Below are 288,358 nucleotides of genomic sequence, written 5' to 3' on the forward strand. Positions count from 1 at the left end.
GGTGTTCAGAGGGCAGTGGGATCACAGCAGGTGGAGAAGACGAGCAGCTGCAGACAGGCCTATGTCTGGTGCCCGCTCGGTCCCAGTGCTTCCTCCACTGGGGTTCGTGCAGACCCCATGCCCTAGGGCAAGCTTCCAGGGTAAACCCTGTGGCCGTGGTGTTTGGCCTACTCAGCCCCCAGAAGCCCTTTCCTCCTTCCATCCTACATGAGGTCTTAGTGGGTTTTGAGAACTGGGGGCTTTTTGACTGATAATTACCTTGGCCACTGCAGGTAGTAAATGAGTTGTGACATTCAGTGGGTTGCAGGCCCTTGGGAGAACCTCCCTCCTGAGGCATGGAGGTGTGCGAAGCCACATTTATTGAAGGGTTGGATACCCACTCAGGCCACGAGCATACCTATCGCCCTGACCCCCAGCCTCAGGGAGCCCCAAGCTCCAAGGGCTCTGGGGTTCTGACCACAGCTGAGCGGCACTCCCCTTCCATCCCCAGGCCCAGGCCAAAGCCGTACCCAGGATGCCTGCTCTGCCAGTACGGGGAAAAGGGGACTCCCAGCCTCCACGTGAGTGATGGGGATGGGGTGCTTCCGGCCGAGAGTGACTTCTGCTGGCCATTTCCGAGAGCCTGCCTCTTGCCTGCCACCGAGCCATGGGCACTGTGTACAGTTGTCCCCTCTACTTTGAGGGGGACGCTGAAAAGCTGTGACCTTGTGAGGGGCCTGACATCCCTGACTTAGGGCCACCAAGGAAGGCTGCACAAGGAGACCAGGATGTATGCAGTGGCCCTGGGCCTGCTCTGGCTATCTTGACTGGTGAGCTCAGGCCCAACCCCTCTCCTCACCGTGCAGTTTCCCAGAGCTGCCTTTGGGTCAGCTGGTGCCAAATAAAGGTAACTGAGCTGAACACCAAAGTGATCCGTGAGGGGCTCTGTGTCCCAGGCTGCTCCCAGACCATCTGAGGGGAGGACCCACATTGCCAGCGAGTGTTCCCAGGGCTGCAGAGCCATCTCAAGAATATACTGCATTCTTGGGAGTAAACAGCATCACGGACCCTTTTGTTTCTTAACAAAGATGAGTGATCACTTGGGAGCCAGGCAGGTGTGGCCAAGCTCATGGCCAGAATAACATCTTTCTCTTCTCCCCCTTCCCTTCCCACCAGTTTTGTATCCTAACCTGGCAGAATTGGAAAACTATATGGGTCTTTCCCTCTCCAGCCAAGAAGTCCAGCAGAGCCTGCCTCAGACTCCAGAAAGTGCCAGTGTAGGTATTTGTCTCTTGCCTGATGCGGGCCCTCCTTCCTCGGTCTTGCCATTTAAACAGATTTGAATCACCTCTCTCTGTAGCATCCCTGAGGCTCTGTTTCTTGATGACACGTTTCATTTTGAACCTTCATGAGAAGTGCCGTGGGGTTTCATGGTTTCCTGCAGGCCTTGGGGCTAGAGGGCCACTGCCTGCCCTTTGACCTCTGACCTGCTGGCCTGAGCCTGCTAGATGAGAAGGGAGGACATTAAACCTGGCGTGAGCCTGGGTGCTTCTAATGAGGGGGTGCCTGTGACTTGGGAGCAGCTGCACGGTTAGGCAGAGCCTGTGAGGAGGAGCTTGTCAGCCCCAAGTCCCCACATGAAAAAATAATGCTTAACTCTTGCTCTCTATGACTTCAGGGAGCAAAAAAAAAAAAAAAAAAAATCATAACATAGAAATATTCACTCCTGAAAATATATTCACTTATAGAATCAGTCCCAAAACTGTCTACCCATCAGCTTCAACATTCCTGGGTGGTTCATTGCGCTGGTCCAGTGCAAATCGACTGCAAAGTGCAAATACAAATCTTGGTAATGCCGTGGGATTTCATGAAATTGATAGAAGTGACGATGAGAGCTGCCACACTGACAAATGAGGATTTCACAGGAGAAACCAGCAAGGATGAGGACATGTAGGATCCTGAGCAAAGCTGGTGACACCCTGGAGTGGTTTTCCAAAATGACGCCCTTGACAGTCATGTAGGGGAGCACACACAGGAAGCAAAGTAGGTCACATTGTCCATTTTAATCCATTGATTGATCTCTCTTTGGTCAATAGCCCAGACAACCTAAATTTGATGGGAAAAAAAAAAAAAGACGACAGATAATGCACTTTCATAATTAAAATTTTTAATTATTTTAAGTTTTTCTTTTTAAATAGTCGGAGATTCAGTCAGGAAGTTGCCAAGACAAGAGAAGTCCCTTGTACTCTTCACTCAGTTTTCCATTTTATGTAACTACTATAAGGTCAAAACCAGGCATGTTACATCAGTACAATGCGTCTAAGGTTCTGTGTGTTTTTATCACCTGCAGCCACCAGCACAATCAAGATACAGAACTACATCATCACACAGAAGTCTGTGTCATGCTGCCCCTTTATGATCACGCCCAGCCTCCCCTTCAGCATCCTCAGCCCCTTGGCAGTCACTGGCATGTTTTTGTCCCTATAATTTTATCATTTTAGAAGGTTATGTAAGTGAAGTCACATGGTGTGTGACCTTTTCAGATGGGCTCTTTCCACTCAGCATTGTGCCCTGGAGATCCTTCCAGGCTGTCGCCTGTTTCAACAGTTCATTCTTTTTTATTGCAGGATTGCGTTCCATGGTGTGGCTATAGCTCAGTTTGTTTAACCTCTCGAGGGACATTTTGGTTGTTTCCAGTTTTTGTCTATTATAAACTAAGATATTACAGATGTTTGTGTACAGATTTTTGTACAGACATAAGTTTTCGTTTCTCTGGGATAAACGCCCAGGAGTACAATTCCTATGTAGTGTAATACATGTATGGCTAATTTTTTTTAGAAAGAAACTGCCAAACAATTTTCAGAGTGGCTGTATTATTTTATTTTCCTGCCAACAACGCATGAGTGTTTTGTTGGCACATCTTTGCCAGCATTTGATATTATCACTATTTTAAGTTTTACTCATGGTAGGTGTGTGGTGTTGCCTTATCGTGGTTTTTATTTGCACTTTCCTAATGGAGAAGGAAATGACAACCCACTCCAGTATTCTTGCCTGGAGAATCCCAGGGATGGGGGAGCCTGGTGGGCTGCCGTCTATGGGGTCGCACAGAGTCAGACACGACTGAAGTGACTTAGCAGCAGCAGCAGCAATGGCTAGTGATGTTGAACATCTTTTCACGTGGTTATTTACCAGCTGTATAGTCTTTTTGATAAAATGTTTTCATATATTTTGCTTATTTTCTAAATGGATTATTTTTTTAAGTCAACTTTTGAGACCTTATTCTAAAGTCCTTTGTCATTTGATTTGTAAATATTTTTCTCCCGCTGTGTAACTTCTCCTTTCATTGTATTAAAAGAGTTTATTGGAGAACAAAAAGTTTTCAATTTTTTTTTTTTTTTTTTTCGTGACCCATTTGCCAGTATTAACCCACTGAGTCATGAATTCTTTTTTTTTTTTTTCAGAAAATAGTGCACTTTATTATTTTTTTTTTTTTATTTTTAAACTTTACATAATTGTATTAGTTTTGCCAAATATCAAAATGAATCCACCACAGGTATACATGTGTTCCCCATCCCGAACCCTCCTCCCTCCTCCCTCCCCATACCATCCCTCTGGGCCGTCCCAGTGCACCAGCCCCAAGCATCCAGCATCGTGCATCGAACCTGGACTGGCACCTCGTTTCCTACATGATATTTTACATGTTTCATTGCCATTCTCCCAAATCTTCCCACCCTCTCCCTCTCCCACAGAGTCCATAAGACTGTTCTATACATCAGTGTCTCTTTTGCTGTCTCGTACACCGGGTTATTGTTACCATCTTTCTAAATTCCATATATATGCGTTAGTATACTGTATTTATGTTTTTCCTTCTGGCTTACTTCAAAAGTTTTCAATTTTGATGAGGTTCAATTTATTGATTTTTTTCTTTGTGGATCATGACTTGGTGTCCTAAGAAACTTGACTGAGCTCTAGGTTCTGAAAAATTTTCCCTTTTACTTCTAAAACTCTTATAATTTTTTGTTTAAATTTATGATTGAACTTGAGTCAGTCTTTGCATAAGGCATGAGGTCACGATTCATATTTTGCTTATGGATGTTCAGTTGCTCCCATGCCATTTGTTGAAGAAGAAGACTCTTCTGTCTTCACTAAATTGTTCTCACACCTCTGTTAGGAAGCAGTTGCCTCTACTTGTGTGAGGCTATTTCTGGATATTCTCTATTCTGCTCCAAAGGTCTGTCTCTCCCCAGTACCACACTATCTTGATTACTGTAGCTATATAGAAAGTTTGGAAATCTGGTAGAGTGATTTCTCCTGTTTTTTACTTTTTTGTCAGACTAGTTTTAGCTATTCTAGTTCCTTTGTGTTTTCATGAAGTTTAGATTAACCTTGCTTCTATCTACAAAACATAGAGACTGTGATAGGAAATGCATTAAATATGTATATCACTTTGTGGACAGCTGACAGCTTCATCTAGTTTTTCTGATCCATCAATACAAAATATCTCTTTATTTATTTAGACCATTGATTAGGCTTCCCCAATAGCTCAGTTGGTAAAGAATCTGCCTGCAATGCAGGAGACCCCGGGTTGATTCCTGGGTCAGGAAGATCCGCTGGAGAAGAGAAAGGCTACCCACTCCAGTATTTGTGGGCTTCCTTTGTGGCTCAGCTGGTAAGGAATCTGCCTACAATACAGGAGGCCTGGGTTCAATCCCTGGGTTGGGAACATCCCCTGGAGAAGGGAAAGGCTACTCACTCCAGTATTCTGGCCTGGAGAATTCATCCATGGGGTGAAAGGAGTCAGACCAGGCTGAGCGACTTTCACTTTCAAACTCACAATACATTATATTAAAAAAACAGTAATGAGTACTCAAAATTTCTCTTTTTAATAACTTCACTATTTTCTACTAATATCTATCCTACTAAGGTTATTTCCGTTTTTATCTAAATGTAGAAATATATGATGATGTGATGAGAATTCCATGGACTGTATATTCCATGGGAGTCGGACACGACTGAGCGACTTTCATTTCACTTCACTTCACTTCTTTGATCTCTTTTATCCGTGTTTTGTCATTTCCAGCATACAATTCTTGTATATGTTTTATTAGCTCCACACCTAAGTATTTCTTTTTTTTTTTTTTTAGCGATTGTAAGTGGTATTGTATTTTTAATTTCAGTTTCCACGTATTCATTGTGAGTATATAGAAGTACAATTGATTTTTTTGGTATGCATTGGTCTTGTGTCCTGTGACCTTGTTAAATTCACTTATGAGTTCTAGGAGTTTATCTGTAGATTCTTTGGAATTTTCTAGTAAAGCATCATCTCATCTGAAAATAGGGACCATTTTATATTTTCTCTTCCAATCTATATGTCTTTTATTTCCTTCCCTTGCCTTATTATCTGGCTAGTTCTTCCATTACTGTATTTAACAGTAGTGGTGGGAGTGGACATCTTTGCCTTGTTCCAGATCTTTTTTGGGGGGCGGGGATAGTATTCACTCATCTTGATACTTCTGACATAATTTTTTTTAAGACAGAAATCAGCTTGAGCTCCTTTACCCCCTCACTGTTCACTATTTTCTGTGAATTTTTTTTATTTTTAAGTGGATTTTAAAACGTTCTTCTGACATCAAGTTGTCTTGGAAAATGAGGACCCTTTTTCTATAATACATACCTGTCCTCCCGTCTCTATTTTCCTGGCTGTGTTTTTTTGGTGTGTGGACTTTGACGCCCCCTAGTGGCTTCATGGCGCCATGTGTCCTCCTGCCCGCAAGAGGTGTGTGTGGTCTGCGGTGGGCTGGAGCTCAGGGTCCACCCCGTTCTCTTTTCCCAATCCCTGCTCCCACGCCTGGACCCTTGAGGCACGAGGCCCCACGGCGCTGGCTGACCTCTGCTCCCCTGTGGTCTGCAGGCAGCGGTCTCGGGTCCCTCGCCGGGCCAGGTGGTGGCGCCGGTGTCCGGGAACAGCCTGGGCGCGCTGCGTGCGGAGATCAAGCCCGGTGTGCGCGAGATCCACCTATGCAAGGACGAGCGTGGCAAGACGGGGCTGCGGCTGCAGGCCATCGACAAGGTGGGGCTGGGGTCAGGCGGGAGGGGAGGGGCCCCGCGGAACGCAGAGAGAGAGCTCGCGTGCTGGACTGCGCCTGCCCGCGGCCCGAGCTGCCCGCGGGAGCCAAGGCTCACCTGAGCCCTAGCCAAGCTCGTCCTCTCCATCCCCCCCCCATAAGGCACTAGGGCTTGCTCTGGGTTGTGCCAGGGACCCTCCACTTGCCCTTCCTGGGACTTCATGCCTCCTTGCTCCCCACTCAGAGGGATCTGGCTTCTGGGAGGCTTTCTGAAGACAGTGGAAGGTGAGGGGTGTGGGGGTGTTGGTTCAGATGCCAGCCTGAGAGGCCTTGTAATCTGGTGACTGGGGATGCAGCCACTAGTTGGAATTCCTGAAAGCGTTAGTTGCTCAGTCATGTCCAACTCTTTGCGATCTCATGTACTGTAGCCCGCCAGGCTCCTCTGTCTAAGGAATTCTCTAGGCAAGAATACTGGAGTGGGTAGCCATGCCCTTCTCCAGAAGATCTTCCCAAGCCAGGGATTGACCAAGTCTCCTGCATTGCAGGCAGATTCTTTATCATCTGAGATACCGGGAAAACTCCTGAATTCCTGACTCCGTTGCTTCCTAGCTGTGTGGCCCGTTTCCTCACCAGGAAAATGGGGTACCCTGTATGTTGCTATACAGAGCTGCGGTCCCAGGGCCCAGCAGGCTCTGAGAAGATCAGGAGGCAAACAGCAGTGCAGGAGGAGGCGCCTGGGCTCAGGGTGGGCTGGGGGAACTGAATGCCGGGCTCACCTCCTCCAGGGGATCTTCGTGCAGCTGGTCCAGGCCAACACCCCTGCATCCTTGGTGGGGCTGCGCTTTGGGGACCAGATTCTGCAGATTGATGGACGCGACTGTGCTGGGTGGAGCACGGACAAAGCCCACCAGGTGGTGAAGAAGGCATCGGCCGAGAAGATTGTCATAATCGTTCGGGACAGGTGAGCACCCGGGTCCCAGGAGCCTGTCTGTCTGCCCTTGGTTATGTCCCAGGCCCAGCTCACTGTCCCTCCCTGCCAGGCCGTTCCAGCGGACCATCACCATGCACAAGGACAGCACAGGCCACGTCGGCTTCGTCATCAAGAAGGGGAAGATCATCTCTTTGGTCAAAGGGAGTTCCGCGGCCCGTAATGGGCTCCTCACCAACCACTATGTGTGTGAGGTGAATGGGCAAAACGTCATCGGGCTGAAGGTGAGCAAGGCGGAGCATGGCTCCATCCCAGGACCTCAGGGACTGGGAGATCGAGAGGTGGTGGGAAGGTTCGTGTCTGTGGGTGGGCTGCTGCGCTCGCCCCAGCTTCAGATCCTCATCCTAAGGCTGCTGCAGGGATTCAATGAGACAAAGGTACGAGAGCTCCGAGCACAGTGCAGACACTAAGTGCTCAGTAAATACTCGCTGATGTTACTTACTCATGAAGGCCAGAGGTGTGACAACAGGTGGTGGTGGTGATGACGTGTGTCAGGAAATGGGTGTCCGGGGTGGGGGTGAGGGGCTCCTGGCTGCACGGTCTATTCTGTGTGATATTTCTGTTTGTATCCCGGATCATGTTCACTAATAGGAATATTTTAGGAAATGGCTCTTCAGAAGCCCATTTCCTACCTCTTTCTTCTCCCCAACAGTGTGTGTGTGTGGTGAGTTTTATCTTTAAATACAAGAAGGAGCAAATGGTCTAGGGCCAGTGCTGTGACATAGACTGGGGGACAAGGTGGGTGCCTTCGGGGAATGGACCCCAGAAGAGGTTGAGTCACATGGCTTCTGGTCCCTGGAAAAACGAGAGTGGTTTATCCTGATTGATGCCACCAGGACTGAGAGCCGTTCTTAATTCCAGTTGTGATTTAGAGTGAGGGTCCCCCCCGCTCCAGCATCCAGGGCTTTGGGGCTCACAGGCAGGTGGAGGTGGCCTGGGGGGTTTGCCATCTCACCCCACAGATGACACAGTCTTGTGAGCCACTCCCCCTCCCTCATAAGGGCCATCTCCAGGTCCCTCCTGTCACACATCTTCTCCCCTATGCCTGACCATCTAGTCGCATCTGGCATATCTTCTCCCATTGATCCTGGCACAGCTAGGAAAACACACAGCCAAGTCAGAGATCTGTGCAAAGTAAAGGTCACGGTCTCCAAGTAAGGGCCAGAGGCTCGTCTCTTAGCATTCGGCTTTGGGCTGTACGGCACACTCTGTGTAGGTGCTTCTCGTGTCTTGTTCTCCCCATGATCTGAACGGCTTCTGCAGGCCTTTCTTTTTACTGGTCAACCAGATGTAAGAGGAAGAGGTACCCCACGGCCTCAGCTCAGGCTGACAGGAGCCCAGAGAAGAGGGTGGGTGGGTGTGCCTACTGTCCCCCCTTGTCCCCACTGCAGCGTGGTTCTCTTTCTGCTTTGGGGTCAGAATCCCGGTGTGACTGGGGCCCGGGAGACGGCATACTCGTGTGGTTGGTGGGATTCCCGGGGCTCTTTGGGGGAAGTCATGTCTGTGAGGCTGTTTGGTGTCAGGCCCACACAGGCCCTCGAGGTGAGGGTAGGAGAGGTGAGTCCATTTTACTGAGAGAGCCTCAGATGGGAGGCCCACATTCTTGCTTGAGCTGGGGGCCTGCCACCCTCACTCAAGGGGCAACCTATTCCCTACCGTCACTGTCAGTGGTGGACTCCAGCAGGGCCACGCTGACCACTTCACAGAGGTGCCTCATTGTTGCCCCTGGCCCCCAAGGTGACTGTCACTCGCCTCTTCTCCAGGACAAAGAAGTCACAGAGATTCTGGCCACCGCCGGGAACGTCATCACCCTGACCATCATCCCCACCGTCATCTACGAGCACATGGTCAAAAAGTAAGGCTGACCCCCCCCACCCCCTGGCCCCCCTCTCCTCCGGCCGCCCCCCTCCCCCACCCTGCGGAACCCCCCCCTCCCCTCTCCTCACCTCCTGGCCACCGCCTTCTGGTAACTTGGGGTGAGGCAAGGGAGGCACAGGTTTTTGGGAGAAGGGGGAGAAGGTGCTGCCAGTTTTGGCGAATGTCCTTGTTGCTGTATCTAGGTTGTCCCCGACTCTGCTGCACCACACCATGGACCACTCTATCCCTGACGTCTGAGGCCACGGGACAGCAGCTCAGCCCTGTCACCCTCCTGCCAGAAAGGGAAAGTCTGTGCCTGCGAAGGCGTGCTGCCTGGGGGCGGGGCCGTCTCCAGGGGGCGGGGTCTTCTCAAGGGGGCGTGTTCCGGGCGGGGCGACATGGCATCCTGTGCGCCTGTCATTTACATACACTGGCCTTGTTGGAGTCTCAGCCACTCAACTGGGCTAAGGCCGGGACAGGGCCCACAGGCGGCCATTCTCTGTGCTGATTTAAATGCTTGGCACGTCGGCAGGCCGGCTAAACACTTCCTAAAGTTGCAGCTGGGTCCCTTTCAAATTTTTGCCTCTACCAGTAAAACAGTTCCATGTTTTGAGAACACAAATACATTTTTTTTTTTTTTTTGGTTAAGAATTGTTTCTTTTTCCTTTACTTGTTCTTTGTCACAAACTGTATAGAGTTATAACCCTTCACTGTCTTTTGAATAAAGATTTGATTTTAAATAAAATCCCTTCCTTGAAAGTAATTGATATTCCAGAATCCTCAGTCCCATGACGCACCAGTGTTGGTTGTCTTTTAAGCAGTGGTGAGACCGAGGCCTTTTCTATGTGTTGCCTTTGACAGCATGGCTTGGCTTGGCTTGGCCAGCGTCACATGCTGCCTGTTGGTGTGAGGCTGGGATGGCTGGGTGGTGATGGGGGACAGTGTGGGCTCTGGAGGGGGGCACTGGCTTTAGAGCGCCCCCTGCTCAGTGACTCCAGCTGGCTTCTGCATCTGTAGGTGTGAGAATCACCTCAGGGGTGCTGGAGAGGATGGAATAGGTGCACTCTCAGGGCCCAATGGGACTGACACCGAGGGGGTGCCAAGTGACCCCCAAATGACGCACGGTAGAGCTGAGCCAGCTTGCAGCTCTCAGGTCCCCTCTACCTCAGGAAAGATCTCTGCCCCCTCAGCTCTTTCCAGGGTGTGAGTTTTGACTCCCATGCGGGTGGGGACAGCGTGAGCCCCCTTTATCCCCCTCACTGCCCCAAAAGACACAATATAAAGAAAACAGGCGATGGATCTGATTGTGTTTTCATGCTTTAATCCAGAGCTGTTCTGCTGTAGGTACAACTCTGTCAGATCAATAGGACAAAGGAGACAAAAGTGAAGACCCCTCCCCACCTCCCACCCCCTTCCTGTATCCCCTGAATTCTCTGTCAAGGGCATGGCTGAATTTAACAGTGCACTATGACTTGTTTGTACTGACCCCTAGGTCACAGAGGGGTCACGAGTTCACTGGGCAGAGGCCCCTCCGTAGGCCTCTACCCCAGAATTTTGTCACTTGCCCCCTGCACCGCCCCCCGCAAGGCGCTACCAGGTACGCCGGTGCTACTGGTGACTGGGAACTGTGTTCACTGAAAAGCTAAGTTATCCCCTTGGGAGATATTTGGAATAAACTTCACTTGAGGCCAGCTCTCTGAGCAGAGTACTGCCCCTGACTCTGATTCCTGCTTGAGCCTGGACCAGAGGAGTAGCCGGGCCAACTCTGGCCTGGACCCCACAACTGAGGGGAAGCCAATTCTGGCAGCGGGGCTCCAAGGGACCAGCAGTTCCACAAGGTGATTCCTGAGAACAGTGTTGCTCAGGATCTAATCAGCTCCAGCCAGAGGCTGGGGAGAGGGGAGACCCCAGAGATTTCTGCTCTAGAAGCGGAGGGCAGGAGAGAAGGTCACAGCCCAACAGGAGGAGGTATTAAGCAGGAAGGAAAAGGGGAGCCTTGGAGGATGAGCACTCAGCGGGAGGCTCCGGGGCCCTGGCCTTGCCTCCAGCCCCACATTCTGGACCCTGCAGTCTGGGCTTGGAGCCTGAGCCGGCGGGCCGCTGCTTCTTACCGCTGGAGCCTCCCAGGCAGCTCTGCCCCTTTTGCATAGATGCGGGATCCCGAACACACACACGCACACAGGCACGAGCTGGAGCCTGGCTGACACGGTCCCAGCGCCTGTCCCGGGCTTGGGCCAAAGAGTCGCCTCCTCCATTGACAAGAGACAAAGCCTGTCGAAGGTCCCACCAGACCGCACAAAAGAGAGGACCCGGAGTGGGCTGGGGCCCCTCTGACCAGGCAGGCAGGTCTCAGGCCAGAGCAAGAGTACAGGGTGGCACCAGTTCCTCTCACCTTGTCCACAGACCTGAGTCCACACTCTTCCCGAGGGGCTTGTTCAGAATTAGGGACAGAGCGGACCACGGCCCCGGCCCTGACCACGTCCACCAAAACACAAGACACAGTAGGAAGGCCACAGACAGCAAGACGCAGACAGGAGCAGAGGGGCTATGCAGCTCGACTAGATTCCAGGGGTGAAAAATATATAGATTTTATGTTGTCAAATATAGTCATATCTTTATTTTCTCGGCAAAGCTTTTGACTATTTCTAAGGAGACACTGCGCAGCTCCGTGAGTACACAGCACGAGGCGGGGTCCATGGCCAGTCTCGGCTTGGCTTTGGATGGGGGATGTCCACTGCCCCTCCGTGTCATGACCCCTGGGTCCCGTGGGGCAGCCCAGCCCTGCCCCCAGAGTTCAGGTTTGGTTCGGCTGGGATCGGGGGGAGCTCCACAAGGATGGCAGGTCTGAGGCCTGGAGTGAGGACAGGGGGGCTTCGGAGGCGCAAAGCACGTGGCTGAGGGGCTCTCCCCCCAGCTGGTGGCTAGGCTGGCTGCCCACCCCCAGCATGCAGGCGTCCCCCGCACCAGCGGAGGCACAGAGAGGAAGGGCAGAGTCCACGAGTCAGGTGACAGCTGCTGAAACAGCGGGGTGGGCAAGCCACCTTGACGGAACCAGAGGGCCCCCCTAGGCCAGAGGGCTGAGTAAGACACAGGGTCCCAGCAATGCTCCCCACCCCTGCTCCAATGTAGGGCGTAACTCTGAGGAGTGGGTGGGGTGAGCAGACAGGTATACGCCCTGAAGGGGAAGAGGAATGGGTTTACTCTGTAAAATAAGAATGTTAATAAAGTGTCAGCAGCTTTGCTGGGGGACCCAGACGTGGTCCCAGGGAAGGAGGGGGGTGCCAGTGAACCTTTCCAGGTTGACTGGGCTTGGGCTGGCAGCCCCACTCCACTCCCACCTAGGAAACATCCCAGAGCACCCTGCTTTGGCCTGGACGGACATTACGGCTTCAGCACCTCATCTTGCCATTCACCCTGCTGGATATTCCTCCAGAGGCAGATAGGTGTAAGATTTAGGAACCCTCATCCTAGAAAGCAAGCAGCCACCTCACGGGAGATCCCGAGATGCATGAGAACCAAGCCCCAAAATGAACATAGTGCAAAGCAGAAGTTGGTCCTAAGGTCTCTGGCAAAACCTGGGTGAGCTCCAGAGGCTGGAGTGAAACCAGCTGGGGTTGCTGAGCCCAGCCCTGCCTCCCAGGCTGCAAGGCCTCATCTCAGAGGCTGGAGGAGCCTCCTTGAGCTGCCAGCCCCATCTCCTCCTTTTGTGCTGGCAGAGTCTCCAGATGGGAGCTGGGGCTCAGGCCAGTCTGGCTCTCACAGAAGAATGACCTGACACCGTCAGAAACTCCAAGAGGAAAAGTGAGGTGGGGAAGGTCTGAGATGAACAGACAGACAGGGGACCCACACTGCCCTCTGCCACCTCTTGCCCATCACCATCTTTCCTCCAGCCCGTGGCCTGATTGTGCTCCCAAACCCCAAGTGGGGAGAAGTCTGAAGAGGCTGGAGCTCAGCACAGGCCAAGTGGTTCCAGACCTGCTCTGAGTCCCAGTCCCCTGCCTGTACTTTGGGTCACAGCTGCCTCCATCTGAGGAGATAATACTGGCCCAGAAGCCTGGGCTGAGGGCAAGGGGCGGCTTGGGAGACAAGGCCTGGCGTACACAGGGAAACAGACAGGACCTGGGGGCGGGGGATGAGGAGGCCGGGCTGACAAGTCAAGGCTGGCCTCCCCAGATCATCACACGGGAGACTTCCTGAGCAGCGGCTGCCCTGTGTGGGGGGCCTGGTGGGCAGGGGGGCTGGGGTGGGGGCCTCACCACTTTCTCTCTCTGCAGTGTGTCTGATCAGTGGGCCTCCCGGCTGTCGGTCTCTCTTCCCTTCTCTCCTGTTGCAGTTTTTGGACACCTTCCCCCAACCTTCACTCCCAGCCTCTAATACGGTTATTATCCTGAAAAAGCCACCTCCAAACCCCAAACTAAAGAAATAAGATGATGCCCCAGGGGAAGGTGTGAGAGGGAGGGCGGCACCCCTACAATCAGTAGTTGGGCCGTGGGAGCCTCTGCCCAGGCCGGCCCTCCTCAGAGCTGGGAGCTGCCTCCGGCGGTTGTGCCGGTCGGGCCCTGATGGCTCAGCGAGCGGCAGCTGATCCTGCGGATGGAGTGCAAGGCCACCGTGCAGCAGCCCCGCAGCAGGGAGCTGATGTTGTAAATGGGCTGGCCCTGGCGCCGCTGGGAGCGGCAGAGCCAGGCCACTGTGGGCACGGCGGGCACCACCACGGCCAGCAGATCCACGATATAGTGGCGGCTCCAGTAGCTCTTGGGCTCCTTCTCGGCCGTGGCTGCCTCCTCCTCCTCTTCCACAGGGCATGCCACGCTCACCGACGGGCTGGGGTTTGGGTGGGCACCAGGGTGGTGTGGGGTGGGCCCCCAGGTGATGGGCTCCGGGGCCTCCAGCTCGTCCCCCACCGTCACCACCACTGCAGAGTTGGGGTCTCTGGGCCCCGGAGGGTGGGGATCCGGCTCCAGGCGCCTGTCCCCTGACTCGGGGACCATCCCGCAGACTTGGGCCTGGGTCACTTTCTCCAGGATGGTGTCCAGGTCAGGCTGGGATGGCACGAAGTCTGTCTGGATGGCGCGCTCCTGCATGCAGCTGGCCTGCACTCCGGCCTCCGTGCCACACAGCAGCTTCTCATAGGTGTTGCTGGCGGGGAAGCGGGGCCCCAGGCTGAAGGAGCTGTGTAGAGATGAGGGCTCCTCGGGGCCGCAGTCCACTCCTGACGACAGCAGGCTGCTGGCCTCCAACGCCTCCGTCCGGCTCAGGGTGTCATCGTTGGCCGCGAAGCCACTGTCGACCCCATCCTCGGCCGAGGTGCCAGGGTGGTCCCCAGGCGGGCGGTCGCCGCAGACAGCAGGGTCGCTCAGCTTGGTGTAGGTGGAGCTGCGGGTGAGAGAGCGGGCCGGGGAGCCGCCAGCCGACTCACCCGCACCGTCCTCCTTGGCCAAGCCGTTCTGGGCCACTTCCATGCTGTGCAGCAGCGTCTCCAGCTTCTTATTCTGGATGTTGATGTCCACGAAGTACTTCTGCAGCCCCTTGTCCTTGTCGATCAGGTTGTTCTTGACGGTGTCGATGACCTGCTTGAGCTGCTTGATCTCCTTGCGGGCCTCCTTCAGGGCCAGCTGGGCCTCCACGCGGTGGCATTCCTCCTCAATCCAGTCCTCCTGCATGCGCGACAGCTGCGTCTTCAGGTCATCGATCTCTGTGTCCCTGTGAGCGGATGAGACACTGCGCTCATCACCTGGCCGGGCACTCCATTAAGGACCGGCAAGGAGGGGGCTGTCCCGAAGGACAAAAAGCACTAAAAACAAAGGAACGACTTGATGCTGTCTTCCTCATCCTCTTTACTCCACCGGGGAAGCAGTGGGGGTGGGAGAGGGGTGAGGGGTCAGGACAGAGGAGCCCCTTCCTTGGGGACAAGAAGCCACCATCGCATTCCCACCCCCTAGAGCCGAAATGCCGACGACCGCCCACTTTTACCTCCACTACCCAAAGAAGAGAGTCGATGATGAAGACCTCAGTTAAAAATGCAGTTGCTGTAAAAACTTAATACATCCATTTAAAACTCTTAACATAAAACAACAAAAACAAAACCTAAAATCTCTGCTCTGCCCAGAGGGATGTGGCCTCCTACAAAAGCCGGTGCTGGAAATTTTCAGTGGAGGGTTATCTGGCCAGAGACTGCGGGGAGAGGGTGACAAACCACTTTGTTTTTATGAGAGAAATTACTGCCGTGAATGTAGCTGATAATGTTACATCTTCCCTCCAGGGGAGGGGTGAGAAGTGGTGGATGAGTCCGAGGAGAGTGATGAGAACAGAGTGGCTGTCTTATCTGTGCTAGATGTGTCCTTCTTGTAAGTACTGTCGAGAGGAGAGGCCCAGAAGATTGCTGAAAAAGGCACAGAGCTACTCCCAAGAGGAGAGGCAAGAGCAGGCAACATGGACTGTCAGAAGAGTCTCCGCCAGAAACTCTCAGGCCTTTAAAATCCCTGAGGCTTAGATGAATCTGGGGGGCAGTGCAGGGGAGGGAGGTGAAGTAGGAAATGATGCCATCTAGTCCAGAGGTAAAGCCAGGGTGAAACTCATCAGGATGAGCTAAAAGCAGTAAGAAAGGAGGAAAATCTTTCATGGAACTGAACTCAACCTGCACACAGACACTCATCCCAAACCCTCCATTCACATAAATAAAATCCAAATGGCATACCTGTCGCTTTGGGGTTTATAAGGCCAGCAGAGTGACCAACCCAGATCCAGCATCGTGCTCTTTTCAAAGGCAGATTAGAAATTCAGGAAATGGGCCCAGGAATTTCACTCCACAAAACACTGAAGGGCCTGGGCCCTGGGGGGCTGCAGGGGCCACAAGATCAGCAGTGGCATCAACTGGAAGGGGCAGAAGGGAAGGAAGGGCTGCCCAGCAGGGCCCAGCTTGGCGATGGAAGTGGGGTGGCAGCGGGGACCTGCAGGGGCTCAGAGCTCCCACAGGTGCGGAGAAGACTGTCCACTCCTCCTGCCTTGCGGTGGAGGGCTCACTCTAGGGTAATACTGCTCACTGACGCTGAGCCCTGGGAGGAAGGGTGAGTTTGGAAGAAGGGACTGGGCGTGATCAGCTGGGCTGGGCCTACTCCTCCTTGGAGCTGGCAGGACCCCAGAGCTGTGGCTTCCCAGCCCTGTCTCGGTCTCAGGTGGTCTGTGGGATGTTATATTTGAACTGGGTCTTGAAGGATAAATTTGCCAAGGAAGTGAGATGGGGAAAAAGGGCGTCTTGGAAGTGGGGATACAGTGTATGAAAGCACAGAGTGTAAAGCCATCTTTGAGGAGCAGGCAGGCTACTGCGGGAATGAGAGCATCACTGTTCACAGTGTGTGTGGAGGGTGACAATACAGTAAGTAGAGAGCGGCCAAGTTACCGCACGAGTCGTGGGTGGAGAGGCTGAGGAGCCGAGGTGCAGGCATGTCCAAAGCAGGGCATCCTGCCCAAACCACACAGGGCAGGTGGCCTGCTCTGAGCCACAGGGCAGTCCTGGAAAGGCAAGAGGGAAATGGGCTGTCTGCTCCCTGAGGACAGCAGAGCAAAGGGCCAAGCAGACCCAGGGCATCACTGAGAAGAAAATGGGAAATAGAAATCCTGGCTCTGCAGACAAGGAGGCCCACAGAATGCTGCCTGTGACCTCCTCAAGTTCCAAACCACAACAAATACAGACTGAATGGGGTACTTGGCAGAGCTCTGGTCAAGAAAGATGTGGTCTTACTTACTTATTATATATATATATATATATATATATATATATGTATGTATATGTATAATAGACACATTCACAGAGGGAGAAAGATTAGTGGCTGCCAAGGATGGGGTTCTTGGGGGAGAAATGGGAGCATGATTGCTACTGGGAACAGGGTTTCTTTCTGGAGTGATGGAAACATTCTAGAATTAGATACTCTTGATGGTTGCACCATTCTGTGAATATACTAAAAAACCACCTAATTGTTTACTTTAGATAAGTGAATTGTATAGTACGTGAATTATATCTCAATAAAATTGTCCTATTAAAAAAAGAAAAGATGAAGGAAGCTGTAGTCATGGTGCCCTGACCCCCAGTGCCCTGCACGGCGCCTTGTCCAGCTCACAGTTAGCTGTGTATCTGAATCCATACAGTTTGGAGAAGATGGGTAGATGATGCAAAGGTCAGAGGGCAGCCCTGAAGCTTCCATCATAAAGATGAAGCCACCAGCCTGGAAAGGTGAAGGCTGGGAGGGTCAGGACTGGCCCTTGGGTCTGGAGAATGAGCTCAGACAGGCTCACGGAGTCTCCTGGAAGACCCCTGGGCTGGGTGGGCGTTCAGAGAAAGGTTCCTCGCAATGAATGAGGAAGAAGGCACCTGGGCCTGAACGGTAGGTCAGGAGCCCCTGGTGACCCCCTGGGAGGAGGCCAAGGAGGGTTAACAGGTTGTTCCCCCCCCCCCCCCGCCCCCGCGGTCCCCCCTCCAACCTCCCCGCCCCGCGATGGGCAGGTCAGCCGGGAAGAATGCCCTGGGCTCCTACTCCCCAGGTAGAAAGGAGCCAGGGCACGAGAAGTGGCCAAAAGGGGCTGCCAGGCTCCGACCGAGAGAGCACTGCCTTGGAGTGAGAGGGAAGGCGGGGAGGCCGGGGAAACTGCTTTCGGCCTGGTCCTAAGCAGCCACCTGAAGCTTCAAGGAGCAGCTGAGGGAGGGAAGGGACGGGTGGGGTTTTGCGGGAGAGAGGAGCCCCCAGCCACTCCTTCCTCCCAGAGATGCCACGGGCCCTGGCCTCCTGCTCACCGGTCCTGGAGCCGGTCCTGCGTGTCCTTCAGCCGGGCCTTCAGGTGCCGGATGCACACCTCCTTCTGCTGCAGGGGCGTCAAGTACTGCTCCGGGGTGGGGGGCTTGATGCCATGGTTGTCACTGCACAGCGTGTACTTCATGGAGCGCCTGCCAGGGGGCGCTCGTCAGTGGGGAGCGAGGAAGGGGCCTGGCGATGCGCGGGGCCTCCAGGAGAGAGGGAGCCCCGTCCACCCATCCTGGTGCCCCGCCCACTCACCCTGGAGCCCCGCCCACCCATCCCGGTGCCTCACTCCCCTCTGGTGCCCGGCCCCCCCTCCCCGCCTCCAGCGCCTTGCAGGCCAGGCCTCCCCCTGTGCCCCTGTGGGCATGAGAACACCCGGCCCTTCTGGAAGGTAGGTTTTATTAAGGTTCTTTGAGGGAAGAGCATAGCGTCGAGGTGGGGAGGTCAGGGCTCCTCTAGCTCGGGGTGGGGAGATACATCACAAAGCATGTGGACAAGCCTGGTACCACCCAGGGCTTGCGCTGCAGCCCAGGGCTGAGTCTCCCATCCCAGAGAATAAAGCTGAGACAGGGAGAAGCCTGTCTCTCTCCATGTAATTATCCCGGGGCTTGCCTGGTGGGCAAGGACTTATCCGTTGTATATGTGAGTGACTGGGTGTGCAAATCTAATCACTGTACCGCAAGAACCATATGAGCTGGCTCTGTGTTGTCGTCGTCACCATCGCCTAAACGTTCATTTTGTGTAAGGCAGGTACCGAAGTGGTAGCCTGTCATTTCCCTGGCATAAGGTGGGTGATAGTTAATATAAAATTAATGGTGTGTAAGTTTTCTCACTGTTCTACAGCTGTGCCTTCAGAGGATCACATTACCCTACAGTAGGCCTTTCTCTGGTAATTGGAGAAACTGCCTATCAGTCTGTCATCACTGTAAGTGGTTTTTAGACAAATGTAACAATGTTTCTCATACCATATTATGAATATGACTGTAATACTGTATGCCATAAAATTTTTATAACGATTCATTCATTAGATAGGCTAGGCTACCCTGAAGCAATCGTATTGCTGCTTCTTTGTTATCAATGTGTATTGTTATCAATACATGCATCATTATACCTGTAAGTAAATATGAATTTCTTTTTCACATGATCTTTTCATTTTTGATGTCTAGTCTTAGTGATGCATATAATCCCTACAGCGCTTTGTGTCATATAAGACAATACTGACGTCCTGACAGGTGATTCATCTTAGAAACAATGTAAACATACCGTGTCAATATATACAGTGCTGTAAACATATTCTCTTGTGCTTATAATTTTCTTAACATTTTGTTTTCTCTAGTTTACTGTATTGTAAGCATATTGTTGATAGTACATATAACACGCCAAATATGTGCCAGTCAACTGATTATGTTATAAAGGCTTCTGCTTGACAGTAGGCAGTTACGTTTTGGGGCAGCCAAACGTGATGTGTGGATTTTCAACTGCACAAGGGGTCAGTGCCCCAACCCCCCTGTTGGACCAGGGTCAACTATTCTAGGACACTATTCTAGGACACACGTTCACACAAATGCAGGTCAATCCTTCCCATCTGCACGTGCCCACTCATGTTCTAGAGGCACATGGGAGCCCAGATGTGCATTGACTGTTCATAACATCGACCTGTTCATAGCTGTACCCTGAGGTGGAGGCAGGCTGGACATGCACTGCTCCCAGCAGCCACACTCCCCTGCATGGGGTGGTGCAGATGTGCATGTGTGTTGAGCACACCCAGCTCCCACCAGTGCCAAGGAGGAGGAGTTCCCACCCAGAGGAGGTGGGAGGGCCAAGGCTTTCATCCAGGGGTCAGGAGCACCCCTATCCCACCAGCAGACCACAGCCTAGCCTCCTCAACTCACAGCTTCCTGCCTTCTCCCCAACAGAACTCCCATTTTGCTTAGGTGGCCCTGCACGTGGAAGCACTAACCCTCCCTGAAGCCAGTCAGTCACACCTGGCACCTGCCAGCACAGTGTAGACAGAATTTACTGGGGAACGTGTCGTGTCTCAGAAAACATGAGCCTGGCGTAGAGGGGAGTGGGGGTTGGCCTTCTGCCTTCTTCTTCCCTGGACGTGGACCTGATGCCTGAAGGTGTCAGAGCCAGCTGTACACCAAGGATGGTGGAGGTGGGGTCCTCGACACTTTAGGGAGTTGCCCACTTCTGGCCCCTTGTTCTGAAAGCATCACCCCTAGTTTGTCTCAGCCACTGTCTTTGGTTATGTGTAGCTGGGTATGATCATATCCATCTTACAGATGGGAAACTGAGGCTCAGAGAGAAGGGACTTTCTCAAGGTCACACAACCAGGGAGTGTGCTAGAGTTGGGGATGGTTAGAACACCCACACCCCCCAGGCCCCAAGGCGTTCAGGTTCCCCGCCAGCTGGGAGGCAGAAGGGAGGGGCTGGTTACCTGGGCGTGGGGCTGCTGTCACTGCCCTTGCAGGAGCCTGAGTTGCTGCTGCTACTGAGAGAAGAGGTGCCGTAGGCATCCCGCACACTCACGGGTGGAGAGGTGCGCCTGGAGGCAGGGAGAAGAGGCAGGTGCTCGTTCTGGCTGGTGGGCAGCTGCGGACACTGGGCGAACACCGCCAGGCCGCTGCGGCCCAGAGGGCCCCCACTTTGGGGTCACCGCCGGGGAGAGAAGCAGAGGGGAGAGTGGGGGGACAGAACAGACAGGGGTGACAGAACAGACAGTGCAAATGAAGATGGAAAACCAGGAGGCAGGTCCTCCTGGCTCCCCAGGACAGAGGCGGAGGCTGAGCAGGGCTGTGGGCCAAGGGTGGGGCCCAGCTACCCCTAGCGAGGGTCCTCAACATCCAGGGTCCCTCAAGCCCAGAGGGAAAGGGCCCTGCGTGAATTGAGACGGAGGTGGAGAGGACCGGGCAGGCAGGCATAGGGGCAGGAGGAGGGGCATGCGTGGAGTCTGGGTGAGCCCGGCTGGAAGGCTACATGCTGTCTTTGTGAGGATGGAACAACAATATTAATGATGGGAAGGATCCAGTGGTTTAAGTCTTCAGAGAACTTTTCTATCCACAGTGTCATCTGAGCCCTTAAATAGTTCCTGAGGCAAGTGTCAGCAAGCCCATTTTAAAGACGGGAAAAATGGGGGCAATGACTTGCTCCAAGACAAGTGGGTGGTGGACTGGAGGCAGAGACCCCCTCCCCCCACTTTCAGAGGCCAAGACTCCGGGCAAGGGGGAGACTCACCTGCGGGATCCACCAGAGGCCCGTCTACCACCTGGCAGGGACATGGCCATGAGGCTGCGGGTCCGGGTGAGGGGCGGGATGGGCGGTGTCCCCGGGGCTGAGGAGAGAGGGCGGGTTGGGGGGGCCGTGGGGAGGGCCGGGCCCGGCCACGTCATCCTCTCGCTGGGGCCGCTGCCCGGCATGGCTTCTCCTCTCACCCTTCAGCAGGACACTCGGGACTAGGCAGGGGGCTGGCAGGCAGGCTCTGCCCACGACTGCCTCCACCAGTGAATTTAGCAGGCTCCCACCACCCAACTTAAAATCACGGTCGTCAGAGCCTCAGGACGGCCAGAAATCATCAGTCCAGCCCCGTGTCCTCAGATGAGTGGATGGTGCCCCAGAAGAGCAAAGGCCTCCCCCCAGGTCACACTGGCACTGGGGCAGGGCCTCCTGGTTGCCTCAGCCCAGCACTGAGTCTGGCTGTGAGCCAGGGTCCCTGGACCCCTGACTCTCAGACCCCCACCCCTGTGCTGGTCAATCCACCCTCCTCCTTGGAGGGGACTGCAGGCTGGAGGACTCCTGGAGCATCACCAGGAAGCCCAGATTAGGCTGGGCTAGTCTTGACGTCCTTCCCAGGGTGCCTGTTGGTGCGAGGCTCGGGGCTTCCCGTCTATAGGGGAGACAAGACAGACCAACATACCAGCACACGTGTAGAAAGACATATGGATACACATGAACATGAAAAGGTACCGCATCCCTGCCATTCCAAGGTGTGCCGCACAGGGCTCAGTGAACATGCTCAGGGGGCCTGTCCACAATGCAGGGCATGCAGCCCTTGCCCGCCCCACCTCCACTGCCCACATGCTACACACAGGCATGCCTGTGCCCATCCATGCAAATGCGCATGCTCATTTTGGGATGCACGAGGAACTCAGGGCACAGGCTCAAAGCAAATGAGGAAGGAGACAGATGGGAGAAGAAGACACTCCCCCACCCATTCAGAGCATCACTGTAGGCTGGACCCAGTAGGAAGGGACCATGCCTGTGGAGATCCATCGTCGGCCCTCTTGACAAGTGGGTAGGGAGACTCAGATCTGGGCTCCTGCCTGGGGATCCCTCGGGCCCTTTCCTGGGTAGGGGCTTGGGTTCTGAGGGCAGCTCTACAGAGGTTTAAGGGAGGGAGAGGCCCCATGCTGGGCTGTGTTGGCTGTTGTGGGAGGTCTGTGCTGGGCTTCAGCCCAGAGCCCCTAAAGGCCAGGGAAGGGAATGGGCCTGGACTCTTTGCAGCCAACATGCTAGTTCTGTGCCAGCTCCAGAGACCCCAGTCCCCTCCTTCTACACTCAGAGCAGGGACTAAGGACAGTCGCCTGGGTTACAGGACTCGGCCGAGGACACCGTGCACTGGACCTTCCTCCATGCTGGGAGAGAAGCCGTTGCCAAGCCCTACTCCACGCCAAGACCCCGTGCTAACCACGTTACGTACATTACGCCATCGACTCCTCCCAACAATCCTATGAGGAAGTGCTGTGATTAGTCCCTTTACAGATGAGGAATCTGAGAGGGAAGGGACTACCTGAGTCCCTGCCCCAGTGGGGCAGGGCCAACACCTGAGCCAGGCCAACACCAGATGCTGAGGGGCTGGATCACGAAGCACGGATCCCCTGCCCAGGGCACCACCCCTTCCCACGTCAGGGCCTCTGAGGATCCCGGCCGCCCCGGCCAGTGGCGAGGCTGCCTCCTGAGCAGACAAAGGTGCTGCTCAGGTGGCCTGTTTCCTGGCTGGGACACAGACACGGTCTGTTCCCTTGAGGGCCTGGACATAGCCAGAATTGTCTGCCCAGAGGTGTCAGGTGCCAGGTACAGGAGCCGCCGGCACCCCACCTGTTATCTGAGCTGCTCGACCTGACTTGGCAATGCATCCCACCCACCATGCCTCAACCACCCAGGCAGGCCTCCTGGAATCGCAGGGCTGGCCCTCAGAGGAGGAACCGTGGGACAGGGGCTGGGGGGACAAGGGTGCTCCTTCATACTTGCCAGGAGGCCACCAATGTCTTAACACCTCCTAGGCACAGGAGGGCCTCAACCAGGAGCATGGGGGAGGGGCTGATTGTCCTTACTCGTGGGTGGACAAGGGCTTCAAGGATCACCTGTCTTTTTTCTTTTTTTAATTGGAGGATAATGGCTTTACAATATTGGGTTGGTTTTTGCCATATAGCAAAGTGAATCAGCTATATGCACACACATACCCCCTCCCTTTTGAGCCTCCCTCCCACCCCCCACCCCTCATTCTACCCCTCTAGATTGTCACAGAGCACGGAGCTGAGCTCCTTGTGCTATACAGCAGCTTCCCACTAGCCATCTATCTTATGGGATGTATATATGTCAATGCTATGCTCCAATTCATCTCCCCCTTGATCATCTGTCATTGACAGACCTCGTCTGTCTGCTACCAGGTGACCATGCTGAGTGCTATTATGTGCCTTGGCCCATTATTCAAAATAAAAATCCTTCGAGGCAGGATCTGTTATCACATTTGGGTCCAAGGTCGCACAGCTGCATGTCCAATAGACCCTGGCCTCTAGCCCCAGTCAGCCTGGCTTCACTGGCCATCCTCCCGTCATCACTTCTGGCTTTTGGGAGGATGCTGTGCCTTCAGGAGGACCTTCAGAGAGGCAGGACTCAGAGCTGAGGCCAGGTCTCGCTCTTCCAAGCTAGCTCTGGTGAGTGTTGCTAAGGAGCTTGCAAAGCCTGGGTGGAGCTCTAGGCTCCAGTCCTGGGAGGCAGGCACCAGGCCCGCTTTGCCTTGGAGCTGCGTGTGGCCTTATACAATGAAGGCTTTGTCCCCATTCCTACCTTGCTTGGCAACCAATCCCACACCTCCCTCCTCTCTTGCTCCCTCTTCCTTCCTCTCTGGCCTGGGGAGGGGTGGGGCAAGGGGATGGCATTTGTACCTGGATGGAGCCGACAGTCTCCTGGGAGGCCAAAGACAGCCATTCATCTGGGACAGAGGTGGAAGTGGCATTTCCCCTGCTGGGATGAGACCTTGCAGGCTGGAGTCCCTCTGGGAGGGCAGAAGATACCCAGGCCCAAAGGGAGTCACCTCCCCAGGATCTAGCCCAGAAGTGTTGGTGAGCACCCTGTGCTCTCTCAGGTCCTCCCTCCCCTCTGAGCCCCAGAGAGGAGGTAAGTTGCCATGGCGTTTGTTGCCATGCCAACTGCTTGGCCTGGAGTCCTGTAGACCTATCCCAAGGTGGCCACTGGAATGGAAGGTGGAAAGGAAACCCCTAAATGTGGGGAACTGGGCTGACAGTCGCCCATCATCTCCACCCCAAGGTAAGCCCAGCCCCATTTCCCCATCCTGCCCACACCTTGACAACCCTGTTGGATCCACCCCTCTCATCAGTCCCTCACACACCCAACAATGGGAGCTTGGGAGATGGAAAGAGTCGGAAATAGTCTAAGCAATCTGGGCTCAAATCCCAGCTCTGTCATCCTCTAGCTGCCTGCCTTGGGCAAGTCATGCCACTTCTCTAAGCCTCAGCTTCATCATCTGTAGGTATAACAGAAAGCTCCTCATATGGTTACTGTGAGGATGAGATGGGATAATTCATGCACGGGGGCTTAGCCCAGTGCCCACCATACAATGAACACACAAAAATGGGAACTGCCAGGATTTGGGTAGTAGGTAACTGCAGTGCAATGTGAGCTTTGAAAGAGAAACATTCAAGGGATAATAGTGGCTTCAGGAAGGTCAGGGAAAGAGTCTTCAGAAGGAAATTTACACTGGGCCTTAAGGGGTTAACAGGGGTTCACCAGGCAGAGAAAGCGCATGGGAGGGATGGAGAAGCCTGGGCAAAGGCGGTGAGTAGTTCAATAGAACAGCGTGGCTGCTTGGGGAAACTAGGGGGCCTAGTGGAGGCAGGGGCACAGCGGGAGTGAGGCTGCAGAAGGAGGTGGGGCCAGACCACACCGCGCCACGAAAGCCAGAATCTTGTCCTGTGGGCAACAGGGAGCCATGGAAGGGTCTTAAAATGGGGATGGACATGATCAGATTTGCACTTTAGAAAGTCCTGCACGTTTGTGGACCATAGCTGGACGGGAAGAAGAATCGAGGCAGAGAGACCAGTTAGGAGGTTATCAAAAAATTAGAAGGGCCTGATTCAGGGCATGGGCTTCCCAGGTGGCTCTAGTGGTAAAGAACCTGCCTGTCAACGCAGGAGACATAAGAGATGTGGGTTCAATTTCTGGGTTGGGAAGACCCCTGGAGGAGGGCATGGCAACCCACTCCGGTATTCTTGCCTGGAGAATCCAATGGACAGAGGAGCCTGGTGGGTTATAGTCCATAGGGTCTCAAAGAGTCAGACACAATTTAGCGTGAATGAATGCAGGGCAGCCCAGGAACAATGGAGAAAAGGGCATGGGGTCTCCTGGAAATTCATCAGAGGCCCCCAATTAAGTAAAACTTAGGGCATAACTCATTTTTTTTTCTTTTTAGGTAAGAACTGGATTTATTTAGAGAGAAACGCACTCCACAGACAGAGTGTGGGCCATCTCAGAAGGAGAGAACAGCCTAAGGGAAAACTCTTGACCATGGCATTCAAGGCCCTCTCGTCTCTACCCTGTCCAGCCAGCTCTCAGCTGCTTGCTGAGCCCTGAGGAAAGCCCTGTTTGTTGCTCCATGTCTTTGCAAAGGCCGTCTGCCCAGCCGACAGCACCTGCCCTGCCTCGTCCTCATGCATACACTGCACTCTGTGTTAGGATCTGCCCTGCAGGCCTTTCCTCCCGGGACTCCATCGGTCACTTACTCTCTTGACCACTTAGCATGCCATGGCTTAGGTTGAAACTCAGGGAACACCACCCTCTGGGGAACTTCATAAAAATAAACACAATCAACACACAACAGTTAGTAACACAATGGGTTAAATAGGCAAATATGATAGACCAAGTGGTTGGATTAGATGGTCTCCAAGACAGTTCTGGATCCAACATTCTCTGCTTCTAGGGCTGTGAATTAAATGATAGAGTCCTAATTGATGCTTTCTTCCCTTTCAATGACTAGAACCCCTGGGTTTCAGTTTCTCCATCTGTAAAATTAGGAAGCTGCATTCTTCAAAGAGAGACATGATGGCATTTTACTCAATCAGTGAGTCACGGGGGAGAAACCAGGCACTTGGGTTAATCTAATATACTAACTAAGTGAAAGTCCCTGTATGTACCATAAATTATCCTCCGCCCCCCCCCCAAAGAATTAGCCATCAATAAAAGAAGAAAGCTATCCAAAAATCCAAGGGAACAGAACAATCTGTGTCTGATGACTCAAGCCTCTCCCAGCTGTGGAAAGCAAAGCAATGCAACCTACAGACCAGAACTTGGGCAAAATCCTCTCTCTGCCAAGACTACACCAGAAGGCAGAACATTCCACCTGTCAAGCTGCAGAGCGCCTGGTGCTCCTAGAACGCTAATGCAGAGAGAAGCGGCAGGTGGAAGACGGGCCTGGGAGTGTTCCAGCCTCCCTCTCTGGATCTCCAGGTTAGTGCTCTGAGTGCTGCTTATGGCTGAGGGGTTTGGTAAACTTCCCCTGGCTTCAAAACCTCATCACCCACTATGCTTCTCCACACTGTCAGCAAAAGCCAGGACCTTTCCTCCTGGACACGGAAAGGGAGGCGGTAGCAGCACGTCTCCTGTCTTGTTTCCTACTCAGGCTGCCTGCAGAGCTGGAGCCACAGAGGCAGCCACTGGACTCCTTCTCACTTTGGCGACCCCAGCACAGCATAGGGCAGACCCACAACTTGGCCACACACTGCGAAGGCTCTCAAGGCAACCAGGATGGGAGTGAGGGTGGAGGCGTCTGCTATGCTGGGTAGTCTCCAGTGGTTACACTCAGATCCCAGAGCTTGGAGGGCATGGAGCCCAGTGGTCTTCAAACCACCCAGAGAACTTGCCCCTGGGACTGCAAGGGGCTGTGGGCTCAGGCCTCCTTCCCCCTTTCACCTGGAGAGGCTCCTCTTGTATCTATTCTACCTGTGGAAGGTCCAAAGTAAGACTCCTTTTTTGGGTTTGCAGGTTAAACATCTATGTAATGTATATTTTCCATGATGAGATACTCCTTCATATCCACTAGGATGGCTATAATCAAAAACACAGATGATAATAAACAGGGGTGAGGATGCAGAGAAATTGAAACCCTTGGGTGTTGCTGGTGGGAATGTAAAACAGTATGGTACAGCTGCTGTGGAAAACAGGCTGGCAGTTCTTCAAGAAGTAAAACATTGAATTACCAAATGACCTAGAAGTTCCACTGGTGGATATTTACCCCAAAGAATAGAAGATGTTCAAACAAAAACTTACATAGGAAATGTCCATAGCAGCATTGTTCACAACAGCCAGAAGGAGGAAATGACCCGAATCAAATGTCCATCGAAGGATGAATGGACAAAAAGTATGGTTTATACATTTGGTGGAATATCATTTAATCAGAAAAAGGAGTGAAGTATTAATATATGCAACAACATGGATGAACCTTGACAGTCTTATGCTAAATGAAAGAAGCCAGACACCAAAAGCCACACGCTGTGATTCCATTTGTATGAAGTGTCCAGAACAGGCAAATCCATAGAGATAGAGAGCAGATTAGCGGTTGCCAAGGGCTGGGGGAAGGAGGAGTAGGGAATGACTGCTAGTGGGCATGGAAGTGATGAAAATGTTTTAGAATTAGAAAGCAGTGACAGATATACAACTTTGTGACTATGCTAAAATCCTTTGTATCATACATTTAAAAGTGTGGATTTTATGGTATGTAGCTATATATCAATAAAAAATATAATCTATATAATATTTATTTCAAATGAACTGGTATAAAACGACAGGCATGGTCCAAGAAGGGGAAGGGAATGGCCCAGGATGGCTCTGCAAGCAGAGACCGGACAGGGACCAGAGCAGCCCTCCTGTTCTACCTGACTTCAGGCCGCCGGGCCCAGGGCAGCTGCTGCCCTGGTGCCCCTGAGAGCCTGGAGGAGACGGCGACCGAGGCTGCCCCGTTTGAAGGTTTGGAATATCCCCAACTCCATCTGGTTCTCACAGATTCCCTGTGGAGGGAGGCCAGGTGGAGACTGATCCATGGACACGTGGGAAATCTGAAGCTGCAGAGCTTTTGAGATCACTCAAGGTCACACCTGGACGTCTAGGTCTCAAGTGCCTGCATTTCTACTGCATCATGAAGGTCTCACAGCGCAAGAGATCTGGGACATGTATTGTTATGCTGCATGAAAAAGCAAAATTCTAGTTTGCTGGGAGATCCTAAAATACCATGGTAGACATGTGGGGTTACATCCCCAAATCCTGTGCTCCTCATGCTTCCATAAAAGGAGGACATCGCAGGTGGAGAAAAGGGAGGCCTCACACACTCTTGGTGGCAGTGTAAAATGAGGCAGTCTCTGAGGAAAACAGTGTGGAAGTTCCTTAAAAAACTGAAAATAGAACTACCATATGATCTAGCAATTCCACTCCTGGGTATATATCCAGAAAAACCAGTGACTTGAAAAAACATAGGCACCCTAATGTTCAACAGCAGCTCATTTACAAGAGCCAAGACATGAAAACAACGCAAGTGCCCATCAACAGAAGATTAGATTAAAAAGGTGTATATGTATATATACGTACACACATAAAACGAATCTTACTCGGCTGTAAAAAGAATGAAATGTTGCCATTTGCAACTGTGGATGGACCTAGAGAATATTATGCTTAGTGAAATGTCAGAGAAGGACAAATCTGTGATATTACTGATATCTGCAATCTAAATAATAATACAAATGAACCTATATACAAAACAGAAATATACTCACAGATATAGAAAACAGACTTGGAGTTACCAAAGGGCAGAGGGAAAGGGAAGTGACAGATTAGAGGCTGGGGTTAAGGGACACAAACTACTGTATATAAAATAGATAAGTAACAAGGATGTGCTGAAAAGCAGTGATCCCCAACCCTTTTGGCCACAGAGACGTTTCATGGAAGGCAGTTTTTCCATGGACCAGTGTGGGGAGATGGTTTTCAGGATGATTCAAGCTCATTACAGTTACTGTGCACTTTGTTTCTATTATTATTAAATCAGCTCTGCCCCAGATTAGATCTGAGGCATTAGATCCTAGAGGTTGGGAACCCCTGCTGTCAAGCACAGGGAATTATACCCATTCTAATAACCTAGAATGGAATATAATTGGAAAAAATACTGAATCATTAAGCTGTACATCTGAAACTAACACAATAGTATAAATCAACTATATTTCAATAAAAAGATGATAAAATAATACACTTCCTGAGACAAAAAAGTGGGACATAGAAACAGGAGGTTAGCCCAGCAAGAATGATTATTCAAAAAGAAATTCTTCACATGTCTTCTCCCTAACCAGCATAAGTCTCTCCACGTCCCTCCAGGAATCAGCCGTGTGGGCAAAGGAGAAGCCCTCATTGTGAGGACCATTGTGTTCAACTCTTCCAACAGCTGTTGGCTACACCCTGCTCTCTAGACCAAGTGCTGTGTGAGCCCAGCACTGAGAGACCCTCAGCCCCCCAAGCCATATCACAGGGTCACTGTACGGGACCTTGGGCCCTTGACATGTCTGAATCTCAGCTGCCACACGTGTTCAGTGGGAGCCACCCTCCTGACCTTGCCTGTCTCTTTAGGATCCAACCAAGGCAACGAATGCAGCAACGGAGGAGGTGCTTAGATAAACAGAAGACAGAATATTTTTTGCCATTACTACGAATATCACTACCTTGAAGGGATCTTCTGTCCTTTTTCAGAGGTATTATTCTTTGCTTTATGTCAAGTCCCAGCAGGCACGGGGCTGACTCTTGAAATTACTGGCACCCTCTGCCAGGCCAACTGCCCTGGGCTGGCTCTCCAGGGCAATGCCTGCCAGGTCTCCTATATGGGGAGGGGCAGTAGGGGGCAACACTGGTTTCTATCCCTCCACCATCCAGCGTGCCAAGGCTGCCCCTCTGCAGACAGCCACGGGGAGGCCTGGGGGACAGAGGGGCCCCAGTGCAAGCCCCAGCTGGGCAGATGCCTGGCAAGTGGCTCCTGGCAGATGGAGGCCCTCCAGTGACCTTGGACACAGCATATGCTTCCCTGGCCTTCCTGGCTGATAGAGCTGTCAAGCCATCACCTGGCTCCTTTCCCCGCTGCCTCCTCTGCCTGAGGTTCCAGCTCTAAAGCCTCACAGGATGGGACCTCTGACTCTATGGATTCTCTCCTTTTCTTTTCAGATCTCTGCCTTAGTTCTCAGGATCCTTGAGTCGGTGTCCACACCTCTCCTAAATTTACCCCAAGTACCTCCAAGGGCCAACACCCTCACAGAATTCTAGAATCCTGGGTAGACTTTGTCACAACCCATCATTTTACAGAGAGACACTGAAATCCAGGAAAAGCATGCAGTTTGTTTAAAGTTGCCCAGCAAGTAGGGGATAGAGTCTGGGCTGGGAGTTCAGTGCCTGGCTCCAGTGACAAAGCTTCCGCACTGTGGCCTCCACCCCATACCCCCATTTGAATCCAGGCAGAAGCATCCTAAAAGATGATTCTGTTAAAGTGCTGCACTCAATATGCCAGCAAATTTGGAAAACTCAGCAGTGGCCATAGGACTGGGAAAGGTCAGTTTTCATTCCAAATCCAAAGAAAGGCAGTGCCAAATAATGCTCAAACTGTTGCACAATTGAACTCATCTCACACGCTAGCAAAGTAATGCTCAAAATTCTCCAAGACAGCCTTCAACAGTAGGTGAACCGTGACCTTCCAGATGTTCAAGCTGGATTTAGAAAAGGCCAAGGAACCAGAGATCAAATTGCCAACATCCGCTGGATCATCAAAAAAGCAAGGGAGTTCCAGAAAAACATCTATTTCTGCTTTATTGACTATGCCAAAGCCTTTGTGTGGATCACAACAAACTGTGGAACATTCTTCAAGAGATGGGAATATCAGAGCACCTTATTGGCCTCCTGAGAAATCTGTATGCAGGTCAAGAAGCAACAGTTAGAACTGGACATGGAACAACAGTCTGGTTTCAAATTGGGAAAGGAATATGTCAAGGCTGTATATTGTCACCCTGCTTATTTAACTTATATGCAGAGTACATCATGCACTTTGGGCTAGAGAAATGCTGGGCTAGGTGAAGCACAAGCTGGAATCAAGATTGCCGGGAGAAATATCAATAACCTCAGATATGCAGATGACACCACCTTTATGGCAGAAAGCGAAGAAGAACTATAGAGCCTCTTGATGAAAATGAAAGAGGAGAGTGAAAAAGTTGGCTTAAAACTCAACATTCAGAAAACTAAGATCATGGCATCTGGTCCCATCACTTCATGGCAAATAGATGGGAAAACAATGGAAACAGTGACAGACTTTATTTTCTTGGGCTCCACAATACTGCGGATGGTGACTGCAGCCATGAAATTAAAGGACGCTTGCTCCTTGGAAGAAAAGCTATGACCAACCTAGACAGCATATTAAAAAGCAGAGATATTACTTTGCCAACAAAGGTCTGTCTAGTCAAAGTTATGGTTTTTCCAGTACTCATGTATGGATGTGAGAGTATAAAGAAAGTTGAGCAGTGAAGAACTGATGCTTTTGAACTGTGGTGTTCGAGAAGATTCTTGAGAGTCCCTTGGACTGCAAGGAGATCAAACTAGTTAATCCTAAAGAAAATCAGTCCTGAATATTCATTGGAAGGACTGATGCTGAAGCTGAAACTCCAATACTTTGGCCACCTGATGCAAAGAAGTGACTCATTGGAAAAGACCCTGAGGCTTAGAAAAATTGAAGGCAGGAGGAGAAGGGGACAACAGAGGAGATGGTTGGAGGGCATCACGGACTCGATGGACATGAGTTTGAGCAAGCTCCAGGAGTTGGTGATGGACGGGGAGGCCTGGCATGCTGCAGTCCATGGGGTTGCAAAGAGTCGGACATGACTGAGTGGCTGAACTGAGAAGTTTGATAAAATAAGAACAAAAGTTAGCTTTTTGAGTAAAGAAGTCATGGAAAGAAAGCGAGGGTAAGACAGAAATCTCACCAACTTTAAGGCAGCTCACAAATGACACAGCAAAATATACACTGAAACTGAGGCCTGTGGAAGAAGGGGATACTCCAGCCTGACCACACATACAAACATGTTGGCAATAATGAGGTTCAGGGTCCACTCCGAGCTTCCTGTCCACCAAAGCAAAAAGAGAAATTATGCCCAGTTTTCTTATTCTTATAGTTAAGGGAGAGTGGGAAGCAGACTAATTCTTCAGGATAAATAAAGATCTCCCTAAAATGACTGCTAAAAGAAACATTATGGCATGGGATTTGCTGTAGGGATAGAGGACTGCCCATTGTGAACCTGCAATGAGGGTCCCAGGGTAAAGGAAAGACGGTTCTCTCAGAGCTCACCCAAGTTGCCCTGTGTGTGCTATGCTCTGCTGACATGAGACCGAAAGACCCATGGAACACAAGGACCAAAGGCTAGAAGGATGTACAGGTATGATCTGATCTGCCCAGGACCACAGCGCCTTTCCATGGAGATAGCCCCACCCAACCTGAGAAGAGAGAGCTTCTCTTTCTGTGTATCCAAACCAGGGAGCCACCGAAGCTCACAATGTGTTTTGCATTTTTTCTCCCACCCTCTCTCCTGGATTTCATGACAACCTAGTCCAACGGCCACATTTCCTAAAACATAAAACCAAAGACTTCCCAGAGGCCATGATGTGAGATGCAGGGCCAGGGGACAGGAGACTGAAGGTGGGCCAGCTGATTCCAATCACACCAATCACTCTGGGCATGTTGCTTCTGTTGGAAGCCAAGTCTCATCTATCTTCCGGAGGCTCCTGGGGGCTTGGAGACACAGGCCTGGTTCACCTAACTGTTTCTTGGCCTGGGGGCCATGCCGATCCTACATCAGCATCCTTCACCTCTCCTCCCAGGCCCTCCTTCTTTCTCCAGCTGCCAGCTTCCCTGCCATCCTTGGCAGCTGACTCCTACCCAGCTGATTTCCAATGGCACATCCATTCTCAAGCTGAATTCTCTTGCCTTCACCAAGATCCAAGGCTTTTGACAGCCCCCAAAATAGCTCACACTTTCTGGAAGTGGGTGGGTAATTATAAACCCCTGTTCCCAAAAGACTTCCTACTCTGGAGAAGCTGTGTGTGTGTGTATGTGTGTGTGTGTGTGTGCGTGTGTGTGCGTGTGTTAGTTGCTCAGTAGTGTCCGACTCTTTTGTGATCCCAGGGACTGTAGCCTGCCAGGCTCTTCTGTCCTTGGAATTCTCCAGGCAAGAATACTGGAATAGGTTGCCATTTCCTTCTCCAGGGGATCTTCCTGATCCAGGGATGGAAGCCACATCTCTAATGTCTTCTGTATTGTCAGGCAGATTCTTTACCATCTGAGCCACCTAGAATTCTTTTTTCCAAATTGATGAATCCTTGGGATTCTTCAATAAGTATTGGCTTCCAGGTAGCCAATATCTTTTGACTCAAATTGGAACACAGTTCTAGGTCTCTGGCATTGCAGGCAGATTCTTTACTGTCTGAGCCACCAGGGAAGCCCCAGAGAAGCTGCTCTACCCCTTATTTTAGCTAAAGTGAGCATTTAAAAATGTTTTAAAGGGGAGATTCTGTAAACATCTACATCTATATTAAAATCCCTTTGTCTCAGAATGAGCTTTTCCCCTTTGCTAAGAGACTAATTTAACAGAAAGACATGACTTTGGGCTCAGATAATAAGTCTGGATCTGAATTCCAAACTGAACCATCCACTATCTTCATGACAGTGAGAATCCCACTTTATTTCTCTAAACCTCAGTCTCCTTATCTGTAAAATGGAGGTAACTACAGTTGTGCATGAGTACAGTCATGATTAGCAATTGTATGTGTGTAATTAGCTATTATATATGTGAAATGCCGAGCAAGGAAAGCACTCCACACGCAATATTTATTTATTCATCTAAACAGTCTTATTCTTGGGCTTCCCTGGTGGTCTAGTGGTTAAGAATCTGCTTTGCAATGCAGGGGACACATGTTCAACCCCTGATCCAGGAAGATCCCACGTGCCGGGGAGCAACTAAGTGTGTGCACAACTCCTGAGCTGGTGCTCTGGACCCCATGAGTTGCAACTACTGAGCCCATGAGCCACACTTATTAAAGCCTATGTGCCTAGAGCCTGTGCCCTGATCAAGAGAAGCCACTGCAGCGAGAAATCCACGCACCACGACAAAGAGAAGCCCCCACTCTTCGCAACTAGAGAAAGCCCAGGTGCAGCAACAAAGATCCACCACAGCCAAAAAAATACAATAAATAAATCTTAAGAAGTCTTATTCTAAAAAAAAAAATTCCTGAGTCAAAAAAAAAAAAAAGAAGTCTTATTCTTAATGTTATTCATATATGTTACATTTTTATCCCACCTTAAAATCTTCCTCTGGAATATTATCATAGTTTGTGTTTCAGGGGGCCCTCTGTTTCTTCCCTTGCTTTGTTTTCTCCATAGTCCCGCTACAGCTCATACATTTACATATTTTGTTTATTGTCTCTAGAACACAAGCTCCAGGAAGGTAAGAATATTTGCCCATTTTGTTCTTTATATAGTTCCCAGCATCTAGATTAGTGCCTGGCACCCCGCATGCCCTCAAATATTTTCTGAATGAATTAGTGGTTCTGCATTCACTTGGATTGATGTCACCACCCAGGTAAAAGCAGGCTTCAAGAATGCTCAAACTACCGCACAGTTGCACTCATCTCACACGCTAGTAAAGTAATGCTCAAAATTTTCCAAGCCAGGCTTCAGCAATATGTGAACCGTGAACTTCCTGATGTTCAAGCTGGTTTTAGAAAAGGCAGAGGAACCAGAGATCAAATTGCCGACATTCGCTGGATCATGGAAAAAGCAAGAGAGTTCCAGAAAAACATCTATTTCTGCTTTATTGACTATGCCAAAGCCTTTGACTGTGTGGATCACAATAAACTGTGGAAAATTCTGAAAGAGATGGGAATACCAGACCACCTGACCTGCCTCTTGAGAAATCTGTATGCAGGTCAGGAAGCAACAGTTAGAACTGGACATGGAACAACAGACTGGTTCCAAATAGGAAAAGGAGTATGTCAAGCTGTATATTGTCACCCTGTTTATTTAACTTATATGCAGAGTACATCATGAGAAACGCTGGACTGGAAGAAACACAAGCTGGAATCAAGATTGCCAGGAGAAATATCAATAACCTCAGATATGCAGATGACACCACCCTTATGGCAGAAAGTGAAGAGGAACTAAAAAGCCTCTTGATGAAAGTGAAAGAGGAGAGTGAAAAAGTTGGCTTAAAGCTCAACATTCAGAAAACGAAGATCATGGCATCCGGTCCCATCACTTCATGGGAAATAGATGGGGAAACAGTGTCAGACTTTATTTTTCTGGGCTCCAAAATCACTGCAAATGGTGACTGCAGCCATGAAATTAAAAGACGCTTACTCCTTGGAAGGAAAGTTATGACCAACCTAGATAGCATATTCAAAAGCAGAGACATTACTTTGCCAACAAAGGTTCATCTAGTCAAGGCTATGGTTTTTCCTGTGGTCATGTATGGATGTGAGAGTTGGACTGTGAAGAAGGCTGAGCACCGAAGAATTGATGCTTTTGAACTGTGGTGTTGGAGAAGACTCTTGAGAGTCCCTTGGACTGCAAGGAGATCCAACCAGTCCATTCTGAAGGAGATCAGCCCTGGGATTTCTTTGGAAGGAATGATGCTAAAGCTGAAACTCCAGTACTTTGGCCACCTCACGTGAAGAGTTGACTCATTGGAAAAGACTCTGATGCTGGGAGGGATTGGGGGCAAGAGGAGAAGGGGACGACAGAGGATGAGATGGCTGGATGGCATCACTGACTCGATGGACGTGAGTCTCAGGGAACTCCAGGAGTTGGTGATGGACAGGGAGGCCTGGTGTGCTGTGATTCATGGGGTCGCAAAGAGTCGGACACAACTGAGCGACTGATCTGATGTGATCTGATCTGAAGCAAGTCAAATGGTGCAAAAAAAAGTTTAACAGTACTTAGTTTGTTACTTTAGTCCTTTTCACACATGGTGTCCTATTTAGGTGGGCTTGTCTCTCCTGCTAGATTTGTAAGCCTAGGTTTTTAAAAAAAAAATTATTTTTTTTAAATTGAAGAATAATTGCTTTGTAAGCCAGGGTTTTATCTATCTTCATATCCGTAATATCTAGCAGCGCCTTGAGGGCAGAACTCTTAAAACCCGTATCTTAAAGGAAGGCATGAAAGCAGCAGTTTGAAAGCTGCCATGTAACCAGTCTCTTGCCAGGCACTGTCCTGCGTGCCCCACATTCATCCTGTCAATTCACCCTTATATTACAGGGTATTCTCTCTGTTTTACCACCAAGGAAGCTCAGGCTCCAGAAACCAGCGAACTTGCATGAGGGCAGGCGGCAAGTAGGTGGTAATGCTGAGAGTAGAACTCAAACCATCCCAGCTGCCCCTCCAGATTATTGGGTTGGCCAAAAAGTTCATTCAGGTCTTTCCAGAACATCTGCTACAAAAACCCGAACGACCTTTTTGGCCAACCTGATACATCTCCCCACGCAGAAAACCCAATTCGCTGTGTCAACAATCCCAAATCCTAATAGCACCCCTCAGAGAAAAGTGAAAGATACGTCACAGTGGATCCTCATTGTCTGGGGAGTCCATAGTGGGAATTCATACGTGTGAATTCACGTACCTGGTAAGCATTTATTTACAAGCCCTGTTAGTTGCCTGATGCCCACATTCCCAGCTCAGGTGGAACAAGGCAACCTTCTTATTTCTTTTCTTTCTTTCTTTGAAAATAAAATCTCATAAAAAACTAGTGTTTCAAACTGGAGTCACCAGAAGTACCCAGTTATTAAAAATATACATACTTCACTTGGCTTGTTTCATTTCTTAAAAACAAATGTCTGTTTGTGGCTATTTAGAGCCATGTTTTAACAGTTTTGTGCTTTTTTTTTTGCAGGGTGACTTTGCTATTTAAAATGGCCTGCAAGTACAGAGCTGAAGTGCTGTCCAGTGCTCCTAAGCTCAGGAAGGCTGTTAGGTGCCTTACAGAGAAGATAAGTGTCAGATAAGCTTCCCTGAGGTGTGAGTTACAGGGTTGCTGGCACAAACTCAATGTGAATGTATCAACAATGTATAGTAAAGGCGCTGTCTTAAAACAGAAACACAAATAAATAAAACAAGGTTTTATTGATCAATTGATGAAAATGTAACAAGAGACTTCCAGGATCCTAACTCTGTTTTCCCTCGGGAGCAATGGTTTCGCACCAATTCAGGGTTCCCAGTTGGTTTATAGTGACAGAACATGACTATTGCAAATAAGAATTGACTGTTCTAAGCATAGGTGCCAAGGACACAGATTTGCACAAAACAGGTCGAGTTGTATTCATGTGCTCACTAGTACACACATATAACTATGCTCATCTGTGTGTGTGCAGTCCATGTACTCAACACGGCCATCAGCACCAGCACAAACCAAGCATTCTGAGGGGCTAAGGAATAAAGGCAGGAACTCAGAGGGTAGAGCAAGATGCCCCTGGGTTCAAATCCCAGCTCAGAGGGGAGCTGTGTGCCTGGAGGCCAGTCATAATCAGGGCCAGTTTCCTTATGTCCACATGAGGTTAATCACTGTCACATGGTGAAGTGGGCCTGTGCATGTTAAGTTGCCAAGCACAGGGCCAAGCACACCACAAGCCACAGAGAGGACAGGGTTTGCAGCAAGCAACAGGACAGGGCCTTTTAAGGCCCTTGTTATCTATTCCAGTAGTCATGTACAGACGTGATGGCTGGTCCATAAAGAAGGCTGAGGGCTGAAGAATTGATGCTTTCAAACTGTGATGCTGGAGAAGACTCTTGAGAGTCGCTTGGCCAGCAAGGAGATCAAACCAGTTAATCTTAAAGGAAATCAACTCTGAATATTCATTGGAAGGACTGATGCTGAAGCTGAAGCTCTGATACTTGGGCCACCTAATGTGAAGAGCTGACTCATTGGAAAACACCCTGATGCTGGGAAAGGTTGAAGGCAAAAGGACAAAAGGGTGGCAGAGGATGAGATGGTTAGATAGCATCACTAACTCAGTGGACATGAATTTAAGCAAACTCCAGGAGATAGTGAAGGACAGGGGAGCCTGGCATGCTACAGTCCATGGAGTCCCAGAGAGTTGGACATGACTTAGTGACTGAATGGCAACAATAACAATCTATCCAGGGCATGTGTGGGGGCCCAGGAGTCAAACTTAGGGCCTCCTCCTTAGCACACTGGCCTCCTTGTTCTCACAGACCTGGGCTTCACTCTGCCCAGTGTTACTTCTAGGGATACCTGAGGCTAGGAGTCCAGGAACCAGAGGCTTGAGAAATGGAATATTTCATGTCGTATCAGTAAACAAGGGTGTCACAGTCATCAGCAATGGTAGGGAGCCTTCCAAGCCACTGAGCCCTAAGGAAACTCAGGAAGGTGGAGGATACCTGCCACCTAGCAGCCATCAGACTGCAGCCACTCTCTACTGTGAGCCCTGAGGAACTCAAGGCGTGAAAACAGAATATTGGCCCCAGATAGCTGAAGTGCAAATCAAAAGAATGATGATTTCAGCACAGCCAAAAATATAGAAAAAAAATATATATGAACGATTTCAGTGAGCCAAGACTCTTGCATCTTCCCCAAAATAGAAAAGCACTAAATTCCTTAACTTGGGATATTCAGCTTTCTTTAATTAACAACAATCTTTTGATGTTCAGACTGCCTGTCCTTTGTTGCAAAACTTCTGTATAATCTGGCTCCTTCCCTTGCCTCCTCAGAACCGTTGTCTCAGGGTAACTTGAGATGCTGTCTCTTGGGCTTGAAGTCCTAAAAATCCCCACCAAATGAAACATAACTCTCAACTTTTAGGTTGTGAACACTTTCTAAGCTGACAGGGTCAAAGCCAGAGGGTGCTCAGAGGCAGGAAAGTCCAGAGGTCCCAAACTGGCAGTTCACAGGCTATATCATGCAAATAGACCAGTTTGCTTTGGCCTGCATTTGTATGCATTTTATTTTCAGTCAACGTTTATAACTTGAAAGATTTCATACTTAAAAAACCTGGAGATTTCCCAGCCTGTCTTAACCCCAAAGATCCTGTGGCTCTGTGCCCGCATTCCTGCAGAGCAGTGAGTGACTGAGGCTGAAAAGTGGCTCCTTTTGGTCAATTCTCACCTGCACTCTTGCTCTTTACCTGGGTTTTTTTTGTTGTTGTTGTTAGCTATCTGGTATTGGAGTTTGGAATCTCTAGTCTAGCCTGATCCCATTTTGTAGGTAGAGGATGTGAGGTTGGGGGAAGGGGTGGCCCTTGCCCAAAGCCCCAGGATGAACTGGTGGAGCTGAGACTCGAACCCTTGCAGTTCTGAACCCAGGGCACTGGACATACAGGGAAGTTGGGAACACGGAATGGGGACTTGGGCTGAAGGGCAAATTCTGCTTAGGAGAAGTCTGCTGGGGCAGAAAGGTGAAGCAGAGACCAACAGCTCTGGCTGCAGTTAGCACAAAGTTCTCTCCTCCTCACCTGCTGGCAAACACCGCCTCCTGACTATATAAGCTAAACTCTTCTTGGCTGTGTTGACACAAGGCTCTCAGGTGTCCCTCTTCCTGACTTTTCTCCGGAGCACACAAACATCTTCATAATCACAGGGGCCCTTGAGGAGGCGTACAGAGCAGGGGCTTTTCTAAGGGCAGAATCCATCTGGAAACTTAATTCTCAGCAGAGGACTGACCATGGCCTTTGGCTTCCTCATCTGCAACATGGAGTTTCCATTGGGAATTTTAATCAGATAATGCTTGTGAAGAATCCTGGCACACACTACCCAATGAGCCATAATTCCATTTCCTTATTTTATAAACCAAGGCCCAGAGACATAACTCATCCCAAGAAGGTCACAAATTAGCTACAACTGGATAATTTTTAAATTTTAAATATAGCTCTATTTATGAATATTGTTACTATAGCTATAGGGCTTTGCTGGTGGCTCAGATGGTAAAGAATCTGCCTGCAATGCGAGACACCCTGGTTTGATCCCTGGGTCAGGAAGATCCCCTGGAGAAGGGCATGGCAACCCACTCCAGTATTCTTGCCTGGAGAATTCCATGGACAGAGGAGCCTGGTTGGCTACAGTCCATGAGGTTGCAAAGAGCTGGAGATGACTGAGGAACTAACACATTCCAACTATAAAAGTAGCATGCACCTTAAAAAAAAAAACCCTCCAGTTTTGCTACTCAAAGATAAACCACTGATTAATTTTACTGTTGCTCCTTCTAGTTTTTTCTAAGCATAAAAGGAAAACTGTATTGGTTGGTGGGGGGTGGTGGTGGGGGTGTTATTTTTACATAGTTATAGCCATGGTAGAGAGGCATCTTTGTATCTTTCAAAAATTTAACACAGTTTATGAATTGCCCATGATATGGCATTTTCTTTATGAAAAGTATCTTATGGGCTATATAATAGTCCATGTCATGGCTCCATCATGGTTATCCTTAACATCCCCTTTTGTTAAACATTTAGACTTTTTCACTCTCAAAAAGGATGCCACAGTAGGCATCTTCGTGCATAAATGTTTTTCTGTATTTAGAATTATTTCCTCAGGATGAATCCCCAGGAGAGATTTATAGGGTTAAAGAGTATGAATATGCTGCAAACTGCTTTGCTAAAGAGTTGAGTTGCCAGTTGATTCTCCCCCCAAAACATATGCACAGCAGCTGTATTTCCCCTCGATAAAACCACAGGCACTTAGTTCTGTCTCCTAAAAGGCAAGGAGTTCCAGTTCAAACACAAGAATTACCCAAGATGGTCTTTCTGCATCTCTTTGGCTAGTGACGTGTCCTCATCCCCACATGGCAAAGAGGGAAACTGAGGCCTCCTGGAGAGCCTGAGCTCAAAAGTGGCCTACCTCCATGCCCCCTCAAGCTTTCTCTCTCTCCTACTCACAGCCCTTCTTATCTGTGTGGCAGCTCTGGCAAGGCCATTTTGGTCAATGTTTACCAAGTGTCTATGTGCACTGGGTTCTCCCCAGTGGTCCCAGTAATCAGAGTGTGTGTCAGGGAGGGGCTGGGAAGAGGATGGAAAGTCTCTGCAGAACTCAGGAGCAGGTTTCTGCGGGTGGATGCAGAGCTGTCTGTGGGGATCATTCCAGGTTGAGCACAGGGGGCGGGAGTCAACATTCCAGAGGCCTGCGGGAGGAGGGCAGAGACAAGGGGCTGGGCACACCGGTCAGACAGTGTAGGGCCCAGAGGGAGCAGAGGGGAGATTGGGTGCTGTGGGAGCACCTTTTGAGGCTACAGTAAAAAGTTATGAGCAGAGGAAGGACAACCTCAGGTTTAGAGCATGGAAGGCAACCCTGTACCAGTTCTGCTGAGAGTGGGCTGGAAGAAATGAGCAGAGGCACCGGGAGATGGAAGACGGGAGAAAAGGAGAGGAGGTGAGAGAAGCAAAGATGGCTTTGAGAGAAATTTATGGGGACAACAGGGCTTGGAAGAGATGGGCAAACCAAAGAGAGGGAAGAACTGTGATGATGCCCAGGCCTCTGGATAGGTGGGGGTGATGGGCACTCATCACTGCCCATCCGATGTTCCTCTCCCCTCTTCCCTTAATAACAGAACCCTATTTTTGTTTGGGGGAGCTATCCACCCAGTTAAAACATACAAGTGTCCAGAGTGGCGGTGGCAGTTCTGGCCTGTGCACTGTGAGCAGTAACATCCTGGCTAGAGTCAGGCTAGCTGTTGTTTAGCCTGTGAGGGCCAAAAGAGAAGTGGGCATCACGCCTTCAGTGGCTCAGAGTCTCCCAGGTGCCAGGAACAGGACTGTGTTCAGAATCAAGGCCTAGCGGACACCAGCTGAAGGAAGTGGGGCAGCCAACCAGGTGATCAGGGCCTAAGAACCCCACATAGTCAATGCAGGCACCGGGAATGGGCCCTGAGGGAGTGTCATCATCCATCTGTCCTGGGACACAGCCCAGCACAGGAGAGAGAGCATGGAACTGGGAACCTGGACACTCAGCTCTGCCACTGACTCACAGACCTGAGGGTGCCCCTCTCTTGAGCTGGTACCTCAGTGTCCCCATCTATAAATGGAGGAAACACCCCAACCTCATGGAACTGTGTGACCACCTGGCCTCTGCCTTCCTTGTCGTCGGCCTCACCTCCCATCACACCTTCCCAAGCATCTTCACTCTCACTGATTCATCCTGTGGATTCACCATGCTCTGACATGTGCAGTGCCCTCCACCTAGAGCGCCCTTCCAAGCTTCTTCCACCTGCTTATCTTCCAGGATGAATTCAAGTACAGATGTCTGTGTGTGGCTCCACAGAAGACAGTGTTCACAGCTCAGCCATGGTGGCCGAACTGTAACCTCTGACTTTTGGAGCACTTGTTACACCAATAAGACATGGGCTGTTAACACACATCAGCTATGGATCACTATCTTCCATCTTTTGAGGGTTTCTAAGCCTACACACACACACACAGCATGTATCTGCTGGAGAGCTTCAAAAGGGCACTGGCAGAAGAGATAATGATGTCCTGATTCAGGCTTCACATGCCCAGAGCAAAGCAGAGAAATTTGCCCTGCACTGTTCTAGCCCATGCAACTCAAACCTGGCCTTCCTTAATGAATTCATGGCGCCTCCTCCTCTGTCTCCTGAAAGCCTTTTGTGGCAACAGGTGGTGCTGACACACTCCTTGTCCTTGGAGTTGGGATGGTCAGGGAGATAGCTCTGCACCAGCCTCTCATCCACAGGAAGGCACAGTTGTGCCCATAGAACAGACAAGGTGAGGGAGGTGCAAAGAGGTGACCTGCCTCTCTGGGGTCACAGGAATCAAGACATCAAGACCTCCAGCCTGGGCCCTCTTCCTCTAGAGATCAGAGGTCTGTGTGGGCTCTAACACCACACCCCATGGTCTCAGGGACTCAGGCCCCCTGTTTGCAAAATGAAGTTGTTGAGGTTAGGTTAGGAAGTACTTCTAGGTCTGTCCTGTGATTCCACATGCTAGTAGAGAAGGATTGAATTCAGAAGCTAGAGTCTCCCAGGAAGCTAGTTTCTCTCTCTTACACACACACGTACACACACGCATTAAGTCTGAAACTCCCAGAGGGCCCTCTGGGGCAAGACAGAGGTTAGGAGAAAATGGTTGCAAAATATATATTTGATGAGGAACTTGTATCAAGAATGCATAAAGAACTCTTACAACTCAATAATAGTAAGACAGCCAAACGGTTAAATATTTAAAAGTTGGAAAAATTTTTGAACAAATAATTCACCAAAGATATAGAGATGGCAAAATAGCACACAAAAAGATGATCAACATCATCAGTCATTAGGAGAATGCAAATTAAAGCCATAAGGAGACACCGCTATACAACCTATTGGATGATTAATGATAAAAAGACTGATCATACTCAGTGCTTTGAGGATGTGAAGAAACCAGAACTCTCATACATGCTGCTGGGAATGTAAAATGGCACAACCACTTTGGAAACACTTGGACAGTTTTAACTTAAATATGCATTTACTAAAGGACCTAGCCATTCCACTTCCCTCCTAGGTATTTACCCCAGAGAATAAGAAGGTATATCCACACAAAGACTTATACACAAATGTTCACAGTAGCTTTATTTGTAATAGCAAGAAACTAGAAAAAAACCAAAATGTCCATCAACAAACAAAGGGAAAAGCAAATCGTGGTTTACCCTTACACACAGTGGAGTACTACTCAGAAGTAAAAAGGAATACACTATTGATAAACACAACAACGTGAATCTCTAAATAATCAGGCCAGGTGCAAGAAGCCAGACCCTCTGCCCCAATCAAAAAAAGTATACGCTACATGGTTCCATTGATATAAAAATTCTAGAAAATGCAAAGTAATTTAAAGTGACAGAAAGCGGATCAGTGGTTGCCTGGGGAGGGGAATGGAGAGGGAGGTATGAGAGGAAGGAATTACTATAAAGGTGCAAGAGGAAACTTTGGGGGTTGATGGATGTGTTAATTATCTTAATGGTGGTGATAGTTTCATGGGTCACATCCCATGTTAAAAGTCACACTTCTAAGTAGGTGCAGCTTGATGTATACATCAAGAGCTGGAAGGAGGGGAAGAGGCCAGAGAAAGAGAAGACGGCAGGGCAGCAGCAAGCAGGAGGGGTCTTTCTTGGAAGCCTGGCACATGCACAGACATGGACACAGATGCACGGACGTCCATGCACTGAGTAGGAAACCACCACGTGGCCTCTAGGAAGTTCTAAGAGTCTCTAAACTCAAGAGATTCCATCTGCAAAAAACATCAAGGCTATTTGCCATTCGCTCATTACTTGTCCAGAGCACTTCCTGTATGCCTGGCTTGCACTGGGCACTGGGGATTCAGAGGCAAATCAAGCACAGGCCTTGCTCTGGGCAGTTCACGCTATCGACCATGGTGTAGCCTTCCCAAAAGTCAGCCTACACATTTAGCCTCATACCCTAAACATCCCAGCCGGGTTCCCTTCATAGGGTGTGTGAGAACTCTTCTTCTTAGACCTGATTTTGTTTCTAGCCTCGTCATTTCTTGGGAGAAAGCCTTCAATTAGCTCATAACTCCAGCAGATTTTTGTCTTTTATCTGTGCTAAGCAGACATTCAAGCCAAACCCCAACTGTTTCTCATAATTGACTAAGGAGATCTGAGTCAACGTCTTCACAGAATCACAGAACTTAAGGACAAGAAAGAATGTGAAGATTTCAAAGCCCAACTTCCAATGATGCTGATCGAAGCACCATTTCTCTGAATAACAGTCCTGTTCTGCAGTCACCTAGACTGTTTGAATACCTCCAGTGAGAAGGGAGCTCACTACCAACCAAAGATGTATCAGATCTTTGGAAAACTAGAGAAGTTATAAAGTTCTTTCCTTCTAACTGGGTGTAAGGGTACTAGCATTTATTAAGCACCTACTGTGTGCTAAACCCCGTGCTGTGGGCTTTACACACATGGGATTTCTAATCTAGTTTAATTCTCTACCCAGCTTTGCTCCCATGAGGCTGGAATTATGACTATGAAGCCCATTTTTACTACTGAGGAAACAAAAGGGTCAGAGAAATCAAGTGACTTTCCCACAGTCACAAAGTAAGTCCACGATCAAGACCAAGGTGGCAGTCCAACTTGTCCAGCTCCAAAGTCCGTGCTCTCAGCTGACCACTCAGAGAGCAGGGTGAGGGATCTGATGTTGTCCAGACTTGGATCCTGGGCTCCTTCACTGGAAGGCTAGCCTCTGAGATTCCTCACAACAGCCATCTCCTGCTAGTCCTAACAACTCTGAGGCCCATCCTCTCCTAGGCATGGAGCCTACCCGCCCCCTGTTTTTAGAAGGCAGCCACAAGCCAGGGAGTTGGCTCAAGTAGTCCTACAGCTCTAGGCCGGGCCCTGGGTACTGGGGGCTGCTCTCTGTAGTGCAGGAAATGGGAGGGCGTGGAGGGTCAGGAGCTCTCCGTCCTCTGAGCTCACAGAGCTAGGCTTGGTGACTAGGAGCCTGGGCTCCGGGAAGGAGCTGACGAATAGGGACTCCTGAAAGATAGCACATGAACTGGGCCTTGAGACAGATGGGAACATGGGGAGATAGCAGTGGTGATGGGAAGAAAATTTCAGGATGAATTTAAGTAAAGGAGGTAGAAAGGAGGGGCCCGTGGAGGGAATACTGCTGACTGGGATAGAATTTGACCAAGGGCCCCTTACAGACATTTCTGAAGCAGCAAAATACCCTTCGTTAGCTCTTAGGCTGGCTCATTCCAATCAGCCCCAGGGCTGGTAATCTTGCTCGGAAGAGCCCAGCTAAGGGCTGAGGAGGGAGGAATGGATACCCACAGGCCCAAAGGAGCAGAAACAGGGAGAGAAAAGAGAATGAAAAAGCAAAGGGAGAAAAAGGAATGGGGAGAAGTGGGCTCAGGAATTGGTTATTTGGTAGCTCAGCCACATACAAAAGACAAGTCGCTTCAATTCCCTGTGACTCGACTTCCTCTTTTATAATAATACTTTCCTTGAAGAGCGGTAGGAGGATAGGCCATGTCACACATCCCTGTGCCTCTTATCATTCGCAGGGACAAGGGTTGGGACCCAGCGGGGAGAGAAGCAATTGAGGCCATAGAAAGGAGGCGCATTTGTGGGGCCATCTGCCATGTGCCATGCCCTTTTGGCAGATCATCCTCTCCTCTCAGGCATGAATGATCGATCCCTCTTTGGTAGATGAGAACATGGCCCAGGGGTGGGGGCTGGGAGGGGAGGGTGGGGAGTAAGACAATTTGTCTGCGGTCTCAGGCTGACAAGCAGCAGAACTGGAGATGAGCCAGGCCTGACTCTGAAGCCAGAGCTCACCCTGAGCAGCAAGTAGCCCCTAGGAGGCCCAGGTCGGCTTCAGCTCTGTGCCCCAAATGAGAGGAAGGTGATCTTGGTCAGCGCCCTAGGCTTCGCCTCACTGCAGAGGCCACATTTGGCACACCTGTCTCCCAGGAGAGCTCAATGTCTGAAGTCTGCCACCTCCGAAAGGGAGGATGGAAGGAGGTGAGTGGTACAATGAAGAGAGGAGCAGTGGCTTGGAGGGAAGAGGGGGACGTGGTGCCAAACTAGCCTCCTAATGAGGCTTTGGGAAAGACCCAGGATTCCCTGTGCCATTTCTACCATTTAAAAAAGCTCTGGAGAACAGGGGACTGCCCTTCGCTGAGAGGTACTAACCCTACAGCCCAGCTAGACTGGTGGGCTCACCACCCTAGGACTTGCTCAGCTTACCCAGTCCTACTCCTCTCCCTTTCCCCGACCCTTCAGATCCTGCTCTAGTTCCTCCCACTAGGAAGCGTTCCCAGATAGCCCCAGCCTACGGTTACCCTTTATCTTGGGGACGCCAGTAGCACTCACTGCTTGCATCACCTGTGACCAGTCCTATGCTAGAATTCCCGACCCTCTAGATTACAAGACTATTGAGCATCGCCATTCCACATCCCATCACATTGCAAGAATTCCTTCTAGAACATCAAGACCTATGGGAGCAGCCTAGAGATGAGAAACTAGCTCTCAAAATATACTGCTTCATTGCTAGATGATTTTTCAGTTTAGCATGTTTTTCCTTGATTGAACTGAGCCTAAATTGTCCTCCCTGGCTGGCACCTGTAAGTGCTGATCTGGGGACTGCCCTTCAGGGTATGTGGAAGCCCAAGATCTCTCACGTGACTGAAATTTGAGTTTCCGCATACAACTATCTTCACACCTGATGACCATATTCCATCCCAGCAGTGTGGGAAGCCATGTCCAACATGCCTGGGTTGGGGTTCCAACCCCACCACTTTCTGGTTACACGAGTATGGCCAGTTCCTTCTTTCCACTGGTCTCAGCTTCCTCAATTATAAAAATGCCCCACCTCACCAGGTGGCACTGCCTCACCTGTTGAATAGTAGCTTTATTGCTTTATTCATTAACCACTTTTTTTGAAGCAATATGGCTTAGAAGAAAGAACATAGCTCTGATGCCAAACAGACCAGCTTGTTACACAGTAGCTCTGAACAAACTACTTCCCCTCTCTGAGCCCCAGTGTCCTCATCTATAAAATGAGGATAACATAAGCTAAGTGGGACTGAGTTGTTTTGCGTCTTGTTTTTCTAACAAGTGTCTTGGCCTTTCTTCTGGATCTGCCCAGTTTGCAAGGTTACTGTAAAGCAGCTACCCTTTTACTGAGCACCAGCATGTGGCAGGCACAGTGTTTCAAATGAAGACTCCATTCAATCCCCATACCCACTCTCTAAAGCAGGTACTACAACCTAGCATCTAACACTCGGAAGGCACGCAATCCAATGGCAGCTGTTACTAATATTTCTATGAGCCAGGCTCCATGTATCATCCATATATCTTTATCAGCCTCAAAATCTCCCTGAGTGGGAGGGACTGAACATCAGTACCTGCTTATAGACTGGACACTGTACACACTGGCTGAATGAACGAATGGAAACATTTCTTTGCATTCCCCCACGGTGGCCCGGGTAAAGCCTGACCACGGTAGATGCTTGATGAATATTTGATTAAGTGGAGCCACAAAAATGTAAACTGTCCTCAGTGGTTTTAGTCTGAATCCCAGAATGCCTTGAAAGCACGTCAGTGGGGGTTCCTCCAGCTAATCAGGAGGTCCTCTCTGAGAACACTCTAGGCTTCCTTCATAATCAGATCCCAGCTTTTCCTTGGGGGTGGCTATGTGGCAGAGCTGTCAAAAAGAGATCACTTACTGTCCAGACCTCATCATAACCCAGGCAGAGGTGGTAGAACCAGCGTGGCTTCCAGAGAACAAGAAATGCCCCTCCTGCTGAGGAGATACCAGCACCTCTCCTCACACCTGCTTCTCAAGGGTAGCTTTTGTGCCGGCTTCACTGGTCATCAGTCAAATTCCCCCTTCTGAGGCTGCTGATCAAGCTTCCAAAGACCCTGTGGAAGGGAGGCTGGCAGGTTCCAGGGAGCTCAGAGGGGTTTGGAAGCCTCAGTCTCTAGAGACTCCTTCCTGACAGTGCTGCCAGAAGCGAAGGGGCACAAATTGGGCCTTTGAAGCAGGCGGCCAGAAGCAGAAGATCCAAGTGGCCAAAGCAATGTGTTCCCCTGTCTTGAAGAGAGGGAGGGCATCCCTGGTCCAGGTCTGCACTCTCAGCTTCATTTCCTTTCTCTGCCCTCATCCTCAGCCAACAGCTATGAGCACTACATGTCTGGCATCTAACACTGTACATCAGGAAGCACAGACTGATGGCCTGATACAGACACACTTTAATGGGCGTATTTTAAAAGGCTGCCTAGTTGGTCACATTAAAAAAAAATCAAAAGATGTCACAAACATTCAGATTTCTGTCTTATTTTTTATTATTGTAATTATTTATTTTTTGGCCATGCAGCTTGTGGAATCTTAGTTCCCCGACCAGGGGTCGAATCCATGCCCCCTGCTGTGGAAGCATGGAGTCCTAACCATTGTACAGCCAGGGAAATACCTGGGTTTCTTTCTTATAAATGAGAAGATCCGACAACATGTGACCCACATTCTTGCGTGGCAGGAGTGGCAGGCAGGCTAGCAGCTGCCTCTTTCAAGTAAATACTCTCCAATTTGCTATCATCTTCCAAAGCCCAAAATGGACAAGAGAGTTTGAGGTTCCTTCCTTTACATGTTTTACTATAGCATATGGACCTCCTCTAGTGACCTTAGGAGGTAGATAGACAGTGTCATGTCCCCATTTTACAGATGAGGAAGCAGAGGCTCTAGAGAAAAAATTGGCCAGGATTTGAGCCCAAGCAGCCTGACTTCAGAGCCAAACTCAAGGACAGTGAGTGTGTGCAAAGTCACTTAAGTTGTGTCCGACTCTGTGTGACCCTATGGATTGTAGCCTGCCATGCTCCTCTGTTCATGGGATTCTCCAGGCAAGAACACTAGAGTGGATCCTCCTCCTCCAGGGGATCTTTCCAACACAGGGATTGGACCTGTGTCTCTTCTCTCTCCTGCCTTGGCAGGCGGGTGCTTTACTACTAGCACCACCTGGGAAGCTCCCTGGTCTGCTGCAAAATATGGACAATGCAATGAGACTTTTAAAAGTATTTATTTTTATTTATTTGGCTGTACTGGGTCTTAGTTGTGGCATGTGAGAGCCTGTTCCCTGACCAGGGATTAAACCCAGGCCCCTTGCATTGGCAGTTTGGAGTCTTAATCACTGGACCACCAGGGAAATCCCTGTAGTGAGTTTTTAAATAAAGCAAAATGCATCTGATTTGAAGGAATCATTTTTTTCCCTGATTTAATATAGCCTTCTTACTTTGGGGATAAAGGTATTAAAATGTCCTTTTTCTCTCTATATGACTATAACAGTAAACAGAACGAGTGTAATTTGTCCTTATTCGGCAGAGTAAAAAGTTGGCCAACCTAGGATGGATTCTCAAATGTACTGATCTTTGAAATCTGAGGACCATTGCTCTGCTATACAGCCTTCCTGTCCAGAATGAAAGCATGTTTCTGCTACTCCTCATGGTTCAAACCGCCCCCCCCCCCACCTTGATCCGCATCTCATCCTATCTCTGAAGAGGTAGCTTTTGAACTGAGCCTTTCCCAAACCCTCTCCCTCCAGCAAACCCACAGAGCATGTGTTCATACCTCTAGTTATATTTATCTCATTCTTCCTCAGGTTACAGTTATCTGTATCATATCCACTCTTGTATCCCTTAAAGTGGTTCTAGAACAGAAGAAAGTGTTGCGGAATTGTTAACCAGTCAGTGCTTGAAGAGATCACCACCTCTGCCTATCATTTTGCAGGTGTGGAAAAGCAAAGAGCCTTGCCTCAGGCCACCCAGGGAGTCCTGGCAGAGCTGAGGTCAGTCTCCTGGCCCCTCGGCGCTTGCTCTTTCCACTGTACCAAGCTGCTTCCCAGGTGTTCTCTTTCGGTTGGTTCAGCACCTCAGTACAGAGGTGCTAGCATATGACAAACACTTCATAAATACCTGTTCATCAGGCAGTACAAAGCAGCTTGGGAACACAGGCCTCCTCTCTCTAAGGGCCCTTAGCTTCACATCATCTGCATCAAACCTCTACTCGGTGTGAGCTGCCCATCAAATGAAGAAACGGCCCCTTAGGTCCCTAGTGACCTAGATGTAGAAAGACACCCTTATGGCTCAGAAATGCAGTCCCCATAAGGCCAGAGTTCTGATCCCAGCCTTGCTGAGTAATCTTGGCTAAATGCCTTCACCTCTCCAGGTGTCGGGTGGTCTGGACAGGTGGGATAATGACATGAGGAAGAAGTCCCCAAGCCCACTGGATGGTTATAGGCACTAGACAGGCTTTCCAAGAGGAGCCTCAGAGTCCTGCTTCTAGAGGCCTCTGATGACAGGGAGGATTCCAGGCCCCCTGAGACAAATGGATGGCTCCTTTGGAACTGAGCCACAGAGTGAGTTGGGATGGTCCCTCAGATTGTGGCCATTTTTTGGGTTGCTGCAGTCAAGAGTCAAAAACTCCTTGGAAACATCCTAATCTGGGTAGAACATTTATTATTATTACTATTATACACAAATTTAATGCAGAAAATGGCATCATTTCTCTAAAGTCTTCCTGAGAGGAGGAAGAGGCCATCCCTTTCTCCCTGTCCCATTACATCCACATCAGTGTTGTCACAGCTCCTAGATAGTCCAACCATACCCACAGGCTTAGATAGTTGTTTTCCTCTATTAGCCGTGAGCTTCTTGAAATTAGGGATCGCCTCTTACTCTTTTCTGTATCCTATGTGCTTGGTCTGCTGCTGCTGCTGCTGCTAAGTCACTTCAGTCGTGTCCAACTCTGTGTGATCCCATAGACAGCAGCCCACCAGGCTCCCCTGTCTCTGGGATTCTCCAGGCAAGAACACTAGAGTGGGTTGCCATTTCCTTCTCCAAGGCATGAACAGGGCCTGATAAATAAATAATAAACAAAGGCTGATCCATGTTTAGCCGGACAAGGAAACTCCACTCTTGTTCTGGGACAAGGCAGCATTTAGGCCCTTTAGAGTCATAGAGGCGTCCAGTGCATTTAGGACATGCAGAGAGAAACTGGCTAACCTGAAGTCACGCTGTCAGTGAGAAGGCTCAGACTAAAAGCAGTTCTTTCAACTCTCAGCTAAACTGTTTCTGGATCTACCACAACTTAGCTGTGTAACTCTGGGCAAGATCCTTTGTCTCACTGCCCTGGCTTCCTCACTTATAAAATGGGTAAGATTAAAGTCTAAGCCCACATAGTAGGATTATTTGAAGAGTAAGTGAACCTGTGTAAAACAGAGCACAGGACCTAGGAGGAGCTCAAAACGTGTGCCTGTCATGACTGTCATTCACTCCCAGCCGTTCTCCTGGGTAAAGGGGCACCGGCCAATCATCAGCAAAGCCGAGCTCACGCAGCAAGGAAGACTTTTACAGCACTAACTCACACACTCGTCAACCCAGCAAGTTCCCTCGCAACAGTCCCTTTGGAGAAATGCCTGATCTTTTGTCAAGAATCCTTCACAGCTTCCCCTTCTCCAAAGCCCTAGGCACAGTTACAAGTGTACACACACCTCACAGCGACTAGAAGCGGAGGTAGCGAAACCTTTGCAAAAGCTCACCCTTTCGACTCGGATAGACCAGGTGTCGGATAACAGTTCTGCCACTTGGAGCTCTGTAGCCTTAGGAAGGTCACTCTCTCTAAGCCTCAGACTCCTCTACTTTCACATCAGTATAATCTGTTACAAGGATTACCTGAAATAGGTAATGGTCTGCTATTCCATAAATAATACTCAGAGTAATAATAGTTGTCTTACTTTTACTCAACAAAATCCACTTGACAAAATGTCAGAAGCAGAAGGAAGCTTCAGGATCATGTCTTCTCACTTTATACCTGGGGAACTAGAGGTCCTGAGAGGAGCTATGATTGGCCCAAGGTCACTCAGTGCGGTGGTAGTAGAACAAGACCTGGGACCTGGGTCTCCTGATTTTTTGCTACATGTCCATTTTGACTTGTTTGATTCTCCTTATCTGCTCCTTCCCCGAAATACAAGAAGAGGCTGGAATCATTCTCTTCCCAATTTTCTTCTCTTTATGCTCATCTTTCACCAGCCAGAACCACCATCATCACTCCCAAAGGCACATCTAGTTCCTTCAAGCCTGACTCAGGGAGAAGGTGAAACAACTGTTGGCCACTGGCAATAGCAATAGTAAGAGCAATAATAATGACAGCCAACAATTGGCACAGTACTATACTTAACAATGCTTTTCCCTACACTGTCAACACACTCCCGCAGTTTCTCTCTAACCTAGTTGGCTTAGGGACATAATTTCCTCAAACTTATTTGATCCAACACTTACTGAGGACCTGCTTTATGCCTAGCCATGGGCTAGAGGTTGAAGACAGAGAGAGAAAAAAGTCCAGGCCTCTGCCGGGAGGAGCTCACAAACTAATGGGGATGTAGTGGAGCTGGGGAAATAATTTCTTATGGCCCAAATGGTGCAGCAGCAAAATGCCCTGCACTACCCTTATGGGGAGCCTTCTTTATCATGCTGTCAAGAGGCAGAATGTATCTGTGGAATAAACCGCAACGAGAAAGGGTGAATGTAAGGCTGAACAGGACAGCAGGAGGGATGATAAAGAATAGGAAATACAGACACCAAAGTCTTGGCCTCCTTATCTCATGGAGATTCTAGTGAGAGACTCCTGGAGTGCAAGGAAGCAGGAGTGGGATCCAGGTGAAAACAGGAAGGCTTGGTCCCTGCCTCCCTGTCAGCACATAAGATTTTGATGCTTCTGTTCCCTAAGGGACTCTGCTCTTTGATGCCAACATTTTCCAAACCCAGTGCTGGGCTACATGTGCCTCCTTGGGACCACCATTTGCTGGAATGATATCAGTATCCTTGCACCGGAAATGTTTGTACCTCCTGGTTGCTTCCTAGGCCCCTCAGCCTGGCAGCCCAGCCCACTCCAGCACACATTATCCCCTGGCAGGGAACCATCTATAAGGATGTGGAAGAGACTGGTGGGGAGGTGAGAAAGCACAGGACTAAGAGGAGCCACTCCTCCCCTCTTCCTCCAGTCTACCTCCCAAGTCCCACATCCCTGAGAACCTACTATGTGCCAGGCATGGGCAGTATTTTCAGTGCTTTCATATAGGTCTCATTCAGTCTTCACATCAACCCTCTGACAAATTCTTCCCAGATTTACAGATGAGGAAACTGAAGCTTGGGGGAGGGAAGTAGCTTGACAAAGGTCATTCCAGTGATGGCATGGAGATGCCAATACAGGACTGTCTGACGCCTCCAGTTCTACAAGGCCCACACAGTCAATGCTTCCCTTGAGAAGTCCTGAGTTTAAAGAGATCAACTGAGGAAACCCCAATTATTTCATAGACCCAAGTTTAAATTCTAGATTGCTTTTAATAGAGATGTCCCCCTGACATGTAAGAGCTGCTTGAATGGCATATTAAAATCGAACAGACCATCTAATCCAACTCCTGCATTTAACAGACAAGCAGACAGACACCCACGCCTAAAGGATTTTAAGATGGCTACTTGGGGCCTCTGAGCAGGCTAGGGGACATCAAGACCCCAATCTCTGGCACCTTCCCTCCCCCACCCTGCCTGCAGAGATCACCTTCTTTGGGGAAACAACTCCAGCCCATCCCACCTCCAGATGGACAGAGAAGGCAGAGGAAACAGGCCTCTCCTCAGACTGCAGGGGTGAGGGAGGGAATGTGGGACTCCCCTGGCTAGTTGGTGTTCCAACAGCCCAGCTGCCAGCTGAGGAGCAGAAGGAGAAATTATCACATCTCAAGGAAGCTCCAGGGAGACTGAGGCTCAGAGCTCCTACTCTACGGGGTCAGGGGCCTTTTTTTTCCAGATCTACCGCAGGGCCTTGATTCTTCTCAGGGGGGAATAAGGGAAGGAAGCAGTCATTGACACTTGACCTTGGGCTGGGTTTGAGGTTCCATCCTCCCCCCACCCTCAGGTACCCTTGCTCCTTCCTCCTCCAAGAAGGAAAGAGGCTTAAATGTTTGCCAAATGCTGGAACAGGAAGACAAATAGAAACGGGGTGGTCCCTAAAATCCCCTAAAATCGCCCACTTCGGGCATCTTCTCTGCTGCTACCAGCATCCTCTAACTGGTGAATTTCAAGGTGGTGGCGGTGGTGGGGCGCTTAGAAGGGTGTAGGGAAATGAAGGGAGGGTAAGAATGAGTCACTGTTAACCCCTCCGCGGCTGGTGTCCTCTGAGGGATTCTACCGCAGCGAGCGGCCCCCGCCCGCAGCCCGCAGCGGTGCAGCACACGCGGCCCCTCTCCCGGCTCCGCCGAGGCCTCCTCACCTGAGTCCACTCGCCCTCCGCAGCCCCGCCAGCGGCTCTCACCGCTCCGGCCCGGCTTGGCGCAGTGCCTCTGCAGTCGCTGCTGCAGCTGCCTGGCCCAGATCAGCAACCTGCGGCGGTGGGGAAAACAGACAGACAGGGGCGGGTGAGCGTGGGCGGGGACCCGGGGCGGTCGAGTCCCCCAGCCGCTGACAGCTGGGCCGCGGCAGCCCGAAAAGCCGGGAGGGCTGGCTGACCGCTGGGCGCTCCGGCTGCTCCCCCGAGCCTCCCCTTCCCCCACCCGCACTTGGCATTTGGGCCGCGGCGGCACCGCTGGGGCGGTGGTCCCCGGAGGTCCCTGTCATCACCTGCGGAGGCTTCCATGGCTTCGGCTGCCCTGCCCAGGCCGCCGAACTGCTCTCCGGAGCCCCTGCTGGAGGCGGCTAGCTGGGTGCTCGCCGGGGCTGGGGCTGCCGGGAGGGAGGGAGGGACAGGGAGGGTGAGGTGGATGCAGGGGACCAGCCAGTCGGCGGCTCGCCGGCAGCTGCGTAAGCGCCCCGTCTTCACTTTCCTTCTTAAAGAGATAGTTAGCATCTTGCTCCAAGAGATTTTGGGAGCGGCGATGCCAGCATCGCCGAATAGGGGTGGCCTCTCCCACTTCCACACCCGCCTGTACTTAGAACCGGTGGTGGCACCTGGCTAGAGCATGTTGGCTCACTGACAGGTCGTGTGACCCTGGACGAGTCCTGTCACCTCTCTGGGCCTCAGTTTTCTCATCTGTGACATGGGATGTTGATACTAAACTCACTTCTTGTCACATGGTGGTCTTAAATAGTCATTTGATCCTAATTCCTTGAAGAATATTTTCACTCAAGTACCTCTGAGTATCTAATGCAAACAGTACTCAGACTACTTAGGAAAATGATAGTAAGAATCTTAAATATCTGAAAACAAAAAATGTTTTTCTTTGAGGTATTAAGATGGTGAATCATCAGAAAGATGGAAAGGTAAAAACAATCAATACCTAAAATAAGTGTTCATTATACACCCTTCCCCTCTGTGTCTGTCTTCCATCCACTGTCAGAGGGAAGAAGAGAAAAAACAAGTAGGAAAAGTCTAGAAAACTGGACTCTCTGCCTAGCCCTTCCACTTCTAGTCCTGTAACTTTAGATAAAGTAACTCACTCTCTGGGCCTGGATTCTTATCTTCTCTATGTGTGGGAATCTGGGTGCAATGGGAAGGTGCTCCCTCCTTCAGAACCAGCCCTAACTATCTGATCAGTAACTCCTTTACTCAAACCATCCCTCAGTTCTTCCAATTGTTGTTTAGTTGCTAAATCATGACCAACTCTTTTGCAATCCCATGGACTATAGCCCGCCAGGATCCTCTGTCCATGGGATTTTCTAGGCAAGAATACTGGTGCAGGTTGCCATTTCCTTCTTCAGGGCATCTTCCTGACTCAGGGATCAGACCTGTCTCCTGCACTGGCAGGTGGATTCTTTACCACTGAGCCACCAGGGAAGCCAGGCCTTTCTTGACCACCCTAAATAAAATAGTGACTCCCTCTTCCTTCACTTCCTCTGCCCTAGTTTTGCTGTATTTCACCACGATATTAAATTTTTACTATTTGTAGTCTTTCATTATTACCCCCACTAGAATGTACACTCCATGAAGGTAGGGACTTTATCTCTTTCCATATTCCCATTGCTTAGATGATGCCTGACACATATCACATGCTCAATAAATATTGACTAGGTAAATGAGAGAGTAAGCATGCATTGTGCCAAGCCCTAGTTTCTATAGAACATGAGGTCAGATGTTATCCTAGTCTCTAAGATTCCTAAAGTCCTTAAGTCTCTGTCTACTCTTGGCAAGGCTTAACTTGGTACCCTAAGTTCACCCTAAGCTGACTTTTCCAGAGAAGTATTTGTAAAATGAATTCTCTGACCTCATATCATGACTCTGCAATACTGGCCTGGTAAGAAATAGTTAATATTTACAATATACAATTATAATATTTGCAATATACTATATATAATAAGAAATAATTGTTTTAAGTGAACTGTTACTTTTCAGAGTTAAATCTTTTTTTGTAGCTCTGATTTGTGGTAAATCCATGATTCTGTAACAGTACATATAATTTCGCAAAAAATGCCTATAAATTTTTTGGCATTGGCTATTTTTTCCCCTCATCATTTAAAATGAATTCTTCTGTCAGATGGCCGTATTATATTATGCTTTGTGGAAAAATACAGCAGAGCAATTGTAGTAAGAACAGGAAATTGTAGTTGAAAAAGCCGTGTGAATTAAGGCCTGCTGTCTAAAAAACAAAAACCTGATGCTAAATTAGCAAGTTAATTGATGAAACATTTTATCTGCTCTAAAGCCCACCTAAATAATATAAGTGACTTACTTACACTTAATGCAAAACCAAAGGAAGCCATGTAATTACTGTTCGTTTATCAGGAGATAATTTCTGAAATCCTCATTTAAAAATATTTTTTGTCTGTCCTCATGTTTTTTTCCTTGATACTTAGAAGACTACATTTCCCAGAAATATCCACAAGGAACTTCACCCCCCAAAAGAGAGAGGATCTCTATCCACATTACTGTCCTCTGGGATGGTGTTAGCTAGCAAAGACTCCTCAGTAACATAAAGCATGTGATTGAGAAGAAGATAGCCAATGTTTAGTTACAATAGAAATTGTAAGCAATGAGGATTTTAAACACAAAATGAATTATTCAAAAGAAACTAGTAGTTTTGCTTTTGTTTTGTACAAATTGAGAAATACTAAATTTGTTTATTTTCAAAAGCATTTCTGGTTCCAGTTTTGGGTAAGCACATTCCTCCCACTGACTGCCACAATAAACCTGAAGAAAATGCATGTAGCAGCTACTCGAGGATTCTGAAAATACTAGCAGGCAAAATGGGGTAGAAGGATAGAATTTGACACACCACTGACTAGTGAGTTTACCAATTTTGCTTCCTCTGGTATCCCCCAGCCTGGTCTCAAGACAGCCCCAAATCTGGAACTGGGGAATCATCACAGAGAAGATGCCTAGTTCTGGCTTGAGGGTTAGGAAAAGAGACCCCTAATGCTCAAGGTGAGTGAGGGGAATAATTTTATTTTATAATCTTTTCTTCATTATCTCATGACCCAGTCCTAGGGAATCCTGCAGTGGTGGCTGTGACATCTGGGACCCACAGGTCTCTAAAACTCTGAGGGAGGAAAAACTTCTCCAGTCAGAGTAGCTGTGGGCCTGAGAGTGTGAACCTCTGCTGGTATTTGTGTTTTGTCTCTTTCTGTTCCTCCCACCATTTGGGTCCAGATGCAGGTGCAATTGTGGGAAGAAGGCAGGAAAACAGAGTGGAATAAATAAAGCTACAATCTCCAGCCTTCTGGTGAACCCCAAAGAGGATGAACTAAATCATTACAAGGATAATAATAAAAAATAATAATTCTGGTTACTACTGAAAACTAAGAATAAAGAAAAATCTTGCAAGCAATCAGAGAAAAATGGTGTGTTATTTACACAGGAATAATGCTTTGAATAACTGTGAATTTCTCAACTGAAACCATGAAGAGCAGGAGAAAAATGGAACAATAATTTTATATTGCTGAGAGAAAAGAGCAGTCAACCAGGATTCTACACACAGCAAAAATATCCATCAGGAATAAAAGTAAAATAAAGACATTCTAAGATAAAGGTAAGATAAGAAAATTTATTTTCAAAAAAAAAAAAAAAAAAAGAAAATTTATTTTCAGCAGATCTGCTCTAAAAGAACTGTGAAAGAAAATTCTTCAAACAGAAGGGAAATTATATTAGAAGGAAAGTTAGAACATCAGGAAGAAAAGGACAATAAGAATGATAAATATTTGGGTAAATTTAGTAGACTATTCTCCTCTTGAATTCTTTAAAATATGTTTGACAGTTGAAAGCAAAAATCATCATAACACTGTCTAGTGGGTTTTCAATGTAGATAGATGTAATATATAAAACAATTATGATTACAATATAAAGTAGGAAGTCTAAAGGAACTTAAATGATACAAAGTTTCTATACTTCACTCAAGGTGGTGAAATATTGATTCTAAGTATGGAGAATCTCAGGGACGGAGGAGCCTGGTGGGCTGCCGTCTATGGGGTCGCACAGAGTCGGACATGACTGAAGCGACTTAGCAGCAGCAGCAGCAGCAGCAGCAGCAGTGTGAAAATTTAAGAATTTAATTTTGAATCCTTAGAGTTACCATTTAAAAATATCTATAATAAAAGATATAGTAAAAAAAAAAACACAGATAAATTATAACGGAATTCTAAAAACAAAGTTCAGATATCCCAAAAGAAGGCAAGAAAGGAGGAAACAGAAGTGAGAAATAGAAGAAACAAATAGTAAACAAATAATAAGATGGTAGATCTAAATCCAAACATGTCAATATTTACATTAAATGTATAAACACATCAACTAAACAGAGATTATCAGGATGGACTTAAAAAATGACTTAATTAGATGCTGTCCACAAGAAATCCACTTTAAAGAATGATATAAGTAGGCTAAAAGTAAAATATGGGGAAAGATACACTGTAACACTAATCAAAGGAGAGCTGGAATGGCTTAATATAAGAAAATGTAGAATTCAAAGAAAATAAAATTACCAGAGACAAAGTACTCATTATACAAAAATAAAAGGATTGTAAATAATTGTAGAAGAGCTTCAAAATACATGAAGCAAAACCTGTCAGAACTCCATGGAGAAATAGATTCACAATTATAGCTGCAGACACAAACACTCCTTTTTCTGTGATCAGTAGAACTAGTAGACAAAAATAAGCTAGGATATGGAAGAACTGAAAAGCATTATTACAACTAGGTTCAATTGACATTTATAGAACACTCCACCTATCAACTACAGAACATATTGTTTTTAAGACAGATCCCATACTAGATCATAAAACAAACATTAATGAATTTAAAAGAATCAAAATCATTTAAAGTATGTTCTCAGACCATAATGAATAGAATAATTATATAAAGGTAACAGGAAATTCTCCCTTGAAAATTAAACAACATACTTCTAAATAATCCAAAGGTTAAAGGGGAAGTTTCAAGGAAAATTAGAATATATTTTGAACTGAACAAAACTGAAAATACAACTTATTGAAATTAGTGCAATGCAACTTAAAGCAGTGCTTGGATGGAAACAAATAGCATTAAATGTTTAAAGAAGGAAGGTCCCAAATCAATTAAGCTTCTACCTTAATAAAACTAAAACACAAGAGAAAAATAAACTCAAAGCAAGCTGCAGGAAGGAAATAATAAATATCACAGTAGAAATCAATGAAATTGAAAAAAGAAAAGCAAAGGAGAAAGTCAATGAAACCAAAAGCTCTGAAAAGCCCAATAACATTAATATGCCTCTAATATGACTGAAAAGAAAAAAGAAGACAGAAATTAACAGTATCTAGAATGAAAGAGGGAGAAGGCAATGGCACCCCACTCCAGTACTCTTGCCTGGAAAATCCCGTGGACGGAGGAGCCTGGTGGGCTGCAGTCCATGGGGTCGCTAAGAGTTGGTCATGATTGAGCGACTTCACTTTTACTTTTCATTTTCATGCACTGGAGAAGGAAATGGCAACCCACTCCAGTGTTCCTGCCTGGAGAATCCCAGGGACAGGGGGGCCTGGTGGGCTGCCATCTATGGGTCATACAGAGTCAGACACGACTGAAGCGACTTAGCAGAATGAAAGAGGGGTTATTACTATGGACCCTGCAGATAGTAAAAGGATAATCAGGGAACACTCCAAAAAACTGTACACAATTTAGATGAAATGGAACAATTCTTTGAAAACCACAAACCAGTAAAACTCACCCAAAATGAAACAGACAACTGCATAGCCTTACAATTATTTAAAAAGTTGAATTCATAGTTTAAAACCTTCTAAAATATAAATCCCCAGATCCAGATGGTTTCATGGGTTAATTCTACCAAACACTTAAAGAAGAAATAGTACAAATTCTACATAGTCTTTTCACAGAAAAATAAAATAGGAAGAAACATTTTCCAAGTAATTTTTATGAGGTCAGTACCACACTGATCCCAAGATCAGAAAAAGACAGTACAAGAAAGGACAAAAACAGACAAATATCCCTCATGAACACAGATGCAAACATCCTAAACAAAATGCTAGCAAATCCATATGGAAAGATGCTTAACATCATTAGTTATTAGGAAAATGGAAATCAAAACCATGAGTTATTACTTAAAACTCACTAAGATAGCTGTAATCAAAAAAGGGGCAATAACAAGTACTGGTGAGAATATAGAGAAATTGGAACGCATACGTTGTCGGTAGAAATGTAAAAAGGCACAGATATTTTGTAAAACAGTTTGATAATTCCTTTAACACTGCTGCTGCTGCTAAGTCGTTTCAGTCGTGTCAGACTCTGTGAGACCTCATAGACGGTAGCCCACCAGGCTCCTCTGTCCCTGAGATTCTCCAGGCTAGAATACTGGAGTGGGTTGCATTTTCCTTCTCCAATGCATGCAGGCATGCTAAGTTGCTTCAGTCGTGTCCGACTCTGTGCGACCCTATGGACAGCAGCCCACCAGACTCCTCTGTCCACGGGATTCTCTAGGCAAGAATATTGGAGTGGGTTGCCATTTCCTTCTCCAAATTCCTTTAATAGTTAAACATAAAATTATCATTTGACCCGGAAATTCTACTCCTACGTATATATCTAAGAAAGAGAAAACATGTATACAAAAAACCTTATAACTTACAAACTCTTGTTCAGAGCAACATTATTCATAATAGTAAAAAATGGAAACAACAACAACAAAATGGAAACAAGCCTGATGTGGATAAACAAAATTCATATCCATATAATGGAATATTAATTTAGCCATTAAAAGGAATGAAGTACAGATACAACATAGATAAACATTATGCTAAGTAAAAAAGGCCATATATTATATGACTAACAAAAAGTGGATGAGTTGTTGCCAGGAGTTGAGGGGAAGGAGGGATGAGGAGTCATTGCTTATGAGAATGGGGTTGCTTTTTGGCTGATGAAACTGTTCTAAAATTAGATAATGGTATTGGTTCCATAATACTGTGAATATACAAAAATTCAATACCTACTTATGATAAAAACAAATAAACATCTCTCAGCAAATTAGGAATAAAAAGGAATATCCTCAACTTGAAAAAAATTACTGAAACATGCCCAAACCCACCACTACCCCACCCTTACCCACACAACATACAAAACAAACTATATCTAATATCATACTTAATGGTGAATGCGCAAGAAGGAATGAGTTCCTTCTTGCACTGGGAATAGATTAGAAAGGAAATGAAACTGTCCCTATTTGCAGTCATGATAGTCTGTAAAAAATCCCAAAGAATCTACAAAAAACAAAGTTCTAAAAGTAGTTTGTGAGTTTAGCAAGGTCACAAGATGGCAAGAATACACAGAAGAACTCTATAAAAAAGATCTTCATGACCCAGATAATCACAATGGTGTGATCATTCACCTAGAGCCAGACATCAGGGCCTTAGGAAGTATCACTATAAACAAAGCTAGTGGAGGTGATGGAATTCCAGTGGAGCTATTTCAAATCCTGAAAGATGATGCTGTGAAAGTGCTGTACTCAATATGTCAGCAAATTTGGAAAACTCAGCAGTGGCCACGGGACTGGAAAAGGTCAGTTTTCATTTCAATCCCAAAGAAAGGCAATGCCAAAGAATGCTCAAACTACCGCACAATTGTGCTCATCTTACACGCTAGTAAAGTAATGCTCAAAATTCTTCAAGCCAGCTTTCAGCAATACATGAACCATGAACTTCCAGATGTTCAAGCTGGTTTTAGAAAAGGCAGAGGAACCAGAGATCAAATTGCCGACATTCGCTGGATCATGGAAAAAGCAAGAGAGTTCCAGAAAAGCATCTATTTCTGCTTTATTGACTATGCGAAAGCCTTTGACTGTGTGGATCACAATAAACTGTGGAAAATTCTTAAAGAGATGGGAATACCAGACCACCTGACCTGCCTCTTGAGAAACCTGTATGCAGGTCAGGAAGCAACAGTTAGAACTGGACATGGAACAACAGACTGGTTCCAAATAGGAAAAGGAGTACGTCAAGGCTGTATATTGTCACCCTGCTTATTTAACTTATATGCGGAGTACATCATGAGAAACGCTGAGCTGGAAGAAGCACAAGCTGGAATCAAGATTGCTGGGAGAAATATCAATAACCTCAGATATGCAGATGACACCACCCTTATGGCAGAAAGCGAAGAACTAAAAAGCCTCTTGATGAAAGTGAAAGAGGAGACTGAAAAAGTTGGCTTAAAGCTCAACATTCAGAAAACGAAGATCATGGCATCTGGTCCCATCACTTCATGGGAAATAGATGGGGAAACAGTGGAAACAGTGTCAGACTTAATTTTTCTGGGCTCCAAAATCACTGCAGGTGGTGATTGCAGCCATGAAATTAAAAGACGCTTACTCCTTGGAAGGAAAGTTATGACCAACCTAGACAGCATATTAAAAAGCAGAGACATTACCTAATTCGACAAGCTGACTCATTTGAAAAGACCCTAGTGTTGGGAAAGATTGAGGGCACGAGGAGAAGGGGACGACAGAGGATGAGATGGTTGGATGGGATCACTGACTCAAAGGACACGAGTTTGAGTGAACTCCGGGAGTTGGTGATGGACAGGGAGGCCTGGCGTGCTGTGGTTCATGGGGTTGCAAAGAGTCAGACACGAGTGACTGAACTGTAACTGTAACAGGGTATAAAATTAACCTGCAAAAGTCAACTATATTAATGACAAAATTATAAAGATGGAAAACAGGTTAAAGGTCTTCAGGGGCTAGGGAGTAAAGGAAGGAAGAAAGTGGCAGTAGCTACAAAAAAGTAACAGGTCATTCCTGTGAAAGAACTGTTCTATTTCTTGACTGTGGTGGTGGTCACATGAAGCCACCTATGTAGTACAACTGCATAGAACTAAACACACACAGGTGGCTCAGACGGTAAAGCGTCTGCCTGCAGTGCAGGGGACCTGGATTTGATCCCTGGGTTGGGAAGATCCCCTGGAGAAGGAAATGGCAACCCACTCCAGTACTCTTGCCTGGAAAATCCCATAGACTGAGGAGCCTGGTGGGCTACAGTCCATGGGGTCGCAAAGAGTTGGACACGACTGAGCGAACACATTCATTCTAAACACACACAAACAAATGAGCACATGTAAAACTGGTGAGACATGAATAAGGTGAGCAGACTGTATCAATGTCAGTGTCCCTGATACTGTACTATAAGTATGTAAGATGTTACCACTGGGGAAACTGGATGAAGAGTATACAGGATCCGTATTGTTTTTCACAAGTTCATGTGAACCTACAGTTATCTCAAAATAAAAAAGTAAACAAAAAGTCAACTGGAACTCACATACATTGCTAATAGGAATGCAGAAAGGTACATCTGGAAAATAATTTGTTAGTTTCTTATAAAGTTAAACATGCACTGGCCATACGACCCAGGCCTAGATATTTACCTTAGAAAATTAGAAACTTATATTCATACAAAAACTGTACACAGGTATATGCAGCAGCTCTATTTTTAATTGTTAAACAATATAAATGTCTTTCAGGGGGTAGATGGATACATAAACTGTGGTATATCCAGACAACAGATTGCTACTTAACAATACATAGGATTGAACCCCTGATACATGCTATAATTTGTACTAATCTCAAAGATGGAATGCAAGAAGTCAGTCTGAAAAAAGGTTACTTACTATATAGTTCCATTTGTATGACATTCTTAAAAAGATAAAACTATAGTCATGTAGAAGAGTAGTTACCAGGAGTTAGAATGGGGGAAGGGTGTGACTACAAAGGGTTAGTACAAGGGATTTTTTTGGTACCCTGGTTCTGATGGTGCTCACAGGAATCTATACCTGTAAAATTCATTGAACTGTGCACTAAAATAAAAAAGTCAATCTTTCCTGTGTTAATTAAAAATTAAAGGAAATTTTAAAAAAGGGAATTTTGACATCTAAAACTTATAGTTAATACATTCAAAGGGGCCATTTAGAATTTAGTCTGTAGCATAATTCCAGATACAATAGTATGGAGCTCACAGAGCATTACATGAAAATCTCTTAACTCAAACTTCAACTAAGAAAGAAAAACTTTGGTTTTAATGTCAAAAATGCTCAGTATACACCATATAAAGAACATTTATTTTAGTTACCTTCACTTGAATTATAGCTGAAAACAACATGTTGAATAAGCATCCATTAATTTTTTCTAATGTTAGTTTTGCTGATACATAAATGATAGCCATAATAATCATTAATAGTAAATAAACAGGTTGCATGAACTATAATTAGACTAAAGCCATATTATATTAGACTCATATAATTTGAGACTAAGAAAAATTTTATAACTCTTCGATTAAGATATTAGATTAAAAGCCAGGGCATTATATAAAACCAAGAGTGATATGCATTATAATCAAATAAATTATTGTTGTGGAGAAATAAGAAAGTGTTAATTATTAATTACTAATATGTATTAAGTTATAAAATTTAATAAATAATCCACTTTATAAAAATCCTTGAAGACATAAAGTATTTTTAAAATGTATCCTAAATACAACATTCAAGTCAAGGAAATGGTAAATGATATGCATTCAAGTCAACTAAGTTAAAAATATTACTTAGCTACAGTTATTTCTGGAAGCATATAGGTTTCTAATTATGCCTATGATTATTCTGAACTTACAAAGAGGAAATATGGGCTCAACCTATCTATCTATGAAATATGAGCTCAACCTATCTATGAAATGGATCAGACCTTCAGCTGCTTCCAGACAGCTTCTGCGTTAAACTGAACAATCTATACAGAAATTCCAATGATGACATAAATCTGCATGTTCTGGATTTCCTTCACATTTTATGGAACATTGGTCCCACTGTAGCTATAATATCTGCATAGGGAGCACTCTGGCTCAGCTCAATAGCCTGATGTTTTTTTAGCATAAGAAAGCTATAAAATTTGGCAGCAGTTTGTTTCCGGTCACTATTTCTGCAGAGCTTCATCAGACTAAAGTACTGCATTCCCATCTTGTTGGATTCCTGGGAAAACAATTATAAAAGAGGAAAGGGAAATAAGATCATTAGAAACAAAGCAGGCTGTGGATGTATAATGAATAATAAATATTGGTATTTTTGATAAGTGACTGAAATTCTTAAATGGAGAAATGCAAATGATTTATTAGGAAACATAAAAAAACAGGTCATTGAGCACAGCTTGGTTCATTGACAAAATACACGCAAAAGAACTCTAAAGTGTTATACAAATTTCAATGTGTTATACAAATGTTAGGTCTATTGATGTTAACATAAATGGCTCCTGGGAAAAGTGCAATTAATTGAGACTTTCAGGCAGAAAAAAGTCCACAGGACCCTGCGAATCTTCAAAAACAATGATTATCAGCCTGTCAGGCTTGTTTTATAGGTACTGCAGGGTGGAGTTAACTAAACAACTCTAGTGTAAGTGTAATGGCAGGGGAATATGACTAAATAAATATCTCCCAGTTTCTTTGCACAGATTAAAAAGACATTGGTTCACTACAGGACACCTGTGAATCTACTTGAAAAACTGACATACAATGAAGTATTTGATTAGACTGCACTTGGAATCAGATTTCTAGAGAAGGAGTATTGTGTTTTAGTTAGAAATACTATGGTGAATACTGGCCAGTATCCCTGTGAATATTGTACTAATTTGGTAGCTGTGAAGCATTTTTTAAAAAGACCATATACAAAGGTCTTTTTTGTTTGTTTGTTTGCTAGTCCATAACATTTAACTCATGGCTCAGATGGTAAAGAATCTGCCTGTAATGCATGAGACACAGATTCAATCCCTGGCTCTGGAAGATCTCCTGGAGAAGGGAATGACTACCCACTCCAGTATTCTTGCCTGGAGAATTTAATGGAGAGATGAGCCTGGTGGGCTACAGTCCATGGGGTCACAAAGAGTCAGACACAACTGAGCAACCAACACTAACTTTTAAAAAATTGACAAGTTAAATATTTTATCATACTTTAATCTCAACCAAATGAGTAGCATAGCACAGTGTCAGCAGCCTTTGAGATAGCATGCCAAGCCTTCATTTATTCCCTCTCTTGAGGAGACAAGATGTGGATTGGGTGGTTTTCCCCAGGGAGAGAGCAGGGACAGCCTTGTAAATTTTAAGAACCCTTTTGACAAACACCCTGAGAGGATTATTCTGTTTCCTCCAGGAGCTCCTCTAAAATAAAGGTAAAGAAATGAAGAAGAGAAATACAAAGTGGAAGACTTACCAGACTTAGAGAAAGATGAAACCTAAATGCCAGCAGAGAGGAGAACCAGCAAAAGGCAAGACAATTTGAGATACAGAACCTAGACCCTGCTTATGGAAAGCATTTAAGGAACTTATTTGGAGAACAAGAATTTTTGAGGAATGTAGTAACCTCTAGACTGAGATGAGTGAACTGCAACATCCAATGGATTTTCAGCCTCTAGCCAGCTCTGCTCACTTTTGACTGGCCAGACCCAATGACTCAAATTGGCATGTACCAATTCCTTAATCAATCTTGTTCCTTCTGTTTCTCATGACTAATAGGGATTTTACACAATTCAGTGGTTTTTGGATACCAATCAAAAAACTCACTAGTTTGTTTAAATTCTGAAGTCAGGGGAGATTCTGTTAGCAACCAAGGACCTCTCAGTTCAGTCCCGAATGGATTTTTCCTCCAACTGCAACCCAAAGCTTCGTATCTGTCGTCCTTTCCCTATAGAGTTTATTTATGCCACTAAATGGGTAAATGTATATAGACAGAATTTTACTTTCCTTCTAGATTCTCTAATTGTTTAATATATTTTACAGTGTCTAATATATCACATTATTAAAGCCATTCATCAATTTACCTTTGCATTTCAAAAATCTGGACATAAGGCCAGCATATACTTATGCTCAGTATTTAATGGTGAAATTTGAGTGTAAGTACAATAAAACATGAAAAATGTGGAAAAAAGGAGCATTTCCAGCAGTGAAAACCTCCCCTATGATGCCTCTTGCAAAGGATCACCTTCATCCTTCTCCAAAAAAGGAGAAGAGGAAACATGAGAAGAAGCACATGGTCCAGAGCCCCAGTTCCTACTCTATGGATGTGAAATGCCCAGGATACTATAAAATCACCACCAGCTCTAGCTGTGCACAAACACTAGTGGTTTTGTGTGTTGGCTGCTCCTTGTCCTTGACACCCTACAGGAATAAAAGCAAGGCTTACTGAAGGATGCTGCTTCAGACAGAAGTAGCACCAAAGAATCCAAAATCAAGATGAGTGGGAGACCATCCCAACAAACACATTTGAACAAAACAGAAACAAAATCCCTGAATGAAAGAAAACCTAGGAAAAGATCAGTGATTATAGGCAGCAGTATGTCATAAGCTGGAAATGAAGTGTGAAGTTAAAAACATGAGAATTCCTTAAAAGGCTACTTGAAAACAATTAGACCCTCAGGTTTACCACACCACCTCACAGAACCAGGAGACCATTAGTCCTGAACCCTAGCAGGAGGCAGAAAGTTGTCTTTCTGGAGGTACCAACCATGAGGTTTTAGACCTGGAATACGAGGCACTGTGGATAGTGGAAGAGAAGTGTTACAAACTGGGGGATTAAGGGAAATTCTAATATCTAAGCAGTGAGACTGCCAGCTTCTCCCTTACTCCCTTTTGTTTCCTCAACCATGGACGTCATGCTTATATCTTCTAGACAGTAGATTTGACCATGCAAAAATAGACCATTCCAAGGAAAAAAATTCTATAGATAATGACATCTGTGTGCGTATGTATTGGCGGGGGTGGGGACACCCAAAATTATCTCGCTATGAAGACAACAAGTCTATAAGCCCCACCCATGCTTATATAACCTCCAATCAGCTTTTTGGTGTCTCATTCTTAAATAAAAACCAAAGATCTATTAAACACTTGGATAAAATTTCTAATATCCAAGAGAATTACTAAGGAAACAATGAAGGCAGTAGGAGAAAGCTATAACCTCTGAAAATTAAGAGAAGACACCATCCACAAAAAATGATTAGGATGCTATTGAGAGAAAACAGATCAATGGTTGCTGGGGGCTGGGGGAGGGGGACCAGTGGGGGAGATGAGACAAAGGATTATCAAGAGACACAAAGAAACTTCTGGAGATTGTAGATATGTTCACTATCTTGACTGTGGTGAGAGTTTCCATAAATACATCAAAATTTATCTAACTGTATATTCTAAAATAGGTATGGTTTATTGTTATGTTAATCATACTTCAATAAAACTATTAAATATAAATAAATAGATTGTGAAAGTCACTCGGTAGTATCCAACTCTTTGTGACCCCATGGACTATACAGTCCATGGAATTCTCCAAGCTAGAATACTGGAGTGGGTAGCTGTTCAGATGCTATAAAATAAAATAATTAAAAAATAAAATAGTCAATAATAAAATTATTAATAAAACAAAATAATAACTGAGAAAAAAACTCCTGGAAAACAAAGAAGTTCAATAAAAATGAGGATAAAGCTGAAGAAATCTTCTAGAGCAATAAAGAACTATGGACGTAGGTTCATGACATTGTACAGGGGTCAGGGATCAAGACCATCCCTAAGAAAAAGAAATGCAAAAAGGCAAAATGGTTGTCTGAGGAGGCCTTACAAATAGCTGTGAAAAGAAGAGAAGCGAAAGGCAAAGGAGAAAAGGAAAGATAACACCCATTTGAATGCAGAGTTCCAAAGAACAGCAAGGAGAGATAAGAAAGCTTCCTCAGTAATCAATGCAAAGAAATAGAGGAAAACAATAGAATGGGAAAGACTAGAGATCTCTTCAAGAAAATTAGAGATACCAAGGGAACATTTCATGCAAAGATGGGCTCAATAAAGGACAGAAATGGTATGGACCTAACAGAAGCAGAAGATATTAAGAAGAGGTGGCAAGAATACTCAAAAGAACTGTACAAAAAAGATCTTCATGACCCAGATAATCACGATGGTGTGATCACTCACCTAAAGCCAGACATCCTGAAACGCAAAGTCAAGTGAGTCTTAGGAAGCATCTCTAGGAGCAAAGCTAGTGGAGGTGATGGAATTCCAGTTGAGCTATTTCAAATCCTAAAAGATAATGCTGTGAAAGTGCTGCACTCATTACACCAGCAAAGTTGAAAAACTCAGCAGTGGCCACAGGATTAGAAAAGTTCAGTTTTCATTCCAATCCCAAAGAAAGGCAATGCCAAAGAATGCTCAAACTACCGCACAATTGCACTCATCTCACACGCTAGTAAAGTAATGCTCAAAATTCTCCAAGTCAGGCTTCAACAGTACGTGAACCCTGAACTTCCAGATGTTCAAGCTGGTTTTAGAAAAGGCAGAGGAACCAGAGATGAAATTGCCAACATCCGTTGGATCATGGAAAAAGCAAGAGAGTTCCAGAAAAACATTTACTTCTGCTTTACTGGCTATGCAAAAGCCCTTGACTGTGTGGATCACAACAAACTGTGAAAAATTCTTCAAGAGATGGGAATACCAGACCACCTGACCTGCCTCCTGAGAAATCTGTATGCAGGTCAGGAAGCAACAGTTAGAACTGAACATGGAACAACAGACTGGTTCCAAATCAGGAAAGGAGTATGTCAAGGCTGTATATTGTCACTCTGCTTATTTAATTTATATGCAGAGTGCTGCTGCTGCTGCTGCTGCTGCTAAGTCGCTTCAGTCGTGTCTGACTCTATGCGACCCCATAGACAGCAGCCCAGCAGGCTCCCTCACCCCTGGGATTCTCCAGGCAAGAACACTGGAGTGGGTTGCCATTTCCTTCTCCAATGCATGAAAGTGAAAAGTGAAAGTGAAGTCGCTCAGTCGTGTCAGACTATTAGCGACCCCATGGACTGCAGCCTACCAAGCTCCTCTGTCCATGGGATTTTCCAGGCAAGAGTACTGGAGTGGGGTGCCATTGCCTACATCATGAGAAATGCTGGGCTGGATGAAGCACCAGCTGGAATCAAGATTGCTGGGAGAAATATCAATAACCTCAGATATACAGATGACACCACCCTTATGGCAGGAAGCAAAGAAGAACTAAAGAGCCTCTTGATGAAAGTGAAAGCTGAGAGAGAAAAAATTGGCTTAAAGCTCAGCATTCAGAAAACGAAGATCATGGCATCTGGTCCCATCACTTCATGGGAAATAGATGGGGAAACAATGAAAGACTTTATTTTCTTGGGCTCCAAAATCACTGCAGATGGTGACTGCAGCCATGAAATTAAAAGATGCTTGATCCTTGGAAGAAAAGTTATGACCAACCTAGATAGCATATTAAAAAGCAGAGACATCACTTTGCCAACAAAGGTCTGTCTAGTCAAAGCTATGGTTTTTCCAGTAGTCATGTATGGATGTGAGAGTTGTACTATAAAGAAAGCTGAGCACCAAGGAACTGATGCTTTTGAACTGTGGTGTTGGAGAAGACTCTTGAGAGTCCCTTGGACTGCAAGGAGATCCAACCAGTCCATTCTGAAGGAGATGAGCCCTGGGAGTTCTTTGGAAGGAATGATGCTAAAGCTGAAACTCCAGTACTTTGGCCACCTCATGTGAAGAGTTGACTCATTGGAAAAGACTCTGATGTTGGGAGGGATTGGGGGCAGGATGAGAAGGGGACGACAGAGAATGAGATGGCTGGATGGTATCACTGACTCAATGGACGTGAGTCTGAGTGAACTCCAGGAGTTGGTGATGGACAGGGAGGCCTGGCATGCTGCAATTCATGGGGTCGCAAAGAGTCGGACACGACTGAGCAACTGAACTGAACTGAACGGCTGAATACTGTGCTGAAGATAGACTGGGGTTGGGGAGATATAACTAAGTTAAATTTTCATTTTCTGTTGAAAGAACTCAGCAGATAAAATGTAAAGCTGAAATATTAGGATAGAGGAGTAAGAACTTGTAATTAGAAGTATAGATATAAATCTATAAGAAATAGTTCAATTTCCTCTGGAAAGCAGAATTTAGGGATAAGGAGGGGATAGGACAAAAGACTTCTGTGTTTCCCTTTCAGCCTTACAGCATAGTATACTGAACTTTCAAAATTATACGCATGGATGGGGCTTCCTTAATGGCTCAGTGGTAAAGAATTCGCCTGCAGTAGTTTGATTCCTGGGTCAAGAAGATTCCCTGGAGGTGGAAATGGCAACCTACTCCAATATTCTTACCTGGAAAAAAATCCCATGGACAGAGGAGCCTGGCAGGCTACAGTCCATGGGGTTGCAAAGAGTCGGACACGACTGGGTGACTAAGCATGAATTATTTTGATAAAAATATGTTAAATTTTGAAATTATCTGTTTTGTTCTTAAACTGTTATAAATTTAATTACATATTGAGAATTAGTTGACAGCCTGCTAAACACAAGAATGAGACATAGCATAGATGTCTAGGGACATGCATATGGGTAAGAATTGATTACAGCATATGGGCACCAAAAACAAACTCATACTTAGCCCTGGGTATACAGCTTACAATACATTTCACTATAGAGTAATTTGGCCTCAACAAGAACACAGTGAAAATGGTTTCATTTTTATTAATATCTAGAGGATTGAACTCAACTTTTTATTTTTAAAACTAAAAACAGTGTTGATAAACCCTACCAAGTCTTACCTGCAAACTATGTAACATCTGAAGTATTCTTAGATTCCATCTTTCTGCCTCAATATTTTGTTCATTCCCCCATGACTCCTGTTTGAAAAATTGATAAAATATTTCCTTTAATCAAAATTTATTGACTGTTTACTATCTGCCAACCATAGTGTAGAAAGAAACACAAGACACACAACTGTAACATGGGGTCCTGCCAAATAAGGAGGTTATCATCTGCAGTTGAGAGAATAAGACCAACAAACAGGTACAGCTCAGTTTTTATAGGCTGATGTCTATGCTCCCAGGCTATCTTCTGACAAGGGGCTCCAGAGTAGGAGATTCTGCATCTGTATTGGTGATGCATCCCAGGCATTGTACCCTTACTTTTAAAGGTAAAGATGACCACTTTTGGCTAGGACTCTCCCAGCTCTGGTCAATCTGAACTCAGATGACAGGAGTAAACATAAAGTTAGAGAAGAACTGCATTATAAAGATCTTTATTTGAATTTATCTGGTGATATAAAGGTTCTAACAATAATTGATGTTTAGTGAGTTGTGTCCAATTGGGTTAGGAACCTTTCAAATTTCAAGGATGCCTTGTCAAAAAAAAGATCAACACACTGCCTTTCACATTATGTAAATAGATCCAACTTTTCAACCTTCTTTTCAGTTTTTAGTCACTTGCAGAAACACCATTAATATTTAAAAATTATAAACTTGAAATCCCTTCACAGGAACTCACTCTAAGTCTCCTTACCAACTAACAACTTATAAACTGAGAACAGAACTGAACATAGGAAAGGTGCTGATAAGTCTGATAAAAAAGCATGCCTATAAAGGGTTTGGGGGTGGGGATGGGCAAGTGGCACAGATCTGACCTATTAATACTTTATAATTTTTCCTATGTTATCTCTGTTATCATGCAACCTAACAGCTTCTGTGTTACCCTTATCACAGCTCCACTGTTTGTCAAGCTTTCACGTATACCTCTGGAGCCCAGACACTTCCTAACAGTGCTTTCAATTTCATCGACTCCAAGATGACTTCAGAAAGCTTCAGAATATCCTATATGATATTTTAAATCATCTAAGGCTAAAGGGACTGCCAAGTCCCCATTCCTGCCAGCTGCACTGGCTTCCTGGTTCTGCCTATACAGCATCCTTTCTTACATGCCAAAGAGACTGATCTGAAAATATGGTCAATATTATTCTGTAGAGTTTTCTAAATTCTTCTAGGTAAAATGTTTATGTTTATTCCTTACTGGTTGATTCTGGGATAAATTAGTTTACCCAATTACTAATGTTGTATTTTATTGTTAAATACACAAAAGCTATTTTTCAAATGTGAAAAGTAATGGCCCAACTCCTTGTTAAAGATCCATGAGACTGCAGTTTCACCTATATTGTACAACTAAACTAACCAGGAAAAGCCTCAGAAAAAATAGTCTGTGTACTTTGCTGAAGCCTGTCTACTTGAGCTATCTGGATACCCTACAGCTGAGTCCATAGTGTGGAAAGCCTAGTTGATTATTAAAACAGCTGAACTTGTGCTGTGTTGTGGTTTTCTTGACCATATGTAAAAATAACCCGTGTCTAGAAACAAAGAAGAACTGTACAAAAACAAACAAACAAAAAACAGAAGAACTGTACAAAAAAGATCTTCAAGACCCAGATAATCACAATGCTGTGGTCACTCACCTAGAGCCAGACATCCTGGAATGTGAAGTCAAGTGGGCCTTAGAAAGCATCACTATGAACAAAGCTAGTGGAGGTGATGGAATTCCAGTTGAGCTATTTCAAATCCTGAAAGATGATGCTGTGAAAGTGATGCACTCAGTATGCCAGCAAATTTGGAAAACTCAGCAGTGGCCACGGGACTGGAAAAGGTCAGTTTTCATTCCAATCCCAAACAAAGGCAATGCCAAAGAATGCTCGAACTACCACACAATTGCGCTCATCTCACACGCTAGGAAAGTAATGCTCAAAATTTTCCAAGCCAGGCTTCAGCAATACGTGAACTGTGAACTTCCAGATGTTCAAGCTGGTTTTAGAAAAGGCAGAGGAACCAGAGATCAAATTGCCAACATTTGCTGGATCATGGAAAAAGCAAGAGAGTTCCAGAAAAGCATCTATTTCTGCTTTACTGACTATGCCAAAGCCTTTGACTGTGTAGATCACAATAAACTGTGGGAAAATTCTTAAAGAGATGGGAATACCAGACTATCTGACCTGTCTCTTGAGAAACCTGTATGCAGGTCAGGAAGCAACAATTAGAACTAAACATGGAACAACAGACTGGTTCCATATAGGAAAAGGAGTACGTCAAGGCTGTATATTGTCACCCTGCTTATTTAACTTATATGCAGAGTACATCATGAGAAATGCTGGACTGGAAGAAGCACAAGCTGGAATCAAGATTGCTGGGAGAAATATCAATAACCTCAGATATGCAGATGACACCACCCTTATGGCAGAAAGTGAAGAAGAACTCAAAAGCCTCTTGATGAAAGTGAAAGAGGAGAGTGAAAAAGTTGGCTTAAAGCTCAGCATTCAGAAAACAAAGATCATGGCATCTGGTCCCATCACTTCATGGGAAATAGATGGGGAAACAGTGGAAACAGTGTCAGACTTTATTTTCTTGGGCTCCAAAATCACTGCAGATGGTGACTGCAGCCATGAAATTAAAAGATGCTTACTTCTTGGAAGGAAAGTTATGACCAACCTAGACAGCATATTTAAAAGCAGAGACGTTACTTTGCAAAACAAAGGTCCGTCTAGTCAAGGCTATGGTTTTTCCAGTGGTCATGTATGGATGTGAGAGTTGGACAGTGAAGAAAGCTGAGCGCCGAAGAAATGATGCTTTTGAACTGTGGTGTTGAAGAAGACTCTTGAGAGTCCCTTGGACTGTAAGAAGATCCAACCAGTCCATCCTAAAGGAGATCAGTCCTGGGTATTCATTGGAAGGACTAATGTTGAAGCTGAAACTCCAATACTTTGGCCACCTCATGCGAAGAGTTGACTCATTAGAAAAGACCCTAATGCTGGGAAGGATTAGGGGCAGGAGGAGAAGGGGACGACAAGAGGATGAGATGGCTGGATGGCATCACCGACTCGATGTACATGGGTTTGGGTAGACTCCAGGAGTTGGTGATGGACAGGGAGGCCTGGCATGCTGTGATTCATGGGGTCACAAAGAGTTGGACACGACTGAGCAACTGAACTGAAGTGAACTGAGAAGCAAAGAGAAAGGTGAAAGTGACTCAGCTGTCTTCTGGCTCAGCTGTTTGGACACTTCAGGTAAAAATTTCAGGTATTTATTCTGTCCTAGATTATCCAGAGAATTCAGTCATATGAAAAAAAAAACAATGTAATAGTCTTGGAACTCATTATACAGATAGTTTATCTAAAAACAAACTAATATTAGGCATTACTAGGTGCTTCAATATTATTTACTAAGAAACTTTTTGTCAAAATTTATTACAATCTTAAAAATGCCTTCAGCACTGTAGGACAGGGATTATAGAAAGGTGACAGTAATCTCTGTGGAGTCAGGTGAGTCCGACATTAGCTCAGGGTTTGCTATGGACTTGTGGTCCTCTGTGCAGACCATGCCCTTTGAACTTTGTATTCCTTTACCCGAAGTTTATGCTTTAACCTTCAATCCCATTCTTATTTTATTTCTACAAATGGTGAACAGATAAAAAATACAGTCAGGAATGGGAAATGGTCAGTAAAGACCATTCCCTTTTTCTGATCTCTAGAAGTCAGAACATTTTTTCATTTGAAAAATAAAATTTCAAATGTCTTAAGGCATACCCCATGATACAGCTCTGTTTCTTTAGAGATGTTTTAATAACTTAAAAAAATGACTATCAACATTTTAACCAGGACTACATTTGATAAGCATAAAAATCTCATATCTTTTAAAACATTACTTGAAATTTCAAAATAAATCAAAGAAAGAATAAAAGATCAAAGCAATTCTACATATGCTCTGTCAAGCTAATCATACACATCTTTGTTAAGATCACAAATTTAAACTGTAATTTTAGAAAGTAACATTACAGCTAAAAATAATTTTGGGGTAAATAAGGTGCTAACTGTTTAGGAACAAAGTTTTAAAGAACATCCTCAAGACTATACATCTATTTACCAATTCCATTGGACAATTTTCAATTTCCTGTGCCAAGATGGCATTCATTAAAGATGATTCCTCAGCAGCTGAAGACACCATTTCAACAATATCCTGCTAAAGCAAATTAGGGAAATATAGGTAAGTCATCACAGTAGTAGTAGTCATCACAGGAACAATCTCATTTTGTTAAATGATTTAATCACATGGATGCTCATTTCTAAAACTAATTGAAAATACTATCTGCATTCTCAAAATATCATTTCTGAAATATCCCAGACTTAAATATTCCTATTTTCTTTATGCCTCCCACACATGAAGAACTTGCATGTTCTGCCCTCATTGCTTTTTTCCTCCTATATCTTATTCCTATATTCTATATTATATCTTATATTCTTATTCCTCCAATATCTTTTTCCCGCCTATTTCTATCACTACCACAGACTTCATATCAAAAGTCTCTGCTGCTGTGCATCTGAGACCATTTCTTTTGAAGCAGTCTGTCTTTGCCCTAGTCCCCTACCTTTAATTTCATGCCAGAACCAGGTGGCAGAGGAAGAACTGTAAGCAGAGGGAACGAGAATGGGAGAAGCGATATTAATATCCCTTCTTAGGGCGATGACAGGATTCTTGTCACTGCTGCTGGAGCTGCCAATGGCAAGAGGGAAGAAAAACTGTGTCCACTGGAAGGGAAGTGGAAGAAGAGAAATCCTCCATTCCCCATTGCTCCTTTCTCATCACTATAGAAGCTGCTGGCCCCCTTTTCATCTTCAACCTGTCTCCAAGCTCCATTCCCCAACTGGCATCTATGATGGTGACTAAGTTAAAAGCTTCCTACGGTATAGTTTAATTGACTTTTCACTTTCAGTTCAGTTCAGTTCAGTCACTCAGTCGTGTCTGACTCTTTGTGACCCCATGAATCACAGCACGCCAGGCCTCCCTGTCCATCACCAACTCCCGGAGTTCACTCAGACTCACATCCACTGAGTCAGTGATACCATCCAGCCATCTCATCCTCTGTTGTCCCCTTCTCCTCCTGCCCCCAATCCCTCCCAGCATTAGAGTCTTTTCCAATGAGTCAACTCTTCACATGAGGTGGCCAAAGTACTGGAGTTTCAGCTTTAGCATCATTCCTTCCAAAGAAATCCCAGGGCTCATCTCCTTCAGAATGGACTGGTTGGATCTTCTTGCAGTCCAAGGGACTCTCAAGAGTCTTCTCCAACACCACAGTTCAACAGCATCAATTCTTCGGCGCTCAGCTTTCTTCACAGTCCAACTCTCACATCCATACATGACCACTGGAAAAACCATAGCCTAAATTAGATGGACCTTTGTTGGCAAAGTAATGTCTCTGCTTTTGAATATGCTATCTAGGTTGGTCATAACTTTCCTTCCAAGGAGTAAGCGTCTTTTAATTTCATGGCTGCAATCACCATCTGCAGTGATTTTGGAGCCCCCCAAAATAAAATCCGACACTGTTTCCCCATCTATTTCCCATGAAGTGATGGGACCAGATGCCATGATCTTCATTTTCTGAATGTTGAGCTTTAAGCCAACTTTTTCACTCTCCACTTTCACTTTCATCAAGAGGCTTTTTAGTTCTTCTTCACTTTCTGCCATAAGGGTGGTGTCATCTGCATATCTGAGGTTATTGATATTTCTCCTGGCAATCTTGATTCCAGATTGTGCTTCTTTCAGCCCAGCGTTTCTCATGATGTACTCTTTGCATGAGTATAATGGGTTGCATTTGATTCTTTAATATACTTGTTTGTGGAGCCCTATCATGTTTTCCCTTTTAATTTCTGTGAATATTACACATTTTCAGTTCAGTTCAGCTCAGGTGCTCAGTTGTGTCTGACTCTTTGCGACCCCATGAATTGCAGCATGCCAGGCCTCCCTGTCCATCACCAATTCCTGGAGTTCACTCAGACTCACGTCCATCGAGTCAGTGATGCCATCCAGCCATCTCATCCTCTTTCTTTAAAGAAAGCTGAGCACTGAAGAATTGATGCTTTAGAACTGTGGTGGTGGAGAAAACTCTTGAGGGTCCCTTGGACTGCAAGAAGATCCAACCAGTCAATCCTAAAGGAAATCAGTCCTCAATATTCATTGGAAGGACCGATGCTGAAGCTGAAACTCCAATACTTTGGCCACCTGATGTGAAGAACTGCCTCCTTGGAGAAGACCCTGATGCTGGGAAAGACTGAAAGCCAAAGGAGAAGGGGACGACAAGAGGATGAGATGGTTGGATGGCATCACCATTCAATGGACATGAGTTTGAGCAAACTCTGGGAGTTCGTGATGGACAGGGAAGCCTGGTGTGCTGCAGTCTGTGGGGTTGCAAAGAGTAGGACATGACTGAGTGACGGAACTGAACTGAAAGTGACACTGGGAAAATACTGGAAAGCACATTGTTTAAAACTATGTTTTTAATAACTACGTTTTTCAAATAGAAATTAAAAATAATTTTATTGGTAACGGATCTTTAGATATTCTTTCAGATTCAAGACTGGGCTTCCCTGGTAGCTCAGCTGGTTAAGAATCCACCTACAATGCAGGAGATCCCAGTTCAATTCTTGGGTCAGGAAGATCCCATGGAGAAGGGATAGACTACCCATTCCAGTCTTCTTGGGCTTCCCTGATGGCTCAGCTGGTAAAGAATCTGCCTGCAATGTTGGAGATCTGGGTTTGATCCCTGGGTTGGGAAGATCCCCTGGAGAAGGGAATGGCTACCCACTCTAGTATTCTGACCTGGAGAATTCCATGGACTATATAGTCGATGGGGTCACAAAGAGTCAGACACGAATGAGTGACTTTCACTTTCACTTCAGATTCAAGACCAAGGTAATTCATGGATCTAACACATATTATTCATAGAGATAGGAGGGTGAATTTATGAATAGAAGAAAACATGGGCGTATTTCTTTTTAATAGGTGTATTGTCTAGAGTTTTTAAGAATTCCTTGATATACTGAATGTGAGGCCTTAGCATATGACCAGGTTCACAGATAATAATTTATTCAGTGTACCATGCAAAATACTATTTCAGTATGAAACTACTTATCTTGTGATTTACTATAATATCTTAAACTTCTAGAAAAACTGTTTTGGATGGAAATTACGTATTACCCTGCAGTACTGCTGCATACAAGGAAGATATAGAATAACATAAGATGAAATATAAACTATAAATGTAAGAAGATATACCAGAATCTCAATTTTCTTTCACTATATATGTCAGGAAGATAATATTTTTATGATTCTCTTTGATTAACTTACATCAGAGTTAATGTTTTTATTGGTATTCTCATGAGAACTACATTTTGATCCATCAGTCACTTCCTTCCAAGTTTTAGGTTGACTTAACTCTTGCAGGAAATTTGGCTCTTCCATCATGGAGGTCTCTGAATTGTTAAAGAAGTAAAAAAGATTTCACGAAAGTTTCTTTCAAACTTAAAACTGGAATATGGCTTTTGCAAAAGAAAAGTTTTGACAGACAACTTAGAATCCACGAATTTAAGGATGCACAAGCTTTCTGATAGCACCCCAAGTCTCACATATTTACTTCCCTTTCCCCTCATTTGCCTCTTTATCACCTCTACTGCCATGTTCCATCAACTATCTCCTCCACACTCGCTCCCACACATTCAACTCTCAAGACAACATGGATAATTCAAGCCCATCTTGGTATATTGTTCAGCAGATTTTAATGCCTCCAGGAAGCAGGAGTTCACTCACCACAATAATAAGTTGGTTTTATTATTCCTTTATAATAGTCACAATAATAATTATTAATATTTCATGTCTTTTCTGGGGGATAGAAATGTCTTGTTTCAGGTTAACTGTATTGTTTAAATGCTATTCTTATCAAGTGATTTCTCAGGTTAGTTGTCTTAAACTGATATATTATCCTACTAGATATAAAAATGTTCTTTATCAAAGGCTTGTGAGTACTGCCTATGAGGGTAGGGGAGGTGGGAAAGGGTGAGATTAAGAATAGCCCACATAGTATATACACTTCATCTTTTTAAGGTGGTTTGTTGGACAAAAATTAATTTGCACATAGAAAAATGCAATGCTGATTTAACAATTTCTTTTAAGTTCAAGTATTCTTCTAAGAGCATTTACATTTGGGAATATGGAATTAGGTTCCATCTTTATTTTGAAATGTAAAATCACATTTTTGTTTCTACAACATTCCCTTCAACACCAACAAAATTAGGATGTCTCACCTAATATGTTTTTGCTTCCCATTTCTTCCTTTACTGACTCCTTCTGTATCAATTTTCTTCCAAGTTTAAAGCCAGAGGACACAAAGCATTTTGTAAACAACTGTAAAAATATACACTTTTCCTCATTTTTTGTACAAGTAAAGCAATTCAACAAAATACAAGCACATATGCTAAAAAGTAATAACTATAATTCATGTACATACATCGAGCAAATTAATTCAAAAGTAAGGGGGTGTTTTTTCACGGGCTTAAATTGTTGCATATATGAATATAAATATGTATTTATTTATCACCAAACATTGCACCCATGTAAAAGTATGGAAGCTGTTACCATTTTCAGTTCAGCATGAGTCAAATCCTGGGCAGCAGTTGACAGAAGTATATCTGCTCCTCCCTTTTGCTTCCACATCATCAATCTTTGGGTAGGAGGTGCAAGTTCCAAAACCATGAGTGTGTCCGTAAAGGAAGTAAGCTGTCTATGCATAATTTTGCTACTGATCTCCTTGACTGGATCTATGAGCAATTTCCTGTTTTTGCCTTTTCTTTTTTCAGCAATATCTAAATATAAGAAATATGTACAAATGTGATAGGTTGTACAGCTCTGTAAAATGATATTCTAGGCACTGCATATCTAAGAAATGTCTAACACAATACACCCTACAGAGTTGCCTTGGTAAGAAAACCCCAGTAGAAAATTCATTCTACTGAAAATTATCCTTTTAAGGTTTTTGCACAGCTAGGGTGTCTCAGCAGCCAAGGGTTAACACATTTTGTAAACTGCTTAGGAGGCAGTTGACCTACTAAGTGCACAACTGAAAACTGTGGAGCAGGGAGCACATTGAAAGGGAAGTCACTCAGTTTTGAAGTTTCATAAAATATCTAACTTTGCAAAAAGCAAAGGAGAAAAGGAAAGATATAAGCATCTGAATGCAGAGTTCCAAAGAATAGCAAGGAGAGATAAGAAAGCCCTCCTCAGTGATCAATGCAAATAAATAGAGGGAAACAACAGAATAGGAAAGACTAGAGATCTCTTCAAGAAAATTAGAGATACCAAGGGAACATTTCATGCAAAGATGGGCTCGATAAAGGACAGAAATGGTATGGACCTAACAGAAGCAGAAGATATTAAGAAGAGGTGGCAGGAATACACAGAAGAACTGTACAAAAAAGATCTTCACGACCCAGATAATCCCGATGGTGTGATCACTGACCTAGAGCCAGACATCCTGGAATGTGAAGTCAAGTGGGCCTTACAAAGCATCACTATGAACAAAGCTAGTGGAGGTGATGGAATTCCAGTTGAGCTCTTTCAAATCCTGAAAGATGATGCTGTGAAAGTGCTGTACTCAGTATGCCAGCAAATTTGGAAAACTCAGCAGTGGCCACAGGACTGGAAAAGGTCAGTTTTCATTCCAATCCCAAAGAAAGGCAATGCCAAAGACTGCTTAAGCTACCACACAATTGCACTCATCTCACACGCTAGTGGCAACTCAATCTAGTGTTCTTGCTTGGAGAATCCCAGGGACAGGGGAGCCTGGTGGGCTGCCATCTATGGGGTCGCACAGGGTCGGACACGACTGAAGCAACTTAGCAGCAGCAGCAGCACACGCTAGTAAAGTAATGCTCAAAATTTTCCAAGCCAGGCTTCAGCAATATGTGAACCGTGAACTTCCTGATGTTCAAGCTAGTTTTAGAAAAGGCAGAGGAACCAGAGATCAAATTGCCAACATTTGCTGGATCATCGAAAAAGCAAAAGAGTTCCAGAAAAACATCTATTTCTGCTTTATTGACTATGCCAAAGCCTTTGACTGTGTGGATCACAAGAAACTGTGGAAAATTCTTCAAGAGATGGGAATACCAGACCACCTGACCTGCCTCTTGAGAAACCTATATGCGGGTCAGGAAGCAACAGTTAGAACTAAATATGGAACAACAGACTGGTTCCAAATAGGAAAAGGAGTACGTCAAGGCTGTATATTGTCACCCTGCTTATTTAACTTATATGCAGAGTACATCATGAGAAACGCTGAGCTGGAAGAAGCACAAGCTGGAATCAAGATTGCTGGGAGAAATATCAATAACCTCAGATATGCAGATGACACCACCCTTATGGCAGAAAGTGAAGAAGAACTCAAAAGCCTCTTGATGAAAGTGAAAGTGGAGAGTGAAAAAGTTGGCTTAAAGCTCAGCATTCAGAAAACAAAGATCATGGCATCTGGTCCCATCACTTCATGGGAAATAGATGGGGAAACAGTGGAAACAGTGTCAGATTTTATTTTCTTGGGCTCCAAAATCACTGCAGATGGTGACTGCAGCCATGAAATTAAAAGACACTTACTCCTTGGAAGAAAAGTTATGACCAAACTAGATAGCATATTCAAAAGCAGAGACATTACTTTGCCAACAAAGGTCCGTCTAGTCAAGGCTATGGTTTTTCCAGTGGTCATGTATGGATGTGAGAGTTGGACTGTAAAGAAAGTTGAGTGCCAAAGAATTGATGCTTTTGAACTGTGGTGTTGGAGAAGCCTCTTGAGAGTCCCTTGGACTGTAAGAAGATCCAACCAGTCCATTCTGAAGGAGATGAGCCCTGGGAGTTCTTTGGAAGGAATGATGCTAAAGCTGAAACTCCAGTACTTTGGCCACCTCATGTGAAGAGTTGACTCATTGGAAAAGACTCTAATGCTGGGAGGGATTGGGGGCAGGAGGAGAAGGGGACAACAGAGGATGAGATGGCTGGATGGCATCACCGACTCGATGGACGTGAATCTGAGTGAACTCCGGGAGTTGGTGATGGACAGGGAGGCCTGGCGTGCTGTGATTCATGGGGTCACAAAGAGTCGGACACGACTAAGTGACTGAACTGAACTAAATTGAAAATATCTAACTAACTAGAAAACTTAAAAAAAAATTACTGATACATTAAATATTTACTTATTTATTTTTCAGGATAACTTTTTGAAACATTAATTTGTATCTCTCCAGTGCATTTTCCCCTCTCCCACTGAAATTCATATGTAAATTCCAAATAGATAGCTAGGGTCATGGGATTTGCTCCTTTAACTAATTTTGCCAGGTGAAAAGCAGAAGTCAAGCTTTTCCTTAGTGAAGATGCAACAGTTGGGGGATGGTTAGATTTCTTGGAAAGGGTGGAAATCTGAGATCAGATGGAGCCATAAGGAACCTGCTTGCTGATGTGTCTCAGTAAAATCCTAGGAATATGATAAGATTCCAAAGAGGCTGGCTATGTGATGACCACAGAGACTATGCAGGCTGGGACCCTGGGTATCACAAGGCGGTATGGCTGATGACCAGAGGTTCCCTTCCACCTACTGCACCCCTCCCAAAACTTGATACTACATGGTTCAGGGCAGATAGGGGAGCTATGCAGATTGAATTTCTTGCCAAACCAAGTGGGATAGAGGCTCAGAATTGAATTCTGTAAAGAAAAAGTTGAATGCTTTATTCTTTGCATGCCTGAATTTATAAACTGAAATTCATATCAAAGATAATACTTAAAACTAGGATATGCTTAAAAGATCTAGGGATATATTCGATTCATATCCAGTGCCTCTATTTGGATCCTTTTACTCTGTCTTATTTTAAATATGCAAACACTCATTTGCATGTTTATCTTCCCAGTCAGATTTTAAGCTTCTTAAAAGCAGGAACTATGTTGTCTTCATTTCTGTGCTCAGAATAAATGGCTCAATAACTACTGGAACTGAACTCAGTTTTAAATTTTTCAGTTTCCCAAACTGGATAGATGGTTTGATCAGGACTGGATAGAATAAAAGTATCATCTTAAACTTTCTTCACATTCTTCCCTTATTGTATTATAAATGTTATTACTAGATTGACTACTTCCTAAAACATTTTAAGAATTATCAAAATATCTCAGGGTAAATGAGATAGTAGTGCCTCAAAGCTAAAAATAAAAACATGAATGATTCTGACCTGAAGTATCAATTGGATCAAGGATAAATTCTTCCTCTTCTTTTGATACTGTAGTTTCATCCATTTTTTCATTTTCAGGTGAACATACACACTCTGGATTATCTGGTGCTACTCATCAACATTGCCATAAAAGGATTTATTAAAAATATAATGATTATGTTGCAAACTAGAAGACTATATGAGAATTAAAGTGAAAGATTAACTGTAGATTTATATTGCTAACTGGAGCCACAAATGAAGTTTTAGAATCATGTATTTAATAGAGTTGAAGAGGTTCAGAGATTATATAGTCTGGGACCCACAGTGTCCAGGTAGGTCAAATATTAATCACCCACTTTTCCTCCTGTGACATCTAAGCCTAGGCTACAGTCATGGCAGAAGTAAAAACAGTGGTAGGAACCACAATAAATGACTGACATAAATTTGACAATATGTCTGCTAAAAATTGTAAGGATTGTACATAACTAAATTTTTATTGCCCTTATTTCAGCTTTAAATTTATACTATTGTGTTAGAAAGCAAATGTAACATCCAAAAGTGAAAAATCAAAATGAGACTAATCATTTTTTACTTCTTAACAAAAATCAGACTACAAAGACTTCAAATCATCTGAAGTACTTTCACAACCAGTTTCAAGTAGAAAATACCCCCATATTTGTGATTTCTATAAAACTGTATGTAGATCATCAAGCCATGTTAATATTAATGTGGTATTAATGTTAATAATAACAATGTTAATGTCAAACATTAATGATGTTTTTACTATGTAACATATTATTTTAATGATTCAAAAGCAGGATATTTTGCCAGAGTATTTAAATATGCTCTCATAACAAATAAACCCAATCCTGATTAAACACCCATCATTGTACTTTTCTCAAAACTTAATTTTCTATGCTCTGTTATCTAAGTCATGCTAAGAGTTTGAGGGACAACTCTCTTTAATATCTTTCACTAAACTATACTGCTCCTTAAACCTAGAAATTTTGAGGCTTAATTTGAATATTAATATCTATTCACTTTCTACACAAAAGAAAATTCCTACATACCCACTACAGTATTAGGAGACTCAGGAAGCAGGGAAATTTCTGTATTTAAATGCATTTCTTCTAACAGGATATTCTGATCATCTTGCAGTAGATTGTCTTGAAAACAAAATAAACACTTTTCTTATAAAGAGCTGAATCTGTCATTTGTTCACTAAACACTTGATAACTTAGTATGCAACGAGTTGTCAAGGGATATAAAAAAGAGTGAACCCTACTTAATTAGATTTGATTGGTTATATGGATTACCATGGGGTTTCCCTGATGGCTCAAATGGTAAAGAATCCACCTGCCAATACAGGAGATGTGGGTTTGATCCCTGGATTGGGAAGCTCCCTTGGAGAAGGAAATGTTAACCAACTCCAGTATTCTTGCCCGGGAAATCCTATGGACAGAGGAGCCTGGTGGGCTATAGTCCATGGGGTCACAAAAGAGTTGGACATGACTGAGCGACTAAACAACAACCTAGACTACAATATTTCATGCAGTAGGAAATAAAATTTTATATATTTAATTTCCTTTCCTTTATTAAACATGTATTTTTAAGTGTTTAATGTCAGAAAATATTTACTAAACTATCAAGATAGTAGCCTTGTTACAAAGCCATGTTTAGACTTCAAATCAAGAAATAAAAGTTTTCAAACTCCTTTAGCGGAGATCTAAGGTAGAGCCACTATTTTTCATAGTTTTCAAATTTCAGTAAGTTTGCCATAACCAGCCTTTTATTGTAGATAATTAAAAAATATTTGATATATAAAGGTCAATATCATTATAATTAGGTACATTTAGACTTCCCAGTTTTGTCTATCCTATTTCTATGATTACTTTACAGTAATATCATAATAAAATAATAATATAAAATGCTAGACAGATCCTTTAGAATAGCCATCCCACAATTTTTGCTAAAGAAAATGTTTCTAGTATATGATCTAGTATATTTTGTGAGGAGTACACTAACCTCACTTCTTTCTCTCTAGAAACCAGAAGTTTGTAAAAAGAAAAACAAGAACCTATATGATAAATGTATTTCACAACCTATATAATAAATGTGTCAAAGATGGCTATTTACTTAGATCTAGCCTAAATGTTTAAATATACTATAGACTTTGAAAACTTAGGTAAAAAATATTTTAATCTATATGACACAGAAGCGTATCTGAAATTTCTGTTTGTTGGAATAAATCTTCCAGTTTGTTATAGTAATTTGACTGAAACAAATATCCAGTTTCTATATGACCAGAGAGCATACCAATCATTTCTCCTGCAGCTCCTTCATCTCCAAATCCATCTCCACTGCCACAGAACAGAGATTTGTCTCCAGTGGGGCTTCCAGAACTATGTTCAAGTAAAAGACCACTGGAACTGAGCAATATGCTGTCATCAAATAAGCTATGTCTTCTGAGAATTTCAGGTTCTTCCCCTAGATAAATATATATCATTAATACTGAGTTAGTCATAGAAAAAATTTTAGGGTTAGAAGCTAGAATTTAGATATCATCTTGTATAGCTCCTCTCATTTTATAGATGAGAAAAACGAGATCTAAAAATTTACTTGAATTATTCAAAGAAGACAAACAGATGGCCAGTAGGCACACAAAAAGATTCTCAACATCACTAATTATTAGAGAAATAAAAATCAAAACTACAATGAGGTACCACCTCACATTGTCAGAATGGCTGTCATTAAAAAGTCAACAAATACTTTCATTTGTAAAATGGATAGCTAATGAGAAGGTGTTGTACAACACAGGGAGTCCAGCCTGGCACTCTGTGATGACCTGTAGGAGTGGGATGGGTGGGGGGAGGGAGGCTCAAGATGGAAGGGATATATGTATATTTTGCCTGATTTGTGTTGTTGTATGGGGACTTCCCTGGTGGCTCAGATGGTAAAGACTCCGCCTGCAATGCAGGGCACCTGGATTTGATCCCTGGGTTGGAAAGATCCTCTGGAGAAGGGAACAGCTACCCACTCCAGTATTCTGGCCTAGAGAATTCCATGGACTGTATAGTCAATGGGGTCGCAAAGAGTCAGACGTGACTGAGTGACTTTCAATTCACTTCACATCACCACCAACTCTTGTAGCCCTGGTGTCCTCATCTGTAAGCAGGTGTTTAGTGGCCTGAGACTCTGAGCTCAGATAATCAGACTTTCATTTCCAGCTGCCCTACCTTGGACAAATGCTTCAACAACCATATCAGCTTTCTAGAGGTGCTGAGAGGATGAAAGCAGACAGTTATTGTGGAGGTTCAGGACAGTGTCCACACACTGTCAGCACCCTTCCAAAAGGCTCCCTGGAATTTCCCTGGTGGTCCAGTGGCTAGGACCCCATGGGCACCATGCAAGGGGCCTGGTTGGGCCATCCCTGATTGGGGAACTAAATACTGCATGCTACAACTAAGACCTGGAGCAGCCAAATAAATAAATATTTACAAAATGCTCCTTGGAACCCTGGTTCAGCCACTTACTAGCCCCATGACGCTGGGGAAAATCACTTAAACCTCACTGTGCATAAAAATCTGTGCTTTGAGATTTGACAAACTCTTGGGAAGCATTTTCTGCATCCTGCTGGTTGTGGATGCATTTTCCCTGCAAAAAGTTGTTAAGATGCTTGAAGAAGTGGTGGTCGGTTGGTGAGAGTTCAGGTGAATATGGTGGATGAGGCAAAACTTAATAAACTTTTTGTTTAACTTTTGAAGTGTTGGTTGTGTGATATGTGGTCAGGCATTGTTGTGGAGAATAACTGTGTCCTTTCTGTTGACCAATGCCGGCTGTATGTGTTGAAGTTTTTGGTGCATCTCGTTTTTTTACTGAGCATAGTTCTCAGATGTAATAGTTTCACCAGGATACAGACAGCTGTGGCAGCAGGCCACCAAACAGTGACCACGACCTTTTTATGGTGCAAGTTTGACTCTGGGAAGTGCTTTGGAGCTTCTTCTTGGTCCAAACACTGAGCTAGTCATTGCCAGTTGTTGTATAAAATCCACTTTTCATCACACGTCACAATCTGATCGAGAAATGGTTCCTTGTTGCACAGACTAAGAGAAGATGACACTTCAAAATGATGATTTTTTTGATTTTCAGTCAGCTCATGAAGTACCAAGTTCATGAGGTACCCACTTACTGAGGTTTTCACCTTTCCAATTTGCTCCAAATGCTGAATGACCATAGAACGGTCAATGTTGAGTTCTTTGGCAACTTTTCACATAGCTGTATGAGGATCAGCTTCAGTGATTCTCTCAATTGTTGTTGTTCAGTTGCTTAGTTGTGTCCAACTCTTTGTGACCCCATGGACTGCAGCACGGCCATGGGGTGCAGGCTCCCCTGTCCTTCACTATCTCCCAGAGTTTGCGCAAACTCACGTCCATTAAGTCGATGAAGCCATCCAACCATCTCATCCTCTGTTGCCCACTTCTTCTCCTTCCCTCAATCTTTCCCAGCATCAGGGTCTTTTCCAATGAGTCGGCTCTTTGCATCAAGTGACCAAAGTATTGGAGCTTCAGCTTCAGCATCCTCTCAACTGGTCATTGTCAACTTCCAATGGCCAGCTTCTATGCTCCCCATCTTCACCTCATCTCATCTCCTCTGCAAAACTTCTTGAACCATCACTGCACTGTACATTCATTAGCAGTTTATAGGCCAAACATGTTGTTGATCTTGTGAGCTGTCTCCACCGATTTACAACCCATTTTGAACTCGAATAAGAAAATTGCTCTAATTTGCTTTTTCTGTCTAACATCATTTCCCTAGTCTAAAATAAGTATATAATAAAAAGCAAGTAATAAGTCATTAGCCAAAAAAAACCACAAAGCAAGAAATGAGCATTAAAATGATGTATAACATAACCACATTTATTTAAGATGTATGCCAATGTCAAACAGCGAAGTTCAACAACACAAAACTGCAATTACTTTCACACCAACCTAATACTCAGCCATTAAAAAAGAACAAAATAATGCCATTTGCAGCAACATGAATGAAACTAGAGATTATCATACTAAGTGAAGTAAGTCAGAAAAAGAAAGACATATGCCATATGATATCATTTGTATGTGGAATCTAAAATATGGCTCAAATGAACCTACCTACAACACAAAAATAGACTCACAGATACAGAGATCAGACTTGTGGTTGCCAAGGGAAGAGAGAAGGAGAGGGATTGACTGGGAATTTGGGGTTGGTAGATGCAAACTATTACATTTAGAATGGATAAACAACAAAGTCCTACTGTACAGCACAGGGCACTACATCCAATCTCCTGGGGTTAAACCGTAATGGAAAAGAATATATATATATATATATAAAAAGAAGAAGGTATATAAACGTAAGGGCTTCCCAGGTGGCTCAGTGGTAAAGAATCCACCTGCAATGCAGGAGATGTAGGTTTGATCCCTGGGTCAGGAAGATCCCCTGGAGAAGGAAATGGCAATTCACTCCAGCATTCTTGACTGAGAAATCCCACGGACAGAGGAGCCTGGCAGGCTACAGTCCATGTGGGGTGGCAAAAGAGTCAGACACAACTTAGCGATTAAACAACAAAAGTCTATATGTGTAAAACTGAGTCACTTTGCTATACAGCAGAGACTGGCACAACACTGTAAATCAACTATACTTCAATAAAAAAGAAAAACTTATTTGAATTATTCAAGTAATTTCATTCTGCTAATCAGTAAAGACCGGATTTCTAGTCTAATGTTTTTCCCAAAATAATGAGGAAAAACTGCCAAAATACTAGGATTGAGTTTTAGTGGTGGAACAGTTTAATAACTTCCCAGAAAATTATTATTGGCAGTAGAATTATTTATTCTATTTTAGGTGGGTCATATCCTGCTTGATCAAGTATTATTTCATATTATTTCAAGGACAGTGGAGCTTCAGTTGCTTAAGTTGTTAGTCCAAAATGCTGGTGCTGCTGCTAAGTCGCTTTAGTCGTGTCCGACTCTGTGTGACCCCTGGACTGCAGCCCACCAGGCTCCTCTGTCCATGGGATTTTCCAGGTAAGAGTACTGGAGTGGGGTGCCATTGCCTTCTCTGTAGTCCAAAATGAGGGTTTGGAAAACAAGGAATATGTTTGCCTTCTATATAATGGAAAAGTAGGTAGACTATTAAAGAAATGGCTTACAACATTGTTTAGTATTTATTGAATGACTAGATATTAGGCAATATGCTAGGGGTTGGAAATACAGCAGTAAGAAAGACAAAACAAGGTCAGCTGGGACTTCCCTGGTGGTCCAGTGGTTAAGAATTTTCCTGCCAATGCTGGGGACATGGGTTCAATCCCTGGTACAGGAAGATCCCACATGTGCAGCAACTAAGCCAAGCACCACAACTACTGAAGCCTGCACTCCCTAGAGCCCGTGCTCCACAACGAGAAGCCATCACAATGAGAAGCCTGTTCACCTCAACGAAGAGTAGCACCCGCTTGCTTTAACTAGAGAAAGCCTGCATGGCAATGAAGACCCAGTGCAGAAAAAAATAAATAAATGAGTAAATGTGTGCACATGTCCAACTCTTTGCCACCCCATGAAACTGCAGCCCTCCAGGTTCCTTTGTCCATGGGATTTTCATGACAAGAATACTGGAGGGGGTTGCCATGCCCTCCTCCTGGGGATCTTCTCAGTCCAGGGAACAAACCCGATTCTCCTGCGTCTCCTGCATTGCAGCTGGATTCTTTACTGCTGAAATACCGGGGAAGCCCAAATAAGTAAATAAATCTTAAAAAAGAACACCTGGTAAGCTAAAATAAGTCCAGTTCAGTTCAGTCGCTCAGTCATGTCCGACTCTTTGCGACCCCATGAATCGCAGCACGCCAGGCCTCCCTGTCCATCACCAACTCCTGGAGTTCACCCAGACTCACGTCCATTGAGTCAGTGAGGCCATCCAGCCATCTCACCCTCTGTCGTCCTCTTCTCCTCCTGCCCTCAATCCCTCCCAGCATCAGAGTCTTTTCCAATGAGTCAACTCTTCACATGAGGTGGCCAAAGTACTGGAGTTTCAGCTTTAGCATCATTCCTTCCAAAGAAATCCCAGGGCTCATCTCCTTCAGAATGGACTGGTTGGATCTTCTTACAGTCCAAGGGACTCTCAAGAGTCTTCTCCAACACCACAGTTCAAAAGCATCAATTCTTCGGCGCTCAGCCTTTTTCACAGTCCAACTCTCACATCCATACATGATCACTGGAAAAACCATAGCCTTGACTAGATGGACCTTTGTTGGCAAAGTAATGTTTCTGCTTTTGAATATGCTATCTAGGTTGGTCATAACTTTCCTTCCAAGAAGTAAGCATCTTTTAATTTCATGGCTGCAGTCACCATCTGCAGTGATTTTGGAGCCCCCAAAAATAAAGTCTGACACTGTTTCCACTGTTTCCCCATCTATTTCCCATGAAGTGATGGGACCAGATGCCATGATCTTTGTTTTCTGAATGTTGAGCTTTAAGCCAACTTTTTCACTCTCCACTTTCACTTTCATCAAGAGGCTTTTGAGTTCTTCTTCACTTTCTGCCATAAGGGTGGTGTCATCTGCATATCTGAGGTTATTGATATTTCTCCCGGAAATCTTGATTCCAGCTTGTGTTTCTTCCAGTCCAGCGTTTCTCATGATGTACTCTGCATATAAGTTAAATAAGCAGGGTGACAATATACAGCCTTGACATACTCCTTTTCCTATTTGGAACCAGTCTGTTGTTCCATGTCCAGTTCTCACTGTTGCTTCCTGACCTGCATACAAATTTCTCAGGAGGCAGATCAGGTGGTCTGGTATTCCCATCTCTTTTGGAATTTTCCAGTTTATTGTGATCTACACAGTCAAAGGCTTTGACATAGTCAATAAAGCAAAAATAGATGTTTTTCGGGAACTCTCTTGCTTTTTCCATGATCCAGCAAATGTTGGCAATTTGATCTCTGGTTCCTCTGCCTTTTCTAAAACCAGCTTGAACATCAGGAAGTTCACAGTTCACATATTGCCGAAGCCTGGCTTGGAGAATTTTGAGCATTACTTTACTAGTGTGTGAGATGAGTGCAATTGTGCAGTAGTTTGAGCATTCTTTGGCATTGTCTTTCTTTGGGATTGGAATGAAAACTGACCTTTTCCAGTCCCATGGCCACTGCTGAGTTTTCCAAATTTGCTGGCATATGCAGCACTTTCACAGCATCATCTTTCAGGATTTGAAATAGCTCAACTGGAATTCCATCACCTCCACTAGCTTTGTTTGTAGTGATGCTTTCTAAGGCCCACTTGACTTCACATTCCAGGATGTCTGGCTCTAGGTCAGTGATCACACCATCTGTGCATCATATTATGTAGTGAAGTGAAGTGAAGTCAGTCATGTCCGACTCTTTGCAACCCCATGGACTGTAGCCCACCAGGCTCCTCCATCCATGGGATTCTCCAGGCAAGAATACTGGAGTGGGTTGCCATGTCTTTCTCCAGGGGATCTTCCCGACCCAGGGATCAAACCCAGGTCTCCCACATTGCAGGCAGAGGCTTTAACCTCTGAGCCACCAGGGAAGCCTGTAATAGTATCCTCTACTATATATTATGTATCATGTAGTAGAGGATACTACTACAGTCCTCATTGTACAGACAAGGAAACATCCACAGAAAGGTTTTATAACTTGCCCACAGCCATACCCTAATAAGTGATAGAGCCAGGATCTGAACCCAGCAAAGATGGTCTTCGTATCAGTGTTAGAATTCTGCCAAAATGGAGACTTATGACAAAAAATTCTTAAGACACTGACAGCAGCAGATAAAATTAACTCCCTGCTTCAAACAGACCTGCTTCCAGATTGACTGTCAGTACATGCATATACCTTCCCTTTCTTGGGTTTGAGTCTCTTGGTCCAGAAGTCTGAACCTCAGAGATGAGAATCTAGCAGTCCGAAATCCTAGAGGTTAGAGGTTGGTCCTCTCTTCCCTTCATCTAACAACCCACATTAATGCTAACTGATAAAGAAAATTATGAAATATCCCTGGAAGACCCACATCTCTTCTAGAAAGAGCTAAAAAAGGCAACTTTCACTGCACTGGACTAAAGATTTGCTCAATAGAAGAGATTCTTTTCCAAAGAACTAAAAATATTGTTCTCATCTTCCAGGTACGCCTTGGTAGCCTCCAAAAGAAAAATTTGTCTTGGTCAATACAACAATAACATTTATGAACAGCACTATATTCTGAGCACTGAGCATCATGAGAACCTGAGATTACACCAAAAAATTAAGGAAACAGTCTTGGGGTCACTCTTATTTTATAATCCAGAATAGGATGAAATTATATTAAACATTTCTTAGAGGACATTAGGTTTGAGCTAGTGTTTGAAGGAGAGAAAAGTTCCTTATTGGCAGAAAGTACTGAAGGAGAAAATAAAGGAAATAACTCTACGATGTTGCTAGTAATATCCAAATTTTATGAATAGGGCAGTAAGGCTCAGATGAGTTAGGCAATCTGCCCAATATCACCCAGCAAATCAACAGAGGAAGCTCAGATTCAAACCCAGGTCTGTCAGTCTACTCTGAAGATACTTTTCCCACCTTCTTGAACTGTAGAGGAAGACAGAACTGAGAACAATTAAATTGTATTGGGTGACTGGTAAGACATTTGCTTGACTGGAGCAAAAAGTCTGTATTAAGGTACAATAAAGTTAATAGAATAAAGATGATGATAAACTGGTAGAGTGCCTTGAGGATAGGCAGGAGTATCTATCAGTTAGTTATAGGGACCCAAGGCACTTAAAAGAAATGTGACGGAAAAACAAATGGAATTTGAGGACAACTGCTTTGCACAGATGTATAAAATGTGGGAAGAGACTGAGAGACATGTCCAACTTTCTAAAAAAAAAAATTGACACTGGAATGAAGCTTATAGAAAGCATAGTTAAAAGTGATCCTAAAGTTTCAGCACTGAAGAGCATTTACAGGGAAATGTACATAGAGTGTCTTAGGCAGTAAGAACCATGATTAACTCTACCAATGTGTTAGATTTCAAGGTTTGGGGTAACAGCCAGTAAGAGATGTGTGCTACTCAAAGTAGGGTCTGTGGACGGTGATGATCCACAACAGAGTAAATATACAAATTAGAGGTAAATGTTTACAAAGTTTTAACATAACATCACAGAGTAATTTTATATATGTTGGCTCTAATAACAAAAACGTGAGGCTTATTATGTTGATTTAAAATTTTTTTAAGTTTTCTAGTAATTCATTTTATTATATTTTACAAAAGTATCACTCCATGACAGATCAGAAATTGACAAAGTATAAAGTTGGTCCTTCGCCATAGCTCATTTGAGAAACACAGCTATAGATCATAAGAGTTATGGAAGAAGAGTCAGGATGAAAAGCGGAGGTTACGATGTAGCTCAAGCATTACTACCCTGACCACCCTCCTCCATCTAAGACAGGTTTAGGCCTTCCTTCTCCTATGCTCACTGCTTTGAGCATTAAGAAAATTGAAGATGAATATGACACAGATCTTACCCTCATGGAGTTTTCAGAATAATACAAACCAATATAATAAATGTCACGATACAAGTCAGAGAGTGGTAAATGCCACAAAAAACAACAAATACTATAAGGTTAAATTACACCATATAACTTCAATTCGAAAATACATTAGTTTCTATTTCCCAATCAATGTATATTTAGTGTATTTCCTCCTCATTCCCAAGCTATTTTAAAACCTTGTTATTGATATCATATTTAAAAGAAATATATTTAAAAGACTCTGTATGCAGTACACATGTAAAGCCTTGTGTACATGTTAACTGTAACAACTGTTTATTTGTTTGTCTCTCTCCCAGCCTGAAGTTCCTCGAAGGCAGGAAATATTTCTTTAAACTCTGTATTGCCCAGCCTGTGATAGTATTTGACATATAGTAGATATTCAATAAATGGTTGTACACTGAGAAGGGAAATAAAGGTTAAGACTGAGTCTTGACATTTGACACCTATAGTAGAAAAAGGCAAAGATAAACTCATTGCAGGGATTAAATCTATATATCAAAAATTCATTCTACAGATAGTTCTACTGGCATAGAAGTAGCTTTGGCATTGTTTTATTTATACAACAAAAATGAAAATATAGCTGATTATGACTTGTAGTTTTAATTTCTCAAATATTCTCACCAAAGCTTCCAGCGTGGAAAAGTAGATCATTGCCATAATCTTCTCTAAGTGTGATTTCTTCTGGTTTGCTTTGGTTCTGAATAGAGCATTCTGAAACATCAATAGCACTATGGAGAAATACAAGATTGAGGGAAACGTGAACAGAACACAGCGATTCTGAAGTATACTGAAAAACAAACAAAATCCTTTAAAAAACAGGTTTTATTACAAAAATAAGGAATTTTCTCAATAGTATTACTTACAAACATTAGTTTATTATACATGCATGTCGTCTTCAGGTTGTCAAATCCAACCAGCAATTCTCAATCCTTAATTTACTCACCATAATCAACAGCATTTGAAATAGATGTTCACTCCCTTCCTCATGGAACACGTTCTCCTCTTGACCTCTGCAATAACTACTGACCTCTGCTACACTAGTGTATCTTGATTTTCTTCCTGCCTCATTGGTTGCTCCTTTTCCATTTCCTTTATTAGTTCTTCCTCATCTCCCAGACTATTAACTAATAGGAATGACTTAATATTCAGTCTTCAGATTGCTCTCGTCCCCCCACTTTCTCTCCTTCCTTCCCCTCTCTTTAAAATCTACACTTATTCCTTTAGGGATCTCTTATGACTTATGGTTAAAGTTCCATCCACATATTGAGAGAGTCAATTTCTAGGCAGGTTGATAAGAAGTCCGGGTTCCCGGAGGAGGAGAAAGGGGTCTGAGGCTCTCAAGGAGTAGATGGGGGTTTGGAACTCTCAAGGAGGAGGAAAGGACAAACTTTTTTCCTCTACATTCCTTAGTCTTAGTCACATAAAATGTTTTTTTTCTTTAAGCCGGGAACTGATAATTACTCAGTTTAAACTCTGTACTAGGGATTATATAATAACAATGTATCCTGCTTGAGGACAGTTTCTCCTTCCTGAAAACCTTCTGACTAATCCTGATATCTTAAAATGTAAATTATGGAAGTGGGTCTAGTAGGATCTTTCTACTGTTAAATTCTAATCCTGTTATCCTAAAGTATAAATTGTGGGAGTGGGTCTGGTAAAATTTTCACAAACTTGAGACATTCTTTTGATTTATTATAATAACTAATTAAAAAGTATATAATTCCCTTGCTGAAGACTAGTGAGTGGGGCATTCTCGGCCCCCTTCTGATGTCTATGTCAGAAGGTTTCTCTGTCCCTTTTCACTTTAATAAATCTCTGCTATACAAAAGCTCTTGAGTGATCAAGCCTGGTCCCTGGTCCCGAAAGTTAAATCTTCTTTGGAGATCACAAATCTGACACTGTTCACCGTAAGCTATCAATACTCACAACTCTCAAATATATCCCATCAAATTTATATATCCCATCAAACATCTTTCCTGAATTTCAGATCCACATATTCAACTACCTACCTGCTGTCTTGGATGTGTAACAGTCATCTCAAAACTTATGTCCAAAACCTAATTTACTTTCCTTTACCTTGCCCCTTTAAGCTTGCCATTCTCTATGCTATACTAAGTCACTTCAGTCGTGTCCGACTCTGTGCGACCCCATAGACGGCAGCCCACCAGGCTCCCTCGTGCCTGGGATTCTCCAGGCAAGAACACTGGAGTGGGCTGCCATTTCCTTCTCCTATACATGAAAGTGAAAAGTGAAAGTGAAGTTGCTCAGTCGTGTCCGACTCTTAGCAACCCCATGGATTGCAGCCTAACAGGCTCCTCCGTCCATGGGATTTTCCAAGCAAGAGTACTGGAGTGGGGTGCCATTGCCTTCTCCATGCCATTCTCTAGTTATCCTAATTTTATTAAACGGATAACTCCATTCTCATACCAGAAATCATACAGTCAACTTCACTTTTCTCTTTCTCTTAAAGCCATATCCAATCCTTAGCAAACACCATATGGGTAAAATGAAGACTAAAAGCTGATCACAGAGACTGCCATCTCTCATCTAATTTCTTACTGCAACAATTTTTTCACAGGCTCTGTGCTTCCTCCCTTTCCCCCTTATAGTAAGTAGCCAGAGGGAAGCATGTTGAAGTCAAGTCAGATCCATTCACTTAATCTGTTCAAAACCCTCCTGTGCTCCCCATCTGAGTACAAGTCCTTATTATAGCCTACAACACCCTCTGTCATCTGCACCCCAGCTACTTCTCTGACCTCATATTCTACCACTTGGGCCTTTCATTTACTCCACTCCAGTCTCCTTGTCTCCTTGCTGTTCTTTGAACAGATCCAACACGCTCCGCCTTAGAGTTTTTTCATTTGATTTATGTGGAACTTTCTTTCCCACATTACTGAATAACTTGTTCCTTCATTTCTTTCAGGTTTCTGTTCAGAGCTTATCAGTAAAGCCTTTCTGGACCTTTCTGATACTTTATTTTGTGTTTCTCTCCATAATGTTGATCATCTCCTAGTATACTGTGTATTTACTTGTTTGTTTTATTATCTGTCTCTCCCCAACTAAAACATGAGATTCATGTAACCAGGAACAGTGTTTTATTCATTGTTACCTCCTCAGTGCCTATAACAGTGCTTGGCATATGGAAGGCACTCAACAAATATTGAATGAATGACTGTACTGTTAATACTGCAAACTATATTCAGCAAACATAATGATACATTTTTGGTGTTCTACTTTGAAATTTCACACTAAATTTAAGTCTTTGTCAACTACATGAGTAATTCAGCTATTAACTATGTTCTATTTGTATTCGTGAAATCTGAAAATGTAAACAATAAATTACCAGGAAAATCAAAAGGAAGGAAAAAAATAAAATAATTTACTTCATAGTCTGGGTGTCAAAATCATGAAATTCTTCGGGCAATGTGATAGTACTGTATGCTGCTTCAAAACTCTCCTTTGGAAGGTCAACCAATCCTGAAAATGAGAAAAAAAAAAAAAAAGAAACAAATAAAAACCCCACATTCAATAAACTAAATCTCTACTTTCTCTCACTGGACTGTTAAGTCTCCTAACTCATTTCCCTGTATCTGCTCCTATCCCTCTTCAGTTCATTCTCTACAAAATGGCAAGTAATATATTAAATATGTAATTAGGTCAGATCACCCTCAAACTTAAAATGACTCAGTGACTTCCCTAGTGCACTTAAATAAAATTTAAATTTCTAAACAGGGCCCTGCACCCCTACAAAATCTATAGGCATGATCTAACAACACTTTGCGCTACTCACTCTACTCCAAACGTACAGGTCTTTTTGCTCTCTGAATGAGTCAAGCACTTTACTACCTCAAGACCTTTGTTCCTGCAGTTCCCTCTGCCCAGAATGCTATTCCTTTAGGGATGTCTTATATGGCTGGATACTTCTCATTCTTCAAGTCTAAGCTTAAATTCTATCTACTCAGAAATGCTTTTCCCAACTTGCCTAACTAAAATACATGTCTGTTATTTTCTGTGGTAGTACTCTTTATATTCCTTCATAGCACAATCTATAATTATTATAATAATTTTAAAAATATCTTTTTCATTATCTGATTTCCTCACTAGGCCAAAAGGGACACTGTCTTGTCTTTGTACACCAGAACCTAACATAGTGTTTCACACAAAGTATGAGCTCAATAAATATTTATGGAATATATAAGTGAACCACATTTGATATGATTATAACTCTATCTAGAGGTTCTACAAATATTTTAAATAAAGAAAAAAAACAAACCTTGTCAATCTTGACTCACCAATACTAATTGAGGGAACACTATTTACATGGGACTGAGACAAGTACTATAAGTGATTCAGAAAATAAATATCACAAAGATATTGCCTTCAAGGAGCTTGCAGACTGGTGTGAGAGGCAAGGTCTGTACTTAAATAAACGTAATACAAGGTGGAAAATTATGAAAGTGGTAAAATTAAAATTAAATTAAAAGTTGAAGATATTCTATGTATGACACATATAAATCTCGAGCACTTTGGGATGCCTCGAGATTTTCTATAATATTTCATAAACAGTGTGCTATTAAGAGTCTTCAGAATTCTGAAAACAATGACAATTATTGCTACCTAGGTTCTATCAATACATTATTTCTAATTTATCTCATAAAGGCAAAAACAGATATGGCAAACAAAGAAACCCATTAAAACTGAATATCAGAGTTTCTTATACAACTGTGGTAGCTTTAAATATATTTCTTATACAACTGTGGTAGCTTTAAATATATTTCTTATACAACTGTGGTAGCTTTAAATATATTTCTTATGTAAATATGCAAGAACATTTCAAGTTTTTGAAAGTATAACCTCTTGCCGGATTTTACACAGTAAAAGAGCAGGGAAAATAATATAATTTGTTCTTAACCATGGAAACTAAGTTTCAGTCAAAAGGAAGTTTTCCATTCATTATACCCACCCTGGAATTATAGAGTATCAACAATTAAAAGAGCCCACCCAAACTAAAAATGCAAAAGGGAAAAAAAAACAAGTGAGACAAATCAATATCACACTTATACCTGGGCGAAATGTCATCTTCATTTTAAGCAAGGCTTCACTGCAATCTGCCAAAAGATATTTTGCCTTCCTATTATAGATTCGAACAACTCCCAAAAGAAGGTGTCCTGAAGTTCGCAGTGCAATTTTCACCTTTCAATAATTTTAAAAGTATTAGAATATTAAAAATTAGATTTATAAACTCTGTTCTCTGAAAATTATAAAATCATAAGAATTTCTTCTCTTTAAAAAGCAGATATTTTGTATTCTTATTTAAAGTAAATCATTTAACTTTTACCTTGTAAAATGATTAACTTTTTTATTCAGTGAAGATAATCTAATGTGGCATTTAAATGAAATATGCTATTGTTGATTTTATGAAAACAACATAAACTTTGGAGTCAGGCAGACTTGGGTTCAAGCCTTGGCTCAGTTGCTGAGGCTGTCATTTAACCTTCCTGAATTTCAATTTACTAATAATGACTACAATTTATTATACACTTGTTTTGTGCCAGGAATTATCCTAAGAGCTTTTCATATATCAATTTAATTTTGACAACAACCTCTATTTACAGAAGAAAAAACTGAGACTCTGACGTGATAAACAGCATGCCTAAGTAACAAAACTATTAAGCGATGGTGCAGAAATTAAATTTGACCAACTCAGAAGTTCATGCTCTTAAATACCACATTCACTGAGGTTAAGCAAACTAAAAAAAATTAAAGTCTAGCCTAGTGCCTGGCACATGGTAAGTTTTCAATATATAATTGAATATATATTATATATTGAATATTATATATTGAATATATAATCCATAATTCATCCTCTTAAGAAGAAAAATACCTAACCTATACAAATATTAAAATAATATTTTAATGCAAATTCTAGTAACTTGTAACTATTTTATAATGGATATAGTGCTTTGTTTAATGAAGTTTTCACATATATTTTTATTTATACTCAATCCTCCTTTCCTTCTACTCTCCCTATTTATTTATTCATTATTTTTCTAAGAAATATTCACTCGGTACCTACTATGTATATAATATTTTGTTAGCGAATAAGAAGCAATCACAAAATAGTTATAAAGCATGGCCTTTATCCTTCAGGATCCAATCTATTTATGATAAACATATTAAAAAGTTAATTACCAACAGAAACCAATATATGTTTATTTTCAGATGATAAATGCTTAGGAATTAAAAAAAAAGAAGACCATTTGAGTAGTAAAACTTCCTAGGAAATACATTGCATGGTATAATGTCTTTTAATTCCTTTCCTCTCCTTAAGTCAAAGTAAATACATCCTATAATTTTAATCAATAACATACCTTAGGAGAAAGAATTTTTTCAATGGTTATCTCTAGATTACATTCAAATACATGGGCCTTTGTGAGTTTCTTCTCCCAGTGAGCTGCAAGCCAGATTTTGGCCAATGGCCCTCGCTTACTCATAAGCACATGTGTGTAGAACATGTTGCCTGTATTCCTTAGTAATATTTAATGAACTAGAGAGAATATGAAAAGATATTTAAATTTGAATATAAAACACTTTTAGTGCTATTTTACAGTAAGCAAAACCATTTCTCATTAATTCTATAACATTAACTTCTAATAGATTACTCAATTAAAATTACTTTCTTATAAAAATAAACTGCTTTAAAATACAAAACTATAAACTAATGACAGAACTCTATTAATAAACTGTGTACAGCACCTGGTTTAAATGTATTCTGATCACTGAGCACTTCTTACATTTTACATATACTATATAAAGGTTTTGAATTCTAAGAGCTTGGCAGGCTACAGTCCATAGGGTTGCAAAGAGTCGGACAAGCAACTTAGCATACACACATGGTCAAATAAATAGAGAAGGAAGACTAGGGGGGAATAAAAAATAGGAAATGGAAATAGGGGGAAAGCAACAGAATAACACAGGTGGAAAAAACTAAGAAAAGCAAACACACACACACACACAGAAGTCACTCAGTCGTGTCCGACTCTTTTCGACCCCATGGATTATAGCCCACCAGGCTCCTCGGTCCATGGGATTTTCCAGGCATGAATACTGGGGCGGGTTGCTGTTTCCTTCTCCAAAAGCAAACACAGGTAACCACTTTTCTAAAACTTGAGTTTGCGAAGTGTCAGATCATTGATTTATATCCAGGTATTGAATTCCTTTGTTTTCTTTAAGATACTATGGTTTACTCAATGATGTATTAATTTATGAAGTTAAAATAATGGAAATCCAAAGGACCATAAAGTAGAAAAATTAAGAAAACAAGAGACTATAGAAAAAGAATCAGAAGAGAACAAAAAAGAATCGGATTTAAATGTTTTGAAATAAGAATGGTAAAAGAAAACCTTCACTTAAAGGTAAAAAATGTATGCTGCTGCTGCTAAGTTGCTTCAGTCGTGTCCGACTCTGTGTGACCCCATAGACGGCAGCCCACCAGGCTCCCCCGTCCCTGGGATTCTCCAGGCAAGAACACTGGAGTGGGTTGCCATTTCCTTCTCCAATGCATGAAAGTGAAAAGTGAAAGTGAAGTCGCTCAGTCCTGTCCACCCCTCAGCGACCCCATGGACTGCAGCCTTCCAGGCTCCTCCATCCATGGGATTTTCCAGGCAAGAGTACTGGAGTGGGGTGCCATTGCCTCGTACATTTCTACAAACTGTACTATTCTCAGTAACATCATAAGGCTCCATTATTAGCAAAGGAATGTCAGGACACCTTGACTGACTTACAAAGAATCAAGTTATTGCTTACGTATAAATAATCTTAACCTACCACTAGAAAAGCACCCTTTTGCTTCTTACTTAAAGTTCCAATAAAAGGGAAAACTGAACCAAAATAAATACAAAAACAAAATCAGCCACAGAATTAAAAACTTAGGTGATCAATGCCACTTCCACCGCAAGAAATCACTGGACCCAAAACAAATGTGATTATGCAATCTACCAAACCACATTTCTCAATGGGTGGGCTAAAGATTTTAATGTGTATGGCCTTTGTCTGCCTTGGCTCCACTGTCTTCCTTTTTAATCTGTGTGTTTGGTATCTTGGAATAAATTCCAGTTTGTCCTTTTCAATTGCTCCCACGTGTATGATTATTAGTAAACTTAAAAAAAAACAAAAAACCTGTGATTTAGTATTCCTGAGACATTGATTTTCTCGAGCCTCCAATCCCCCATCCCCCACAAAATCCACAGCTCCCCCCGCCCCGGCCCAAATCCCTCACAAAAGTCCCAATGTCCTGAGAGTTCGTTATTTGTAGGTTGAATTGAGTTCATGCAACCTATAGCTAGGGAAAGAAAAGTGTTAGTCACTCAGTCGTGTCCGACTGTTTACGACTCCATGGACTGTAGCCCGCCAGGCTCCTCTGCCCATGGAATGTTCCAGGCAAGAACACTGGCATGGGTTGCCATTTCCTTCTCCAGGGGATCTTCCTGACACAGGGATCGAACCCAGGTCTCCCGCATTGCAGGCGGATTCTTCACTGTCTCAGCGACCAGGGAAGCCGAACGTAAAGCTAAGGATAGTATTAATACGTGGTAGTAGAAGCCAGGGAGTGGGCTTAATTCGTGGGAAGGGGTCCCTGGTGAGGAGTGAGGGCGGTGGGCGAAGGGGAGCTTTAGGGCAGGATGAAGGGGCAGAAAGTGGACGCTCGGGGGTGGTGGGGGAAGAGCCATGAAGGGTACTCCTTCCGGGGAGCGAGAAGGAGGGAGGGGAGAGGAATGGAAGGCGCTGGGGTTGGGTGGGGGTAGGGGTGTGAGGAGAAGACAACGAGCATCAAGGACACGGACGTCTAGGGCTTCCTCCACACACGATTCCTCAGAGTTGAAGGCCCGAGGCTCAGAGGGAGACATTGAGGCTGAGGGGTGACCGCAAGCGCCCGTTTCCTCTCCTCAGAGGGTCCCTCAGGGCTCGCGCCAGTGAGGAGCCTGGCAAGGCCACTTGTGGGGATGAAGGTGGCCGTGGCCCCCGTGACCCAGCGAGCCTCCAGTCCCCGGATCCCACCCAGCGCCCTACTTCCAGCGCCGGGTCTGAGGCGAGACAAGCCGAAACAGGGCCTGGAGGAGGAGTCGCCGGGTCTGCGAGGTCGATCCTAGACGCTCAGCTCCCAGATCTGGTAGGCTTCAGGGAGAGCCCGGCAGGGCGATGGGCGGGGCGAGGCAGCGGGTTGGGGCGGGGTAAGGGGCGGGGCCACTGAGTGACAGGGCCCCCAAACTGGGGCGGGGAGAGGGGAGGGGCATCTGGGAACGGGGCGGGGCAGTGGGCAGGAGCAGGCCTGGGGGCGGGGCGGCAGAAGTGGGCGGGGTTAATGCTCGGGCCAAAGGGAGTGCATGAGGCAAAGGACTGGGTAGGGGAGGGAACCCCGGACCGGGGCGGGGATGGAGCGGCAGGGCGTGCAGTTTTCCACCTGGGGCTTGCTCGTGGAGCTCACTGCTCAGGCACCTGGTCCCTACAGAATAATTGTGTTAGGTGGTAATGTCTAACCCCTCTGCCTGGCCTCTGAACGTCACTAGAATGGAGTTTTCCACTTATGAGCGAGGGGCTCCCTGGAGAAGTTATTTAATCTCTTTAATTTCAGTTTCTCTCACCTGTAAATTGGAAATGATAATGAAAGTACCTGTGCCATGGGATATTGTAAGAGATGAGTGAGATGAAGCATGTAAAGAGCCTGCTGCTGCTAAGTCACGTCAGTCGTGTCCCACTCTTTGTGACCCCGTAGACGGCACCCAACAGGCTCCTCTGTCCCTGGGATTCTCTAGGCAAGAATACTAGAGTGGGCTGCCATTTCCTTCTCCAATGCACGAAAGAGAAAAGTGAAAGTGAAGTCACTCAGTCATGTCCGACTCTTAGTGACCCCATGGACTGCAGCCTACCAGGCTCCTCCCTCCATGGGATTTTCCAGGCAAGAGCACTGGAGTGGGGTGCCATTGCCTTCTCTGTGTAAAGAGCCTAACAATCATAAATGCTCAGTAAATATTCAGTTCAGTTCAGTCGCTCAGTCGTGTCCTACTCTTTGCGACCCCATGGACTGCAGCAAGCCAGGCCTCCCTGTCCATCACCAACTCCTGGAGTTTACCGAAACTCCTGCCCATTGAGTCGATGATGCCATCCAACTATCTCATCCTCTGTCCTCCCCTTCTCCTCCCGCCTTCAATCTTTCCCAGCATCAGGGTCTTTTCCAACGAGTCAGTTCTTTGCATCAGGTGGCCAAAGTATTGGAGTTTAAGCTTCAGCATCAGTCCTTCCAATGAACATTCAAGACTGATTTCTTTTAGGATGGACTGGTTGGATCTCCTTGCAGTCCGAGGGATTCTCAAGAGTCTACTCCAATATCACAGTTCAAAAGAATCAATTCTTCAGCGCTCAGCTTTCTTTATAGTCTGTTGAGTCCGGCTCCACAAGCAGGGTTTCCGAAAGTGTGATGTGGGCTGGAGAATGAGAAACAAGACACAAGAGTTCAGTGAAAGGCGAGGATCAGGGGACCAACACCGCTCCCAGGTGAAGGTGCCGAAACTGAATCCATGCCAGCTTTGCTATACTCTCAGCCGTGAAGGAAGGAACGTGCAGGGGCTTAAGCAATAACTCATGTGGCCTTCAGGGCAAAGAACAAAGTGATCATTAACCTTTTGGTAAACAAGAAACAGTAATCAGTAACAAATCAGTAACTAAGACTAATATTCTTATCTATAGATTTCCTCCAGATACGAAAAACATATGACTCTGAGAGGCCAGTTGGGAAACAGTCTGGGGTTGGTTTCCCGTCCCCAGGATCATATCTTGTTTTCAAGATTATGAACTGTTCCCTCTGGACTTGTTCCAAGAGTCCCATGCCTTAAAGCATCCAGTTTATCAATAATTATAAATTCCTTCTGTGGCCCTCACCGGGGTCTGCTTTTCTTCTATTCTTCCTGTCTCCTACATCTCCCCCTTTTTGATTTTCCACATGATGAGAAATGGTGAGAAATGCTAGTTGCTGTTGTTGGCTTAGTTGTCTCTTGATTGTTCTTCTCCAGTCTGCAGAAACACAAACACATAATTAATAGCATTCCCATAACCAGAGCAATTCCATATCCAAATGTTTTGATCTGTTTTAAGGGATTAAGAGAAGAAACATTGTCAGCAACTTATCAAGAAAATCTGATCCAGTAATTACATCGAGATGTTTAGTAAAAGCTTTTAATATATCTTGTTGTAAGTCTTGAATATCTACAGAAATATTACCTTGGTTCAATAGATGTTGTTTAACTTTATCCCAATTGAATTGTGTCTTATTATATTTGTAAGCTGTTACACAAAAGGAAGTATAGTTCCAATCACATTTTAGTCTCATCTGTTTTTGTAAACTGACAGGTTGATCTCCTAATAAAATAACAGATTGTTGAAGGTTGGCCACTTGGAGGCCAACTCTCCATCAGTTTTTTGTTGAGTGGTCCAAAGTACGTCGGCATCCTAAGCCATTCTTGTATAAAATGAACTGTTTGTATAGACTGGTGAAGAGCCACTCCGGCTATGGCTACCGTAGTGGTAATAGCTATCTATAGTGCCTACTGCTGCTGCTGCTGCTAAGTTGCTTCAGTCGTGTCCGACTCTGTGCGACCCCATGGACTGCAGCCAACCAGGCTTCTCCGTCCATGGGATTCTCCAGGAAAGGACACTGGAGTGGGTTGCCATTTCCTTCTCTAATGCATGAAAGTGGAAAGTGAAAGTGAAGTCGCTCAGTCATGTCCAACTCTTAGCGACCCCATGGACTGCAGCCTTCCAGGCTTCTCCGTCCATGGGATTTTCTAGGCAACAGTACTGGAGTGGGGTGCCATTGCCTTCTCCTGTATAGTGCCTAAGATGGCAGCAATTAGCAATCCCAGAAAACATTTAATATGTTTAAGATTTTACAATATTCCTTCAATAGCATATAATGTAGGGCTTTCTTGCCAAGGTCATTGTAAATCAACTTGAACCCATATGCCAGTTCTGGTTTTAAGAATATAAATACTTTGCCAACTTTCATTAAAAGGAATGGTGTTACTTATACATGTATAAAATGAACAATTAAGACATGTTATTAATCCCAAATTGGGATCATATTTTGCTGGTCCAGTCATAAAAACAAAAGGAATTCTTACACAAGTTTGAATAGTGTGGGTAGAGTTTTTTGTAAAGTTAAAGGTAGCTTTTGGGTAATTTAAAATATATTCAGTATATCCTCCATTCCAAGCGATTAGTTTTTTTCTAAGCCATGGGTATGTTCCATATTTCATTATGAATAGGGTAATGATCTAAACGAGGCATGGAGGGGCAAATCCTGCCCCATGCCATATGAGGGATTGACTACCATAAGTAATAAGGGCCTTATTTTTATATACCCATGGGGAAGACACTTTAGATTCTTTAAGTTTAGGGGTTCCTCGGGGTCCCCAATTGATAATGGAGCTTTCTGTAACATTTAATAATAAGTGACCTTCTGATCCCTTACATAATTTCCATTGTATCCAATTTTCAATACCATGGCTAATTTCAGCAATACAGTCATGAAGGTCAGGTGGATTCATCATGCTGGAAGTTTCCTCCTTTTCTAAAAAAGTAAGAGCAGTTAAGAGAAAGAAGGAAGTCTTACTATCATTTGATTCTTTGATGACTGACAGCCATTTTTGATATCCTGTTTTAAGACAAATACTTCCAAAACCAATACAAATAGCAGTGGCATCGGAGCCAACAGTATAATTTACCAACTGACAACCTTCTTCTTCCTTTTTAGTAGGAAGATTTTGATCATATGGTCCGGGGAGCCAGGCAGAATCATTTACGAATAAAGGGACTGGTGAATCTTCCAGAGTCACAGGTCTCAGCGGGGGAGGATTAGGTATGTAAGTCCAATAGTGATGACTATCTATAGCTTGTGTACTTACCGCCATGGTCAGCAAAGTGACCATGGCCAAGAACAGGTTGTCTGGTGTTTCTGGCAGTCTTCTTCTATGTACCATCTTCTCTGCCTCTAGAGATAGTTTCTCTATCTGTCCCCAAGTTGGCAAAGGTGCTTCTTGGGTTATTTTTGATAGAGATAGTCCAGGATTAAGGATCAGCAGTGACATGGCTCCAAGCCGGGGGGTCAAACAGTGGGTCTATATCAAAGTAGGTCCTCTTCTTTCCAGGGCCGGATTTTTCATTTTGGGATCCACCGATGTTCAACTTCTTCTGTTAAAATAAGAGCATAACCTCATCCTTGTTTAAGTAAAATCCCCTTTTCCAACTCTTATTGTCTTTCCGTAAGACTTGTTGAGTTTGTTGTAAGGTTACTTTTTTAGAAAGCAAATCATTAGCAGTTTGATTATTTGTCCAATTTTTTATGTTTAGGGAGTCCCATGTGAGCAAAGCTTGTTTGAAGTGAGAGACCCACTGATTTGCAGTTTGTCCTGTATGATGTGATGTACATATTCCAAAATAAGTGTCAATAGACCCATGGACTACTCCAGCATTGCCAAATGTGTTACATCAGTTTGCCAAATATCATTGGGAAATAATCCCTGTGGGTTAACACCTTCAGGCAATGTCGGAGTAGAATTAACTTGTTGACAGGAAGGACAATGAGATACAATATCTTTAGCTTGTTGACAAGTCAACTGAAATTTATGTTATAGTCCTTTAAATTTTAAGTGTGTTAGTTCGTGAAATTGTGATGAGAAATAAATGAAATGAGTTTAGTGTCAGTAGTATTGTTTCCTTCTGCTAAAGCTCCTGGAAGTTGTGAATGTGATCGAATATGAGTAATATAAAAAGGATTGTTTCTATAAAAAATAGCATTTGGTAATTGATTAAACAGTTGAATAATAGGCAGATTAGAGTTAGGTATTGTTACAGTCTCGATTACAGAAGTAACCTTGACAGCATATTGTGAATCAGAAACAATGTTAACAGGTTCTTTAATATCCAATAATACAGTGTAAATAGCTTCTAACTCAGCCTGTTGTATAGAAGGATATTTGGATTGCCAAATCTTCAGTAGGACCAAAATAACCTGTTTTGAGGTCCTTATCTGCATCAGTAAAATAGGTGACAGCATTGTGAATAGGCTCTATTTTTCTTATTTTAGGGAGAATGTATTTTAAGAAAATTGATTAACTTAGAAGAAGGGTAGTGGCAATCAATGTCACCAATAAAATCAGAAAGAGCAATTTGCCATTCAATATTTTGAATATATAAATGTTCAATTTGTGTTTTAGAAAATGGTACTATTATAGTCTTTGGATCGTAACCCGACAATTGTTGATTACAAGTTCTCATGTTAAATATTAACTTGTTAACCACATCAACATAAGTAGTCAATAAACTTAGTTTGTTTATGATGCAAAAAGACCCATTCAATTATAGCTTCTGTTTGCCAGATTATTCCTGTCAGAGAATATGGAGTGGGCATAATTAAGGCTGTTATAGGCTGATTTAATTCTACCCTAGTCAAATGTTGACTTTGAATTGCCTGATTAATTTGTTGTATTTCTATTTTGGCTTCATGGGTTAGAGACCGAGGACTTTTTAATTCATTGTCTCCTCGTAATATATTAAATAGATTTTTAAAGGCATAATTAGGAATACGTAAGGTTGGACGAAGGCAGTTAATATCACTTAATAATTTTTGAAAATTATTTAAAGGTTTTAATTGATCAATTTGAATCTGTGTTTTTTTGTGGAGATAGTGTTTCTATTTAATATATAACCCAAATAATGATAAGGAGCTTCAATTTGAACTTTATCTGCTGTAATAATTAATCCATACAATTCTAAAATCTTTTGGGTTTCTAAGAATATTTGTTGAAGAATTTTCTTATCAAAGTATGCTAATAAAATATCATCCATATAATGAATAATATAGGCTTGTGGATATTTTTCTCTAATTAAACATAAAGGCTCATTTATAAGGTGTTGACACAAGGTGGCGCTGTTCATCATTCCTTGTGGCAAAACAGTCCAGTGATATCGCTGACTAGGGCCTTTATTATTAATATTGGGAATAGTAAAAGCAAAATTTTGGAGCATCATTATGATTTAATGGGATAGTGAAAAAACAATCTTTTAGATCAGTGATAATAATTTTCCATCACTTTGGAATCATAGCGGGAGAAGGAAGTCCAGGTTGTAATACTCTCATGGGTTCCATAACAGCATTGATTTTTTCTTAAATCTGTAAGCATTCTCCATTTACCTGATTTCTTTTTAATCAGAGACCGGTGAATTCCAAGGGCTAGTAGTTTCTACTATATGTCCTAATTTTAATTGTTCTTCTACTAGCGTTTGTAAGGCTTCGATTTTTTCTTTTGATAAAGGCCACAGTTCCACTCATATAGGTTTATCTGAAAGCCATTTTATTTTTAATTCAGTCTTTGGAACAGTGGCCCCTAGGCTAAATTTTGAGGAGTACTAGGGTGAAGTCCCATATTAGTCATAATTTGTTTTGTCTGAGACATTATGGGAGGTATTGTAACATAAGCTCCCCATTGCATAAGTAAATCACGGCCCATAAGTTAATAGGAATATCAGTGACCAATGGTTGAAGCATAACAGTTTGTTGATCGGGCCCCTGGCAACACACAGGGCATGCACTCTGAGCTATATTGCTCATTGTTCCTATTCCAGTAATAATTGTAAGAACTTGTTGTAACTGCCAGGATTGAGGCCAGTGTTTAGAGGCAATGATAGAAACATCTGCCCCTGTGTCCACAAGTCCAGGGAATTGCCTTCCCATAATTTTTATTTCTAATTTTGGTCTTTCATCTGTAACAAAAATTTGCCAAAATACTTGTTTTCCTGTACTTCCAAATTCCTCTATTCTCTTTTTAGGAGAATTTAATTTTATATAAGGTAATAATAACAATTGAGCAATTTGATCTCCCTTAGATATTTGATAGGGAACATCGGGTTGTAGCATTGTAAGTATTTCTCCTTCAAAATCTTCATCTATTATTCCTATCTGAACTTCGACCCCCTTTAAAGTGAGATGGCTTCTTCTTCCTATTAAACCAACAGTATTTTTAGGGAGGGGTCCCCAGATGTCAGTTGGTATTTTATATATTCCCATACAGGGCATTACTACTAAATTTTCTAAGGCTGGTATGTCTAATGCTGTGCTCCCTGATGTTGCGGGGAGTAAGTCATGAACTGATTGTTTTCTTGAGGTTGAGCTGGGTAGGCAAAGGGAACTGCGTTCCAAGTGCCTGCATTGTTTTTCGGGCCCCGAGCCAGGCTCCAATTCCCGTTTCCTGACAAGGGAGTCCCGTCTTTATGAAATTTTGACCTACATTGATTTGCCCAGTGATTTCCCTTATGGCATTTTGGGCATAATCCTGGAGTCTTGATATCATTTTTTATCTTTTTAAAATTTCCTCCTTTACAGTCTTTTTTAATGTGTCCTAATTTTCCACATTGGTGACATCTCATATCCGTCTTTTTATTAGCCTTAGACAATGCTTGAGCCAGGAGTTGCATTTTATATGGTTCTGACCCAATATCCTGGCAAACTTTAAGATATTCTTCTAGAGGGGCACCCTGTGCTTTGAGAGGCTGAATCGCCTTTTTGCATTCTGAGTTAGCATTGTCATAAGCAAGAACTTGCATCAGCAAATCTCTCAAACCAGGCTGTGAGACTGTTTTGTTCAAATTTTGATGTAGCCTGGTGATAAAATCTACAAAAGGTTCCCCATTTGATTGTTTAATTTGGGTAAACGAAACCGAGGCTTGTCGGGGTGGATTTTTTCTCTCCCAGGCTTTTAAACATATCATTCTCACTTGAGTAAGTAATTGATCATTAAATTATAACTGAGCTTGGATGCCAAAATTTCCTCTGCTACCCATTAATTGACCAAGCGTTATATTAACTGGCCGGTTGGCAGTCGCATTTCTGTGACCTTGTTGATTTGCCTCATCTTGCCACCGGGTCCTAAATTGTAAAAATTCTGAGGTGGATAGGCAAGTTCTGGCTATCATTTCCCAATCACAAGGAATTAACCGGTCAACTTGTGAAAGTCCCTGAATTAGTCCCATAGTATAAGGAGAATTAGTTCCATATTGGGTACATGCCTGTTTTATCTCCCTTATAGTTTTAAATGGTATGGCTGTTGTAATCGTAATGCATTCCTCCTTGTGGGAATTGAGGATATGGTGGGATTTGAGTTACAGCCACGGGGAGAACTAAAGCGTCTTCATCCCCCTGCATAGGAACCCCTTTTTGTAAAGGCATCATTTTACTAGGCACGGTTATCTGTGGTTTAAAAGCAAATCCATCATCCCAAGGGGTTTCAGGATTGAAAGGGGGAGGCTCAACCAGAGGTGCAGTCGGACGAGCGAGCAAGATCTGTTCTTGACTTCTGTCATTCTTTTGGCTCTTATTTTTCGTTTTTGTTGATTGCTTCTCTTCCTCATCACCAATGTTATCATATAAATTCATTTCTTCCATTTGTTCTTGTAATTGTTCTGTAGAATCCCCTGAATCCGAGCCTTTGGATTGCAGTGGTCCCTAAAGCTGTGCTAATAAGATTCCCTACTGACCATACAAAGGAATCTTTTCCCCCGCGTGGGAAGGCACAGCGCAGGCAACGCGTAACTTCTTGCCATTCCTCATACCTCAAAGTCCCTCTGTCTGGAGCTAGCCAGTAGCAATATTTTTCAGTGGCATAAAACAATTCTTTAAAAGAAGATTGAGATATCTCAACCTCCGAACTTTTAAACAAAGTTTTTAACACTTGCATACAGTCACTATGCTTAGAAGGATTTTGCCCCATTGTTACCCTGATTGACAAATCCGCAGGCGTGTGCTTACCAAGGTTCGTTCCTCGTCTGAGCTGGCCGGATTTCCCTGAGTTCGCCGCCGCCAGGAGCGTAGCCTTGAGGCTGGTTTCACTTTCAGGTCCCTGTTCAGTCCAGCTCGAAACAGGGTTTCCGAAAGCGGGATACAGCGGCGGAGAATGAGAAACAAGACACAAGAGTTCAGTGAAAGGCGAGGATCAGGGGACCAACACCGCTCCCAGGTGAAGGTGCCGAAACTGAATCCGTGCCGGCTTTGCTATACTCTCAGCCGCGAAGGAAGGAACGTGCAGGGGCTTAAGCAATAACTCATGTGGCCTTCAGGGCAAAGAACAAAGTGATCATTAACCTTTCGGTAAACAAGAAACAGTAATCAGTAACAAATCAGTAACTAAGACTAATATTCTTATCTATAGATTTCCTCCAGATACGGAAAAACATGTAACTCTGAGAGGCCAGTTGGGAAACAGTCTGGGGTTGGTTTTCTGCCCCCAGGATCATATCTTATTTTCAAGATTATGAACTGTTCCCTCTGGACTTGTTCCAAGAGTCCCACGCCTTAAAGCATCCAATTTATCAATAATTATAAATTCTGTGGCCCTCACCTGGGCCTGCTTTTCTTCTATTTTTCCTGTCTCCTACAATAGTCCAACTCTCACATCCATACATGACTACTGGAAAAACCATAGCTTTGACTACACGGACCTTTGTTGGCAAAGTAATGTCTCTGCTTTTTAATATGCTGTCTAGGTTGGTTATAACTTTTCTTCCAAGGAGCAAGCATCTTTTAATTTCATGGCTGCAGTCACCATCTGCAGTGATTTTGGAGCCCAAAAAATAAAGTCTGCCACTGTTTTCCCTGTTTCCCCATCTATTTTCCATAAAGCGATGGGACCAGATGCCATGATCTTCATTTTCTGAATGTCGAGTTTTAAGCCAACTTTTTCACTCTCCTCTTTCACTTTCATCAAGAGGTTCTTTAGTTCTTTGCTTTCTGCCATAAGGGTGGTGTCATCTGCATATCTGAGGTTATTGATATTTCTCCCGGCAATCTTGATTCCAGCTTATGCTTCTTCCAGTCCAGCATTTCTCATGAATATTAGGCGTCATTATTATTGCTAAAGAGATCATCCACACTGACCTGTGCTTTAGGGACAGCAAACATTTTCCTACTTGGAATATTACAGCTTTCAATAACTAAAGCCAACTGCTACAAAGTAGGAAAAATAAAAGAGCATAAGGATCCAAGGCTGGTTTCCTCCTTTGAATTTCCATAGGATATACTGATAAATCTTGGAATAACAATAGCATTCAGTATATAGGTTATTTAAGGTCCCAGGTTCCTTGCTGATGGGTTGTCTCATTTACTCTTCAAACAACCTCAGTTCAGTTCAGTTGCTCAGTTGTGTCCAACTCTTTGTGACCCCATGGACTGCAGCGTGCCAGGCCTCCGTGTCCATCACCAACTCACGGAGTTTACTCAAAACTCCTGGCCATTGAGTTGGTGATGCCATCTCATCTTCTGTCATCCCCTTCTCCTCCCTGCTTCAATCTTCCCCAGCATCAGGGTCTTTTCAAATAAGTCAGTTCTTCACATCAGGTGGCCGAAGTATTGGAGTTTCAGCTTCAACATCAGTCCTTCCAATGAACATTCAGGACTGATTTCCTTTAGGATGGACTGGTTGGATCTCCTTCAGTCCAAAGGACTCTCAAGAGTCTTCTCCAACACCACAGTTCAAAAACGTTAATTCTTCCGCTCTCAGCTTTCTTTATAGTCCAACTCTAACATCCATACATGACTACTGGAAAAACCATAGCTTTGACTAAATGGACCTTTGCCGGCAAAGTAATGTCTCTGCTTTTTAACATGCCATCTAGGTTGGTCATGATTTTCTTCCAAGGAGCAAGCGTCTTTTAATTTAATGGCTGCAGTCACCATCTGCAGTGATGTTGGAGCCCCCCAAAATAAAGTTTGTCACTATTTCTACTGTTTCCCCATCTATTTGCCATAAAGTGATGGGACCAGATGCCATGATCTTAGTTTTCTGAATGTTGAGTTTTAAGCCAACTTTTTCACTCTCCTCTTTCACTTTCATCAAGAGGTTCTTTAGTTCTTCTTTGCTTTCTGCCATAAGGGTGGTGTCATTTGCATATCTGAGGTTATTGATATTTCTCCCGGAAATCTTGATTCCAGCTTGTGCTTTATCCAGTCCAGCATTTCTCATGATGTACTCTGCATATAAGTTAAATAAGCAGGGTGACAATATACAGCCTTGACATACTCCTTTCCTGATATGGAACCAGTCTGTTGTTCCATGTCCAGTTCTAACTGTTGCTTCTTGACCTGCATACAGATTTCTCAGGAGGCAGGTCAGCTGGTCTGGTATTCCCATCTCTAAGAATTTTCCAGTTTGTTGGGATCCACACAGTCAAAGGCTTTGGTATGGTCAATAAAGCAGAAGTAGATGTTTTTCTGGAACTCTCTTGCTTTTTCGATGATCCAACGGAAGTTGGCAATTTGATCTCTGGTTCCTCTGCCTTTTCTAAATCCAGCTTGAACATCTGGAAGTTCACAGTTCACATACTGTTGAAGCCTCACTTGGAGAATTTTGAGCATTACTTTGCTGGCGTGTGAAAGTGAAAGTCACTCAGTCGTGTCCGACTCTTTGTAACCCCATGGACTATATAGTCCATGGAATTCTCCAGGCTAGATAATTGGAGTAGGTAGCCTTTCCCTTCTCTAGGGGATCTTCTCAACTCAGGGATCGAACCCAGGTCTCCCACATTGCAGGCAGATTCTCTACCACCTGAGCCCAAGGCAAATTAGCGTGTGAGGTGAGTGCAACTGTGCGGTAGTTTGAGCATTCTTTGGCATTGCCTTTCTTTGTGATTCGAATGAAAACTGACCCTTTCCATTCCTGTGGCCACTGTTAAGTTTTCCAAATTTGCTGGCATATTGAGTACAGCACTTTCATAGCCCCATCTTTTAGGATTTGAAATAGCTCAACTGGAATTCCATCACCTCCACTAGCTTTGGTCGTAGCTATGCTTCCTAAGGCCTAGTTGACTTTGCATTCCAGGATGTCTGGCTCTAGGTGAGTGATCACACCATCATGATTATCTGGGTCAGGAAGATCTTTTTTGTATAGTTCTTCTGTGTATTCTTGCCACCTCTTGTTAATATCTTCTGCTTCTGTTAGGTCCATACCATTTCTGTCCTTTATTGTGCTCATCTTTGCGTGAAAATTTCCCTTGGTATCTCTAATTTTCTTGTAGCGATCTCTAGTCTTTCCCATTCTATTGTTTTCCTCTATTTCTTTGCGTTGATCACTGAGGAAGGCTTTCTTATCTCTCCTTGCTATTCTTTGGAACTCTGCATTCAGATGGGTATATCTTTCCTTTTCTCCTTTGCCTTTCCCTTCTCTCTTTTCATAGCTATTTGTAAGGCCTCCTCAGACAACCATTTTGCCTTTTTGCATTTCCTTTTCTTGGGAATGGTCTTGATCACTGCCTCCTGTATAATATCATGAACCTCCATCCATAGTTCTTCAGGCACTCTATCAGATATAATCCCTTAAATTTATTTGTCATTTCCACTGTATAATTGTAAGGGATTTTGATTTAGGTCATACCTGAATGGTCTAGTGGTTTTCCCTACTTTCTTCAATTTCAGTCTGAATTTAACAGTAAGGAGTTCATGATCTGAGCCACAGTCAGCTCCCGGTCTTGTTTTTGCTGACTGTGTAGAGCTTCTCCATCTTTGGTTGCAAAGAATATGATCAGTCTGATTTCAGTATTGACCATCTGGTGACGTCCATGTGTAGAGTCTTCTCTTGTGTTGCTGGGAGAAGGTGTTTGCTATGACCAGTACATTCTCTTGGAAAAACTCTATTAGCCTTTGCCCTGCTTCATTTTGTACTACAAGGCCAAATTTGCCTGTTACTCCAGGTATTTATTGACTTCCTACTTTTGCATTCCAGTCCCCTGTGATGAAAAGGACATTTTTTGGGGGTGTTAGTTCTAAAAGGTCTTGTAGATCTTCATAGAAGTGTTCAACTTCAGCTTCTTTGGCATTACTGGTCAGGGCATAGACTTGGATTACTGTGATATTGAATGGTTTGCCTTGAAAATGAACAGAGATCATTCTGTCGTTTTTGAGATTGCATCCAAGTACTGTATTTCAGACTCTTTTGTTGACTATGAGGGCTACTCCATTTCTTCTAAGGGATTCTTACCCACAGTAGTAGATATAATGGTTATCTGAGTTAAATTCACCCATTCTAGTCCATTTTAGTTCACTGATTCCTAAAATATTGATGTTCACTCTGGTCATCTCCTGTTTGACCACTTCCAATTTACCTTGATTCATGGACCTAACATTCCATGTTCCTATGCAATATTGTTCTTTACAGCATCGGACTTTACTTCCATCACCAGTCACATCCACAACTGGGTCTTGTTTTTGCTTTGGCTGCATCTCTTCATTCTTCCTGAGTTATTTCTCCACTGTTCTCCAGTAGCATGTTGGGCACCTACTGACATGGGGAGTTCATCTTTCAGTGACTTATCTTTTTGCCTTTTCATACTGTTCATGGGGTTCTCAAGGCAAGAATACTGAAGTGGTTTGCCATTGCCTTCTCCAGTAGACCACGTTTTGTCAGAACTCTCCACCATGACCTGTCCTTTTTGGGTGGCCCTACATAGCTTGGCTCATAGTTTCATTGAGTTAGACAAGGGTGGGGTCCATGTGATCAGATTGGTTAGTTTTCTGTGTTTGTGGTTTTCAGTCTGTCTGTCCTCTGATGGAGAAGGATAAGAGGCTTATGGAAGCTTCCTGATGGGAGAGACTGACTGAGGGGTAATCTGGGTCCTGTTCTGATGGGCAGGGCCATGCTCAGTAAATCTTTAATCCAATTTTCTGCTGAAGGGTGGAGCTGTGTTCCATCCCTGTTATTTGACTTGAGCTCAAACTATGGTGGAGGTAACGAAGATAATCAGTGACCTCCTTCTAAAGGTCCCATGCAAGCACTGCTACACTCAGTTCCCCCAACCATGCAGCAGGCCACTGCTGAGCCACGCCTCTGCTGGAGACTCCTGGACACTCATGAGCAAGTCTGAGTCAGTCTCTTGTGGAGTCACTGCTCCTTTCTCCTGGGTCCTGGTGTGTACAAGGTTTTGTTTGTACCCTCCAAGAGTCTGTTTCCCCAGTCCTGTGTAAGTTCTGGCAGCTCTATGGTGGGATTAATGGTGACCTCCTCCAATAGGGCTTATGCCATACCCAGGTCTACTGCACCCAGAGCCCCTGCCCCTGCAGCAGGCCACTGCTGACCCATACCTCCTCAAGAGACACTCACAGTTCTGTCTCAATCTCTGTGGGGTCTCTGGGTCCTGGTGTGCACAAGGTGTTTGAGCCCTCTAAGCATCTCTGGCAGGTATGGAGTTTGATTCTAAATGTGATTTCACTCCTCCTACCATCTTGCTGGGGCTTCTCCTTTGCCCTTGGATGTGGGGTATCACAAGGTAGTTAATAATTCCCCTCCTATTGTGATGAGGAAGTGGCCCGGAGAGGAGAAGCCATGGGTACAGGGTCACATATTTGGGAATGGTTTCACTCCCTTTTTCCCACCTCAGGGAACTGCGTCACAGTGACCACTCAGGCAGACCTCTGGGAGATGTCCTTGATGCTAACTTCTTAATATCAATCCATAATCAAGCCCATCTGGAGAAGGCAATGGCACCCCACTCCACTACTCTTGCCTGGAAAATCCCATGGATGGAGGAGCCTGGTAGGCTGCAGTCCATGGGGTCGCTAAGAGTCAGACATGACTGAACAGCTTCACTTTCGCTTTTCACTTCCACGCATTGGAGAAGGAAATGGCAACCCACTCCAGTGTTCTTGCCTGGAGAATCCCAGGGATGGGGAAGCCTGGTGGGCTGCCATCTCTGGGGTCGCACAGAGTCGGACACGACTGAAGCGACTTAGCAGCAGCAGCAGCAATCAAGCCCATCACTTTACCTTCAAATAGGACTTTATTCATTTCTCACTGTCTCTACCCTCTCTACCACTTCCCTACTAGAGAAGCTGTAACAGCTTCCTCAGCAATCTCCCTCATGTCACTTGCCTCCCTTGAGCCCATTGCCCACACTGCAACCAGAGCGGTCTCCCCTTATAAAGCTCTTTAAGTCTTCCTGTTGCTCTTAGAATAAAACCAAACACCTTCCTGACAACTACAGGGTCCTGCATAGCTTCCCCCTTACTTATTATTCTTTCATGTTCTATGAGTTGATTTATCCTGACCACAGTGAATCTTCAGTTTCAGGGTCCTTGCTTGCCTGGGCCCCTCCAAGGTCCTGGGAGAACATAGCAATATGTTCAGCAGGGTATATGTTTTTATAAACATTGCAGAAGTAAGGTATTTAACTATAATCCTTTAAGATCATTGTCTTTCAACTCTCCCTCTGTCATAATATATTGTTCAATGCAGTACTGGAAGGATACAGCTAAGACAGAGTTGAGTTAGGTGTACATTACTTTAGATTCAGATGTGTTATGGACTGAATGTTGTGTCCCCCGAAATTCATATGTTGAAATCCTAATCTCCAATGTGATAGTATTGAGAGATGGGGCACTTGGGAGATAATTAGGTCATGAGGGCTCCATGTTGATGGGTTAGTAATGTGGGATTAGTTCCCTTACAAAGGAAACCTTTCAACCTTTCTGCCACGTGAGGACACAATGAGAAGACAGCTGTCTATGGAATAGGAAACAGGATCTCACCAGACACTAAGTCTGCTGGCAACTCGATCCTGGACTTCCCAGCCTCCAGAACTGAGAGAAACAAATGTTTGTTGTTTAGCCACCCGGTCTGTGGTGGTTTGTTGTAGTGGCCCAAACAGACGAAGACAAGAACCGTTTATGTGGTTCGCAGTCCCTTTCATCTACAGGTGTGCCATTGCTGTCCATCCCAGGGCAGAAATGGCTTCCAGGAATACTGCTATTGTCCACTGTGCTGACTCGCCCTGCACTGTGACAGGAAGGCACAGGGCCACAGGTTATGGTAGTGCCCAGCATCAGGGGTGTGTACAAAATGGGTGGGGAAGAGATTTGAAACACAGTACCAGAGCTAGTCTATAGAAAAGTCTGTTGATCATCAGATGTATTAAACTATATGCAAGGACTTGGTTCCTAGCAAAGCCCGGTTAGGAAATGGCAACCCACTCCAGGAGTCACTTGCCTCCCTTGGGCCCATTTAAGATTGTCTTTCAACTTTCCCTCTGTCATAATATACTGTGCCTGGGGAATTCCATGCACAGAGGAGCCCAGTGCAGGTCCCAAAGAGTCGGACATGACTGAGCAGACACCCACGCATGCAAAGTCCGGGCAGTGTATCTGGCAGTGCAGCTTGTACAATTATAAATGTCCTGCATGTTTTTTCCTCCTTTCTAATAGAAATTGAATGAACTAAAAGATATCAAAGTCCTACGTTTGTAGGGATATGGAGAACTGTAAATAGCAAGCATAATATATCTATGAGGGAATTTGAGTGTTTTATGATCTCATAGTGTTGGGTTATGTCTCACTTAGCATTTCTGTCCTAACAGTGTCTTACAAATAAGTGACCTGTAGATCATAACAAAAGTGGTAGAGTAGGCCTTCCACATCCACAGGTTCTGTACCGTGGATTCAATCAACCTCAGCGAAATATTTGAAAAAAAAATTCCAGAAATTTCCAAAAGCCAACAGCCATACAGTGACAACTATTTACCTAGCATTTACATTGTGTTAGATGTTATAAGTAATCTAGAGATTATTTAAAATATGGGGGTGTGTGAGTAGGTTATATGCAAATACTATATCCTTTTACATAAAGGACCTGAGCATCTGTGGATTTTGGTATCTGCAGGGGAATAATTGTCCTGCAGATTGTTGTTCTTTAGTCACTAAGTGAAAGTGAAAGTGAAGTCGCTCAGTCGTGTCCAACTCTTTGCGACCCCATGGACTGTAGCCTACCAGGCTCCTCTGTCCATGGGATTTTCCAGGCAGTAGTACTGGGGTGGATTGCCATTTCCTTCCCCAAGTCTCTAACTCGTGTCCAGCTCTTTTGCGACCCCATGGACTGTACCTACTGGGCTCCTCTGTCCATGGGATTTCCCAGTGGGTTGCTATTTCCCCACAGATACCAAAGAGTAACTGTAATTCATTAAGAGGAATAGATACATTTCATATCAAAGTAATGAATAGACTTGATTGTGATAATCTAATTAATTAAAAGAAGAGGATTATAGGACTTCCCTAGTGGTACAGTGGATAGCAATCTGCCTCTGCCAATGCAGGGGAAACGGGCTCAATCCCTGTCTGGGAAGATCCCACATGCCGAGAAAGCAACTAGGCCCATGCACCACAATGACTGAGCCCACATACTGCAACTATTGAAGCTCACATGCCTAAAACCTGTGCTCCACAATAAGAGAAACCACTGCAATGAGAAGCCTGAGCACAGCAACAAACAGTAGCCCCTGCTTGCCACAACTAGAGAAAGCCTGAGCACAGCAACAAAGACCCAGCGCAACCAATTACAAAAAAAGTGAATTCTATAAATACATTGGGGGAAAGATTCAAATTTCTCATGAAATTTGACATGAAATACTGACATGGATGAAGATAATGTGGAATTCATACTATGCTACCACATGGGGATGCTGACAATAAAACTAGTTAATGGACTGTCAACTCAAAAAGTATTTAAGCTTAGTCACTATATAAAAGGACTTATGTCTGTGTTTCCATTGCTGCCTTACAAATGGCAATACTATCTTTCTAGATTCCATACACATGCATTAGTATGCGGTATTTGACTCTCTTTCAGACTTACTTCACTCTCTGCAGTAGGTTCTAGGTTCATCTACCTCATTTGGACTGACTCAAATGCATTCATTTTTATATCTGCAGGGCAGCAGTGGAGACACAGACATAGAGAACAGATTTATGGACATAGTGTGGGAAGGAGAGGGTGAGACAAATTGCAAGAATAGCATGAAAACATATACATGCCATGTGTAAAATAGCCATTGGGAATTTGCCGTGTGACACATGGAGCTTAACCCATGTTCCTGACAACCTAGAGAGGTGGAATGGGGTGGGAGATGGGAGGGAGGTTCAAGAGGGAGGGGACATACGTATGCACATGTGCATGCTAAGCTGCTTCAGTCATGTCCAGCTCTTTGCAACCCTTATGGACTGTAGCCTGCCAGGCTTCTCCCTCCATGGGATTCTCTAGGCAAGAACACTGGAGTGGGTTGCCATACACTCTTCCAGGGGATCTTCCTGACCCAGGGATCGACCTGCATCTCTTGTCTCCTGCATTGGCAGGCAGGCTCTTTACCACTAGTGCCACCTGGGGAAGCCCCGATATATGTATACCTGTGGCTGATTCATGTTGATGTATGGCAGAAACCAGCACAATATTGTAAAGCAATTATCCTCCAATAAAAAAAATTTTAAAGAGTTATAGCTCATGTATTAATGTTAAAGAAATTTAGAATTTTTTCAAATTTGACAATAATCCTAAGAACTTACATAGCATTAAACTTTACAACTTAGAGAAACTTGTTTAAACTACCCACCAAAAAAGTCAATCTTATAAAGACTGAATTATTGTCTTTATTTATAGAAATAAATCATTATCTTATGGCTATATGGTCAAAGAATATATAGAAAAAAGTTACAGAGCTATATCATGGCAGCTAATTCATAAAAATATTATGCTGTATTTCCAGAGTTTATGATTTTACCATTTGTGTGAGTTTTTAAAATTTCATAATTTGCTGTTATTTCTTCCATAGTTATAAAAGAAAAATTCCCCTCTTTAATGTACTGCTGCACTTATGACTTTTTATTCTTTTTCTTTACTCAAAGAATATCCTAAATTTTATAAGCTTCAGGGCACGTAAAACCTATCTCTGTTCCTACCCAGATCTGTGTTCTTGCTCCCTGTGTGGTAGCCATATATTAAATCCTTTCTATGCCCATTTCTTGGGAAAGTGCCTGGCACACCAGAAAACTACTTGTAGATAAATGAATGAAATTGGAATGCAAGAATGTCGACTACAGGAAAGCATGAATTTTATCCATTTAGTTTTTTTTTTTTTATATTCTGACATCCAGAACAGCATCTGACACATAGCAGATGCACCATAAGTATTTTTCTACTTTTTAAAAAAATATTTATTTATTAAAAAATATTTCTTTTTTATTTGGCTGTGCTGGGTCACAGCTGTGACACTTGGGATCTTCAGTTGTGGCATGTGGGATCTAGATCCCTGACCAGGGATTGAACCCAGGCCCCCTGCACTGGGAGTGCTAAGTCTTAGCCACTGGACCACCAGGGAAATCCCTTCAATTTACTTATTTTTAATTGAAGGATAATTGCTTTACAGTATTGTGTTGGTTTCTACCAAACAAAGTATTCTTCTAAATTAGTCCAGACCTGTTACCCTTTTTATTGCAGATAATGCTTCTTTTCATTATCTCTGGTTATTCCATTTACAAAGCACTTCCACAAGGTCTCCCACAGCTCTGACAGGTGTCATTTTCATTTCAGAGTTAAGGTTCAGAGGAGGAGAAGTAACTTGCTACAGGTCATTCAGTCAGTGGCAGAGCCGAACCTAGATCTCAGGGCCAGAAAGTGTCAGTGTCCCCCCCCAGTATAACCCGTTCCTCAGTAAGAAAGCAGACAGTGAAGGCAGTCCCACAATGCAGAGCAGGCTGGTTAACCGAAGAGTTACTCCACATGGACACCAGGTGGCGCCCATCCACCGAGTAAGTCTCTTAGTCCTTGATAAGGAACACAAAAACGTTGATCAGAAAGAAACCAGAGTTTGAACCACCAGTTTCATTTGCTTTCAACTGCCCCGCTTTTCCTTCATTGACCACCCGCTCTTTGGGTCTCAGTTTCCTTTCTGTCAAATGGGAATATCAACAGGTATTTCCTAGCCAGGTGATATGCTATGGTGTCCACGCATAGCCCATGTTCAATAAGCATCTGTCCTCATTCTTCTGACAGGGCCCATGGTAACCCCTGGCTGTACAAAATTCTCTTTAGCCCTGCACATTGACAGAGAATGATTTCCAGTAGGAATGAGCAGGAAATTCCTTTTTGTTGATCCTTTACTGTGCTAGATGGAAAAGTGGCCCCTACATCCTAATCCCTGGAGCCCATGAATGTTACTTTACATATTATATCTCCATTTTAGGAATGTAGGGCTTGGGTTTCAGTGGAACTAAGTGGCTCCAAATAACACATTGAGTAAATCTCAGATCTACCTTCTGCCTGAGCAGAGCTCTGAGGGTGTCTTTGCAAATGTGATTAATTTAAGGATCTTGAGATGAGGGATTATCCTGGATTATCAGGTGAGTGTTAAATGTAATCACATATATCCTCAGTAAGGGGAAGGCAGAGGGAGATTGTTCACACACAGAGCAGAAGGCAGAGGTGTAGCTTCAAGCCCAAGAACGCCTGCAGCCACCAGAAGCCAGACAAGGTCGGGAACAGATTATCCCCCAGAGTTTCCACAGGGAGTGCAGCCTGGCACACATCTTGGTTTTGGTCCAGTGAAACAGGAGCAGGACTGTGACCAGGGGGCAGAGGAAGGGCAGAATTCCCATCTTATGAACTGGATTCACGATTTGCTGGGAGAAAGAAAGGGGCTGCACTCCTGGGGACATCCTGACTCTGGGTCTGCTCACCAACCATGGTGATTCCAGGGGGTGTCGTCTAAAGATGTCTTTGAGTTCCTTTCACATACACACATACCCACACATACACACACGTAGACTGTCTCCCCAGACTCTGCCAGAAGGAGCGGCAGGGGAGAGGGGGACACAGGAACCCAACATCTCTGCATCCTCTTTCCCACGGAACCCCTCCCTCCACTTCGTCTGATAGGAAGAGCACCGTTGTGCTGTGGGTCAGAGCTCTGCTTAGGCAAAAGGTAGATCTGAGATTTACTCAATGTGTTATTTGGGGCCACTTAGTTCCACTGAAACCCAAGCCCTACGTTCCTAAAATGGAGATATAATATGACCCTTGCAGAGCTGCTGAGTGGGTTCAGTGCAGCATTTTTACACTGTTTCGTATGGTGCTGGTAGTCAGGGTAGATGACTGATAATGAAAATGAAGAGTTTACATGGCACATACACAGCCCTTGTTAGAAGACAGGCATGGCTGTAAACATTTTACATGTGTTAGCTCACTTTCACGACAACCTCAGAAGGTAGGTATATTATCATTCCCATTCTATACATGATGAAACTGAAGCACAGAGAATTTAATGACTTGCCCAAGGGCACATCATTAGTAAATGGAAAGCTGGGATTTGAGCACGGGCAGTGAGACTCCAGGCTATACTGAGCTACTACACTGTCTTGAGCTAAAAAATGGTAGCTGTTATTATTCATTATAATAGCTAAGATTGATGTGCCAGGACGATGCTGATTCACTGCATTTGCTCAATAGGTATATGAGGTAATTAACTGTTGTGTCTGCACTTTACAGAGGAGCAAATGGAGGCAAGAAAAGTTATGTTATTTGCTTAAGGGCATAGAATTAATATATAGCAGACCTGGGATTCAAATCCAGGCATGCTGGTGTCGTGGCCCTTACTCAATTACTGCATTATACTTCCTGTGTATTGACAATGGTGATGAAGGAAAAGAGATAGAAGAAGAAGAGGCAGAGGAGAGAACAAATCTACCTTATACTAACCTGCTATGATGCACTTAGATGTCAAAGGTTGAGCTGATTCAATAGATTCCCTTTCTATGGACATCAATGTAGAGAAATAGCAGGACCATGAAATCTTTAGCAATGGAAGTGGATAAACAAAAAAATGCAGAAAGAAGACCAGAAAGTAAAGCCCAAACATAGTTAAAGGAAGCCAAAGCCAGGAAGTAGGACAGATGGCAGAACAGCCCCCGGCCCTTGGTTCTCAGCCTTCCCTTGAGGGTTTGGGGCTGGTGGACACTCAGTTCCCCAACTCCAACTCGGAGGCTCCTTTCAGCAGGTCTAGGTGGGCCTGGGTGTCCCCGTTCCTAGAGTGCACCCTAGGAGCTTCTGGGGGATGGTGGAGACTGATGAGGACCCACTCTGATGTGGTGAGGAAGCCAGTTGTTGAGAGAGAATAGAGAGTGTGTTTGTCACAGTGGTGCTTGCCAGACTGTCATCCACACCTCACATTTCCCAGCCAACTCCCTCTCCTGGCTGGGACACACCATGTGACTAATTCTAGCCAATGGGCTATGGGCAAAAGGGACACATGTCACCGCCTGGTTAAAATGTGGAAGAGACAGTGTGTGACTCTCCAAATGTATCTTCCCTGCTGTAGCATCAGATGACATCGCAGATGATGGCTGGGTCCCCGAGCATGAGCACCTTCCCTGACACACACCCCATGCCCCCCACAGGAGTGTAGGACATGTAGTGTGAGCCAAGGAGGGACCATGGTTGGGTTGAGGTTTTGAGATCTCAAGGTTGGTTTGTCATAGCAGCAGAGCTGAACACACCTCTTAGGAACACATTGAATGAAACACAGTAAGGCTGGAGTGACGAGTGAACTCTTGTAGACCCAGACCTACCCTTCACTTCCTGGAGTTCCTTCTGTTGGATTTTGATGAGATTCTGCTTATCATTCTGCCTGAATTTATAATAAGCCCCACCTAGTCCTTGCAGCTGGTATACCACACTGGAAACCTATCCAGTCTTACACGGAGTGGTGGCTTTAAAACACGTATGCAAGTTTTTGATGCTCCTCCCATCAAGAGATGGTCTAATTCTCTTGCCCTTGCATGTGAGCTGGGCTTGGTGCCTGGCTTCTTCTGCAAAGGATACAATGGATGTGACACTGTATGACCTTCAAGGCTGGGTCATCAAAGCTATACAGCTTCCTCTTGACTCTTCAGATGCTCATTCTTGGCACCAGCCACTATGCTATGAGGTAACTCAGGTCACATAGAGTGTTCATGGGTAGGTGTTCCAGCTGACAGTCTCAACTAAGATCCCAGGTAACAGCCCACATCCACTGCCAGATATGTGAATAAGCCTTTGGGATGAATCAAGCTGGACACCATATGACTGTAGCCACTTGAAAGACCAAAAGCAAGAGCTCCCCACCTGAGCCCAGTCCATCCCCAGAACCATGGGAAGTGTGATTTAGTGCAACGACGAATGGTTGTTGCAATAATAAAATGATGATGTTTTAAGTTTGGGAGCATTTTGTTACACACCAGTATACAGCCAGAACACACTCCACAAGATTGTCACACCTGGCCCAGGTCTGGATGCTCGCAGCAAGTAAAGACGAGCCTCTGATCCTTTCTGGTTAAATCACAGTGTGAGCCCTGAACTGCCTGTCCTGACAATAAGTATCACATCTTGTACTGTTGTTCTGCTCCTAATTTTTTAGCTTCTGACCTCGTCAGTCCTTTTCCCGTCTGTGCCCCCTTATCTCCTCACTCTTGGATGCAAGGCTTTGGTGTATAGTCCTGTCTTTGCTGCCTCAGCAGAGAAAACCCTAGATTTTCCTTCATGATCACGATCCCCAGGCTCCCTCTGGTGTGCACTGGTTGGCTTGGACAAACATGATCTGTAACCCTGCCCTCCGGGAACCAGCACTGAGGCTGTCATTTCCACTCCAATCCCCTTGTCCCCCAGCATCTGGGCTCAGTCTGAGTTTTTTCTGACCTGGGATCAGAAATTAAACGTTGGTTCCAGAGGTGGGATCTCAAAAACAACAAATACCCCAGCAGAGGGGTGGGTTTATCTTCCCAGATTAGTAGAGACGGGATTGGCAGATGGTCATGGTTTGAGGGCCCAGCTGTGGGAAGTTGGGAGAGGCAAAAGGGGCTAGTGGTTGGCATTGGGCATGGGAAGCAAATGTCACTGTTACTTTGTATGGTCAGGCAGATATTTTGCCTGATGATGGTTGCTAACAAGCTTGTCTATTTGTAATAGTCATAGTTTCACAAATCAATATATTTGTGATTATACAGTAATAATAATGGTATCATTTATTAGCCTTTACAATGTCAAGTGCTGTGTAAGGTGGGTTATATGCATTCTACTATACAATATATATATTAATCCCATGAGCTAGATACTATTTTTATCCTTTCTTTTATAAATGAGATAACTGAGTCTCAAAGAGTAAGTAAATGGTGGAGATCAAAGATCAAAAAGTAAGTAAATGGTGGAGCTGGAAATAAACTCAGGTTAACAACTACATAAGTAGGAACATGCAAGTTAAGGTCACAGTGTAACACCATTTTGCACTCAGTATATTGGCAAAAATTAAGAAGATTGATAATACCAAGTGTTGGCGGAATATGGAGGAACAGGAGCTCTTGGATACAGCTTGTGGGAGTGTAAGCAAATGCCCCACTTTGGAAAATACATTTCTTGTAAACTTGAGTATTCACATACCTCCAATTCAACTCTTTGCTATACAGGTATCTGTCGCTTTTCTAAAGTTCACTTGATGCCATTTCACTTTTATGAGAGATATACATTTGTAACTGTTTTTGTGAATTGAAAGAAAGCCCAAGTTGATTTTCATTTTTACAAAACTGAGTGAAAAGTGAAACTGATGTTCAGTGTTTGATCTGGGGTGAGCTGTTACAGAGGCAGCAAACACCCTGGGGAGGGGCAGCAGGGGGCAGGGGGGACTGGGGCCACCAAGCTCCTTCCCCATGAATTTCCCCAGGAACTGCACTCAGCATCTCTCTGCACCAGGCCACCATAGCTTTGGTCTGGCTTTGACCTGTGTCTGTGCTTTATCTCAGTCTATCTCATTTTGTGCCTCTGTTACCAAGATCTGTCCTAAGGTAACTGTTTCTTCACTTTACACAGTTTCAGCTTGTGAGATGTTTCATGGGAACACTCTACTTTTGGATAGTGGAGGAAACCTGTATATCCTAGAGCCACTGTGCTTATGCACATGAACAGACGTGATTACAACAGCATCGGTAATGATAGCCCAAAGTTGAAAACTGTGTCAGTCAGAGACAGGCTGGAGACAGAAACCACCCTAGTTATTTTAACAGAGAGAATTTAATATAGAGAATTGCTAACCAAGTATAATGTTGTTAACTGGATGACCAAAAGGTTATAAAAAGATCTCTAAGATAGAATGAAAGTAGCACTTCAGGAAGCATCTACCACACCCAGGCCTGAGGGAACAAAGAGAAGAGGCTGAGATGATCAAAACTGAAAAACATAAAGCAGGAGACGTGCAGTACTCCACTTCAGGTATCTAAGAAAGAAGGTGTGCTCAGCTGGGGCTCGAGTCTTGGAAAGCAGGGTGGGGCCAGGAGGGCAGGAACTCAGACTTCTGGGGAGGAGATTCTGGCTGGAGCTCTTGGCTCTGCAGTTGGGGGAAGTGCCCCATGGAGCTGAACCTAGAGCCCTGAGAAGGGGTTGCTGACTGGTGCCACAGGAGGAATTGCTGCTGTGAGGTGAAGGAGCATTGCTGGATGATGCTCATGGGAGCAGGAAGGCCACCAGAGAAGCTAAAGAGAAGAAAGATGAAGAAGCAAGTCTTTTCTCCTTCCTCCAGCCCTTCGGTGTCCCTCTAGCTCACCCTGCTTATTGGCAAAGTCTAACCAGCTCCAGCCCCAGCATCACAGAGCAGGTAATTTTTAAATTTAAAGTATTTATTTTTAACTGTGGTGAAATATAACATAAGATACATATCATTTTAACCATTTTAAGGTGTATAGTGGCATCAAGTACGTTCACGCTGTTATACCACCATCACCGTCATCCATCCACAGAACCTCTGTCATTTGGTAACACTGAAGCACGGCAATCCTTAAATGACTCCCTGCTCCCCAACTCCTGACATCCAGAACTACCTTCTGTCTCCATGAATTTGACTACTCTAGGTACCTCGTGTGAGTAGAATCATACTGTATTTGTCCTTTTGTGATTGGCTTATTTCACTTAGCATTATGTCTTCAAGTTTCACCTATGTCTTCAAGTTATAGCAGTGCTAAAATTTCCTTCCTTTTTAAGGCTGACTAATGTTCCATTGTATGTATGTGCTGCATTTCGTTTATGCATTCAGCCATTGATAGAGTACAATTTTTCGTACTATCAAATACTGTATAGAAACAGCCCCAGGTTAGTCTGACTATGGACACTGTATATATAATACAACCCTCCCCCCACCCTTTGCCTCCTTATGCAATGGGTTTACTTTTTCAAAGCCATTAAAAACAATATCCTAACAACGTGCCAGAAGATTTTCAAAAACAAAAAAAGCCTGATGATAATTGGACCATCTTAACACCAGGACATTATTTTCACCTGTTCCATTTAAAAGTCTTTCTTATAGGCAAATACAATTTTTAAAAGTTATTACTCCATCCCATATAATTGAGGGTTCTGCCACATCATACATCTTGTTGCCTGCCAAACAGGGTTGGTGTTGCTAACCCTGAATGAGGGAAAAACAATTTTTTTTCCTGATTTCTCTTCTTTGTTTCTTTGACCATCTGGACCGTTTTGGTTGCAAATGAGGGGAACCCTACTCAAATCAGCTTAAGCAAAAACAAACTGGTGCCTGAGTTCATAGGTGATAGTGGTGGAATTTTCTGTTTTTTTGCTCTGGATAGACAACAGGAGTAACTCACCGAACTAGAGTCTGAAACCAGGGACTAAAGAGAGCCAGCACCCTTCTGGCCTGCCCGTCTCTTGAATGACCCTCTCTCTGCTTCTCTTTGAACAGCTTCTTTGTTTCCTACTCCAGGCAGGTCTCTGTCACCTCACAGTAATCCTGGCCACTGGCAGACCCAGCTTTGCAACTTCAGAAGAACAAGTATCAAGAGGGTAATGCCAGAGAAGGTTTGTGATTGGCTCTGTGAAGTCACATGGGCCACCCACTGGGCCAATCATGTTGTTAGGATGATGATGAACTGTAATTGCCCAAGCCTGGTCACATGCTGATCCCTATGGCCAGGGTGGTTGTAGGGCCTGTTGCTTTCAGATAAAGGGAAATAAAAGGCCTGAAAACAATCATCAAGTCACTACATGGGGTTCTGTTTTTCACCATGGCAACACTGGATAAACACCCTGGCACACTGAGCTCTTTCTTTGTTTTAATAATCACCTTGTGAGAAATTCCCAAGAATAGGATTACAACCATGGTGCTGGCCAGAAGCCATATAACATGTTTCTGTTTCCCAAATGTATTCACATCTCTTAGCTTATTTGTGAAATACTGCTAAGTGACAGGAGAGGAGAGTGACACAGAGAAGCTGAGTGACAGTTCCAGGGACATAGAGTGAATGAGGGCAGGGGTAAATCCAGAGCCTGGACTTCCTGACTCCCATTCCAGTGCTCTCTTTCAACAGCATCACAGTCAAAGTTTAGACTGGTTGGGGGAGGGTTAAAGTCAAGGTCATCTCCGGCCTGTTAAGGGAGGGAACTTCGTCTGCTGTCTACCCCTTGAAGGAGATGGGCCAGGCGCCTGGAGGGAAAGGGTTGGCGGCCCCTGCCTTCAGAGCCTGCTCGAGCTCTGATGGGGGAGGTCCCGCCACTCGACCTGGCGTCCTCCCACTGGACACTCTCTGTGCGGAGCTCCTCCAGGACGCTGTGCAGGTGCCTCAGTGTAAGCAGGAGTCTCTGGTCTTGGTCCTGCATCTCAGTCTAGGAGAGAGAAGAAGCATGTGAGGCAGCGGCCAGAGCACTGGACATTTCCCAGAAAGATGTCTCCTTCACTGTCTAATCGGAGACAAGCCCACAGCCTCACAGAAGCCATGTTTTCACTGAAGGCTCCTTTTCTTCATCTGCAAAGTGGAAAGCAAATTACTTGCCTTCCAAGGATCTCTCCCTTGTTTTAGATCCCAGCAGGACTTTGGGGGCTTTATGATTCCAGAACTGGAGGAAGAGCACCAGACTTTTATCCATGGTAGTTGTTGGTGCTACTGATTTGTTCTCTTAGCTGCGTAGAGTGACGGACATGCTTCCCTGATAGTCAGTTGGGGCTCCTTGGCTGGGCTCCAGAGGGGAGTCCTTGTGGAGTCATGTAAATTCCCAGTGATAGAGGTTAAAGCAGGCTTGACTGGGAACCTTACCAGTCGGGGACCAGTAAGTGGAGACTCAAAACTCACCTCTTGGCATCATGTGGAGGTGGGGGTGCATTTGGATCTGGGAGGCCCCTCTACCTACAGATCATTCCCCCTTCCCCCACCTGTTCTTCTTCCTCATGGGTAGGAGAGAAGTACTTTATCAAATGAAAATCAGCTCTTTGAGTTCAGATACTAAGCAGTCTTAACGTGGGGACACAGTGTTTAGGGGAGCACAAGGAGGGAGCAGCACACAGCCTATAATTAGCTGTGGCTCCGCCACTGGAGTCCCCTGGACCCATGAGGATCCCTACTGGGCCAGCCCCTCCCACCAAGCTGGGACAGGCCTGGGTCCCAGCTGGTCTGTTGCCTGGCAACCCAGGCAGGTCATTTTTGGACAATCCTTTCTGTCCCTGCATCCCACCCTCCCCTGAGCCAGAAGTAGAAGCTCATGTTTTTTGTTTTTTTTTTTTTAGTTTTTTAAGTTGTTGAATTGATCAGTCTATTTTTAACCGCCCTCTTCTTCCTCTTCAGGATGATAAGTTCTCCCAGGGTTGAAACTGGCATATTGAGATACAAACCTTGGGCTCCCTTTGGGGTTCCCCCAAACCACCTCCTTCTCTCTCTTGGCTAGTGTCCCCACATACTATGGGGGCATCCTTTTATTTTTGGACTTGGAAGAAACATCACAAGGAGAGATGTAAGACCTGGCTTCCTGAGCAGTTACTGAGGAACCAGGTAACACCGTTCATAAGCTCAGGAGAATTAGTGCCCCATGGCGTGGACATCTACAGACAGGAAATGGGAGACAGGAGTGAGTGGGGTGGATAAACTTCTCTCGGGCAGAGTGCAGCTCCTCCTCCAGGCAGAGAGTCCCACAGTGAGGAGAACCAGCTGCCAAGAGGGCTGCTGGCCTCTTTAGGGCTTATTTGTAAGTGGCATCCAGTTGGGTAACACAAGGCATCTGCTGGAATAGTACTGGCCTTTGCCCCCGCACCTCTTCCCCTCACTCTCACCCCTCTGGGCTTGCACCTCCAAATAAGCAGGAATACCCCAGAGTTTGTGCAAGTGTCTGCTTTCTAGAAGGCCCCGGCTAAGACAGCTCTGGTACACCATTTCCAGCTGGGCCAGGACTGTAAGAGCCAGGGTAGATGTGCCAAGCAAGCACAAAGTGAATTATACCATCCCCTCACCAAGTTCTCACAATAACCCTTGTGATGTTAGTACTATTGTCATCCCCCTTTTACAATAAGGAGACTGAAGTTCAAAGCCATTTGCTAGAGGCCACAAGCCACAGAGCTGGGCACATACCAGACTCAGTGTAATTCTAAAACCAGTCTGGCAAGCACTGCACCCAGAGCCTCCTATGTAGGCCACGACCTACTTATCCCAGCACCTGGGGTGGCAACTGTGCACAGTGTGGCTGATCCCAGATGGGAGCCTGTGGGGCCTACACCCCAGCCTGCAGCTCTGCCCCAGCCTAGGGGGCCCCTAGGAGGTAGGAACCAGGGGACCTTGGAAGATGTGGGGTGAAGGTGTAAGGTAAAAAGAAATACAAAGCCTTACCAGCTCCTTTCTCAGCCACTCCAGGGTCTGCCCGAGACTCGAGGTTGGCTCTTCTTTTGTTTTCATCTCAGCTCCTCGGGGGAAACCTTGATGCCGAACTGCTCTGCTTATGGACCTGAGAGACCTTAGACTTGGACAGTCCGGCTCCCTTCTTTGGGCCAGGATCGGGGCCTGGCTAAGTCACTGAGGATGGAGTTAATGAGAGCAGGAAGTGGCTCATGTTGAAAAATGTAGGTTTTTTTTTTTTTTTTTTTTTAAAGGGCTTCAGTACTTTGAACAGAGCAAGGAGGGAGGAAGGAGGAGAGAGATCATTGAGCTACGGGTGTCTCAGTGCCTGTGGGCTCCAGAATCCAAATCTGACGCCCACAGGATCACAGAAGCTTTAAATGACAAAATTAATAATTATTGTGGAAATAGGTGTCCATACTTTTTGGCCACATTGTTTTCTGAGGGCTTGTTCTAAATTATACATATATGTGTATATATACACACACATACATACATATATAGATGAATAAAATCTCATTTGGGGGGGGATACCACATCTGTATCCCCAGTCACCTTCCTCCCTCCCTTACCCATCTATTGAGTCCATAGATAAGGGAAATGCTCATTTTCCAGAAGAAAAAAGTCCCCTTTCTTCTGGATGCCCACACATCCCATTTCTAGCAAATGAGATAAAAACAGAAATTTGCTGTTAGACGTCTAGGAAAATGTTACCTACCTGATAAGGAAAAATGTCAGTGGTGCTCCTCCTTTACTCTTACTTTCTTCTACTTCCTTCTGCCTTGAATGTGGATGCGATGCCTGGAGCTACAGTAACCATATTGCAACCCTTAGATAAAGGCTCAAAAAACTGTAGAGGCACTGAAATCACTCAGTCACAGAATCACCAGTAGCATCGGCCTGTTTTATGAGACAAGAACTCCAATTTTTAATTGGGCAAACACAGTCCTAATGGACACCCGTGAAGTGGGTGTTCTTTAATTTTCCTTTTCAACATATACTTATGAGTGCCTTCTGCTGCTGCTGCAGCTTGGTTGCTTCAGTGGTGTCTGACTGTGCAACCCCATGAGCTGCAGCCTGCCAGACTCCTCTGTCCATGGGATTCTCTAGGCAAGAGTACTAGAGTGGGTTGCATTCCCTTCTCCAGGGGATCTTCCTCACTCAGGGATTGAACCCAGGTCTCCTGCATTGCAGGCAGGTTCTTTACTGCTGAGCCACCAGGGAAGCCCTATTGAATGCCTACTGTGTGCCAAATTCTGCTGTAGGCAGATAGAGGAACAGAGCCCAAAATCAGAGAGAAAAAGGCTGTTCTTTCCTGGAGCTGACATGCTAATCGATGGAAACAACCAAGATCAAGTTAATATTATGATGCCAATGAATAGGATCTATTCTCACACAGGCTTTAATTTTATTCTATCCACTTGAACTAGGAACTCCAAACTAAGAATTAACATAGTGATCACAGATAAGAAGCTGAGGTGACCAGAAAAACAAACTCAACCCATTTGGGAGGGACTTTCCCTCAACCTGGGCTACACAAGCTGTTCATAGATAAAGCCCCACTGAAAATGAACGCATAGCCCCAGATTACAAACACACAAGGAAATCATCCACCATAAGTGAGAGTCAGCAGACACCTTCAATAGCAGTATTAGACCTCACTTCCCCAAGAACTTCAGATGAAATAACAAAACAGTATTTTGAAAAGAATTAAAACCATACAAAAGAATTAAAAAACCTAAGAAAAAAGACACTATTTAAGAAGGGGTATTTTTTAAAAAACCTAAATAGGATTAATAGAAGTAAAAATTATAAGTTAAAGAAAAATCGTGTTTATTTAAGTGTAGTTCCAAAAGATAGGGTGGGGGTACAGGACATAGGGAAGCAGACTGAGACTCAGTAGGAGGAAAGGGTTGCTAAGAATTCTTCCAAGAAGTGGGCACTCGGTCAGTGGCACGTGAAAGCATAGCCCAGACAATCAAGGCAGCTGGAAAGGGGCTCCCCTGGCTCTGAGATGAGACCTGAAGCATCCTTCCAAGGGTGACACTGACTGGGCAGGGAAGGGGGCCAGGCCACTGTACAGAAAACCAGGACACCTGGGTTCTAAAGCCCGGTTCTATCAAATTTTCTATGTGAGCTTGAGCTTCATAGTTTCCATTTTAAGCATAAGGAGGCTTAAAATAGTTACAAAAATGAGTTGTAAGAAACATCACATTTCTCATACCCTGCAGTTTACAGCTTGAGATGCATTCTGACTGCCACACACAGAGAAAATTTTATGGGTAATTTTTCCTAGTTGAGCTGTTATTCTTTAGAACCCAAGAGGATACAAGAAACCCTTGTTTGCCACATTCACAGCCCTTCTGAACACAGAGGCCGGAAATGATTGCTTCCAGGCAGGTCACCAGGCTTTTTGGCACTGGACCCTGTAAGTATGGGGCAGCTGCCTGGATTAGAAATGGGTGTCCCAAACCAAGGTATTTACCTGCAGACTGGACAGGAGGGAGACCCTTGGCTCATGGGTGATGGTGTAAAAGCAGTCATGTTCTGGGTGGTGACCACATGATCCAATCAGGCCTTCTCTCAGAGAATTTGAATTTGATACAGTAAGAGGGGTTGGGTTGTCTCACAAGAATTTTATGTAACAAAACTCTCCAAAACTCCATACCTTGAAACTTTGTTTATTTTTGCTCTTGAGTTTGTGGTGTGGCTGGGGTGGTCTACACTGGGATTCAGATCTGCAGACCTGAGCCTGTGCCCTGGGTCCCTTGTCCTCTTCCTGGAATCATCAGGCTACTGGGGCAAGTTCTTCTCTTGGCAATGGCAGAGGATAAGAGAGCAGGTGGAATCGTGTGAGGCCTCTGAAGACTTAGGCTCTGAAAATCATACTGTCACTTTTGCTATGTAAGCAAAAGCTCCAGATTAAGAGTATATTCCACCTATGAAGAGATCGTGCCACACGTGTGGTAGAGTTAGGGAGGAATGAGGAAGTGGGGCTGGGATTCTCTTCTAGAAGGAAGTTAGTTCAGAAGAGGGGCCACAGGCCTCAAGGAGCCCAATAAGGTGGCAGCAGCAGGAGACCAGAGAGGACTAAAGAGACTTGAAGGGCAATTGAGGACCACCAACGTTTATTGATCTCTGACTCCAGACCAAACATCGTGGTGAGCCCTTGACAACACAACCCCATTTCATCCTCAAAACCTTATGACTGCCATTTCCAAACTGAGTGCGAGGGCACCCAGAGGCACTGCAGAAAGCTCAGAGACACTGCAAAATATTTTTAAAATTTGAGGGAAGCACAGTAATATCTGTTGGATACTGGACAAACTACTATTATTAAGTTGTGTGAACCTAATATAACAAACAACCATTAGACATTTCTTTGGGCCTGGGGCACTGTGCAGAAATTACAGAGATGCGAATGATGCTGTGAGCTGAGAACATTTGGGAACCTCAAGGCAATGGCACCCCACTCCAGTACTCTTGCCTGGAAAATCCCATGGATGGAGGACCCTGGTAGGCTGCAGTCCATGGGGTCGCTAAGAGTCACACACGACTGAGCGACTTCACTTTCACTTTTCACTTTCATGCATTGGAGAAGGAAATGGCAACCCACTCCAGTATTCTTGCCTGGAGAATCCCAGGGACGGGGGAGCCTGGTGGGCTTCCGTCTCTGGGGTCGCACAGAGTCGGACACGACTGAAGCGACTTAGCAGCAGCAGCAGCAGCAGCAGCCTACGAGGTAGGTACCCTTGTTATCTGCATTTTATAGTTGATTAGAAAGTGAAAGTGAAAGCAAAGTCGCTCAGTCGTGTGTTATCTGCATTTTATAGTTGATTAAGAACCTATTATTAACCCTGTTTTACAGGTGAGGAAACTAAAGCTCAAAGAGGCATAGATTTTCCTAGGGTTACTCTGGCAAGTAGGCAACAGGGTTAGAATTAGCACTTATTCTCCTTGATCTGCGTGGGAGGGTCTTGCCTGTTGTGTTGCAGGGGTGGAGAGTCAATGGGGGCTCGGGTTAGGCATCTGCTTCTGTGCTGGGCAGCCCAGCGGGCTCTCTGTCCAACACAGGAGTGGTGTTGATAGGAGTGCTTGGCAGTTAGAGCCTCTAATGCTCAGTCCTTGACTTCTAGTGCCATCACCGAATTACCCTGGGAAGCCATGTCTTGTGGTTAACTTGTTTTGATGTACTTTCATTTATTTTTAATCCCCCTCTCACATTCCTGGCTCAGAAGACATCTTATTTCATAGGCTTGGAAAGGCTTGGCACGTGGGGAGAAAGGGATGTGGAGGCAGGAGGCCTAGAAAGGAAAGAACTTCAACTCTTCAATGAGGAAAAATGTCCTCACCAGTTATCAAAGCCAGAATGGCCATCCACACATCATCCATGGGCAGCTGGTAACATAGCTTCCATGTGCCAGACCCTGCCCTATATGCCAGCAGTGAGTAAGAAGGACCTCACATCTGACCTCACAGGGCTCATGATCCAGCTAGCAAGAGAGTTCATTAGTAATCAAGTGGTTCAAAAGTCATACCTCATACCATAAGCCCTGGCATAGATATGTGAATGAATAGAATATAAAAATGTGCAGATGAAGAAACCACGGCTCAGATGGAGATGTGAGCTGCCCAAGCAAGTCAGCAGCTAGGGCAAAATTGCAAGTTGTTCCTCTGTATCCTTTCACATGGCAGAAGACCATTCCTAGACTCCCTTGCAGGGAAGTGTGGTCAGATGATTAACTCCTGGTCAGTGGGATATGGATGGAAATGATGTGTGCAATTTCTGGGCTGTGTCCTGTACAGGAGGGAGGAGGGTTCCTGCCCCTCCCCCATTCCTCCTTCTGCTAACTGGAATGTAGTCGCAAGGCCTGGAGGTGGAGCAGCCATCTTGGACCATCAGGTGGAGGATAGAGAGTCTCTAGTGACTGTGAAGCCACTGTGTCAGCCTTAACCACCGTGAATACTTTTAAATGAAAGAGAAATGAGCTCTGTTTTTTTACAGGCATTATCATTTTGGGTCTCCTTATTATAGGAGTCCGAGAAGGCAATGGCACCCCACTCCAGTACTCTTGCCTGGAGAATCCCATGGGCGGATTATAGGAGTCAAACCAATATCCTGAAAATACAGCAGCAGAGCTAGTGAGAGAAAGCAGGCTCCTTGATTTTCCCTACTCAGGTCCTTCCTGTATATTTTATTCTCTTCCAAGTGTTTTCTTGTTCATGACCTGATCTGCTCCTCACAACAGCTCTGTGAAGTCCATAGCAGGGAGAGGATTTCTGTGATGCTGGCTAGGAAGACAGGGAATCCAAGATGCAAGAGTAGTAGCTGAGACACATGGGCAGAGTTATGTCCATCTCTTCGAAGGGGCCAGTGGGCTCAGTGATGTCACTGAGCTCTGCTTCTATGTCTGACTTCTAATCTAAGGCCCTATCAACCCTTGAAGTGGTCCCTCATTTATCCTGGGCACCTTAGCCCTCATCCCTACTTTGTGAAATACAAATGAAGTGGAAGTTTAGCAGAGAGAAGCTTCCACATTGTGAGAGCCCTTAAACCCACCTTTCCTGCCACGCAAGCACATGCCATTACAGCGGCCAGCAGGAGCACAGGGATGGAGGACCAGTTGACTTGGGGAGTCCCGACACCACCTCTTCTTCTGTGTTGTTCATCACCTTCCAGCAGGCCTTCCCTTCAAGCCAGACAGCAAGGCTGGTAATCCAAGCATTTGTCTTATGCCTGTGCCCTTATCTGTGTACTCATGGGTCCTGAACATGCACCCTGCACCTCTTGAGTCCTGTAGCAAACGCTGCCAGGGCCCCGCCATATCCCCCTGATATTCCTCTTCTCCATATGTGCCCAGGGCTTCCGACTGCAAAGCACATCTGACTCTCTGCTTAAGGAACATGCTTGCCTTGGGCAGAGGACAGTGCCGGCAAATAGCTGTTGTAGATAAATATCTCGCCTCCCTTGGCTCCCGGATGGAACAAGACTCAGTCCAGCAGGACTGAGTCCCCAGCGTCAGCAGCAGCCATGTGCTCATCAGTGTTCTGGCAGTACATTGGAAGCCTTCCCTTCCATGTCTAACTTGCCTACTCCTTTACTGTGCTTCCTGGACCACCTCCCAGATAGACCACTTGCCCTAAAATTCTTGTCTTGGGTTTGCTTCTGGGGGAATGCAACCTACGACAGGTCCCATCCACGTGTGCCCTGTACACGAGTCCTGGGTACCTCTTCTGTGCATGAGCGTCCTGTGTAGAATATATGAATATCCTAGCCCTCCTGCCCTGTACGCAGGCCCCCTGTGTACATGTATCCTACATACACCTGTCACATGCCCAGGTGCCCAGGTCACAGCTCTGCGTCCACTTATGTCAGGGAAACAAGGCATTTGATCCTGACGAGGTGGTGGAGACTGGGAAAGCAGAGTGGAATGGTGGGAAAAGTGTAATTTCTTGGCCCCAACTCACTTTGAGTGTGACTCTGAGGCAAGCTGCCCAATTGATTTGAACCCCAATTCCCTCCTCCAGTGGATGAGTAGGAGGTAAAACTGAAAGTGATGGGGAGAATAGGCATGCACTCCGTCAGCCTCGGGACTTCGAGGTCCTCAAATCCATCTGGAAGTCAGAAGCCCTTGGCTCTGGTTGTACTTCTATTAATACTATCCCTCAGGGTGGCCACAGAACACTCTCTTCTGTCTTTGGCACTCAATTTTTACATAAAAAAGGGATTAGGAGTCCCCTGGCTCTTTAGCGATTAGGACTCGGTGCTTTCACCGTGGTGTCCTGGGTTCAACCCCTGGACAGGGAACTAAGATCCTGAAAACCATGAGGTGCAACCAGGAAAAAAAAAAATGGGGGGGTCAGGGGGAATAACGACAGCTCAGGAATTTTGCACATGCTTTGAAAATTATGACAGAACTCAGAACTGTGGTTATCAGCACTGAGTCGGGTCTGGATTTGAACCCCAGAAACATCGTAAACTGGTTGTGTGACCTTGGGCAAGTTATTAATCATTCTTGCCTCCACTTCCTCATCTTAAAATAGAGAAAATAATAGCACCAGTGATCCATGCCTCTCAGTATTCAGACACTTATGTAGACCTCCCCACCCTTGTCTCTGGGCTGGCCTGTGAGCTTCCCTAAAGCAACAGAATGCAGCAGAAGTGACATTGTGCCAATTTCTATGATTAACATCGTATATTAGTATGATAAGTTTGTTACAATTAATGAACTGATATTGATCTATTATTATTAGCTAAAATCCATATTTTATTCGGATTTCCTTAGTATTTGCCTAATGCTCTTTTTTTCTGTTCCAGGATCTCATCCAGGACACCATATTATGTATAGTCATCATACCTCTTTAAGGCTCCGCTAGGCTGTGACAGTTTCTCAAGACTCTCTTTGTTTTTGATGACCTTGACAGTTCTGAGGCCAGGTACTTTGTAAAATGTCCCTCAGTTGGGATTTGTCTGATGTTTATCTCATGGTTAGACGGGGGTTATGGGTTTGGGGAGAGAGATCACAGAAGTAAATTGCCACTGTCATCACATCATATCCAGGATACCTACGATCAACATAATTTGACTGCCGAGGTTGACCTTGTTCTTGGCCAAGGTAATCAGGGTTGTCAGTTTCTCCTTTTCAAAGTTATTCTCCACCCCCACTTCCACTTTGCACTCTCGGAAAGTCACTCTGCTCAGCCCACGTTTAAGGGTTGGGGAGTTACGCACAGATAATAGAGAACAAACTAGTGGGTACCAGGAGGGGGAGGGGCAATACAGGAGCAGGGGACTGGGAGATACAAACTTTTGTGTGTAAGATAGGCTACAAGGATGTACTGCACAAACTGAGGGAATTTAGTCAATATTTCTTAATAACTATAAATGGAAAGTAATGTTTACAAATTTTATTAAAAAAATCTCTACACAGAATTCTTAAAAAAAGAATTGGGAGTTATATTTCTCTTCCTTGAGGATAGAGTATTTGGAATTCTTCATCAGAGATTTATCTTTTCCCCCATTTTTGCATTTATCATATTTTAGGTTATAGTTCAATATTACTTTATTTATTTATTTTTTATCAGATTTTTCCAAGTTTGGCTATCAGCTCTTTCAGTCAACCCCTATGTCTTTTGACATACTCCCATCATTTTGTGTGTGTGTGTTGTTGGTTCCTTCTTTATTTTATGGCACTATTAGATGCTCCAGGCTTGTCTTGTATGTTTTCAGCTCCAGTCCTAGCATCAACCATTTTTCCCTGGTTCCTTTTATTGGAGAGTGGTATTAGAAACCAAGATCTGGGCAGTAGATGTGCTTATTACTATGCAGTATCATGCAGCCAGGTCCTCTTAGCTGACAGAGAAAGGAAATACAGTGTATACTAACTTGTGTGTATACACAATTACAGTTGTATATAAAATGTATCATAAGTATGTAATCATCTGTATCAATATTATGCTAAACATGAATTTATACTAATATCTCCAACTCAAATCCATTACCACATGGATCATTGGAGGCTCCTCCTCCGGGTCATATTTTATCATTGCAATGTTGCCAGGTAACATAGTGACATATGTTTATCTGTTTCCAAGGAAACAGAGCTAGACAGTTAACCAAAGGTCAAATTCTCACACAGAAGAGGAAAAGTTTTTGTTAACCCTTTATTCACATTGATCAGTGACTCCCCACTGCTTTGGGGACAAAGAACCAACTGCTTGGCTTACAAGTATTTGCAGTGACCTGGCTTACTGATAGTCTAGCCTCATGTCCCATGTTCCTTATTGAGCCCTGCAGGGCAACCATCCTGTCTTCCATAAAGCCTCACACTCACCACACTCCCTTCTACGCCAGAGCCTTTGCCCATGCCAGTCCCTCTGCTGGGCCTCGCTTCCTTGCTCTCTTTTACCTGGCTGTCTCCTATTCATCCTTCCAGTCTCAGCTCAGCCCTCAATTCTACAGGAGAACCTGGAGCCATCCTGAGTCCCAAACAAGGTCAGCTCCTTGCTGAAAGCTTGCAGGGTACCTTTGCTTTGTGGCAATATTACCTTTGCTTATCCTTTCCTCCCACTAGAATACGAACTTCTAGAAGGTAGGATGGGGATGGAGTCGTCTTGATTAATCAGTACATAATAGGAGCTCAATAAATGCTCATTTTCTCCATTCTTTATTCATTAAACACTTATCAAAAGCCCCCTTTGTGTTGGCTCCTTTTCTAGCACCTGAGGATACAGCAAGAGGGAATAAGGCAAAGTCTCTGCCTCCTAACATTTATATTTTAGTGGTGATGAAAATAAAGAAAGAAATAAGCAAATGTCAGAAGCTGATAAATGCTGTGGAGAAAAATTCAGAATTAAGGAGTAAAGGGTGCTGGGGTACTGCTAGTCTTAAAAAGATGCCATGGGAAGGTGTCTCTGAGAAGGTGACATTTGAGCAAAGATGTGAAGGATATGAGGGCACATTCTGGGGGGTCTCAGGAAGAAGAGTGTCCCAGGCAGAAGGAACAGCAAAGGCAAAGGCTGAGGAAGGGAACTGTGAGAACTTCATAGGGAGTACTTCTTCTGGTCCCATTACCCTTCAGTTCAGTTTACTTCAGTCGCTGAGTCATGCTTGATTCTTTGCGACCCCATGGACTGCAGCACACCAGGCTTCCCTGTCCATCACCAACTTCCGGAGCTTGCTCAAACTCATGTCCATTGAGTTGGACATGGTGGGATGTTGTATAGGGAACATTTCATCTAATCCCATTACCCTTACTGAGTCCATTACACAGAAGAGGAAATAGCTCCAAGAGGGGCCCCTTCACACAAAGGTGGTGGAGCTAGGATTCCCTTGGGAGTCTGGTGCCACAGACAGCTCTCTTCTGAAGTCTCCCAACAATCCGCCTTTTCTGGTGGCTCAGATGGTAAAGAATCTGCCTGCAATGCAGGAGACCCAGGTTCAATCCCTGGGTCAGGAAGATCCCCTGGAGAAGGGAATAGCAACCACTCAGGTATTCTTGCCTGGGAAATCCCAAAGCTACTGTCCTTGGGGTCTCAAAGAGTCGGATTTGACTGAGCAACTAAACAACAACAACAGTAGGCCAGGCCTCTGGAAGGCAGGAAGAGCCTGACACCCTCCCACTCGTCCCAGCACTGGAAGTCCTGCCCAGGTCTCCATCACCCTAGCCTCAAAGGCCTGGGCACCTGGCTTCTGGGGCTGCCTCTGCTGTCCTACTCGTCAAGGATGGCACAGGCCTTTGGAGCAGGACAGGTCCAGCTCTACCATGACGCGGCTGAGGACTCAGGACCGTGCCTCTACTTCCGGACGGTTTGCCTCTGCTGACCCCTCCAAAGCTCCTGGAGTCTGCATTTTCATGATCCCATTGGCAGAGGCGAACACTGAGGCTCAGAGAGGTGGGAGGATTCCACCTGAGGCCACCAGAGTGAGCTGTTCACAGAGACTTCCAGTAAGCTGGTGATCTTCAGCTCCAGCTCCTCTCTGGGCTTGGCCTGGGCTCCCAAAGAGCGAGTGTCTCCTTAACTTTAGTGCACTAGGCATTTCACTTAATTGAAGTGAAGTGAAATTTAATTCACCTTAGTCTGAGCCCCAGAAGGAAAGAAACGGTGAAATGTGTCCCACTACCACCTGTCCACCCACTGCCACGCTGGGCTCTGGGAGCGTCGGTCTGCGGCCCTGGCCTCCAGGACCTGCCAGTCTGAGGAAGGAGGCTGACACTCAGTGAAAACCACAGCTCCCAGAGATAAGGACAATAATGCAGGCCAAGAGAACACAGCTGGAAGGGCCCCTGGGGCCAGGGAGCCTGTGGGGTTGTCCAGTGGGCTTCCCAGGGGAGGGGGCACTACAGAGGTTGGTTCATCAGAGGCTTCCTTTCCGCCTTCAGGTGGCGCCCTCGAGTCACGGAGCCGCACGCGCCGGAGAAGAGCATCCCGCCCTAAGGACCTCGGAGAGGACCCCGAGTCCCTCCAGCGGGTTGCGTGTGTGGGAGGGGCTGAGAAGCGGAGTAAGCGTGGGGACCCGGCGCAGTAGGGGCTCCCCAGGAGAGGGGCGAGGCCAGCGGCCGAGGGAGGGGTCTTCTTCAGCACCCACCCCGCGCCCCGCCCCTGCGCCCGGGCCGGCTGGAGGCTTCGGTTCTGGGGACCGAGGTGCTGGGGAACCAGACCTGCCCCAAGGGGAAGCGGAGGAGGATGGAGCCGCGTCCCCCCAGCCTCGCCCCAGTCTGTTACCCGCCTCCCAGTGCCTCCCGGAGCTGACTCCCGGCGCCCTCGCCGGCCGCGGGCGGAGCTCGAGCCGCGGCGCTCGGCGATCCCCGGCTCCCGCCCCTTCCCCGTGCCTCCCTCCCCGGAGCCTCCCTGGCGGTCCCAGCCGCCGCCGTACGGCCCCGCGCGGCGCGAGCAGGTACGTGCGCCTCGGCCGCGGCTCCGGGCCGGGCCCGGCTGGGAAGGGGGCGGGAGCCGAGGGGGAGAAGAGGAGGCGGCGGCCCGGCCCGCTCTCCCCCTGGGCTGCGCCGCAGCACCAACACCGGCTGCTGGAAGAAGGCGGGCGGGCGCCCGGGGAGGACGCGCCCTCCCCGTTGCCCGGAGGCGGCTCGGCGCCCTCGCCTCCCGCGTGGGGAGGTGGGGAGGTGAGGACGAAGGCTCGGCACAGGTAGGCACACCAAGAGGGAACTGCTGCGGGCAGCGGGAGGCCGAGGACCCGAGGCGGAGAGGGGCGGCCGAGGAGAGCTAGCCTGACCTCGCGGCCGGGCCGAAGGACATGCGGCGAGGGAACCTGGGCGCACGCGGGTCCTCGCAGATCCCGGCCTCCCTGGGCCGCCTGGCCGCCTGGCTCCCGGCGCCGCTCGGCCCGGTCCGGCCTGGCCCGGCCCAACAGTGTTTGTGGTCAAGGGCAGGAGTAGGGGGGTGTGAGCTGCGGGGTGGCGGGCGCGTGGGTGCAGCGGGCAGCTGGGGTGCTGGAGCTTTCTGCTCGGAACTTTGGGTATCACAGCGTGGACGTATCTGAGCGCCCGAGGCTTTGTGTACAACTCGTGCGTGTGTCTGTCGACTGGGTTTTGTGAAGCTTACCCACGCCCGCTGTGCGTCTGTTTCCCCCGCGTGTTAGTGCACGCCACTGCGCGAGGTGCTGGACTTGGGCGGATCTTGGTGGATCTTAGCAGTCCTGAGAGTAGTAAACTCTGTGTGTGTGTGTGTGTGTGTGTGTGTGTGTGTGTGTGTGTGACCAACTCTATCATTTCTTGAGGCGTATGTGTGTGTGTGACCAGCTCTGTCCTTTCTTGGGGCATGGATACCAATGTGGTGTATGGATCTCTGGTTGTATTGTGTGGGTTCCAGTGTCTGTGGATGCTGCATATGGAAAAGGCCCCTGGGGGTCTGAGTGTGGGACCAAGGTGTACCTTTAAGGTCCTGTTGGACTGCAAATGACATTGGAGTGTAACTGGTACAGCTGTGGGGTGTGAGCAGTGGACAACCAGCATCATTGTCAGCTTGTCTGTTTCTGCTTATGTTTTGAGCAATTGGGCATGCCCTTGTAACTCCTAGGTATCTCTGAACCTGTGTGTCAGAGACATAGCAACTCTGTGTAAGAAGGAATCTTCTTTTCCTCCACCCTCTTCCTAACTCTGTTGGCAGCCTAAGGAAAAATTTTTGGCTTCCTGCCAGGTGAAAGAGCCCTGCTCCAAGAATCTGAGTATCCTGGGTTTCTTCTGAGATATGGAGGCATCAATGTGCTGGTCTGGGAAGAGGGTTCCTGGGCCCTTCCAGGGGCTGAGTTCTAGAGAAGATGCTGAAGACCTGGGTGGGGGACCACTTCTGGACACCAACTGGGCAGGAGTGGTCACTGCCAGTCCCTATTACTGGCTGGGCACTCAGGAAAATGCATTTGGTGCCAAAAGTAAAAAAAAAAAAAAGAAAAGTCAATGAACACACCTCTCCTCTTGGTTTACTGGAAAGTGGGAGCAGTTTGGCCAGAGCCTGTCCGGGAATAGGACTCCCCATCCTGTTGTGTGGGAAGGATTGTCTGCCTGAGCAGGTTGTGAAACCATTCCTGAGGACTGGCTGTGTTCCAAGCCTTGTGCAGGGGGCTGTGGACCCAGACGTATCCCTGACCTCAAGCTGCTCATGGTTGCTGTTCAACAGTGGCATAAAGTAGAGAGTCTACAAGTGTGGCCTAGAAGACCAGGGAAGGACGGCCAGATGATGCCACTGGCATGCGAGTGTGTGGGTTTTTAGGCTTTTAGGTGATAACAATTCTTGGGGAACGTGTGTTCAGCTCCTGACCCCCACATATATGCCATGGGATCTTGCTACATATTGTAAAACGGAGATAGTAACACCTGCTCATGGGGCTCGTGAGGGTTACCTAAGATACTCCCGAGGGAAATGTCCACACCAGGGCCCACTAGAGAGTGTAGGTGCTCAGTAAACATTTTTAAAATTGGAACTCAGGCAGAAGGGACGTGGTGATCGAGATGGGTTGTAAGTGGAAACAGGCTTTGTACTCAGATGAAAGGCCCTGTGTGTGCTAAGAGGAGGTGTCTGATGCAAGTCCATGTTGGATGGAAGATCAGAAAGATCGAAAAACGTGCCTTCCCGCAGAGGCTCTTTGAATTTCATTCATTCATTCATTTCATTCATTTTCACTCCGTTCATTTGCTCATATCCTCTCTCTTTCCCACATACACACACACTGAAGCAGGGAGCTTTGGAGAATAAACCCAGGCATGGGAAAGCAGAGAAAGGTCTAGAATCCTGTGTATGTGTGTGTAGACACCCTAGGGCATGTAAGGCACTCTGCATCTGGGGGTCTCTGTGCTGTGTGCGGACTTGGGTCTGGGATGTCTGTACCCACAAGGTGTGGGTGTGCCTGGGGACATGGTGGTCAGGAGTTCTACATGCCTGGGGGGCCTGCTGGGGGCGCACTAGAGCTGCTTGAGGGAGACTTCATCATCAGCTCCTGCTGTGTGGCTGTGAGGGAAAGGGGGCTAGGGGCATCAGGTTCATCCATTTTGCAAGAGAAGCCAGGCATCTAAGGTTTAAAGTGTAGAATCTTTTGCTTTTTATATATTGGCAACTGCTTCACCAAAAAAAAAAAAAAGAAAGAACAGACCAGAAACATGAAAAAGCAAAACTCCTATGAGCCAAATATGGCCCATGGGCTGTAAGCTGGTATCCTTTGGTGCATGTGCTGTCTGTCTGTGTGGGCAGGCGCTCAGGTACTTGGGTGGGGTGTCTGTTCTTTGAGCAGAGAGCCCCCCTTCCCTGTCCTTTCCCAGCTGCCCTTCTGTCACCCTCATCCAGGTCCTCCCATCTTCTATTTATATAAAGGCATTTGGCCTTGACCTCAGTCATGGCTCTCAAATATGCTCTTCCTTCCTCTTTGCCCTCTCAGCCTCTATGCTTCCCCTGACTATACTGGGTTCCTCTCTGGACCCCTGGCCTCCACTGTCCTCCCTCCCATCCTGACTGTCCTCCATGCAGCAGCCAGAGAGAGCTTTCCAAAACCCAGGGGGATGTTAACCCTCCCAGCCCCAACACCTTGCCTCCCTGGCTCCTTGGCTTGGTTTTCAGAGAATTTAGAAAGCTAGTCCCAGCTGACCTCCAAGGCAACCCCTCTTCCTTTCCAAAATGCCCTTGTTCCGTCTTGCTGCTGGGGGATTTCCCACTTATCCTCTGAGATTTGGCTCAAATGCTACTAACTCCTAGAAGCTACCCTAACTTTCTCCTCTTTGTTCTTACAACCACCTTCATCTCCCCTTCCCCTGCCCCCAGATATCCTCATTTCATCACAACAGTGTCCATTAATTGAACTGGTGGGCCTTACATACCTTATTTTATGAAACAAAATCCTCAAATCAACCCTATGAGGGAAGCATTATGCTTATTCCCACTTAGCAGATCATAAAATTGAGTCTGGAAAGATCACCGCACTTGCCCAAGCTCAGGTGGTGATGCTGGGATTAGAACCTGATATCTACCCTATTTAAATTCCCGCCATCATAATAATAGCTCATTGGCAGTACTTACTGAGAATTTACTATTCTGAGGACTTTATGTGGATTATCTCAATCCTCACATCAGCCCTTTTAAGTAGGAAGTAGTACTATTGCTGTCATTCAATAAATAGGGAAGCTGAGGCCCAGAGAGGATACAGGCATTGCCCAAAACCCACATGCCTAGTAGCAGGCCTTGTGTGATGTCTGGTGCCAGCAGGCTGTCAGTAGTAGAGGTTTGCTAAATTCCACTTTTCTGTTTTCTCTTCTAGCTACCAAGGGGCCAAGGGATGAGCTGGGGTCCGCCTTCCCAATGGCATCTCCCCCTGGTCTGGAACTGAAGACACTGAACAATGGTCCCCAGGCCCCAAGGAGACCTGCATCTCTGGGTCCAGCAGCCCCACCCAGGGGGGGTGTGGAGAATGCCTGCTTCTCTTCAGAGGAGCACGAGACCCATTTCCAGGACCCTGGGGATACCAGACTAGGCCGTTCCCCCAGCCTTCCTGGGGGCCTTGGCCCCTCGCGGCCCCGACCCCAGAGAGACGATGCATCCCTGCATTCAGAAGAGGGGCCAGGCCTGGAGCCCGTGAGCCGCCCTGTGGATTACGGCTTTGTCTCTGCTCTGGTTTTCCTGGTGAGCGGGATCCTCCTTGTGGTGACTGCGTACGCCATCCCCCGTGAGGCTCGCGTCAACCCGGACACGGTGTCGGCGCGGGAGATGGAACGGCTGGAGATGTACTATGCACGCCTGGGCTCGCACCTGGACAAGTGCATCATCGCAGGCTTGGGGCTGCTCACGGTGGGCGGCATGCTCTTGTCCGTGCTGCTGATGGTCTCCCTGTGCAAGGGCGAGCTGTACCGCAGGCCCACCTTCGTCCCGGGCAGGGGCTCCAGGAAGACCTATGGCTCTATCAACCTGCGCATGAGACAGCTCCATGGGGACGGGGGCCAGGCCCTGGTGGAGAACGAAGTTGTCCAGGTCTCAGAGACCAGCCATGCTCTCCAGGGGTCTTAAGTAAGAGCCCACTCTTTCTGGCTGCTTCAGCTTCGGAGTGACCAGGCCCCCAAGGCTGGGGTTTTGGACTGAGCTCCACCGAGGGCCCTGTGGAAGGAGTCGTGGGTGCAGGAAGGGGAGCTTGGGGCCTGGTCCAGGCTTCGCTTAGGAGAGCGGCCCCTCCGTCTGTTTTGTAGCTTGAGGTTTTGCATAAGGTTTTGTTTGAAGGATGGCTTCTGCTGCTAAAAATACAAAAGTCTGGAAACCGCTGCCCTTGGAGGATGAGGTTTCTTGGCATTTCTGTGGGTTGAGAGTTGTTTGAAAGGCTGCCCATCCTGTTCCCCGTGCCTTGGGGAATTCCGGGACCTCTGCTGTCCTCATCAGCCACCTATGGGTGTTGGGTGACCTTGGAAGGACCCCTTGCAGCCCTGACCACTGAAGGTGGGAGGTGGCTTCATGATGAGGGGAGAAGTCATCCCTCGGATGACCTCTCCTCTCCAGGCCTCAGTCCCCCTGACTGTGATGTGAGAGGGGTGGCCCTTCCAGTTATGCCCTAGGAATTCCCGTATGGAACAGGAGTATCTGCATGTGGCCACTCCTTCAGGGGAGGAGAGTGTCAGCAGGTGCTGACCATTCTCCATGCCATTTTCTGACCAGGGTTGCCACCACTTACACAGCCAGCATCTCCCACAGTCCTGCTAAAGGAGCCCTTAAGTCCTCAGGTTAGGCTGGGCTAAATACAGTTTGTGACAGCCTGGTTTCGGTCATGGCATCGAATTACCTGCAGTGACTAGCACAAGTTTTACAGTCATGTGCGCAGTTTTTACTAACTCCCTGGACAAGGGGCAGGGGGTCTTTCAAATAAGAAAGGGTGAGGGCTTTGCTATATTTCTGTGGACACAGTGTGGGCCTTCATGACCACCCCTTCCCCAATAGTATGTCTCTTAGGCATAACCTTATTCTGGGAACAGGAAAGAAACTTTTTTTTTAATGTTGAATTTGTAACCTTCCTTTCCCAACCCCCCTAAGCAGCAAAGTGCAGCCCCAATTTATTTGGGGAAGAAATCAGGCACACATTCTGGTGGCCTGGAAATTCTGGCCACATTGATCACCGTTTGTTCTGTTTCTCTTAGTCAAGTGTTTTCTAGGCTCCATCCAGACTCTCTTTAAACTACTGACAAGGAAAGGAAGTGGGTCCTAGTGGGCAAGGAGATAAAGGTGTTTGAGGACTGGGGGAGGGCATTATCCATTCTGAAAGGCTCTAGAGGGCTTTGAGAATATATGCCTTCTAGGTCACTGGTTTGAAGACTCTAATGGGGTCATTTCAGTGAGCCCCCAAACCCCTGCAGGTTCTGTGTACTCCGCCTCAGTTGGCAATGTGGGCCACTGATCCTGATTCTTGGGGGTGGGAGAGTGGGGTGGGCATGAGGCTAGAGCAGCCCTGACTATCTGTAACCTGAGCCCTTAGTCCGGTGAGTTGAACATCTGGACGGTGTAACATTATCGCTTCTATGATGGATCAAATATCTGCTTCTGCTGGCAGGATTTTCCAGGAGCAGGGGGCTGAGGGAGGGCTAGAGAGGACAAAGGCTATGCATCTTGGCCTGTCAGATTCTGTTTCTGCTGTTGAAGAGGTGTGGTTTGAAAAGGACAAAGCCTCGAGATAGTGAAAGATTCACAAGTCAAAGCTCCAAGCGAGGAGTGGATGCACGAAGTGACAGGACCCACTCTAGGTAGAAGAACTGAACATCCCAAATGATGGGCTCAGGCCTTTCAAATCTATAATGATAATAATAAAAATATCAATCCAAGCTAAATAGATTATTGTGACAGTGGGGGACTCTTTTGGAGACTAAACCTGTTGAGTGGATGCATCCAGGACCATCAATTCCTATCAGTTTAAATGCCGTGAATTGTGTTTAGAGGGTAAATCTGTTAGAAGGTTAAATTCCAGGAACCTCAGGTTTTCTCTAAACCAGAGAGGCCTGCTGTGCATCCTAATGTACTCTTGAGAAAATGTGTAAAATGGATGGAGGCAGTCATTTCTTTGTCGATGAGTTAAGAAAACTTAGGTGATGCCAAAAACATTTCCCCAAGGTTGCAGCTGAGATGGCCCAGCCAGTAGATCAGAAACAGGGTCAGGAGGGAGCAGGGCGTAGGATGCTGAGAACTCTCTTTGGAGGTTTTTTTTGGGTGTAGCTGTGAAGTGGCCCCAGGGGACCCTGTGGTGGCTGGAAGGTGCCCACCTGTAGGAACTGCATCTCCTACTTGAGAAGCTACTAGGGTCCCCAAACCTTGCTTTTCCTGGCATATGAGAACAGATACTGATTTTGGAGTCAGTAAAACCTGGGCATCAGGGTCTGCCATTTCCTGGCTGTGTGACCTTGAGCAAGGTATTGTTTCTCTCTAAGTATCCTGAGTATTGTCTTTGTGAAGTGGGAGGAATGAAAGTTCATCCTCAGCCTCCTTTCAGAGAGAGGGAGGCTGGGAAAAATCAGGCTGCAGGCCTGAGTGTATGAGGTTGTCTCCACGATCACTCTCCTTCCTCACCCTGGTTGGAGATGACTGGATTAGGCCTAAAACTTCAGAGTCAACCCTTCTGACTTTCTTCTCTCACCTCCCACCCTACCGATCAGCAGATCTCATTGGTTCCATCTGTGGAACCTGACTCCTCAGTCACAACTGCACAGTCCAGGTTGCTCATTTGAGTCCTAATTCCTCTCCTGCCCACCCTCCACCTCAGCTCTTGTTCCACTCTGCAGCCAGGAGGATCCTTGTTGTTCAATCTCTCAGTTGTGTCTGACTTTTTGCGACCCCATGGACTGCAGCACTCCAGGCTTCCCTGTCCTTCCCCATCTCCTGGAGTTTGCTCAGACTCATGTCTGTTGAGTCGGTGATGCCATCCAACCATCTCATCCTCTGTCATCCCGTGTCCTCCTGCCTTCAATCTTTCCTAGCATCAGGGTCTTTTCCATTGAGTTGGCTCTTTGCATCAGGTGGCCAGAGTATTGGAACTTCAGCTTCAGCATCAGTCCTTCCAGTGAATATTCAGGGTTGATTTCCTTTAGGATGACTGGTTTGATCTACTCTGAGGGTCCTATTCAAAGGTTAGTTAGGTCAGGTTGCTCCTGCTCCAAACTGTCCTACGGCTCCTCTTACTCTCGGCAGAAGCTACCATTCTCGCCAGTCAAGGGTGCATTGACAAGGCCTCTCACTTGTGCAAGCTCCTTCCAAGGCCCTAAATCACACTTATTTATAATTCTCATTTTTCCAAAAAGGATGACTCCCTGAATTTCATAGGCTTCAGATCTATCCCTCACGGTGGCCTATGAAAATGCTACACAGTCTGGCCCCTGTGCTGCTCTGACTTTCTGTCCCATCCTAGCCTCTGCTCACTCCATTGCAGCTAGGCTCACTCCCTGCAGGCACATGCCCACCTCAGGGCCTTTGCACTTGCTGCTCCTTCTGCCTGGAAGGCAACCCTTCCCTGTGGGCCTTCCTCCCACCTCTCTGGTGCTCCAGAGAGAGACTGGAAACATTCCCAACCAATCTCCACCTTCTGTGGGGACTGAGAGGATCAGGAAACACAGAAGAAGGCTTTCTAAAGTTAAGACAGTGGTGCTGAGCAGTGGTGCTGAGTGTAGAGAGTTTTGGAGGGGCAAGAGGAGGGAAAGCAAAGGAGGCATTATGAAGCCACAGGAGGCAGGTTCTGTCTAAAGGATCTGTCTTGGAGGAAAGGGGAGCATCACTGGCCCTGACAGAGTCAAGGAGATGCCCTCAGGTTGGGTCTGTTGGTTTCTTCCAAAAGACTGGGCTCCTCCTGATATCCCTGAGGAGATGAGTTTCAGCTAAGGGAAGGAGAAGCTTGTTGAGATCTTGCCTGGGTTGGAATGGTAGGGAGCTCCTTGTCAGTGGAGGTATGTTAGCATTTACTGGTCAGGTGTTGCGTGTCTTCAGGGAGAAACATAGTGGAATTTGGGTAGCATTTAGTCTCGAGGTTTCCAACCAACCCCCTCTCCTTGGAAGAGAACCTGTGCCCCAGTGGCCAGAGCCTCGCTAAAGACAGTAGCAAGTTTGGTCTTGCTGTATCCTCTTTTCTTTGGTCCCAACACCCTCTCCCCTAGATCAACCCTCTTCCTGGGTTGGGTCGTCCTGGAGCAGATGGGCAGGCCCAAGAGATATGTATGGTACAGAGGGTAGCAGGATTACTGCCTTCCTCCTCCCAGGGGACCAAGCACTTCTGAGCTTTCTCCCTACTCCAGTCTTAGAGAGATTGGGGGGAGAAGCCCTTATGGAGGGAGTTCACTGAGGACCATCCATCATGTAAAGTATAAGGGCACTGGCTCTGGAGTCCGAGTGCCTGGATGCTTGTGTGCATGTGTGCTCAGTCGCTCAGCCTTGTCCAACTCTTGGTGACCCCATGATCTGTAGCCAAGCAAGAATACTGGAGTGGGTTTCCATTTCCTGCTCCAGGAGATCTTCCTGACCCAGGGCTTGAACCATGTCTCCTGCATTGCAGGTGGATTCTTTTACCACTGAGCCACAGGGGAAGCCCGCCTGGATGCTGAGCCGATGCTTAGTACCCCTGAGCCACAGTTTCCTCATCTGTTAAATGGAAGCACCTTCCCCATAAGGCGTAGTGAGCAGTAAATGAGATACCCATAAAGCACTGAGCGTAGAGCCTGGCACTTTGTAATTCACTCAATAATGTTAACTATTCATTTGCTTGTTCATTCACACCTAATCTGTATTCTTCCCTGGGGGAGGTCCTATGGGGACATGTGGGCCCTGCCCTTGAGCTGGTCACAGATTGTCTGGAGAAACAGGACAGTGCACAGGGAGCTGTGTATGTATGGCCAAAGGTGGAGAGTGTTGGCACAGAAGAGGGATCTGATTAAGTTGAGATCAAGCCAACTTAATCACCTGGGTCTGGGGGAATGTTAGTGAGTGGAAGGATCTTCTGGCAGGAAAGCTGGCCCCAGGGGAGCAGGGAGGACAGGGGAAGAAGGTGCCTGCCATGCCAACCTCTTCCTGGGTGGCAGACATCTGAGCCAATAATGACTTAGGGTAAAGGGTACTCAGGAAAGGCCATCTCTCTCCCTTTCCTGGTTCTTCATTTCATCCCATCTCTCCCTATCTTCCTCTTTTTTTTTTTTTAAATTCTTCTGTGTTTACACCTCCTTTCACTAAAGCCACTCCTGGGGGTTACACCCACAGGTGTGTTACTACTATTGCTGACTCACCTGCCAGCCATCTGACTCTCCTCTTGAGAGTGTCTTCCCTCCTCTATCAAAGATGAAAGCAGGGGCCCAAATGCCAATGCCCATAGAGTTTGGCAGGTGACAGTCACTAATGAAGCAGGTGGCAATCTACAGCAGTGGCAGGATTAAAGGGGTGTCTGTTTCAGCTGATTGGCTGTTGCCCTGGTGGATGGGCTCAGGGTTGTCAGAGCTCCTGATTTTTCAAGAGCAGCTGGACATCTGGACATTTGCATGGGTAAAAAGGATTATCCCACTGCTTGAGAATTCTGACAGGCCAGAACTGAGGACAAAGGAGTGTCCAATGAGATGCCACCTGCTAGGGTCAGTCATCCACCCCCTCCCTGGCCCAGGGCTTACCAAGTCACTGAGAGAGATGGGGGCACCCTCAAGAAGCAGTCTAGACTGTCTCTCAGTTGGAGACTCACTGAAATACAGTGCCTGCAGACCACTTGAGTGTTTCTCATCTAAGATCCTTCGTTCTTTCACAAAGGAATTACGTACCATTCTGTGCTAGGTTTTGAGGTACAGCACCAAACAGATGAAAGAAGTAAGGAAAGTATTCTTGAGTGGTCTTGACAAGTATATTCTGGGGCTCAGAATTAGTGTGAACATGGAGATGAGGTCTGCTTCTGACCTGGAGAATTTCTGATGTGGAAGGCCCAAGGGAACAGCCCACACTGGCTTGAAGGGTGGTGGGACTCAGGGAGGAAGAAGGGCAGTCCTGCAATCCCTCCCAGTGTTCTGAGGCTCTTGAAGGTAGGTGGAGGACCCTAGTGTTCCAGGGCTCCAAGAGTTGATGTAGGCAGGTGAGGGGAGGCTGGAGCTGTGGGATGGTGCAGGTGGCTATGCAGCCCAGTATATTACCTCAAGGAGCAGATGGGCTGAGAACCTCTTATGGAGAGAGAGACCCTCACTACTGAGAGTCCTGGGTATAGTTCTCAACAGCACTCCCCAATTTTGCATGTTGTCTACCAAACACTCCAGCATAAAAAAGCAAAACCCCGGTATGAATTAGAGTAAGAGTACCCCCCACCCCCCACCCCATCACCATGGCTAGTGAAGAGACTCTTCATTTTTCTCCCTCCTCCCACCCTACCACAGAGGAGCAGCAAGTGTTCAAAAGAGGTCAGAGGAGAGACCTCTTGGAACTGGATATAAGTTTAAACTGGACTGGACTGAGTTTGAAAATCAAAATGACCATTCAGTTTTTGGTTGGATCCTAGATGCTAAGATGAGAAAGGGGGCTCTGACCGAGGTTAGCTGGATAAAACAAAACACTTCATGTTTCTACATTTCAGTGAACCCATTATGTATTATACACATTAGATGATCAAATTTTAAATGAAATACAGTGTTCCTTCTGTGCCAGGCACTCTTCTAAGTCTTTGCATCTGCTAGTTCATTTAAACCTCACAACCATCTTGGAGAGTGGGTGCTATCATGAATTCCCTTTTACAGATGAGTAAGCTGAGGCACAGGCAGGCAAAGTCCCTTTCCCAAGGGCACACAACCAGTAAATAGCAGACTCGACTGTAATAAGTGTGCAGGCCGGTCAGGGCATGTTTGCACATCTGGGCTGTAGGCTGCCACTGAGGCTTGTGGTTTAGATGCCAAGTGGGAAGCTCTTGGGGGGATAAGAGGGGACAGTTGGGGCAGCACTAAACTTGGACAGGCCCATGTCCTATTTAAGTCATGGAATCTCATAGGTCAGCGGGATCTTTGAGGATCCTTGGAGGATCAAGTCCACCTTTATCCCCATTTTACTACTGGGGAAAACCAAGGGGAGAGGTGGGACTTACCCAGGGGCCCCATGGCTCAGGCCCCCTCTCTTCTTAGGGTTCTCATGTGAATTTATATCAGACATCAAGAAGCCTAGAGGATGAAGCTGTGCTCCTGTGGTTCTAATCTGGAGGGTGGGCGGGCAGGGCTCCATCTGGTAGGCAGAATACCTAGGTTCATCCTTCCTGGGATGCCTGTCTATCCCAGAGGAGGGCCATCCTGGACTGGGGAGCAGTCGACATTGGCCTACCCTCGCCCAAAGGCTTCGTCTGGCAGCTGTGCCTAGGTGGGCGCTGACCAGGGTGCTGAAGCTGCATGGCCCCTTCCTCTTACAGCCTGGCTGAGGGGAGAAAAGGAAGAGGGAGGGACAATTTTGGGGGGTCATATTTTTGTCACTCAAAGAGACCAATATGACTGTTGGGGGTAATGTTTGATACACAAGTTTGGGGCTAGGATTTATTTGTAGTCTTTGTGGCAAAGTGGGAGTCACTCAACTGCTCTGGGTATGCTTTTTCATCTGTCCAATGGGGAAAATAGCTCCCAAACTACCAAGGTCAGAAGGCCAGGGTGAGCATCATTTGGGGTCATATGACAGAGCCCTGCATGGAGCCTAAGGCCATGTCTAGGCCAATGAAGCCTCTCAAGAGGTTACCCTGACAGGCTTTGGGGCCTGTTCTTCCTCTGTGGGATAGGGATTGGGCTGGGTGCTTTCAGATGCTCCCAACCTGGGTGCTTGGGTGCTGTGGCTGTAGGTGGAAGTGCTCAGAGACATGAGATACACTTTGCAATAGGACTGACTTCGGAGTCTTGGGCCATCTTGGGAATTATGCAGCATTGTTCCTTTCTCGTTTCAGTCCTGACTTGTTTTCCGGCTTCAGGAATAGATTTTGCCCATGCTCCTCCTCTGGACAAGATGTGGGGTCTAGGTATAGCAGTTTTACTAAAAAGTGCACCAGTTTTAGGACCAGGCTGTCTTGGGTCCTCATCACAGCTCTGCCACCCCTGAAGGAACAAACCCAGCACCACTTCAACTAAGCTGCTACCAGTGTTTACCTTGGGAATAGCTAGGTGTACTACATGAGACTAGGAGGAGTTTGGCACACTGAGGGCATCAGATAGTTATTCTCGTCATTGAACAGCAGCCCAAGGTTTCCTTCCTCTTGTTCATGAAGTGAAAGTCATTCAGTCATGTCTGACTCTTTGCAACGCCATGGACTGTATAGCCCACCAGGCTCCTCTGTCCTTGGAATTTTCCAGGCCAGAATACTGGAGTGGGTAGCCGCTCCCGTCTCCAGGGGATCTTCCCAACCCAGGAATCGAATCCAGGTCACTTGCATTGCAGGCAGATTCTTTACCATCTGAGCCACCAGGGAACCCCTCTTGTCCACGAACTCCCAGTCTTATCTACCCATATGGCTTCAGTAATGATAGCTGGTACCCACAGAGCTCCTGCTATCTGTTTGTAAGACACATTATTTGGTTGGGTCCTGTAACAATCCTGAAGGTAGATATGATGCTCATTTTGCAGATAAAGTCACACACCAGCAAAGGGAGGGCTGGGAGTCATAACTACTCCTGCTTAATTCTAAGAACCCTGCTTGCCTTCTTGAGCAAATTACTGAAACTTTCCAAACCCTCTTTTTCTGGCCTGGAAAAAATGGGGATAGTATTTCCTTATATTAGATATGACATATGCTATTTTACAAGGGTACACCCGTATTTAAAAACATATGAAACAAACACATTTTGAGTGATAGGGGAGAAAGGAAAGGAGAGGTTACAGGGGATAACACAGAAAGCAGTTAAAACGAGGAGGTTCTTGTATTAGTCGTAGTATGTCATCAACCAAGACTGATGATTCTTTTCACCTGCTATCCAGGTAAAGGGAGAAGATATAAGGTTTATACACCAGAGAGTTTCAGACTTTAAAGTGCACACAAACCACTTGGACAACTTGATAAAGTGCAGATCCTCATTTAATAGGCCTGGGTGGGGCCCGAGACTCCACATTTCTAACAAGTTTCTAGGTGAATCTGCCAGTTTGAGTAGCAAGGATGTGTGTAGCCTTCCCTTCCGTTCTCAGGAATTCTCAAACTGGTCTGTCAGATAAATCACCTGAGGAACTTACAAAAAATGGACTTAAGGGCCCTTCCCTAGTGATCTGGATCCAGGTCTGAGTTGGGGCCCAAGATGTACTGTGTCCTTCAAGCAAGCATTTCAGGAGAGACTGGGAGGCTTGGGCAAGCTGGAGAAGCCTGGCTGTGGTGCTCATCTCTATCAAGGCCCATTCTATAAGGATGTTAATACACAGGAGACTGGCTTGTCAGACCTCTGTCCCAAACGTGCCTTCCTGGGACAGGCAGGAAAAGGGAAAAAGACCATTTCCCAGGCTCCTTTGCAGCTATGGTTTAAGAGTTGATGTAGGTTCCAACTATCAGATGCATGCAACCAAGCCTTGCACTTGGAACTGAGGTGAGAGGAAGTGGGGGAGGGGGTCAAGGTGGCAGCACAAGGGGCATTTACTTTCTGGCACAGATCCAGGCAGTTGCTGTGTGGCTCTGGAGTTTCCTGATCCCCAGATCAGACAATGATGATGTGATCTTGCTGCTGCCTGCATCCAAATCTTCTTGTTTCAAAAAGCTAAAGTAGTTTCTGTTTCCTACAGCCCACCCTGTCTCTCCTCTTTCAGAACCGTGTCACACAACACTCACCTTATGTGGCTAGTATGGAACCTGGCCGTTCCCACGGTCATCCAACGTCTGAGGCTGGGCCTTCCACCTCGTACCTGCCACCTAGCCCTGCCACTAGTGGGCAAACCTCATGTTCAAACCCATGTCACTGCTCTCTGCACCCTAGTATCCTTGGTCACCTGGGTCTTGCCACTCCTCTACAGCCACCATCCTCACTGCCTGCCACTCCTACTTGTGACCTACCCTCTGGGTGAGGCTCAGGGCTCGGCACAGCTGGAGACTTGGGGTATCCCAAGGACAAACAGGGGCTGGGGGCTTGGATGCCTGCCTTTGAATCTCTCTTTTGGTGCAAAAAGTCAACAATGGGCCTTAAGAATATAAGTTTTATATCAGACAAAGCTGAGGATATTTATGTGAGGGATCTTTCATCTCCTTGGTGGTGGGACCTGTCTCATTGGAACTGCCCAAAGCAGACAAGAGCACAAGGTGACAGACAGGAACTGCTCCACAGACTCTAAGTTTTCTTCTATGAAGAGGCAAGGATCAGTAATAGAATGTCATTAATGAGCAGAAAAGGAAGCTATGAAGGAATTTGGATTTCAAAGAATGAGGTTGTTACAGGGCTTGCTACCCGATTTCTAACTGCATGGCAACAGGTACTAGCCATCCATCACAGGAATAAAAAATCTGTTTTGAACATAATACCTGCTTGGAGTCAGGGTCTTGAGACCAGTGACTTCACCATGGAGGCTGACAGCTCACGATGAGCAGATAAATGCAATGCAATGAAAAACACAGCCAGCTCTAAGAATCAGGAAGGACACAAGGCAAGGAAGAAGAGTTGGGGATGAGGAGACTGCCAGAGATGGTACACGTAGTCTATGTCACTTCAAAAGACAAAGATTCAGAACTAGATGTTTATTTTACTTGTAAGCCACTGGGTCAATACAAATATTTCAAAACAAGCAAAAGTGGTTACCATGAATCTCACCAGACCTGGAAAGGTCATGGTAACTTCCCTATAGACAGGACCTTTCTCCTAAATCACATCCAGCCCTGAAACTTCCCCAAAATTCAAACTTTAACTCCTTTGCGTCTCACCAGTCAGTAATCCCAAGGTGGCTATTACCAAAGCCACAGTCTGCGATCTCTGTCTTGTTTGACCTCGGTCAGAATTCCGTTTTTGTTTTTTTAAAATAGAGGACAAAACCACAAGGAGCTACCACTTCACACCCACTAGGATATCTATACACAAGACTAACAGGTGAGGAGATGGGCGGAACCAGGCCCCTCATACTCTGCTAATGGGAATGTCAATGGCACGGTCACTTTGGGAAACAGTCTGGCAGTTCCTCAAAAATTAAACACAGAGTTACCATATGATCCCACAATTCCACTCCAAGAGAACGGAAAACATATGACCAAACAAAAACTTGTACATAAATGTTCATAGCAGCCTTATTTTAGTTGGAACAACCTGTCCATCAACTGATAAATGGATAGAGAAAATGTGGAATATTATTCAGCCATTAAAAGAAATGAATTACTGATACACGCTACAGCATGGATGGACCCTGCAAACGTTAACTGAAAGGAACCAAACATGAAAGACCGCATATTGTGTTATTCCACGTGTAAGAACTGTCCAGAATAGGCATATCTTTAGAGACAGAAAACAGACGAGTGGTCACTTGGGGCTGGGAGAAGGGAATGGAGAGTGACTGTTAATGGGTATGAGGTTTCTTTTTTGGATGATGAAATGTGCAGAACTCAGATATGGTGATGGGTGCACAACACTGTGAATGTACTAAAAACACTGAATTGTACACTTTAAAAAACATGAACTTTATGCGTATGTGAACTGTATCTCAATAAAGCTGTTATTTTTAAAAAGGAAGAACAGGCTATTAAGTGCTGGTATTTACTGTTAAGGCTCTAACACTTCTAGGTTCCACAAAACGTACCTGAATCACTCCCTCTGGCTGCTCGGTGATTACTCATGGCTGGAAGGAGGAAGTGGCTGAGATACACAACGTGTACTGACAGGCTGACTTGGAAGTTCCTGAAGGTCCCATTCACCTCCCCACACATAACTTAAGGCACAGTCTGCATTCCTCAGTCCTTAATGCAAGGAGACCCACTCAAAAAATGACTGATTCTGCAGATGAATCACTGAAGTTTCTGTTTTCAGAAAACAGTATTATGCTTATGACTATCCTTTCCACTTTCACTATTAGAAAATCTAAGTGGTGAATTTATTGTTTCAATCTTGTCCTTCCCCTGAATCAGGGTCCTAAAAGTTATTTACTTCCCCTGCTTGTCTGATGTTCCTTTAAATGCTTCTTTTTATAATAAAGGATGCTTTTATGAGCAAATTGCCTCAAGTTCTTTGTAGAAGGTATGATCTAGCTTCCAAACAAAACATCTCACCCATTTGCTGGCTCTTGGGGAAGATGGCCATTGATGACTGCATTTGCAGTTCTGCCTGACCTCTGGGTCTTTTTCCAGAGCAGAGCTGTTCTAAAAGCTTTACACTGGTCCTTCACTAAATCAGTGCTTGAAATGCGGCCTGCCAGAAACGCCCAGGAAGCCCTAGCCTCCCCACCTATACCCAGGTGGCATCTTGGATTGACCCTGGGCATATATGCCTTGTCTAGTTTACTTGTAACCCACTCTTGGGCACAGCAGACAGGCACTTCCAGGCTATATAGCACATTAGCAGATGCCTTAGGAAGGCTCTGGTAGCCCTCTGCCCACAGACAAATACTATCTCCTAATTTAGAGAAAGGAGTCCAAGGAGCTGAAAAAGGCACCACCCATGGCTGAAATGCTAACGGTGGAGTGAAAGTGACTAGTGCCTTCATCTCTTGCCTCGGAGTCTGGTGCTCTAGGGTGTTTTCTCTATTCCAGCACAGGGGTTCATCACTGAACACGTCTGTCAGGCCTAGGGCTGCAAAGGATCTGGAGAACACCAAAGGTCAGGTGGGCCTGGATACAGGGCACAGACTTCCAGAGGCTGGGGCTCCCTGGGGGTGGAATGCCTTCCTGGGTTGTTTCCTGTATCACCAACTCCTCCATTCACCCTTGTCACACACTGGCTTCTAGAGGCCAGGCTCCCTGCTTGTCCCTATGTCCAGCACTGTGCTGCTATGCTCATGTCGGGGCCTCACGGTGGGTAGAGGCACAGAGTTGCAGACTCTGTAGGTAATCGCCACACAAAGCCTTGTACCTTCATTCTTTACCTTTTGCCCCAGTTACTAGGGATCATCACGCATAGAAGCCGACACCAGGATGTTTTAGAGCAAGAAAGGCACCTCGGATTTCGCAGGTGGGCACAGTGGCCCTGGAAGGGGAAGGGATTTGCATAGGGTCACTCAGTTAAGTTAGTGGCAAAAAAGAGATTAGCCTTCAGGTCTGCTCTGTTTATTCCTCTGTTTGAAGGCGGCCATTGCCCAGGCACAGACAGACCCAGAGGACAGGCTCAGACAAGCAGAACTGGAACGTCTTGCCCTTTGCAGAGAGATGCAGTCGTTCTGCAATGCGCCTGGCCTTGTGGAAGTCATCCCTGTGGCCTATGGGGGTTCCAGTCACTCATTTTCATCCATGCAGCCAGACCATCTTAGTGGTATCAGGAGTGAGAGCAATTCATGAAAGGAAGATGCCTAAGACAGTCCTTTAGCCCCTCAAAGATCCAAACTCTCAAGTCTCATACATGGAAGGAGCTGTGCAGTAAAGAAGAGTGGGAGACCGGCAACATGATTTTTGTATTGACATTTGGTTCTTAATAATAACATCCAAAATGGGTTCTGTTCTTATAGCGATGCAGCTGGAACTGCATCGGGTCAAGGGCATATGTTGCCGGAGTCTCCCCTGCGAAGTGGAGAGGAGCTGGTGGTGAGACACACACTGATTTCTCTTTGGGACCTATATGCAGCCAGGTGGAGAACTGCAGCAGGTGCCCTGGCTCTGGTAGGGGGTGGGGAGGCAATCCCAGCCGGCCTGCAAACACATGGACAGAGTCCTTTGCCCCCAGCCCGCAAGAAAACGGGTGCTGAAGGGGCCCGCGGTGGCAGCTCCAGGACAGTGGAGGGAAGGCTGGGATGTTACATTCTTGAGGCCTTCACAGGTACATGTCATCGTAGCCCGGCGGGGGCAGATGGTCTGGGTTAGGTCTGGAATGGAAAGAGGGGCTGGTGAGTTGGGGTGATGAAGAGTCAGGGGCACACAGGTAGACAGGGTCCTGAATGGAGGGAGCCTGCCTCCAGAATGATGTGGTGGTTTGTGGAGTTAAAGACCATGTGCTCTAGAGTTGGTCTGAATTCTGATTTTCCCACGTTGGACAAGTTCCTTCATCACTCAGGGCCTTGATTTCTGTCTCTGTGAAATATCTATCCACAAGTGCTGACCTAAGAATCCACTGAGTTCCTGGCACATACAAGAAGTCCAGTAAATGTGAGTAGCAACCCCTCCTCTGAGTCCTCCTGGAGGGAAGCTGGGGAAGGGAGCCACTGAGGAATGGGAAGCTCATGGAAGGCTTCAGGGAGCACCAGGCAGGGGCCTGGAGGAGGCTCCACTCTCTTGGCAGCAAGGCCCGGGACTACTGGCAATTCTGCACTTGGTGTCAGATGCCTTTATCCCTGCAATGCTGAGCTGAGCCGCTATCGGGTCCTCCCTCTCAGCATCCCCGAGTGAATACCTACCCAGATGGGCTGGTCCCAATGGGTCCAAAGGGGTCAAAGCGTGCTCCTGGGGGCACAGCGCCTGGAGGAAGCCGGTTTGGGAGTCCTGATGACGGGTCAATAAGTGCTCTTGGGAAGCCGGATCTCAGGGGATCCACAATCATGCCACCTCTCCGACACCTGAGACAAGAAGGAATAATGGGTAAGCAGGTGTGGCAAGCAGATGTTGGAGAAGAAGGTGATGAGAATGTAGGTAAAAGTGAATTGGCCACCAACTCTGGATGGCTCAAGCAGACATGCGTGGATGGTTGCCTGAGTGCCAGCAGGAAGTGGGCAAGAGCAAGAACATAAAAAAGCACACCTTTTCTGGCCATCATGGCCTGCACTTTCAGCTCTACAAGCTCCAGGACCCCACAACACTGAGATCCCTGCCATGTCCTGCAGCCAAGGAGGGGGGCACGATTTGATCAAGAACATGTGCCAGAACTTGTCAAGGTGAATGCAGAACCAAAACAAGGCTCTTCCAGGCACAGCTTTAGGTCTAAGGGCTAATGAATTGAGACAATTTATAATACTAGCTTTTATTTGTTTTTTTTTTTTTTGTGGTTTCCTTGAAGGGTCTCTGGGCATTCTATGACTTGATTGTCCAAGTCTGACTCTTGATAGTACCCATTCCTCATGGAGTTCTAAGGATCTGACCTAATGGCTCAAATGAGGATGAATAAGAAGGTGATGTTACCCCAAACTTTGAGGTCAAAGTTTGTTCAAGCTTAACTTCAGCTCAAGCAAAAGTATTAAGTTAAAAACTTAAGCTTAATTGTTCAAGCTTAACTTCAGACTTACTTTCCCCACTGTCTAAAAATGAAACACTCAAGTTGGGGACATGCTTTGCAGCAGAGCTTAAAATCTAGAAGCACTGAGCCTTTGCATAGCTGAGGCTCTAACTCTGTTGGGGACTTCACAAGAACTACCCTAGAGTCTAAAAGGGATGAGTGACCCTCCCTTATCAAGTAAGGTCATGACCTCTGAAGAGCCCTCAACTGACCTCAGGTCTGTAACCCACTTGTGTGTTTTCAGTCTTCACCTGATAGACCCCCCTGGGGGTATCGTTCCACCAGGGCAAGTGGGGCCAGAAAACAACAGTGGAACTGCCCTCTGGGCTTGCTCAGTTGTTCCCCAACATTCAGAGCCCTCTTGCACTGCTCCAGGCATGGCAGAGCAGAACAGTAGCAGTGCTTCCTCAGCCACTCGGCAACAAATGCCTCCTTCACCCCAAAGGAAGACTGACGAAAAGTTCTAAAATTAGAAGATGAGCTGGGGCTGAAAGGCCACGAGACCAAGTCATGTTGCTGCCAGCTCCCCAGCAGTACTCACCCAAAGGGGTCTAGGTCCTCTCCCCCGACAGCAAACGGGCCCAGGGGATCACACCTGAAACAAACAAGAGACAATTACTCAAAGTCCCAGAGCAGCTTGGCGCCTGGGCTCCCAGAGGTCCAAAGCTGACGCCTGTGGAGACACATATGTACTCCCAGGCATGGAGGTGGGGGAGTCCCTGCCTAAGACCAGAACACAAGGGGTACTTCAACATGGTCCTTGGCACAGACTAACACTGAAAACACTACACAGCACAGTAACATGAAAAGAGCTGGACACAAGGCTAGAAACATGGAGGATTCCTAATAATGTAGAAAGATAAAAATATAAACAGTGGGAACACATACATTTTATTGTATTCAAACCTTTCTCAGGTTCCTAAAGTCTGTACAAAGAATTAAGAACATTTAGACCAGAAAAATACTATTCTAAAATCCCAAACCAAAAGCTCAAATTTAAAAGCTTCCAAGGGTGGAGTGAGATGGGTGCTCATATATAGCTAGAACTCTGTTTCTCAACCTTTTTCTCATTATGGCCTCTGCATGAAATGATAAAAGCAGATACTGTATATCAGTTTATGCACTGGAAACCACTGGATAGCCACAAATTTCTAAGGTTTTTTTCCACCCCCCAGGAAGAACCAATTTTTGCCCACACTGAGACTGCAGGAGCCAGAAGCATAAATCAGTGCATGCTTTGTGGAAACTAAGTTTATACTCATACATACACACACACACACACAATGTAACTGACTCTCAAAAGCCTTTTGTATCTTTACATTTCATAGTCTGATAATTTTATGCCTAGGTATCCATCATAAGGGCTTCCATGTGGCTCAATGGTCAAGAATCTGCTGCCAATGTACAAGGATGGGGAAGATCCCCTGGAGAAGGAAATGGCAACCCACTCCAGTATTCTTGTCTGGGAAATCCAAGGACAGAGGAGCCTGGTGGTCTACAGGCCATGGAGTCATGAAAGAGTCACACATGACTTAGTGACTAAACAACAACAAATCCTCTTACAGAAATTCAAATATCATCATAAAGACTTTAACCAAGGGAAGTGGATTGGTCACAAATGGGGACCAGTTAGGTAGATCATGCAGCCATGGAAACAAATGTTCTGAGAATGTTTAAAAATGATGTGGAAAAATGTTTATGTTCTAGTGTTAACAGAAGAGAAAAGGGGATTATCAATAGCCTAGGAAAAATGTGTGTGTGTATAAATAAAACTAGAAAGAAGTATAACTGAAAATAAAAACAGTGACAGTTATACCTGGGTGACATTTCCTCTTTATACTTCCCTACTTTTTCTATAAAGGATCTGGCTATGGATATAATGAAACAAAAAAGATCTGGTATTTGAAAAAGTGTGCTTTGGAATCTACCTGGAGCCCTGGCAAGCAATACAAACCTGACAGTTCTGGGGCATGGCAGACCTCAGAAAAGCTTTGTAAATAGCAGTTAATCGAAGCTTCTAGTAAGAAGCCATTAATTAAAGAGCTGGGAAAAAATCCAAAAGTAGGTGCTTCTCCAGTCAGTTCTACCAATGAGCTGGAAAAGACATTGTGATTAGGTGGACATGGTTTCCAAGGGAAGCAATTTTTCCTGATCGAGGTTATTGTTTCCAAGCCATGGTTCATGGAGCTGGCAGTCAAACTTTCTGGTGGCCTCCCAATAACCTGCCTCACTGGACAGACCAGGTGGTGCAGAGGGCAGGAAGCATTTTATCTATCTCCACAAACTGCCCCCTTACAGAGCAGCAAACAGAACCAACTATAACAATGACTTGGAGAAATGAGCCTTGATGCCTCCTGAAACATGGAGCCATCTCTATTTATCTCTCCGAGATCACAGAATGTGAGGAGAGAAGAAATAAAGAACAATAGAGGAAAGAAAGGCAGTTGCCAGGCCCACCCCAACAATTTGGGTACTTCAAATGGTCATGGCATATCCCTTAGGTTCATACTCAACATAGTCTAACTGCAACACACGCACCCTTCTGTGAGCTCCTCATATACACACCCAGAACCTATTATAAAATAGGTTCAGTCCTTAATGTGCTGAATGAGGGTCTCAGGATTTTTTTTTTTTAAAGGTAATTTTTGTACAGTGTCTAGAATCAAGTCCCTAAAACTTCATCAGGTAATCAACTGAAGGAGAGTGTGAGCATGCTAAGTCACCTCAGTCACATTCGACTCTTTGCAACCTATGGGCTATAGCCTGCCAGGCTCCTCTGTCCATGGGATTCTCCAGGCAGGAATACTGGAGTGGGCTGCATGCCCTCTTCTACAGGATCTTCCTGACTCAGGTCTAAACCCACATCTCTTACGTCTTTTGCACTGGCAGGCAGATTCTTAAAGCTGAGCCACCTGGGAAGCCCCTGAAGGAGAATGCTGGTACATTAAATGCTATAGGCACATCTGTCTGGCTGGGCCCACTGGACTGTCTAATGGGATTTGGGGGTGATCCTGACCACACATAATTTCCTCATTCTCTCCTTTGCTCTTAGATAAAAACAACTTGGCTCTCTTCGGCACACAAATCCTGCTGATGCCATTCTTCTGGCTGAGGTGGTCTGGTGAACAGAAAAAACCTCGGGATCCTAGGTCGGGGGCTGCCTGGCTGGTTGGCAGGCATCTGTCACAAAATCTTTGAACCTCAGTCTTTAAAAATGTAAAATCTAAACAGTAACAGTCACAGGGTCTGCTGTGACGGTGAAACGTCGTATTGGACATGAACAGATTTGTTGACAGGAAAAGCCTGGAAGAATGGAATAACAGCAGCTGCTGATATTTACTGACAGCTTGCTTTGTGTCAGGCACCATGCTAAATTTAGTTTTTAAGATTTAATTTTGTGAATAGGTAATGCCTTCACCAGTTTCAAAATTCAAGACAATACACAGATTGAATTCAAAATTCAAAGGCTACATAGATCCATAATCTTGTGCTGAATGTGTTTTAGAATTCAGAATTTTTCATATTTTAGAAATAGGAGTATACCAAACATATTACTATGTAGCACCCTGTAAACAAAACCCTAAAATTTCTGCAAAATGAATGAGAATTCACATAAAATGAATATGTAAGGAACTTCATGCCACTTCAGGTCACGTTTTGCTACCAAAAAAGGTTTGGTGTCAATCTTATGAAAAAAACAAAACACACTTTTTTTCAGTGCTCTTTTGATTTCAGAGCTGTAGATAAAAGACTCTGGACCTGTACAAGTAAAAAAAACAAAAAATCTCCCTCTTAGCCCTGTCCTGTAGCCTACCAGGTCTTCCCATAGACAACTACTAACATCAGCTTCTTGTATGTCCTTCCAAAGATACTTTGCATATATGAGCAAATATGCATCTCCTCTACTTTTTAAACAGATGGATGTGCAGAGTTCTTTATATACATTACGTTATTTCATCTTTGTAACAGCCCTCTGAGGCCATATACTTATTTTACAAATAAGGAAACTGAGGCTCAAAGAAGCAAGTGTTCTTACACAAGCCACATAGGTATAAGCAGCCAAGAATGAATTTACACCAGGTTTGCCCAACTTCAAAAGCCATGTTCCTTTAATTGGTATGTTGAGACCATTTACATTTAATGTGATATGTTTAGATTTAGGTCTGCCATTTTACTATTGCTTTTCCAATTGTTCTCTTTTTTTCTTCTGTTTTCTCTCTTCATAATTCAACAGAAGGGGTAAAGAGTGGAAACAGTGACAGATTTTATTTTCTTGGGCTCCAAAATCACTGTGGATGGTGACTGCAGTCATGAAATTAAAAGACACTTGCTCCTGGGAAGGAAAGTGTATTTTTAGACAGTGTATTAAAAAGCAGAGACAATACCTTACTTACAAAGATCCATAGAGTTAAAATTATGGTTTTTCCATTAGTCATGAACAGATGTGAGAGTTGGACCATAAAGGCTAAGCACCAAAGAATTTATGCTTGTGAATTGTGGTGTCGGAGAAGACTCTTAAGAATCCCTTGGACTGCAAGGAGATCAAAACAGTCAATCCTAAAGGAAATCAACCCTGAATATTCACTGGAAAGACGGATACTCAAGTTGAAGCTCCAATACTTTGGCTATCTGATGGGAAGAGCCGACTCTTTGGAAGAAACTCTGATGCTGGCAAAGATTGAAGACGGGGATGACAGAGGATGAAATGGTTGGATGGCATCACTGACTCAAATGCACAAGAGTTTGAGCAAACCCCAAGAAATAGTCGAGGACACAGGAGCCTGGTGTGGTACAGTCCACGGGGTTGCAAAGAGTTGGACACAACTTAGTGACTGAACAACAACAAATTAAACATATTCTAATTCTCTTGAACTAGAGAACAGCCTATTATAGTTATCTAAATATTTACCATTTTTATTGCTCTTCCTTTATTCTTGATGTTCCAAGTTTCTATTTGATTTCTCTTCCCTTCTGTCTGAAGAACTTTCATTAGCAATTTCTTCTGAGAAAATCTGTTGACTATGAATTCTCTTAGTATTCTTTATACTAAGAATATCTTAAAATCCTTCAGAAGATGATGTATTTGTTGGATATAGAATTCTGGTTCTGACAATTCTTTTTTTCTTCATATTTTAAGAATAATGATCAACTTACTTCTGGTTTTCTGATGAGAAATCCACAATCATTCAAATTCTTATTCCACTATAAGCAACACATGTTTCTCTCTAGTTGCTTTCATGACTTTTTTTCATTTTTAGCAATGTGATTATGTATGAGCATGGACTTCTTTGGGTTTATCCTGTTTAAGATTTGCTGAGCTTTTAAAATCTGTAAGTTTCTGTCTTTTGCCAAATCTGGAAAGTTTTTAGCCATTATTTTCTTCAAATAATTTTTCTGTCCTACACTCTTTCTCTTCTAAGACTCTCATGGTCCCAGTGTTAGATCTTTTATAATTGTCCCAGGTTCCTGGGACAAAAATATTTTTTCTCTCTGTTGTTCAGATAGGATAATTTCTATTGATCTATTTCAAGTACTTAATATTTCCTCTGTTTTCTCTATTCTGCTATGGATTCATCCAGTGAAGTTATTTTGATTATTGTATTTTTCATTTCTAAAATTCCCATTTGGTTATTCTTTGTATCTTGTTTCCGAGCTGAGATCTTTTATCATTCCATTTGTTTCAAGACTATTTGCCCTTACTTCTCTGAGCATTTTTCTAACAGCTGCTTTATCTGTCAGCTAATTATTCCAACATTTGTGTCATCTTGGAATACTTGATTCTTTGCAGTCCCAAAAATTTTTAATATTTTGTTATGAGGTTTCAGGAGAATCCTGATATTGTTGTCTTAGCAGACAACCAACCCAGCTGGGTTTGGGATTCAAGCTCAGGTTTCAATGTCAGTTCTGTTTGCAAAGCCTTTGTAGTGCTATCTAGTTCTGTACCACATATGTGCTATCCAGTGGTCAGTCTGAGACCTGGCAGTGGGCGATACTACATTTCTGTTCCCAAAGTTTTTGGTGTGCTATTTAGAATCACATCCACTTATGTACATTGTGCAGATAAGGCCTGGAGTCCACAAACTTTACAGAGTTGCTTTCTGCACTCCTTTCTATGATCTATCACCTTGGTGGAGAAGGAAATGGCAACCCACTCCAATATTCTTGCTTGGAGAATTCCATGGACAGAGGAGTCCATGGGGTCACAAAGAGTCGGACACGAATGAGCAACTAACGTATCTCCTTGGTACCTTCTGGGTCCTTGGGCTTTTCCTTTTGGTCCTCTGGCCAGAAAGCTGGGGCACTGCTTACCTTGCTCTGCCATGTACCTCCCCTGACAGTGCCTACGTCCACACGCTGTATCAGGTGGAGGGAGAACAATAAAAGCAGCAGTGGTTCACTTCATACTCTTGAAACAAGTCTTCTTGGAAAGGAAGAGTCTTTTCCCTCAGTTTTAAGTGTTTTTGGACTGTCACATGTTGGGAATTTTCAGAGAAAAGGAAGAAAATACATAGGAGATTTTCTTCCCACCCTCTCTAAGCACTAGACCCCATTCTCAGTACTTTAGCCAGAATGGAGGACTCTCCTGGAGTGCTCTCTTTCCATACCAAGATCTAATTCTTCGTTTTGGGCTTCCTTGAGTTCATACCACAGGCCAGTTTATTGATATTTCAGCCTTTGGTCTTCTCTCCCAATGTACCTGCTATTTTTCAGCATCCTCAAATAACTGCTCCATGCATTCTGTATAGCTGCAATCAATGGGAAAGTCAGGATGGAGTGTGCTTACTCCAGAATCAAAAGTTTCCAAACCCAGGCTTTCAACTGGTACACAATACCAATATGTCTGCTTTAAACACAGCTGCTGGTCTGCACTCATTGGTGACCACCAGGCGTGAACACAAAGCTCTCCATCTGCACATCACACTTCTTTGGGAGTGCCGGCTGTGTTTTCACAGTACTTCCGGCAGTAGTTACCTGAAGATTTCTCGACCCTGACCCCTGATTCAGTTTTCATGGCATTGTTTGAACCACCTAGGCCAGTTCTGTTCAAGTTGTTATGTGCACATGAATCGGGGGGTGAATCTTGCTAAAATGTAGGTTTTAATTCAGAAGATCAGGAATGGGATCTGAGATGCTTCATTTTGTAAAAGCTCCCATGTGATCTGACATTGCTGGTCTGGGGACCTCAAATGGCTAGGCTGCTTCCCAGTGAGGATACAAGTTCAGCTGGGGAATCATGGTGATCTAGGTTTAAGTACTTTGTCCTGCCAAATGTGGAAACTCAGGACTGGGAGATGCTGATAACTGTAGACAAGAATGTGTGTACACGTAGAGCACCAGCTATGTGTTCTGAGCAAGCAGAGCACAACACTTTTCCCTTTCCTAATTCCAAGGATATCCTATGAGTTCAAAGGTGAATGGGAGATTGAGAATGATTGGAAAATACCGCATTTAGGCTATGTGAACAAAGATTTTTAAAAGAAAAATATGCATATTTCATACTAAAAAATTGTAAGGAAAATGTTACCCATCATCCGACTCTAACACAATGATTATTTTTGCCCTTTCTAGTCTTTTTATGAGCATATTTTTATATGCTTATGTGAAAATTATAAGTACAATTAGATCTGTACTAATTTCCTCCATTTGTGTCCTATATTTCTCATGCTATTTGTCCTTGCTACTAAAATTTTTAATGACCAAATAATATTCACTGAAGTGAAGAAAATCTTTAAAATTCTTCTAATGTAGGTATTGGTATTGCTTCTGGTGTGTGTAATTATAAATAATGCTGTAATTAGTAACTTTCATGTTCATGTTTTTCTCCCATGTTAGAAAAAAGTTAACTGTTATCCTTCGCCCATCCAACCAGTGTATGATAGGAACAGACAATCCATATCTCTGGACAAGAGACAGAAAGCAGTTGTACTCAGGAGCTTCCACTATACCTAATTTAGATGATTTAGAAGGTGAGATCTGGGTCCTTTAAGTAGAAGAGATTTAGACAATATTTTCAGGCTGAGCTGACACAGTAATGGCACAAGAGTCCTCAGAACTCTAGGGAAGGGGAAATGTATTTTGCATTTGGTAAAAATGGCCCCTTCTCTATCTTCCATAACTTCTTAATCCCCAGAATCTGTGCGTGTGATAAGAAATCACTCCTACATTTATGTTTTATGGCACAGAGGACCTCAGAAATGGGGGATTATCTGGGTGGGCTAATCTAATCATATGGACCTTTAAAAGCACAGAACTTTCTCTGGCTGGTGGCAGAAGAAAAGGTGGAAGGAAAGCCTTGAAGCATGAGAAGAACCTGACACACTGCTGTTGGCTTTAAATATGGAGGCAGCCATGTGAGGAGAAATGCAAGAAGTTTAAGGAGATGAGAGAGAGGTCTCCAGTCAACAGCCAGCAAAGAATGGGGTAATAACAAAAACTGAATTTGGGTTCAGTTAAGCTTACAAATGTTATAACGATGATGCCTTTCTAAATAATTTAAAAGAAAAAGGAGACTAACTCCAGCAATGAAAAGGACAGGCAAATGACATCAAAATAGAGGAAGAATGCTAATTAATACCAGTGTTTAGGAAGGCAACTGGGCAATGTGTATCAAAATCTTTAAAAAGAGGCTTAGTCCTTCAGCTCAGTTGAGTTGACTTAGTTGTGTCTGACCCTTTACAACTCCAAGGACTGCAGCATACCAGGCTTCCCTGGCCGTCACCATCTCCTGGAGTTTGCTCAAACTCATGTCCATCTAATTGGTGATGCCATCCAACCATCTCATCCTCTGTCATCCCCTTCTCTTCCTGCCTTCAATCTTTGCCAGCATCAGGGTCTCTTCAAATGAGTCAGCTCTTTCCATCAGGTGGCCAAAGTATTGGAGTTTCAGCTTCATCATCAGTCCTTCCAAAGAACACTCAGGACTGATCTCCTTTAAGATGGACTGGTTGGATCTCCTTACAGTCCAAGGGACTCTCAAGAGTCTTCTCCAACACCACAGTTCAAAAGCATCAATTCTTCAGTGCTCAGCTTTCTTTATAGTCCAACTCTCACATCCATATGTGACTATTGGAAAAACCATAGCTTTGACTAGACGGACCTTTGTTGGCAAAGTGATGTCTCTGCTTTTTAATATGCTGTCTAGGTTGGTCACAGTTTTTCTTCCAAGGAGCAAGTGTCTTTTAATTTCATAGCTGCAGTCACCATTAACAGTGATTTTTGGAGCTCCAAAAAATAAAGTCTCTCACTGTTTCCATTGTTTCCCCATCTATTTGCCATGAAGTGATGGGACTGCATGCCATGATCTTCGTTTTTTGAATGTTGAGTTTTAAGCCAACTTTTTCACTCTCCTCTTTCACTTTCATCAAGAGGCTCTTTAGTTCTTCTTCACTTTCTGCCATAAGGGTGGTGTCATCTGCATATCTGAGGTTATTGGTATTTCTCCCAGCAATCTTGATTCCAGCCTGTGCTTCATCCAGCCCAGCATTTCGCATGATGTACTCTGCATATAAGTTAAATAAGCAGGGTGACAATATACAGCCTTGATGTACTCCTTTTCCTATTTGGAACCAGTCTGCTGGTCCATGTCCAGTTTTAACTGTTGCTTCTTGACCTGCATACAGACTTCTCAGGAGGCAGGTCAGGTGGTCCGGTATTCCCATCTCTAAGAATTTTCCACAGTTTGTTGTGATCCACACAATCAAAGGCTTTGGCATAGTCAATAAAGCAGAAGTAGCTGTTTTTCTGGAATTCTGTTGCTTTTTTGATGATCCAACGGATGTTGGCAATTTGATCTCCAGTTCCTCTGGTTTTTCTAAATCCATCTTGAACCTCTGGAAGTTCAAGGTTCATGCACTGTTGAAGCCTAGCTTGGAGAATTTTGAGCATTACTTGGCTAGCATGTGAGATGAGTGCAATTGTGTGGTAGGTTGAACATTCTTTGACATTGCCTTTGGGATGAAAACTGACTTTTCCAGTCCTGTGGCCACTGCTGAGTTTTCCAAATTTGCTGGCATATTGAGTGCAGCACTTCACAGCATCATCTTTCAGGATTTGAAATAGCTCAACTGGAATTCCATCACCTACACTAGCTTTGTTCATAGTGATGTTTCCTAAGGCCCACTTAACTTCACATTCCAGGATGTCTGGCTCTAGGTGAATGATCACACCATTGTGGTTATCCTGGTCATGAAGATCTTTTTTGTATAGTTCTTCTGTGTATTCTGAGACTTCCCTGGTGGCTCAGATGGTAAAGCGTCTGCCTACAATGCAGGAGACCCAGGTTCGACCCCTGGGTTGGGAAGATCCCTTGGAGAAGGGAATGGCAGCCCACTCCCGTACTCTTGCCTGGAAAATCCCATGGACGGAGGAGCTGGGAGGCTACAGTCCATGGGGTTGCAAAGAGTTGGAAATGAATGAGTGACTTCACTATCACTTTCTGTGTATTCTTGCCACCTCTTCTTAATATCTTCTGCTTCTGTTAGATCCATACCATTTCTATCCTTTATTGCGCCCATCTTTGCATGAAATGTTCCCTTGGTATCTCTAATTTTCTTGAAGAGATCTCTAGTCTTTCCCATTCTATTGTTTTCCTCTATTTCTTTGCATTGATCACTGAGGAAGGCCTTCTTATCTCTCCTTGCTATTCTTTGGAACTGTGCATTCAGATGGGTATATTTTTCTCCTTTGTCTTTAGCTTCTCTTCTTTTCTCAGCTATTTGCAAGGCCTCCTCAAATAACCATTTTGCCTTTCTGCATTTCTTTTTCTTGGGGATGGTATTGATCCCTGTCTCCTGTACAATGTCATGAATCTCCGTCCATAGTTCTTCAGGCACTCTGTCTATCAGATCTAATCCCTTGAATCTATTTGTCACTTCCACTGTATAATCTTAAGGGATGTGATTTAGGTCATGCCTGAATGGTATAGTGGTCTTCCCTACTTTCTTCAATTTCAGTCTGAATTTGGCAATAAGGAGTTCATGATCTGAGCAATAGTCAGCTCTTGGTCTTATTTTTGTTGACTGTATAGAGCTTCTCCATCTTTGGCTGCAAATAATATAATCAATCTGATTTCGGTATTGACCATCTGGTGATGTCCATGTGTAGAGTCGTCTCTTGTGTTATTGAAAGAGGGTGCTTGCTATGACCAATGAGTTCTCTTGGCAAAACTCTATTAGCCTTTGCCCTGCTTCATTCTGTACTCCAAGGCCAAATTTGCCTGTTATTCCAGGCATCTCTTGACTTCCTACTTTTGCATTCCAGTCCCCTATGATGAAAAGGACATTTTTTTTGATATTAGTTCCAGAAGGTCTTGTAGGTCTTCATAGAACCATTCAACTTCAGCTTCTTCAGCATTACTGGTTGGGGCATAGACTTGGATTACTATTATATTGAATGGTTTGCCTTGGAAATGAACAAGAGATCATTCTGTCATTTCTGAGATTGCACTCAAGTACTGCATTTTGGACTCTTTTGTTGATAATGAGGGCTACTCCATTTCTTCTAAGGGATTCTTGACCACAGTGGTAGATATAACCATCATCTGAATTAAGTTCTCCCATTCCAGTCCATTTTAATTCACTGATTCCTAAAATGTCAATGTTCATTCTTGCCATCTCCTGTTTGACCACTTCCAATTTGCCTGGATTAATGGACCTAACATTCCAGGTTCCTATGCAATATTGCTCTTTACAGGTTAGTCCTTAATGTAGTTAATTCTACTGTTGGGAATGCATGCTAAGAAAATTCAGAGCTATGCTCTAAGTTGCATGAAAAGCATGTTCCCTGAAGATATGGTAGCCTGAAATTAGAAATGACTTAGGCTAAAAAAAACCTCCTTGCATCATCGTGGTTTTTTCTTCCCGTCATTAAGCCAACCCATAAGCAAGTCCTGTAAAGTGTACTTCCAAATATATCCCAGATTATCCTTATATCTTCCACCATCTACCACCATTATTTCTTGCCAGAGTGCCTGTGTCAGCTCCTTACCTGATCTTATTGTTTCTGCTCTTGTCCCTCTCTAATCCATTCTCTACAAAGGAGCCAGAGGAATTAAAAAAAAAAAAGAAAGGCTATCAAGTCTCTCTCTTGCTACACACACCTAGTGGCTTCCCACTGCTCCTGACTTTGACGCCAAGGCTCTACACACACTGTCCTGTGCTCACCCCTGCAGAGTCATCTCCTATCACCGTATCTCACCACGTTCCCACCATACCAGCTTTCTCTTTGTTCTTGGAATAATTCAAGCCAAGATAGTTTCTTCTGAAGCAATGGCTGATATAAGTGTCAAAAGGAGAAAATACTAAGGGCTGAATCCCACATCAACATTTATGAGCTGTTTCTTTGGGCAAGTTGATTAACCTGTGTCTCAGTTTTCTTTTCCAAAAAGTGGAATAACAAGAGCAGGTACCTCTCATTCTCTTGCTAATGAAGATTAAGAGAGACTATATTCTATACTTAGTGTAATAATAGCTTGGCACACAGTAAAGGCTCAATAGATATTAACTATGTAAGCTGACATTCTAAGTGGGATTCCCTGGAGGGCGGGAATGGTTAAAAAGGTCCCAAATGAATCACTTTCTATCCAAACCATTTTGATGGCTCCTATTACCCCACGATCAAAGCTTCTTAGCACATAAGATCCCTTGTGATGTGGTTCTCACATTCACCTTCACACGCCAGCACAAGTAATATATAACCCCTTGGTCCCTCCCCTGCCTATAGACACACACACACACACACACACACACACGAGATGATAAGATGACTTCACAGCCCCATTTGTATCCATTTTTCTCGTGGCCACAAATACCAACTACTCCCAATACCACAGAACTTTTATTAGTCCCTTAAAATTTAGTTCATCATGCATTATCTCAGTGAAGCCCTTCCTTCTATATCCTGTCCTAACTCAACCCTTCAGAATAATCACCCTTCTGTGAGCTTCAACAGACCTGAGACATACTTCTTTAATTGTTTTAGAAACACTTATGGTCTGGAATAAAAAGGGTGATCAGTCCTAACCAACTGTGAACTCCCTGAAGGTTGAGTCCCTATCCAATACTCTTATTATTATAACACAACTTCTGTTCATGAATGACTGTGGTCAAATTACTTATACATGAACATCAGTTTCATGTAAACTGTAAAAGGAGGGTAGCCCTTACCAATCTCATGGGGTTGAGAGAATTAAATAAGAGAATATGGATGAAATGCCTAGCAATTTCTGCAATAGTTGGCACTCTACATAGCAGTCATATAAATATTACTGAACCAGCTTTGCCATCCATGGGGGAAAAAATCAAAAGGATCAAGATTACTTCCATTACAATGAAAAGAATGAGGGCAACTATTATTGTATCACAAGTAATGAAAAATGAAAATTATTAAGGTGGCACAGATAGGGGATAATTCTTTTCCAAATATGGTGCTAGATCAACTGGATATCACTATGGTAAAACATGTATCTCACAATCACATAAAATTAATTTCAAATGGATTATCTTAATATAAAAGGTAAAATAACAAAGCTTCTAGAGTATATGAGAAATTCTACATGACCATAGACAGGGCAAAATTTTCTCAAACAGGTCAAAAAAGCACCACATATAAAAGGAAGGTATTGATAAATCGAATTACATAAAATATTAAGAATGTTTTAATTAAAACAAAACACCCTTAACAGAGTGAAAAGGCAAGCTACAGAGGGAAGACACTTGTTGTACATATGTCTGACAAAAGACTAAATCCAGACTATATAAGCAATGTCTACAAATCGTAAGACAAGACAATCCAACAGGAAAACAAGCAAAAGATTTGAATAGACTCTTCACAAAAGAGTACATTCAAATGGGCTTGTAAACATTAAAAAAAAAGATATTAAAACTATTTCATCTTAAAAACTATCTGCTTTCTTCACTGTGTTGATATTTTTACTAATGGTACAAAAGCAATGATGAGGACTTCCCTGGTGGTCCAGTGGTTGAGAATCCACACGCCTGTGCAGGGGACAGGGGTTTGATCCCTGATCTAGGAAGATTCCACATGCCTCAGGGCAACTAAACCCGTATGATGCAACTCCTGAGCGGTATGCCACAACCACTGAAGCCTGCACACTCTAGAGCCCGTACTCTGCAACAAGAGACGCCACTGCAATCAGAAGCCTGTGCATAGCAAGGAAGAGCAGAGCTCGCCACAACTAGAGAAAGCCCACTTGCAGCAACTAAAACCCAGTGCAGCCAAAAATAAACAAAAAACACAAAAACAAAAGCATCAGTGAGTAACTAGCAGTCATGGCAATCTGACTCACCAGCCACTCCAACTACCATCCCCCATCCATTTTCCCATCAAAATGTCCTTAAAGAAGTGGTAAAAATTACCAAGTGTTATCTAAAGTCTCAATCTTTGAGTACACTTCTTTTTAATATTCTGTGTGATGAAACAGGAAATATTCATTAAGCACTTCTGTTGCATGTAGAAATACAATGGCTGTCTCAAAGAGAAACTTGTGCAGCTAAGCTGCTAGCTAAAGAAGCCATTTTTTCATGGAAAACTATTTTTACATAAAATGACAAACCAAGGTTATTCAGAGTGAGGTACACAGTAGACACTTTTCTGAAAACCATGGAACCTGTTACTTCAAGGAAAATAACTGACAGTATATGTTGCCAATGATAAAATCTACCATTTGTAAATTTGTATTTACCACTAGGAGAAGGAAATGGCAACCCACTCCAGTGTTCTTGCCTGGAGAATCCCATGGACAGAGGAGTCTGGCAGGCTACAGTCCGTGGGGTCGCAAGAGTTGGACACGACTTAGCGACTAAACCACCACCACCATTCATCACTAACTTGATGGGTTCCCCATACAGATGCTGATGAGATTAATATTCATGAATATGATTTTTTAGATATTGTGTAATAAAATGTGTCAATGTTTAGTGGATTAGCACATACCAGTGAACCAGCATTTTCCAAACAACCAATCCACGATCTTCCAACAGCATGCACTGGTAAAAGATCCATTAAAAGGGCATGATAGACCAGTGGATTTTAATGCAATAACATACAAAAAGTTCACTGATATGAATTCAAATTTTACACTGGAACTAACCCTTTGTGAAAATTAATGAAGAGAAACCTAACTAAAATAGAATGAGCAGGCCAGAAGGGAGAGCTTTCAAGTAGGTATCACTGGACATCAACACAGACTCCAGCAAGAAGAGAGTATCTTCCATTTCCTGCAGCAAGTAACACTATCTTACTACTTTCAGTGGAAGAAGAAAGAGTTCCTCTGTGCTGGTAATAGCTCAGCTAATGAGAGAGTGGCACAACTCAGCCAATGAAAAGCCATTATACTGTAAACTTCCAGTTTCTTCCAACAGACTTCTGATTATAACAGCTTGGTAGAAGTGACAAATAGATTTAAGGGACTAGATATGATAGACAGAGTGCCTGATGAACTATGGATGGAGGTTCGTGACATTGTACAGGAGACAGGGATCAAGGCCATCCCTAAGAAAAAGAAATGCAAAAAAGCAAAATGGCTGCTGAGGCCACCTTACAAATAGCTGTGAAAAGAAGACAAGCCAAAAGCAAAGGAGAAAAAGAAAGATATACCCATGTGAGTGCAGAGTTCCAAAAAATTGCAAGGAGAGATAAGAAAGTCTTCCTCAGCGATCAATGCAAAGAAATGGAGGAAAAGAAAAGAATGGGAAAGACTAGAGATCTCTTCAAGAAAATCAGAGATACCAAGGGAACATTTCATGCAAAGATGGGCTCGATTATGGACAGAAATGGTATGGACCTAACAGAAGCAGAAGATATTAAGAAGAGGTGGCAAAAATACATAGAAGAACTGTACAAAAAAGATCTTCATGACCCAGATAATCACAATGGTGTGATCACTCACCTAGAGCCAGACATCCTGGATGTGAAGTCAAGAGGGCCTTAGGAAGCATCACTACGAACAAAGCTAGTGGAGGTGATGGAATTCCAGTGGACCTACTTCAAATCCTAAAAGATGATGCTATGAAAGTGCTGCACTCAATATGCCAGCAAAGTTGGAAAACTCAGCAGTGGCCACAGGACTGGAAAAGGTCAATTTTCATTCCAATCCCAAAGAAAGGCAATACCAAAGAATGCTTAAACTACCACACAATTGCACTCATCGCACACGCTAGTAAAGTAATGCTCAAAATTTTTTCCAAGTCAGGCTTCAACACTGTGTGAACCCTGAACTTCCAGATGTTCAAGCTGGTTTTAGAAAAGGCAGAGGAACCAGAGATAAAACTGCCAACATCCGTTGGATCATCGAAAAAGCAAGAGAATTCCAGAAAAACATCTACTTCTGCTTTATTGATTATGCCAAAGCCTTTGACTGTGCAGATCACAACAATCTGTGGAAAATTTCTTAAAGAGATGGGAATACCAGACCACCTGACCTGCCTCTTGAGAAATCTGTATGCAAGTTAAGAATCAACAGTTAGAACTGGATATGGAACAGACTGGTTCCAAATTGGAAAAGGAGTACATCAAGGCTGTATATTGTCACTCTGCCTATTTAACTTATATGAAGAGTACATCATGAGAAATGCTGGGCTGGATGAAGCACAAGCTAGAATCAAGATTGCCAGGAGAAATATCAATAACCTCAGATATGCAGATGACACCACCCTTATGGCAGAAAGCAAAGAAGAACTAAAAAGCCTCTTGATGAAAGTGAAAGAGGAGAGTGAAAAAGTTGGCTTAAAACTCAACATTCGGAAAACTAAGATCATGGCATCTTGTCCCATCACTTCATGGCAAGTAGATGGGGAAACAGCGTGAACAGTGGCAGACTTTAGTTTTTTGGGCTCCAAAATCACTGTTAATGGTGACTGCAGCCATGAAATTAAAAGGTCATTTCTCCTTGGAAGAAAAGCTATAACCAACCTAGACAGCATATTAAAAAGCAGAGACATTACCTTGCCAACAAAGGTCCATCTAGTCAAGGCTATAGTTTTTCCAGTGGTCATGTATGGATGTGAGAGTTGGACTATAAAGAAAGCTGAGCACCGAAGAATTGATGTTTTTGAACTGTGGTGTTGGAAAAGACTCTTGAGAGTCCCTTGGACTGCAAAGAGATCTAACCAGTTCATCCTAAAGGAAATCAGTCATGAGTGTTCATTGGAAGGACTGATGAAGCTGAAACTCCAATACTTCGGCCACCTGATGGGAAGAGCTGAGTCACTGGAAAAGACCCTGATGCTGGGGAAGATTGAAGGTGGGAGGAGAAGGGGAGGACAGAGAATGAGATAGTTGGATGACATCACCAACTCAATGGACATGAGTTTGGGTAAACTCCAGGAGTTGGTGATGGACAGGGAGGCCTGGTGTGCTGCAGTCCATGGGATCTCAAAGAGTCAGACACAACTGAGTGACTGAACTGAACTGAACTACCAGATTCCCCTTATTCTCTATAAATGGGTCTGCCAGGTGGCTCAGCGGTAAAGAATTAGCCTTCAAAGCAGGAGACCTGGGTTCGATCCCTGGGTCAGGAAGATCCCCTGAAGAAGGGAATGGCTACCCACTCCAGTATTCTTGCCTGGAGAATTCTAAGGACAGCAAAGCCTGGCAGGCTACGGTTCACAGGGTCACAAAAAGTCAGACACAACTGAGTAATTAACACTTTTATTTATTGTTTTAGGTTAATACCTTAAAGAAACTATCACTTATCAAGTTTTGGTATAATACAAAGTAGAAAATGCACAATTATTTGAAAATTACTAAACTAATCCTCTCTTTTCCAACAACTTAACTATGTTAAGGCTTAAACATAAACATTATCAGCTACAGACTAAAGGCAGAAGCAGAAATGAGAATCTAGCTGACTTCTATGCCAGATATTAAGAAGATCTGCAACAATGAAAACAATGTCACTCTTCTCACTAAGTTTTTGATTTGGAAAGTATTTTCATAAAATTTGTTATTTAACACACAAGAGGTTTATTATTTTTAATGAATAAATGCATATTTAAATTTTAATTTATAATTAAGATAGTTTGGCTGTAATTGATAATATAGTAAATACTGACAGATATAACTCAAACAAACAGATCTTTTGGGTTCCTAAGTAACTTGGGGGCATGCAAGGGAGTTCCTGAGACAAAAAAATTTGAGATCTGCAAGCATAGGAAATGTAACTACAGGAAATAAAATTTTATTATATAGATGTTCATAGTATACTCTTTAAAATGAAAAATTGGACATTCTTGAAATACCCAATGGAGACTAGGCAAATTATAGCATGTATCAGCAGAATAAAATATCAGATACTAAAAAAGAATGTAAATAAAACATAATGTAAATAAAACATAAAATTAAAAAAAAATGTGGAATACAAATATTGGGAATATTTTAAAAATATGTAAAGATACAGATTGACTGGGATTAAAAAATGAATTTTGAATGACATAAGAGCTTTATATGCAAGGGTTTAGTTTTAGCAAAGCTGGTTAAACACAGGAAAAATTGATTTTTCAAAACAGAGAACAAGATTTGGGGCATACAGTTTCCTGACTGAGGACAGATGGAGCAAAGGGAAATGGGTTAGAATCATAATGACAACAAAAAAGTTAGGCTTAGATTAAAAAAAATTTCCCTCACAGATGGGCTGTTTTCAGTAATTCTTCCCGAGAGATCTCAGCAGAACAGACCTACTTTGCATCCTCAATTCTCCACTGTAATGGAATGTCCTCTCCCTCTATGCCAGCATCACACCAGCAAACCAGTATCCTCTGACAAGCTCTGGACACACGTGTCACCACACACTTACTGAAGCAAGACCTCTCAACTTCAGTTTGCATTTGGAGGTTTCCAGGTGTGGGACAGGCAACACGGTATGGACGTTCGGGGTGAGACACAGACCTGTATGCTATACCAAGGGGCCGAGGCTGCTGCTTCCTGCTCAGAACATAACCCAAGGCTGTTCAGTCCAATGGGCCCTCTGCTGACCCATTCTTTCCCTTCTTCCTGCCCTCAGGCCCTACCCTGAAATCTGGCATTGGTGGAAAAAACAAAAAGGTGACAGTGTGAGTGCCTGGCTGCCCAACAACACGGCAGTTGGTAGGGCTCTCACAGAGACGTCGTCTTTGTAGCATCTGTGCTGCAGGGGAAGGTGGCTTGCAATGGGGCGTGGAGGGAGAAGGGGACTACAGAGGCAAGACCTGTCAATTCGCTAGTGGCTGACAAAAAGCCTCCTAAACATTTGCCTCCTCTTCCAGTTCAGTGTCCTAGTCCTGGAAGATTAGCTTACTTGAGAAAGATCTCACTGGCCAGAGAGGTAGGGGATACATTTTCCTCCATAATCAGTGTGCACTCACTACACTGAACTTGTACACAAACCGATTATGTGAACTAAAATTGAAGCATGCAATGGGGAAAGCATAAGCTTCTGAGTCCCACATAGGGGCAAAGCCCAGACCTCACCACCTTGGTTAGAAAATTCTGCCAAGTTAAGCTGCCTCCCCTTATCCATTGTCTCCCTCTCTGGAAAAGCAGGGATGCCAGTGATCTCTACGTAGGACTGTCTGGAAGGTGAGCAGCCATAAACAAAAACACTGGGGATGGCAGTCAACACATGGTGGACAGCCAAGAAATAGCAGTTTTTCCTACCCTAGATTAAGCAGTGGCCACCGTGAGGAACATGTCCTCACGATGGAAACAATGTCCATAGAGGTCCTGGGCTTAACTGCAGTTTCCCAGCACACCCTCTGGGTCAATACTCTCACACCTAAGTGGCTCCACAGCATCAAATCCTTTTCTCAGAGGAATAGGCTATGTTGTTTTAAAAAAATAAAAGGTTCTCTCTTCTAGGGGACCATCTAGTCATTACACCTTCAGTATTGTTCTCATCTCTGCTTGACCTGAATAAGATCCATGGAGTATTTCTTGAACATCTACTATATTCTGGTGGCTCAGACAGTAAAGCAACTGTCTACAATGCGGGAGACCTGGGTTCGATCCCTGGGTCGGGAAGATCCCCTGGAGAAGGAAATGGCAAGCCACTCCAGCACTATTGCCTGGAAAATCCCATGGACAGAGGAGCCTGGTAGGCTACAGTCCATGGGATCACAAAGAGTCGGACATGACTGAGTGACTTCACTCACTCACTCACTATATTCTGAGCAATGAGCTCAATATGACATCTATCATCATATTCCTGAGACAGGTACAATAATTCCCAAGTTGCCCATGAGAAAACCAAGGCTAACTGTTCTCACTGAGACAGGCAAAGCTACAAGGCCAGGGTTTGAAGCCAGTTGATCAACCTGCAAAGCCTGTACTCCTAACTGCCATATGATACTCTCTCCTTGACATGAGAGGTGGGTGAGGCAGCAGAAAGAAGGAAAAGAAGTCCCACCTGCTAGAAGTGGTACACAGGAGTGATAAGCCTTGGCCCTTTGCCTCATCCCTTCCAATCCTTAGCAAGGACAGCACCGCCCTCTATCAGTATTCTTCAGTGATTTCCAACTGTCCATTGGGGAGATTCAGGTACATCAGGTACGCCTGGCATCAGGGTCCTTGCAAAATCTAGTCTTATCCTTCAGAGCTGTTATATCCCAGGATTCTGACATGAACTCTTTCTCAAACCAAAATTTAGAGACAACCCCATGCTTTCAGATTTTGATGCCACTGGACTGCTGGTCTCACAGCCTGGAACAACCTCCCTAGAAAGGAATCTGAGGAAATAATCCAAACACATGAAAAGGAAAAAAGAAAATGAGCCTGAGGAACACTTTTCCTCTTCCCCATGAACACACAGCTCAGGCAGCAACCCCCAAGAAGTCTTTCCTAGGCCACCGATGGGGGATCTCTGTGCTAATCCCTGATAACCTGGCAGTTATATAAACTCTTATTTACTCACCTGTCTCCCATACCAGAGGGACAGCACATGCCTCAAAAGTATGGGCCCAGGCCCAGGGATCTCTGAACCCAGAGGGAAGCATTTGCTGGATAGAGAACTCATTAAAAATGTGCAAAGATATAGGTCCAGGTGATAGAGATACAAAGGGCTGAAAAAAGGAGGGTAAAGGGGATATGCACTTGAAAAACACCAATAATCTTGGAATTAGAGAAAAATAACCACATGGTATGGACCTAACAGAAGCAGAAGATATTAAGAAGAGGTAGCAAGAATACACAGAAGAACTATACAAAAGAGATCTTCATGACCCAAATAATCACGAGGGTATGATCACTCACCTAGAGCCAGACATCCTGGAATGTGAAGTCAAGTGGGCCTTAGGAAGCATCACTACGAACAAAGCTAGTGGAGGTGATGGAATTCCAGTGGACCTACTTCAAATCCTAAAAGATGATGCTGTGAAAGTGCTGCACTCAATATGCCAGCAAAGTTGGAAAACTCAGCAGTGGCCACAAGGCTGGAAAAGGTCAGTTTTCATTCCATTCCCAAAGAAAGGCAATGCTAAAGAATGCTCAAACTTCTGCACAGTTGCACTCATCTCACACGCTAGCAAAGTAATGCTCAAAATTCTCCAAGCCAGGCTTCAACAGTACATGAACCAAGAACTTCCACGTGTTCAAGCTGGTTTTGGAAAAGGCAGAGGAACCAGAGATCAAATTGCCAATATCCACTGGATCATCAAAAAAGCAAGAGAATTCCAGAAAAACATCTACTTCTGCTTTATTGACTATGCGAAAGCCTTTGACTATGTGGATCACAACAAACTGAAAAATTCTTCAAGAGATGGGAATACGAGACCACCTGATCTGCCTCTTGAGAAATCTGTATGCAGGTCAAGAAGCAACGGTTAGAACTGGACATGGAAAAACAGACTGATTTCAAATTGGGAAAGGAGTACGTCAAGGCTGTATATTGTCACCCTACTTATTTAACTTATATGCAGAGTACATCATGAGAAATGCTGGGCTGGATGAAGCACAAGCTGGTATCAAGATGGCTGGGAGAAACATCAATAACCTCAGATATGCAGATGACACCACCCTTACGGCAGAAAGCGAAGAACTAAAGAGCCTCCTGATGAAAGTGAAAGAGGAGAGTGAAAAAGTTGGCTTAAAACTCAACATTCAGAAAACGAAGATCATGGCATCTGGTCCTATCACTTTGTGGCAAACAGATGGGGAAACAGTGAAAACAGGGACAGAGTTTAGTTTTTTGGGCTCCAAGATCACTGCAGATGGTGATCTCAGCCATGAAATTAAAAGACGCTTGCTCCTTGGAAGAAAAGTTATGACCAACCTAGACTGTTTATTAAAAAGCAGAGACATTACTTTGTCAACAAAGGTCCATCTAGTCAAAGCTATGATTTTTCCAGTAGTCATGGATGGATGTGAGAGTTGGACTATAAAGAAAGCTGAGCACCAAAGAATTGATGCTTTTGAACTGTGGTGTTGGAGAAGACTCTTGAGAGTCCCTTGGACTGCAAGTAGATCCAACCAGTCCATCCTAAAGGAAATCAGTCCTGAATGTTCATTGGAAGGACTGATGCTGAAGCTGAAATTCCAATACTTGGGCCACCTGATGCGAAAAGCTGACCCATTGGAAAAGACCCTGATGCTGGGAAAGATTGAAGGCGGGAGAAGAGGACGACACAGCATGAGATGGTTGGAGGATATCACCAACTCAGTGGAGATGAGTTTGGGTAAACTCTGGGAGTTGGTGATGGACAGGGAGGCCTGGTGTGCTGTAGTCCATGGGGTCGCAAAGAGTCAGATATGACTGAGCGACTGAACTGAACTGAACTGCATGGTAGTATTCTCAAGGATGGGGTGAATGCCTGTGCTAGTGGGCCAGGAGTTTTAGCCAACCAAAAAAAACATGAAGGGCAGGATAGGACAGGGCTGGCTCTGTCTGCAGCAGGCCTGTACTCGGCTGGCACTATTCCTAGCCTCTATCCCCATCTTCTAGGCACAGAACAAGGCCTACATATTTCAAAATGCCTTTCGCAGCCCAAAGACTTAAAACGCAGAGATATCACTGCTGACGGAGGTCTTTACAGTCAAAGCTATGGTTTTTCCAGTAGTCATGTATGGACCTGAGAGCTGGACCATAAAGAAAGCTGAGTACCAAAGAACTGATATTTTCAAATTGTAGTGCCGGAGAAGACTCTTGAGGGTCCCTTGATTGCAAGGACATCAAAACAGTCAATCTTAAAGGAAATCAACCCTGATTATGACTGTTGCTGAAGCTCCAATACTTTGACCACCTGATATGAAGAGTCAACTCACTAGAGAAGACCTTGATACTGGGAAAGACTGAAAGCAAAAAAAGGAGAAGGTGATGGCAGAGGATGCGATGGTTAGATAGCATCACCGACTCAATGGACATGAATTTGAGCAAACCCCAGGAGATAGTGGAGAACAGAGAAGCCTGGCATGGTGCAGTCCATGGGGTCGCAGAGTTACACACAACTCAGTGACTGAACAACAATGACATTGTTCTATTGACCTATGAGTCTGTCCACCTAATGTAGCTATATAATAAGCCTGAATACTGGGTATAATGATTTCTCCATCTTTATTTAATTTCAAAATTATTTTTAGCTACTCCAAACTCCTTTGCCTTTCCATATAAATTATGGAATAATCTTGCTCTATCTTCAGAAGTTTTTGTTGGGATTATGATAGGAATTGCATTAAACTACTGTATCAATTTATGGAGTATGTGACATCTTTGATGCAGAGGGAAAAGAATCCGCCTGCCAATGCAGGAGACACAAGAGATATGGGTTCAATTCCTGGGTCGAGAAGATCCTCTGGGGTAGGAAATGGCAACCCACTACAGTATTCTTGTCCGGAAAATTCCACAGATGGAAGAGCTGGGAAGGCTACAATCCATGGGGTGGCAAAGAGTTGGACACGACTGAGCCACTAACACACAGAGTGTATCAGTTTGTGGAGTATTTGACATTTTTACTATGTTGAGTCTTCCACTCATGAACATGTGATGTTTCTCATTTAGGTCTTCTTTGATTATAGTTTTCAGCATAAAAGTCTGAAATGTTTCATCAGACTTACACCTAAGTGTAATTAATTTTTTCAGTGTAATTTTTTCAGTAATTCTAAATGGTGGCCTGTGCTGTGCTTAGGTGTTCAGTTGTGTCCGACTCTGCGACCCCATGGACTGCAGCCCGCCAGGCTCCTCTGTACACGGAGATTCTCCAGGCAAGAGTACTGGAGTGGGTTGCCATGCCCTCCTCCAGCGAATCTTCTAAACCCAGGGATCAAACCCAGGTCTCCCACACTGTAGGCGGATTCTTTACCAGCTGAGCTAAAAGCTATTATACTGTATCTTAAACATCTATTTCCATGTGTTTATTGCTAATACAGTGAAACACAGTTGACTTTTGGATGTTCAGCTGGTATCCTACAACCTAACTAGGCTCATAATATTCTTTTTCTGGTAGATTCCTTGAGATTTTCCATGTAGACCATTATGTCAACTATGAATGTAAACTTTTATTTCTTCCTTTCTTATCTGTATGCCTTTTCTTTTTCTTGTCTTAATGTGGTGACAAAACTTTCAGTACTATGCTGAGTAAGACTTGTGAGAGTGGATATCCTTGCCTTGTTTCTTAGGGGGAAAGACTTCAGTAACTAATTTTAAATAAATTCCTTTTGCTAGTATAATGTTGGTCTCAAAAAATATTGTTTAGGTTATTATCAAACCACTCTCCAGTTGAAGGGAAAATACAAAATCTCAGTCATGGGCTATTACTATCAGTGCTCTTATAGTCTGATCCTAGGACCCTTATTTCAATTGTTATATATTCATGCTTCCAAGTAAGACAAAACTAGGACCTTTTAAAATTTTTTTGCAGCTTTACTGAGATATTTCATGTACCACAAAATTAATCCAGTTAACATGGTGGTTTTTAGATGTTTATAGAAAGTGCAACTATTCTAATTTTTGAATATTTTCTGCACCCTAAAAAAACACCCTGTACTCATCAGCAGTCATTCCCCATTCATGCTCTTTAATCCTTCCATCTCACCTCCTGGCAACCAAATAATCTACTTTCTGTTTCTGTGGATCTGCCTATTCTTGACATTTCACATAAATGGCTTTTTGCACTTAGCACAATGTTTTCAAGGTTCATACATGTTGTGATGTGTATCAGTATCAGTACTTCATTTTTTATTGCTCAAATATTTCCCTGTATGCATATATCACATTTATCCATTCATCAGCCGATGGACATTTAGGTTGTTTCCACTTTTAGGCTATTATGAGTAATGCTGCTATGAACATTCTTATACAAAAGTTGTACATGAAGATGTGCACAAACCAGTAGTTTATCACTGTAGTTTTGATTTCTGCTTTTTTCACGTTTATGGGCCACCTGTACACCTTTCTTGGGGAAATGTCTATTCAAATCCTTTAACATTTTTGAAATCGGGTTGTCTTTTTATTACTGAAATGTAAAGTTCTCTACGTATCTATGTATCTCTAGATACGAGTCTCTTGTCAGATATATGATTTGTAAATGATGTCAAATTCAAGATAACCCCACATACAAGTGCATATCTTTTCTGGTGTAGTTATGCTCAGGCATCTACACAATGAAACAAACATTATCTTATCATTATTTACTATTTATTTCTCATTTATATTATACTTTATATGACCCCTTTTGAAATTTTGCATTTGGTAAGTTAGATTATCTATGAACTCCATTTTAAGAGAGTAAAGGAGATTTCAGAAAATATGTTTTGATACGGGAAGTAAATCTGAGAGACCTGAGAATTACTATCCACTTAGTAAGATCTAAAAGTCTTCCCCAATTTGACTGCTGTCTAGGGCTTATCCTTAAACCTTGTCAACATATTCTGGTTACATCACAGCAGAACACTGGGCTAGAGTGAGGACACCTGAACCCCCAGCTCCGGCTCTGTCTCTTTAATTACTGGCTGGTGACCTTAGGCAAGTCATCTTAAATAATCAAACAAGCTGTTCCCAACCTTTCAAGACTTTTTATCAATTTCCACTTTGCCCACAGAAACCAGTATTTCCAAAAATTGTCAAAGAGACTTGCCAATTACTACTTATTATAGTAATAAATTTCCCATTTAATTAATCAAAGGTATATAACTGCAACACAGAGTATTTACAATGGCAGTTAACACTTATTGAGTGCTTATTATGGCTGCACAGTGAGCCCTCCCTCTCAACCCTGCCAAGCCCACCATTACTACCGCACGGTGGACTCCAAACTGGGAAGTGCCATCTCAGCTAAAGACTACGGCGTCCCTGCTCCTTGTCTTCTCTCAGAGCAAAAGTCTCCAGTCCTACATACTGCCATCCCAATCTGCAAAGATCTTAGACGTGACTTGCTCAGACCTTATGCTGTTTTGGAAAAGTTTTCATGTTGTCAAAGAGATCCGGGGCTACAATGAAGTGAAATGCAAAGAAAGGGAACACTGAGACGACATCCCCTCCAGGAACCTCCAGTATTTCTGCATCTTTGCGTTTTCCCTCAAAGCCTGATTCAGAGTCCTGTACAAACAGCTCTGGAATGAATAACTGAACCAGCTGGGCAGCAACTCTGGAGTACTACACATACACCTCAGAGGCACTGACCCTTGGGCGAGTCAGAGGCTCTGTGTAGCCTCTAAAAAAGATGCATGCAGCCTTAAGATGCTGGGGTGACTAGCAGCAGTACAAGAACTCACTGCTTCACTCAGATCTCCACTTCCTATCTCCAAATACCAAGACTCTTGACAATTCTGTTGAAGAGATGTGGGGGGTCCAGAGAGGGGTCAAGCAGCAGGGATGGTCATGGATAGAATCCTTCTAGAGAAGCTGGGGCTGCCCTCTATGGGCTGTGTACTCACCAGGTAGGCTGTCGGCTGGTATGTGGGTGTTGTGGGTGAATCCGGAGTGGGTCCACCTCTCTGGCAGTGGCAGGGGGAAACTCCCGGTGGGGACTTAGATTGGCTTTTTCCCACTGCTCATGAATAGGTGTAATAATCCCAGACACAATACGGGACCGAAGTTCCTCGCTGTTCTTGTAGACCCTGAAGAAAGGAGACGAGGCGTCAGCTGCTTTCAGCTGGTTGGTAACCCTGCGCACAGTATTCTGGTGGTGGTGCTGGTGGCGGCGGTGGCGACAATAGCGGCGACGGCCCTGGTAGCGTTTGGACTGTTCGCAAGGGTGGGAACAGGCCGCCCGGCGGACCTGGGTAAGGGGGGCAATAGCCCGGCGTTGTCTCCGCGATTTGGGCCTAAGCTTCTTCGGCATCTGAGTTGCCCCTTCTCGTTTACCACCCCATTAGAAAGAGGTGAGGTGTAGGGGCACAGGGCCTTGACTCCTCTGGGCCCACCCCACCCCACCCTGCCCTCAGCCTCATTGTGTGTTCATCACATGTCATGGGAAGAGTCATGGAAGGCAAAGGCCCCATGGGAAGGATAACCAGGTTCCTGGTCCAAGTAGGCAGGGCTCCGGGGCTTAATGTCCAATTCTGTCACTAACTCAGGGGCCTTGGAAGGCTGCTCTAGGCCTCTTTTTCTCTGTCTGTGAGAGAAAAGCAATGTGAGCTATCGCTGAAGTGTTAAGGCAGACTGAGGTAGCAGGGAGTGAGCAGGACTCTACGGAATTCCTAAAAATCTGTCATTTTAAAATGAGTCATATCCTGAGTCAAATAACAAATCTTATGAACCAGGGACACAGAAAATAGACTGGTGGTTGCCAGTGGGAGGAAGTGGAAGAGGACTGAACTGGGAGTTTGGGATTAGCAGATGCAAACTGGTATATACAGAATGAATAAACAAGGTCCTACTGTGTAGCACAGGGACCTACATTCACTACCTCGTGATAAACCACAAAGGAAAAGAATATGATATATATGTCTACATTGTATAACTGAGTCACTCTGCTATACAGCAGTAATCAACACAATACTGTAAATCAACTATACTTCAATAAAAAATAAATTAAAAAAAAAAAGCAAACCTCATAAATGTAAATCAAAACCTGAAGGAAAACAGATGTCTTTACTGGAGAGAAAGGTGGCAAATACTGTCATAATCAAGCGACCAAACTGAACCAAATCTACAAGACAGACGTCATGAGCCTGACATGAAGCACTTAGAAGAACATAGCCTCACTTACATAGAGTTCTTGTTGAAAATGTCCAACCTGAATCAAATGATAAGTTAACAATCTGAATGTTCTATATAACAACTGACCTCAAGTCTTCAAAAATAGCAATGCTAAGAAAAATAAAAGTCTAGGAAACTTCTAGATTAAAGGTAATTGAAAAGACATGAAAATAAACGCAATTTGTGATACTTGGCTGGGTTAAAAAAACAAAAACCTCAAATTGAAAACTAAAAGACTACCCAGAAAGGACACCACTTGGATGACGCAGAAACCTGAACACTGACTGTGTACTAAATGACATTAATGTATTAAAACTAAATTTCCTGAGTGTGATAACTGCCTTAAGGTTATACAGGAGGACATCTACATAAGAAGAAGGAGATACATGCTGAAATATTTAGGGCTTAAGGTTCATAAAGTCTGGAAATAATTCTCAGATGGCTCAAGAACAAAAAAGCATACAGAAAAAGTAAGTAAATGCAGCAAAACGTTAAAAACTGGTGAACCTAGGTGGTGGGTATATGGGTGTTCACTGTATTAGTTCTGCAAACCCTCTTTTCTGAGGGGTTGCAGATTTCAAAATAAAAAGTCAAGATAATGAGAAGACAAGTTAGACTCCAAGAAAATATTTGCAAAACACATATATGATTAATGACTGTTATCCAAAATATACAAAGAACTCCTAAAACTCAACCTTAAGAAAGCAACTTGATTAAAAAATGTATCAAAGACCTGAACAGATACCTCACCAAAGAAAATGCAAAGACAACAGAAAAGCGTATGAAAAGATATTCAACATCATATGTCATCAGGGAACTGCAAATGAAAACAAAAATGAGATACCACTACACAGCTGTTAGAACGGCCAAAATCTCAAACACTGACAAGGATGCAGACCAACAGGAACTCTCGTTTACTGCTGGTGGGAAAGCAGCATAGTACAGCTACTGAGGAAGACAGTGCAGCAGTTTCTTACGAAAGTAAACATACCCCAACACCACCAAGAATGGAATCTGGGTGATAATGGGTCAGCACAGGTTCATCAACAAATGCACCACTCTGCTGCAGGATGGTGAGAGTGCGGGGCAAGAGGGAGGTCCCAGGGAATTTGCTACACTTACTGCTCAATTTTGCTGTGACCCTAAAACTGCTGTAAAAAATAAAGTCCATTAAAACAAAAAACTGGGGAATGGAGTGTACCAGAGTAGGTACACCTTATCCTAAGAGGTCACTGGCCTGGCCCCATCTCTACCCTGCAGACTTGTGGTCTCTAAGTTGCATCATTTTATTTCACGGGGCATTTCCCACATGAATCTTCTCTTAAAATAAATTAAAAACAGAAAGAACAGAGTGCCCAGGAGAAGGATCCTTCTGTTAACCTTCCTCCATTCTCTAACACCTCAAGTCCATTCCTTATGTCTGGCCATTGATTCTCTCTTCTTTTTTCCCAGGCAAAAGCCATCACTTAGAAATACCTGTGGAAGTCAACCAGATGTTCTGAATCGATATAATCATTCAAGTTCAGGGTCAAATCTGACACTTGCTGTGAGCCATGTTCCTAGAAAAATGAAAACAAAAAATGAGAGACTGGGGTATTTCTGGTCTAATGAGTGAGTAAGTGGGCAACTAGAGGGGAGAAGAACAATTTTATATCCAACCTAAAGAAATACACATGGGCACCAAGAGACATATACAAGGACTATTTGTAACAGATGAAATACATATTGAGCATTTGGGGCCAACTCTTGATTTAGGAATAATGCCTTTCTGAGGCAGAGCCCAGAAAAACCTACTTCCCAAGCTCTTTTGCAGCTTAAAATCAAACATGTGAATGGGGTGCCAAAAAGATGCACAACTTCAACTTGGCGGTGAGCAACATGGACAAACAGGCTGGGTAAGAAGCAGACATCTTGCCATTATGGGCCGCAACAGAAGCACAGGGGCTACAACATCAGTGGCTCATGAGAAGGGGGCCCCTGGGTTGGCAGCCAGCCAGTACCTAATGCCCTGGGCTGACGGCAGCAGCACTGGTTTCCACAGCATGGTTTGGAGCAATGCCCTGGAAGCTCAGCCTTCAAAGTGCTTCTCCAGCCCTTCTGACAACATGGTTATCCCAGTTCTTTTAATAAACCCAACTATTCAAATGAACCTAAAGGGATTTCGTTGTTTCAAACTAAGAATCTTGAGTGATATACGATATAAGTGATCATCAAAAGGAAGAGGGGTAAATAAATTATTGTACTATGGAATACTACATAGTGGTTAAAATGAATCAGGCATAGTCATTTGCATTGCCATGTAAAGACCTCCAAAACATATCAAGGTAAAAATGCAAAGTGCAGAACACTACAGACTGCATGATATCTTTATATGAATCCAGACAACCAGGCCAAACCTAGAGAGTCATTGCCCTCAGGGTGCTTAGAGGGCATGTTATATAGACTACAGAACATTCTGCTATAGTGGCAGAATACAAAATATTACACCAAAGCATAAATGTAATGAACTAACTGCAAACCGTGTCAAGTACCAGGCAGGAAAATAAAATGATGAAGCAGAGGCATAATTTAGATCTTTCTGACAGACTAGAGGAAGCAGTCAGGACTGACTGAACTTTCTGAGTAAGTGAAAAGAAAACAAGAGGGAGTCAGTCAGGCTAAAGGACTGTACCTGTGTGAGGCAGCAAAGGTGGAGAGAGGAAGAGCTTTCCAGGAGGGAAAACGAGAAGGATAAAGGCTTCAAGGCAGCAAAAAGCTGTGAGCCAAGCAAGTCTAAGGAACTAAAAGCCGTCCCCTAGGGCTACAGTAAGCTTTTTTGGTTTTCTCCCAAGTTGTCCCTGAATGAATCTACCTTAATTTACTTCACTATTCCTTTGTGATGGCAAGCACTTCCTTTTACAATAATAAGGAGTAGACATCTTTGAACACAAAGCATTTCTACATTTAGGGTCCTGGCCTCAGAATAAAGTTCCAGAAGTAGGATCACTAGCTAAAGGCTTCACGTACACTGAGGGCTCTTAAATGGGTTTCAAAAAGGCGATCCCAAGGTCCATTCCCAACATCAGATTCTTTGTGACTACACTCACCAGCACATTGATGATCATGCTGTTCTCCACGGTGACAGCCTTCACGAGTAGCTTTCTGGACCCATCCTTGGACTCATACCGGAGGACATACAGGTCTTTATTACTGTTCCATTCCACTGGCAGCAGTTCTGATTTCTTATCATTGGGACCCGGCTGAGAAGACACCAGAGAGGAGAAAGATCATGACTTCAGATCTGAAAAAAGGAAATTACAGATAATCGAATCCTGTTCCCTCACTTTACAGATGAGGACATGGAGGTCGGGAGAAGTAAAACGTCCAAGGTCCAACAGCAAGTGAGGGATCTGTGGTCTCTGGACTCCAGCTCCAGCGTTTCCCCCTCACTCCTGACTGCCTTTGTGACACAGCACTGGAACTTGTTTAGAAGCTACAGTCTTGGTTGAAAAATCTCTCCATCTCCCTGCCAAGAATAAGGCCAGTCATCTCAAGGAATACTGTGAAATTCTAAGGACAGTGTTTCTCAAAGTTTGGAATTTCAGCCAACTGCAAAGGCATCATGAAAGTAGTGACTAAAAATAGACTGTAATGACACCTCTCCAGACTACTGTAGTGGTTTAACAAAAGTTATGAATAACTTTCATACAAACACAAAATATAGCATATGTACAAGATTTTAAAAAAAAGAATTATAAAATGGACAACTAGGTGTCTACAACCAGCTTAAGACAAAGAACATGGCTTGAGTAGTGTACCCCTAATGAATCTCCCTCCTCTTCCCTTGTGGGTAGTCACTAGTCTGTATTTTTAAAAATTTCCTTACTTTTCCTTATAGTTATGTTACTATACACAAATCCTAAAAATAAGTTGTTTCAAATGTTTTTGAATTTTATATAAATGGCATCACTTTTGTCATTTTCATTCAATATTGTTTTGAGAGTTATCCGTAACTATAGTTGATGCACAGTGCATTCCATTGCTACATAGTTCACAGCCACATAATGCACCGTTGTATGAATATGCTGCAAGTTACACTCCCTTGATGGATATGTGGGGTGTTTCCAACTTATCTGTTATGCTATTATAAATAACGCTGCTATGAACGCTCTTGTACACAGGTTAGCTCACACATCTCCTAGTAACATAGAAATGAACTTCTATAAAATATATGTAGGGGAAGAACTTTTAATTTATAAGATAAAGTCAATTGTTTGCCAAAGTACGGATTTACACTCTCATGAGCAATGTATCCAAGTTCTTGTTTCAAGTGGTCAGCAACATGCTATTGTCCAACTTAAAATATTTTTGCCAACCAAATGGATGTAAAAATGCATCACTGGGAGTTGTGATGTTCTCCTTTCTTAAAAGAAAAACAAACCCAAGGACTTTCCTTTTATACACTAATGTTTGTGACATAGTTCTCAAACTATTTCTATAGAAAAACCCAAAACCTGATTTCCAGATGGGAAAAGATTTCTTAAACAAGGTCCACAAAAGAAAAAAATGCTATCTTCGACACTGCTCATATTTTAAAGCTTCCGATCAATAACCGCTACTACTAACGAAGTGAACAGGCAGCCACAGGCTAGGATGAGCTATGTGCCATGGCTGCAAATGAAAAAGAATCAATACCTAGTACAAAAAGGGAATGCCTGAAAAATGAACTATAAAAATTGGTAATCCACTTGAAAAACTGGCAAAAGGTAAGAGCAACTAACTCTGTATAAAGGGTTGTTCAACTTTACTAGCATTCAGAGATACCAGGATCCATCCATCCGACTGCTATTATCCGTTTTTCTATTTTTTGCCAGGTGTTTGTGTGGGTGTAAGGAGAATGGCAACCTCTAAGTACTGCTGGAGGCTGTTCATATTCATACAACCCCCTTTGGAGAGCAATTTGGTAATATTTAGTGCCATCAGATAAGCCAATACCCCAAGACCTTAAACCTCCACTCCTAAAAGAAATTCTGTACACAGAGGCACAGGGAATATGACAAGGGCTTGTTGAGGGCACCAAAGGGGAGGCAAATTGCACAATATGCCCATAGTACAGCAGTGAGAAGAGACAACTAGATCTAATTGCAGTATTATAGGTAAAAATAAACAACATGACAAACTTTTTTAAAAAATGAGATTTACAGTTGGGTACCATTTATGTAAAAAGAATAATTAAAACACATGAAAAAAACCATCTATATTATTTTCATGGATGCATATGTCTATAGCTAAACACAGAGCAAGTGGACTGGGAAGATCTGTATTCACGAGACTATAGTGGGAAGGAGTGGGACCAAAGATGAAGAACAACAACAACACACAAAGGTCTAAGCACACAAACCTCACAGATACCAAGGACAACGGGAAGCCAAGAATAGAGACTGTGGGCCTCTCCTCTTTGGTCACCTCTAGGCCTTGTAAATCAAACGAGCAAAGTGGTGCCAAATAAAATTCAAGATGTTGCAACTGACCTGGTTTCAAACCTGGCTAAATGACAAGGAAACTCACAGGCCTGAAGCAGGGAAATGAAAGTGACAGAAAACAAAAGTGAAACTTATCAGCCAACTCTGCTTAAGAAATTATCCCCTCACCCCTAGCTGGGTAAATTTCCTGTAACACGTGTAGTGTCCTGGATTTATGGTTTACTTTGGAAGCCAAGAATTTGATAATATGACTTGTCTTTGTTGTATCAAGGGCGTCTGAATTTATATTTCTACTCTCCATGTACAGCATTCAACCTACCAGAATTTCTTCCTGGAATATATGTAACTGGGCCTGCTCACTGCCCCATAACATCTGGCTTCCAGAGCAAGAGACACTACTGGGGTCTGGCGGGGCTGATACCTCTCACTGCAGCAGAACCAGTGCTCCCCAGCTCAGCGCCTGCCCTGATAAGGGAAAACAGGTGGGACTGAAAGAGACTGGCCTTGGTGATATCAAGTCAAACATGGCATTCAACTGCCTGTTGGACTAGGACATCAATATCAGACCTCCCAAAGAGCTACAACTGGAAAGTAGCCAAAGTACATGGTTGTGTAGTTTAACTGGCTTGGATGAAAAAAATCTAAGAGCTAAGAGGGGGCTGTGGCAACCCACTCCAGTATTCTTGCCTGGGGTATCCCATGGACAGAGGGGCCCAGCAGGCTACAGTCCACGGGGTAGCAGAGTCAGACATGACTTTACAACTAAACAACAAGAGGGAGCTGAGAATTGCCCAAGGTCATGGTAAGTCAGGTGCAGAGCTGGGTTTGGCATTCAGAGCTCCTGGTTGCCTGTGTTATGGCTAAAGACGCCCACCCCACAAAGTAAAGATAGCTGTCCCCTTAGGCAAAATCCTGGGGCTGGAAGTATTCTTTAATGGCCGTGAGTGCATCCCAGTATCCCTGGGCTAAAATGTGTCTCAAAAAGATCATTTCAGGCATTTTTCTCTTTTGTCATAATCCTTAGATTCCTACAACAGAACACAAAATCCTCGAATTCAAGCCTGTGGCCATCTCTATTCCCTGGCCACCTAAACGACCTGACAGAGCTATAAAGTTCTTACGAGGTGTGGTGCTGACTTCAAGAAAGAAATCCAAACTCAATACTGAATTTTTGATTGAAAATGCATTGTTCTTCTAATCAAGTTTTATGTACACAGTTTTCCTGAACCAGAGAATATAGAACCAAAGAGAAAAGGAGACAATTTAGCTTTCTATTTAACTGTCAACATAGTAAATGATCAAGTACACAATTTCAGGACCTTCCTCTCTCTCTTATCACCCCTAGAAGGGTGGGAAGCAGGAGGCGGCTGCTTCAGACAAACATTCTCTGAACTTTGCAAACACCGCTGGTCTCAGCTGAGTCTGTGGGCCCCACGCTGGAAAACTAAAACCTCTCTTGAATAAACTAATAGGAAAGATACTCCTCCAAAAGGCTTCTACTCTGAATGAAAGTAAACGCAGAAGTGAGAGGACAACAAGCACAACCTGAGCCCCAGAAGCATTTAAGGGCAGAGAGAAGCAAAAATACACCACGCTTTAGTGCGCAACACAAACACTCATCCCCCAGGGGCACATGCTTGACCTAGCACTGGAGTGGACAGACAGACAGTGGGTAATGCTTTCCAATTCCCCATATGCACTCTCCTGGGGCCTCCCCCAAGAGGTCTGGAGCCAGCAACTTTTTCTGTTTTGCATGAACTCAACATGTGGCATGGTAAACAGACTGCACCTCTGAGATTCAGTCAGGGATCTTTTTTTTAAACCAAATCATGTTCTTTCTTAAAACTTGGAAGCCTGGAGTACAGACAGGGGAAAGCTGGCGGTTAGGAGCAGGCAATGATCCACACAGACTGAGGTCTCTAAGCTGTCAAAGAGTCTCCAACAGAGTTGCTGGCAGGATTTGCGCAGGAAGAGGTCGAGGTCAGTGCTCACAGGAAGCTGATGTGTACAATGACCCTGCGGGGGAGAGCCACAGGGAAGGGGCAGGGAAGATGGGAGAATGCTACAGCAAAGAATCAAGTGAGGCAGGCTGGCACCAGCAGTCCTGGGGCTCTGTGGGGACTGGCAACAAGGCCCCCAGCTGTAAGAGGCAGAGTCTGAGAATGGGAGAGCAGGAGGGGCTGCTTCTGTAGGGACAGCTATGGTGAAGGACAGTTTAATTGGCCTTCACACCCAGGATGCATGTGTGTACATGTTGGGGAGGTGGTTGTTGGCCCGGAGCCTGAGGTCAAGATGACAACGGTGAGTGGGCAGCACGGGGCCCTGCAGTGTAGAGTGAAGGGTGTCGAGCCCTCTGCTCTTGACTGGAGCTGAGTCCAAGCGCTCCCCTATACTGGTGTCCCTCTATACGGTGCTTGGATCCAGGTGAACGCTCCAGTACAGTAGGAGGGTGGTACTGAATACAGCCCTCACCCCGGGTAGGTGAGGAGTGCTCAAGGGAGCTTATTACCCCCGTCTCGGTGCCAGAGGGCAAAATCCCAGCCTGGGAGAACGCCAGCCGGTGCTGGAGCGAGTTTCTGACCATGGGTTTTCAAATCACGTTGTGCCAGCTAGAATGCAACAGTAGAGCACCTCCCTGAGCCGCAGAGTACAGGTACCAAAACTGTCATGAGCCTCAGGGCCCGGACCTGGGAAGGGGGAAGGTCGGGCACTCTGGACCAGGCCTCTGGGATCTGGATTCGGGCAGAAGACGCCTCCCGCCTCCACAATGGTCCCACGCCACCCTGGCTCCGTGGCGTACCTGGTCGCCGGCACCCAAGCCGTAGTAGCCGTGCGTGACCACCTCCCAGTGCAGGAAGCAGACAAGCGCGTCCTGCGCGCAGGTGATGGCCGGCGCCGCCGACGCGAACAGTACCTCCAAGCCAGCCATGGGCGACCCTGGCTTCTGCGGGCGGAGGAAGGGAGGAAGAAAGTGCGGTGAGCCGACAGGGCCCTCACAACACTGCTGACTCCTCTCCGCTACTCCGCAGGTAGTGGTCTAATGTCAACCTGCGCGACCAAAATGGAGACGCCCAGAGGCGGGGGTGTGGCCACCGGAAGTAACTTCCAACTCCCGCGCTACCGCGCGAGAGCGCCCGGCTGGAAACAGAAGGAAGACTCTTAAAGGTTCCGTCAGGCAGAGCATGGGCAGGGCAGGACCCCTGGGAGCGAGGTCCTTCAAAGTTGGGATCTTCATCTTCTCTGTAGGTGGTAGATGTGCTACACGTAGGTTGTGGCATCGTTGAAGAGAGGCTACCTTTGTTTTGAGTCACAGACTTCTGCAAAATAGGGTGGGCGTATGCTTGTAAGAGAAGAGATTACGAAATAAGATTAAAACATTTTCGTAGTAATAGCCGGCACTTAATGCAGTACTTCGGAAAAGGCAATGGCACCCCACTCCAGTATTCCTGCCTGGAAAATCCCGTGGACGGAGGAGCCGGGTAGGCTGCAGTCCATGGGGTCGCTACGAGTCGGATACGACTGAACGATTTCACTTTCACTTTTCACTTTCATGCATTGGAGAAGGCAATGGTAACCCACTCCAGTGTTCTTGCCTGGAGAATCCCAGGGACGGGGGAGCCTGGTGGGCTGCCGTCTATGGGGTCACACAGAGTCGAACACGACTGAAGTGACTTAGCAGCAGCAGCAGCAGCAGCAATGCAGTGCTTGCTCCATGGAACGTTATTGTAAATGTTTTACTTGTATTAATTTATTTAACCCTCAAGACTGAACCCTATAAAGTTGGTATTTGATAGCTCTATTTTGCAGATGGGTAAACAGACACACGGGGCTTCCCAGGTGGCTCAGTGGTAAAGAATCTGCCTATCAAGCAGGAGAGGCGGGTTCTATCCCTCGGTCCGGAATATTCCCTGGAGAAGGAAATGGTAACCCACTCCAGTATTCTTGCCTGGGAAATCCCATGGACACAGGTGTCTGGTAGGCTACAGTCCATGGGATCGCAAAAGAGTAGAACACTTTTAGTGTTCTACACAACGATTTAGTGACTGCACAACGCAACAAACACACACAGACGAGTGTATTTGACCAAGATGAGTGAACAATAGAGATGGTACTGCAATCTAGCAGTCTGGCTCATTGGATAACATTTATTAAATGTTTATTGTGTGCTGGATCCTGGGTGAAAAACTTCGTATCATTCTATCAAATGTTTTATGAAGTATGTTCCATTATCATTCCCATTTTGCAAATTTAGCTCAGATGGAAAAGAATCTGCCTGCAATGCAGGAGGCCTGGGTTCCATCCCTGGGTTGGGAAGGTCCCCTGGAGAAGGGAATGGCAACCCACTCCAGTGTTCCTGCCTGAAGAATCCCATAGACAGAGGAGTCTGTCAAGCTATAGTCCAGGGGGGTCTCAAAGAGTTGAACACAACTGAGAGACTAACACTTTCATTTTTCACTTGGAAAATGGAAGCTGCTTCTCCCAAGAAGACACAACTGCTGAATGCAGAGCTGATCTACTTCCAAATGTCAGTCATTTATTTGACTGTCTTCTTCCTGATTTGTACCACTTACTGTTTTTACTCAAATAAATTTAGTTTTCTGGTCCCAGTCAGCACCCTCCTGCAAGCCACCATCATCCCCCACTTGAATGTCTGCACCAACCACTAAATTGCCTTACTCCATCTCTGACTCCTAAAAGTCTGTTCTACACTCTGCCACTAGAGATCCTGTTAGAATACACACCAGATCACATCCCTCTGCTTGAAACCTCCCGGGATTCCCATCACTCAAAAGAAAAGTAAGTCCTTCCCCTGGGTCTGCAGGAACCATCATCTGATATGCTTTCCCCACCCTCACCTCTCTCTTAGACATTAACTCCTTCAACTCCCCTCTCATCCTCTGCACTCCTGACTGTAGTAACCTTGACTTCCCTCGCCTTTCACACCCACATCTGATCCAACTTTACCCTCAGAATGTGTTCTGTATCTAATCCCTTCCTCTCACCCCCACTGCCTTCCCCTGGACCGCTCTTTCCACAAAGACCTGCATGGTTTATGCCTTCATTTTAGGTGACTCCTTCCCTCACCTCCTCTCAGCCTCAGCAGAGGGCTTCCCTGACATCCCAGCTAAATAATATCCTATCTTAACCCCTTTATTGTTCAGTCATTCAGTCATATCTGACTCTTTGCGACCCTATGGACTGCAGCACCCCAGGCTTCCCTGTCCATCACCATCTCTTGGAGCTTGCTGAAACTCATGTCCATTAAGTTGGTGATGCCATCAAACCATCTCGTCCTCTGTTGTCCCCTTCTGCTCCTGCCTTCTATCTTTTCCAGCATCAAAGTCTTTTCCAGTGAGTCAGCTCTTCGCATCAGGTGGCCAAAATACTGGAGCTTCAGCATCAGTTCTTCCAATGAATATTCAGGGTTGATTTCCTTTAGAATTGACTAGTTTGATCTCCTTGCAGTCCAAGGGACACTTAAGTCTTCTTCAATACCACAGTTGGAAAGCATCGATTGTTCGGCACTCAGCCATCTTTATGGTCCAACTCTCACATCCATTCATGACTACTGGAAAAACCATAGCTTTGACTATACAGACCTTTGTCCGTAAAGTAATGTCTCTGCTTTTTAATATGCTTTTCAATATGTCTAGCTTTGTCATAGCTTTATTTAATCCCTTACCTTGCTGTCTTTCCTGCAAAGCTTTAATCATAACCTGACACTATGCTAAATATTTATTTGCTTAATAATTTGATGACTGGCTTACCACTAAACTGTGACAAGGGAGAAGGGACCATGTCTGTCTAGTGCACAGGTGTAATTTAATGCTTCCCTGGTTCAATATATACTTATTGTAATGAATGAATGAATGGTGAATGAATGAAATATTGGCCTGGGCTTAGCCCAGTGGGGCCAATTTCACCCTTTTGAAATCCACTACCCATTTTGTTAGCTGGCCCAGTACTTCTCCAAATTTTGTGTTCTTGGGGTTCCCCTGGGATGCCCAGGTTCTTGAATCCCATTTGCAGAGATTCTGGTTGAGCATGTCTGAGGCAGAGTGCAGGTAGGTCAAACACATGTTCAGATCAGATCAGTTGCTCAGTCGTGTCCGACTCTTTGCAACCCCATGAATCGCAGCACGCCAGGCCTACCTGTCCATCACCAACTCCCGGAGTCCACTGAGACTCACGTCCATCGAGTCAGTGATGCCATCCAGCCATCTCATCCTCTGTCGTCCCCTTCTCCTCTTGCCCCCAATCCCTCCCAGCATCAGAGTCTTTTCCAATGAGTCAACTCTTCACATGAGGTGGCCAAAGTACTGGAGTTTCAGCTTTAGCACCATTCCTTCCAAAGAAATCCCAGGGCTGATCTCCTTTAGAATGGACTGGTTGGATCTCCTTGCAGTCCAAGGGACTCTCAAGAGTCTTCTCCAACACTGCAGTTCAAAAGCATCAATTCTTCGCCTCTCAGCCTTCTTCACAGTCCAACTCTCATATCCATACATGACCACAGGAAAAACCATAGCCTTGACTAGACGGACCTTTGTTGGCAAAGTAATGTCTCTGCTTTTCAATATGCTATCTATGTTGGTCATAACTTTCCTTCCAAGGAGTAAGCGTCTTTTAATTTCATGGCTGCAATCACCACCTGCAGTGATTTTGGAGCCCCAAAAATAAAGTCTGACACTGTTTCCACTGTTTCCCCATCTATTTCCCATGAAGTGATGGGACCAGATGCCATAATCTTCGTTTTCTGAATGTTGAGCTTTAAGCCAACTTTTTCACTCTCCACTTTCACTTTCATCAAGAGGCTTTTGAGTTCCTCTTCACTTTCTGCCATAAGGGTGGTGTCATCTGCATATCTGAGGTTATTGATATTTCTCCTGGCAATCTTGATTCCAGCTTGTATTTCTTCCAGTCCAGCGTTTCTCATGATGTACTCTGCATAGAAGTTAAATAAGCAGGGTGACAATATACAGCCTTGATGTACTCCTTTTCCTATTTGGAACCAATCTGTTGTTCCATGTCCAGTTCTCACTGTTGCTTCCTGACCTGCGTACAAATTTCTCAAGAGGCAGGTTGGGTGGTGCTAAAGCTGATGACCATGGAACTCCTGACGTGTATTGGCAGTGCTGCCAGTGACATAAAGCTACTTGCCCTTTGCACTGAGAAATGTTGCACTTGCAAGCTTCCTACTTTTGCTTACTGTATCCCTTCTGCAGTGTCCTTCCCCATTATTGAAAATTCTCACCTATTCATTCATTCACTCATTTACAAAACCTCAGTAGGCTGGATCACCACGAATAGTGATGCAAGCTGTGCACTGCACAAAAGTAGCAGCCCCGTTCCTAAGTGTCTACTATGAGTCAGGCCCAGATAACCAAGCCTTAGTTCCTGCCTTTATGGAGCTCACTGTCTAGTGGTTAAAAAAATGACAGAGATAACCCAGTGTGAAAACTGCCATGGCAGAGGGGCACCTGGAGGACTGTACCAGGCAGCTGGTACTGTGTGTTTGGCGGGTCACTGTTGCATGAGTAAGACCTTCCCCCATCTCCTCTGCTCACAGTCAATTACTCTCTGTTAGTGCAGGTAGCCTCAGTGGGGTGCCAAAGGGTGGGCATGGACAGTGAGATCTATCATGTTCAGTGGGGAAGAGAATTTTGTCACTGAAGTTGGTTAGAATGACTGGTTCATGGTGATAAGAAAAGTAGACTGGTTGTTGGTCCATTATATTACTGCTTGTAAGTGTTTTAAAGGCAAAGTCCCCACCACCTCCACCATTGCCTGAACCTGGGTAGATGGCTCCCCTTGGTTTGGCCGTTGCTTTGCATACAATTGGTTACAGCTCACAGAACTTTGTTTCCTTGTGATACATCATCCCTGTTAGCTTGGGTTCCCACAGAAGCCAGCCTGAGATGAGGATTTGAGTGGTTTACTGGGGGGTGATTCCAGGAAATAGCAGTAAGGGAGTAGAGAAGTGAGACAGGGAATGGAAGGGAGCCAATGTATGTTATGTGCTCATGCCAGGATGCTACCTGTGGGCACCTGAAGCTCAGTCCTGCCAGGCAACTCTGGGAAGCAGTGTAGGACATGTCTCAGAGTTGTTTCAGTTGAAGGCGAGGCAACCGGGGTGTTTTGTTCACTCACTCCGATCTGCCACAGTTCAAGGTCTGTGGGCCAGCAGCCAGCATGGAGTAGGCACTAGCATCTGGGTATTGAAAGAATGAAGTGAGTTCTATCTCTTGCACTAGGCTGGGAATCCCTTGAGACCAGGATTGTCTTCCATTCACACTGGATCCTGGGGTCCTCCAGGGTCCTCCATGAATGGGAGCAAATGGGGGAATCCTCTGGGGCTGAAGGTTGTCTGTGCCATGCCCTCAGTCCATCTAGCATTCTGTGGACTTACCGCCATCAACAAGAGTCTCAGTTGTCTCTGTGAGGCTGGTAGAAGGTGCCTCCCTGGCTGGGGCCCAGCGGCCTGGGCTGTTCAGAGTCCATGCCAGAGATCAGGGCCCAGGGTGGTGGAAGAACATGGCAAGTTGTTGCACCCACCAGTTCTTGGTTGCCAAGTGACAGCAATATGCATATTCCAAGTTCCTTGGAAACGATCTCCCTGGAAACTGTGAAAAAGTGAGCTGAGAAGCAGGATCCAGATGAACAGTTAGGTGGAATCATTCACCACTGGAATCCTGCCCCTTTAGCCTAACATCAGGTCAACCACTACACCTCCTCCAGGAAGCCCTCCATGATTGATACTATTCAGTAGTATCTGAACTTCCCATTTGCCTTGTCAATGGGGTGCCCAGCATATTTGACACCTAGATGGGATAATTTTTTAAGAATATATATATATATTATATAATTTTAATATAACTGTTAGTTTTTTGAAAGTTTTTTATTGTGGTAAAATATATATAACAAAATTTAGTTATCTTAATGATTTAGAAGTATATGGTTCAGGGGTATTAAATACATACATACGGTTGTGCAATCACCAACATTCATCTTCAGAACTCATTTCATTTTGCACAACTTAAAACTTTGTACCCATTAAACATGAACTCCCCATCTTCCCCTCTTCCCAGTCCCTGGCAATCACCATTCTACTTTCTGTCTCTAGGGATTTGACTACTCTAGATACCTCATTTAAGTGGAATCATATAGTATTGTCTTTTTATAACTGGTTTATTTCACAGCTAAATGTCTTCAAGATTGATCCGTATTGTAGCATGTGTCAGAATGTCCTTCCTTTTAAAGGCTGAATAAAATTCCATATATATATGTATATATCTATTAATATGTCACATATATGGATTCCCAGGTTACTTAGTGGTAAAGAATCTGCCTGCCAAGTAGGAGATGCGAATTCAATCCCTGGGTTGGGGAAATCCCCTGGAGAAATAAATGGCAACCTGCTCTAGTATTCCTGCCTGGAAAATCCCATGGACAGAGGAGCCTGGCAGCCTACAGTCTGTGGGGTTGCAAAGAGTCGGATACAACTTAGCAACTAAACAACAACAAATGACAGATATATATCTATATATCTGTTCACATATCTATCTATCTATACAATGGAATGTCTATATCTATTACATTGTGCTTATCCACTCCTCTGTTGGTGGACACTGGGGTTGCTTCCACCTTTTGGCTATTATGAACCATGCTTCTATGAACATGTGTGTACAAATATTTCTTCAAGACCTTGATTTCAGTTGTTTTGAATATATACCCACAAGTAGAATTCTTGAATCAACGGCAATTTTATTTCTAATTTTATGAGGAATCACCATACTGTTTTCCACTGGGGTTGTAACATTTTACATTTCCACCAACAGTACACAACGGTTCACATTTCTCCACATTTTCACCAACATTTGTTATTTTCTGTTTTGTTTTTGATAGTGGCCATGCTAATTGGTATGAACTGATATCTCTTTATGGTTTTGATTTGCATTTCCCTAATGATTAGCGATGTTGAGCATCAATTCATGTGCTTATAGGCCATTTGTATATCTGCTTTGAAGAACTGTCTGTGCAAGTCTTTTGCCCATTTTTGAATTAGGTTGTTTTGGGATAGATTTTATTGTTTAGAGCAGTTTCAGATTCACATCAGAAATTGAAAGGAAGTTATAGAAATTTCCTATATACTCTCTCCCTCAACACATGCACAGCCCTTCCCTTTATCAATATCCCCCAAAGAATGGTACATTTTTTACAGTTGGTGAACTTACATTGACACATCATTATCACCACAGTTCTTAGTTTACATCAGGGTTCATTCTTGGTGTTGTACATTCTGTAGGTTTGAACAAATGTATAATGACATATTTCTGCCATCATGGATTCGTACAGAGTAATTTCACTGCCTTAAAAATCCTTTTCCCTCCACCTATTTATCCCTTCCTCCCTCTTAATCCTTGGTAACCACCATTATTTTTACTTCTTCATAGTTTGCCTTTTCCAAAATATTACACATACAGCATGTAGTCTTTTCAGACTGGTTTCTTTCACTTAGTAGTACACATTTACAGTTCTTCCATGTATTTTCATGGCTTGATAGCTTGGTATTTTTTTTTTTTTTGGTTTGTTTTTTTGTTTGTCTGTTTTTGTTCTCAGCATTGCATTACATCCCACTCCTAGAGGGGTAAATGGCAACCCACTCCAGTATTATTGCTGGGAAAATCCTATGGACAGAGGAGCCTGGTGGGCAAAGTCTGTAGGGTTGCAAAGAGTCAGACGTGACTGAGCAACTGAGCACACATATATAACATTTCACTACCCGGATGTTTACCCATTTACTTACTGAAGGACATCTTGGTTGTTTCCGACTTTAAGCAAATGTAAGTAAAGCTGCTATCAACATACATGTGCAGGCATTTGTGTGACTGTAAGTCTTCAGCTTCTTTGGGTAAATACCATGGACCATAATTCCTGGATTGCATGATAAGAGTGTGTTCAGTTTTGTAAGAAGCTGCCAAACTGTCTTCCAAAATAGCTGTACCATTTTGCATCCCCACCAGCAATGAGTTCGTGTTGCTTCATCTCACCAGCATTTACTTTGTCAGTGTTTGGAATTTTGGCCATTCTAATAGGTGTGTGGTGATAGCTCATTGTTTTCATTTGCATTTCCCAGATCACGTATGATGTGTAGTATCTTTCCATATGCCTACTTGCCATTTGTATATCTTCTATGATGAGGTGTCTGTTCAGGTCTTTGGCCCAATTTTTAATTACATTGGTTGTTTTCTTATTGTTGAATAACTCATTGTTGTTAAGAATTCTGTTTATTTTGGATTAAAGTTCTTTATCAGATATGACTTTTGCAAACTTTTTCCCAGTTTGTGGCTTGTCATTTTATTCTCTTGACTGTGTGTTTAGCAGAGCAGACTTCTAAAATTTTAATGAAGTTCAGCTTATTGGTTCTTTCTTTCATGAAAATGCCTTTGGTGTTGTATCTAAAAAGTCATCACCAGACCCTAGATTATCTATATAACGTCTCCTACATTGTCTTCTAGAAGTTTTATAGTTTTGCATTTTATGTTTAGGTCTGTGATTCCTTTTGAGTTAATTTTTGTGAAGGATGTAAGGCCTGTGTCCAGATAATTTTGTTGGTTTGCATATGTGTGTCTATCTGTTCCAGCACTGTTTGTTAAAAAGACTATCATTCTTCCATTATATCACCTTTACTCCTTTGTGAAAGAGCAGTTGACCGTATCTATTTGGGTTCATTTCTAGGCTCTCTGCTATGTTCCATTGATCTCTTTGTCAGTTCTTTCACCAGTACCACATTGTCCTGATTACCGTAGCTTTATGGTAAGTCTTGAAGTCAAACTGATCTCCTTCAATATAGTGTTCACTATTCTGGGTTTTTTGCCTCTCTACATAAACTTTGGAATAAGTTGATATCCACAAAATAACTTGTGGTTTTGATGGGGACTGCATTGAATCCATAGATCAAGTTTGAAAGACCTGACATCTTAATACTATTGAGTCTTCCTAATCTGTGAGTATGGAATATCTTGCTATTTAGTTCTTTGATTTCTTTCATCAGAGTTGTTTGTAGTTTCCCTCACATAGATCTTGAATTGAGATTTTGTGTCTGTGGTATGTGTGTGTGTGTTTGTGTGTGTCTGGTAGAGTTTTAAAAGTTCTTTATGTATTCTGGGTATTAATCCCTTATCAGATATATAATTTGCAAATATTTTTCTCTCATCCTGTGGGTTGCTTTTTACTCTGTTGATCGAGTTTTAGGGTGTACAAAAGTTTTAAATTTTCATGAACCCCAATTTGTTTATTTATTTTTTGTCCTTGCCTGTGCTTTTGGTCGGAGAAGGCGATGGCACCCCACTCCAGTACTCTTGCCTGGAAAATCCCATGGATGGGGGAGCCTGGTAGGCTGCAGTCCATGGGGTTGCGAAGAGTCGGACATGACTGAGCGACTTCCCTTTCACTTTTCACTTTCATGCATTGGAGGAGGAAATGGCAACCCACTCCAGTGTTCTTGCCTGGAGAATCCCAGGGACAGGGGAGCCTGGTGGGCTGCCGTCTATGGGGCCGCACAGAGTCGGACATGACTGAAGCGACTTAGCAGTGCTTTTGGTATCAGATCCAGGAAATCACTGCCAAATTTAATATCATGTAGCTTTTACCCTGTTTTATTCTAAGAGTTTTATAGTTTTAGATATCACATTTAGGGATTTGGTCCATTTTGAGTTAAGTTTGGTGTTTGGTGTGAGATAGGGATTCATCTTCATTCTGCATATGGATGTCCAGTTTTCCTAGCAGCATCATTTTTTGTAAAGAGTATCCTTTCCCTGTGAATGGTCTTGGCACCCTTGTCAAAAATCATTTAACTATATATGCAAGGGTTAATTTCTGGGCTCTTATTTCTGTTCCATTGGTCTATGTGTCTGTCCTTTATACCAGTACTACACTCTTTTGATTACTGTAGTAATTTTTGAAATCAGAAGTGTGAGTTCTGCAGTGACGCATTAAAGTAATAATCACTTGAGATAACCAGTTAAAATTACTTTCATGATTCATTCTATTTTCAATGAAAGTATAACTTGTATCTAACAGGTCTTCTCTGGTAGCTCAGTGGTAAAGAATCTACCTGCAATGCAAGAGATGTGGGTTTGATCCTTGGGTTGGGAAGATCCCCTGGAGAAGGAAATGGCCCCCCACTCCAGTATTTTTGCCTGGAAAATGCCATGGACAGAAGAACCTGGTGGCTACAGTCAATGGGGTTGCAAAAGAGTGGGACACACTTAGCAACTAAGCAACAATAACAACAAAACTTACCATAGTACAAATCCTTCTTTTTAGTGTATAGTTCTATGTTTTGACAAAGTATACAATCCTGTAACCACCACATGGTCTAGATATTTCTAGAAAGCAGAGATTTTTTTAAAAAAACATCTTTATGGAAGTATAATTTGCATACAATAAAATTACCAATTCAATTGTACACTTCAATAGGTTTTGAAAAATGTATAAACCAGTATAACCACCATGATAGTCAAGATATAGTGCATTCATGTTACTTAAAAGTTTGCTCATGCCCCTCTGCAATTGATCTCTCCAACCTCTTGCTCATTTGACTACTGATCTGTTTTCTATCTCTACAGATTAATTTGGCCCCTCTTAAAATTTCATCAAAAAGAATGTCAGTTAGGGGTCCTGGGAAGCAGATCTCAGGATGGAGTTAGCAGTGCTAGAGATTTATTGCAGAGAAGGCTTATGAAAGAGAAAGGGGAGAAAAAGCAGGAGTAGCTGAGAAGGATTTTCATTCCATGATGCAGGTCTGACACCTGTGAAAGAAGAGGGGGAAGAAATGAAAATTGTGCAGGAGAAGCCTCAGGTTTTGGTGCAGTTCTGAGTAAATCTCAGCCGGCTCAGAACAAAGATTCCCGTAGAGTCCCACATCGGGCAGAAACAGTCAAGCACCTCTTTGCACTCCCTCAGTGACCTGTCACCGAGAGAACTGCCATGAAGAGTGTGGCCTCAGCATTATCCCAAAGGTGCTACAGCTATGGGCTGTTGGAGAGCTTCACTCTTCACAGGTGATTGGCAGTTTCTTTCTTGAAGAGAGACTGGCACCTTTCCATGGCTGACACATAAAACATACACTCTTTTTTGCCTGGTTTTTATCTGTCATCGTACCGTCTGAGGTTCATCTGTGTTGCTGTGTATGTCAGTTCCTTCCTTTTTATTTCTGAATAATATTCTGCTCTATGGCTGTACCACAGTTTATCTTACTGATGGACATTTGGGTTCAGGGTAATTGTGAATAATGCTGCTATTAATGTTCATGTACTTGGGGAAACTCCAGGAGATAGTAAGGGACAGGGAGGCCTGGTGCCCTGCAGTCCATGGGGTCAGAAAGAGTCAGACACAACTTAGTGACTGAACAGCAACAACAACACAGGTCTTGGTGTGGACATATGTTTTCATTAGTCTTGGGTGCATTGCTAGAGTGGGATTGCTGGGTCATATGGAAACTGCCAAATGGATTTCCAAGGTAGCTGTGCTATATCTGACTCCAAGGACCATGAATGAGAGCCCTAGTTACTCCACATCCAGCTGGAATGGATTTGATATGAAAAATTGGGGGCTTACAAAGCCGTTGGATGCATTGAAATGTAAAGATCAGGCTGGAGGTAGCTTTCAAAGAGTCTGTACATGGCAGAAAACGCAGGAAACCACTAGCAGTGATCGCAGCTGCCTCCTGTCCTGAGGCTGTGTTCAGAGAAAAGCCTGCAGATATATCTGCAAAATTGAGTCCTAAAACTCCTGATTTTGCTGCTGCTGTTGGAGAAGCAGTAATGTGCCTTTGCTGCCTCTCATTGTCTGAAGCTAACCTGGAACTCTGATGGCAAGACAGCACAGAATTTTTGTGTATGCATGTGTGTGTGTGTGAGTGTGTGTAGAACAGGAATGGTACTGAGGTTTAACAGATAAATTGGCCAATGAGTATTATTTCATTCTCATAGCTCTTTAAGGCAGACACTATTATGATCTTCATTTTTGAAAAGAAAAGTAAGGCTAAGCAGGGCTTCCCTGGTGGTTCAGTGGGTAAAGAATCTACCTGCAATGCAGTAGATGCAGGAGGAGCACACATTCAATCCCCAGTTTAGTAAGATCCCCTGGAGGAGGGCATGGCAACCCACTCCAGTATTCTTGCCTGGAGAATCCCATGGACAGAGGAGCCGGGCGGGCTATAGTCCATAGAGTCGCAAACAGACACAACTGAAGCAATTGAATACACACGTACAAGGCACAGCAAGTCTGTACAGTTGCTTCTAAGTGTGGACACAGTCAGGATTTGCACCAAAAGTTATGTCTGCCTGCTAAGCCAGCACATGTCTGTGCCTGCGGATAGCATCACAAGGGCTTGCAAGCAAGTTTGTGTTCCAAGGTCTACACAGTAAAGTGTGAGAAAACTGTGACTAAGTTTTTCAGGCCTCAGCTGGAGGCAGGAAAGGCTGAGAATAGGGGAAAGGGGTTCAAACTGGGATCAGAGAAATGGCCTAGGCCCTCCAACCAAGGAACACATGGAGGGTCCATGCACAGACAAGGGAAGCCACAAGGGGGCGCCTGGGCCTACCCAAATGTCCACCGGAGACAGCCATGCAGAGTAAGGTATACATCTTCATCCTGATTTTTTCTACTTTTAGGTTCAGAGGAGCCCTAGATCCGAGACACCAAAGCAGGCTTTGTCTACAGTGTAGTCAGAGTTTTCTTGCATGGAAATACCTGCTTTTAGCTGTAGGCATTGCTGACCTCAGGGAGACATAGTTCTCAGGGATCCAAGTCCCGGGGGCACAGAGTCTGCTCTGCTGTTTCTGAAGCCATTCCCCACTTCTCTTAGCAGACATCTTCGCATTCATTTTTTCATAGATTTGGTCCTGATCCTTCCCCCTACCCACTACCCAACCATGTCCAGCTCCATCCCCAAAGTCCCATCAGGTACTTGCCCCACCTTGGTCAGGCAGGTGGAGATGGGTGACCAGCCTCACCCTGAAAGGCCAAAGCTTTTCTTGATATTTCTGTAGCTAGAACATCAGCTTTTGGAGCACAGGGATTTGTGTCTGTTTGATTCGCTGCTGTATCTCTACCTCCTAGAACGGTACCTTGCGTACATAGTAGATGCCCTACTTGTTAAATTGAATGAATTAATGAATACATAGAGTAGGGAAAAGTGTCCAGGTCTTGGAGTCAGGCAACTTGGTTTATATCTCAACCTCACTGCTCACTCTGTGCAATTTTGGGCAAATGACTTCTCAAATTGTCAGATAGTGGCTACAGTGGTCTCTCCCCAAGGATTGCTAGGAGGATTCCTGGAGATGATGTCACCAAAGCGCCTTCCACAGTGCCTGGCATGTGGCAGGGGCTCCTAAGTGATGGCTCATTATTTGAGATAATGAGGCCTTGGGAAATAGCATTGTTTATTAAGGATTTACCATGTGTCTGGCACTTGGCTTACATTATCTAATTATCTTAACTACTTCATGAGAGGTTAACTAGCTCAGAGAGAGGTTAAATAACTTGCCCAGGGTCACACACTGGTTGAGAAGGAAAACTTGGGCTTGAGTCTCGGTCTTGGAGACCTAGCATGAAGCCTGCAGCATGCAAAGTTGGACTTCCTGGGTTCCAGTCCAGGCTCAAGCACTTGCAAACTTTTGACCATGGGTGGTCTTCTCAGTGGGGAGATGTAGGAAGGGACAGAGTGGGCCACCACATAGGCCTGGACTGTTCTTCAGGGTCTGGAGGGGCCAAAGGCACAGCCAGCTATAGTGCTGCAGCCTTGTTCCCTTGAGACTGAGTGACCTGCCGCAGGCTCTGGGAGCTGCCCTGTTTCCACAGCACTGCCTGGCCCGTCACGTGCACCAGAACATTTCCAAATATATCTTTTAGACTCTACCTGGAGCTGGATTCACAGTCTAGTCAAGGAGGCAGGACACACAAACAGCTCTAGAAGGAGAAATTGTTGGCCTTAGCCATGTGAAGTGAAAAGCGAAAGTGTTAGTCGCTCAGTCATGTCCAACTCTTTGTGACCCCATGGACTGTAGCCTGCCAGGCTCCTCTGTCCATAGGATTCTCCAGGCAAGAATACTGGAGTGGGTTGCCATTCCCTTCTCCAGGGGATCTTTCCGACCCAGGGATCAAACCTGGGTCTCCTGAGTTACAGGTAAATCCTCTACCGTCTCAGCCACCAGGGAAGCCCTTGGCTGTGTAACCTTGGCTAACTTGCTTTGCCTGTCTGAGCAGTAATTTCCTCATTCATAAACTGCAAAGTGACAAGTAGCATCCTGTATGATGATTATCTAGAAAATACACTTGAAAGGGCTGAGTCTAGAGCACTGGAGATGAGCAAGGGAGAACAGGAGAGTTGATTTCCAGGACTATTCCATAAGGATCAGGCATTGACTTCTTAGGCCTTGTTAAAAGCTAACCTTCAGAAAAAGGTACAATCATGACTCTCATACAAATCTAAAAATGACATGTTAAAAGTTTTATTTTACTTGTTAAACGATAAGAGAACTAGATGGATGTTATAACTGGCACAAAGGATAAGTCAAAAAGCACACATTTATATGACGCAAAGGAATTGAATTATAAATGGAGGCAAAGTTAGTTTTTCCACAAAGGGGAGGTAAGTCAGTTCTACCAGACAAGGCAGAGTTTGCCTATTTGTTAGTTACCTACACTTTGCAAAGGTGCAAATGACTCAATGACAGAATCAGACAGCAACGGTATGCTGTGGTTTCCTCTATAACCCATCTTGGCAGGAACAGTCCAGGCTTCTCATCCTGGAAAGTGCATCACATCTCAGCTTTTTGGGGTTTCAGTTACCTCATCTGTAAAATGGGTTACTAATTGTATTACATCCCAGGGTTATTGTGAAGTTGAAATGAGCTGGTGGAGTAGAGCACTTAGAGTGGAGCCTCACGTACAGCAAGCCTTCACCTCTTATTAGGGCTCCAGCTCCTTGGGGAGAATAGCTATGACAAACCTAGAGAGCATATTAAAAAGCAGAGACATCACTTTGCAACAAAGGTCCATATAGTCCAAGCTATGGTTTTACTAGTAGTCATGTATGGATGTGAGAGTTGGACTATAAAAAAGCCTGAGTGCTAAAGAATTGATGCTTTTGAACTGTGGTGCTGGAGAAGATTCTGGAGAGTCCCTTGGACAGCAAGGAGATCAAACCAGTCAATTGTAACAGAAATCAACCCTGAATATTCATTGGAAGGACTGGTGCTGAAGCTGAAGCTCCAATACTTTGTCCACCTGGTGTGAAGAACCAACTCACTGGAAAAGACTGATGCTGGGAAAGATTGAAGGCAGGAGAATGGGGCAACAGAGGATGAGATGGTAGGATGGCATCACTGACTCAATGGGCATGAGTTTAAGCAAACTCTGGGAGATAGTAAAGGACAGGGAAGCCTGGCGTGCTGCAGTTCATGGGGTTGCAAAGAGTCAGACACGACTTAGCGACTGAACAGCAGGGGCTCCAGAGCTGTTCTTTGGGGGAGTTACCACCTGCCGAGGGACTGTTTGGGTCAAACCCCTGCTATTTGTTATGCTCCTCATTTCATCCTACTCACAACCCGATACAAGAGAAACCATTCTAACCTTTGATTAAGGAACCACAAAGGTGTTGGTACTTGCCCCAAATCACCCTGAAATTAAGCGAAGCCTGGGTTAAAACCCAGTTACTCTGGTCTTGCAAGCCCTGGGGTTTTGTTGAATGTCTATGTGACCCTGGGTGGGTCTCCTCCCCTTGCTGGCCTCACTCCGCCCATCTTTCCAGGACAGTTGCATCAGCTGACCTCTGAATGACATCTCACATTCCCTCCACTGTCTGGAGCACTCCACAGCTGCTGAGCTGGCCAGGCCAGAGCAAGTCTGGGAATGGCCTGGTGGGCAGGTGACGTGGGTGTGGCAGGTCAGAGACACTGGCTATCAGGGACATGGCAGGGATGAGGTCCAGCCTCCAGCCACAAACCTCAGCCTGTCTGGAAGCACCGTAGTTTCCACCTTGCTCACAAGGCCTGGTGGAAAGGGCTGGCCCAGCTTAACAAGGAAAAAGAAAAAACATTTCCCAATGGCTGGGTTAAACCCCAGGATGGCAAGGATGGGAAAGATGGGGCATAGGCCATTTTCTTCTGAATGAGGGTGTTCCCTTGGCCTTATCCAAGGCCCTGCAGCCATGCTGGACACAGCATCTTTGTGTGTGCAAAGATCTTAGAGCATCTTTGTGTCAACTGCAGCCACAAGGCAGGTTGTCCTGCTTTGGGTCATGGCTCCAGTTCATTGGACTCCATATCAAGTGCTTCGGTGGGGCTAGGGAGGGGCCCTTACCTTTGAAGAGTTCAGCTGTCAAGTCTTCCTCAAAGGCTGTAATGCTTAGGAATGCTTAATTTGCAAAGGAAGGAAAACTCAAATTAGTTGAGACAAAAAAACCCCAAACAAAACAATTTATTGGCTTATGTAACAAAATCATCTGTCCCAAGAGGGGAAAAAATGAAATGGGGAGGGGGAAAGTTGGATAAGAGTGAGGCTGGCATATTTTAACTACAGAGGACAGGGAAAGGTCTCACTGACAAGGGATATTTGAGCACAGACCTGAAGAAGGTGAGAGAGTAGGCCAGTAGCTCAGACAGATGCAACAGCAAGTGCAAAGGCCCTGAGGTAATGTGCCTAACATGTGTGTTCAGAGCCCAGGAAGGGAGGGAGAGATGGGAGGTAAGGTCAGAGGCATCACCTAAAGCCAAATATTAGGAAGAGACTTTGAAATTTTTTAAACTAAATAAAAAGAGAGTTCTTTATTCCATGGCCTAACAGAAGAGTCTTCTCTGGCAGAGAAAGCTTTTTATGCAGTCACCTAAAGCCCCTTGGCAACTAGGCTGGGCCAGAGAAGTCTTGTGACAGCTGCGCACATTCTCTATAGCAGGAGCATCCAGGCTTGCCTCCCATCGAGGGCTCATAACTTCATCTGAGTGTCTAGTGGGCACCCCAGACTTGGGGAAAACCCCAAATCTTGAGAGAGAATAGAAGACAATCAGCCAACCAAGTCATTTTGTATACAGGGAAACTGAGACACACAGAGAGCAACTGGTGCACCCAAGGTCACACAATGGAACAGAAGCAAAACTGGGACTTGAAATCAGCCTTCCTGACTCCATGTCTCAATCCTAACTCCTATCGTCTCAATCCTGGGGGGTACAAAATAGCCTTGTGAGCTTGTCAGCCCTAGAGTCAACCTCTGCATTCGACTCCTGGCTCCGCCAGTTGTCTGTGTGGCCTGGGGCCAGTGGCTTTACCTCTCTGTGCCTCAGATTTCTCATTTGTAAAATGGAGGTAATGGTAATAACAATACCTGTCTCTTAGGATTGGGGCAAAAGATAAGGCGGTATCTGCCAAAGGTTTGAGAAGTGAAAATGATGGAGTAAGGCTTCCAAAAATTCTTCTATAAAAGGAAGCCAAAAAATTGTCAAAATCAATGTTTTCCAGAATGCTTGAAACTAAATACCTGCAACAATCAAGAAATCATTTATTCCAAATAGGGCAAAATCTTATCAAAAACACTGATATTTGTGGCATTTTAACCTGCCCTATTCCCATTTTTCCACCCCCAACTCTGTGGTTGACTTAAAATCCAGCAGCCTAGCAGCCACCAGAGGGAAATGGCAACCCACTCCAGTGTTCTTGCCTGGAGAATCCCAGGGATGGCGGAGCCTGGTGGGCTGCCGTCTCTGGGGTTGCACAGAGTTGGACACGACTGAAGCCACTTAGCAGCAGCAATAGCAGCAGCCACCAGAGGGAACAGAGTAGACGGAATTTCTTTTCAAAGCCTCATTCCAGGCTATTGTCATTAGTTGGCCTGTCTGGTGTTTCCCTGGAAGACCCCACTTGCAAGACTGTTTTTATTTGAATTGACTAGGAGCTCACCCAACACAAAAAGTCTTTTCCTTGGAGGCATTTTTCAAAAATATTTAGAGGCTATTGTTTAACTCTGGGGCTGCCTGAGGTTATGGATAGCATTTGGGGAAAACAATCAGCTAACCAAAAGCCCTTAAAGGAAAAGCTGGAGAATGAAATGTCCACAGGGGCTATGAAAAGCTCTGATATATTCCAGGGAATCTGGACGGTCATGTGAACGTGAGGACTGTGTGTATGCCCAGAGCTGTGCAAATGCACAGGAAAAAAAAATCAGCTTTAAAAGGGACAACACGCACAAACAAACATTTCACAAGAGAACATTCAAGTGGTAAATAAGGCAAATGAAAAGATGCTCAAGCTCACTGATTATCAGAGAAGCAAAATTTTCAGCCTCAATGAGATACCTCTACACACTCACCAAGATGGTTAAAAAGGAAAGATCTGACACTGCCAAGTACAGACAAGGGTGTGGAACGACTGAAACTTTCACATATTGGTTTAAAATCAGTACAGCCACTTTTGAAAACTGACAGTGTCTCAGTTCAGTTCAGTTCAGTCCCTCAGTCGTGTCTGACTCTTTGTGACCCCATGAATCGCAGCACGCTAGGCCTCCCTGTCCATCACCAACTCCCGGAGTTCACTCAAACTCACGTCCATCGAGTTAGTGATGCCATCCAGCCATCTCATCCTCTGTCGTCCCCTTCTCCTCCTGCCCCCAATCCCTCCTAGTAAGCCAGATATATGCACATCTTATGGCCAGCAATTTCACTCTCAGGTTTATACCCTATAGAAATTAGTCCAAATGAGCACCAGAAAGTATACAAAAAGGGTTTGTATAATTATCTGTAATAGCCCCAAACTGGGAATGATTCAACGTCCGTGGCCAGTGGAATGAATATATAAATTGTGGTATGTTTTTAACTAGAAAGCTAAAGGGCTATAAAAATGAATAGTTTTTACTTTATGTGACAAGATGGATGAGTCTCACAACATAATTTTTAGTGAAAGAAGACAGACACAATAGATACGTACTGCATGATTCTGTGTATAAATATAAACCAGGCAAAGCAAATCCATGTTGTTTGAAGTTATGATGAAGGATACTGTTTGGAGCAGGGAAGGGAGAATGTCTGGGAGGGAACATGGGGATGACAGTTCGTTACATGGTACGTTCACTTTGTATGTGTCATACTGTATGTAAGTTATACTTGAATAAAAGGGCTTATTTTCAAAAGTGGGTAAATGATAGTACCTGATATTATGGGGAATGAATTATAACAATAACAATAAATTGGCCAAGACTATTGAACTCTGTTTCAGCCAGGCACTGAGGAAATGCCTGGCCAAAGTGTCTTAAGGATTAAAATGTTGAAACATTTCCAAGTACTTTTCCCCTTTCCCTTTTGTTGTACCGAAACTTCCCCACAGGCAGCCAGAGGCATTCATTTGCCTTCAGGGGTCAGAACTGTAATGGCAGAAGCTCAAGGGGAAATGTTGATGTTCAGCCTTGGACTCTCAAAATAGGAATTCTCTCCCTCTAAACAGGAATAGATTCCCTCTTAAGAAAGGAGAGTCTTGAAAGCCCGAGTTATTTAGAGAGAAACAAGTTGTTCTCAATTCCTAGGTTTCATCAATATGTGAAAAGCCTAACCTTGACCTGATGGGTAGGAAGATGGATCTTGACCATCTTAGATAAGTTGTTTAGGGATGACCCTTCTGCCTAGGAAGGAAGATCAGGGAAGAGAGAGAAGTCAGGGAGCAAGAAGTAGAGAGAGGTAGCAAGATTTCTGGGAGCTTCTTTTATTCACACCACACACGCGCGTGCGCATACACACACACACACACACACACACACACACGCACACACACACACACACGCACACACACACACACACACACGATGCACTGCAAGGTGGGCTGCTGTCAAATGTCCAGAGCAGCAAAGAGATCAGTTAGAGAAAGCAAAGACTCCATCGTTTGTGTGTATATGCTCCCTGTGGTAGTCTCACAACCTGCACACATGCTCTTGTTTTATCCTCATATCAAACTGATTGCTGCTGCTGCTGCTGCCACTAAGTCACTTCAGTCATGTCCGAATCTGTGCGACCCCATAGATGGCAGCCCACCAGGCTCCGCCGTCCCTGAGATTCTCCAGGCAAGAACACTGGAGCTCGTTGCCATTTCCTTCTCCAATGCATGAAAGTGAAAAGTGAAAGTGAAGTCGCTCAGTCGTGTCCAACTCTTTGCGACCCCATGGACTGCAGCCTACCAGGCTCCTCCACCCATGGGATTTTCCAGGCAAGAGTACTGGAGTGGGGTGCCATTGCCTTCTCCAGTCAAACTGATTAGGTAGGCACTATTATCACCCCATTGATCACATGTGGAAACTGAGATAGAAAGAGTGATGTGCTTGCTCAAGGCCATAACCTGACTGCAGAATGTTGTTCTTTGCTGTGATGCTGTGCTATTCCTACAGCACTGAAGGCAATATTATTGCTACTATCTTCCCAGTCCTTCTTCCCAAATAAATTACAGAGGTTGCTGCAATTAGAAATCAGGAGACTTGAAATCTAGAAAAGCGTAATTCAACCACTAGCTAACTATAAGCACTTGAGTGAAGGGACCACTGTATTGCTGATAGCCCAGCGCTTCCTGCCCGCTCTCCTGTCTGCTCCTTGCAGGGGTTCTTTGGAAAGGATGGGTTGGAAGGTGTCAGTACTGTCCTGCCTTGAAGAAAAGGAAACTGAGGGACTCAAACAGTTTGTCACAGGCTACTTAGCAGGTCAGTGAAAATGTTTGCGATGATGTCACTGCTCCTTCCTGGGCCTCAATGTCTCTGTCTCTAAAGAAAGGAGAGAAAGGCACTCAGATTGGATAATTTCAAAATTCTGACACGTGGCTTGAAGTTTCTGGAGTGCAAGAAAAAAGAGAAGGGATGGGGGCGAATAAGAGAGGACTGAAGGAAGACGAGATACAGAGTGTTAAAGGGGTGGCTTAGATTTCAGCTTTTATTTTTTTAGGTCATAACGAGCAAAGATTCAAACCAGATGTTGTCCTGGTGACTCGCAGTAGCCGAGAATGGAGCTGTGCTGTGATAATACCACATTAGCTTGAAGCTATATATCTATCAACAGCCCCAGTCAGAGCAAAGCAGTTGGCATTTGCAAGGACCATGTCCCCCACACTTGAGTTCCGTGTTTGGAAGAACCTCAGACCCCAAATGGATTGTCTGAACTGTTCCAGGAAGAGCCTGCTCTTCAGAGGCTGTCCAGCCCCCATCTCCCATCACACCTCTAGGGAGAGCCTCACTCAGAGGGCAAGGCTGGGACCCTAGTCACTCACTTGGCAGCACATTTGAAGCCGGCCGGGAGGCAGGGGCAGCAGAGAGGAGCCAGGCTCTGCAGGGGCTGATGGAGCATGGCCCAACAGCCCACAGGATCACAGGCCACATTGTTATTACTTTTTAATTAAAATGGCGTCTTTTCCCCTTATTACAAAAGCCCTGTTTGTTTATTTTAGCAAAATTAGACAGGCCAGACCAGGAAAAGAGAAAAAAAGAAAAACAACCTATGACCTAGAGAGAGTCATTGTTCATGCCCTGGTGTATTCAGGGGTCACAAAATAAATGCACAGGGGGCCAGGCAGTTAATGTAAATGTGAATCATGTGGTATTAAAATGAATAGAGGTGTTTGAATCAAGTGGTATTAAAATCAGTATAAAGATATGAGGGTGAAATCAATTTATATGGGAATTAATATAAGAATTTCCCTGGCGGTCCAGTGGTTAAGATTCTATGCTCCCAAGGCAGTGCACATGCATTCAGTCCTTGATCAGGGAACTAAGATCCCACATACTGCACTGGTGGCCTAAAAACAGAACAGAAAATTCACATAAATATGTGAATTGTGATGTTAAGAATATCAGCAATGTTTGAATCTATGGAGTAATTGAGAGTATGTGGCCCGTCTGAGGACATTCAAAAGTCAAAGATTTTTAAATACTGACTGAGGCTTTGGGAGTCACCAGTTTAAAACTCCTGCTGTGTATCTTTCTAGATCTTCCTCTCTCTCAAATATATATATATAGATAGGAGGGAAGGGTCAAAGTGTCAGAGTTGTAGGATGTGGGGCTCACTTCCTCTTATGAATAAATATGTAGATTATGAAGATATACAATATATACACATACACACCTATGCACAAGAAACACACATACCTCCACATACATCTAGTAGAATTTCATGTGGATACTCACGGTAATATTCAGACAAAAGTGGAAATGATTGGGCTGAAGAATGATTGCGGACTAGTAATTCCACCCTTCTCCCCACCTTCTCACCCTAACGGAAGCCCCTAAATAATTCCGGGCAACACAGGAATCTGATTTGAAAACTATTCCTGTGGTTCCTAGTCTTCAGTATTTAGTGAACTAGTAAATCTCACCTTTGAAAAATTAGGGAAGCCTGATCTCAGGTTGCCAACACTCTTTCCATCAAATGCAGCAGGCGTGGCTGCTCTCAGCAGTCATTTCCTACCACCCAACCCCCCTTGTTTCTTGGTTTTCTTTAAGGGAGCTGTGTACCCTGTCCTGGCAGTTAATCATCATTAGTAAATCCAACATGGAATTCCATTTCCTTTTGCCAGATTCTTGATTTCCTAGACCCTTTTGCAACTCAGAGTGACCCTGGGACCTAATTTAGCCAATGAAACATAAGAGGAAGTCTGCTGGGGCTTCCCAGGTGATGCTAGTGGTGAAGAACCCACCTGCCAGTGCAGGAGATGTGGGAGATATGTGTTCATTCCCTGGGTTGGGAAGATTCCCTTGGAGGAGGGCATGGCAGCCCACTCCAGTATTCTTGCCTGGAGAATCCCATGGACAGAGGAGCCTTGCAGGCAGGAGAGGTAGGAGATATGTGTTCAAACCCTGAGTTGGGAAGATTCCCTTGGAGGAGGGCATGGCAGCCCACTCCAGTATTCTTGCCTGGAGAATCCCATGGACAGAGGAGCCTTGCGGGCTATAGTCCATAGGGTCTCAAAGAACTGGACATGACTAAAGCAACTTAGAACACACACGAATGCTGGAGACTTCTAGGAAAATTTTTGCTTTCGTGTAGAAGGGAAAATGTCACGACACCATCTCATACCCAACTCTTTCTACCTTTGAACATGAATACCTTGCCAAGAGTAGTGGCAGCCTTCTTGGAATCATGAGGGAAAGGGTAAGAGAATCACAGAGATCCCTACTTGCCCAGCGTTGGTAAGCACTTCCCCAGTGGTTGCTACTTTTATATTTCTTTCTCACATTGAAAAAAAAACGCCTCTACATGTTTATGTCTCCGTTAATTGGATTTTTTTGTTATGTGCAGCCTAGAAAGAAAAAAGTTAATATCCCTTCTCATCATTAAGCCAAAGAAGTAGAATGGAGATAATGTTACACACACAAAAAAAATGATGTTTAATGAACATCTTGTTGTTGTCTCTGTTTTTCTGATTTTGCCATAGACTAGTAACTACTTTTTCACAGAGCAGCCTTGGCCCATGGACAGATGTCTGGCAATTGTTGATCTTTACCACAGCAGCAAGTCGAATGACTAAAGAAGTATCCATCATCAGACTTCCAGTCATTAGGTGTACCACCCTCCTATTTTTGGATATTCAGTTCATTTCCAGTTATTTCCTATCTAAAGAGTGTTCCAATAAACATCCTTGAAGCTCAATCTTTGCCCTCACCTTTACTGATTTTCTTAGGATAAATCCCTAGAAGTAGAACTTCCAGGTTAAAGAATATGCATGTTTTAGGCTTTTGCTCATATTACCCAGCTGTCTTCAAGAAAGAAAACAACAAGTTTTACAGTTACCTCCCCACAGATGTTTCACAAAACTTGATAGAATGAGTCACCCCAAGATCTTCCTGAACTGCTCTTTGGGTCAAGGTGGTTTGAGTTAGCCACCTTCTGCCCCTACAACCTGTGCCACCTCCATCCCTCTTGAGATCAAAGTCACTTGCTTCTTTACAAGTTGCCACTGCCCATATTATATCCTCCCGAGTTCTCCCTCAGCTCCCCAGAGCTAGAGGAATAAAGGGAGGGCTCTGGTCAGTTTCAGACATGGGGCTGGGCCATCAGGGCCTGCGGGTACCTCCCCCCCAACCCCACCACTTACCTTTCTCTGGCACATCAGCATGCAGAGCTGTTTACTATTCTGCAACCACATTGTGAGGGGCTTCCCTGGTGGCTCAGCAGTAAAGAATCCACCTGCAAAGCAGGAGATGCAGGTTTGATCCCTGGGTTGGGAGGATCCCTCGGAGAAGAGAATGGCAACCCACTCCAGCCTTCTTGCCTGGGAAGCCTCAGAGGAGCCTGGCAGGCTACAGTCCAAGGGTCACAAGGGTCAGACATGATTTAGCAACTAAACCACCACAAAAAGTCACATTATGAACTATTGCACTTCTATGCTTTGCACATGACATCCCATCACTGGAAAAGCCTTTCTAGCTAACATGCTCTTCTGTCAAAATTCAGCTCAAACGTCCCTGCTATCAGGAAGCCTTCTTGACCTCCTCCTTCTGGACAAATGCCAGTGCTGGGACTCCCACACTGTAATGCTTTCTCCTGTAATGTCCTGGTAACACTCTGTAGCTACAGCTGGTCCCCCTAGCTACAGCATTTCCCTACCAGATGGTTAGGTCCCCAGAGGATGAGAAAGGGAGAACCCCTTTTGGGAGAAGCCTGGTCCTCTTCTCTGCTGTCAGTGCACAGAAACCCTGACCACTCTACAAGCCCTTGCTGAAAGACCTCAACAACACACCCCACCCCCTAGCCCTGCCATAAATCTTCCCAGGTAGCCTCAGAGCCCCATTGGCTCCCTCAGTACCTGGCTCATTTGGCCTTGCCCCTGAGGAGACAGTTGCCAGAGAGCAAGGCCCTGAATCATGCCTGGCTTTTGTCACTGTCTAAATCCACTTGGACTCCAGTAACAAAACCCCAAGGACTGGGTGGCTACTGTATCTCTCACAGTTCTGGAGGCTGGAAAGTTCAAGATAAAGGTACTAACAGATTCGGTGTGTGGTGAGGGCCCTGTTCTAGGCTTGCAGACGGCTGCCTTCTTGCCGTATTCTCACATGGTGGGGCAGTGAGGTGTCTCTGGTCTCTTTCTCTTCTTACAAGAGCACTGTTCCCTTCCTGCAGTCTCTCGCATCATGACCTCACCTAAACCTACCTCCTCCCAAAGGCACCACCTTCAAATACTGTCACACTCGGGATTAGGGCGTCAACATATGAATTTCAAAGGCATATGCAAACATTCAGTGCACAGCACCACTGATAAGTTGTGTGACCACAGGCACATCCTTCTCTTACAGTACAATCGCCCCTTTTACACAAGGAAGAGAACGGAAAGGAAATTTTCAATCAGCAAACTCTAAAGGAGACACAATTTGGGACTCTATCCTGCCCTGAGCCTAAAACTTTCCCTTTCTTCTGGCTGGTTTCCTCTTCTTCCAGTCCAGGAGGGCTGGGGTGGAGCACTGGACCCAGGCCAATCTGACTTGGACATTTCCTGGACACAGTGATTGGTTACAGTATGCGGGCATGTGACCTGAGAGCCAATTAGAGTGGAACCCAAACTGCTGCTGGGATTGCTACTGTCACTGCTTTGTGTGGCTGTAGAATCCACGAGTTGGAGCTGCCTGGGTTGCTAGAGAATGGAATTCACACAGACGGATCAAGAGAGAGGCAAGATTCTGGTGACACTGTGTGAGCCCTGTATCCAACTCTTCTGGATGATTCGATTCTCTCTCCTCTGCCCTCTTCTCCATTTTCTCCTCCCCTTCTTTATTTTCCTGCCCTCTGCCTCTCTTCTCCCACCTCCCCAGCTCCTGAGCACCTTGAGCTAGCTACTGCCCCACATACCACACATGTTTCAGGCTCAGGTTGGTCCCAGGCTGTGCCCAGCTGCAGCTTTGACTCCAGCAGGGAACTGGGTGCTCAGAGGGGCTGTGAGGAACAGGCTGCAGAGGGCACATGGAAGGTGCAGAGAGACTGGGCAAGAGGCAGTGTTCCTAGAACCCTCCACGAGAGTTTCTTTGTCCTGGGTTCAAGGTTCAGCCTTATTAGCAGCTGAGGAGCTTGCCCCATGCCAGCTCTGCACACTCTTCACAGAACTTGCAGAGAGAGAAGGCTTCTTCCCTATCTGTCCCCTTTGTTTATTCTTGAGACAGTTCAAGGTCAGCACCAGATAGTGCAGGGAGAATGAAAGGGCATGGTCTCCATTATGGTTGTAATATCATTCTTGTGATGTTGACTGGCAGGGAGAACAAAGGCCATCTGTGTCATCTCCTCGTCCAAGCCTGGGCTCATTGTCTCTTCTTGGGACCATTGTCCCTCAATGCTTGTGCTGCCCGCAGCTTCTAACTGGCCTCCAAAGCACCAACAGTGTGCTTTGCCTGAAATGCGAGGTGTTCAGGTCACTTCACAAATTGAAGTCGCCGATTAGTTTTATACTGCCACATAACCAATTGCAAAACAAAGAGGCTTAACGTAAAGATTTACTAACTATGGTCCTCAGGTCAAATCTGGCCCACTGCTTGTTTTGGTAAATCAAGGTTTATTGGAACACAGCCACACTCATTCATTTATGTATGACCCAGGGCTACTTTTTTCAGACTTGAATAGTTTTAACAGAGATTATATGGTCTGTACAGATTGAAATATTTACTGTGAAAGTGAAAGTGTTAGTCGTTCAGTCGTGTCTGACTCTTTGCGACCCCATGGACTGCAGCCCGCCAGTTTCTCCTCTGTCCATGGCATTCTCCAGGCCAGAACACTGGAGTGGGTGGCCATTCCCTTCTCCTGGGGATCTTCCCAACCCAGCTCCCGCATTGCAGGTGGATTCTTTACCAGCTGAGCCACACTGGAAGCATTACCTGGCCCTTTATAGATAAAATTTGTCAACCCTTGGGTTACACAACAACAGTCACAACAATAATCATCTGTGATCTCTCATGGTTTCTATGGGTCAGGAATTTGGGAGCAGTCCAGCCAGCTCTGTCTAACGGTCTTTCATGAGGGTCCAATTAGGTCTTGGCAGGAGCTTCACTTACCTGAAGCTTGACTAGGGCCGAAGGACTCTCTTCCAAGTAGTTTTACTTCTGTGGCTGTCCAGCTGGTGCTGGCTGGAGGCTGAGAGCCTCAGCACCTCTTTCCATGGGTCTCAAAGGAGGATGGCTTGAGTGTCCTCATGGCTTGGCTGCTGCCCCCAGAATGAGTGATTCAGGTGAACAAGATGGAATCTCAGTGCTTTTGTGAGCTAGCTTCAGAAACCACACACTACCAGGTCTACCGTTTCCTACTGATTGCAGAGGCCAGCCCTGATTCAATGCAGGAAAGATGACACAGAGAGTAAACACCAGCAGGTGGGACCACTGGGGTCATCTTAGAGGTTGGCTATTGTATGGAGGATGCAAACTCATGCTCCCATGAGTATTTTGATCTACAGATTAATTTCTTAGTCTTGTACTACACTTTACATCGATATTTTTAAATTTGAAGATTTCACAAAATACCTAAAGTATCCCACATTTCCACATGAAACAATAGGAGAGCAGTGACCAACAACTGCCTTCTTTGCATAAAATGTGATTCTTTTGAGTTTGTCACATTCCCCTCTATTCTTTATTAATCACTGACCCGGAAATGAAATTCTAATTAATGATTGCCCTTTGACTGTTTCCTTACTGGAAATAAAGACTTCTCTTCAACCTTATGGGTATTAAAAGATGGCAAAGGAAAAGATGTATTAAGAAGGTGTGCCAGTTTAAGAATTAGAGGGACTGACCCCACAGCGAAGACACTTCTTCCATTTTTCATTGAATGAACAGTATTTAGTTCTTGGTACTCATTTCTCAGGCTTCCCAGGTAGCTCAGTGGTAAAGAATCTGCCTGCCAACGCTGGAGACCCAGGTTTGATCCCTGGGCCGGGAAGATCCCCTGGAGAAGGGAATGGCAACCCACTCCAGTAATCTTGCCTGAGAAATCCCGTGGACAGAGGAGCCTGGCGGGCTACAGACCATGGGGTCGTAAAAGAGTCAGATATGGCTGAGCGACTGAGCTCGCACACACTCTATTCTCAAAGCCATTATTTTTATTTATTTATCTGTTTATGGTGTGCCTCCTCCAGTGAATAACAAGCTTAGGACCATGGGGCCCAGCTTGGTGTCTGACATGGAGATGTTAAAAATGAACGAATGACCAATGAAATTTGCACATCCCATGCTTACCAATGGTGCCTGGCGCAGAGCATGAGCCTGAATGAATGAATGAGTAAACAACCCTTCGACAACTCATCCACCTCTGACCATATTCACAAATACCCTCTCCCAAGCCATATCACAACCCGAGAGGAGGCAGAAGGCCCAGTGCAAGGAGCTTTGGCTGCTGCTTTTTTGTTTTCCTCCTTGCTGCAAAATCTCCTGTGACCATTTAAAGCCAGGAAGCAAAATCAAAGGGCCCTGAATTCAAAGGACACTAATTACCTTTCAAAGAGTTCCCTTTGGCTTTAGCCACACAATTCCCATCAGAGGCTGTGGGAGTTTGTGGTTCTTGTGCTGGGCTTTGATACTTGGAGGGATTAATGGGGCTTGATTAAACCACAAATGTCAGGAAGTGTGGAGGGCAGCTCAGGATGCTGGCCACCTCCATCCTGGGAGGGGGATAGTCACTGACCTCCCCTCCCCCGACTGGACTTGAGCTGCTGATAAAGGGGCTGAGGAGGTAGGCACCTTCTTCCCCCTACACTCAAGGGTACCACTGTCATGCTTAGGATGACGGTCCTTTACACAGAAAGGACCGATATGCTAATAAGAATTTCGCTCTGCATTTCATTAAAGCACCTCAAAGGAGGTGCAATAAGAATCCTGTCCACTGATTTTCTGTGGCCTGATGTTTAAAAAGCAACGTCTTCAACTCCACAACAGCAAGATTGTGCTAAAATAATTGATAATAGCGACAATAGAAACCAGTTCACTGAGCACCTACCTTAGTACTAGGAATGGAGCGTGTTGTTTTATTAATATGCTGTTGATCTCATTTAATCCTCATACCTCACTGAAGGGAGCAGGGGCTCTCATTAGGTCCATTTTACAGATGAAAAAACTGACGCTCAGAGAGGTGGAGCCACCTGCCTAAGGTCACACAGCATAGAAATGACAGGCCAAAAATTAGCCCAAGTCTTTCCCACCTTGTGGCTCAGCTGGTAAAGAATCTTCCTGCAATGTGGGAGACCTGGGTTCGATCCCTGGGTTGGGAAGATCCCCTGGAGAAGGGAAAAGCTACCCAGTCCAGTATTCTGGCCTGGAGAATTCCATGGACTGTATAGTCCATGGGGTTGCAAAGAGTTAAACATGACTGAGTGACCTTCACTTTCACTTTCCCACCTCGGTACCCAAATTCCTCTACCCTGTCTGCATCTTTTGGTAAATTCCGAGGGTGCATTCCTCTGATATTCTAGGAGGAATGATTCTATGGAAAACAAACGTAGTAAGACAGGAAGAATATTGGAGAAATCTGTGGTGGAGCCTCATTAGTTTGTGCACTGACCCTGGGCCTGACTTCCGCACCATTTTAATAGGATGACCATTTTATTAAGGTTGATGAAATTTCCCAGAAGCCTCCTCCCTAATAGAGTCATCTCACATCAGATTTTTGTCTGATCCCTTGTCTTAACTGGTACTACTTTCTGTCAGAAAGTTTTTCAGCTGGGAGTAGCTAGATCTCATGTCAGTGAGGAAGACACTGTGGGTTTGCTCACCCCACATCATCCCCAACCCTTCTTTTCCTGCCTTCACTATAGAGGTTCAGTTCAGTTCAGTGGCTCAGTTGTGTCTGACTCTTTGCGACCCCATGAACTGCAGCACGCCAGGCCTCCCTGTCCATCACCAACTTCCAGAGTCCACCCAAACCCATGTCCACTGAGTCGATGATGCCATCCAACCATCTCATCCTCTGTCATCCCCTTCTCCTCCTGCCCTCAATCTTTCCCAGCATCAGGGTCTTTTCCAATAAGTCAACTCTTCTCATGAGGTGGCCAGAGTACTGGAGTTTCAGCTTCAACATCAGTCCTTCCAATGAACACCCAGGACTGATCTCCTTTAGGATGGACTGGTTGGATCTCCTTGCAGTCCAAGGGACTCTCAAAAGTCTTCTCCAACACCACAGTTCAAAAGCATCAATTCTTCGGCGCTCAGCTTTCTTCACAGTCCAACTCTCACATCCATACATGACCACTGGATAAACCATAGCCTTGACTAGACGGACCTTTGTTGACAAAGTAATGTCTCTGCTTTTTAATATGCTGTCTAGGTTGGTCATAACTTTCCTTCCAAGGAGTAAGCATCTTTTAATTTCATGGCTGCAATCACCATCTGCAGTGATTTTGGAACCCAGAAAAATAAAGTCAGCCATTGTTTCCCCATCTATTTGCCATGAAGTGATGGGACCGGATGCCATGATCTTAGTTTTCTGAATGTTGAGTTTTAAGCCAACTTTTTCACTCTCCTCTTTCACTTTCATCAAGAGGCTCTTTAGTTGGAAAACCCAAATACCCAAATACCCAAATAGCCAATCTCCCTTGCTGCCAGAGGTGCCCCTATGACCTATTCTGGCCAGTGAGACATTTGTGGAAACCTCCTGGGGGCTTCTGGGAAATCTCTACTTTCCCCTAGAGGAGGGACAGACATGGTTTGCAGCAGCCTTCCTCACTTCTTCCTCCTGCTTGGAATATGATGTGACTCCTAATCTGTGGCAGCCATTCTGTGTTCAGAGGCAAAGGCCGAGAGAATCACAGACATTGCTAAGCCATCAAGCCAAGGCTAGCTGCTGCTTAGCTCTAGACTTTTTAAAAGTGAGAATAATAAAACTTCTGTTTACTTAAGCTCCTATTAGCTGGATTTTCTGTGGCTTAAAACCAAAAACATCTTAATGAGTAGAGTCTTTCATCCTATTAAGGATGATGAAATTTCCCAGAAGCCCCCTCCCTAACAGATTCATCTCACATCTCCAGAATTTCGTCCAGTGTCTCCTCCTACACTACATGCTGGTCAGGAGAAAGGAACCAAAGTTGTGAACTTAGATTAGTGGTTCTTACACTTGAAAATACACCTGTATCTTACTAGGAAGACTTGCTGAAATGCAGACAGGTGGACCCTGTCCCTGGAGTCTTTGATTCAGTATGTCTAAGGGCGTGTGAGACTTTACATCTTAGGGAAATGTTCTACTCCACTATAAAGTAAGAGAGAGTTCACTATGAAGAAAAGTAGTCAAGGAAGGCTTTCTGGAGGATGGATCATGAGCTAAGCCTCAAAGAAGGCTTAAAGATGGAGAGGAGATGGAAGGCTATGAGGAGCATGAAGGGGTATAGTTAGGAGTAAAGTGGAGAGGACAGGATTCAGTGGATACTGAAGCATCAACAAATAGCTCCAGAGCTGGGAGCTGAGTTTGGAGCCAGGAAGAAGTTAGGTGGGTTAAGAGCTCAGTCTTTGTTTCCAGACCTAGATACAAGCCCTGCTTCCATCATTTTTTTTTTTTTTTTTTACTGTGGTTTCTCCGAGCAAGTCAATTTGTCTCTCTAAGCCTTTGCTTTCTCAGCTGGAAAATGGGAATAATGTTGTCTCTCTCAAAGAGGCTGTTATAGCATTTAAATGATATCATACATGTAAAGCACCTTGTGCTTACTACCTAATAGCAAACAGAAAAAAACCAATTTGAGGATAACCTGTGTCCCAGACTCTCATGATACATTAAACGGCAGGTTCTACCATGAAGTGATTTTGGGAAACACTGAGTTAATGAAGTTTTCCTTATTGCGGGACTTTACAGTCTTTAGTATCCTAAAACGAGGGACGGGCCATTGTGGAAGACAATGACATTTCTTCAAACTTGTTTAAAAATAAAAGATTGGTTCAAGATGGTGGAGCAGAAGACGTACGCTCATCTCCTGTGAGAGCACTGAAATCGCAACTAGTGAACAGCCATCAACAGCAGGAGGATGCTGGAACCCACCGAAAAAGATCGCCCATGTCCAAAGACAAAGGAGAAGCCACAGTAAGACGGTAGAAGGGGAGCAATCACGATAAAAGCAAATCCCAAACCCGCCAGGTGGGTGATCTACAAACTGGACAAAAATAATAACCAAAGAAGTTCTCCCACTGCTGTGAAAGTTCTGAGCCCCACGTCAGGCTTTCCAGCCTGGGGATCTGGCAAAGTGACAGAAATCCCCAGGGAATCTGACCTTGAAGGCCAGTGAGATTTGACTGCAGGACTTCCACAGGACTGGGAGATATAGAGACCCCACTCTTGGAGGGCACAGACAAAATATTTTGTGCACTAGGACCCAGGGGAAAGGAGCAGCGGCCCCTCAGGAGACTGAACCAGACCTACATGCATGTGTTAGAGGGATGCCTGCAGAGGTCTGGAGCCACAGTGGCTAACTACAGAGACAAGGGCAATGGCAGCAGCAGTCCTGCCCTCGGTGAGAGCCCTTTTGGATGTCATCATTAGCCCTACCATCAGTCAGTCAGTTCAGTCACTCAGTCGTGTCCGACTCTTTGCGACCCTATGGACTGCAGCATGCCAGGTCTCCCTGTCCATCACCAACTCCCAGAGCTTGCTAAAACTCGTGTCCATTGAGTCGGTGATGCAATCCAACCATCTCATCCAAAGTTGTCCCCTTCTCCTCCCGCCTTCAATCTTTCCCAGCATCAGGGTCTTTTCTAATGAGTCAGTTCTTCGCATCAGGTGACCAAAGTATTGGAGTTTCAGCTTCAGCATCAGTCCTTCCAATGAACATTCAGGACTGATTTCCTTTAGGATGGAGTGGTTGGGTCTCCTTGCAGTCCAAGGGACTCTCAAGAGTCTTCTCCAGCACCACAGTTCAAAAGCATCAATTCTTCAATGCTCAGCCTTCTCTGTGGTCCAACTCTCACATCCATACGTGACTACTGGAAAAACCACAGCCTTGACTAGACGGACCTTTGTTGGCAAAATAATGTCTCTGCTTCTTAATATGCTGTCTAGGTTGGTCATAGCTTTTCTTCCAAGGAGCAAGCATCTTTTAATTTCATGGCTGCAGTCACCATCTGTAGTGATTTTGGAGCCCCCCAAAATAAAGTCTCTCACTGTTTCCACTGTTTCCCCATTTATTTGCCATGAAGTGATTGGACCAGATGTCATGATCTTAGTTTTCTGAATGTTGAGTTTTAATTCAACTTTTTCACTTTCCTCTTTCACTTTCATCAAGAGGCTCTTTAGTTCTTCTTCACTTTCTGCCATAAGGGTGGTGTCATTTGCATATCTGAGGTTATTGATATTTCTCCTGGCAATCTTGATTCCAGCTTGTGCTTCATCCAGCCTGGCATTTCACATAATGTACTCTGCATATAAGTTAAATTAGCAGGGTGACAGTATACAGTCTTGACGTACTCCTTTTCCTATTTGGAACCAGTCTGTTGTTCCATGTCCAGTTTTAACTGTTGCTTCTTGACCTGCATACAGATTTCTCAGGAGGCAGGTCAGGTAGTCTGATATTCCCATCTCTTTAAGAATGTTCCACAGTTTGTTGTGATCCACACAGTCAAAGGCTTTGGCATAGTCAATAAATAAGAAGTAGATGTTTTTCTGGAATTCTCTTGCTTTTTTGATGATCCAGTGGATGTCAGCAATTTGACCTCTGGTTCCTCTGCCTTTTCTACATCCAGCTTGAACGTCTGGAAGTTCAGGTTTCATGTACTGTTGAAGCCTGACTTGGAGAATTTTGAGCATTACTTTGCCAGCATGAGATAAGTGCAATTGTGTGGTAGGTTGAACATTCTTTGGCATTGCCTTTCTTTGGGATCAGAATGAAAACTGACCTTTTCCAGTCCTGTGGCCACTGCTGAGTTTTCCAAATTTGCTGGCATATTGAGTGGAGCATTTTCACAGCATCATCTTTTAGGATTTGGAATAGCTCAACTGGAATTCCATCACCTCCACTAGCTTTGTTCTTAGGATGCTTCCTAAGGCCCACTTGACTTCACATTCCAGGATGTTTGGCTCTAGGTGAGTGATCACACCATTGTAGTTATCTGGGTCATGAAGATCTTTTTTGTATAGTTCTTCTGTGTATTCTTGCCACCTCTTGTTAATATCTTCTGCTTCTGTTAAGTCCATACCATTTCTGTCCTTTAGTGTGTCCATCTTTGCATGAAATGTTCCCTTGGTATCTCTAATTTTCTTGAAGAGATCTCTAGTCTTTTCCATTCTATTGTTTTCCTCTTTTTCTTTGCACTGATCACTGAGGAAGGCTTTCTCCTTGCTATTCTTTGGAACTCTGCATTCAGAAGGGTATATCTTTCCTTTTCTCCTTTGTGTTTAGCTTCTCTTCTTTTCTCAACTATTTGTAAGTCCTCCTCAGACAACCATTTTGCCTTTCTGCATTTCTTTTCTCTGGGGATGGTCTTGACCCTTGCCTCCTGTACAATGTCACAAACCTCTGTCCATAGTTCTTCATGCACTCTATCAGATTTAATCCCTTGAATCTCTTTGTCACTCCCACTGTATAATCATAGGGATTTGATTTAGGTCATACCTGAATGGTCTAGTGGTTTTCCCTACTTTCTTCAATTTAAGTCTGAATTTGGCAATAAGGAGTTCATGATCTGAGCAATAGTCAGCTCTTGGTCTTGTTTTTGCTGACTGTATAGAGCTTCTCCATCTTTGGCTGCAAAGAATATAATCAATCTGATTTTGGTATTGATAATCTGGTGATATCCATGTGTAGAATTGTTTCTTGTGTTGTTGAAAGAGGGTGTTTGCTATGACCAGTGCATTCTCTTGGCAAAACTGTTAACCTTTGCCCTGCTTCATTCTGTACTCCCAGGTCCAATTTGCCTGTTACTCCAGGTATCTCTTGACTTCCTACTTTTTCATTCTAGTCCCCTATAATGAAAAGGACATCTTTTTTGGGTGTTAGTTCCAGAAGGTCTTGTAGGTTTTCATAGAACCATTCAACTTCAGCTTTTTAAGCATTACTGGTTGGGGCATAGAGTTGGATTAACTGATATTCAATGGTTTGCCTTGGAAACAAACAGAGATCATTCTGTCATTTTTGAGATTGCACCCAAGTATCATATTTCGGACTCTCTTGTTGACTATGAAGGCTACTCCATTTCTTCTAAGGGATTCCTGCCCACAGTAGTAGATATAATGGTCATCTGAGTTAAATTCACCCATTCCAGTCCATTTTAGTTCACTGATTCCTAAAATGTCAAGTTCATTCTTGCCATCTCCTGTTTGACCACTTCCAATTTACCTTGATTCATGAACCTAACACTCCAGGTTCCTACGCAATGTTCTTTACAGCATCGGACTTTACTTCCATCACCAGTTACATCCACAACTGGGTGTTGTTTTTGCTTTGGCTCCATCTCTTCATTCTATCTGGAGTTATTTCTCCACTTTCTTCAGTAGCATATTGGGCACCTACCAACCTGGGGAATTATCTTTCTGTTTCCTATTTTTTGCCCTTTTTTACTGTTATCAAGGCACGAATACTGAAGCGGTTTGTCATTCCCTTCTCCAGTGGACCACGTTTTGTTAAAACTCTCCACCATGACCCATCTGTCTAGGGTGGCCCTACACAGACTCATTAGAAAAGGCCCTGATACTGGGAAAGATTGAAGGTAGGAGGAGAAGGGAACTACAGAAGATAAGATGGTTGGATGGCATCACCGACTCAGTGGACATAGGTTTGAGCAAGCTCTGGGAGATGGTGAAGTACAGGGAAGCCTGGATTGCTGCAGCCCATGGGGTCACAAAGAGTCTGAACAACAAGAGCCTTAGACTCCAGGGATGGGTTGCCTCAGGCCAAACAATTAATAGGGAGGGAGTGCAGCCCCACCCATTAGCAGACAATTGGATTAAAGTTTTACTGAGCACTCCCCTGCTCTCCAGAGCAAGACCCAGTTTTTCCCACAGCCAATCTCTCCCATCAGGAAGCTTATACTAGCCTGTTAGCCTCATCCACCAGAGGGCAGACTGAAGAAGCAAGAAGAACTACAATCCCACAGCCTCCAGAAAGAAAACCACAATTACCAAAACTTAATCAAAATGAACAGGCAGAGAGGGTTATCTGCCAGGTGAAGGAAAAAGATAAAACTCCAGAAAAACAACTAAAGGAAGTGGAGATAGGCAACCTTCCAGAAAAAGAATTCAAAATAATGATGGTGAAGATCGCACTAGTGGTAAAGAACCTGCCTGCCAATGCAGGAGATATAAGGGGTGCAGGTTCAATCCCTGAGTTGGGAAGATCCCCTGGAGGAGGAACTAGCAACCCACCCCAGTATTCTTGCCTGGAGAATCCCGCGGACAGGGGAGCCAGCTGGGCTATGGTCTGTAGGGTCACAAAGAGTCAGACACGACTGAAGCGACTTAGCACACAAGCACACAAGCACACACAAAGATGATCCAGGATTTCAGAAAAAGAATGGAGAAGATGCAAGAAATATTTACCAGACTTGTTTAAAAATATAAATCCTTATAAATATTTGGGGAGGGGGAGTGCTTCTGTTTATTAGAACAATGAGAAACTAATGTAAAGCATCAATGTACTACTTATAAAAGGTAAGTATACTACTTATACAATTTATACTCTAACAAATAATGAAAAAATTTTATCAATTCATTGGTTATATTTGTGTATCAGTCAGCTTCTCTAAGTTATGCTGCGGTAACAAATGTCACATCTCTCTGGTTTACAATAACCAATGTTTATTTCTTGTGCATCCTACACCCAGGATTGGCTGCAGCTCTCTCCACATCATCTTCCTTCTAGGACCCAGCTGGGTCCTTTCTGGGACCCAGTGACCCTACTGGGACACCTGGTGTGATATCCCAGAAGGGGGGAAAACCTATGGTGGAAACATACGGTGGTTCTTAAAGCACCTGCTCGGAAGTGCCATGACATCACTCAAGCTCACAGATCTTTGGCCAAAGTAAGTCATGTGGCCAGTCCTGATGTCAGTGGCACAGAAAGTATAATCCTCTTATAGGAGAGAGAACTTTGTGAGGCTAAAGCATACCATGTCAGGCAGCTTCCACCTGGCTCTCACACAGTGCTCACTCTCAGGATACTCTGTCTGGGAACCCGAGCACATGCTGTGAAAAGCCTGGGCCACATGGAGAAGCCACGTGTAGGCACTTGCTCCCGTGGACAGTCCCAGCCTTTGAGTCACCCCTGCCTGGGCAGCAGCAGAGAAGCCTCCAGATGACTGTAGCCCTGGCCGTTTGAATCTTCCCAGCTGAAGCCCCAGACACCGTGGAGCAGAGTCAAGCTGTCCCCGCAGTGCCCTGTCTAGACTTTTGATACAAAGAATCCATGAAAGTAATAAAATGGTGGCTTTACGTCACTAAATTTGGAATTACTTGTTACGTGGAAATATTAACTAGAAAATGGTGCTTTAAAAATTTTTTTTTATTCCATTACCAACATTTAAAATGGGAAGATTTCACGTACAAACTTGGGATTTGGCTTTTAAAGGGAACTCAGAAAATCTGGCCACATTGCCATGCCTGATGGGAAAAAAAATTGGTCAGAGTTGCCTTCTTGAGAAGGGGTATAGGTATCCTGTCTACCTTGGCCTCTGCCTGGCTGTATTTGCTTGTTTAGGTCCCTTGCCTGGCCCCAGCAAGCCTGTGGGTGTGCTGGCCCTGGGACTGAACTATCCTATCGCCTTGGTTGGGGGAGGGGGAGCACTGCCATTATCTTAGGACCTTTACCTTTCCCTGATGGCTGGGACATCCCTGACCTCTGTGGGCATTCCCTTTTTGTCTCATAAATCCACCAAACCAGGCAGGGTTCTGCCCTTTTGTCTGCTCAGAAAACCATTTATGTGAAATGAAAACCAGCCTGGGGCTGGGGGTGGTGATGGCTGTGTCTGGAGTTCGCCTGTCCTGTAAACAATTTCCTGGTGATAATCTTTCCAATTATCCCTCCAAGCTGGAACCGCTATGTGAAATCAAGCTGGGTGCCCTTGGTTTATCCTGTACATCTTGGAGTCATTAAGATCCAGCTTTATATTTCAGGGTGAGCTGTCCAGAGCCACCAAGGCCAGGATTTCCAAGATTCTTGATACAGACACAGAGAATCACAGTCTCTATAATAGAGACTTAGAAACAAATGCAGGGCAGATTATAGAATCTTATACCCAACAAGACTCTAAAAAGTCTATCTTAACACCAAGGATAGAAAAGTCAGGTACAAATTCCAGGAACTATAACTTTATTTTTCCTTGCACAAACTTAATTTATTATTAATAGTTTCCATTCATACATATGGGAGAGAATTAATTATTATTTATTCAACAAATGTTTATCAAGGGCCTCTGTATACTAGGTATTTTCTTTTTTTTTAAACAGGGTGAGAATATAGCCATGACATCAGATAAAAACTTCTTATACCATGAAGTTTCATCTGCATCCCAGTGGGAGAGAGAGATGAAAAACGAAACAAAAAAAACAAATATATGATATAATGTCATAAGTGTTAAGTGCTCTAATGAAAAATTCAGCAGAGGGAAGGCAAAAGTAGTGATGGAGAATGAGTGTTATTTTATTGAGGGTGGTCAGATAAAGTGTCCTGATGAGGTGACCTTCATTCAGAGACCTGGAAGATGTGAGGGAGTGAGGTCTATGAAGACTCAGAGAAGAAGGGTCCGTCTGGGTGAGGGAATGGAGAGTGCAAAGGCCCTGAGACTGGACTGGAGTGTGCTTGGCCTGTCCTGGGAGAAACAGTGGGGCAAATGGGATGTCTGGGCAGAGGTAGGAGAAAGGAGGAGGAGCAGAGACAGAGGTTGAAATCTCCATTTAATAGTCTTCTTCCCTGCTAGGTTATGTCCAGGTCTACAGGGCATCACACAATCCCTGGATGGAGGGAGCATCTTGTATATCTAGTCCTGCAATCAGGACTAGCTGCCTGCTCCTGCTATGCCTTCCTCATTTTGATTTTTAGCTGAGCCTATTGGCTTTTGTTGCCTCACAGCTGCCACCGTCAGGTGTCAGGCTCACCTGGATTCTCTGACCTGCAGAAATCTGCAGGAGGTTACTCAGAGGTGTCTACCTAGGCACTTCATGCAGAATTTTTCAGCTCCTGAACTGGGCCAAGAAGGAGGAATATAGCTGGGGACTCAGCCAGTGTCTGTCTGTTTTTTTTTTTCTCATCTTGACATCTCCTTGAAGGGATCGAAGGCAAATGTAGAGGATGGACGCAGGACAGGATCTAGTTTTTGTGAAGTCTAAAGTTTATGCCATTTTGGATGACCCTCTTTAAGAAAAAGAAAAGAAAATTATGAATATATATTTAGGTATAAATGTGAATGTTTATTTAGAATGAGAGAAGAAAATGAAAATAAACCACAAAATTTGAAAAGCTGACAAATACCCCAAGCAATACAAGATCAAGAAAAATAACACACAATGGGCTTCCCTGGTAGCTTAGATGGTAAAGAATCTACTTGCAATGCAGAAGTTCTGAGTTCAATCCCTGGGTTGGGAAGATGCCCCTGGAGAAGGGAACGGCTACCCACTCTAGTATTCTGGCCTGGAGAATTCCATGGACTGTATAGTCCATGGGGTCGCAAAAAGTCGGACACAACTGAGTGCCTTTCACTCACTCAATCATCTTTATTAACTGTCTGATATCCCCTATAATACTTTTCCCCTTCATTTTTGGAGAAGATTTTTACAGTACAAGCCAAGAGAATAAGAAGGAAGTGGGTAACATATTTAAAATGCTGAAAGAAAAGAATTGTCAACTCAGAATTCCGTATATAGCAAAAATGCCCTTCAGGAATGAAGGTGAAATTAAAAAGTCAGTCTCAGGTGAAAAAAACTGAGAGAACCCATAGCCAGCAAGCCACCTACTCTAAGAGAACTGCTAAAGGACATTCTCCTGATAGAAGATACAGAAGGGAACTGGGAAGATCAGAAATGAAGAAGGAGCAACACAGCTGGTGATAATGGGTCATAGAATGGCAAACATGTGAGCAAAAAATAAGGGACTATTCTTTTCCTCTTGCATTCTTTAAAATATGTTTGAAAGCTATAAGTGAAAATTTGCCTGAACACTATCTGATGGAAATTTCAATATATGTAGATGTAATACATTAGATAATTATAACATAAAGAGAGGAGAGTGAACAGACATATCTGAAGGTGAAGTGTCTACAAGTCCCTTGAAGTCATAAAATATTAACTCCAAATGATTGTGACAAGTATCAACGTCAGCTGCAATCAGTGGAGCAGCCTCTAAACTTAATTATACAATGAGAGATAGTAAACACACACACCGTAGGTAAATTAAAGTGGAATACTAAAACATGTTCAAATAACCCCTCAGAAATAGGAAAGGAAGAACAGTGAAATGAAAAATAGAGGGAACAACCAGAAAACAATAAAACATATAAAACAATAAAACATAAAACTTAAACCCAAACATATCAATAACAAGTACATTAAATATAAATGGGCTAAATTTACTATTAATAATTAAAAGTGAAAAATGGTCAAAATAGATTTTAAAAAATGACCCAACTAACTATATGTTGTCTAAAAGAAATTTACTTTAAATATGATTACATAGGCAGGTTAAAATTGAAAGGATGAAAATTATATACCATACTAGCACTAGTTACAGAGTGACTACATTAATATCAAAGTGAATTTCTGAGCCAAGAAAATCACTAGGGGTAAAAAGAAACATTAAATAATGATAAATAGATCTATTCACTAAGAGGACAAACAATTTTAAAGTGTGCATGTATGCATCCAGAAAAAGAGCTTTAAAATATAGAAAGCATACACACAGAACTGAAAGATGAAATAGACAAATCCATAATTATTGTTGAAGGTTTCAATACAGCTCCCTCAGTAATCTATAGAATTTGTAAACATAAAATCAACAAGGGTATAGAATGAACACCATTAAACAACTATAATTAACTGGCTTTTATAGACTACTTTACCCAATAGCAGTAAAAAATGCATATTCTTTTCAAGTGCATATGGAACTTTCCCTAAAACAGACTTTATCCTGCATAAGGAAACAGGACAAAGAATACAAAATGCATGGGAAACCCTTCAGTTATTGTTTTAAGATGTGCTGGCACATAAAGCCTTTGAATCTTAGAAATACAAACACAGACTCTTTGAAAATAAAGTTTCTTTGACTAGCTTTTGAACCCTAAAAGTATGTAACAAAAAAAATACTAGATTCTTGACAATTTTAAAAGCATACTATCATAGAATAATTGCTTAATTAATTTGTAGAATCTTGGAAAAACTGGAATGTTAGATATGTAAAGGGAATCTAATCTAGTGATTTCAAAATTGAGGTCCCAGAAGATAGTGCTATTTCAAAAAGCTGAAAAGATATTTCACCTTATTAAATTCAGTTTAATTAAGACATAAAAATCTTTCAGGATTTGGACCTGTAGAGAAAAAACTAAAAAGAGTCCCTGAGGGTGAAAAGGCTAAAGAGTTGATAACTATAGTCCGACAACATCATTATCTTACAAGCGGCGAAAGTGACAAAAATAACGCAAGCAATTTCATTACTGTGGAAGGTGGCATTATTGGTCCCAGTCCCTACCCTCTCCCTCTATTTATGCCATTTGCCTTTCCTCCTACAAAAGAGGAGGTTAGCTACACTAAGCTATGTAACAAATGCATGAGCTACAGTAATCAGTCATTCAAGCCACTGAGGTTTGGGGTGGTTATTATATACCAACTGCTGACTGAAACAGGGAAAGGAGTTAATGGCACCAGTGAATTCCTTCTCCAGTTCTTTCCCCACTGTGTCAGTTCCCATTCAAGTGTGGATGTACCCTTGGGTGTACCCAAGGGGATGTGGGCAGGATTCAGGCAGAACTCTGAAGCATTGAATCACACAGAGGGAGTGTTATTCCATTTCTAAGTCTTCATTAGTCCTTCCGATATCTTTAAAAAAGAAAGTCTCAGGAGGCAGTATGTCTCCAGCACTTTTCTGACACTTGCTGATCATTTTTTAAACAGAGAACATGCCTCGGGTTCACATTTTTCATGTAGGCAAGACTATCTAGCAAGAATTTAATACATTATTCAGTTGTTAGAGTGTTTACTTTTATAGATACTTTCTAGTCATAACAAGGGATGAAATTGAAAGTGTTCGTCACTCAGTCATGTCTGACTCTTTGCGACCCCATGGACTGTAGCCTACCAGGTTCCTCTGTCCATGGAATTCTCCAGGCAAGAATAGTGGCATGGGTTGCCATTTCCTTCTCCAGGGTTATCTTCCCAACCCAGGGATCAAACCTGGGCCTCCTGCATTGCAGATGGATTCTTTACCATCTGAGCCACCAGGGAAACGTAACAAGGGATAGATGCTTGCTTTTCTATTTATAGTTGTGATGTGATTAAAAATTTTTAAAGTATATCTTCTTATGTGCATTTTAAGATATTTATTTACACAAAGAAAAGTGGAATATGAAGAAAAATATGGAGTCAATGAAAGTGTAGATGTTGCAGATCTGGCCCAAAGCATACCATGGTGATAGAAAACCTCAGAACTGTGTCCCACTGTGGCAGAAGGCACATCTGGGCAGTTCAGTGGGATGATGAACTTGGCGAAGTAGGAACTGTTTGAAACAAACATCATAAGATCATGGGTCTGTCTAGGATGGCCCTGCCAAAGCTCTCTTCTAGAATTCATATTTTGACGCTGATTCATTTTATGTGATGACTCTGATCCGTGACTTGGATGCAGTGGAGGGGAGGGGAGGGCAGCTCTTCTCAACTCTCAGTGTGACCTTGGCTGGATCCCTTGCCCTTTCTGGGTTTGATTCAATGGGCGATTACCTGTATCTAAGAAATGAGATTAATTTGCAGCGTGGGCTCAAACTTCACTGGGAAAAAAAGTTACTCATGTCAACCTGCTCTCCCTCTCTTACCAGTTTCATCTGGAAATTTCCTCCCATCTGGTTTTGAAACAGGCTGACAAGGGGCTCTCAAAACAGTCATGAAATTAAAAGAAACTTTCTTGAAGTAAAAAAATGTTTTTTGAAATTATATATCGAAAGAAAACATAAATACTTGACAATATTGACCTCAACTGACCAAGACATGTTCCAGGAAAATTCCTAGACTTTAAAGAAAAATAAAGAAAACTTGGACACCTATGCAAAAAAAAAAAAAAAAAAAATAGTCATTACATAAAGAAATAACGTAGGCTTGTCATCATACTTTTTTTAAACACCACTTTATGGTCAAATGAAATAGAGCAACATATTTAAGATACCAAAGGAAAGAAAATGATAAATAAGGTTTTTATATCCATCAAAACTGATTTCCAAATACAAAGGACACAAACTGTTATCAACACACAGGAACTTGGGGGATATTGTTTCCATGAGTCTTTCCTGAAGAATCTATTAGACAATGAGCTTCAGACAGCAAAAATGAACATGCTATCTTTGTATGCCTAAAGTCTTCTTTTCCCTTTGATTCCTGGAGGAGAATTGCTGAGTCAAAGGGTATGCAAGTGCAAACACTGATAATGTACTGCTACATTTTTCTTCAGAGATGTTATAACAATGTTCATTCTTATTAACAAGTTATGAGACTGCCCATTTCCCCATACCATTGCCAGACTTAGCTGGTTAACCATTTCTGAAATGATTAAGTTTTCTTTTCAAATTTTATTGGTAGCCAATTTCTTTAAGGCCTTGTCTTTGCAATCCTAGTTTTCTTTTCTTTAAATATAAGAAACTTTGATATGGAAATAAAAATGATTATGGTAAAGAGATGTCAAAATAAAGACTGGTGGTGAGCATTAATATATACCTTTTTGCAGAACCAAGATTAGGTGATGGTTAAAAAGGGGAGAATACATTATTAAAAGATTTAATGTATAATAATGTAAACTTAAAAATGAGAAAGGGAATGAGATCATCTATGCAAAAATTTTAAATCTCTTCTCAGTAATTATAATTGATGGTAATAGTGTTAGTATTGTTAATCTAAGATTGCTGTGTGTATAGCATGGGATCAAGAAAATGACCAATTATGGACTCTTGCTATCATCCTCTCTGACACTGAGAGCTAGCATTCTCAGTGCATAAGAAAAAAGATACAAATATATTATAAAGAAGTTGAATAAACAATCTGAGTTTTAAGTTAGAATTGAAAGTTCCAGTATTAACTCATGAGCTACTATACATATTAATACATATATTATAGCTCTGACCACTGACAAGGTCTAGAAATAACGACCAGCCCAGTAGCACTGAGCATTCCTAGCATTCTGATTGAGATTTTAAACTACCATTTTCCATGAAAAGGAACCAGGACTCCTTGGCGAGATGGCTGTTCTGGGTGTGAGGTCAGAAATGAGGACAAGAAAAGCCTGGAATATTTTGTCATACACATAGACATTTTACTACATATAAAACTAATGGAGATATGTCAAAATGACCCAAGAGCCAACTTAAAGAGGTTCCTACTGACCAAAAATGAGACAATCTCAGGGTCAATTAGGATAAAAATACAATGGATGGAAAATCATAACCATACGGTGACTGCAGCCTTGAAATTAAAAGATGGTCTCTCCTTGGAAGAAAAGCTATGACAAACCTAGACAGTGCTTTAAAATATACAGCAGATACATTACTTTGCCAACAAAGGTCCATATAGTCAAAGCTATGGTTTTTCCAGTAGTCATGTACGGATATGAAAGTTGAACCATAAAGAAGGGTGAGTGCCGAAGAAATAGATGCTTTCGAACTGTGGTGCTGGAGAAGACTCTTGAGAGTCCCTTGGACAGCAAAGAGATCAAACCAGTCAATCCTAAAGGAAATTAACCTGGAATATTTACTGGAAGGGCTGATGCTGAAGATGAAGCTCCAATCCTTTGGCCAGCTGATGCAAAGAGCCGACTCATTGGAAAAGACCCTGATGTTGGAAAAGATTGAAGGCACGATGAGAAAGGGAGGACAGACGATGAGATGGTTGGATGGCATCATCGACTCAATGGACATGAGTTTGAGCAATTTCTGAGAGATGGTGAAGGACAGGGAAGACTGGTGTGCTGCAATCCATGGGGTCACAAAGAGTTGGATATGACTGAACAACTGAACAACAACAGCAACAACAAATACTTAAATCCACAACATAAGTGCAAAGGCCCTGTGGCAGAAGCATATTTAATGTGTTTCAAATATTTCCCATAAGTTTCTCAGAACCACCCAGCAGACCTACTGGGTATTGTCTCTTGAGCCCCAGCAACTCATTTGGTTCCAATTTTGATGATTTGCAGCACCTGGTGCTGGGGCAGGGCTGCCCTCGGGAGTTGTTGACACCTTGTAAATCTGTCCCTTTTAAGCAGCACCATGTGGATATGCTTTAGCACAGCTACAGTTGCGGTTTTGTTTTTAATTAGAGGAAGCCCCCTGGGGGATTAACTATGTGCTAGCAAAGGCAGTTAGACATCTTCCTGCAGAGTGCTTGTAACTAAGGATACACTCAAGCTGCTGGGACAGGCTGGTGCAACTGGAGTCACCTAGGAAGGGCAGGGCTGCAGATGTAGCCAGGGCATATGAGGATCCTCATCAACTGGAAGAGACTGCCAGTTCTTTCTTCCAGGATGAAGTTCTAAGTTTGGCAGCAGTCCTATGGAAGGGGATATCAGAACTGCTTAGCTCAGTCAATGGGGAGACCAAGACGAGATAATCTTAGAGTACCTTTAGGTAAGTGTTAGTCTCTCATGGACAGAGGAGCCTGGTGTGCTGTGCTTAGTCGCTCAGTCATGTCTGACTCTTTGTGACCCCATGGGCCGTAGCCCGCCAGGCTCCTCTGTCCATGGAATTCTCCAGGCAAGAATACTGGAGTGGGTTGTCATTCCCTTCTCCAGGGTTATCTTCCCAACCCAGGGATTGAACCTGGGTCTCCTGCATGGTAGGCAGATTCTTTACTGTCTGGGCTACCAGAGAAGCCTTCAAATCATTCTTGGAACATGTATTGAATTCCCAGGCAGAGTCAATGTCTGTGCACACACCAGAACACTAGTAGAAAGGGTATGTAATCTATGGACACTGCTCTCAAGGAAATTACAGGCATTTATACATTTTGCTTGTATATTCTGTTTCTCTAGTAAAAGTAATCCTGAGCTACCAAGATACTGACTTGAGATCTAATCTCTGATTCAGATGGTTTCTTGGGTGGAAGCATGGGAAATGGTCCTGGGTAGTTCATGGGCTCTAAGAATTGCCAGACCTTCCTTTCTCCTTCCCCTCATTTCTCTCTCTCCGCCCTCCCATCTTCCCCTTCAGTATTCCTTTCTCAAATGTTTTTAGAGCAGCCACTAAGTATCATTCACTCTTCTGGACACTGAGGCTCTAGTCTTGAACAACACAGACATGGTTCCTGCCCTCATGGAGCTCATAGACTAGGTGGAAAAACTATGAACCAGTAAATTTACAAATCAAACAAGTGCAGACTTACAGGGTCTAAGAAAGATACGAAGTATGATGGGGAAGGTATTGCCAAGATGGTGGAGTAAGAAGACCCTGAGCTTACCTCCTCCAACAATTGCACCAATATTACAACTATTTACAGAGCAACTATCAATGACCTGGAAGCCTGCAGAGAAGATTTCCCACAGCTAAAGACATGAAAAAGGAACCACAACAAGACAGGTGGGAGAAGCAGAGATGTGGTATAGTTCAGTTCAGTTCAGTCACTCAGTCATGTCCGACTCTTTGAGACCCCATGAACCGCAGCACGCCAGGCCTCCCTGTCCATCACCAACTCCCAGAGTCCACCCAAACCCATATCCACTGAGTCGATGATGCCATCCAACCATCTCATCCTCTGTCGTCCCCTTCTCCTCCTGCCTTCAATCTTTCCCAGCATCAGGGTCTTTTCAAATAAGTCAGCCCTTCGCATCGGGTGGCCAAAGTATTGGAGTTTCAGCTTCAGCATCAGTCCTTCCAATGAACACTCAGGACTGATCTCCTTAAGAATGGACTGGTTGATCTCCTTGCAGTCCAAGGGACTCTCAAGAGTCTTTTCCAACACCACAGTTCAAAAGCATCAATTCTTCTGCGCTCAGCTTTCTTTATAGTCCAACTCTCACATCCATACATGACCACTGGAAAAACCACAGCCTTGACTAGATGGACTTTTGTTGACAAAGTAGTGTCTCTGCTTTTGAATATGCTATCTAGGCTGGTCATAACTTTCCTTCCAAGGAGTAAGCGTCTTTTAATTTCATGGCTGCAATCACCATCTGCAGTGATTTTGGAGCCCAGAAAAATAAAGTCAGCCACTGTTTCCACGGTTTCCCCATCTATTTCCCATTAAGTGATGGGACCAGATGCCATGATCTTAGTTTTCTGAATGTTGAGCTTTAAGCCAAATTTTTCACTCTCCTCTTTCACTTTCATCAAGAGGCTCTTTAGTTCTTCGTTTTCTTGATTCCAGCTTGTGCTTCTTCCAGCCCAGCGTTTCTCACGATGTACTCTGCATATAAGTTAAATAAGCAGGGTGACAATATACAGCTTTGATGTACTCCTTTTCCTGTTTGGAACCAGTCTGTTGTTCCATGTCCAATTCTAACTGTTGCTTATAGTTAAGACCCACAATTCTTGGTAGGCAACTCAAAACTGGGAGGATAATCACAGCTGCAGTGTTTTCCCAAAGGAGCAAGGGGTCCAAGCCCCTTAAGGAGCTCCCAACCTAGGCCATGCACTAGGAAGATGACCCCCCATAATGTCTTTTTTTTTTTTTTTAAACTTTACATAATTGTATTAGTTTTCCCATAATGTCTTGATTTGAAGGCCAGTAGCAATCCCAGGGACAGAGGAGCCTGGTAGGAGGCCGTCTATGGGGTCGCAGAGAGTCAGACACGACTGAAGCGACTTAGCAGCAGCAGCAGCAGCAGCAGGGCTTGTGTGGGGCTTCCCAGGTTGCACTAGTGGTAGAGAAGCTGCACACCAAAGCAGGAGACCTAAGAGATGCCGGTTTGATCCCCTGGAGGAGGGCATGGCAACCCACTCCAGTATTCTTGCCTGGAGAGTCCCCATGGACAGAGGAGCCTGGTGGGCTATAATCCATAGGGTCACACAGAGTTGGACACGACTGAAGTGGCTTGATATGCACGCATGCAAAGACTGTGTATAGGGAAGTCACAGGGCTTTAGGAAGCAGAGACTCCATTCTTAGAGGGTGCGTGCAAAATCTCACCTGCTCTGAGACCCTGTACAGAGGTAGTAATTTAAAAGGAGCCTAGACCAGACTCACTGGCTGATCTTAGAGACTCACCTGGAGAGGCAGGAAGCATCTGAGACTCCCCCCTGGGACATAGACACTGGTGGCAGCCATTTTGGGGAGCTCGTTCTACCATGAGGACACGGGTGCTTGGAAGCACCATTTTGGAGTCCTCTCTCTAGCCTATTAGTGCCAGCAGCTTACCTGCTCACCACTCTGACCAGCCAGCCATGAAGGGACATGTTCATAACTGCCTGACAACAGCTGCGGAGACCCCACAGGTAACCAAGCCAACCACCCAGGGACTTGGCCCTGCCCACCGGTAGGCCAGTAGCCTCCACACGAGGCAGGGCCTGGCAGCCAACCAGGCCAGCGGATAGCCCTACCTACTCTATGACCACAGTATTCAGCCCTGCCACAACAGAAGGGCCCATGCAGCCCACGCGGGGGCACCTCTACAGCATACAGCTCTGGTGACTAGGCAGAGAATGCTGCTGGGCTGCATAAGAGGTGTCCAAACAAGGCCACTCCTGCACAACCGGGAAATGTAACCTACCTAAGGCACCAAAATAAAACTAGAGAAAAAGGAACGATGAGGTAACAGAAGAATATGTTTCAAATGAAGGAACAGGATAAAATCCCAGAAGATGAGCAACGCAAAGTGTGCCTAAGCAGTCTATTTGATAAAGAGTTCAAGCTAATTAGGGCTTCCCTTATAGCTCAGTTGGTAAAGAATCTGCCTGTAGTGCAGGAGACCCACGTTTGATCCCTGGGTCGGGAAGAACCCCTGGAGAAGGAAATGGCAACCCACTCCAATATTCTTACTTGGAAAATCCCGTGGACAGAGGAGCCTGGTGGGCTGCAGTCCATGAGGTCACAAAGAGTCTGGCATGACTGAGTGACTAACATTTCAAGCTAATTATCATAAAGCTTCTTAATGAACTCAGGAGAAGAATGAATGAACACCATGAGAAGTTTAACAGAGAGCTAGAAAATATAAGAATCAAACAGAGCTGGAGAATACAATAATTGAAATTTTAAAATACACTAGATCAAGAGTAGATTAGATAATACAGAGGAACAGATCAGCAACCTTGAAGACAAAGTAGTGGAAAACAACCAAGCTGAACAGAAAAAATTAAAAAGAGAAAAATTAGATTAGTTTAAGAGAGCTCTAGGACAATATTTGCATTATAGGGACCTTAGAAGGAAAAGAGAAAGAGGCAGAGAGCTTATTAAAGACCTACTGTATAGCACAAGAAACTCTACTAAATATTTTTTAATTCCTATATGGGAAAAGAATCTGAAAAAGAATGGATATATGTATAAAAAAAAAATGAAAGTGAAGTCGCTCAGTTGTGTCCAACTCTTTGCGACCCTATGGACTGTAGCCTGGCAGGCTCCTTCATCCATGGGATTTCCCGGGCAAGAATACTGGAGTGGGTTGCCATTTCCTACTCGAGAGGATCTTCCTAACCCAGGGATCAGACCCAGGTCTCCCACATTGCAGGCAGACTCTTTACCATCTGAGCCACTAGGGATATATGTACAACTGAATCCCTTTACTATACACTGGAAACTAATACAACATTGTAAATCAACTATAATATAAAATTAAAATTAAATGTAAAAAACGGGCAGAGGACATTTACTCAAAGAAGACATACAGGTAACCAACAGCACATGAAAAGATGCTCACCATCACTAATCATCAAGGAAATGCAAGTCAAAACCACAGTGAGATATCATCTCACACCTGTCAGAGTGGCTGTTACCAAAAGGAAAACAAATATATGTTGAGAGCATGTGGGAAAAAGGGAACCCTTGTGCATTGTTGGTGGGAATGTAAATAGGTACAGCCACTCTGGAAAACACTGTGGGATTTAATTTAAAAAATTAAAAATAGAACTACCATACGATCTAGTAATTCCACTTTTGGATATTTTCCCAAAGAAAACCAAAACATTAATTCCAAAAGATACATGTACCCCTATGTTCATTGTAGCACTATTTACAATGGCCAAGATATGGAAACAATGTAAGTGTCCATCAACAGATGAATGGATACAGATGTAGTATATATACACAAGGTAATATTATCAGCCATAAAAATTATGAAATCTTGCTATTTGTGACAAAATAGATGGACCCTGAGGTATTATGCTAACAAATAAGACAGAGAAAGACAAATACTGTTTGATTTCACATATAGGTGAAATCTAAAAAGCAAAACAAATGGACAAACACAACAAAACAGAAACCGACCCACAGATATACAGGACAAATGGGATTGTCGGGGGGAGTATGGAGGGAGGATTAAGAGAGGGGAAAAGGCAATTATGTGTGGTAATGAATGACAATTAACTTGACTGTGGTGATCATGTCACAATATATATTTATATGAAATCCTCACATTGCGTATCTTAAATATACACAGTTTTTTGTCAGTTATACCTCAATAAAGCCAAAAAAGACTTCAAAAAGGAAAAGAATAACTGACAGGTCAGGGCTATTCTTTCTGGAGATGTGATGCCTAGACCTGAATAATGAGAAGAAGCTGGCTAAACGGAGACCCAGGGAAATCCAAGTCCAGGCGAATGGAACCACAAATGCAAGAAATGACTGCATGTGTTTAAGGAACAGAAGGAAGGCCAGTATAGTTGCAGCCCCTAAGCCAGGGAAAGAATGGCTGAGAAGGGTACAGGAGCTGATATTTTATGTCAAAGGAAAGGGAAGTTTTGTAGCACTATAAACAGGGACTGTGTCGTGGTCTGGTCTATGATTTTCAGAGATTATTCTGATTGCTATGGGGAGAGTGCATTGGTGAGGGAGTAAAGAGAAGTAGGATGCTGCAAAGACCACTCAGGGAAGAGTTGATAGCATCCTGACCGAGGTGTTAGCAGTCAGGCGGAGAATTGAAGATGAAAGGTAAAATCAGCAGGGTATGCTGAAAGATTGCACTTAGGGACCTGAAGGGGAAAGAGGTGTTAAGGATAACTTCAAGATTTTTAGCCTGAGCAATTAGAGACATACAATTGCCATCTGCCGAGACGGAGAAGACAGAAAAGTAGCATATTTGGAGGTAAAGATTCAGACATCCACTTTGAATGTATTATGCTGAGACATCTGTGACTCAACCAAGTGGAGATTTTGCATGAATGTTGGTTGGGCTGAAACTAAAGGACAAGTCTGGGAAAGGGAAATGAATCTGGGGGTCATCCACATTTAGGTAGTATTCAGATCAACAGTTCTCAACTTTGGGTGCACCCAAGGAGGTTTACACACTCCAGATGCCCAAGATACAATACAGTCCACTAAAATCAGAATCTCTATGGGGTTGGGACCCTGGCATCAGTATTTTCAGGCTCCCCAGGTGATTCCAATATGCAGCCAAGGCTGAGAACCAAGGCTCTGAACACTGGCTGAGACCAAGTGGTTCTCCAGGTGGGGTCCCAGGATCAGCATCATCACCATCACCTGGAACTCAGTTAGAAATACACTCAGGTTTCACCCCAGACCTGTAGAATCTGTGAGGGGAGAGACCCAGCGACCTGTGTTAACAAGCCCACCAGGTGAGGCTGATCCAAGCTAGGATTTGAGAAACCCTGGGACAGATGAGGTGGAGATTAGGTGGAGGTGGGGGTAAAAGGAGAAGAGCTCCCGTATGAGTCCTGAGTCAGTCTGCGTTTAGAAGCCAGGTGGAGGAGAAGCGGCCAGGCCTGCCAGACTACAGAAGCCTGGGTGGGATCATATATCAAGGAGAGAGCAATCAACTGGCCAATAAAATAACATGAATGCAGAGGCAGATTCAAATAATGAATAGCAAATAATTCAAATCATGAACAGCAGCAAAGTGAGCATGGAATTTGGCAGCATGGCGACCCTGGGTGGTTTAGCAGAGGCTGTTTTGACCTAATTGAAGAGGTCACCAGAGGAGGAGATAGGCTTTCAGGTCAGGCACTCGGCATGGTCTTGGGGACCTGGGCTGTGCCTGTGTGTATGCTCGGTCGCTCACTCATGTCCAATTCCTTATAACCCCCTGGACTGTAGCCTGCCATGCTTGTCTATGGAATTTTTCAGGCAAGAATGCTGGAGTGGGTTGTCATTTTCCTCCTCCAGGAGATCTTCCCTACCCAGGGATCAAACCTGTGTCTCTTGAGTCTCCTGCATTGGCAGGCAGAGTCTTTATCACTAGTGCCACTTGGGGAGGGCTGTGCTTAGTATTAGCTTTTCTCTCCACCTTTGAAAAGTCTATTGTCAAACAAATGGAAAGTATTATTGTTCTCTTCCATTACTGATTTCTCTTAATAGGTCATGAATAGCAACAAAAGTAGATTGTATCCTCAGGACTTCTCTGGCAGTCTAGTGGCTAAGATTCCAAGCTTCCAATGTAAGAGGTGCAAGTTCAATCCCTGGTCAGGGAACTAAGATTCCATGTACTATGTGGTATGGCCAAAAAGTATTTATTTTTAAAGTAGGCTGTGCCCTTCAGAGTGCTACCAGCAAACCTAAGTTTTCACGAAAACTCTGAGGTAGAAAGATATGCATTGTGGATTGATTACAGGAACCAGTTCTTACCTCCTTTTCCTTTGCTGCCTCCCGCCAAGGAGGCTGAAGATAAAAGTCTAATACTGGCATACCTGCTTCCCTCACCTACTAGGATGGCCATGTGGTCCGTGTCTGCCCAGTGGGTTGTAAGGGTAAGCTGCTGAGTGGGTTCTGGGAAGGCTATTTTGCTTCCTGATAAAATAGACAAACATGTGAACAGAATTCATAGATGCCAGCCCTCCTTTCAAAGCTTCCTTCTAAATCTTTGGAGCCATGACAGTCATCTTGCCACCACGAGGCAACAGCTTGTGGACAAAAGGCAAATGGTTGGTAGATGATGGAGTGGAACTGGAATGGAAAGAGTGAGAAGGGGAGAGAAGAGTGGAACAAGTGTGAATGAGCACTTGGGTCCTTAATCACATTACTGTGTGGGGTAACTGACCCTGGAACTTCCTGCTTCTGGGCTTTTTGTCAGGTATTGTTTAAGCAACTATTACTTGGGGTTTTTGATGTTTGCAGCTGAGAGAATTCTTACCTGATACAATAAAGTATTTTTATCTGTTTCCAGCAGAAGGGAAAATGGAGGAATGAAAAGGAGACAGGGTTTCCCAGGAATGAAAAGGAGAGCTCAGGCTACATGTAGATACCTGGCCTCACCTAACCATGCCTGTTCCCAGAGTCAAGGCTGGTGTCCATGCAAATCTCTTGGCACAGATCCAATAACTCTTTAAGGAAGCAACTTCTCAGTTGAGATCTGAGTGGGGCAGGGGAAGAAAGAGTATTTCAGGTAAAAGGTACAGTGTGTTGAAAAGGCTGAAAGGCTGCGAAGGGCTGAAGGTTAGAGCAGTTGACCTTGAGCATGGTGGGCAAGTGAGGAAGGGTCATGGGATGAAGTTGGAGGGGTTGTCATTCACCAGAAATATGTCATGGTAGATTATATTATTATTCCTAATTTCTCACCTTTTCCAGTACCCATCCCTTTGCCACATGACCAAAAAATGTCACATGAGCACACACAGTGGCTCCTCATTCTTTTTGACTGCACTGGGGCATCAGCAATTATTATGCGCTTTCCTTGTCTATGGAGTTTTCTATCAAAGGTCTCTCAGGCAGTCTCAAAGACTTAGCTTCACATTTCAAAGAGCTAACCATGCAAAACAACTTTTTTCAAGGGTTCCTACTCTCTAGACCTTAGTTTTGGCTATTCTGACCTCCCCCTCTTAAGAGTGGTCACTGAGGCTAATCCTAGAAGGCCTAAAGAAGGCAGAGTGCCTTGGTGTCAACCCCATCAGGGTGGCTTCTTGGACAGAAGTCAAGCCTTGCTGGGGCAGCTTGCATCTGGTGAATAAGCGGGACAGGGGTAAAGGTCCAGACACCTGGACCTCTTTGAGGCAGTTTGAAGGGCCGTTCTTGCTCCCAATTTCCTCACCAGGTTGCTGAAGGCTCTGCTGGACCTGCTGCTCTGTCCTGCTTCCTCCTCTTTCCTTCCATAGATGATGACTCTTAAAAAAAAATCACCTTCTACTCCAAAATCTTAGCCTCTGCCTGCATAGACTACCTCTGCCCATGCAGCACTAGTTCTGATTCCTGGAGGTCAGGTGTTGCTTTCTCCACCTCTCCTTCCCATCAGATCCATGTCTGTTTACACAAGCATGAGCTGGCCAATCTAGGAGTAAGACGAAGGGTAACCTTGGTCAGGGCACAAAGACACCCACTGCACCAACCCCTGGAAATGGTGCCAACTTGTCTGACATCTAAGTCAGGGCAGTCTAGGGAATCTCATTGTTCTTCCTAGTCAGAGTGATGGGAAGTAGCTTCTGTCATCCCATTAAACATTTTACTAATTTATTCTGAGTCTGTTTGTCCCACCAGCTGGAGAGTTCCCTCTTTCTCTGAGGATAAGGAATATTTTACTCACCTCTGTACCCTGGGAACTGGCTTGGAGAAGGCTCTAAAAGTTGTGTATTGAACGATCACCTACGAGTCTTGCTCTTCTCTCTGGACTGTGACATCCTCAAGGATGGGGAACATGTCTCCTTCTTTCTTGGTACCCCAAGGTCAGGGGGTGGCCACAGAAGTTGCTAATTAATGATGAGTGGGTAGGTGGTTATGTGCCATGAAGAGTGGCCACTCAGGACCATGGGTAGACCATGCATGCCCCATGAGGCACCAACAAAGGAGAAGGAATAACTTCAAATGTGTTCTGGGGAGAGCTTCCAGTGAAGGAAGCTGTGGGTTGCACTAGGATGAGCGTGTAGGGTGGTGAGGGGTGGGGGTGGGGGTGGGAGCGGGAGAGGATGGCAAGATGCTTCACGCAGAAGGAACAATGTGAGTGTGGAACCCAGCTGTCATGTCTGCCTTCCCAGCATTCACGGTCCCTCTGGGAAAAACCTTCCTGGTCCTCCCTGAGGAGTAGTCCCCACTCTCAGTCCTTGGGGGATTTGACTCCTTTGTACCCCTAAGACACAAGGGTAGGTGGGCACATCACTGGTTTGAGGGTGGGCTCTTGGCCTAACCAGACAAACCAATGCCAGTGAACCTCTGCTTAAGACATTTGCTAGAGTGTTTAGGAAAGAGAAGAAAATCTGTTAGGATGCCTTCAACTGTAATTACAGATAACAATAAAACAGCTGAATGGGCTTAAAAAGAGAAAATGTATTATTTCATATAATGGGGATTTTATGGTCAGGGCACCTTCAGGAATGGTTGCTTTAGCTGAACAATATGATTAATTTCCTAGGTTCTGTCTCCTATTTCTGTCTACCAGAAGCACATCAGTCTTGTCCTTACAGTCACAAGATGGCTGCTGCAGATCCAGGCATCACATTCAGCCATGATAAAGACCAAAGGTTGGAAAGAAACTGTTCCTTCTTTTGAGGTTTTCACATTTACTGTCTACACTGGCCTCACCAGCCCATGTTCTAATCAATCACAGGCCAGGGCAATTGCCTCTGTTGATGCAGTCTCAATAGGGACAAATGTCTTCCCTGGTGGCTCAGTGGTAAAGAACCCATCTGCCAATGCAGGAGACATGGGTTCAACCCCTGGGTCAGGAAGATCCCTAAAGAAGGAAATGGCAACCTACTCCAGTATTCTTGCCTGGGAAATCCCACAGATAAAGGAGCCTGCAGGGCTACAGTCTACAGGGTGACAAAGAGTCAGACACGACTTAGCAACTGAGCATGTTTGCACGCATGCAATTGAAGCAATATCTCCTCTGAGGTGAAAATTTGTTCAGGGGAGGGTGATGAAAAAAATCTTAGTTATTACAATGGTTTGTGGCTCTCCAAAGGGCCATACTATATAAACAAATATATCATCTGTGGTAATAAAATTTCATGGGGGCACAATTAGGAGAAAGAATGTCTAAGAAGTCTGTGTAGGCGGATAATAATGGGAAAAAATAATTGAGAAACACTGCCTTAGAGAAAGATTCACCTCCTGAACCTGAAGTCCACCTCCTCTGAAACATGTGCATCTGGGGAGGGAATTGAAGACAGGACAAAACCAGGCCCCAGCAACAAGGAGGAGGGCACGGGCTGCGGTCCTGGCAGTTACCTGCTGCCACTTTGCAGCAGCCCTCCTTCCCTTGGAGTCGCTAGAGGTGGGAGGGTGGGGGTGTGGAAGTTCTACGATGAAAAGTAGCATTTAATTAGAAGCAGCTGGTAATGAACATTTAAATCTACACTCCGTCCTTTGTTTAAATCAGCTTTACTTTAAATTAGGTACCTGCCACTTATTATTAGACAATGAAGGGCTTATGCAATAATCAGAAGCTGTTAAGTCCTCTTGCATGACAAGTGGTCCAGAGGTTTCTTGTGGGGAGTTAGGGGTAACCTAGGCCTCCAACATCAGGGAATCGGCAGGTAAGGCATGGAGGATGCCCACCATGATAGACCATGCAGGAGTTAGAAATGATGGTTGCTCATACACACAGAGCCTAGATCTTTAAACAGTGTTGAGGGGAAAAGGTAAGAAATGATATTAATAGCATTTATGTAAATTAAAAACATGCACATAGAAAACAACACTGTATATTCTCCAAGGGCACACACATATTTAAAGACATACACCAGACACATTAGAGAGGGTGCCGAGGTAGAAGAAGATTGGTTAATAGGACTCGGGCATGAAAGGGGCAAATAATAAAACAAGGGAAGTTCTCACTCTGACCAGTAACAAAGTGTGACTGGAGTGAAGGCATATGATTAACTTAACTCTCAGAGCCTGACTTCCAGTTGAGTGGAAAGGAAGAGAAGGTCTTTTCTGGGGGGGACCCAGGAGCAGCTCTGTGTGGCTAGAGACCAGAGGGTGGGAGGAAGGGAGAGGAAAATGAGCTTTAAAACTCTCTCTGCCCTCTATGCTGGGGGGCTCCAAGGCTGCAGGTTTGAACTATGTTTTGTAGACAGTGGGGAGCTTTGGAAAGTTTTGGAGTTGGAGAATCATATGATCTGAGTTAAGCTTTTGAAAGGTGACTCTCAGCTGTGAACAGCTGGGTCAGAGTAGGGAAGGCCATAGAAAGATGCTGTTGAAGTTGCACCTACTGACAAGTGACACCGGATGGTGTGTTTTCAAACAGCTCTGGACTGGGAAGTATCATTGGAGGACTTTGGGTCTCTTGACACTCTGTCCACATGATCATCGCAAAATCCACAGCATCAAGTCTGCCTAGTAACTTCAGACGTCATGAGCAGAGATGTTCTGTGCAAAGTGCATCATGTGCATTGCCATCCAGTCTCCACAGCACCCAGTCCTTTCACGCCCCAGTCCTGTGACCATCCTTCTTCCACCTCGGCACCCTCCCTGACAGTGGATGCTGGGATCGCCACTTCCTCTTCTCTGAGGAAACAGGCTAATACTCAACCCACCTCACTTCCTATTTATTTTCTGTTTTCCAGTTTAATTCTGGGCACATTTTTTCTATTTGAAGTTATTTGCTGGCAATAGAATGCAGCACTCAAAGAGACAAAAATACCCAGAGTCTCCTTAATGAAGAACAGGGGACACTCCATTAGGGAGAGAGGAAAGAAACAGCTCTAGGCAGACAGAGCAAAGAGGAGGAGAAGGTAAGAAAGACCCTGGGGCTAAAGGAGTAGATTGCTGCTTATACCACTCAAGCAGGAGGGTCCTGAGACTTCTCATCTGTAAGACAGAGACAAAGTGAGGAGAAGGCTTGTTTCTAACACAGTTCTCAGCATCTGCCCTATCAGCTTAAAACACAGACCCCAGGTCCCAGCCCAGAGATGCTGGGTTATTAGGACCAGGGCCGCCCTGGGCACCATATTCACCTTCAAGTGCCCTAGGCCATTCAGGTGTGTGTGGCAGGGCTAAACTGACATTCCAGGGTTCTAGCATGCAATGAAACTTTCATTGTATCCTCTTCTTTCACAAATAAATTTTATCTAATACAAATGAACCTATTTCCAAAACAGAAACAGGCTCATAGCCATAGGAAACAAACTTATGGCTACCAAAGATAAATTTGGAGTATGGGATTAACAGAAAAATAGATAAACAGAAAGGATTTACTGTATAGCCAGGGAAATATATTCATTATCTTGTAATAACCTATAATGGAAAAAATCTGAAAAAGAATATATATTCAGTTAAATATATATATATTTAAATGTATATGTATGTGTATGCTGCTGCTGCTGCTGCCAAGTCGCTTCAGTCGTGTCCAACTCTTTGCGACCCCATAGATGGCAGCCCACTGGGCTCCCCCGTCCCTGGGATTCTCCAGGCAAGAATACTGGAGTGGGTTGCCATTTCCTTCTCCAATGCATGAAGGTGAAAAGTGAAAGTGAAGTCGCTCAGTCCTGTCCGACTCTGAGCGACCCCATGGACTGCAGCCTACCGGGCTCCTCCGTCCATGGGATTTTCCATGCAAGAGTACTGGAGTGGGGTGCCATCGCCTTCTCTGATGTATGTGTATATATGTATTTAAATATATATTGTGTATATTTAACTGAATCACTTTGCTGCACACCTGAAACTAACACAATATTGTAAATCAACTATACTTCAACAATAAAAATGCAAAATCAAAAATAAATTTTATCCTCTCCTGTAGACCACCACCTTGATTACCTGATTACAAACATATTTCCTTGATTCAAAGGTACTTTCCCCCATAGACTTTAACTTTTCTAAAATTGGGAGATGTCTTACAATTCCATATAGTAGGATTTTCATTTTTCCTCTGAAAAAATGCTGTTGACAATGCACCTTATAGCTTATAATGTCATAGAATTAGGGAAACACAGTATCATATTCTTCAAGCTGAGAGTTTTGGGGGGAAATCACCAAGATAACAACAAAATCACCCATAATCTCACTCCCAGAGGGATCTATTGCCAGAATTTTGTAATATTTCTAGTCCCTTGATTTTGTTATTCTAAGTCTTCCTTTCACCATCAGTGAGTAATCAGAACCTATATTACATACCCCACTTAGGGACTTAGAAGTAAAATAAGAATTATAGCCACTCTGGGATAGCACTTTAGGTACATGATTGCTTCACTCCATCAATAACCCTAAAAGGTGGGGGGGAGGGTAGTATTTCTACTGAACATAGGAGGAAACAGAAGCTGAGGAGGTGAAGGACTTATCCCAGCTGCCATGGTTAGTGAGTGAATGAGCTGGGATTTGAACCCAGGCACCTAGACTTGATGCTGCCTCTCAGGGCAAAGGCCAGTCTGGTCCAAGGAGAGAAGTTCAGAGACTATGGGTCAGGGCTGTGGGAAGGTGTTATTTTCTGGTGGGGCCAGGGGCTTCCTGGAGAATCATGTGGAGGCCACATTAGCACAAATATGACTCTGCAGCTGGAACCTGGGTTCAAATCCAGCTCACGGATCTTACAGACCTTTAAGTACTTTATGCTTCAATTTCCTCATCTTTAAAATGGAGATAAATGATACCTCCCCCCAAGGGCTATAAAAAGGATGAGAAATTATTATATATGCAAAGTGCCTGGCTCACAAATAATATTTACTATAGAGAGCTAAAACCACTGGGGTTTGTATCAAAAGTGTAGAGGAAGTATTAGAAGTCTTTATGACATATTAATATCAATATAAATATTTTAAGAACAGGTAGCTATTTTAGCCAAACTCTATTTGGGATATTTATATTCTAGGAGCTATATTGGGGGGTTTTACAATGAAGTAACCTAATTTTTGTAAAGAAAAAAATTAGTTTGCAAAAAAAAATCAATTAAGCAAAAACCAAAACAGTCTTCAAGTTTTAGGTCTGGAAAAATAATGTATCTCTTTCTGGCTTGGGACTTCACATTCAGTTCAGGTTCCATTCAGAACCTCTACTTCTTCAAGCCCAGAGATGGGGCCCAGGTGATTCTGATGAGCAGCCAGAGTAGAGCCGGGATGGCCTGAGTCAGCCATGCATGGGCCATGGGCCCCTACCTACCCTCCTGATGACCACAGCCTAGCAATGAAGAGGTGGAGTAGTGGGGGAAGACTTAGTAGGGCTGCCAATTCCTGGTTCCCAGGTTCAAGGCCAAGAGAGAAGAAAAGACCAAGGTGAAGCTGGGTAGGAGGGAGACCAGCACTTATGGAGTACTTCTAGAAGGCCAGCACCAGGATGGATCCTGAAGGTGCAGGGGCTGGGGTCAGGAAACCTACCCAGGTTAGAATCCAGCTCCTCCACCTCCATGCTGCTTGTTTTCAGAGGAGATTCCCAATCTCTCAGGCCCTCTGTTCTCTGTAAAGTGAGTTGTGGTGCAGATGAAATGAGGGGATGCTGATAGGGGCCTGGCTCAGTGCCTGGCATGCATGCATGGTGTTCTTGACTCCTCATCACAACACCAAGAAGTTGGTGCTATTTTTTCTGCCATTTTACAGTTGAGGAAACTGAGGCTCAAAGAGGCTAAGTGACTGGCCCAAGGGTGCACAGCTGGTATAAACAACAGGGCTGGAGTTTGAATTCAGACCTGTCTGCTCTAGAATTCATGTTTTTTCCTTTTCTGGGCCTGAGCTAGACAAAACAGACAAAGGAAAAACGGGAGTGTTGATGATGGGATTTGAACCATGATTGGCCCAATCCTGAGGTCTGTTCTCACTGGGGATGTAAGAGAACCTCCATCCCTTACTTCTGACTCAGGCCACGTCAGCCAGACAGGACCCCCAGTAAACAGGGCTATGGAGGATCCAAGACTGAGGGTTTTTGAAAACTGGGTTTTGTTTGGTGTTAGCTATTTTGGAAAAGCGGAGGGGAGCACAGGAGGAATGGTCTCACTCCCAGGCATATGGGAGCCGGCTGTCAGCTAATATGGAAAATGATTAAGACAGTTTAATTTTTAAATTTTTTATATATACTAATAATGAAGCGGGAGGAATTTGAAGGAGGAGGTCTATGAGGAGAAAGGAAAGTATTACAGATGTTGGAGTCACGCATGGGGGATGGCTCTGGCCCCAGTGGGGCTGCAGTTCCTGCAGCCAGGAGGGGTGGTAGAGGGGAGGGTCTGGTGGCATCTGACCATTCCTCAGCAATGTGGAAAATCTCTGTGGTCTGTCCAGGGACAGGAGTGTGTCTGGGGTGGGGTTAGGGGCGGACAGGGAACCAGGAGTTCCTCTCTGAGCTGGTTCTGCTCAACGGCCCCCTCTAAGACCTAGCATGGCACACATGCTGGGCAGGAGGCTCAGGGAACGAGGTGAGTGTCTGCTCAACAGGAAGTGTGACACCTGATAACCGGGCTCAGGTGGTCAGTGGAGAACTTGGCCTGGGGTGGCTAGGACCCAAGGCAATCAGTGGGTACCCTGGGGCCCAGGAGGGCTTCCTGGAGCAAGTGGAAACGGGTTTGGAAGGATGGAGAAGCTGATAGAGGTGAGGACGATCAACATGTATTGAGCACTTGTTGTGTGCCAAGCATGGAACTAAAAACTAGAATAGAAAGGTATTCATTTAACAAATATTTATTGAGTGCCTACCATGTACTGGGCACTGTTCTGGGCTCTGGGGGTAAAGCAGGGAATGAAAGAGAATCTCTGCCCTCATGGTGCTCATATTCTGGTGGAGGACATGACAACAACCCCGTAAACAGATAAGTACCATGCTGAGTGGTGATACATGACACAGAGTGAGAGAAAGCGAAGAACATTTCCTACCATTTACTGAGTACCTACTGTGTGCCAAGCCCGTTCATTGGTCGAGGACTCTGCAGTTGTTGTTATCACTTCATAACTAGCTCACCTTACCTGGTACTGTTCTAAGGGCTTAAATGGATTAACTTATGTGATCCTGACAAAACAGGACAGAGGTATTATTACTGTCATCTTCACTTTACAGATAAAGAAATGAGGTGAAAGAACTCATGAAGGGTCATGGATTTGAACCCAGTTAGACTCCAGGACCTTCACACTTAACCTGGGCTGGGCTGTCAGCCTGATCATCTATATCTGACTTCTTGGGACCTGGGCTTCCTCACAGTGTGGAAGACTGGATTCCGAAGGTGTGTCCCAAGACCGAGCCAGGGTGAAGCTCTATCATCTTTCCTGTCTCATCCTTGGAAGTTTGACAGCGTCACCTCTGCTACACTGTATTTAATGTCAGTCCCAAGTTCTGCCCGGGTTCCAGGGGAGGTGAAATCGACTCTCCTGTTGAAAGAGAGTGCCGAGGTTCTTGAAGAGCATTTGGGAATGGAAATATTGTGCCTTTTTGGAAAGCATAATCTACTCCACTCAGCCACTTGACAGCTGGGGAAGAAATATGTGGACAGATCCCAGTGGTCATGACTCCCAGTCTGGGGCACAGGATCTGGCCTGCCTCACCTGTCTTCTGTCCTGGGAGACCCTCTCCTGCCCTGCCAGGTTAGGGCTCTGCAATCTACTACTGCCAGGCCAAGTGAACCTCTCCTCACTTGGCAAGTGGTGATTCCAGCTGTGGTTGAGAGGGGTTGATTCCATTTGCAGTTACAAGCTTCCTCTCCTAGCCCTGGGAAGGCTTATTCTTCCTCCACTTCTAGGACCATCTCCCTGGGGTCTCTGTCAAGGAGAAAGCCCTGAACCTGGTTTGATTCCCACTTCAGCCTCACTTCTGATGGCCAGGATGACCTGATCCACTGAGCCCTAATCTGCAGCCCACTGCTGGTCCATTCAGCAACAGGGGAGGGGATGGGTTATGAGCTAATCAGAGTACCCATGGGTGGGAGGTTCTCCAGGGAGGCAGTTGTGAGCTGGAAAGATACTCCAAAAGTCTAATGAATGTGAAAGTATTAGTCATTAAGTCCTGTCCGACACTTTGTGAACCCTTGGACTGTAGTCTGCCAGGCTCCTCTATCCATGGAATTCACCAAGCAAGAATAGTGGAGAGGATTGCCTTTCTCTTCTTCAGGGGATCTTCCCAACCCAGGGATCTACCCAGGCCTCCCACATTGCAGGCAGACTCTTAACCATCTGAGCCACCAGGGAAGCCCTATAGATCTATTGCTGCTGAGTCACTTCAGTCGTGTCCGACTCTGTGTGACCCCATAGATGGCAGTCCACCAGGCTCCCCCGTCCCTGGGATTCTCCAGGCAAGAACACTGGAGTGGGTTGCCAGTTCCTTCTCCAATGCATGAAAGTGAAAAGTGAAAGTGAAGTCGCTCAGTCGTGTCCGACCCTCAGCGACCCCATGGACTGCAGCCTACGAGGCTCCTTCATCCATGGGATTTTTCCAGGCAAGAGTACTGGAGTGGGGTGCCATTGCCTTCTCCAATAGATCTATTACTATATGTATTGGCTCTTGAGTTAGATTTTGTTTGGATTATTTCGTTTCTCCCACCCTCCACAACCAATCCATCAGTAAGCCCTCCAAAATATACCCTGAATCTATTCACTTTACTCCCCTCTCTCTTACCCCTCAGCCTCATTCAGACCACCATCACCTTCTGCCAGGATGAATCCACCAGCCCCTCCTGGTCCCACATCCAGTCCTGCCTCCTCCAGCTCATCTCTGCCCAGCGGCCGGAGGGACCTTTCCAAAATGTGAACCAGTTTTTTTGTATTTTTCCCCTGCTTGTGGCCCAACCCACAGACAGTTCAGTTCAGTTGCTCAGTTGTGTCCAACTCTTTGTGACCCCATGGACTGCAGCACGCCAGGCCTCCCTGTCCATCACCAACTCCCGGAGTTCACCCAAACTCATGTCCATTGAGTTGGTGATGCCATCCAGCCATCTCATCCTCTGTTGTTCCCTTCTCCTCCTGCCTTCAGTCTTTTCCAGCATCAGGGTCTTTTCAAATGAGTCAGTTCTGCCCATCAGGTGGCCAAAGTATTGGAGTTTCAGTTCAGCATCAATCCTTCCAGTGAATATTCAGGACTGATTTCCTTTAGGATGGACTGGTTGGATCTCCTTGCAGTCCAAGGGACTCTCAAGAGTCTTCTCCAACACCACAGTTCAAAAGCATCAATTCTTCGGTGCTCAGCTTTCTTTATAGTCCTACTCTCACATCCATACATGACTACTGGAAAAACCATAGCTTTGACTAGATGGACCTTTGTTGGCAAAGTAATGACTCTGCCTTTTAATATGTTGTCTAGGTTGGCCATAGCTTTTCTTGCAAGGAGCAAGCATCTTTTAATTTCATAGCTGCAGTCACCATTTGCAGTGATTTTGGAGCCCAAGAAAATAAAGTCATTGTTTCCATTTTTTCCCCATCTATTTACCATGAAATGGTGGGACCGGATGCCATGATCTTAGTTTTTTGAATGGTGAGTTTCAAGTCAACTTTTTCACTCTCCTCTTTTACTTTCATCAAGAGGTTCCTTAGTTTTTCTTCGCTTTCTGTCATAAGGGTAGTGTCATCTGCATATCTGAGGTTAGTGATATTTCTTGAGGCAATCTTATTACCCACTTGTGCTTCATCCAGCCTGGCATTTCATATAATGTACTCTGCATATAAGTTAAATAAGCAGGGTGACAATATACAGCCTTGACACACTCCTTTCCCAGTTTGGAACTAATTCATTGTTCCATGTCTGGTTCAACCCACAGTGGCCTCCCCTAAAGTCAGCACTCCTGACTGAGGCCCTGCCTGTATGTTTCAGGTCTTGTGCCATTCATTCTGATCACACTGGTGTCCATTCTATTCCTCTGATATGCCAAGCTCAGTCCATTTCCTCTGCCTGTGATGCCATAATCCAGCTCATCACATGCCTACAGGTCTCAGTTTGAACATCATGGTATGCCTCAGCTCAGCTAAAGGGCTGAAACAAAAAGTCCCCAGAAGGTGCAATGGCTCAAACACAGCAAAAGTGTGTCTCTCACTCATGTAATGGTTGCACCAGTGCAGCAGGTGGCTCTTTTCCACATGGTGATACAGGAGTTCAGGCTCTTCCATCCTGGGGTCTTGCTGTCACTTGCACTCCACCAGTGGAAAAGGAAGAAGTATGAAGCAAGCACACCCACTTCTGAAAGCCTAGGTTTAGAAGTGGCACTCATCAATTCTGTTCTCATCCCATTGGCAAGAGCTGGTCACATGGCCACAGCTGGATGCCCAAAGAGGGCTGGGAAACATTGACCCTGCCCAGGGAGCCGCTTGTCAGCTCCAGCTCCATATAACTGCAAAGGGGAGCATAGATTCGATGGACAGTTGATACCTTAGTCATGGTCACCTTCTTAGAGAGGCACTCCCACCCTAATCATCCCACCAAAAGAGTATCCGTACATTACCATACATCTCATATCCCTATTTGATTTTCTTCATAGTACATTTTATTTACCTGCTAGTTTATTGTCTCTATCCCTTTCTAAAAGGTAAGCTCTGTGAGAGTGGAAACCTTGTTTCACTAGTTAATGCCATATTCCTAGCACCTCGATCAGTGCTTGGCCTGTACTAGGCGTTTAATACATAGTTATTGAATCAATGAAAGGGCAAATAATCCCCATTTTACCAGCAGAGACACAGAGGAAAGCAGTAGCTTCAAGGACAGAGAGTACTTGAGCCCCTGGGGGCCAACAGCATATGTAGGGGCCCCCAATCATGTTAATTCCTTTCCTTCTCCAATGTAGATGTTAAGGCTGCAGATTTCAGGGAAAGGCTAGCATGCTGTCTATAAGTCAGGAGGCCAGGGTTTAAGTGTGACGCTGTGCTGACTTCTGTGTGGGCCTTTCATCTCTCCTGGATGGGCCTTGGTTTCCCAGCCTGCAAGTTGGGGGTGGAGCGGGTTGGGTCAGGCAAACTTTCACATTCCTCAGGGCTTGAGACTAGACGACCACCCCCAGAGTACATCTGTACCTTCTTTTTCCAGCAGCTGACCTTTGGGAGAAAAGCGTCCTCCCCTTCATCCTCCCCTCTGTGGGTTTAATAAGACTTAATGAGGGGCCTGGGTGGGCCCAGACCCTCAGTGGCCACCAGCTCATACTTTCACCCAAGGGCGGGGTAGGGGAGAGTGGTTAATGACAGGGTCTTGGTGGGGGGTGGCCTTTCAGCCTCAGCTGGCCTTTCTGGGCCTCTATTAACAGACCACACAGGGAAATATCTTTCCAGGGCCCGTGATTTTCAGTTTTCCACTGGAAAAGGCAGCCAGGAGGAGGTAGCCAGGAGGCCAGAGACACTCGCCTATGTTTCTGTCAGCATTATTCTATTTGTCCTCCCATCTAGCTACCTACTTGTCCTTCCCTCTGTCCTCCTATTTACTCATCCATCTATTCATCCAAGTATTCAAGTGTCTGCCCACCTAATCTCACGTCCATCCTTCCCCCTAACCATCTACCAAGTTACTCTTCCATCTAGTCAGTAATCCAGCATCCGTGCAAGCTTCACCTTATCCATCCATCCTTTCACCTACCCACTCACCTCCTCCCCATCCAATTCACTCTCCTCTAAGTACATCCCTTCATCCATTTACACACAGACCCATCTATCTGTTCTTCCAATGCAGGGTGATCCAAGATCTATCTGGCACTAATTTTGTGCCTTTGACTAAAACAATGATAGTAAATTATTCATTCTATTCCCTCCAGCCTTTATGTCATATGATGAAAAGTACATAGTAAAAGTAATACTTTGCTGGCTATCAGACTTAGGATTGAATCTGAGCTCTGCTTTTATTGACTTTAGTGACCTTAGACAATTTCATGTCAGTCATGATCTTTATTTTTGAGAACACACCCCACAAGTCTAAGTACAGAATGATCCTTGTCCAAACTCTGGCCTTTGAGTGGAGAAAGGGCAGGAGAGAAAGGAAATAGGACATGCTGGTCCCATGATGTGGTAGAAACAGACTCTTTGAGAGATGGTAGGAGCTGCAGATGGGGAAACTGAGTCCTGGAGAAACCCAGAGAATCCAAGTTTAAAGATCCTCTGATATAATGATAAACACACTTTCTGAGCACCTTCTCTGAGCTGAGACCGCAGGGTGCCTCAGTTTCCATAATTCAACAATGGAAATTGGTAAGAGCACCAACTTCACAGAGTTGCTGAAAAGATTAAAGAAGTTAAGACACACAAAGGACCTAGAATTTTTCTAGCCATGAGAAAAAAATGCTCAATAAATATTCAGAATAACCCCACAGAGTCCTGTGAGGGTGGATGGAGCCTTTTCTTCCTTCAGGCCTGGCTGGTCTGAGCTCACGCACACAAGCCCTGGCTACCACATTCCAGCTCTTCTGTCCCCTCAGATAGTCCCAGATGGGTTTGCTCTGTGTGGTTTAATTAAAGCCACTGCTGCCGGATGTCAGACTGTCTGAGAGGGGGTCCTGGAAGACCTCCTGGGAGTGTTCCCCTCCTTCTAACCACCTGCATCAAGCCTGAGTTCTAGCAGATGTTGCCTGGAAACAAGATGCTGGAATGCTCAAGAGTTCAGGTTCTGGTGCCAGATAGAAGCCTGCCTTTGACCCTTCGGAACTGTAAGTGTGACTTTATCTCTCTCAGGCTGTTTCCTCAACTATAAATAGCAAGCACATAGTAGCTTCTTATTACTTAGGTAGCTGTGTGCTAAGTCGATTCAGTTGTGTCTGACTCTTTGAGACCCGATGGACTATCGCCTGCCAAGCTCCTCTGTCCATGGGATTCTCCAGGCAAGAATACTGGAGCAGGTTGCCATGCCCTCCTCCAGGGGATCTTCCCAGGGATTTCTCTTAGGTCACCTGCATTGGCAGGCGGGTTCTTTACCACTAGCGCCACCTGGGAAGCCCACCTAGTGTATAGCAGGTCCTTATGGAAAACGTTGGTTACTTACCTCCGTAGAGTCCATTCCCCTTTCTTCTCATTTCTGTTTGAGAACCCCTTCCTGCTCTTTGGTCAGTGTAATGGGGGGCATCTCCCAGGCCTTGGCCACAGCAATTGGTTCAGGGTCTGTGACCAAAATAGTCCAAGCAGGCACTCCTAATGCCATTATGCCTCTGCAGTGACCTGAGCATGAAGCCAACACTAGAGAATGCTGAGCAAAAAACAATGGAAATTCACCTTAATGACATCATTGGAGTCCTTACATCCTGCCTACCTGGAGCTCCAGCCTGGGCTTTCCAGTTCAGTCGATCCCCTTTTTGTGTGATCCAGTTTGCCAGCAAACAAAGGAGTCAACTGATACAGACATAGACGTGAGGGTGGTGCGGCCCTCACATGGGCTGCATGCCTTTTATTCCTCAGGCCTCACTTGATTTTGTGGTGCACAAAATCAGGCCTGGTTCCCTGTACTAGGGGCTCTGATGGAGTCCAAACTCATTTATTTCAGAGAGTTTTTGTTCTGATGTGCTATGTCACTTTAGTCGTGTCCAACTCTTTGCCTATGGACGCTATGGATTGTAGCCTGCCAGCCTCCTCTGTCCATGGGATTTCCCAGGCAAGAATACTGGAATGGGGTGCCATTTCCTCCTCCAGGGGGTCTTCCCGACCCAGGGAGCAAATCCACATCTCTTACGTCTCCTTCGTTGGCAGGTTGCTGCTGCTGCTGCTAAGTCACTTCAGTTGTGTCCGACTCTGTGTGACCCCATAGATGGCAGCCCACCAGGATCCCCTGTCCCTGGGATTCTCCAGGCAAGAACACTGGAGTAGATTGCCATTTCCTTCTCCAATGCATGAAAGTGAAAAGTGAAAGTGAAGTCACTCATTCGTGTCCGACCCTCAGCTACTCCATGGACTGCAGCCTACCAGGGTCCTCCATCCATGGGATTTTCCAGGCAAGAGTACTGGAGTGGGGTGCCATTGCCTTCTCCCATTGGCAGGTTGGTACCTTCTAATCATGGGCTTTTGCAAGCCCCTCTGCAAAGAGTTGTGCTTTCTTCTCCATGAGAATTTAGGGTCCATCCTCAATGATGTTCCTATTTTCAATGATCCAGACTCTGATACCTATCTTCAGATGTTGCCTCTAGAGAGCTAACGAGCAGGCAATACGGGAGCAGGGAGATCCCACTGTGCTGGACAAGTGTCTCCGCACTCCTCATCCCACTCCACTGTTCGGAGTTCCCCACTGGTCTGGCCTTCAAGTGACGCAGAGCTGGGACCTGAACACAGATCTCTCCAAACGGAAGGTTAAACTGTGAGGGGAAAGGCAGGTGTCCTGCAGGGCGAGTGAGGGAGAGCTGCAGTGTTAGGGAGTCTTCCCAGAGGAAGCAGAGCAGGAGGCAGCTGGGAAATGGGCAACACAGCACGGAAAGGGAAGGGACCTGGCACAGCATAGGGCATGGAGACGGGAACATGGGTAGGATTTGAGCAACCATGCAGAGAGAGGCTCTAGAGAATCCTGTACAGTCTACCTCCTGTCTCTCTTACTGCCCCATCCCCACGTTCCCTGCAGGGTTAGGTGCCACTCCCTCTCACCTGGACAGCTGCTCTAGACACCTCATGGGACTCCCTGCCTCCTTTCTGGTCTTCTAGTCTGCACTCTATCAGCAGCAATCCATTCACCCATCTGACCATTCATGCATTCATTCACTCATCAAATATTCCCGAGGGGCAGAGTCTGTGTCATGTAGGGCCTTGTGGCTGGAGCTTCTCCACCTGGCTGACCTTGCCTCTCTTCTCAGGCTTTCTGGGCGGGATGGCCCCATCCCCCACCCTGAGGTTGCATTTCCTCCCAACATTTATTACAAGACATCAGATGTTTGGACTATAAGTTCCTGGGAAATGTTCTTACAAGGTACAAAAGCAGGATCCTAAGGTCTCACAGCTTGGTTTTGAATCCCAGTTACAGCATTCTCCAATCACGTAATTCCAGGAGAGATCTTCATCTCACTGAGCCTCAGTTTCCACACCTGTAAAGTGGGGATAATAGCGTCCCCCTTCAAGGATGAAGTGAGGGACTCCACAGAACATACACAGGGAGGCTTTTTGAGAGGTAGAGCGTGCATGGTCAGTGGGATCTCCGGTATTTAGCTCATTCTTAGATAACAATCGGAGAAGGCAATGGCAACCCACTCCAGTACTCTTGCTTGGAAAACCCCATGGACAGAGGATCCTGGAAGGCTGCAGTCCATGGAGTCGCTGAGGGTCGGACACGACTGAGCGACTTCACTTTCACTTTTCACTTTCATGCATTGGAGAAGGAAATGGCAACCCACTCCAGTGTTCTTGCCTGGAGAATCCCAGGGACGGGGAAGCCTGGTGGGCTGCCATCTACGGGGTCACACAGAGTCAGACATGACTGAAGTGACTTAGCATAGCATACCATAGATAACAATGGGCAGGTGGAGTGGATCCTGGGGCCTCCGCCTGGATCCCTTCGGCCACCCTTTCTGGCTGATGGGAATCAGCTGCTGATGACTCGAAGCTGGGAACTACCTTGTCCATGCTTTCCTGGGGGCAGCCCCTGGCAATGTGTAATACAAATATTCGATTCTGCCCTTAGCTGGGGGCAACTCTGAAGGGTCATCTCAGCGCCAGAGCTCCTTGTGGGATCAGCTGAGATTTTTATCACCTCCACCATGCATCAGCTTTTCTGTCACCCCAGTCCTGTCTTCCTTGCTGTCTCAAGGTAGTAAGTATCCTGAGAGCTCTCATGAATAAACTCTTGGACACTGATACTTACCTTGGGAACCAGTGGAAAGCGTAGCTGTGGCAGGGGTTCCTAGGCAGGAACCTGGGAGGGTGGGAGATGGAAAGGAAGGCCAGAAGAGGAGGGTGGGGCCCTGGCCAGGGCAAAGCCTGATGGTCCAGTTCTGGGTCTCTAGAATGTTCTAACCTTCTGCCTTGTCTTCATGGCCCACCTTGTTCCTTGGTGACTGATCACAGTGGTTGGGGGTGTGGGCTTTGGGGCCCTCCCTTGAGTTTGAGTTCCAATTCTGCTTCTGACCCTCTGTGGGATTTGGGGAAAGTCCTTTCACTTCTTCAGGCCTCAGTGGTGCCAACTGCATAATAGGACTGGAGGGGGAGAATCAACAAGGGACACTCTGGAGCTCTTAGCACAGTGCCTGGGAAACAGGGAGCATCAGTGCTATGTCTTATGCAATCCCTCCTAAAGTAGTTTACAAATCAGCCTGCCTGGGCGAGGTCACCATTTTCACATTCCCCTCTAGGGCTTTCTTCTCTGCAACTTCCATAACTGACAAGTTTCCCAAGACTTTCCAGAAATCACAGAAGATTTGTCCATTTGGGAAGTTTCATTCTATGCCCTTTTGTTCCATAAGAGCCGATAGAATATCCAATGAGAATGGCTCATTGGAACTGAGATTTACTGTGTGCCAGGCAGGGCTCTAAGAGCTCTGTAGGAATTGAACTTTCACGGTCACCTTGTGACATGGGTATTACACTAAAAGATAAAGAAACTGAGGCTCAGGGAGGGTAAGTAATGGGATCACATAGCAAGCAAGTGGAGGCTGGGGTAATGGCTAAGACGAAGGCAGACTGGACTGGATTAGAACCCATGGTCTCTGGCTCCAACCTTTATTAGTGGTGTGATCTTGGGTAAATTAGTCTTTAACTTTGCTCTGCCTCAGTTTCTTTATTTATCAAATAAAGATGATAACATCCCTATTTCACTGATCTTTGAGATTAAATAAGATAATACCTATATAGTGCCTGGCCCATATTATACATGTATTATTTTTATTCACCCTACACCATTTGCTGAGCACCTACCATGGGATAGGTGCTTGGCGCAGAGTAGTGAATAAACAGACACAGCTCCTGCCCCATAGCACAGATGTTCTGGAAGTAAGTGTTAGTCGCTCAGTCATGACGGACTCTTTGCACCCCCATGGACTGTACCCCTCCAGGCTCCTCTGTCCTCAGGATTTACCCAGGCAAGAATACCAGAGTGGATTGTCATTTCCTTCTCCAAGGGATCTTCCCAACTCCAGGGATCGAACCTGGGGCATTATAGGCAGATGCTTTACCGACTGAGCCACCAGGGAAGCTGTAGCAAAGGCCTAGAGGTTTGTATTCAAGCCCCAGCTCATCCAAGCCATAGCTGATTTTTCCAGGCAGGCTGATCTCTCTTTCCTCCCACTTGGTTAATGCTGAGAGGCAAACATGTAACACTTAATACTTTAACAGACACCATCCAGCATTGGTTACTGATGTTTCCAGCAATCTGTGTTGAACTGGGCTTCAGGCCTGGGTGCCTTGGGTGAATGTGAGGGCATCGGTGGGCAACTGGTTTCACCACTTACTCAACTTGCTCATTTGTTCATTCATAATGAACTTATTTGCTGAACAAGTATTTCTCAAGCCCCATGCCAGGTGCTAGGTCAGGTACTGGGATCCACCATCAGGACGGGCTTCCTGGACTGGAGGCGCTGATGGTCTCATGGGGAGAACAGATGAGAACAATACATGCCAACAAATAAAGGTAAAGTAGATGGTGGTGACATCTGTGAAGGAAACAAGGGGATGAGAGATGACAGAGAGATGTTAGAGAAATCCTGTTTTCTCAGGGGTAGTCAGGGAAGGTTCCCTGGAGGAAGTGGCCATCAAGTTGAAGAAGATGAAGGAGCAGCCACGTGGAAGAGAGAAGAGAAGGGTGTTCAGGCATGGGGAACATTAGGTGCGAAGCCCTGAGGTGGGTTTGACATGTCTGGATCCGAAAAGAAGACAGCGTGGTGATAGTGGGGCCAGTTAGGGGCTAGGAGAGGGAGGTGGGGCCAGGGCACCTCGTCAGCCCTATTGAAGACTTTGGTTTTTGCTTAGAGTGTGAAAGGAAACCGCTGGGAGGAGTTTCCTTTGTGGGAAAATGAGAAGATCCTTTGGCTACCAGGAGCCATGGAGAAGCTGGAGGCCAAATGCTCTAGGCAGGTGCTCTAGGCATCTAGGCAAGAGATCCTGGACACGGTCTGCTTTCCCCACCCCTGATGCTTTAATCACTGTGTTTGCAAATACCTTGCGATGGGAACTCATTACCTTGGAACATAATCCCTTTCATTGTTGGATAGCTTGAGCTGAAGGAACGTGGTCCCTTTGATCAGTGATTCTTAGACATTTTTGGTCTTGAGATGCCTTTATACCTTTAAAAACTGAGGACCCCAAAACAGCGTCTATTCATGTGGATTATATCTAGAGCCAGGACAAGGGGTAGTTAAATGAGTATAAGATTTAAGGGATGCTAAAAATCTCAGTAATCATGATAAATATTTTAATGCAATAATTTGAAAAATTCATATTGGAGCCTGAATCTAAAGGAAAGTCAATAATATTGATCTTTATTGAAAACAGGTATTTTTTTCCCATGAATTTTCACGTTAATCTTTTTTGTTTGTTTTTGAAGTGATGGTGCTATTACATGCCACATCAACTTTGAAGAATTCCACAAACAGTGATAAGGATAAATGATGTCTCAGTGTGGCAAAAATAATTTTGACCTTATAGACCCCCTGGAATGGTCTGAGGACTCCAGAGAGTCCAGACTATACTTTGAGAACCGATGCTTTTGATAGAACCAAATTTTCCAGATGGTTTCTACCCTTGGTGTTGGGTCTACTCCCAAGAATTCTCTCTGCCTTCAAGGGGGCAGCACCTGGGAAGCTAAGCTATAGAATTCAAGCTTCCTCTCATCTACTGTGGGCATCCCAAATGGCTCAGCTGTGAAGAATCTGCCTGCAATTCAGGAGACACAGGAGATGTGGTTCAGTCCTTGAGTTGGGAAGATCCCCTGGAGAAGGAAATGACAGTCCACTCCAGTATTCTTGCCTGGAGAATCCCATGGAATGAGGAACCTGGTGGGCTACAGTCCACAGGGTCACAAAGAGTTGGACAGGACTGAGCAAAGCACTCACTCCATCTGCTTCAGGCTAAAGATCTCTTAGAGCTTTCCACTCACCTCTCCCCATCCCTCCACTGGACAAGTCCCATTTGGCTGACGGTACTGAAAGATCAAGGGCCTCCAGCTGTGTTCCCAGAGATGGCCTGAGCAGCATGGAACCTGGGAAAGCCTATCATTCCCTGTCTGGGGACACTCCGTCTCTATTGCTGCCCCTGGGGTCTGTCCATGGATCCCGCCCCTCCTTTATCCTGCTTTGGTGATATTTGAGTGTTCAATATCTCTATGGGTTCCCTCTGGGCTTCTGGAGAGCAAGCAACCCACCAAGAAACAGAATGCAGGCAAAGAAAACTTCTAACATATTAAGTTGGCTTCTAGGAGGCCAACTTCTGAAAATTCAATTTGTCAGCAGTGTAAACAGGATATCAAGCCTGGCGAAGGCAGGCTCCCAGGGAAACATCTGATGGGGAAGAAAGTGGGCAGCAACCTGCAGGGTAAGTGGTACCGTGGGCACATTCCTCGGCAGCACTGAAACCCACAGCTAATCACAAACAGATCGCTGCCCGCCCTGGGCCCTGCTTTGTTCACTCAGATTTCTCTCTCTAAACACCAACACTCGGTCCACCAGACTCTGCCTCTCTTGGATACCTCCATTTCCCTCTGTGGACCTCAGTATCCCTGTCTGCCATGGAAGAGGGTCTGCAACCCAGGGTCCTCTCTGTTGGTCTGATACACAAGAATCCAAACCTCTCTGATTCAAAGCCCCCAAGAGCCTAGAATTCCAGGGTTATAAAATGCCTGAATTTTCTGACCCCAGAATTTGACAAGTCAACGATGGTAGATTCTCCAATGCTACAGTTTTAAGATTCAGTGGCTGTATAAGTCTGCCCATGTAGCTTTCTATGATTCTGCGTCTCAATGATTTTAAGTGCAGTGGGCTCTACAGCCTGATGGCCTTGGATCATCCACCGCCAGCCCCACCCCTACTAACTGAGTGACCTTGGGCAAAATTCATGACCTTCTGGTGTTTCAGTTTCCACATTCGTAAAGTAAGGAGTACAGTAGCTATGATCATGGAGGGGTTATGAGGACTAAATGAGTTAATAGTTGTAAACAGTGCCTAGAGCATGGTAAGAACTCAGTTTTGCTCCTATGATTATTCTAGACTCAACAGTTTCTACGGCCTCAGAATCTGAGATGGGTGTTCCTGGGTCTCCAAGGCTCCAAGTTTGAAATTCAAAAAATCCATTGTTCAAAAATTCAATGATACACTGATTCTGGAGGCTGGCTCTGGACATATGTTTTGGTGTCCCTGCCCCAGGGATCGAGGGATTTACCAGGGCAAGCTGAAGACCTGGATGGTTGGCTTGACCCTGGTACTCTCAGCCACCAACCCAAAGCGCATGACAAGCTTGGGACTTGCAAACTCTGAGAAATGTCCTCTTCTGCCCTCAATACACACATAGCCCTGGAGATAACCTGCCTTCTGGCCAAAGATTCATTGACCTTGACTAATTTCCTGAAATCCATGGGACACAGAAAGACAGTTTCCCCCACCCCAACTCCCATAACTTGGAAATTCTTTTCTCAAAAATCTACTGTAGCTCCCTGCTCTCTTTCAAATCAAGTTCTACCTCTCAGCTTGGCTTCTTGAGCCCCTTTATACCTGTCTGCTTCAAGGTAAGTTGAGGTCATCTGGCTGGGGAAGGGAGAACTGGGATGGTTCTTTTGGAAGTTACTTCCAGGTCCATACACCTTCATTCATTTGTTCGCTCCACAAATATTTATTAGACATTTACTACATGCTAAACTGTGTTCTAGACCCTGGGAACACAAAATGAATAAAACCGATAAGCTATCTGCTCTTGGGAGATCGCAAAACTCACTTCCGGCCCCACTCACTGTAGAGCATACGTTCGCGAGGGATGATAAAAGCTTAGGCCATTTCCTGATTGCAGAACTCTGGACCAACTCTCTGTGCCACATTTGTACAATGGGCCAATAACACCACCTACCATGTAAGATTTCTGTAAAGATTAAAAAAGATAGTGACAGTGAAAACTCAGCACAGTGTCCAACACAGAGTAAGTCCACAATCCATGGAAGCTGCTGCTGCTGTTTGATTTCTACCCCCAGCTCCCTTCAGAGCACTTAACTTGTGAGTTAAAAACCAGACAGGCCTGGGCTCATGTCCTGAGATGTAAAAAAAGGATACCACAGAGCCTGTTTCCCAGGACTAGCTGCCTGGTATGCTGGGCATACCCAGCCAGAGTGCAGATTTTAATAGGATGTATTTTCACTTCCCTCCCGCTCTCTCTGAGAAGTCATGCCAACCAACCTCACTATCTGCGTAGCTCTCACATGCACACACCTGACAACTTTCCCCTCTGGGCCTGTGTCCTCCCTGGAGGGGCCTGAAGAAAGTCTGCTCTAAGGATAGGCTGAGACATTTGGGTATGATAAACAGGCAATAGGGAGCCAAGGCTGGTGATGGAGAGGGAAAGAGGCTCCAGATGAAGGGCATCCCTTATCTTCCAGCAGCTACTCTGGACCTTTTGCGTCTTGTCCTCATAGCTGCCAGGGGCTCCCGCCAACTGCCATGAGTTCCTGCTGTGTTTGGGGTTAGGTTATTTTTTCATTAAGTTTGCAATTATTAAAAAGAAAAAAAATGCAAGTCAAATTGTGACGTGCTGAGCTGCGCAGGCTGGAGGTTAAAGCTTTTTCCCTGCCTGCGGCCCGCTGGGCCCCACCCTATTCTGGGTAAAGGGGAACATTTTGGAGAAAATAAACAGACCTTGCTCCTTCGGGGACTTTATGAACCTGCCCTTACCCCACCACATATCCCACTCCATTAGCAGGCTTGGTCTCTCTCCCTGTTAATTAAAGAGGAAACTAGTTTCCAGGGCAATTTCAGCTCTGGCCCAGCCTGTTCCCACATCCTTGAGAGGGAGGCCATGGTGATGGGCTGGCTGGGCAGCTGGTGGCCTCAGAGGTAACAATTTGCCTCGAGATGGAATCCATTCCCCTGAATAAAGGGACTTTGTGTTCTTTCTCATAGTCCCCTGGCTTCTAAGGAGGCAGTTACTAGAGAGGAAGCAGCTGTGTTTCCCAAGAGCAGTGACCACTACAGCAAACAGCTCAGGACCCACTGCCTGGACCACCAGACTCTCTCATTGCCCCTCGGCCTCTATGTGTGTCCTCCAAGCTGTGAGCTTCTGATAAAAACCTGGAACTCATTCAGCCACTCATTCATTCGTGCATTCAACAGCTCTTTATTGAGCATCTACTAATACATCAGGCCCTGTTCTAGGCACTGGGCATACAGAAGTGCAAACATCTGCCATCATGGCACTTACATTCCAGTGGGGGCAGATAGACAGTAAAGATGAAGAAGTCAATATTTAACCCATTGCCAGGCAGTCAGGTGAGGAAAATAGAGCACAGGTAGGAGGTAAAAATGATGGGTGGGGAGAAGTTCCCTTTGAGGGGATGTCTAAACAGAAACTTCCAAGGTCGGTGCCACAGCAGGCATAGACTGGCCTTACCCCTCAACCCCTCTTTTCCACCTCTGGGCTTTTGCCAAGGCTTCCTGAGACTGCCCCTCTCTCTGCCCTCTACCCAGCCAGCAAAGACTTATCTGTGCTTTCCTTAATATATAATTTGCTATTTCATTAACTGTATCAAATGCATTTGTAAAAGCAGAACATTAAGCCATCTGGGCTATAATACAGGTTGTCTAGCAAGATTCATGAAACCCACATTGCTGACGCACAGTATAATGGTGTTTTAATATTCAAAACTCTAATGAAATGGTATTTTAAGATGCTGAACTAAATAAAGGCATTTCTACTCCCCTTATCTTGTTAAAAATATCTCCCCGAGACAAGAACAATAAACAGAAATACAAACTCTGTCTTTAAGAAAACTAGGAGATACTGTAACACTTAAGTACAATATACAAAGAAGAGAAGCAGATAAAGAAATGGCCAGTGACTTAGATCAATCCAGATCAGCACCATAATGAAGAAGCCAACTTCATTTCCCTTTCATGGCTAATTCTCCCATCATCTGCCATCATTGCAAAGGATAACCACTAACCTGACTTCAAAAAGCACAGATTAGTGTTGCCAGTTCTTGCACGTCACAGAAATGAAATCTTTCAGTACGAACTTTTTAATGTCTAGTTTCTTATGCTGAACAAAATGATTTTAAGATTAATCCCTGTCACTGCACATATCAGTAGTTTATTCTTTTTTACTGGAAAAGGTCAGTTTTCATTCCAATCCCAAAGAAAGGCAATGCCAAAGAATGCTCAAACTACCGCACAATTGCACTCATCTCACACGCTAGTAAAGTCATGCTCAAAATTCTCCAAGCCAGGCTTCAGCAATATGTGAACCATGAACTTCCAGATGTTTAAGCTGGTTTTAGAAAAGGCAGAGGAGCCAGAGATCAAATTGCCAACATCCGCTGGATCATGGAAAAAGCAAGAGAGTTCCAGAAAAACATCTATTTCTGCTTTATTGACTATGCCAAAGCCTTTGACTGTGGATCACAATAAACTGTGGAAAATTCTGAAAGAGATGGGAACACCAGACCACCTGACCTGCCTCTTGAGAAATCTGTATGCAGGTCAGGAAGCAACAGTTAGAACTGGACATGGAACAACAGACTGGTTCCAAATAGGAAAAGGAGTACGTCAAGGCTGTATATTGTCACCCTGCTTATTTAACTTATATGCAGAGTACATCATGAGAAACGCTGGACTGGAAGAAGCACAAGCTAGAATCAAGATTGCCGGGAGAAATATCAATAACCTCAGATATGCAGATGACACCACCCTTATGGCAGAAAGTGAAGAGGAACTAAAAAACCTCTTGATGAAAGTGAAAATGGAGAGTGAAAAAGTTGGCTTAAAGCTCAACATTCAGAAAACTAAGATCATGGCATCTGGTCCCATCACTTCATGGGAAATAGATGGGGAAACAGTGGAAACAGTGTCAGATTTTATTTTCTTGGGCTCCAAAATCACTGCAGATGGTGACTGCAGCCATGAAATTAAAAGACGCTTACTCCTTGGAAGGAAAGTTATGACCAACCTAGATAGCATATTGAAAAGCAGAGACATTACTTTGCCAACAAAGGTCCGTCTAGTCAAGGCTATGGTTTTTCCTGTGGTCGTGTATGGATGTGAGAGTTGGACTGTGAAGAAGGCTGAGTGCCGAAGAATTGATGCTTTTGCACTGTGGTGTTGGAGAAGACTCTTGAGAGTCCCTTGGACAGCAAGGAGATCCAACCAGTCCATCCTAAAGGAAATCAGTTCTGAATGTTCATTGGAAGGACTGATGCTGAAGCTGAAACTCCAATAATTTGGCCACCTGATGCAAAGAACTGATTCACTGGAAAAGACCCTGATGATGGGAAAGACTGAAGGCAGGAGGAGAAGGGAACGACAGAGGATGAGATGATTGTATGACATCACCAACGCGATGGACATGAGTTTGAATAAGCTCTTGGAGTTGGTGATGGACAGGGAGGCCTGGCGTGCTGCAGTCCATGGGGTCGCGAAGAGTCAGACATGACTGAGCGACTGAACTGAACTGATGTAATATTCCATTATGTATAGAATAGTACAGATATATCACAACTCATTTATCTATCTCTTATGGATGGACATTGGTGGTGTTTCTTGTGTTCTGCTATTATGAATAGAGTTACTGTGAACATCTTTATTAAGAATAAAACTATACATACACAATCGTTTTGTGGATATGTGTTCATTTCTCTTGGGTAAATACCAAGGAGTGAAGCTACCTGGTCATTAGGTAAGTTTGTGTTCAGTTTCAGTAGCTACTGGTCAACACTTTTCAAAGTAATTATACTAATTTAGACTCTTACCATCAGAATATGAGAGTTTCAGTTATTCCATGTCCTCACCAACACTTTGTATTGTTAGTCTTTTAAACTTTAGCCATTCTGGTGGATATGAGATTATATCACATTGCAGCTTTAATTTGCATTTCTGTGATGAATGATGACGTTAAGCACATTTTTATGCTCTTATTGGATACTTAGGTCTCCTCTTTTTGTGGGGTTCCTATTCAAGTTCTGTCCCATTTTTTAAAAAATGGGTTGTTCATCTATCATTGATATATATGAGTCTTTTACTGGAGAGTTATTTCAAATATCTTCTCCAAGTACATGGACTGTTTTTTTGTTCTCTTAATGATTATTTTGATAAACAAAATACTTAATTAATGTAGTCCAATTTGTCAATTTTCTGTGTAAGGTATATGACAATTACCAGGATTATTAAAATATTTTTATAAAATGCTTTCTTCTAAAAAAAGATTCATTAGGCCCAAAGAGATTTATTATTATCACACAAAATAAGAAATCTGTGGTCCCAGGGTTAGCTCATTATCAAACTCTTTTGATCCTTCAGAAATATTGTGAGATGTTCCCTCACGACCACAAGATGGCTGCAACAGCTCCAAGCATCACATCCTCACATGACAATATCCAAAAGCAGGAAGAAGCGGGGTGGGGGAGATAAGTATATAGAGAGGGAAGAAACCCTTTCCCAGAAACTCTCAGCTGACTCTTTCTTTTGTCTTGTTGGCCACCAGGTCACATGACCACACTTCACTAAAAGAGAGGCTTGGAAAATATCTGCCATTTTTAGCCTCTAACAAAAGAGGTGGACTCTGCCAGCATGGGAGAAGGAAAATAGAAGAGGGGTAATGTCAGAATAAATACAATATCTACCACAGATATTCAATGGCAAACAGGACCCAGATCCTTAACTCAAAGTAGGGTGACCAAGTGCCCTGGTTTGCCCAGGAAATGATATTTTAGAACTAAAACTGAGAAAGTCCTGGGCAAACCAGAACAAATAAGTCACCCCACACCCAGGCACTTTCACCTGGTCTGAAGTCATGGGTAGATTAGACCTTGTTTCAAAACTGGATGGAGAGTCATTCAGATAAGGTGCTGGGAAGGGAGTGTCAATTTGCCTGCTTTCAACATCCACCAACCTTAGACTCCAGCCCCTGCTATTCCACTATTAGCTATCCTCTAGCCTGGAGCTATGACTATAAGCAATTATGAGTGCCTACAATGCACCGGGCTCTGTGCGAAGTGCTGGAAATTCTGAAATGAATCAGGTGCAGTTTTTACCCAGAGAAATTCCCAGACCAAGAGGGGAGACTGTCAGGTAAATAGTCATAATTCAGGGCATAAATCAGGCAGATGGAGGAGGCATGCTGGGAGGGCAGTGCAGTCTGGCAGGCCTTCCTAGGGGAGATACTGACCCTCAGAGAGGTACAGGAGCCTGCCAGGTGGGGGAGGAGTGGGTAAGTCAGGAATGAGCACTGTCCTGTTTGCCACTTCTTTTAAAGACGCTGGTTAGCTCATTCTTTTGAATTTTACTTTTCCTTTAATAAAAGTTCATTTCCCTCTTAATGAGAATGTTTCCCCTGTGTGTGCAGGGCTCCCTGCAAAGCCTTTTCACACCCACTCTTATTTGATCTTCACATTGGCATTAAGAGGGTGCAGAGCAGATTATCCTCATTTTACTGAGAGGGAAATTCAGACCCAGAGAGAAGAAATCACCAGTCCAAGGTCAAAGAGCTATGAAGTGCCAGAGTGGACATGTCAACACAGCTCCACTTCCTAGCGCTTGGGGAGGGCAGATCTCCTCATGGCAGGTCCCTCCCAGAGCTCTGCAGTGTCCTCAGCAGGAGCATCCCTAGAGGTGATGGGAGATGATATCCAGACATGGTCCCAACACCTTCCCTTTAAACACAAGCCAGCCACAAGAAAGGCCTCCCCTGTCCCCATTTCTGGAGCCTGGGTTAGCCTCCTTAGAAACAGAGCGTCCCCCTGTCCTCTCAGAGGTATGGTGGTTTTGGAGGTTCAGGAAAGAGAGCAGTGCAGTCCCGTGGGGTCTGGTAAAGTCACTGATGTGACCAGTCACTGCCAGACAGCATCAAAAGAAATACACCCCAGGGAAGGATGAGGTGGCTCCAGGCTGTTCACAGTCTCCTGGGAGTGGTTACCTGCACCAGTAGGGTCTGTGAAGTGAGAACAGAGGACAGTCCTTCTTCCTCCAAATCTAAACCCTGAAAGCCTTTTGCAATCACCATGCAAATGAAGTGTCACAGCCCTCAGACCTCACAAGGAACCAGTGTGAATTCACTCATTCATTCATTCTGTCATCTATCCTATAGCTCTTTTTTCATCACCTTACCTCAATAAAGAGCCTCTCAATGTAAATGGAGCCCAATGTACCCATCTCTTCTTTTAAGATAGGGTACTACTCTTGGAGCCAGGGAATGATGGTGGACCAGGATGCCTCAAGGGGCTAACGGTTAAAGGGGAGGGAACTTGGTCCCATCACTAACATGCAATTTGAGGATAACACTAAAGGGAACGGTTTAGAGATAGACAAAAACAGGTGACCCTGATTTATTTGGAAAGGGGGATGTGCGAGAGGGTGGCTCACTATGTGTCCCTGGCATTCTTTTCTTAAATAAAAGTATATCAAATATTTTTAAATGTACCCACTCTAAATATATTTTCAGTTCAGTTCAGTTCAGTTGCTCAGTCGTGTCCGACTTGTTGTGACCCCATGAACCGCAGCACTCCAGGCCTCCCTGTCCATCACCAACTCCCGGAGTCCACCCAAACCCATGTCCACTGAGTTGGTGATGCCATCCAACCATCTCATCCTCTGTCGTCTCCTTCTCCTCCTGCCCTCAATCTTTCCCGGCATCAGAGTCTTTTCCAATGAGTCAGCTCTTCGCATCAGGCGGCCAAAGTATTGGAGTTTCAGCTTCAACATCAGTCCTTCCAATGAACACCCAGGACTGATCTCCTTTAGGATGGACTGGTTGGATCTCCTTGCAGTCCAAGGGACTCTCAAGAGTCTTCTCCAACACCACAGTTCAAAAACATCAATTCTTCGGCGCTCAGCTTTCTTTATAGTCCTTAGCCATAACATAATTTGAAAGAGTTTAAAATTTTTACCTTATAAGAATTGGCTATGAATAATTTATTTCATTAGTGACTGTCAAGACGTTATGGCAATTGGCATATATGGCTGGGAATGCTTGCAAAGTGAAGAGTAGAACGTACAAAGGGTTTTCAACTCCACCCTGAGATATTGAGTGAGCTGGCGTTTTGACTAGGATTTTATCTGAGCAGAGATCTAAGGCTAAAACACCTTGAAAGTTTTCCTCCCCTGGGGCCACTCCAGGTACCAGTATGGAAAGGTGAGGGGGGTAGGTGGTGTGCCAGCACAATGCTGCGAGGGTGGTCCTCCTTCTGGAACACTGTTCAACATCCGGAGGATGCAATGGATAGAAGGACCGCCCCCAGGTTGGGGACGGGGTATGGTTAGGGGATAATAATTGTAGGACTTGGGCTGGCTTTCAGGTCTGGCTGTAATCTCAGCCTGGCCCACTTCTGACCGGCAGCCTATGACAGCAGAAGTCCCCTGGGAATGGGAGGAAGCATCTCTCTGCCCCTTACTGCAGCCAAGAATGTTTCTGACTGTTATCAGAGAGGGCAAGGCAAACCAGGCTCGTCCCTGGGCCTGAGACCCACATGACTTCTGGGAAAGCAATCCTTCTTGGAGGTGCTAGAGAAACGAAAATTAAAAAGGAAAAAAAATTATTACCATCATGGTGGATCAAAAGCTATAGGACTAAGCTCAACCATTTGGGTTGTTTTTTAAATAAAGTAAAATTTAAATTAAAATCTAAATTTAAGAAAAGAAAATCATTATCAAAATTTAATGAAAAGGCAACCCAATGGTTCCTAAACACAGGAGCAAATGGTTCCTAAACACAGGAGCAAATGCTTCCCATCACTCCCAATGAAGAAATTTACCCTTGAAATGTGTGTTTGACAAGGACATCTGTTTAATAAAGATATTAAAGTATATCCCTAAAAGCTAATCACAAAAGAAAAAGTAATATCTTTACAGCGGAGAAACAATACCACCTTAACCAAGTCATCAAAGTTAACACAAGCAAAGGGACAAATTGATACCATGTGCCTCCTGATGCAACACAGGAGGAAGGACATAACATCACTTCTAAGTCATTCCACTGAAGAGGCATAACCTGAGTCTAATCAAGAGAAACAGAACAAAAACCCAAGTGAGTGATGTAACACCCATAAAGCAACATACTTACATTCTTCAAAAATGTCAAAGTCATAAAAGACAAAGAAAGGTCAGAAACGATTCCGGATTAAAGAAGACTAAACAGACACAACAACTAATACAATAGGTGATCCTGGGCTGCATCTTGCATTGAAAAAAAAAATCTATAAAGGACATTATTGGGACAGTTGACAAAATTAGAATACAGACGGCAAATTACATGAAAAGTATTGGGCGACTTGCTGGTGGGGAACAGGCTGCTGCACTGATTGGAGGGTCAGGCCATTTGGCAACATTTAACAGGTTACAAGAGGTACCTATTACCTCTGCTGCACTGACTCTACTTCTAAGAGTTTATTCTGCACATGCTCATAATGTGCAGACGACATCTGCATAAAGACAGGTGTTACAGCCTTGTGGTTATAGCAAAAGGCAGGAAACAACTTAAATATCTTAAATATCAACAGGGCATCAATTAAATAAGCGAATGGCACATCTGAACCATGGAATTCATGCAGCTGCGAAAAAGAGAGGCAGCTCTCTAAGTACTGATAAAAAAAAATAGTGGCCAGGGTGTCTCGCAGCAGGTGAAGTGGGGAACACTGTGAAGTATGGGGCCCTTACGCCACAGGACTGCACTGCCCTCTCTCCTGGACCTCCAAACCCACTCTGAGAGGGCAGGGGGATGCTTCGATTTTAAGGAGGCTAACCCAGGCTCCAGAAATGGGAACAGCAGAGGCCTTCCTTGTGGCTGGCTGGTGTTTAAAGGGAAGGTCTTGGGACCACGTCTGATATCATCTCCCATTGTCACCTCCTTTTCCATTTGGTTACACAAACCACTTCTGAGTGAAAACACAAGAAAGAAGCTAAAAAGAGTTGCTGCTTCCTGGAAGGGGAACTGAGGGGCTAGGGGACAAGTGTACACGTTCCCCAGTAAACCCTTTTGTACTATCTGTGTTTGTACAGCATATGTCTGTTAAATATTCAGAAGAGAAGGAAAAAGAGGAGAAAGAAGAAGAGAAAGAGGAGAAGAAAGAGGAGGAGGAAGTAGAAGAAGGGCAGGAGGAGAGGGCGAAGGAGAGAAAGAAAATGAGAAGAAAAGAAGAGAAAGTGAAGGAAGTAAGAAAAGAAGGGAGGGAGGGGAATAGTTAATAAAAATTCTTAAAAAAATTTTTTTCAAATATTGTCTGCTTATGCCTGCTTTCCCCGTGCAACGTTGGAAATGGGTATAACGAATCACAGATGACAGATGAAACTCTTCAATGTTTCCCAGTGACCAAAGATGGTAGCTTTGGCTCCTTCACCCGCAGAGGTCAAGAAGGTCCCAAAGGAACACACAGCCTCGCAACCCCCTCCACCCACCCGAGCCACCACCACCCCGCCTGGCCTGCAGGCTTTTCTTTTGCATTTTGCACCAGGGTCCCTGAACTCCCATTCTCCCCCAATCCATGCCCACCCAGTCTCCCCGGGTGCCGATATCTGTGCAGCCCTGTGCCTCTTGGTTAGCAAGTCTTCATCATTTTCTTGGTTGCCCATTTCACTACCAAACTGTAAAATATGGGTTCAGAATCTAAAGCCAGACAATCTGGGTTCAGCCCGTACTACACCAAAGTCCATCTCCTCTCTGGGTTGTGCTGGCCTGCGGGGGACCTTGCTCAAGCTCAGGGAGGTGGGGCCACCAGAGGGAAGCTGTATTATCATGAAAAATGAGCACCATCTGCCAAACCTGTGTGTGTGTGTTAGTCATTCAGTCAGGCCTGACTCTTTGCAACCCCATAGACTATAGTCCACAAGTCTCTGTTCATGGAATTCTCCAGGCAAGAATACTGGAGTGGGAGGCCATTCCCTTTTCCAGGGGATCTTTGCTACCCAGGGATTGAACCCTGGTCTCCTGCATTGCAGACAGATTCTTTATGTCTGAGCTATCAGGGAAGCCAAACTTCTAACTCTCAGGAAAGCCTCAGCCACAGCCAAAGAAAGCCCAGAAAACAGATTCCCTGATCCCAGCCACCAGCTCTGGGAGGAGGGGTCCGAAACAGCAGCCTATGACCTCATTCTCTACTCTTACCTTGGGGAACTCCCTGTTGTATATGCTGAAGGCAAATTGTTGGTGCTCACACACTGTCTGTGTTGATGTATTTTAATTAATAAATTATAATTACCCAACTCACATATGTAGAATACAGGTGATACATTCTCTTTGAACACAGTTGAAATGTACACAAATATATCAATCAAAAAGTAAAAATAGTGAAACACACAAATAGAATGTTGGGTGCCCAAACACAGAGTTGTATCCATCTTCAGTTCAGTTCAGTTCCGTCGCTCAGTCATGTCCGACTCTTTGCGACCCCGTGAATCTCAGCACGCTAGGCCTCCCTGTCCATCACCAACTCCTGGAGTTCACCCAGACTCACGTCCATCGAGTCAGTGATGCCATCCAGCCATCTCATCCTCTGTTGTCCCCTTCTCCTCCTGCCCCCAATCCCTCCCAGCATCAGAGTCTTTTCCAATGAGTCAACTCTTCGCATGAGGTG

The 288,358-nt window shown here is 44.7% G+C and overlaps 6 protein-coding genes, 2 long non-coding RNA genes, 1 other non-coding gene and 1 pseudogene across 28 annotated transcripts in view; 6 read left to right on the top strand and 4 right to left on the bottom strand.

Annotated features, from left to right (window-relative positions):
* Window positions 1-9,652, top strand: part of SDCBP2 (syndecan binding protein 2) — a 19,657-nt gene extending 10,005 nt beyond the window's left edge. The window contains exons 3-9 of the mRNA XM_019972168.2: window positions 491-560; window positions 1,156-1,256; window positions 5,891-6,049; window positions 6,830-7,005; window positions 7,085-7,256; window positions 8,796-8,887; window positions 9,093-9,652. Coding sequence (XP_019827727.2) covers window positions 491-560; window positions 1,156-1,256; window positions 5,891-6,049; window positions 6,830-7,005; window positions 7,085-7,256; window positions 8,796-8,887; window positions 9,093-9,147 — 825 coding nt within the window. The 3' untranslated portion in view covers window positions 9,148-9,652. The remainder of the gene's footprint in view (window positions 1-490; window positions 561-1,155; window positions 1,257-5,890; window positions 6,050-6,829; window positions 7,006-7,084; window positions 7,257-8,795; window positions 8,888-9,092) is intronic.
* Window positions 9,653-10,193: 541 nt separating this feature from the next.
* Window positions 10,194-55,282, bottom strand: SNPH (syntaphilin). 9 transcript variants are annotated; one of them, XM_070801426.1, is made up of 8 exons: window positions 55,138-55,282; window positions 54,791-54,900; window positions 51,202-51,380; window positions 50,099-50,177; window positions 20,919-21,015; window positions 20,122-20,229; window positions 17,678-17,827; window positions 10,194-14,592 (listed from the first exon to the last, which is right to left on the bottom strand). In XM_070801426.1, exons 5-8 carry the CDS (start codon window positions 20,966-20,968, stop codon window positions 13,407-13,409), a joined length of 1,494 nt encoding a protein of 497 aa, XP_070657527.1. In that variant the 5' UTR covers window positions 20,969-21,015; window positions 50,099-50,177; window positions 51,202-51,380; window positions 54,791-54,900; window positions 55,138-55,282; the 3' UTR covers window positions 10,194-13,406. The 9 variants fall into 9 exon arrangements, with proteins under 9 accessions (XP_070657527.1, XP_070657525.1, XP_070657526.1 ...); XM_070801424.1 differs by having other exon boundaries at window positions 20,122-20,328; XM_070801425.1 differs by lacking the exon at window positions 51,202-51,380 and having other exon boundaries at window positions 20,122-20,328.
* On the top strand, window positions 24,055-37,154 carry LOC109567321 (uncharacterized). The gene is made up of 4 exons (XR_002182003.2): window positions 24,055-24,230; window positions 25,393-26,426; window positions 29,583-29,704; window positions 36,920-37,154. It is a non-coding gene; the product is annotated as an uncharacterized lncRNA (long non-coding RNA).
* A 9,095-nt stretch (window positions 55,283-64,377) lies between the features above and the next one.
* Window positions 64,378-113,657, bottom strand: RAD21L1 (RAD21 cohesin complex component like 1). Of its 11 annotated transcripts, none has more exons than XM_070801431.1 (16): window positions 113,225-113,656; window positions 108,327-108,612; window positions 106,306-106,437; window positions 101,742-106,015; window positions 100,434-100,563; window positions 98,754-98,847; window positions 95,992-96,098; window positions 87,118-87,288; window positions 85,872-85,967; window positions 84,823-84,930; window positions 81,200-81,426; window positions 80,869-80,968; window positions 79,916-80,040; window positions 76,658-76,753; window positions 72,527-72,604; window positions 64,378-65,917 (listed from the first exon to the last, which is right to left on the bottom strand). In XM_070801431.1, exons 4-16 carry the CDS (start codon window positions 101,883-101,885, stop codon window positions 65,729-65,731), a joined length of 1,665 nt encoding a protein of 554 aa, XP_070657532.1. In that variant the 5' UTR covers window positions 101,886-106,015; window positions 106,306-106,437; window positions 108,327-108,612; window positions 113,225-113,656; the 3' UTR covers window positions 64,378-65,728. The 11 variants fall into 11 exon arrangements, 9 of the variants coding, with proteins under 9 accessions (XP_070657532.1, XP_070657531.1, XP_070657533.1 ...); XM_070801430.1 differs by having other exon boundaries at window positions 101,742-101,917; window positions 104,440-106,437; window positions 113,225-113,649; XM_070801432.1 differs by having other exon boundaries at window positions 101,742-106,437; window positions 108,327-108,609; window positions 113,225-113,657.
* LOC139186543 (small ribosomal subunit protein eS27-like) lies at window positions 67,895-68,144 on the top strand (annotated as a pseudogene).
* A 15,658-nt stretch (window positions 113,658-129,315) lies between the features above and the next one.
* LOC139186544 (uncharacterized) lies at window positions 129,316-131,144 on the top strand. Its single transcript, XR_011570163.1, has 3 exons — window positions 129,316-129,891; window positions 129,972-130,153; window positions 131,011-131,144. It is a non-coding gene; the product is annotated as an uncharacterized lncRNA (long non-coding RNA).
* C13H20orf202 (chromosome 13 C20orf202 homolog) lies at window positions 129,896-134,104 on the bottom strand. The gene is made up of 2 exons (XM_019972799.2): window positions 133,895-134,104; window positions 129,896-131,909 (listed from the first exon to the last, which is right to left on the bottom strand). The coding sequence occupies exons 1-2, from the start codon at window positions 133,958-133,960 to the stop codon at window positions 131,676-131,678; spliced, it is 300 nt and encodes a 99-aa protein (XP_019828358.2). The 5' UTR covers window positions 133,961-134,104; the 3' UTR covers window positions 129,896-131,675.
* A 10,766-nt stretch (window positions 134,105-144,870) lies between these two features.
* On the top strand, window positions 144,871-150,150 carry TMEM74B (transmembrane protein 74B). 2 transcript variants are annotated; one of them, XM_070801439.1, is made up of 2 exons: window positions 144,871-145,298; window positions 149,160-150,150. In XM_070801439.1, the coding sequence occupies exon 2, from the start codon at window positions 149,201-149,203 to the stop codon at window positions 149,900-149,902; it is 702 nt and encodes a 233-aa protein (XP_070657540.1). In that variant the 5' UTR covers window positions 144,871-145,298; window positions 149,160-149,200; the 3' UTR covers window positions 149,903-150,150. The 2 variants fall into 2 exon arrangements, with proteins under 2 accessions (XP_070657540.1, XP_019827736.2); XM_019972177.2 differs by lacking the exon at window positions 144,871-145,298 and adding an exon at window positions 145,333-145,547.
* Window positions 150,151-163,018: 12,868 nt separating this feature from the next.
* On the bottom strand, window positions 163,019-201,795 carry PSMF1 (proteasome inhibitor subunit 1). The gene is made up of 7 exons (XM_019972178.2): window positions 201,506-201,795; window positions 196,330-196,482; window positions 194,720-194,802; window positions 191,977-192,159; window positions 165,665-165,718; window positions 164,312-164,470; window positions 163,019-163,783 (listed from the first exon to the last, which is right to left on the bottom strand). Exons 1-7 carry the CDS (start codon window positions 201,632-201,634, stop codon window positions 163,732-163,734), a joined length of 813 nt encoding a protein of 270 aa, XP_019827737.1. The 5' UTR covers window positions 201,635-201,795; the 3' UTR covers window positions 163,019-163,731.
* TRNAC-ACA (transfer RNA cysteine (anticodon ACA)) lies at window positions 175,352-175,423 on the top strand. The gene has a single exon. It is a non-coding gene; the product is annotated as a tRNA-Cys (tRNA).
* Window positions 201,796-288,358: the final 86,563 nt, after the last annotated feature.

The sequence above is a fragment of the Bos indicus genome, chromosome 13, assembly GCF_029378745.1.
Source record: "Bos indicus isolate NIAB-ARS_2022 breed Sahiwal x Tharparkar chromosome 13, NIAB-ARS_B.indTharparkar_mat_pri_1.0, whole genome shotgun sequence".
NCBI classification, from domain to species: domain Eukaryota; kingdom Metazoa; phylum Chordata; class Mammalia; order Artiodactyla; family Bovidae; genus Bos; species Bos indicus.

What these genes read in the sequence shown, in the direction of transcription:
- TMEM74B (XM_070801439.1), top strand. Translation starts at nt 149,201, where the DNA reads ATGGCATCTCCCCCTGGTCTGGAACTGAAGACACTGAACAATGGTCCC.
- RAD21L1 (XM_070801432.1), bottom strand. Translation starts at nt 101,885, where the DNA reads ATGTTCTACACACATGTGCTTATGAGTAAGCGAGGGCCATTGGCCAAA. An exon ending in TTTCCACGCTGGAAGCTTTG is followed by an intron (nt 87,289 to 95,991) that starts GTGAGAATATTT and finishes ATATTTATCTAG; the next exon opens with GGGAAGAACCTGAAATTCTC. An exon ending in TGATCCAATTGATACTTCAG is followed by an intron (nt 81,427 to 84,822) that starts GTCAGAATCATT and finishes TCTTATATTTAG; the next exon opens with ATATTGCTGAAAAAAGAAAA.
- SNPH (XM_070801421.1), bottom strand. Translation starts at nt 23,891, where the DNA reads ATGGCTGTCTTTGGCCTCCCAGGAGACTGTCGGCTCCATCCAG. An exon ending in AGACTGTCGGCTCCATCCAG is followed by an intron (nt 21,016 to 23,848) that starts GTACAAATGCCA and finishes CTCTCTCCTCAG; the next exon opens with CCCCGGGGACACCGCCCATC. An exon ending in GACAGCAGCCCCACGCCCAG is followed by an intron (nt 17,828 to 20,121) that starts GTAACCAGCCCC and finishes GCCCCCTGGCAG; the next exon opens with GCGCTCCATGAAGTACACGC.
- C13H20orf202 (XM_019972799.2), bottom strand. Translation starts at nt 133,960, where the DNA reads ATGAAAACAAAAGAAGAGCCAACCTCGAGTCTCGGGCAGACCCTGGAG. An exon ending in AGTGGCTGAGAAAGGAGCTG is followed by an intron (nt 131,910 to 133,894) that starts GTAAGGCTTTGT and finishes TCTCTCTCCTAG; the next exon opens with ACTGAGATGCAGGACCAAGA.
- PSMF1 (XM_019972178.2), bottom strand. Translation starts at nt 201,634, where the DNA reads ATGGCTGGCTTGGAGGTACTGTTCGCGTCGGCGGCGCCGGCCATCACC. An exon ending in CATCTGGTTGACTTCCACAG is followed by an intron (nt 192,160 to 194,719) that starts GTATTTCTAAGT and finishes TCCTTTCTTCAG; the next exon opens with GGTCTACAAGAACAGCGAGG. An exon ending in ATTGGGACCAGCCCATCTGG is followed by an intron (nt 163,784 to 164,311) that starts GTAGGTATTCAC and finishes TTTCCATTCCAG; the next exon opens with ACCTAACCCAGACCATCTGC.